The following is a 273,356-nucleotide window of genomic DNA, read 5'->3' as shown; positions in this document are numbered from 1 at the left end:
CCCAGAGCAGCAGTGGATTGCTAAAAATGTAGGCAGTGCCACTCAATTCATGGCCAATTGTCTCTTCCACTATTTATTTTGTCATCTCTCCTTAATCCTCCCAATGAAGTCTAATTTCTCCACAACATCTCGTAATATCTCTAATTACACTCTCCCACCTGTTGTTTCCATACAGTTGCTACACAACTACTGTGTTTCGCCCCGTTCCCTTTCATTTGATCAGTATTTTAACAGACAGCATGGCACAACCAAAAACTAAGCTAAGAGTTAAAAAAAGTATAGCCAAGCAACAAAGCACCTCTGGGCAATTTATCACCGAGAGAGAGCAACACCTGAAGAAGGAATATGCTGTCCTGACAGAGTATATCAAGGCCTATTCAGATCGAGTGGATCGCTTTCAAGATGAAAATGAATTCCTGGACAAGGAAGCCCAGGAGATCCAAGAAAACAACAAAGCTTACCTCACCTACTTAGCCAAGCGCGCTCTCCTGTGCCAGAATGCCATCGTTACCTTAAATGACCAGAACCGCTCAGATCTGGCCTCTGTCCTGAAGCAGAAGGATGAGCTGACCTCTCAGTGCAGAGACAGAGAGAAGGAGGTCAGGAGCCAGCTGATTGAGATGGAGACCAAGTATTCCCTCATGAACAAGGAGGTTGACGAACTGAGGCCCTTCAGGGTGCTGCAGTCAGACCAGCTTGCCCGCATCCAGGAGCTGGAGAAAGACCTCCTGGCCATGAAAATCCACCACTCTGAGCAAATGCACACCGTGAAGAGCCAGTTCCTGCAAAAGAAGGCAGAATATGAAATGGAGTCCCAGCAGAGGGTCCAAGCTTTGGCCAAAAAGGCAGAGAAAGAGGCCATGCGCAGCCTCATCCAACACACCAAGCAGGTAAAAGCTGAGAACGGGAGACTGCGCCATGAGCTGCTGAACCTCATCAAGAGAGCCCAGGGCCTAAAGGCCATTGTGCACCAGCTCCAGGAGCAGAAAGAACAGCTTCTTCAGGAGCTCCGATATGGTGAAGACTTGGCCCAGGTCCACAGCTGGCTAACTCAACGGAGGAGACCCAGGGGTGGGACCAGCCTGCCTACCAGGACTGAGGTAGGCTATCCTCTTCAACCACCCCTGAACAAAAGGCCTGAATCTTTCGCAAGTCTCCAAGGCCCAGCAAAAAAGCAGTCAACAACTCAGACCCAGAAGACCAACGTGGGAGAAGCATTATGCCCTCTGGCTCAAAGGTTCCCATAGCACCCACGGCTTATATGAAGGGCTTTAATGGCAGCCACAGGAAGACTGGCGTAGCTCTGGCATGACATACATACTCCCAGAAGCAGCAGGAAGACTGGCGTAGCTCTGGCATGACCCCCCTTCCCCCCAGAAGCAGCCTTCGCACTGCCTCCCTAGCTGAGGGGAAAGAGGTGATGTTTTTTTTGCCGTAGCAAACTGGAGTAACAAGTGTGTTCTGCTTTTCACTTTTACAGCTAAGGTGGCTAAAATAAAAATAAAGTTGCCAAAGCTGCGGTATATCATTAATGACGAGGTCAATTCATATAATTGCGCAGAGAGTAAAAAAAGTCAAGAAGGTCTAAGTGCAATACAATTTTTGTGTGTTGTGTTGGGAAGAATAATGTTTGCACTCTAGGATGGATGTGGGAGCCTTGCAGAAATTCGGTGGTGTTGATTTGGGGGTATCATAATATGGATTTGCCCTCCTTGGGCTCAGATTGAGGTAATTCTTTTTTTTTTTTTTTACTGTATAGATAGTTCTCAACTTCTGATGAGCCATTTTTATGACCATTCCAAATTATGGTCACAGAATCGATATTTTATGATCCATAAATACCCCGGCCATTGTAACTGGTTGCACTACCCCCACCCCTAGGCCATGTCATTTTTTTTCCTGGTTTCCAGCATCTTTTTACCGTTTTTGGCAAAACACCCATTCAAGCCTTTGTTTTAACATCACAAAACAGGTCAGAAAATTTCTTCTGTCACATGGCTGCTTCAATTTATTTCACCATATTCCCAATCCCAATTATGATCTTAAGCAGAAGACCACCTCTACCTGAAAACTGACTTTTGACACCCTTTTATTAATCATGACATGGCTATTCATAACTAATCAGATCTTACTGCGGAATTGATCCTCATTTGATGACGCATTCCGGTCCAATACAGTTCACTGATTCCCAGAATAAAGAAAAAGGAACTGCAGGCAGATCGCAAAGACGTAGTTCTATAAGGTCTTGGGAAAAAATGCTACATTGCCAAGTTGGTGTAATGATTCAAGGCGTTGGACTAGAATCCAGATCTTATATTCCTGCAATAGACACAAAACCAGCTGCAGTATTTTGAGCCAGCCATTCTCTCTGAGCCCTAGGAAGAACATAATGTCAAGCCACATTTAAAAATTGTTGCCAGAAAAACTGTAAGGAGTTGATTATGAAGCCACCAGCAGTAAATATTGTCTTGCACCAAAATAAATAAATGACCAAAACCCCACATAATTTATCCAGAGTAAATTTTGCTACATTGATTTTATCTCATTTTTGGTCCAATGGCTTTCTTAATAGATCGTTAAATATATATGGAATTCAGCAAATCTTTTCACAAGTTATTCCGTTAACTCAGCAAGCTTAGTTAAGCATCAATGGGAAGATTTGCCCCGGGAGTAGCTGCCTCAGAGACAGTAATCACTCTGATTAGAGTGCTTCACAAGCAGCTCTTATCAAATTGGAGAAACGCATCCAGTCCAGGGCCCAAGTCCAAATACTCTGGTTTTTGATACTATTACTGATGTCTTGATGGAAAAAACACCAATTCTAGAAATAGGCTAGGGCTAATGGAATTTAACGTATTGGGGATGATCACTATGGAGAACCACAGCAATATTTACACCCACATCATTGTAATTAGAAATAAAACAATATTTGAAACATACAAGCAGATCACTTTATTAGTACTTAATAGCACATGCCTGATTCAAAGGCCTAGGAGAAAATAAACACAAATACGTTTAAATATTTGTAATATTTAAACATACAAGTAACATTTAAAAGGCTGAATTATGACCATGGTTTTCCATCTCTGCGTCAGAAAACCTTTTGCAACTGCCGGTCTGGCCGTTCAGTCAGGCGCAGGAGGCAAAGTCCGCGCTGAGCTTCCTCATGATGGCTCCGTGGCTCAGGCCCTGCTGTGCTTGCTTCACGGAGCCGTAGTTCTCCTTCACGTATTTTGCAAATGGAGCGAGTGGGGCTTTAGCTGGCGTGCCATCTTTGAGCTTGGGCTGGCAAAGCTCTAGCTGCCCCTTGCAAAGAGCGCAGACGAAGCGCTGGGTGTCCAGGGATTTGGAGTGGCGTCCAATTCTGAAAGGCAAACGCAAGAGGAGCCTTTGAAGACAGAAAGCAGTTAAGGAAAGGCGAAGGCGGCACGCATCTGTAGGCAAAACCATCAGGAAAGAGATTTATTATGTGACTTTTGAAGTCAGTGTTGACTCCTCGAGACTTTCTCGACAGTTTTTTTGGCAAGATTTTTTTTTAATTACCAAAATTTGGTTCTAAGCCTGCAAAGAACCAAAACAGAACAGTGGCTCCCAGTTAGCTTCCAGTTGCATTCAAGGTGCTGGTTATCACCCATAAAGACCTGCACGGCATTAGGGCCTGGCTACTTGAAGGCCCACCTGTCTCCATATGTTTCCCTCTGCCCAGTGAGATCAGCTAAGGTGGACCTGCTCCAGGTCCCATCAGTGAAGCAGTGTCCCCTTGTGGGAACTGTGAAGTGTATCTTCTCCGTGACGGCTCCAGCCCTGTGGAATGTGTTCCCACCCCCCCCCCCCCGATATCTCCCTCCTGACCTCTTGTGAAGTGCTCGACAGGCCTGGCTGCCCTGAGCCCTTTCAGGGGTTTTTGGCTCACAACACAGGCCACTTCCTGCTGATGCTGCCCAATAACCTTCCAGGGCAGCCCCTTTGGCACAAAATTGGTCAGAAGGGATTTTCTAAAAGATTGTCACACAAAAATCTGCTAAGGATCATATAGGATCCACCTGGAAGCTGGCTTGAATCCCACAGCCAGGAGGGGGAAATGGCTGATTACCAGGTGATTGAGAGCAAACTATTAACATCTCCAGCATAAACAATTAGTGGCCATCAAAAACTCTATACATGTATAATTCTATCTTGAAAATACTGGTTGCAAGCAAGAATCATGGTTCAGGGTCATGTATCCTTAATACTGTCTTAATACAATTTATAAAGTTCTACTTCAGTATACAAGTATTCCTCAGGTTAGAGCAGTTGGGACCAACATTTCCATCTCTAAACGTGATGTCATACGACTGCCTCACTTAGAGATGGGCAATTCCAGGAGTCCCAGTTGCCAGTGTAACCCCAGGATCACACAGGTTATTAAGCGACTGTGGTGTGGGAAGAGACGGGTTCCCCCAAAAGAAAGCAGGCCAGTGGGCCAGAACTATAGATGCCCAGTGTGGGCGCTATGGAGAGCTGAAGAATATGCAGAGGATGGACAGATGGGTGCCACCAGCGGGAACCAGGTGGTGCAGGTGGGCAAAAAAGCAGCCACAAGCCACCTTGTGGAATTCGCAGCCTCAAAACTGTTGCAGACAACACTTGCACTTCTTCTCTCTTTGAGTCTCCCTTGCCAGCCGTTTGCTGACTTCAGGTTATAAGGCAAGTCAGGAAACTTTCCAAGAGCCCTCTGTGTAGTTTCTTACCCAGCTACGGTCAAGACGTTTACCATAGGACATCGTATCTCAGCTGTGCCAATAATTAAAAAAAACACATGTCCTCTTGTAGATAAAGCCCATAATCACTTGGATCCATCCACGGAGGCAACCCCATCCACGGAGCAGCCTCCCCTTCAAAGGGAAGGTCCTCCAGGACCAAAAGCCTGGGACACTCTAATCCCAACCTCCTTTAGCTCCTACCACACTTCTAGCCATTTCAACAGGCAGGCAAGGAAAGGATCAAAATATATCCCAGTTTCAGAAAAGCACAATGCATACATTCTCCTACATTTACTCAGATTTCAAAACGATAGAACTGAAATGGACTTCATTTAAATAAAGCAGATGACTGAAAATATTGGGAGAATGGTTTATCAAATGGCAGGCAATGCAGCATCTGTGAATTTTTTTTTTTTAAAGCAGTACTGCTAGGCAAAAGGAAATTCTCCACTCACGTGTTTTTGCACTGTAAGCATTCGTAAGTAAATTTGTATTTTATCTCATAGTTGTGGCACCGCGAGACCACTGGGAGCTCTGGGTGAATTGCAGCAGACTTGTTGGCATATAAATTCCAGAATCGCCCATGCCCGTCTCGAACACCATGGATCAACCACGTTGCTGCATGGCAGAGTTCGTGGATGAGAGTATCCCGAAGTCGATCTAACCAGGGCATGAAATAAGAGAACAATGAAACTTGTCTGTAGGCCGTGCGCTCTGCTCCTAGTCTAAGTCTAAAATATTAAATCTGACTGCCAGGCATGAAAAACCAGGACCACACTTGAAGCCTCGACTAAACCGATCTATTATTACTCGTGCCTCAGCACAGGAACCTGCTTAGCTAATGGTTAGCAATATTTTGACGCGAAGCGATGGTCAACAGAATTCAAGAGAGATTGGCCTTAGCTTATAGCCACATAGCGATTCTAGGCTGATTCCTCTTTTGCCTCTGCCCCCAGGTTCCACCACTCCTTCTCCTACAATAATGTTCCAGATAATACTTTTAGCCAAGAACCATTAAGAACCACCATCCAAACTATATAGGAGATGTGAACTTGTAATAAAAAGGTAAAGGTTTCTCCTGCCCAGTCGTGTCCAAATTTAGGGAGGCAGTGTTCATTTCCGTCTCACAGCCAAAGAGCGGCCTTGTCCGAAGACACTTCCCGTGGTCATGTGGCCAGCATGGCTATACGCCAAAGGCACACAGAACGCTGTTCCTTCCCGCTGAAATGGTACCTATTTATTTACTTGTGTTTGCCTGCTTTCAGACTGCTGGGTGGGCAGGAGAACTAGCAATCTAGGATCTTTATTCATACAAATAGTAAAGTAAAGAATATTATTGCAGCTTAAATCCATGAAGTAATAATTTAACCAAGCAACCAATTTCCCCCAGTTGGCCTGATTCCTTTAGATCAAAAATTCATTGCCACCATTCATTTAGACCAGCGGTTCTCAACCTTTTTAATGCCGCGACCCCCAACCGGTCGTAAGTCGAGGACTACTCAACTGGTCGTAAGTCGAGGACTACTCAACTGGTGCAGCACTGTTTGCAGAATGGGACTTTTGGCGGGCTCAGCAGGACAGAGACGCCTGGACAATTCCTATTGGCTTTTGAAAGCCAATAGAATTAGACTCTATTCAAGAGAGTCTCTTCTACTGGCTTTCAAAAGCCAATAGAATAAAAGGGAGTAGCACAGCTAAGGAAAAGGGGGAAAAAAATGGCGGACTGCGTTGTTTGGTGACCCCCGTGAAATGGTCGTTTGACCCCAACTGGGGTCCCGACCCACAGGTGGAGAACCACTGGTTTAGACCAAAAATGATCCAGCTACATGAATGCTCCCAATAATGTAGAAGAGCTGGAAGTTGCCTCAGTTTAGAAGGACAACTGCTTGTTGCTGATGAAGAACCCCCAGGAAGCCCAATTCATAAAAATATTTGGGGGGAGAGAAGGGAAGAGAAGAGGAATGGGTAATGTAGAAGAGCCAAACAGCTTGGACACAGCAATTGCCCAAATTGTATTAAACTAAGAACTGCAGATCTTCAACTCCTCCTCCCTGCCTCTCCCCACCATTCCTGGATGATAAGAAATCAGAGGGATGGTTTTCAACTTCACACAAAAAACTTGGCTGAAACTTTCAAAGGGAAACTCTCTTCCTAAGAACAGCCTGATTCCACAATCAGTCTGGTGCTGGAGACGGCTATTACCGGCCCTTGGAACACGAAGGCAATTTCTGATTGCCCACAAGTGCTCCAGTCGCTTCCCATAAGGAGACCGCACAACAGGCGTCTCGGGGGGGGGGGGGCTGGTGCTCTGGGGGAATGCCCAAATCTCTGCTCAAACGGTGGAGGGGTCACACTTCCTTTTCTAATAAGTTTTGGAAATTGCTTATTAATTGCGTTTCAAGTATTAGGAACCTTTGCAACAAGATTTAAGAGCACCAATAATTCTTAATGGAAGACATTCTAAATACAAGTTTAAGGACTTTTTAAAACATCCTCCTTTTTTTGGAATAAATAGCAAAAGGGTGATTATAACATTGACTTTGAAAAATTATAATTAAGGGTCCAAATGGATTTGAAATAAGATTTAGAATTTAATTATAAGGATTCTTCCTATAGGAAAATGCTGTTGTTTTAGAGTCTTTTTAAAAAAATGATAGGATGAGACTTTGAAGACTGCCCATTAAAAGGAACCAGGAAAATCTAAAAATTACAATTAAAAGAGAAGAACATTTAAATTTGACTTACTAATACAGAATGGAACAAAATATTTTTAACGTGGGACATACTGAAGAATACATGTGAACAATGGATCCAGAGGTTAATTTTAGGTACTATATGTCTGCTATTGTAGATACACTGTGTTTAAAAGATATTATGGAAGATGAACAAGATTTACCAAACAAGACTGAGACTGACCTGAAAGTGGATTTAAAAATGAAAGGCCACAAGTATGATACGGAAAAAGATGTAATGCTGGACATACAAATGAGACCGACTGATGTCTTAATAATTAAAAAAAGGAGGTACAAATAAGAAACCAAGAGTGATAACTTGGATAACTTTCTTACATTGCATTTACAAAAGAGAATGTTTTCCTTTTCTTTCTCCATTACCACTGTGCATCCTGTTTCAGTCTTTCATATCTGAACATTTCATATCCCCCCTTCCCTCACAGAGGCTAAAGGAGAGTTTGAGGGGTCCTTAGTGCTCTCTGAGCTTGGCCGACTTCTGACAGGACAATTAACCAGTGGAATGGCTGGCCTTCAGAAACCGCGGGTGCTCCGTTACTGGAGGTTTTTAAGAAGAGACTGGACATTCACCTGTCTTGAGATGGGTTCTCCTGCTCGAGCAGGGGGCTGGACTAGAAGACCTCCAAGGTCCTATTTCTATTCCATTCCATTCTCTAGGTAACATCATCAGTGCAGAGTTTGGGGAATGAAGAAAACTGCAAGAAAACAACCCAGCTCAGAGAGTGCCAAGGATCCCTACTTTAAACCTGAGCTACAGACCTTCTCCTCTACGGAGGAGAGTCAGTCTTCGCATCCATGCAGTCTGTGACCACAGCCGTTCCACAGTCAGAGAAGCAAGAGGCCCTACCTGCAGAATCACAGACTTTTTCCGAGAGCATTATCTTGGCATAACGCTGTGTCTCTGGGTCCTTCACCTGGCCAGTTACACAGCACCCTGCTGTCTTCTGCATTTTCTTGTTCCAGATAATCTCCATCCTCTCTGGCAGCTGAGAGAAATGGCAGACAACAAGAGACTTGCAAAACTCTCCCAGGACACACATTTTTTGCTCCGAAAGCCTCACGTTCTTTGATGCAGAAACCTGGGTGGGAGGCCGGCAGCAGACACCGAGATGGGACTCCAAAGGCTGGGTCAAGGAGGAGTTCTCCATCGCTGCTTGGCCCTGAGCTCCCCTCCAGCCACCCACTAGGAAGAAGCAAGCCGTTCTGCCCACACTGCTGCCCAATGGCCAGCTTGGGTGAGGTAGGCCAACTTTCCCCACCTCTGGAGGAGATAGAGGGAGAACTTCTCCTTCTGTAGGTCTGGCTGGCCCTGGGCCGGTGGCGGAAGCCAGGCCTTCCTTTGCCTGTCTTCTGCCAAAACCCAAAACCAGAACAAACGCTGCTTCTGCTTCAAACTCTTGGCAGAGGCCACTGGGCTTAGGAGAAGATAACCAGGGCGAAACAAAGGTTTTGGGAAGTTAAGCCAGGCAACATGGACCCTCTGCTAGAGGTAGCTGCACCTATATTCCTTACCTTTCCCTCAAAGACAGAACGGTTGTAAAAAGAATACAGCCTTTGAGCCAGCTCTTCTTTTTTGCTCCGGAAATGTTTTGCTAGCTGGGATTCTGGGTCCGACAACTCCTGCAGGAAGCAGCCCTGGACACGACAGGGTCCCCTGGGAAGAGAAAAGCCAAGAGAAGGCTGGAAGAGCAGCCCACCTTCCTCTCCTCGTTGAGGAGGAGGCAGGACACGGCCACCTTGCCTTAAGCATTGCTGTGAGCTTTCCAGCCCCATTTAAGTTTGATCCTGAAAAGCAGGTTTAAAATGAGAACATAAATAAAATAATGAACATCTTGTTGTGCTCGCAACAGCTGAGTCTGAGGACTCTGAGCAGGAGGTGGAGGAGGTATTTGAAGGGCCATCAGGGGCAGAGGGAGGCTCGGATGAATTACAGGACTCATGGTTTGATGCACAGCCTGGGCCCTCCAGTCCTGTTCCTGATGAAGCTCAGCTGTGTGAGGAGAATGAGTCAGACTCGGAAGAGTCACACCTGATGGACTTGCTAATTGATGCTCGCACACATTGTCATTTAGCAAGAGAAAATCAGCAGCAATCAATACGACACCTCCAGAGTAAAAGGAGAAGGCGATGAGAGGCAACGCCTTGGGACTGCTGAATAAAGGGAGGAGGTGTGGGCGATGCTGGTTGCGGAAGGCAACCGTTTGCAAAGTGCTTCTTGGAATCCTGGTCTGTTCGTCTTGCTTGTGACTTCTCTTCTGTTTGCATCGTGTTTCCTGTGGACTATTTCATTCCTTTGGACTTGAGTTTTGCTGTTTATGTTTTGGACTATTTGACAGGTTTGTCACCCATATTAAAAGGGGTTTGTTTTGTTGTAAAGTCTCCAGCCTATTGCATCAGCAGGGTTTTGGTCCTTGTGCCTTTAACAAGGACGGCAATAGGCTGGGATAGAACACGTCTCCCGAAGATCTGGGCATGGTTGAGCAACTTTCAAGATCCACCCATGTTCACCTGAGCAGAGAAGCTCCAGATTTCCTCAAACAAATGATGATTAGCCTGCTTCTAACCACAGTAACAGAGACATGTTCTATTTCCTTCATTTCGCTCTCTCTCCCCATATTCCAAATATTATATATTGCAACAGAAATATCAGGCCAAAACTGGGATATTGAAGGCACTGCGTCTTTTGTTTGCAGGTGCTGTGGGGAAAATCAGTTTTCGGATGAATAGCAGTTTAAGGTACAAAGAACATGGCCTTGCAGTGTCTGGCTCACTGTGGTCCGTTGTAAGATTTCATCAGAACAGTCCCACCACAAGGCCTGAATCTCTAGATGCAAACGTTTCTCTTAACCAAAACCAGAGTTCTCTGCAGATATCGGATGGACAGGAAGTAACCCGGGACCTCTTACATTACTGGAATACGTGTGCTTGCGTCACTTCTCTCCCCTTTCTGGAATGCATAAATACGGGTGCCTGCCTCTCTCGGCTCTGCAGGATGGGGGCTCCCTCACTGCCCTGGAGGCTGCCAGGGCCTGGACGGGGTGCAATGGACTCTGAGCCAACCCAAGCAAGGCAGAGTGGCTTTGGCCTTTGGGTGACAAGGTTTCTCCACCACGAGTCCTGGGTGGAGTGGGACTGCCCCAGACAGGCCCAGTGCGAAATCTGGAGGGGGGGCTGTTCCTCTGTTAGGTTAAGTAACCCTTGACTGGTCAGAATGAAATATTAGAAGAACCAGACATCCGTATATGTCTTGGTCGCCTAGAAGATCAGAAGCCGTACTATGCTGTTTTTCCACCATGATTCTCCTGCCTCTTCAGAAATGATGCCGGCCTCCTCAGTGACGCCTTCCCAGATGAGGGGGAAGACCGAGGAGGATCTTGGGGAATAACTGAGCGCTACCTGGGACTGTATTTGTGCGATTTATTGCACTGTATTTGTTGTACTTTATCTTGATCTGTTGATAATGCAACAGTTCTATTTTGGCCAGCATGAATCAATTACAATCAATTGCTATTCAGCAGCATAGAAGTTTGATAAACAAACAGAGAAACAAACAAGTCACTTGGCAGGTTTTCTTCACTCGCTGTGAAAAAGTTTCTCCTAATGGATGTGTGAAAACTTAGCTAGCCATTTGGACTCTCAACGTAATACTAAAGAAGCAGTAGAGACTCACCTCATTTGCATCCGAGTAACTGACTGAGTAATGTCCACGAGGGCCTTGCTCCTAGAAGTCCCGAGGGAATGCAGGGTGCCAGGAGCAGGGATTCCGGGTGCCGAGGGAAGGCTGCCCTTCCTCTTCGCAGCGGTGGCTGGGCTTTCACAAGAAGACCCCAGGCCTCTCTCCTCTGCAAGGGCACAGAGAGAGCGCTCAGCACAGAGCTTGGCAGATCAGCCTGGCCAGGCTTGGCCCACCAGACGGGGGGCAGCTGCTCAGGAGAACTTGTGGCAAGGCAAAGGACTGTGTTGGCTTCCTGATTAAATAACTCCAGACGGCTCTTCCATTCCCAGACCCCGAGCAAGGAGACCAAGAGTGGAGTATGGAAGCAGCTCTGCCTACATAGCGGGACAAAGAGACTAGCTGAAACAGCCTGCACAAACTCACAGGCGTTGTAACAAAGCTGGGCCTTTATCATAATTTGTGAAGTGGCCCAAGTAGGTGAAGGGCTAGAAACACCAGGGTGGACTCAAAAAGAGCAGGATTTACTCCTCCCTCCGAGACTCAAAATTCTCTGGAAATTGTACAGAAACACCTTTACTTTGGCCTGTTATTGGAGGCACAACACCACACACTTCTTCCATACCAGAAGAGTACACCACGTGTATTTTCTGGGCCCCTGTGCTCCCACAGAAGTTGAGGAAAAGAAACGGCTTCCCCAGTAGTGCACAGCCCTCAGAGGCCTATTGCTTCTGATCCTGAACAACACCTACCAAAGCCGTCCTGTTCCCCAGTGGGTAGGAATTCGTAGGCATGGCCTAGCCAAGCCCCACACCAGAATAAGCCCAAGAAAAGGCCTGTCTCTTACCCCGGGGGCTCTGCTGGTTCCCGGCCCTCTTGACTTTGGGGAAGAACATCCTTTGCTTCATGCGAACAACGAGGCTGTCCACCTCCTCATCGGAGCTCTCCGCCTCCCTTGATTTCTGCCGCTGGCTCTGGGCTGTGCCTTCCTGGGGGAGAGAAGAGCCTGGCCTCCCCCAGGAAGCAGCAGAGCCCCTCCGAGGAGAGGCAAGAGGCAGGCGATGGCTGGTCCCTCTCAGCTGGGAGGGGCTCCCTGGGGGGCCTCCGACAAAGACGGAATCATCCTCAGTGTCGGGGTCACTGCACAAGAGTGGGGAGAAAAAAGAGCCGGCAGAGCAGGCAGCCGCCCTTCCAGCGACACCAGAGACTTTTGCTGTGTGGAGAAGTTGCGAATCTGCAATGCAATTAAACATTCTCAAAAATGTGTTTGTTTATTAAACTTCCCTGCCACCCATGCCCTTCCATTTTTTTTTCTTCTAAGCCAAACTGGGCACATCCATAAGGTAAGCGGAGCAGAGCTTCCCTCCCTGGAGTTCTGCTTGGCAGCAGTAGACATGGCCGGCTCTTCCCTTCTCCTCAGGGGTTTGCTCTGCTCCCCAGTCTACCTTACAGTGCTGCATTTCCTGGTGGTGCCTCATCCACACATGATCCCTGATCAGTTTTATGACATCAGCCAAAGTTGGCTTGGCATCATGACCTAGCTGGGCATAGATGTTACATAAAATTAGTTGGCCCGTGATCTCATTTATTTCAAATTCACAGTCAACTGCAAAGGAGTCTCTAAGATCAAACCAAATGTCAGCCCGGGCATTTCGCTTTCTTTCAAGCTGGCTGCCAGCTGCCATGGAAACGGGAGGGGGGAACCGTGCAGGAGGCGAAAGTGGAATTTCTAAGAAGCGATGGGGAGGTCTGGACTCAAGAAAGGCCAGCTCAGGTTGTTTAACAACTTCAAGGCCAGCCATCCTGGGAACAGCACCCACGAAAGAGAAGCGATGCACCTGGACCAGAGACGTTCCCAAAACATCTTCCTGGACAATGACTGAACCCCGGTTGCCTGGCTTCTGGGGGGGGGGGAGCCCTCTGGGGTTAGTTTCGATTTGTCTCTTTGCATGCATTTTGCTTCTGACCTTGCCTGACTATGGCTGCCATCAGTTCTTTCCTCTGAATCTGTGGAGGGCTTTTTTTTCCTGGGCATCGATCGGAGGCAGCCCTGACACCAACCACCCCAATCAAGGAACTGCCAAACAAGCTAACGGTAAACAGTCCAACCAAAGACTCGCCAAGACTACCCACACCGAGAGGACAATCCGTTCTAATATAAACTGAGGGAAAACCCCACTCCCTTCTAGCCCCACTGATGATGCTGCCTAGACTGGACAATGAAACGTCAGCAAGAAAACAGCCGGGCTTAGTTCTCAAAGGAGACTCTGCCGGCACCTTTTCCTCAGAAACAATGCGGACCCTTCGACTAGGTAATATTATGGGGGGGGGGCACAGCGAGAAGATGTTTGGCATAATTCCCAGGGAATTTAACTGAAAGTCTGTGGCCCTTTAGCCTGGCTGCAAAAGTGCCATCCCCCAGCAATCATAATGAGGACGAAGGCATTTCAAAATTATAAACTTCTTCAGTCGGGGCTGCCTTGTGCCAAATTGAGCCGCTGAACCAGCACTGCCCCCCCCCTTTAAGAATTCGGGAAAGAAAAAAGCAGATAAACTTTGCCAAGCCCTCCTCCCAAAGGTGTGTGTGAGTTTTTGGGACTCACTTGCCTTTTGTTGCAGATCCATACTTGTCCTCAGGAGAGCTAAAACATTTCTCCCTTGATCTTTTCAGACAGAGAGATGAGAAAAAAATAGAATTAAGAATTAAACTCTGAAAGCAAATAAGGACTTTTAAAAGTCCAACCGCCCGCTCCCCTTCCATCCTAGGAAGCTACCGGGTCCTGCAGCCCAGTACGTGTGAAAGGCTAAACCCAGGCACACCCACCCGCCCTGCCTGGGCCCGAAAGAGGTGCCAAGGCCCCTTCCCTTCTTCCCCGAGCCCCTCGTCGCCTCTTGGGGCTCATGGGAAGCCAAATGTCAGGTGCAAAAGGCCAGGTCCACCTGTAACTGATTTATTGCTAAAAGCTCAGGAATCTTCTCAACTAATGGCCAGCACTTGGTTAGAGTTAGATAAGGGTCAGTGGGGGGGGGGGAGTTTGGACTTCACTTATGACTACCAAGAGATGCTAGGATAATCCTAAAGGTACTTATTTTCATAAGGCAACTGGACTTTCTTGTTTTTCTTTGAAGATGTTTCAGTTCTCATCCAGAGCTTCTTCAGCTCTGACTGGATGATGGAGGATGGAAGGATTTATATTCCTTGCAGACAGCTGGTCATTTGCCTTCTTTGAGAGAGTGGCTGGGGCCACTTGGAGTTTGTGTCCTGAAAGTCACCTGAGTGGTGCAAATGGGTGTGGAGCCTTCTTGGAGTTGCTGAGGATTTGTGTTGTAGACTGGACCTAGGTGGTGCCCTATCCCTCCCCCTCTGTTGAGGGAGGGCTATTTTGATCTAGATGGCCTCTTTGACCCTCTTTTAAACTACAAAAATCCCTCTTTTCACCCCTCCTCCTGACTCAGCTAGTCCTTCTCCTACACCAGTGGTGGCGAACCTATGGCACGGGTGCCAGAAGCGGCACTCAGAGCCCTCTCTGTGGGCACGTGCACCGTCGCCCCAGTCCTAGGCCTTCAGCTGGGTTTTATAAAACCTTTTCGCTTTAGGCCTCCGCCACCATGTGCAAAAAAAAAAAAAAAAAAAAAAAAGTTCAGTCAGTCAATTTCAACTTTACGCGGGAAAAAAAAAGATCCTGCAAAGTTGGACTTGATTGATTGAACTTTTTAGTCCCACCCAGTCTGCCGTTACCACCGCAGCCACACCCACCCAATGGGCCACACCCACCAGACATTCGACGATACATAAGTGGGTTTGGGGTTGCAGTTTGGGCACTCAGTCTCTAAAAGGTTTGCCATCACTGTCCTACACCAACCTCCCTTCTTTCATAGGGCCCAAAACTGGGTGTCCTTCCCTCCCCTAATTTAAGAGATTAAAATCCTATCTGCTTGACTTTTCTTTACCATTGTTAAAAGCATTTAGCTCATATTGAGATTACATTTAGAAGAGCAAGCAAGCAATCACTTTAACCTTTGTAACAAAGTTTTAAATATTAAATGTGGACTAAACAGTCCATTTGGCCATAACTGTTGTCCTGAGGCTCATTGTACATTTTGGGGCCATCACCAAAAGAAACAGAAAACAATTCATGAAAATCAGTAAAATATCTCTTCCACGCAACCCCTGAGAAAATCCTTTTTTTTTTTTTTAGTTCGCCTGGAAAATCAGCTGAACCGACGGAGAGCCTGCAGTATTATAAAGGGCCTTGCAATGGTGGCGAACATCTGCAGCTCGAGTGTAGGGTGAGGGTGAAGGTTCGTCCTCCGAGCTTGTGGGTTGGTTTCCGAACGTTGAAGATGTTACCTAGTGGAAACCAACCCTCAAGCTCGGAGAACGAACCTCCACCTTCATAAAGGGCCTTGTTAGGGGGGGGGGGGTAATAAATACACTGCACTTTTCCCAACATTTCTTAGTTGGTCCTGTGGCCATGTGTTTACTGTCACTCCCACAGTTGTGGTTCTACTTGCATTTGTCTTTTAATAGTTGCTGTTTTTAACTGTTTGTTTTTGTTGTAAGCCACTGAGATTGCTCAAATAAAAAAATAAATTACAGAATTATTAAGGTAACTGCAAAAAGTATGCAGAAATTAAAATGGCTCCTTTAAAATTTTGTTTACTAAAATCACACACCTTTGTTCAATCAGATCTTAAAATGTTTAAAACTGAGTATGTTTCAGAAAATCCAAAATCAATGTAAAGTGCAAAACTTCAAAGGCACCTGCTGTTTCTTCTCCTTGGGGTGCAACAGGAAGCAGATCTGGGCGTCCTCATTCTAGACAAAACTAAGACAAGCCACAGAAAGAAACAAAAGTTAGTCCCCTTAAACGATTAAAGTCCCCAAAGGACAACCTGAAGTCAAATTAATTAAGAATTCACTCCCCTTTCAGGCTCCCTCGGGCCTAACGGGGAGGCCACTGGACTTCTCCTCAGGAAGGCTGTGCTGGGCCGGCCATTTCCAGTCTGCAGGCAGCGGGAGTGGATGAGCGGAAGCCACCCGGGCCGAGGGGAGGGTGTCTCTTCAGACACGTAAGTCAAGGACCAGGACACAGGCAGTCCCCAACTTACAACAGTTCATTTAGTGACTGTTCGAAGTTACAAGGGCACTGAAAAAAGCGACTTATGGCCACTTACGAGGGTCGCAGCAAACCCATGGTCATGTGATCAAAATCGAGATGCTTGGCAACTAACTCATGTTTACGACGGTCGCAGCATCCCCAGGGTCACGGGATTCCCCCTTTGTGACCTTCTGACACAAGCAAAGCCAATGGGGAAGCCAGTTTCATTTATCAACCATGTCACTAACTTAACAACTGCAGTGATTCACTTAACAAGTGTGACAAGAAAGGTTGTCAAATCGGACAAAACTCACTTAACAAATGTCTCACTTAGCAACAGCAATTTTGGGCTCAATTGTGGTCGTACGTCGAGGACTACTTGTACGTTAAGAAAGTTTAAGAGATCACACAGCGGTTGCACAATGGTCCCACGTTATACGGGCAGAGGTATGCGATGCAAAGGGAAGGGCAGCTAGAGGGCGCCAGGCTGCTGGAGAGGTCGAAGGAGGGCCACCACCGCCACAGCCGGAGGGGAGAGCCAGGCACACGGAGGCCAAGGGTGCCCCTGGGAGCCCAAGGGCCAACTTTACGACCGGGGAGCAGTGCCTCTGAAGGCCACAAGCAATTCTAGGATGGCCATCAACACACCTCCCCTCCCCTCTTGGGCGATGCCACACCCGGGGCTCAGCTGTCAATCAGAGGGGAAACGGGACCAGCTGAGCTGAGCCTACTTGGCTGTGAGGCTACCTGAAGACCCCTGCAAGCCTCCAAAGACGAACTCCTGCCTGCCACTTTGGCTTGCTAGATCTTTAGGTGGGTCCTTCCTCAATTTATTTGGCCACTAACTGACTGGGGGCTTCTGCCTCTCTTATCTGACCATTTCCTAGGCAGCCTCTCCTCTTCCTTTCCTCAAGTTGACGCCGGCTGGACGTAGCTCTGAAAGGACCACCCCTTCCAGGCCCAGCCAGGTCTCTTCCTGCCCCCTCTGCCATCTTGAAATATATGGTCACCTATCTGACACAAGAGACTCTGGGTGGCTCCCAAGTTTAAAACAGAGAAACCCACCAAATATAAGCTGGAATTGTCTGTGGTGCATAAAGTCCATTCCCTTCTCGGGGTTGCAGGCAGGGATCTGGCTGTGGGAACTGATGCTGACAGCTGTATTGTGGGGTCACCAGCCGTTTGCGGATCAGCTGCTTCCCAAAGAAAGTGTTCCGTGCCGTGGAGAGGCCAGTGCCAAAGAAACACGCCCTCTTGGCCCGTGGAAGGGACTGTGCTGCCGGGCAAGGAGGGCTGATGCTGCTGGAATGCAGACAAGGGCTGCCTTTTCCACTATGTACATGTGGAGGTGAGGGACTTTGCTGTGGCCGAGGCAGGGCTGGACTAGGCTGTCTGTGATTTGTGGGACCCTGTGGCTGCCACTCCCTCTGCCCTCCATCCCCAGTGAGATCTGGAATGCCCTGGGAACAATCATCTGCATGAACTTTTAAACAACATTTATCACCATCCAGGAGGATTTAACTGCAACGGGACTAGTCATCATAAGATAAAGTTTAGCGGTGGGTGTGACTCTAGTCAACTTTCCCGCCAGTGAAAGCCGGGGGGGGGGGGTTGTTTGTTTTTCAGTCTTTGGGTTGTATAATTTTGGCCACAATCGTCTGGTGAGAGGGGAATGACTGTTGGCATGGTGCGGTTGGTGGATGGGTGAGGTGTGGTGATCCCTGACTAACTAGAGGCGCCGAGCACCTGTTAATGCTGCAAAAGCGGCTCGAGTACTAGGGAACCCTCATTGGAAGACTGAGGTTGTGTGTGTGAGGCAAGGGGCACAGGCCCAGATCTGCATGGAGAGGGGAGGGCAGGTTGTAACCTTCCCGTAACAACAGATAGGAGGGGATAGGGCAAAATTCACTTAACAAATGTTTTACTTAGCAACAGAAATTTTGGGCTCAATTGTGGTCGTAAGTCGAGGACTGCCGGTAGTGGAAAGAAAGCAGACGGGCAAACAGAACTGAAAGTCATGTTCCAAAAAAAAAGTACTTTTTCTACTTCTGCAGGTTAACTTTTGCATACTTACATCTTTCAAATTCATCATCGCTGCCTGAAGATGATGAGCTGTAAAACAAACTGTATGATATATATACACAAACACACACACACACACACACACACACACACACACACACACACACACAGAGGGCAATTCAGAAATAAACCTCTGTTTGGTTATCAATGACAGACACTTGCAGATACAGAACTTTTATTATACACATTAGAAAACTACAACATTACATTACTTTTCGACATCATCGCCATTCAAATTGAGGCACTTGTCACAACGTCTTACAAGGTTTGAAATTCCTTAGTCGTCGCTGCTGCTCGGCGCCAAATCTGGGCTATGGAGGGGTGATCAAAAACATCCCAACGGAACTGCTTCAAAAGTTCCTGGCTGCATCGAGCAATGTGCAGGTCACCGAAGCTTGTTCTGGATGGCTCGTCTGAGTTTTTGTAACGTTTCACAGGAACTGATGGTTGAACCGCGCTCCATGAACTTCACTAGCAGTGCCCCTTTGGCACCTTCACATTTGGCGGGATTTTCTCTGGCACTGCTTCCGGTTTGGTATTGGTTCATGATATAATGCTCGCCCGCACACCGCTAGGCGCCCCCAAGAACTGTTGAGGCGGTTCCTTTGGGGTGTCAAACCTTGTAAGACGTTGTGTCTGTTATTGATAATCAAACAGAGGTTTATTTCCGAATCGCCCGTGTGGGTGGGTGGGATACTTCCACAGCCCTCCCTCTAGGAAGAGCCCCTCCCTCCCCCCAAGTCACTGCTCGAAGGGAGGCCGTCACCCACCCACCCCCCGCTGAACCCCCGCCGAGCCCGAACTGCGCTTACCCTTCGCGCCGGGCCATCGCGCCAAGGCCAGAACCTCCGGGAGGCCGCTCTCCCTCGAATTTCCCGCCTCGGCGCGCGATGATGACGCGCCCGCGGGCCGGACCATAGAGAGAGGGGAGGGAGCGTTCCCCGCGGCCGGTGGGAGGAGCCCGGAGGGGGGCGTGGTACTCTCAGCGGGGTGGGGAAGGAGTCCGGGCGGGACTCCGCGGCTGCCGCGTGGAACGGCCGAGAACCAGGAGCCGCGGCAAAGCAGCGGAAGGACACGGGGCGCCCCCAATAAAAATCGGCTAGTTTAGAAAGCGCCTTTGCGCTCCCCTCGCTCCTGCGCGGGTTTTAGGGGAATCCACGGGCTGCATCTTGCGCCGGATGAGCCCCGAGCCATTCCGTCGCTGGGGCCTCGATTGCAGCCGAGCTCGCTACGCGCAGCCGCCGAGTCCCTCTCGAAAATAAACTTGCATTGGTGTACAGGACGTAGGTGCTTATAGACGCACGTTGCCTTTCCTTCGGGGACTGAGGAAGGTACGCACGCATCGCGCGCTCTCTCCAATCTTTCCTCAAACCAGCCTGGGAGCACAGCTCGGGAGGAGGAGAGGGGTTGCCCTCCATCCCCACCACCCCAGGCAACGGAGCCTTCACTCTTCTGCTACACCGGCTCTCTTTTGTCCCCCACCCCCAATTCACGGAAAACTGCCGGTGCCGGGAGAGGCTCGCCCAGGGGAAGCTGCCGAAGAGGCGACCCGCGAAGAGAGCGCTCTTCCCTGCCAGCCCCTCCTCCTCGTGTCGGCAACACCTCCAAGCGCTTGGCTTTGGCACCCAACACCTTTGGGGGCTCCAGGCAACTGGCCATCCTCTTAGCGGCAGGACAGACTCCCTTTATAAGAACTGGAGAAGGCAACTGATGGGCGTCAAAGAAAAGACCCGCAGGCAGAAGGGCAGATGATACCTGTCAATCAAGGAAGGGCAGCGCAGCAGAAAGTCTGCGTCCAACAGAGAGAGGCGATTCTCCCCAGTTAGGACAGAGTTCTCTTCCAGTCTGCACAATGTGGCGGGGGCGGGGGGGGGATCTTTGGGACATTACAGAAGCAGGATAGATTGGGGGGGGGAGGCAGCTGGGGCTAGAAAGGAGGGGGAGGGGGCAATCCTCCCCAGTAAGAGGGCTCCTGATCATGGCCTCTGAGCAGAGGCGTCTTGGGATTTGAGGGAAGCCTCCAGGTGAGTCAGTCCAGGTGGGACCCTCCTCCTGAGTTCCCTGCCAGGTCAGCCTGCCCATCTTCCTGTTGAGGCAGTAAACCGCTGAGTCAGTTCCCAGCTCCTCTGCTTAACTGACTGTTCTCAGAAGGCCCTTAGCCAGCAAAGCGGTCGTGGCCCTTGGACTCAGGGACAAGCTCTGCTAGCACTCCAAGGAAGCCAACCCACCTCTCTGCTCCATCTGACCCTTCCCTTGACCAGCGAGGCAGATTTTCCAGATGGTCAGATTAGTCTGTGGCTCAAGTCTTCACAGAGTTTATACAGACAGAACCCGCCTCAGAGGCGCTGAGCCTTCCACTGCCAGTATATTCCCCCAAGCGTTCTGCCTCCCCCCTCCAAGTTCACCTCACCCAGACTAACCCAACACCCTTATTTGAGTTTCTACCACACGCTCTGCCCAAACACATAAATCTATCATGGCTTAACAAGTTTTGTGATTTACCATACACTCTGAATCACAAATTACAAAGCCTATTTTAGCCTGGTCCAACGTGTCATGTGAACTAGACCAGCAAGCAAGAGCTGCTGTTGAGCAACACAACATAAGTGCCAATAGTCTTCACATCTTTTATTAAGATTCAACATTCCAGTTTTCCCAGGGCAGATTTTGTTATGGAGAAATGCCCGCAGATGCTTTTCGATGCCTAGAAGACACAATCGCCTGCACTGGACCCCAGGGCCATTAATCAGATCACTATCTGAGGTTATTTTGCTGGGGCAGTTCCACACACAATTCTATCTTCACATGGCAGTTGGGAGAAAAAGCTGCATACCAAGTGACCCAAAGAACAGCTCTGGGTTTCAAACGCACCCTGCATTAACTCTCATTCGCACCACTGTGGGGAAAGCCTGCTGAACACAAGCGGGGCACCAAAGCCACAGAGAAGGGGCTGAGGAGGTGCACGCCCTCCCTTGAAACCCAACCAGTCTCACTTTTTCAGACCACACTTGTACAGCTACACGCTCACACGTTATCCAGGCAATAGCAGCAGCATCCCGCATGAACCATTCCGAGGGGGAGGGATGCCTCCTTTTTGACATGGCTCATCCTCTCTTACAGCCCAAGCTTTGAGGTGGTGCACGCAGAGATAAAATCCATGCTTAGATTGTTTTATTAATTTTCAGAATGCGTGCGGGAAAGAGAGTGATTCACTGAAAGGCAAAGCTGATTCTCCTTCTATGACGCTACCAATGTTAATAAGGAATGATCCCATCTGTTGATAAACTTTCCTCTCCCACTTGCCACTATAGAGGGGGAAGTGAGGCTATTGTACAGCTGCACCCAACACACTCCTGAGAGATGACAACTGGGACTTCTGCTGCTCAGGTCCCTCCAGCAGCAGCTCCCTACCTCACACTGGCTTTTTCTCAAGGCCCACATCCCAGCCCACCCACCAGGGGAATGTCCTACATGTAGGTCCAGCAGGAAGACTAGTGGGTGGCATAGGAGGTCTTGAGGAGGAGGAAGGGCTGCTGGAAATGTTCAGGGCAAGGAGCAGGTGCGTTCCTGGTCCTGGCACCACCCTCTGACTTCAGCCATAGCTGTGGGGACTATGGAGACTGATGGGAGAGGAATCCTGGCGTCCCAACTGGCCCTTCAGCTGCCAAAGCCGATGGCTGAGATTTTGCACTTGGCAGGTGCCCAAAGCACAACCCACACGCATTAGCTGGGCAGCGCGGCGCTTTCGACGTAGCGCTGGCATCAGGGCAGGACGAGGCAGAGGGCCATAGCCAAGCTGCAGGGGGTCCAGTCTGAGCCTAGGGAGCTCTCGGAGAGGGAACAGGCTGCCTGCCATCCCAGGCTGCTTCTGAGCCAGCCAAGGCAGCCCGTTCTTCTTGGATAGCCTCTTCGGAAGCCAGGTAGAACGGTGGTTTGAGACCCACGGTTTCCTGCAAGAAAGGAAGAGGAGACGCTTAGAGCAAGGGTCCCCAACCTCTGGTCTGTGGACCAGTACCGGGCCACGGCAATGCCAGCAACTGGTACACACAAACAAGCAAGGCCCCATCTGCGGGATGTAGGCAGCACATAAAACCACACACTCTCTGGCTCCGTGCAAAAACCTTTCTCCACGTAACCGATCCCTGGTGCCCAAAAGGTTGGGGACCTCTGGCTTAGAGGGTCCCCAGATACACAAGAAGGAAAGAAGAGCTCTCTCCTTTTTGTTTCTTTTCAAAGGAGGGGGCAGGGTATCTTCTCCCCCATCCTCGGTGGCCAGAACAGTGCTAACGAGGAGGCAAACCCTATTCCCTAAGCTGTACCCAGGAGATGCCCCTGGGATGGAAAATTTTCTCCAGGGAAATCCATTGCTCCCTGGAGCTCTGCAAGCCCCACATGAAGTCTGGCACTGGGTTTGCCACTTAATCCCTTTCAGACCTCAAGACAGTGATGCAGCCGGCTGAACCGCCTGCCTTCCTTCCAGGACAGTAAGGCAGGGGGCAGGGGGAGGAGCGGAAAGGGAGGAAAGGGAGTGGAAGTTGGTAGGCCAGCTGGAAAGGGGAGGCCAAGGGGAGAAAAAGCTGAGGTCAAGGACGGAATCCCTGGCAGGGAGCCTGGGCTGTGGAAGAGATGGGAGAGCCTGGGATGGCCAGAGGGCAAAGCGAGGAGGGAGGAGCACGTGCAGAGCGGAAAAGAAGCTACCTGCCACAGGACACGTACACTGGTAGCCACCCAAGGAGAGCGTGCACAAACACCAGCTGCATCACAGGCGTGAGTCTGCACACCCAAGCCAGCTTACACAGAGGCTTTTCATAGTTAGCACCGCTTCAGATAGCTCACCAAAACCTAGGGAGGGGCTGGCAGAGTTGTGGTGGGGTTGTGACTTGTGTGGCTCTGTAAAGCAGAGGATGCCTGGCTTCCAAGACTGTGCTGAAGACCAGGAAGGAAGACGGAGTGTGCCCTCTTGTGCCCCTCTCATGCCGCAGCCAACCACTGAAAGCTCCTTCCTTGACCCTTTCCCTGCATCACCCCCCCCCCACCAAGCCCCTCAGCTGGGAGCTGAAGAGGACATCCAACTGATTCACAAGCATCTCCTGTTTCCCATTCAGATGCATCTTTCAGGGAAACACAGGGCGTCTTGAAAAAAAAAAATCCTGAAAAATGACACACACACCCTGCCTAATTCAGTGGTACCACCCAGACAATGTGGCCAGTGATTCCTTGGCTTTGACCTGACCATAGTGCTTGAGCACTACGGCTGCTGGCTTTTCCGTCCCATAATGCTGTGTCAGCAACCGGGCACCTTCCTGCCAGAGCAGTGGGGGCAGTGGGTGGAATGACCCGCAGACTTTAGGGAAGCAGGAGAAGCCACTGGAAACATTTCCAGCTGTCTTGGTGAAAATCTCCACTGAGATGGATGGAGGGCACACAGTAAGTAGAATATGATGCTTAGCTTTTAACATGTAAATAGCAAGATCTTTGCAGGGGAAACCATCACTGCCAGCCAAAACTCAGTCTTGTTTGTATCCTTTTCCATTTACCTTAATCAAAGGCTAATCTCTAGGAGGAGAGCTATGGCAAAAATCAGGTGTCTGGGAGCACCACTTTATGCTGAGTAGTGTACGTCTTTAGTCCGAAAAGATCTTACCAGGCTCCTCCTGATTCTTTGACCGAAGGGTGGCCAAAGCCTTGCTCGTACTGTCATTTCTAGACCCCTTATGTCAGTTGGATTATAGGGTGTTAAGCTGGATTCTAACCAGGGAAGCGTTCAGAGGCAAAGCTTGCTGCACTTGCTATTCTCCATGTTTAAGGTAGCACACCAACTCAAGAAAGTAGGTTGCCCTGACTCATGAGAAGCTGGCTCCAGCAAGCCTGGTCTTGCACCCACTGCTTCCTCTGTGGACCTGCGGAGCGCATTGTACCACTCGTAACGTGAGAGATGACAGATACACTGCAGTTCAGCTCCTGTTCAATCACAAATGGCACCCACCAGAGCTTTAGGAGTCCTACGACCCGCAGCCTAAGAAGACGTGGCCTTTCTCGCTAGTCCAGCTTCCTGCGCTGCCCGACAGAAGAGCCAATGCTTTAGTCTGTCCAGCTCCGAGAATCAGCCCTGGGGGTTGGCTGAATTGAGAAGGCGATTCAACTGATATCATTGGCACAGGCTGAGGTGTGTGCAACTGAGCAAGAAGTAGGGACTGTTTACAAGACTGCCTGCTATCATCTGCTGCACTCTAGAAGCATTTTCAGGACACAGAATGAACAACTGTCTATCATAAGAAAATTAAATGTTGGCTTAACTTAAATAGGGTACCAACTTTTGCGGGGGGGGGAGATAAAATAAAAAAGGACAAATATTTTTATTGGAAGTGGAGCATCTGCCATTTCTAGGAAACACATAAAGTACAGGCACAAAACACCTTCAAGAAACAAGGAGGGCTGGACGGGAACTCCATTATCTCCCCCCTTGCACCACCCCCACTTTCCCTCCCAACACTGATGGGGGGGGCACCTCCCTTCAGCCGAGGGCCTCAGCTGTGCCTTCCCTCTCAGGCTGGGGGGGGGGAGGTCCCTCATCAGCCAGCTGTGCCCCAGAAGCTGACCCACTTGAGAACATGGGTGGGGAAGGGGAGGGGCTGACAAACCAGGGCTCTTCCCTGGAAGACCTGTCTTGCCTTCTCCTTTCCCGCTTTCAAATGTAAAAAAACAGATCCCTTAGATAGAAAACTTCCAAGTTTCAATGGCTGATTCATTTTGTAATGATATTGCATCATTGGTGGCAGAAGTACTATGGCATTCCAATGGTTTCAGGGTGATTTTTAGAACTTGTTTCTATGCCTTTTTTTTTTTTTTTTTTGATACTCCTTAGTGAACTGAACTCCACAACAGACCAACAGCCTAAGGGAGGAAACATCTAAATGTGAAATAATATTGAATTCAATATTAGGGTTCGGTCATGCTTTGGGGGTCAAAAGGACAGCAGCCTATGCATGCTCTGCAGGTGGGTTTACTCCAAACTAAGAGTTGATTCCAGCTTTCTTAATCTGCGGAGAGTTACCTAAGTGTGAACCCACTGGTTCCAAAGGGCTCCTTAACAAGGTCCTGGATCATGGCCAGAGTACACAAGGAAGCTCTGGAACGCAGCAAGCCCAACTGGCAAGTACCCATTATCCAGCCTCTCCCATCCACATCTGGCACCCGGCATCTGCACAGGACAACTGGGGGAGGGAAGAAGTGTGACCACCATTGGGGTTCCTCAAGGAAGTCTTGGAGCATGCACACAAGCAAGCACACACACACCAGGCTGGCTCCCGTGTGCACCAGACCTTTGTGAAGAAGGCAGCTCAGCTGAATTCCAGGGTTTGGTGTGGTTTTGGTGTTAACCCTTGAAAAGGTTTTTAAAAAAGCTTGTAGCTCCCGGCTCCGGGCCTCAGCCCCCGACTGCTCCGGTACCCAGCTCCCCTCCCGGTTTGCGCCCCGGGAAAATTCTGTTCGTGGCAGCGCGCGGAATTTCCCTACTAACAGTATGTGTGTGTATGTGGGGGGGGGGTGTCTTCCCGGGACCGCTGGCTCCCGTCCGGGACTCCCTTCCACGCTATACGGGAAAGGGCCGCCGAGTGCGAAGGATGGAGCCTGCCCGGAGCGGAGCTCACCCAGCGCGGGCGATCGGAGGCTCTCGGGGCCGCAGCGAGCGCGCTTACCTGGCCAGCGAGAGCCGCGCCCCGCGCCCGGGCGGAGCAGGCGGGCAGCACGACCCAAGTTCGGCGCCGGGCAGGTGGAGGAAGAGCAGGAGCAGCAGCGGCAGGAGGCGGCGGCAGCAGCGGCTGATGCAACTCTGTCTGGCCGGCGACTGGCGCTTCATGGCGGCAGAAGACGGGACGGGCTCCGGAGAGATGCCCGGGAACGGCGAAGGAGCCCGCGCTGCCCACTCCCCGCGACGGCTTGCAGACTCGAGGTGGGACTGAGCCGCCGCTCTTCGAACCCCTCACGGGGGTTAGTCGCCTGTCTCTGCCGCCGCAGCCCGACCGGCCCCGGGTTAAATACCGCTCCTTCCCCGACGGGGCGGAGCGGCCGGCCTTCACTGACGCCGCCGCGGCTCAGCTCGGCCCGCCCCGGGCCCCTGCAGCCGCCTCCCTCCAGCCTGGGGCGGCCGCTTCACGGGCGCGGGGAAGCGAGGGGGGCCGAACCCGCCTCCCCGCCCTAGGGTCCCGCCGCTGCCCGGGTCGCGCCTACCGACGGCCTCGTGCTCCCATCCCGCGACAAGTTCAGGCTTGTTGTGGTTGCGCCGCCCGGCAGGGGGAGCGCCGGTGCGGGACGAGCCTCCGCGCTCCAAACCCCCGGCTCCTCCGGCTCCGGAGCTGAGCGCCTCGGGTGGCTGCCAGCGGGACGTCCCCCTCCCTGCCGCTAGACCTGCAGAGCGGCTCCCGCCGGCTCCCCGCGCGGGCGAGCGGCAAGCCCGGGGCTGGCGCTGGGATGGCCGAGGTCGTGGGAGGCTTAAAGCGGCTGGGCTCCGAGCCAGCGCAGAGGGGCTCGGAGGGCTTTCCCGTGCCGGTCGCTCCGGCGCAGCTGCAGGGCATTCGTGGGAGGGGGACTCGTCAGCCACCCTAACCCCATGGAACTATGCAGAATTTCCACGCCCTATTTGAAGATGGGAAGAAGTTGGGAAAAAAAGTCATTTGCTAGCCTTTTTTCTTAGACCATCAAGGGACATTTCAGGTGTTTCCAGCAGAAATAACTGCTTCCTCTCCAGTTATTTGGAAACATCCTCTTCGAAGCCTACCCTTTGAAGCAGAGCATCCCCAAATCCTATCAAATGTGCTCAAGAAATGGCAGGCGACGGTTCTGCCTTTAACTAAAGGCAAGTAACTTTCACCTCCAGGTTGCGCTGTGAACCCCACATTAGTTTCCGATGTTTCAGGCTCTTGGCTAATAGCAAAGCTGCATTGCAATCCCCCCAATTTCACCAGAGGCCTTTCTGGTCAGACTCAGCCAAGGAATGGCCTCTGCCCACCAGGGCATTCCAGCCCCCCCCCTCCCTCGAATGGGTAAAAAACCTGGTGGTATCTGCTGCTCCCTCTTGTGCTTCAGTTCCCCCCTATCTAGTCACCTCAGTCCTGACGCCCTTCCAGGACAAAGCCTGGCAGATTTTGCACACCTCTGCTCTGCCCTCGCAAAGCACCGGGACAGGGGACCTCAGGAATGCTGTGGGGACATCTCAGGAAAGAGGCACCGGCAGGGCCCTGGGGCTCTGTTTCACAGCGGGAGGAATAATGGAGACCCTGGATAGCCCTGGTGTGGCTGGACTTCCATCCCGGCCTCCTTTGGCCATTAGAGACAGGTTTACTACTGACATGCAAGTATGTCAAGAGCCGGCCTCCCTTTTCCCTCTGTAACCCTGCTTCTCTCAGGAAGGCATCTGAGGCTTCTGTGAAAAATCCATTTCATTCCTGCCTGCAAAGCGAAAGGCATCCATCACCCTCTGGCCTTTTCCAGAGTTCAAAATGCACTCTATTTGTCCCATCCACTCAGGACACACATACAAACACACGGCAGAGCTTTGTTTCACACGGAAGAAAGCTTTTGCATGTCTGGTGCTGCTGGGTTGGCTGCTCCTTGTGTTATGGCAAGATGGCACACAAGGGAAAATGGAAGCAACCATTTCTTTCTTACTTGTCTGAAAGAGAAAATACCGTATTGGTAAAAGTAGATCACAGGCAAGTAATCCTGATTAAAAAATGTGTCCCAAACATTGATTTTCACGGATTTTTAATGTCAGCAAAGCTACTATTCAACCAAACACATTTATTTATTCTGTCTTCTAATTCACTGCAGGTTTTTGGAGAGTGGAGGAACATGAGAGCCACACAGCCCTGGTCTGCCACTACCGTGGGAGCTGGGGGACTCTGGGAAAAAGCTGGAGCTGCTTGACGGAGTTGTTAATCACCCTTAACCACTTTCTTTGTTTGCAATTTGGAGAGCTGCACAGCCTTGTTATTTTCTCACTCCAGGTTCCTCTGGCTGCAAAATCATGAAACCCATTTACTTGCCTTTTCAGTGTTGATTTAAGAATTACAGGTTCCTCTTTAACATGTTCTCAGAGCGGTTAACAGGATCGTAATTTAACTGTAAACAGTACAGTAAACCCATTGGTAAGGAAACAGGACATTTCTAGCCAAGGGCACACAAGCCTGATGATCCAAAGGCTACGCTGAATGGGAAGGATGTCTGGCCGGTCTGGAAGGTGGCACAGATCACCTGAAGTGCACAACTGAGCAATGGCAAACAAATCACATTTAAGAAAAAGCAGAGCCCTGCCTCATGTAAAACCCAAAACAAACTCATATGAAGGGTTGCCTGATCCAACATTCAAACAGGGGCATTACTCCCAAGGTTGCCAAAGGGGAATGCTCTGACTTAATTAGTTCATGAGAAGGATGTTCAGATTAAACTCTCCCAAAAGCTGTGGAGTTTCTGCAACAGCTCACTAATGTGAGGGGCACTAACCCACCATTCATTCATTCATTCGATTTAGGGGCTGAGCAACTGCACAAGAATCTGGATGGCTCTACAACAGTGGTTCTCAACCTGTGGGTCGGGACCCCATTTGGGGTCGAGCGACCATTTCACGGGGGTCGCCAAACAACGCAGTCCACCATTTTTTTCCCCTTTTCCTTAGCTGTGCTACTCCCTTTTATTCTATTGGCTTTTGAAAGCCAATAGAATAGACTCTCTTGAATAGAGCCTAATTCTATTGGCTTTCAAAAGCCAATAGGAATTGTCCGGGCTGTCTCTGCCCTGCTGAGCCCGCCAAAAGTCCCATTCTGCAAACGGTGCTGCACCAGTTGAGTAGTCCTCGACTTACGACCGGTTGAGTAGTCCTCGACTTACGACCGGTTGAGTAGTCCTCGACGTACGACCGGTTGGGGGGGTCGCGGCATTAAAAAGGTTGAGAACCACTGCTCTACAACATTAAAAGCAGGAAAACAATAAGATAATGAGGACACATCCAGAAAAAGAGAGATGCAGGTTGTCTTTGCTTTATGACCATTCCTGTTTATTGACTATTTCAAGGGACAACAGCACTGAACAAGGAAGCTTATGACCAGTCCATATCCCTTCTGTCACGTGATCACAATTCAGGCACTTGCTAAGTGACAATTTTATTTATTTATTTATTTATGAGACTTATATACCGCTTTAAGTGCAAGCACTCTCTAAGCGGTGTACACCAGTAAGCAATGTATATATATATATTTACATTGCCCCCAACAATCTGGGTCCTCATTTACCTACCCCGGAAGGATGGAAGGCTGAGTCAACCTTGAGCCGGTGAGATTTGAACCGCTGACCTGCTGAACACAGTCAGCTAAAGTGGCCTGCAGTACTGCACTCTAACTGCTGCACCACCTCGGCTCTTTAATTATGGACTTTGCTGCAATTACGACAGTTGCAGCATCTGGAGGTCCTATGAGCAACTACACGAAGGCTTCCTAGGAGCCAAGTCGATGGGAAAGACAGCAGGAGAGCCGAGAGCACCAAGAATCTTGAAAGCCTGGCAGAGTCTCTCTCTCGCTCTCTCCCTCTTGTACCAGAGACAGCCAAGGCAAGGTAATCTAAAGTTTCTTCCTTCCGTCTTTCTGGGTTAAGTTCAAGTTTTCCTAACAGCTGCTGCATATTTTTCAAGGCTACCTCTGTACTCCTCTATATATCAAAAGAATTATTTGATACCATTTCCAACTTATTTATTTTTAAGATTTGTATAAAATTTATATTTGCAGACAACCAGTCTCCATCAGTGGGCTCAGGTGGGATCCCTTGAGGAGCAGCCTATCTGATTCCTTGCAGGTTGCGGGGCCAAAAGAATCCCAAATAATATAGCAAGATGGCCAGTCACATTCTGCTGGCTGGTCACGGTGGCCCAGAGGCAGCACCCACTGGAGAGCTCTTTTCCACAGGAGAAGCAAGCATCTGAATAAGGGCCACTGGACAACAGCGCAAGAAGGGAGGACTAAGAGGATTTCACCTGCTTCATCACCGCGGAGCGGGCTAGCCTTAACCTTGTGCTTGGGCACAATCCGCCCTTCTCCGCCTGCACTCCCTGGAGACCTTCCGCTGCTTCGTCTCCCCATCCTCGGCAAACCAAGGGAAACCCTGGGAGGCTGCTCGGGCATGATTTGACAAGGACCCCAGACAGCTCCTCTTACTAGTAACAAAACAGACCCTTGATCCATTTGCCCAATTTCCCTGTTAAGGAAATCCCCAGCTGCTTGCCAGATGCCTGGAGAAGAACACTTGAAAGCCCCACTGAGGTAACAATGAAGGTCAATGCATGTGGACCAGGACTTGTTCTGACGATGGCAAAGAGAAGACACTAATATCTTTCATATCCAAATCAAATAACAACTGTTCTAGCATGTGACCCTTCCACGTGAACTGGATGAAAATGTTCAATTATTTAATAATTTATATGCCACTTGTCTCACTATCCAAATTCCCTAGATGGCAAGAGAAAACTCAGTGGCTTGCAAAAAAGAAACGAACTCCTAAGTTCAACTAACTCTTGCTCCTACTGAATGGAAGCTTCAGTGCTAAGTTTTTAGGGTAAGCCTCATATTATCTTGGGGGTTATAAAAAGGGCAGTATAAACAAAAGGGGGAAAATAACACTAATCAAAGAGAAAAGGCACAGCGGGATGGCTACTTTATTGGGAAGATGAAAATGTCTGATTAGCACCACAGAGGACACTAACCACACAGAAAGACTTTAACAACTTTTTGAGGTAAATAAAATGCTTGGTAAGAAAAAGGGTCCCTGTTTTATTGATAGTTGTGGGAGGCAAAGAGAAGATTTTATTGGAGACAGAATTGGGTTATTCAAAGAGATGAGTGATATAATGAAATATGGAATATGGCAATAAATGATAAATTAACAGAAATTAAATTTTAAAAAGGGATGATTAAAGTAAATAATTATAATGAAATATGGGAGGATTTCATTTTTGGAGGGGATAAGGGCACAATTGAAATATATTGTATATTGTCAATTGTTATATGAGAAGAAATATAGGGAATAAAAATGGTCTCCAGGGGGGTGGGTTCACTGTAATATTTGTATTTTATATTGTTTTTTATTTAGACTTATATGTATTATGTTTGTATTATTTGTATTTGAATAAAATTAAATTAAAAAAAAAATTAGGGCCCCACAAAAAACCTCCCCATGTGATTCAGCTTGACAGAGCTAGTAAATCAGGAACATTTAGTTCCAAAATCATTATTCCCTGCAAAGTAGTTCTGGAGTCATAAGCAGAAATAGAAAAAAAGGTCCGTTGTAGCTGAGATTAAAGAAACTGTCAAAGCCAGTGGTGGCGAACCTATGACACGCGTGCTAGAGACGGCACTCAGAGCCCTCTCTGTGGGCACGCGCACCGTTGCCCCAGCCCCGCCTCCAACGACCCCCCTCCTCACCAGCAGCCCCCCCCCCAAGGAGAGCCCCCCAGTTGTGGCCTGTACGGAGAAGCGCAGCCAAGGACCTGGCAGCCAGGCAGTAGGTACAAGACTCCGCCCCTGCGCCCCCCAGCATCACCTGCTGCGTGGCCATGGTGCTGCAGGGCTGCCTGGGTGATCTGCCAAGACAAGCCATGGAGGCGGTAAGTGGCCCTGCAGGGGGGGCGGGGCAGGAAGTGGGGTGGAGTAGGCGGGGCAGGGCAGAGTGGGCAGGGCAGGGGGCGGAGTGGTTTTGGGCACTTGGTGTCTAAAAGGTTCGCCATCACTGGTCTAAGCAATGAAATTTAGTGACAGGCTAAAAAGTTCACTGAGAAATTGGCCATTCTGAGGATTTTGAAAGAAAACATTCAAAAAGGACTTTCTAGAGAACCAATGTAAATAGCATGTGGCTGCCTCCTAGGTGAAGAATTTGATAACGAAAACAAAAGTGGATGACAATCCTGGAACTCTAATACAGCAGCCCAAGGAGTGAAAAGAGATTGGCAGTGTGGTTCTTTCCAGCAGCGTCTGCAAAATCTTGCTGCGTTCATCAGAATTAAACTCCACCTGTGGTTATATAGTGAGACATAAAGAGACAAGCTGTGCCCTGCTGGATCAGACTCCTGGCCTGTCCAGTGGCTTTGCACTCTCAACGGCCAGTCTATTGCCCACAGTCTCCCAGCAGATGGCCACCGGACAACCGGGATCCACAGGAGGCACCCACAAAAAGAAGCCACTTCATGATGACACGAGGCTGCTTTTGTTAACCTGACCTCCCTCCGTGGACCCCACTGGCTATCAGCTATATTTTACTATGAATTTCAGCAGCATCTCTGAACTAACTACTCAGCAAAAGCCATCGAATATGCAATTTAAAGCTTAGACTGAAGAAAAGTGATACTGTAAAATATAATGACCAGGAAGGTTATAATTTCTCACACCTAATTTGAGAAGCAACATTAACAGGATAAAACAGTATAACGAGTTTTACACAGAAGCCATGAAAACGGTGTTAGAAGATTTGGTGTCCACATTACAACCTCAACTTACCAGGAAGGTCAGCTTGTGATGATGCACAATAAGGTACCAGCACAGTCGCGGCAGCCGATGCCCGGTGGCTTTCGCATCCCATTCCCCCCCCCCCTCCGGGCTGCAGAGGAGGATTTGTGTACTCGGGACTCGTTCCGAGGACTCAATTTTTATATTCAGAATAGAGCTGGAGGGGACCTCGGAGGTCCTCCAGTCCGACGCCCCCCCCCTCGCTCGAGCAGGAGACCCCGGGCCGGCCATCCCGCACAAGCGGCTGTCCGGTCCCTCCTTCAAAACCTCCAAGGATGAAGCAGCCAGAGCTTCTGGAGGCAACCTCCCTTCCATTGGTTGATTGTCCTCACTTGTCAGGTTTCTCGCTCCAGGACCCATGTTCCTCAGCCGCCCTTCGCTCCTCCTCCTCCTCCCAGGGATCCCGCGGCAGCTTCGGGGCTCACTCCCGGGCGAAGGAGGGCAGATGGAAAAGGGGCGCCGGGCAGGAAGGTCACGGATAAGGGCAGCTTCGGCCTCCTCCTGGGCCAGGTGGTCAGCAGCCTCGCCCGTCCCCGCTTCGGCCACTCCGCCAGGCCGCGCAGAAAAGCCCGGCTGTCGCCTACCAGCCCCCGCCCCGGGCGCCTCCGCTCTGTCCTTGGGGGGAGGCCGGGGGGGGCTCCGGGAGGAGAGGACCGAGAGGGGGGGGCGGGGGTTCCCCGCCCCCGCCCGGCCTCCAGCCCGGCCTCACCCGCGACCCCCACCCCCAAACACCTCCCCCGGGCGCTGGCAGAAGGAGAAGGGGCGGCGCCTGGGCCGGAAACGCCCACGGGGAGGCAGGCTCGTGCCGCGGAGGGCGGGCGGAAGCGCCTCGGCGAAGGGCCCCGGCCACCTCCGCGCGAACACAGGAAGGGGCGGTCGTTTGCATCGGAGCCACCAATCCGACCGCGTTGTCGCTGCGGAGCTGCCCGCCATTGGTTGGATCCTGCAGCTGCGCCTGCGCCCTGCGCTCGTTCTGGGCAGGCCGGCCACCCGCCGCTCGGGCAAGATGGCGGCGGCGGCGGCGTTGGATGCGCCCGGGGGCGGAGGGGCGGCGGCGGGAGTGACAGTGGCGACGTCCGGACGGTGATGATCCGCAAGGCGGCCGCCGCCTCCTCCTCCTCCTCCTCCTCCGGCGGTGGCGGCGGCTCCGCGGAGCTTCTCCGGCATGGCGCGTCTCGCCGACTACTTCGTGGTGGTCGCCTTCGGCCCGGGCAAGCGCGGTGAGCGAGCGAGCGGGGGGAGGGGGGGCAGCCGGGCGGGGGAGAGTTTCGCGCTCCGGGCGGGCGGGGGGCCCCGCGGAGGATTCTCTCCGAGTAACAGGCAGCCGCGGCGCCGAGGAAGAGGAGCCGTCGCCGCCATCGAGCCGTCCACTTCCCGGGTGCTGGAGGCTCCGCTGGTTCTGCGCGGCAGCCGGTCTTGGGGAGCCGCGGGGCTTTGGATGCCTCCCGCGGCGCTGCCCGGAAGGCCGAGGCTAGGCTGGGGTTTCGCACCCGGACGCTCGGCGGGCGCTACGAAGAGGCGCCGGTCGCCGGTCGAACTCCCCCAGAGCTTCCGGGGAGGGAGGGAGGGGCTCGCAGTTCCCTGTCTGCGGCTGGGCTGCCACCCCCGCTCCCCCGGGAGCCAGAGGGGGACGGCGCGCGGGCGGCGGCCTTTGCGGCTGAAGGCCTGCTCCAGTCTCTGGTGGCGGAAGGGCCCCGGGCTGGTGGGCTGCCGGGCTGGGCTTTATGGGCGAGCGAGCGAGCGAGCGAGCGAGCCTGCGGGATTCCGGGGCGGGTTTCGGTCCTTTCGCTCTGAACGAAGTAGAAAAGAAGGGAACCGGCGGCGGCGAGGAAGCCGCCTCCTTGCAGGCCCGTCCTCTGTCCAGGGACCGAGGAGGAGAGCCTGGCCGTCTGGAGGGGAACGATGCTTTGCCTCCGCCCAGGCCGGCCGGGAGTTTGCGAACGTTTCGCTTCCGCCGTTGGATGATGCGCTGCCTCAGTTATTTATCCGAAGGGCTGCTAGTTGGCCCCGGCCTTGACCTGGTTTAACTTCCGAAGTGGTCGTAAGGCCGAAGCCAGCGATGCGCTCCCGCTCTGAAGCAGGCGGCCCAGCCCTCGTGGTCGAGCGAGCGGCGGCTGCTCGGCCTGCACGGGGCGTCTGACAGATTCAGCTTCCTGCTTCATGCGGAAGGACGGGAAGCAACTGAGCACTTGCACCAAGATGCTCTCTTAACCACAAAAGAGTGAGGAAATGAGGCAACTCAAGAAAATTCAGTTTATTAGCGACCAGATTTAATATAGCAGAAGGTTGGAAAACTGCAGCACAACTTTTCTTGGGTCAATGTTATTTAAAAGTGTGGGGAATAGCATTGACTGAAATACAGCAGCATAAAAATCTTTATTTATACATGGCCTCGGTGTTTTAGCCCTACCAAGAAAGCAGTTCCCAAAAGCTCAGTTTCTACAATTGTCTTTATAGAAAAAAATGTGGATACTTCTTAAAATTACAAATTCAATTATATTTTCCTGAATTATCAATTTTGTACTTCTATGTAGTTTCTGTTGTTACTTAATTCTTGTTTGGGGTTTTGATTTTGTTCATTTTTTCCCTATATATTTAAAGAAATAATTAAAAACAACTAGTTAGAAGAAATTAGAATTAGGTAAAACGTTCTCTTTGTCAAGCCCAACTGGTGTGTTAAGGCCCTGAGATCTGTGCTTTCCTTTTGTTCATTTAACAGATCAGTCAGATAAACTATCCCGTATCACTGAAGGTAGAAACAGGCTCAGAAAGCCAGAGAGAGTTTTCATCAATCTCTGACCTGAAAAGGAAGATCAAATTGGTCTGCTAAAGCAGGGGTCCCCAAGTCCCGGTCTGTGGACCAGTACCGGGGCGTGGCATGCCAGCAACCGGTTCGCACAAACAAGCAACGCTCCATCCATGGGATGCAGGCAGCACGCAAAACCACGCCCCTGCCGGTCCTTGGAAAAACCTCTCTACATGGAACCTGACCAGATGAGGATTCAAAGAGCAGGACCAGCTCTAGAAAGTCAGCCCCCCCCCCCTGACAAAGTCACAACATTCTTGAATCTCTGTTCTCTATTCTGACATAGACTTGATAATACATAATCATTTGGAAATTAAAGTGGTTGGAGTTGAATCAATGATTATCAGCTCTTACACGGTGATGAGTCCTGGAAATTATTAAATATTGTTACTATAACATATAGCAGCTGTTAATGCTCTTTTAACACAATATGCAGGGAGAATAAAACTGTTTAGTAAATTTGGGGGTTATTCCATTAGCTATAATATATTTTAGGTAGTATCAAAGGTATCAGAGTCATTGGGAGTCTGCTAGCATATAAATGTAATAAATTATCAGTTGACATTTATAAAGGAATCTTATGTATTGTTTGAATTTTTTAAAGTACTTTGAAATCTTTCAGTGAAAAATCCATTGTTGAAGAGCTGAGTATCAGATTGTAAATTTCAGGTTAACGTTGACATTAATAGTTAAGTGCTGCAGAGAATCTATAGGAAATAATAAATATTGTTAAAATAAGTGTTACTTCAAGACTGATATTTTTACCATTGGAAGAATTAGGTATTTAAAATATTTGGATATGATGTTGAGAAAGGTTCACTAGGATGGATAAACTTGGAGTTCATTTTTATCTAAATGACAAAAAAATTGGGGCGGGGGAGGAAGGCCAATTTTCCCAATTTCCATTTCCATCACCATACTTATATTTTGAACTTTTTCCTGTGGAATCTAAATGATTCTCCCCAAAGAACTATGGGCCCAGCTAGAAAGTTATTATTTGACTACTACGCAGATGACTTGCAAGGTCTTGACTTCACTATTAACCAACGGTGAGTTCTCCAGCATTAAAAAAAGTATATTGGGACAAACCTGAGAAGGAAGCTGAATTCCTATGAGAAATTGTGGAAAGGGTAATCCTTGACTTATTGCCAGAACTGGGACTAGAATTTCTATTGCTAAATGAGGCAGTTGTCAAGTGAGGCATTGTGTGACCACAATAGAATCATGGTGAGGAAGAGGGATTGTGTCCCGAGGGGGAAGGCCCTGGAGGCAGGTCATGCACAGCCACCCTTGGAAGCCTCACCTGCCCCAGCTCAACCAAACCGCTTCCTGCCTTCACCGTTGCTGGGCCTTCATCTTTGGTCCATGTTGCCGAGCAACAATAATTCATTGAACAAAACAACGGGGCTTGCTGTGAACCACCTTCTCTAACCAGAATTGACCTATCCAGTGTGTGTACGTCCCAGGACAAAACTCCTTATAGTCCCACATTTTTTGTGAGATAAGGGAGGGGTGGGGTGAAATAAGGAAGCTGCGTTCTTCCATCACGACCCCAATATTACATAACAGCCTCTCTTAGATGTTAGATTAGACCACAGTTTAATTAGTTTTAATTAAAGACTGGATTATTCTGGAGGGCCTTTAACAGTTGAACGTCGTGCTACTCTTCTACTCACTATGAGATGTTGTGTACCTCTCATGTTGTTGTAGGGATTATTGAAGGGAGGTATTCTGACAATAGGCCATTGTTATATAATGCCATGAATATTTCACTATTCTGGGGATTTAAATATTTTTATTTTTGATGTTTTATTTTTTGTTGTTACAAAAATGTACATTTTAAGTGTTATAAGCTGCCATTTTATTTAATTATTTAGCATATGGCAATGAGCTGAAATGACATTCACAACATATACAGTTGATAGGCACAGTGGATATAAAAAGTTTACACACCCTTGTTAAAATGGTTTTTGAGATGTAAAAAAAAATCAGACCCAGATAAATCACTTCAGAATTTTTTTCACCTTTGTCATGAAGGTCTGGCTTGGGCGGGAGGGGGAAGGTGACCTCTCCCACCCCTCTTTGCTTGGATGGGGCAGTTTGTGATGTGGAGGGCGGGAAGGAAGGAAGGGTGGCTGCTGTCAGGAGGAATAGCATCTCGCTGCTCCAGCATATTCATTTTGAGAGTTTGCAATTTCATTGGGATGGTGAAGACAATACAGAAATGTCTCCTGTCTGCCCAACAGGTTTTCTTTCTGAGCAGGCCAACGTGGTGAACTGTGGTGTGGCAGTGGATTTTGTTAGGCTTCTTGTCTTCGGAGAGTTTAATGTTTGTGCTGACATGGCTCGATTAAAAGAGACGGGTGACCTCATCCTGTTCCAACTGTCCCTATCTGGCTCTCCCGGGACGCCACGGGACACACACGGATGCAAGGCACTTTATATTCTGCTTGAACAGAAAAGGTTGGGTTTTTTTTCTGTATTTCCATTCGGGTGGGGCAGATCACTTTCTACCCATTTAAGATAACCTCCTGAAATCACAGTAGCCCCCACGCTGTGGAGCTTCAGAAGAGCCATTAAAATCTGGCTTTTAAGAGAATCCTGAAAGTGGAGGTTTGTACATCTTCATCCTAGGTACCAGTTAAGGTTTCCTAGATCAGGAAGCGTTATGGATGGTTCATCATGCTTCTCGTTTGAATTGGCGCAATTCACTCTACGTGGGACTGCCCTTGAAGACCATCTGGAAATTCTGGCTGCTCGTCAATGCTGCAGCGCAATTAGTAACAGGCTCAGCTAGTAGTGGTGTGTGACAACACTACTTCAGGAATGGCACTCGCTTTCAGTCAGTTTCTGAGTGCTTATTGTTCTGCTTGGAAATGTTAAAGCGCTTCATGTATTAGGATCTGGATATCTTGGAGTAAAATCTGCTCCCTCAATGAGATCCGGGAAGGAGGACTGGCCCTGGGTTCCAACTTCTGGGAAATGTTACTACTAGAGACTCCAAAGGGGGCAAGCTTTTCCCGTGGCCGGCCCCACCCTCTGAAGCAGCCGAGCCCTGAAGAAAGGCCAGGAAGACCTGGAGGCTCTTCTGGAGCGCCCATGGGGGTTTTCTTGAAGAGATGGTGCCGGCTATCTGTGGTTATTTTGAGGGACTGATGTATTGGCCTTCACTGTCGTCCATCATCATACCCATCTGGGTCAGCTTAGGGCAGTGATGTCGAACCTTTTAGAGACTGAGTGCCCAAACTACAACCCAAAACCCACTCATTTATCGCCGAGTGCCAGGTGGGCGTGGCCCACTGGGTGGGTATGGCCAAGGTGGGCATGGTCACCTCAATGTTGCTCGTGGGGAGGGATGTGTGTGGAGGTTGGGCAGGGTTGGGGAGATCCAGGGGTTCTCTGGCAGGTGGAGTGGTGGACAGGAGGCTCGTGAGGAGAAGCAGGGCGGGGATGCCATTTTCGCAGGACAAGGTGAGGCAGGGGCCGGGGCGGCTGTTGCCTGACACCATTGGCCCCCGCACACAGAGGTCAGCGAGCGCATGGGGGCCGACAGTGTCCATCAGCAGCCACAGCCTGCCAGCCCCTCGGCCAGCACACTCGGGCTCCGCAGCCCACTGCCAGCAGTTCAGAGAAGCCGCCTCTGAGCTGGCCACCCACCCGCCAACAACTGAGGAGGCGATGCAGTGGGTTGTGCCCAGGAAAAGGAGAGCATGCGAGGCCAGGAGGGATGGGACGGGGGACGGAACCAGCCATGCTGGGATTCATCTGGCCTTGTGGGACCTCGGCAATTTAGCGGGCGGCTGGTTGAAGAGGGACGGTTGCCATCTCCGGGGCATGACACGCATGCCCACAGAGAGGGCTCTGAGTGCCGTCTCTGGCACTCGTGCCACAGGTTCGCCACCACTGGCTTAGGGGGTTGGGAGAGGGGGAATTGCATTGTGGCGGTTAGGCTTTCTGCAAGGCTGGGTCCAGTCATAGTTGTGGGTAGGGCGATGAAACACAAAGCCCCTGTGCTTTCTGAGCTGCCTCTGGGCTCTGCCCGGTTCTGTTTAACATCTACATAAAGCCACTGGGTGAAGTCATCTCTTGGCACGGGGTGTGGTAGCGTCGGTTTGCCAATGATGCTCCGTTGTACATCTTTATCCAAGGCGAGCCATGTGATGCCGTTGAGGTCCTTCCTCAGTGCCTGGAGGCTGTGAAAGTCAGGAAGGGGCACGGAGAAAAGTTTCAGATAAACCCTGTCAAAGGTTGTGTAGGTGTGGATTTTAAGGTCCCCTGTGTCAGGCAGGAAAGACCAGGTCCACACGTGAAAGTCCAGTTAAACTGATTTATTGCTAAAAGCCTTTTACAGGAATCTTCTCAAATAAAGGTTAGCACCTGCTTGGAGTCAGATAAGGGGCAATAGCATTTAAAGGAGATTGGACCTAGTTTGCTTCTGGCTACGTAGGGACCGTAGGCCAATCCCTCTTTTCACTCTGCCCCCAGATTCTGTCCTACACCCTGGCTCTGCAGATGTTCCCTCCTTAACTCTGCCTGGAGCTGCATTTCTCCCAAGCCAGAGTAGAGGTGCAGTTTGCAGTTCTCCTGGACTTACTGCTCCCTCTCCCGAAGAGCAGGTGGCCGTTCTGGCCAACAGGGGACATTTGCGCAGGCTCTTCTGCTGCTTCAGGCGTGACCATTCCTAGACCAGGAACCCCTGCTGATGAAGACTTTATTCTTTGGTGTCTGTCTGTCTCTCTCTCTCTCTTGCTCACACACACCACTCACACACTCACACTCTCACACACCAGTTTGGATGACTATAGCATGGTTTCCTTGGGGCTGCAGATCCAGAATGCAGCAGTGTGGGCAGTTTGGGGCGTTTCTGGATTCCAGGATACTTCCAGGGGTGATTCCTAGTGCTGATGATCACCTAAAAAGCCCCAAGAAGGGTTTTGACTGGGACAAATGCAGAGTCTTAAAAAACATTTGGGTAGAAAAAGTGGAAGGCCGGAGGACAGGTTGGAGGAGCATTTTGAGCAGCAGCCCCCGTGGAAGCGGATCTGCATGTCTTGATGGGCTTCAGATTTAAACACGAATGGCTGTTGCATTTGGAGAAAAAGCAAGCTGAGTTTCTCTGGCTGTTTCCAAAGAACTGCAGTGTTAAAATAATGGGAATCCTTGACCCTTTTTGTTTGGAGAGGACTAGCGAATAACCCTATGAGAGGAGCCCTAAAAGGAAACCCAGTTGAAAACTGGCGAAGAACAGACTGAGACCTGAGATCAGACCTCGGAAGACGTGTCATTCACACAGGAGACAGACAGATATGTTCAGTGTTGTTCCAGAAGAAATAATGGGATTAAATTACAGGGAAATGGATTTTGGCAGGAAAAATGCTGTTTTCATACTTCTGTAGTAGTGGTATAGACGTCACAGGAGAGAGAGCATGGCCTCTCTTGCGAAACTGCCTGCAGACAAGCCGAATCCCCTGTCCCTCCCGGGGATGCTGCACGGATGGGAGTCTTGCAGAAGGTCGACCAGGGGTTGTGTGGTGTCCCTTCTACCTTCCCGTTGTGTGATTGTGGAAGAGGCAGCTGAGGCATTTCTTGACGTGGTTTTTATTTGCTCGGCCCACCAAACCTTGTAATATCGTACTTGAATGAAGATGAGGGCCCTGATCACAGCATCTGAAAAAGATTATTTTAGAGCTGAAAGAAAAGATGGCCAAAATGCTTCTCTGCAAAAAAATAAAGAAGGTGTGGGATCCTTTCTTCTTAAACAGGATGCTGGGAATTTTGTGATGGGAAATGCTTCTTCTTGTGGTACATAACTCAAATACAGAATTCTGTGCCATTGCAAATTATATATTTATAATTTATCTTCTATACAGATGGTCCTCGAATTAAGAACCATTTGTTTAGTGACCGTTCAAAGTTACAACAGCACTAAAAAAGTGACATGATTTTTTCACATGACTGTTGCAGCATGCCAGTGGTCACGTGATCAAAATTTGCATACTTGGCAACTGGCTCATAATTGTGACGGTTGCAGCGTCCCAGGATCATGTAATCCCCTTTTGCAACCTTCTGATAAGCAGAGTTAATGGGGAAGCCAGATTTCACTTTACAACCGTGTGACTAGCTTAAATGCAGTGATTCACTTAAAACTCTGGCAAGAAAGGTCGTAAAATGGGGCAAAATTCACTTGACAACTGTCTCACTTAGAAACACAGCTCTATTGTGGTCATAAGTCAAGAACTAACAGAATAACAAAGTTGGAAGGGACCTTGGAGGTCTTCTAGTCCAACCTGCTCTCTGTACCATTTCAGAAAAATGTCTATCCCTTTCTGAAGGTGAGCCGTTCCACTGGTGGATTTTTCTAATGGTCGAGAAATCTCTCCCTTCGTTGCTTCTTGCGCTGCCTTCAGATGCTTTGGAGAACAGGCCGAGGGGCTGAGCCAGACCCATGCCCCAGGCATGCCCACGAGCAGAGAAGATCTTGCAGCCCTCCGAGACCAGGTCTGGTTTGTCCTACCACACGGTGGGCTGCCTGGTGCATTTTGGAAAGTTTGGATGCAAAAAGATTTAGAGTTGTGCTTCAGGAGACTTGCGTCAGATCCAGATTCATGTAACCCGTGACACTATGGAGGCCTTTAAAAACATTTTGTCCCCGTATCTGTTCACTTTTTTGCTTGCTGCTTCTCTTCTCTTAAAGCAATAAAAGTAGAGCAATAAAAGTAGAGGCTTTTACTTCCTGTGTTCTGACATCACAATGCAATTAAAAATGTTGGCCATCACTTGGAAAAGAACACTTGTGACATCACAGAATATTTAACAATAAAATGGTTCACCTTAAATCATAGGTGTCAAACTCGCCATGTCACGTGATGTGTTGTGACTTATCGGGATGTTTTTTGCATTGCTGGAGCTGGGGTGGGCGTGGTCTCTGTATGATGCAACTGGCCTGCGGCCCGGCAGTTTGACACCCCTGCCTTAAATGGTCTGGCAGAGCCTTGCCTTGTCTTCCCAGTGGTCCAACTTGGGAAGCTGGCATTTCCCACCTGATTCTTGCCAATGGCATTATCCTGAGCTAAGAGCCTCCTGTGAAGAACTGGACCGATGAAGCAAAGGACACGGAGAACTGGGATGGATTGTTTTGGGGTCTTTCATTTTACCAGCTGCAAAGACAGGACCCTCCTCCCACGCCTGTGATAGTGGAGACTCTCCTCTAGATGCTTTTCCTTGGTCTGCACCAGGAGAAGGTTAAGATCACAATCCTGAAGAAGATTGTCTCATGAAGTGTTTCTCTTGAGGGTTATACCTTCCTGTCACATTAAGGAAGACCCAGCGAACAAACTTCTTTTGAGCTTTGCTGGTTCATACAAGCCCTACTGAGCTTTCCTCTTGGTGTCTGAGGCAGCTGCTTGTGCAGGCCACTGTGGTGATGACCGGGAAGGGTCTCTTTTGCCCTGAACCTCCTTCCGCCTTTGTTCCCGGCTTGGGAGTCGGCCTCCTCTCTCCATGGTCGTTTCTCAGGCAGATCTGGAAGAGGCGCCTCTGTCCTCTGGATTGAGGGGGGGGAGGGGCACAAATGGCCAGCTTCCCACAAAGTTGCCTGAGGGCATTTCCCGGTGTGTGTGTGTGTGTGTGTGTGTGTGTGTGTGTCTGAGATTCCACAGAGTGGGCAACGGTTGGTGACGCCATCGTGGCAAAGGGAAGGGCCTCTTGTTTTGTACCCCTTGGACACCTGCGCTCGGGATTCCGTTTAACAATGGCCTTTGTCTTTTGCTGTGTGTCTGCGTGCATGTCATTGAAACAAAATGTGTAATTGTGTAGGCTATTTGTGGAATGTTGTTAGTATTTTCCTAGTTTTTAATTTTAAAGGAAAAGACGGCATTTACAGATATAGCAAAATACAAAACCTATAGAGCACTGAAATAGGTCTGTGAAACAACACTGGATACCAAGTCTCTCTCTCTCTTCTCCCATTTTTCACTCATTTATTTATTCATTCTTTCATTCACACTTTCATTTGATTTGCCCTATCCAACAAAATGAGTTTTAATTTGGAGAAAAGCAAAGTCCTACACTTAGGCAGGAAAAACAAAGGAACAAATGCAGACTGGGCGAGACCTGGCTTAAAAACAGTAACCGTGAGAGGGACCTTGGAGTCCTAGTGGACGATCACTTGACCATGAGCCAACAGTGTGCAGCAGCAGCCTAAAAAGCTAATACAATCCTGGGTTGTATAAACAGAGGCATAGAGACTGGACAATCACCTGTCTGAGATGGTATAGTTCTCCTGCTTGAGCAGGGGGCTGGACTAGAAGACCTCCATGGTCCCTTCCAGATTCTATTCTATTCTATTCTATTCTATTCTATTCTATTCTATTCTATTCTATTCTATTCTATTCTTTATAGCTGTCCATCTCACATTTGTGGCTTTGGATAGCTCACCTAATTAAAACCACCATGCCGACATAAATACCCCCCCCCAAAAAAAACAAAATGAAGACATCAGCTTAAATAAAAACAGTTGAAGCCAAATTAGAACTGGGTTAAAGCCATAATGCATAATATGGGGCCAAGTGCAAGTCGTGGGTCAGTCGATAAATAACCATCCAAGAAGCTCCCCCCCCCAGATGAAAGAGATACCTCGACGTGTGAAAGGCAAGCAGGGAGGGTAATCTCATCTCCGGGGGGGGGGGCGAGGTTTCCAGGGCGGGTGATGCCCGGCAGGAAAGGTTCTGCCAGAGAGAAATCTTATAAAAAGATAAATAAGCAATCAAAGAGGGCCTCAAACATGCAGAAGATCCCAGAAATTGCTTTGCATCAACAGTTTTGACAAGCAGTAGAGGTCCTCTTCTTCTTCTCACCAAGATCAGAGGTCATTAAATTAACATAAGTTGTTCTTATAATATTTCTTTTTTCTCACTTTTGGTTCTTACTTGGCTCAGTTGTAATATTAAACTGTCTGTTAAATTGTGACTTCCCAGCCAGTATACTTGCTTTGTAGTTCTTTATGTTTTTACTTTTTTTTCTTCAGCTGTCCTTGTTGAAGTTTAAACTTTTTAGATGGCTTTTTTGTATCAGAATTATTTAAGTTTGAATGTTTTTTCCTGGAACTCAGAGGTTTCCTTGTTAGCTTTGGACACTGTAAAAGGTTATTTCTTTGCTCTGACTCTTTAACAGTGTCATAGTTTCTCCCCTCTCACCATTTATTGGATCAATTTACTAAGAGTAAATAGAAGGCCCTTAAACACTTAGTTAAAAAGTTTTTATTTGAAGGAAGTTCCACATCCCATTTCATACCTAGTTTACCAACTGATTTCTGCCATTGTTTCCAAGTATTCAACCTTGGCAGAAGGCTGTCTGATGCCATTATTCTAGCTGGGGACCCTGACCCTCAAAAGACAAGCTCCCTCTGGATCATCCTTTCTCCAAACTGTAGAGGTCATTTCTTGGCGATGAGGTTGTGGCTGTGGCGAGGTTCACGTGGCCTTGGTTATCAGGAGCAGGTAATCTCTTCACTGATCGGATGCACACCAGTTTCACTAACGCTTGCTGGAGAAAAAAACGAGGGGTCCCTGGTGCTCTCTGAGCTTGCTTGTTTTCTGGCAGGTGTTTCATTACCCAAACTAGGTTTCAGTGCACCGCCAAGAAAACAAGCTCAGAGAGCACCAGGGGGCCCTCGTGCCAACACCCAGAGCTACAGATCCTTTATGAGTAAAAAGAGGAGGACCAGGCGTGAGATGTTGTTATGACATCACTGTCCTTGGTCAAACTTTGGCTATTTGCAGGCTCTTAAGAAATAGAATAAGCAGTAGTTTTTAATTGTCTCTCTTAGCCCAATTTCCTTTCTTTTTTAAAAACATGTTTTATTGGTTTTTTTTTTTACAATAACAATCCTTAGTGCCTGGTGTACAGTTGTTATTATTAGTTGTTGTTAATTGCGAAGTCATGTCCGATGCATCGCGACCCCATGGACCACGTTCCTCCAGGCCTTCCTGTCCTCTACCATCTTCTGGAGTCCATTTAAGCTCACGCCTACTGCTTCAGTGACTCCATCCAGCTACCTCATCCTCTGTCGTCCTTTTCTTCTCTTGCCCTCAATCTTTCCAAGCATTAGGCCTTTCTCCAGTGCATCCTTCCTTCTCATTAGGTGGCCAAAGTATTTGAGTTTCAACTTCAGGATCTGGCCTCCTAAAGAGCAGTCAGGGTTGATCTTTTCTAGGACTGACCGATTTGAACGTCTTGCAGTCCAAGGGACTCGCAGGAGTCTTCTCCAGCACCATAGTTCAAAAGCCTCAATTCTTTGTCACTCAGCCTTTCTTATGGTCCAACTTTCACCTCCATACGTTGCAACCGGGAAAACCATGGCCTGGACTATACGCACTTTTGTTGGCAGGGTGATGTCTCTGCTTTTTAGTATGCTGTCTAGATTTGCCATAGCTTTCCTCCCCAGGAGCAAGCATCTTCTAATTTCTTGGCTGCAGTCCCCACCTGAGGTGATCTTGGAGCCCAGGAAAATAAAATCTGTCACTACCTCCATTTCTTCCCCATCTATTTGCCAGGAACTGAGAGGGCCGGATGCCATGATTTTGGTTTTCTTAGTGTTGAGTTTCAAGCCAACTTTTGCACTCTCCTCCTTCACCCGCATCAAGAGGCTCTTTAGCTCCTCTTCACTTTCTGCCATTAGAGTGGTATCATCTGCATATCTTAGGTTCTTGGTGTACAGTATGTTGTCTCTAATTTCCTGTATTAGAGGTTACAGACCAAGTTGGGTATAGCCTCTACAAGTGAGAATCATTATATAGTAATTTGTCTGTTATGTAATATTTATTAAATATTTTATTTGTTAATAAAATTTTATGTCAAGTTTAGATTACATCTGAAACTTGCTTTTGGACCTTTTGGCACTAATAAAAATGAATTGATATCTTGGTACATCATAAACGGAATATGAACTGCATTGTGATGCTAGTGCAAAAAGGCAAAGGGCGCCCGTGGCTGCTTTGTTAGAAATATCAGGTCAGGTTTGGGTGAAATCTTCATTTTTCTCTCTAGTCTTTTCCCCAAGATGGTGGCGCCTTGCTTGGCTGCGGCTGTTTCGGCTCTCAGATTTGCCGGGGTTATGGAGGGGAAATGAGCCCTCCAGACTGAATGACTTTTTAAGAATATGTTAAGAATATGTAAAGGTGTGGGTATATCGATATGTTGTCTATAGCGTGTTTATACGTGTGCTGTGTATGGGTACATTTTTGAGAGCAGGCAACAGAATTTCATTTTTAATGTGTGCCAGTGTGCCCGCAGTAAAAAATGACCATAAAGATTATCTATCTCTTCTGCTTCAGTCATGCCACACTTAGAACACCGCGTCCTAGTTGAGAAAGCAGGCCGTGTGGGTCCTGAGAGCAAAATGCAAGGAGTGCTTGAGTTAAGCAGTGAGTGAAATTGGAATTTCTGTTGCTAGGAGACTGCGTTGCTTAGTGATGGCAATCCCACCACTTGTTAGATAGAGACCCATTCTGATCTGAAGCACTCCCTGCTTGGCCCTCCCCAGGCCTGTCTCTGCCCTTTGGGCCGCCTTGCCCCCTGTTGCCTCTGCTGGCCCAGCTGCCACGCCCGGCTGCCCTTCATGGTCTTCCTCCCTCTGCCGATGAGGGGGTGCCCTGCCTGGCCCCAAGCAGCTGCCGCCTGCCCCAGGCCCTCTTCCCAAGGCTGCCTTTCCCAAGGATCGAAGCCTCTGCGATTCAGACAGCAGCAGGCGTGGCCTCCTGCCCGGGCTGACCAGGCCTCTGCAGTCTTCTGGGAGGAGGAGGAGGAGGCGGAGGAGGGCCAGAGGGGACCTCAGGAAGGGCCGGCAGGCACAGGGCAGCAAAGCCGGAGGGACCCACGGAGCAGAGGGGGGCAGTCAGGTACCTGGGGCTTGGCGTTGTGGGGACTGAAGCAGAGGCAGTCCAGGCCCGCTGCTGCCACCGAGAAGTGTGCCACCGTGCAGGAGGCCAAGTTGGGGTAGATGGGTGGGGAGTTGAAGTGCTGTGATGGCCACAACTTTGGGGGCTGGGCACAAGTAACCATTTGTTCAGTGTCACCATAACTTTGAACAGTTGCTGAATGAGTGGATGTGTTTTGCCCAGAGAAGTCTGTGTGGAGACGTGAAAGCTGTTTGAAGTCTCTGAAAGACTGTTGTGTAGTTAGGGGAGGATGTGTTTCCTTGCAGATACTTGTTCAAATATGGGTGGATGAGTCTGGATGGCCGTTTGTCACAGATACTGTGGCAGTGGATATTCCTGGGAGACGGGAGTAGTTCTTGCCGCCCCTCCCTCTGCCCGGGCTAAAAATCCCAGCAACCTGCCCAGTGCTCAGGAGAAAAATAGGACCCTGCTGTGCCTTGTGAAAGGATTGAATGGCAGGATTGGGGCCATCCAAATTTCTGGAGTACGTTGTTGAGAGGCAGTCCTGCAAATGGGCCATAAATCCTGTGCCCGGAAGGGCTTTACGAGTCACGGGCAGCCCCTTGCATTCCGTGTGGAGGCCTCCTGGAAGACAGGGTGGCTTTCTCCCAGCCACAGTCACTCCTTACGCCTCTCCATCCCCACCTCCAGCCAAAAAGAGAACTTTTGAATAAATTGAGAATTGTGATAAGTAGGATTTCAGGACAGAAAGCACTAAAATGAAAAAGGAGACTAATGGTATAGGATTTCCTGCCTGAGTAGGGGTTGGGACTAAAAGAGTCCCTTCCAACTTTGTTATCCTGTTAGGTGTGTTTTAAGTAAAAGGAAAATAAAAATGTATAGTGCACTTGCCACTTAATAAAGATGGATTCCATCCTGTTCCTGCAAAAGGGCCAGGAGGAGAGCAGCTCCCAGAGTGGGAAGGAAAAAAAGCATCCAATTCCAGCTTTCTGGTTGGGAAGAATTATCCTCATCCCAAACGCAAAGCCTGAACATTAACTCTGCTTTCCCGGCAGTGATAAATAATATTTTTAGCGCTATTTCCCTGCTAAGATGGATGCGTGGAGGTCTGCTCGTGCTGACAAAGCGTTCCCTGGCTTGTCTTCCGTGGCCGCTTCCCTTTCAAAGAGGCCTCAAGAGAAGCGGCCTTCCATCTCCCGGGGCCACTCGCCCTCTGCTCTGCCCAGGAGCCCCTGACCGACCGGCTCCCAGGCCTAAAGAAGCCTTTTCGGCCTCTGTGTTTCTCCTCCCTCCCCGCAGTCAATTGCTGTCCTTTTGCTCCTCCAGCAGGACTGAGTTATCTATAGAAACACAGAATATTTTGTGAAGAGGGGAGATCTGAGCGCTGAGTAAAATATATCACGTAATCAGTAGGTAGGGCTTGCCATGGTGGTGACCAGGGTTGGCTCTGCCTGGGAAGTTCCAGGCGAGGAGGCCTTGACAGGCTGTCTGCAGAGGGCTTGGCTCTCTGTGGTTTCTTCCTTTTCATCGTGGCTGCCTTAGTCCTCAGAATAGAGCTGTTGGGCTGGGGTAATGAGGACTGGTGGATGAAGTCTGGCTGCCTAAAATAATTCCGTGGATCAGTTTCAGAAGAGACACTTCCTGTAGCCAGCCCCAAACTTAGCTGGTGACCTGCGGCTGACCTTATTCTAGGCCAGGGGTGTCAAACTGGTGGCCTGCAGGCCGGATGCTTCACACACAGGCCACGCCCACCCGGGCTCCACAAAGGCAAAAAACATCGTGATATGTGATGTGACGCAATCGAGTTTGACACCCGTGTTCTAGGCTTTGCAGGGAAAGCTCAAGCAGCAGTTTAATGGCTCTTCCCTGCAGAGAGGGCTGCGGCCCCAGCCCTGTCCAGCTAAACGGTTCCCTTTGGGCTGCCCGCTGGCTCTGGTTTCATGGAAATCTCAGTCTTTAAAGTTGGTGCACAATTACTGAGGTTGTTACACAAGTACCAAGAGGAGTTAGGCATATTAGAATGCAGCCAGTAGTTTGACTCAGTGGTTCTGGGATAGGTTGGGTTGTAAAATTTGGGGTTAATAGAGATCATAGACCCACTGCTGCAGTTATGATGCAGGTTTACCATCCACTGATATACAGTGAATACTTTGGCTGTTCCTTATGCACAATATATAACTGCAGATATTTTGTTAAATTTTGAATGCTGGGAATGTAGCATAGTAACTAAGTGCCCAGAGCCATAAAACCCATTTCCAGCAGAGATAAGCACCCACAGCCAACAGGTGGTGCCGAAGGCCTGAGAAATGAAAAGGGTCTAACCATTTTTAGCCTATAAGGAGACTAGATGCGCTTCCCTTCTCCAGGTGAGGCTTGGACATGTTACAGGGGCAGCCACCTCATCCAGGTCCCATGAACTTCATAGAGAGAGGGAACTCAGCAGGCCTTGTTGAGATGACCAGACTGGATAGATCGGATTTGGCGAGGCAGGGCCTGGGAATGCCAGGACTGTGCTGATGACCCTTTAAGTAATGACTAGTACTTTGAACTGGATTTTGAAAATTAACGCAGCAACCTCAAATTGGGCTTTGCTCCAGCAGTGGGCTTGTCCCTCCAGCAATCTGAGTCCTTTGGGATTGGGCGGCATATAAATATTTGTAAATAAATAAATAAATAAAATAAAATAAATCTGACTGTTATATTCTGGGCTCATTGAAGCTTTTGGATCATCTCTAAAGGCTGCCTCAGACAAAGCACATTACATAACACCAAATAGGTGATAAAGGGGTGAGAGTTACTGTTGACCACATCCTGGTCAAGGTTTGGCCACAGACTAAGCTGGGTGAGCTTTGCCTCACTGGGCAGAGCTAATACCTGCCCTTTAAGCAGAAGCCCAGGAAGTCTCCCTCAAGCCAGCTTCTTTGGGTAGACTGGAATTCATCCAGAGGAGCTACTAGGACTGATGCTAGAAGGTTGCCCTGATGTTTGCTAACAACAAGAAACCCGGTCTTGGAGGAACTTAATTGGATCTTTTGTTTCACAGTCTTTAAAATAATTTGACACTGCTTTATATGAATAGGACATATGTGTTCATTATTCTAAAAGTAGCCTAAAGACCTAATGTGAATTTCATCTGCATTCAGCTTCTTTTGAAAGTAGGTTATTGGCTTCAGATGTGAGCTAATTCCAAGGCCATTAAGAAATACAACATTTCAATAAATGTTGAAGCGCAAGTAAACAGTCAGGCAAGTGAAACTCAAAACTGCTTCAGCAGAGCTATATTAATGAGAGGCTCTTTTTGTTCCTATTTCATAATCAAATTTTGTTACTGTACTTTGAGCACATAACATAAAGAAAATCAATACTACTACTACAACTACTACTACTACTAAAATAATCACTACTAAGCCCACATCCCAGTGTTTTCTGGATGTACTTTGCAGCATTGACCTTCTTCCCAGAAATGATTCCTGTAAGGCAGGGGTCCCCCGGGCCGCAGCCCATTACCGATACGTGGCCTGTTTGGAATCGGGCTGCACAAACTGTGGCTGAGCACGCACACAACTCCACGTGTGCGACTGGGGGATGCTTGCAGCTCCAAATGTAACTGCACACACACCTGCCTGTCACTCACACAGAACCATTCCCTCCCCACCCCCACCATGGCTGGACTGCCAAGCTGGAAATGTTGGGGACCACCGCTATAAGGTGTAACAAAACCATATAATAAGTCACATGGACTTTGGCTGGATTTTAAAAGTATAATAATTGGTTTTTTTTTTTAAAAAAAAGCCCTGCTTCAACCTTTTCTGAAAAGAAGATTTAAGCCACACAGGGTAAGTCTTTGATATGTTAAATGGCAGAGTGGAAAGTATTTTTGAGGATATTCACATTATTAAAATATCCCTACCCCTCAGAAGCACTGCTTATTTGCTTCTTTTGGAGATATAGGGATGGCAATATAGGGATGTGACGTGGATTTTATTGTTTGTGTTGTTTTAAGTGACCAGAAATGACGGAATGCATCATTAACTTAGCCATGCCAGTCAGTTATGTCTTGTATACACTTAAAAAAAAAATTTTTTTTAGAACCACTAGCTTGTATTGTAAAACTTTACACAAATGTCAAGTGGTTGTGATGTCCTCGCTCTCCACTGTAGCCTCTTGTGAGCTCTTCCTAGAGCCATGCAAGCACCCAGTCCAATCCTCCGTGCTGAGCTTTGCTGGTGAGTAGACCCACCGAGAAGATCTTCATCTTTGTGCTTGTAGGAGAATGAAGGGGCAGCTGATACAAAGTTGGTAAAACAGGGAGTTTTAGAGTAGCCCGAGAGGTTAATGCCCAGGAAATGATAGTTAATGAGTCCAACACTACTAAAACCTTGTTAGTTCATGAGAAGTCTCATCAGGGTGTGATAAATTAGTACCCTGAACAGATGGCTTGCTGGGGTGCCAGGAGAGAGAGAGAGAGAGAGAGAGAGAGAGAGAGAGAGAGAGAGAGAGAGAGAGAGAGAGAGCACGCAGATCAGAGATACCGTGCCAGAGAGTCACCAGATGGATCCTGGACAGCTGCCAGTTTATCTAACTAGGAGAGGTGGAGAATTCTGCAAGTTCTGTTCTTAACCTTAAGAGCAGAGCTAGCATTTCACATTTACAGAGGTTTATATTTACCTGCATATTAAGCTAAGATAGGGGCGCAATGGAATGAGAATTCAGGGTCTTCCTTGAAGATTGACAGCCAACATCATTAAATCCTTAAATGAACAGCTTTTCTAAACCAGAATGTCTAACCCAGAGATGAGCTTGCAAGCAAACTTCCTCTGCCTTCATCCCATCCACCAGGAAGTACGCACAGGGCATGAGACCGTCAAGGACAAAAGAGACGTTTGCCTGGCTAGAGGTCCTCCTTTCTCCAGTTTGTATTCATACAAGGACCACTTTTGTCTGTTTAGGGTGATTTCTGAATGCTTACCTTTCATGGAGAAGTGTTCACCAATCGTCCTAAACAAACAATCAAAAAAGAATTAGTTACAGAACAAAACTTACCTCATTGAAGTACAAACTGAAATCTCAAAAGGCCCACTGCAAACGCCGTCACTGCGTTTCCATTTACTGTTTACTTTTAGCACAGCTACATCGTTTTCTTTCAGAGAGGCGCAGTTTGAGAAGGCAGAGCATCTAATTAAAAGGGGAAGTTTGTCTACAATTTTTCCTGCTGAATACAGAACATATTAGTAGAGCCTTAAAATGGCACTTGGGATATTGAAGAATCCGTGTACTGTGAACATCAGTGGCCCACCGTACAGACTCGTGCTGGGTGTGCAGCAATCAAAGGGGGGGAAATGGGAAGAAATGGGTTCTGCTCCTTGTGAAACGAGTGGAGGGAAGAGAGGAAAGGAGACTAAAGATGGAGCTGCCTGATGGAACTTTTGCCCTCCGTTTCTCTTGGTTTCTCATGTCCTTTGCAGTCAGTGCGATGATCTTCGGACTCGGCCCAAGTCCATTTGCCGATGCGTAACATCTCAAGATGTAGTCAGTTCGTTTCGTTATTCGTTGGGCTGAACGTCCCCATTTATTGCATCTTCGGGGGGGGGGCATGCTTGGATGCCAACTGCCAGGGACCTGCCTGCCTGCCTGCCTGCCTGCCTGCCTTTGAGGGTGCAAGGTGGTGGTGGGCTCCTTGGCCTGTGGGTTGCCTGCCTTATGAAATTGTCTGCCTCCGTCATGGTTGATGTTTCAGAAATCCTTCAAGGCCTGGATATTTTATTAGGCCTGGGGGCTCTGGGGAAGCGGGGACCTGTTTAGATGGCTCCATTATCGAAATTGGATGCACTTATTCTCTCTCTGCTTGGGATTTGAATATATTTTAGTTTTAATTAATTTTCACTTTAATGTTGCTTTTTGTATCTTTAAATGTGTTTTATATGTGCATTGCTTGTATTGAGTGTTGTATATCATGTAAAGTCACTTCTGATGAAATGGGTGGCCATAGAAATCTGATTAATAATAGTATGTGTGTGTGTGTGTGTGTGTGTGTACACACACATTTATCTTTCTAATGCTGCATTATTAGTCTTTTAGCCATAGTTAGGGCATGGTAAATTGGTTTACCTTGTTCAGTAAAGTAGCATTATCCTTATTATCTTTCCAACAAAATGCTGTCTTAGACTATTCTTTTCTACATAAATGTAGTGGATCCAATAAATACTAAATATTCTTGTTGTTTAAATTATATTTTAATGTGCATTGATGCTCTTGCTATAGAAGTTAACACACTGTAGGAGAAAGAGTGGCAGAATCTGGGGATGGAGTTAAAAGAGGGATCAGGCTAGGATCCTTACGTAGCCACAAGTGAACTAAGCCCAACCTCCCTTGAATTCATGGACCTTATTTAACTCCAAGTAGGTGATGCTAACCATTAGGTGAGAAGATTCCTGTGCATAGGCATGAGTAGCAATAAATCATTTTAATTGGACTTTCACCTGTGGATCTGATATTTCGCTCCTAACACATATTATCCCATTGTTTAGGCAAGTTAATGCAGGAGATGACCAGGCTGAGCCCGAGGGAGGGAGTGGGGTCAAACGTGTCATCAGTTTGGAGTCCCTTCGTGCCCACCAGAGATCTTAGTCCAGCCCACCTTGAATTCTGTTGACTCTTATCTACTGCCAATTTGCTTTGACCGTTAGCAGATTGGATTCTTGTAGAGAGCATTAGCTTGCAATAAACCTATATGTTCACCTGAACGGCTTGGATTTCCTGATTTCTTGCAACTGACAGCCTGGTACCATGGCTCAGAAATGAGGGCCCTCTGATGCACCGTTTCACCCAGTGGAAGGCAACAGACCTGAGAGTTTTAGTAGCATGTGGATATTTGACGTGGTGATCAAGCTCCTGATTTGGGAAACTGAATCTCTCATTAATTGGTAATTGCATTTTCTGTAAAGATATTTTGGTAATTGAAGAACCCCATAAATATTTTCTAATCAAATATATTTTTGAAAAATATTTTCCAAGTATATGGAATTCTTCCAAATATAAATTAATCTGGAAATATTCATTTTGAGAGCATTCACCTTTCCCCAAAGGGTGAGATTTAATGGCTATTTATCAGTATCTAAGAAGTCTCTTTATATATTTTATTTATATTACATGTTGTTAACTACATTATATCTTTTGATATATACATACCTAAATATTTTATGAATCCAATAAAAATATGGAATTGACATTCCTTAAATGGATGGGTGATCAAATTTTCACATATTGGCATCAATTCCAATTTGGACCAATTAATAGAATATCTTGCTATTTTAGTAAAGCAGCGGTTCTCAACCTTTTTAATGCCATGACCCCCAACCGGTCGTAAGTCAAGGACTACTCAACCGGTTGTAAGTCGAGGACTACTCAACTGGTGCAGCACTGTTTGCAGAACGGGACTTTTGGCAGGCTCAGCAGGGCAGAGACAGCCTGGACAATTCCTATTGGCTTTTGAAAGCCAATAGAATTAGACTCTATTCAAGAGAGTCTCTTCTATTGGCTTTCAAAAGCCAATAGAGTAAAAGGGAGTAGCACAGCTAAGGAAAAGGAAAAAAATGGCGGACTGCGTTGTTTGGCGACCCCCGTGAAATGGTCGCTCGACCCCAAATGGGGTCCCGACCCACAGGTTGAGAACCACTGTACTAAAGGCATCTATTATTTGCATCAGGATTGGGTTAGAAATAATAGAAAAATGTCATCTGCAAATAAAACTGATTTCTGTTCAACTGAATTATGCCCTATAAAAACCAATTTGTATTTAAATGAATTATGTACTAATATATGGATTTCTATCATGATTATTTTTGTTTTTGTTCCTTTTTTCTATTACTTTTTTTAATAGCAGTAAAAATAAACATCCATTTGTCCAATATTTATTTTTTCTTTTTAGCTTTGTTTTAATAGCTTTTAATGTTTTTCATTTTTAAATAATTTTTTAAAATACATCTATTAAATTTCAAAATCAAACGTTTAAGTACTAACATAAAAAGAAAAGGGAATAGCAGGACAAAAAAAATCAAATATATAACAATAGTGACCTCCAACTTTTTTCAGTACAAATAATACAAATCATAGCAAGAGAACGTAGACTTACGTGCCATTTCACAGTCCTTTCACGGGACTCTTGCTTCTTGGCGGCCCCCCCTCCCCCAACCGTCTGGGTTCTCGGCTTTTAGCCGACCTGGGAAGGACGGAATCCCTGCAGTTGTTAAGTCAGTCACACCAGGTCATTAAGTGAATCCGGCTTCCCCCACTGACTTTGCTTGTCAGAAGGTCACCAAGGGGGATTGCGTGATCCCGGGACATGTAGCAACCGTCGTAAATATGGGTCAGTTGCCACATATCTGAACCTTGATCATGTGACCATGGGGATGCTGCAATGGTTGTGTGAAAAACAGCCATAAGTCAGTTTTTTCAATTCCGTTGTAACTTTGAACGGTCACTAAATGAACTGTTGTGTAAGTCGAGGACTGTCTGCAGTGACTAGATCTGAGAGACTGATCCTCTTGTGGCTGTACTTCCTCTGAGGAGGTCAAACCAGATGAAATTCTAAACTCCTCCTGTTTCAGCCAGGCTGGAGGAGCCCCGCTCCCTCCAGGGCACCTGGGGAGGCCGCAGGAGCTAAAACGTTCGGGTTTCCTTTCCAGGCAGCAGAGACGGCCAGGGCCAAATACTCCAGCGCTTTCCCGAAAAGGACTGGGAGGACAACCCTTTCCCCCAGGGGATCGAGCTGGTGAGTGGGCGGCTACAAGGAAGAGCAAAGGACGATGGGATGGAGAGCGACTCCCGGAGTCCCATTCGTTTTGTGTACTTGTTTTGGGGGTTGTCTGCTTTCATCCTAGACCGGGGTCACTGCTCCTTTCGCTCCAATGGGCCGTACGGTGTCAACGGAGGCCAGTCTAAACCCTAAGCACACGCACAGCAAGGCACAGAAGCCCATGACTCAAATCAGAAAGGCAGCCAAGGGCACCTCTAAAGTGACACCAGCCCAGCTGGGCTTCAGGTCTGGGCGAACCGGCACTTTCTGGCAGGCTGGCACCTTCAGGCCCCTCTTCTCTCTCACTCTCTTAATTGATGGGATCCATAGCATGCTTCTTCTGCCAGATCCAAGAGGGCAGGTAGAGACTCCTGGAGAAAGGCGGTCATTCAGGTTCCCAGTCCTCATGCCACCAGCACCTTAAAATGCACTTAGGCGCCCACTGGAGCCCTTGTAGCTCATGTGAGCTGGGATTAATTGCTCTCACTGTCAGAAAATTCCTCCTTCTAGGTTGGACCTCTCTTTAACAAGCTTCCAGCCACTCCTCCTCGTCCTGCCCTCAGGTGCTCTGAGGAGTAAGGCCACCCCCTCTTTTCTGTGGCAGCCCCTCAAGGCTCCAAGGGAGCTCCCTGATAGAGCATACCGTTTCCGTCTGGAGAGATGAAGCATCTCCGGAAGGGGGGTGGGAGTGACCCCATCCTGTCCTGTTACGGGTCAGGTGAAACCTGTTGCCCCCCACCCAGAACTCTACAGACGTCAGAGGTCATTGCCCAGTCAGCCCAAGATGGAGATAGGGAAGAGGATGAACCCGCTAGGCCTGAGGAAGTGGACAGGATCTTCAGGACTGCGAGTCAGCTGCCTGCTCTTTAGACCCATGCCCCTCCTGGCTAACTAGAGCTGTGGGAGGTGTGTGTGTGCGTGTGTTGTTCCATCACCTCTTAAGAAGGCCTTGGTTCGCCCACCTCCCCCAAGGACATCGCATAGGATGGTGCAGGATTCAGGCCTGGATATGGGATGGAAAGGGCATCGGTCGCACCTTTGGGTGGTTTCTGGCAAGGGTGGGAGGAGGAGGAGGGGGGCTATAGCAACGGCAGTGGCGCTCAGACTTACATACCACTCCACAGTGCTCTACAGCAGGGGTCCCCAGCCTGTGGGCCACAGTCCACTACCTGGCTGCAGCCTATTAGCCACCAGGCGGCGTGAGTGGCTGGCTGGCTGGCAAATGCGTGGGCACGCGTGCGCAGCCCCACTGACGTGGGTGCTTGCAGCCCCACGCGTGAGCCCTCGCCACATCAACACGAGCATTGTGGGCACTCGCGGAACCACTTGTGCAAGCAATGAGTGTTTTGAGCGTGCACACATGTGTGCACATGCATTTACCCCTCCCACAAAACCATCCCTTCTTTCCCCCCTCCCCTGCTCCAGGCCGCCAACCCCAAAGGTTTGGGGAATTCTGCTTTAAGCACTCTCTGGGTGGTTTACACTGTCCGCATTATTTGCCCCCCACAATCTGGGTCCTCATTTTATCGATCTCGGAAGGCTGGAAGGCTGAGTCAGCCTTGAGCCCCATCGGAATGGAACTCCAGTTTTTTAGCCCCTGCGCCACCATTCTTGGCCTGCTTGCCCTCTCAGAGGTCTTTGATGCCACCATCAGTCGCGTATCCTTCCAGACGAGCTCCCTGGGTTGAGCCGCAATGCCTTGTGCTGGTTCTCCTCCTTTCTTTGGGCTCGATGCCAGTCTGAGGTGATTGGAGGGGAGGGATCCAGCTGAAGGCTTGGGGGTGGCACCCCTGGGAGAGGGCGCCTCTTTCCTCAGGCAGAAAACCTTTCCTGGCCAAAGGAGGGACGCCCTCTCTGCAGTAGGGCGTGAGGGGAAGGAGGGATCCTGACAGAACTGGGGGCTGCCCTAACGATGATGCCTCATTTCGCAGTTTTGCCAGCCGAGCGGATGGCAGCTTTTCAGGGAGAGAAACCCTCCCACGTTCTTCATTGCTGTCCTGACTGACATCAACTCGGAGCGCCATTACTGTGCCTGCTTCACCTTTTGGGAGGCCATTGAAAGCGTCCAGGTAAAGAGAGGCCTTTCACCTTGAACCCCGTTTGGGGCAAGGACCTACCCTGGATACGGAGCAGTGCAAGGGGGATCCCACTTTCTCTGCCCTTGTGCCAGTCCCCGGTGGGCAGCTTATCTCAGCCAGCGGGCTTACGTAACCACCACTTTCCCCCCCAGCAGCTGCAGAATCGCTGGAGGAAGGAAGAAATGGAGGAGCTGGAGGTGACCACCCTCGTTCATTCCTCACAGCTCTTCGCCCCGAAGAGTTTGGTGCTTGTCTCTCGGCTGGACCACACGGAGGTTTTCCGGGTAAGGCTTGCTGGGCGGTTTGGCAAACCAACCTCTGCCTAGGGTGGGTCACCATAAACCACGGTTTACCGTTCGTTAGCTCCCGGCAGTCTGGGTTCTCCCTTCTTATCTTTTTAATTGTATTGTTAAGCGTATAGAAAGTGCAGCTTGTCCAGAACTAGGAGACTCGCACAAAGCATTTACGAGGCCATAAAGCATTCTGGAATGGCAGCGGTCTTGAGTGACGGAGGCACTACAAAGTCAGGCTGCAGAACTCTCGATCTTGGCTGGCACGCCTTTTTCCGGAGTCAGAGTTGGAAGAAGCTGGGGGGGAAGGGGTGTCCCTGAATTCTGTCCCATTTTGATGCAGGAATCCACCTGGCAGAGCCATCCATAGCACTTAGCAAAAGTGCTTAGACTTATATACCGCTTCACAGTGCTTTACAGCCCTCTCTAAGAGGTTTACAGAATCAGCCTCTTGCCCCCCAACAATCTGAGTCCTCGTTTTACCGACCTCGGAAGGACAGAAGGCTGAGACGGCCTTTTAGCCGGTGAGACTCGAACTGCTGGCAGCTGGCAATCGGCCGAAGGAGTTTGCGGTCCTGACCGCTGCTCCACCTCGGCTCAACCAGTCTCTGCTTGAATCACTGAGCCGAGTGCAGCTCTCCGCTGCAGTTTCCCCCAACATTTTCCCTGACTCTGCCTTCCTCTGATTTAGAAGAACCTGAGTATTTTGGGAGGGCATAAATCTTTCCTTCAGTGAGTGTGTATAATGACGGAGGTTTTCGTCACTGAGTTGCCGGTTTCCGTGTCAGTCTTGGGGGAGCCACTTGCAGGGCAAGTTCTGCAGGTGGGCAAGGGGTCAGACCCCTTTGGTCTATGCTTCCTGCACTGAGCAAGGCACTAGATTAGATTTGTGGGGTCCTTTCCAATTCTGTGATCTGTTGAAGGTACGCTGCCGCTAGTCACGGGATTTAAGCTACTCATTTCAGCCTGAACATCCAGGGATACCCTTGGCCTGAGGATGGTATCTTCTGAGGAGGAGAGACCCTCTTCCAGGGCTTTCCTTGGATCCGTTACGCCAAGATCTTATCTGTAAGATTTGCACAACTGACACCGCAGTAAGAAGTAGAAATTTACCTGTATAGTTTAAGATAAAACAAACATCAAATTTGGTTCTGCTTGGTTCCTCCAGGGCAAGAGCATAACCAGCTAACACATTGAATTGGATGTCTTAATTTGGGTAGGACCCCCCCCCCCCTTCACCCACCTCCCTAAAGGCTCAGTCCTGAGGCCCAAGAGATTGAGTTTGCATCAAAGGCTTCCTTATGCCTAAGGTGTTGTGCGCATGCTAAGAACCCAGCCTGCAGGAGGGGGCTAGTTTTAAGCCTTCAGTTAAACAGGCTTCCCCGGGGAGTTAGGCTGAGACTAAAACAGTCAACAGTGGGGGAGCTTCAAAAAACTGCCTGGTTTGTCCCCCAAGACATGCTGCAAAGAGGGATTAATTAAAAAAAAAAAAAAGCATGCCAGATCTCACCACTAAATACCCCAAGCACCGTTTTCCGGGTGCCTAAGCTGGTGACTTCAACTGCCGCCTGGCCAGCTCTAATCGAGTGGCAATCCTGCAATTCCTGTTGCCGGTGTTAAGCCTGGGCCAAGGAGCCCCTCCCCAACTTCCTCGTGGCTTCTCACCACCCGAGTCGGTGGGAAAGCTGGCAGGGGGATTTCAGGCTGGCAGGGAGGTGCGCAGGGGGTTGTAAGTGGTCAGCGTGGTGCCAGCCGGGCAAGGCTTGTGGCGGCAGCTGCAGGTGGGGGGGGGCGGGGGAGGGAGACTCGCCAGAGTGACTTTCTGCCTTCCCTGCCAGCTGCCCCCTTGACTTTGCTGGTGGGAAGCTGGCAGGCGGGTGGCAAATGGTGATCACATGACCACGGGCGAGTGAGCAGGCGTTGTGACCCTGAATATTTTATTTTTTAGTTTATTTGTTACACATTTTAAACCACTTAATAGCCAAAGCTGTCTGAGCAGATTGCAATAAATCTTAATTAAATTCAGTTTGAACAAAAATTGAAAAAGTACTGTAAAATGCAAAATATAAAAATATCTTGGCAACTGCAAAGCAGTGTAAAGCAACATGATTTAAATGCAAGTGAAAACCTTTTTAAAAGCTTGGAAAAGGGGGAACCACTGCCGTACAGTGACCCCAACTCCCAGGCTTTGAGACTGTTCAGAATTATTATGCTGATCTATGGTAAATACTCATTTGATTGAGAGTGTGGTGTCAGAGGCTGCACAGAGATAGAGTCACACCATGTAGGCCTCTGCATGCCTTTCCTCCTCCTCCTCCGAGCCCAGTTGTTAAGATTTCCACTTAAAGCCCGGGGAGGCCCTGCCGCTGCCATATTAAGTCTCAGGTGGCTGGGAAAGGGTGGAACCTGCTGAGGGTCAGTCTCCCTCCCTCCCTCCCTTGCCCTCGGTGCTGCCCTGGCAGAGCACACTGTTGCTGCTGCTGAGCCCAGTCTCCCATCTGGGCAGCCATACTTCAGATGGGTGCCTTCTGCTGAACCTCCCCCCCCCACCAATATGTCCTGTGCCCCCACAGAACAGCCTGGGGCTGATCTACACCATCTACGTGGACGGACTGAGCACCTCTCTAGAGACGGTGATTGGGAACCTCCTGACGTGCACCATTCCCATTACGGGGGGCTCCCAGGTGAGTTCTGCATCTGCTCCACATGACCGAGGCCCAGGGCAGAGGGGGGAGGGATGTGCATTCCCAGGCAGGGAGGCCCTTCCCACACCTCACGTCTGTTGCTCTCCTCTGAAAGGCTGATGCCTAGGAGCAGGGAGGGTTTCTCCAGACCAGGCGCTGAGGAAAAGGGGGAGGGGGGGGCTCTTTCTCTGCCCTTTCGGATTTTACAGGGACCAGCCGTCTTTTTGCCGCTGGTTCTTCATTTTTCATTAGGGGGACTTCTAAAATGTGTGTATTGTTATTAACTCACTGTTTATTTTTTATTTGCCAAAAATAGCACAGCAGCTATATTCCAATTTGCTTACTTATTTCTTTATTTGATTTCTATAGCTGTCCATCTTAAAAGTGGCCGTGGTTTGCTTGGGAGGGTTCCAGAGGGCTAGGGAAGGGCAGCGATGGGCACTTGTGTGCCATGAGTGAGTGAGCTTCCGTTGGCACGGGGGGCAAGGCTGCTCTGAGCTGTCTCTGCCTCCTGCCTAGCTTGGCAGCAACCTTGCCAGCCCCTTCCCCACCCCCAGGGCTCTCTTGGTAGACAGACCCCCACAGCGTTGAGAGAGAAGGGAAGTTAGTTGGGTCTGGCTGCTCTTCTGGGGGATGTCACAGTTAGTGCTCGCCTCCTCCTCCTCCTCCTCCTCCTCCTCCTCCTCCTCCTCCTCCTCCTCCTCCTCCTCTTGCTGTTGTCCCCCCTCCCCGCTTTGTGCTGCTACCTTCTGGCCCTTTGCTGTCTGCGTGCTTGCTGCCTTTTTGTCGCTTGGCCATGGGTCTGTGTTGTGCTGTGTTTCTAACTGATTGTGCTGTTTCTGTCTGTCTCTATCTCAGCCTGACCTGGATGACGAAGCAGCGGTATGCACGACTTTTCTCTCCTCGGGGCTGCCTTCTTCCCCACGAGGAGGCCTGGGGGGCTCCAGAGGCCTGGGGTGGCCAGGAGCAGCTCCCTGGCCCCTTTGAGCTAGGGAGAGAGAGGATGTGTGAGGCTGGGGGAAGGCAGGCAGGCTACCCAGCTGGAAATTGCAGGGCCCAGAAGGGGCCGGGGAGTCATCCTGGTGGCCTTTAATTCTCCAGGGGCTCAGACCGCGCAGGCCCTTCCCCAGCCATGGGTCTGAGCAGCAGCCGGCCACCTTGGTTTTGCACCTCGTGGGGCGAGACACGTCTTTCACCACATCTGAGAGCTTCTCTGGACTCCTGCCAGTGGGACTGTAGTTGTCTTTCGGACTTTCAGCTGCTCTTGTGAGAGGAGGAGTAGCCAAGAGCTGATCTCCCACCGGTTTCCGTTCCGTGGGCCTCTGCGGTCTTTGACACTGGGGGGCCTGTCTTTCTCTCCCCTTGTTGCAGAGGACCATTTCCCTGGGCGCAGGCGACAGGCAGGTGATCCAGACGCCTATCAGCGATTCCCTCCCCGTCAGCAACTGCAGCGTGGCTGTCCTCTTCCGACAGCTAGGTGAGGCCACTCAGGCTGCTTGGGAGTGGCTCCATCCTTGGGTGGGCTCGGCCCTCGTGCTACTGCTGTTCTTGGGAGGCTTGGCCCCAGTCCCAGAAACCCCAAGGCTGTCAGTCCTGGGAGGCCAACAGCGTCTCCCAATGGAGAGGGCCTGCTGAGAGGACGGTTGGGGTTCTTCTGTTGGCGGCTGAATGGCTGCAGCGCCGGGCAGCCCCACTGCAAGCCTCAGAGAGGCTCCTTCAGCCTTGACCATCATCCTTGTCCTCCAGGAATCACCAACGTGTTGATTCTCTTCTGTGCGGCCCTGACCGAGCACAAGATCCTCTTCCTCTCCAGCAGCTACCAGAGACTGACTGACGCCTGTCGCGCCCTGCTTGCCCTCCTCTTTCCCCTGAAGTACAGGTCAGTAAAGAGCGGCCCAGACAGCTGGAGCTCATCCGCCCCCAGGCAGATCACACTCTGCCCTGAGCTGCTGCTGCTGCTACTGCTGCTCTTGGACTGAGCGGGTCCCTGGGAGCCCCACAGAGCCTTTCTTTGAGAAATCTGCTTTGTGGGTTTCTTGCTTACAGCTTCACGTATGTGCCCATCCTGCCCGCTCAGCTGCTGGAGGTCCTCAGCACACCCACCCCCTTCGTCATCGGAGTCAGCTCCGTCTTCCAGTCAGAGACTCAAGAGCTGGTGAGTGTTCACCTCCTGGGCATCAGGAAGCTGGGCTTCCAATCCAGGAACCTTGGATTGGAAGCCCAGCTTTGGGAGCAGGCTGGATTTCCTAGTGGGTGGCTCGCTTCCCTGTTCCTGCTTTCTGGGATGGCCTTGGCTCTTCTCCTGAGCCGACACCCTCCGGGGGGGGGGGGTTGGGGTTAGTGAGGGGCTTTTTTCCGTGCAGGTCCTCTTGAGGTAATCGCCATTCAGAGTTGTGCCAATGCAGAACAAGTGGTACTTAGGACCAGTCCAAAAAAACTCCAGCTACTCATAGGATGACAATTCTGGTGCTTGGCAGATCCTCCGCCCACCACTTAACTCATGAGCCTCCAGCCACCTGTCGCTTCCTGCTGGCTTCTCCGTTGCCTTTGCTTGTTGGGAGCCAGGAGGAAGCTGCAAGTTGTGGTCACGTGAGGTCCTTGCCTAAAGGCCCACAATCTTTGCTTAACGATGGCAGCAGAAGAGAGCTACTGAAACCCATTGCGAGAATGTGCAACAGTGACCAGGACTCTTTTACCTTAGATTAAAGATTGAGGTGAACACATTGGCTAGGACAAAAAACATGGAAATAGCCCTGTTGGATTAAGCCAAAGCCCATCTCAGTCCAGTTCTTGGTTTCTCACGATGGCTGACCAGATGCCTCTGTGGCACTAATCAGAGGCGGGCTGCCCCATTCCCATCACCCTCCCCCTGCAGTTGGTCTCTGGAGGGAGGCTGCCCCCAGTTGGAGGTAACATGGAGACTGAATGCCTGGAAAACCCTGTCCTCCCTGAAGTCATTCAGTCCCCCTTTAAAGCCCCCCGATTATTAATCTTCACCCTGTCTTGAGGAAATGAGTGCAGGGTGAAGGGGTCCCCCTCGTCTGCTCTGAATCTCCTTCCGAAGGTTAGCTTCCCTGCGGCCCTCGTCCTGGCGGTGTAACAGAGAGAAAGCTTTCTCCACACCGGGGTGGTGGTGAAATCCCTTTATTCCAGGGTTCAGCCATTCAGGGAGACCAGTTTGGGGGGGGGGGAGAGTGGCAGTGAGTGAGTGGGTAGAAAATTCATAGCAGAGCAAAGACAACATTTCCTTACAGAATTTGGCCTCACAAAACGTAGTGGGGGTCGCCAACTCGGCAATAAGTAAGACCGACTCAGGGAAGAAATAGTTGTCAGCAGTGACCAAATTGCGATGACTGTGGTTTACCTTGGATGCCACGGATGCCGGTGGCAGAGCCAGTCCTGCGCTTTGGGCTTCATTGCACGAGAGCCAATCTGGCCCCTTGGGAGCACCAGAAGGATCCCGTTTCGGGCTCCTGCGTCCTGCCCTTTCCGGGAAGAAGCTCTGGGTCCACTGGCAGGGAGGCTTTGAGTCGGGCCCTGGGGAGGCTGCTGTGTACGTGAGGCCTCTGTCGCTTTCCCCAGCTGGACGTGGTCATCGCGGATCTGGACGGAGGGACAGTCACCATCCCGGAGTGCATCCACATCTCTTTGATGCCTGAGCCTCTCCTCCATCAGACGCGCCAAGCCCTCTCCATGGTGAGTGTGGCCTCCCTTCGTTTCTCGGGGGGGGGGGGTGTCCGCAGGGGGGGCTGGAGAACCCTGGCCGAGTGGGAACAAAAGCGGGCAGGGGGGCAACCTAGATGGGGAACACCAAAGGCCCGGTACTTTGTTCTTGGGGCGGCTGGTGCTCTGAGGGTGGGCAGCTTTCGGTCCCCAGATGCCGTTTCTGCAGAAGGCGGCTGGTCCCGAAGAGGGGAACGTCCCTCGTTGTCTCTGGGGGCAGGGGTGGGTGTGGGGGGCTCAGTTTCAGAAGCTGTTCGGAGCTGTATAATTGGTGGCCGGGTCAGATGTTTTTCTACTCTTGGAGAGCTGTAGGGTGGTTTTTAGTTCCGTTTGTTTGTTTGGGAACATTTGTAATTTTTCCAGGTATTTTTGCTCAGCTGTCACCAAGTTGATTAAAACAAAATTAAACTAATGTAAAGCCTTAAAGCAAAGTAATGGGATCTCTGCTTAAGGTATTTTTACCCCCCATGCCTTTCTGAAAGAGTTGCGAAAACTATTGGCTTCAGATTAATAGGTTGTTTCAAACAAAGCAAACTTGAAATAAATGTTTTAGTCTGGTAAAACCAAACACAATAAAATTGTGCCTACGTATGTAACATTTACACCCATCATACTATTCACTTTGGGGATAATATATAAAAGGACTGAGATGCAGTCAGCAAAAGTAACAAAAACACACGACAAAGAAAATATAGCCAACATCTCTCCCTCCCTTTCTTTCCTTGCCAATCATCTTTGTTGCAATTATACCCATAAATGTCTTAGTGATGTCTTTTGTTTTGTAATTTCTCCCCTCTTTATCAGGATCTTCTCAATTCCACACAACCACAACTTTTGAGATTCTCCCTTCCCCTCAACCTACTCTCTTTTTCTTCCTGTATTTCTTTTGCAATTTGATTCTCATTTTTTCTCTTTTCTCATTTTTCTGTTAGCAAACCACCCCAAGCATACTGTCCATTCCCTGCAACATCCAATCCACATTTCCTCATCCCGTGTTCATTCTTGGCTTCTCTTTTGTGTCAGGAAATAGCACTTACCTGTGACCTGGTGGGATGAGGAACCCCCCCCCCGCCTCGGCTTGTAAGCGAGTCCCTTGATTCTCTCTCTGTTCTACATATAGAGAGAGCAGCACGTATTTTTTCTCTAATCCAAATGGTCAGTTTTGTCATTGCAGCCAGCTCCATCAACATCACCGTTCTTTCATTGCGAGTAACGCCAGATCTCTCCACCACTGCGCATATTAAAATCAGGCTGCTGTTATTTTACTTACATGTAAAATAGGCGGGACCCAAGGCGCCGACTACAGAGAGGCCTCAGAGACGGTGCTGCACAGAGTGGCAGGGAGTAACTTGCAGGCAGGAGCAGCCCTGAATGGCGTAGCCAGGTAGCTGGGGTGTTGTACATCTGCCCAGAAGGTGCCCACAGTAAGGCCCCCTTCTGGCCCCCTTCTGGCACTCCGGGAGGGCCTTTATCCCGGGCCCTGCCAGAGGCCCTGGGGGGGGCGCCCTGTGCTGGAGGGGGGCAGGGTTGAGTGAGAGGCAAAAGTCCACTCCTGCACCATTCAGCCTCTTGTTTTTTAGCCTTTATTTAATTGTTAATTTTAATATTTGCTTTTGTGGCTTTATTAGCTACTTAGGGATAGTGAAATAGGCAGCCAATAAATTTAATGAATTTATGGTCAGAAAAAAACTTTGATAAAATTTCAACTTTAGAAATCATAGGAGCCAAATTTTTTGAGGTCCAAATCATATCTATTTTTGAAAATGATCTATGCCTTTCTGAAAAATAACTACAATTTCTAGAATTTCCATTTTTTTCTGTCCTTAATGCTGGATCAAATAAAAAAAGTGATGTTCTGTGTAATAGCGAGAAATAATTCCATTCTAATCTCCAATTTTCATAAGGAAAACTTTTGAATTGTTTCATAAGTTGTTTGTAAAAAGTTCCTTTAAGTTGTTTGGGGTGTAGAGTGTCAACATCATAATTTTAATTCCATGTTATTCAACTTTTGCCCCAAGAAATCTTCCACATTCATCAGTCAATGCAGGTTCTGGTTTTAATTAGGGATTAACATGTAAAACCACTCAGGTTTGACAAACTCTGAGATACTTTATTTAGAGGGATGGGATTTACTTTATGGGTGGCATGCCTATTTAATATTTAATAAAAAAATAGATTGGGCTTTTAAATCTCATATTTTAAGAATTTCTTTACTTAGGATTTGGAAAAAATATTATAAAAGTGATTTTAAAGTACCATTATGGGCTATACCTTGGCATGCGATAGAAGGAATAAAAAGAGGGGTTAAAATGGATATGGTGTCTTATAGACAGTTACTTAAATGGGATGGACAAAACTGGCAATTAAAATCACGGGAAGAATTAGCACAAGAAAATTTTATTTATTCTTGGTTCCAATATAGGCAACTACTAGATAGATGGAAGATGGATTGTAAGGTGGGTTTTCTTAGAGAAGATGAAAATCTTATTAAGCAACTGAGGGATCAAAGACAAACCCACATTAAGAGAATTTATGGGGTTTTAGTTGAATTGGACTCAGAAACGGAACTAATTAAAGATTGTATGATTAGATGGGCGCAGAACTTTGGTGAGCCAGTCTTATTGGACACCTGGGAAACTATTTGGGTGAGAAATGTCAAATTTACTCAAGCACAAAATTTAAGGGAGAATTTTTATAAAATGTTTTATAGATGGCACCTTGATCCACAAAAAATGTCTTATATGTACCCTGACGTACAACCCAAATGCTGGAGATGTGGTTATAAGGAGGCTTCTTATTATCATATTTGGTGGTCATGCAGAGAGATAAAAGCATTTTGGATCAAAATATGGTGGAATATCCAGAGAATTTTTAGAAGGAGGGTAAAATTCACTCCGCAATTATTTTTGTTAGGTATTGTTACAGATTGTGATACAAAGGAGGTTGTATTGATGCTAAATTTGATTACAGCCGCGAGGCTGTTAGTTGGACAATATTGGAAGAAGGAATCTTTGCCTACATTGCAGGAATGGTTTTTTAAAGTAGCTTATTTGGCGGAAATGGCAAAGATTTCGGCTTTCTTAAAGCAACAAACGCAAGAGAAGTTTTTTGCTATTTGGGATAAATGGATAAAATTTATACAATTTAGATTGGGTATACAAAAATATCATATAGCTTTTTCATAAGTTTTATTTTCATATATATTATAGACATCTTTTTTATATATATAAATATAAAGTTTTTATTTTAATTTTTATCTTTATTTTTTAAGCCTATATTCTGCTCTGGGAAGCTCAGGGGGGGGAAGGGAGGGTTTTTGGGGGGGGTGTGGGATGGGGTTTTTTTTTTTTATATATGTATTGTTTAATTTTTCTTTTTTGTATATGTTGTTTTTTGTTTTGTATTGTTTTTGTTTTTTCTGTAAAATTTATAAAACTTTTAATAAAAAAAAAAAAAAAAATTCAACTTTAGAAATCATAGGAGCCAAATTTTTTGAGGTCCAAATCATATCTATTTTTGAAAATGATCTATGCCTTTCTGAAAAATAACTACAATTTCTAGAATTTCCATTTTTTTCTGTCCTTAATGCTGGATCAAATAAAAAAAGTGATGTTCTGTGTAATAGCGAGAAATAATTCCATTCTAATCTCCAATTTTCATAAGGAAAACTTTTGAATTGTTTCATAAGTTGTTTGTAAAAAGTTCCTTTAAGTTGTTTGGGGTGTAGAGTGTCAACATCATAATTTTAATTCCATGTTATTCAACTTTTGCCCCAAGAAATCTTCCACATTCATCAGTCAATGCAGGTTCTGGTTTTAATTAGGGATTAACATGTAAAACCACTCAGGTTTTTTTTTTAATTCCTGAAATAAATCATTCCCAAATTTTTACAAGTCAAGAACCTCTTGTAACCCAATTATGACTTGTTTTAATTTTTTTTAAAGAATGAAACTTTTCTTTTCTGAGAAGCACATCTGCTCCATTTATGTTCCACGTTTCCAGAAGAAGGAAAAATATCTTTGTGTAATAACATACTTCTGCCCACTCTGTGGCCCGGAAGCAGGCATGTCACAAGAAAGAAAAATGAATGTAGTGAAATATTTCATTTAAGGGTTGGGGTGCACCAGGGGAGGCGCTGGCTGAGCCCCAGCCAAGAAAGAGCGACAAGGCCGGCAAGGTTAGGAAGGTGTGGAGGAGCTTATGGGCGCAGGGGGAGGCCAAGATATGAAAAGGGGTGAGGTGGGGGGTGGGGGGGTGGAAGCTGCCTCTTAGTTCGCTTTCTTATCTCCCTCTTTCCCTTTCTTTGCCTGACCGCTCCTTGCTCCTTCTCTCCACCCTCCATAGCCCAAAAGGGAATAGTGTGTATGTGATGGGTGTGTATAGCTATTCTTAACCCTGCCTCTTCTAGTTTTATCATCTCGGAAGTTACCCATTCCTACTTAAAAATTCCCTTTTTACTTGTTTGCTAATCTGCATATCTGTCGCCTTTACACGCCAGCCCAATTCACAGAAAGGACTCTGGGCAGCATAGAAGAAGCAGCGTAGACAAAGCCTAGAATCACGAGCGTCCGTGGGATCTCGTGCACTCATAGGAAACTACACTGAAATTGCATAACTTTTAGCCTTTTTTTGTTAACTGCACAAAAAGTGGACGAGGACAACTTTCAGGCCACAGGACGGGGACAGTTGAAAGGAGACCCCTCCCTTCGTTGTGGCCAGTGCAGTCGGGCTGGGGCCCACGAACGAGCGGACAGGCGGAGTGACGGAGCCGAGGAGACTTTTCTCCTAGGCCGCCGTAGACAGTAAGGGAGGAGATCTTGGTAGAAATAGGCCAAAACTGCTACCTTGGCAAAAGGCGCCGAGGCATTTTTGAAGGTCCAGAGCAACCAGATGACCTTCGGGAGTGGGTCAGGCAGGCACCTCCCTGGTTCACTGGAGTATAAGAAGAGGGAAGAGGTACAGCACCATCAGACATGTAAGACTCTGTTTTTGTAGCCAGTTTCAATAAAAATAGCTTTAGCCTTCCTGTGCAGTTAATTTCTTGATTGAGTCCAACTCGTGTGGCTGACAGCAGCAAAACCCACAATCTAGTAGTTCTTTGGTGTGCACATTTAAGAGCGTGTTTATGGGTGGCCCCTGTAGGTACCTCTTGCCACCTTCGCCTGTGGCCCATCCGTTGGTTTGGGGATCCTTCCATTTCCTAGAATCCCAGCATCAAAAGGAACCTGGGAGGGGGGGTGTCTTCCCGTGCAGCTCCCCTACCCAGGACAGGGACCCCCAGACCGTCCCAGACAAAAGCTGTTCTCCTTTGAAAACCTCTGTTGGTGGAGCCACCGCTCCCACTCCATTATACTGGCTGTTAGTGTTGGTGTCCGGTGTGGGTTCTGAACTAAAGTGTTGCAGCCAGCCGTTCGGTTCTTTTCTTGGTGGCTCTGGAGGGCCAGGGAGGCTACGGTAATCCCCTCCCGCCAGGGAGCAGAGTTAGCCCTGCGTCCTTTTCAGATGGCTAATGGAGGCTCACAAAGGCAATGGAAACCCTTCCCTCTGTGGAAAAAGAGTCCAGGGCAGGGAAGCCGAGGTCGAACTCCTCTGGTTCTCCTATAAGGGGGGGCTTTTGTTTATGTGAGTTCTTTCCCCACCATCTGAGCTCACACGGTCCAAACACAAGGAGCCTTCTCTTCTGCTGTCCGTAAAGACAGGCCCACAGCTTCTGCTCATTTGTCCTTTGTGCAGCTGCCAATCTGCTCCCTTTAGAGAGACAGTTGCATTTACTTCACATGTTGCAGCCCTGGAGAGAGGGCGATGGAGGAACACCCCTACCTCCCACTCCACCCTGCAATTTGAACGAATCCCTGGCTTTGTCTGAGCAGGTCTTGGACCCAGAGTTGGAGATGGCAGATCTGGCCTTCGCACCCTCCACCATCTCTGCTTCCTCCCTCAAGATGCAGGTAAATGAGAGCAAGCTGCAGAAAAGCCGACTGGCCTTGACTTTGGGCGACTCCGTCCTGCGTCTTCCTTGGGCTGCAGGGGAGCTCAGCGCACAGCTCTGCAAAAGGGCTGCGCGACCATGGTGGATGCCCCCCACTCGGTGCCCCTCTTTGCCTCTGACCTTCTCTCGGTGCCCCTCTTCGCCTCTGACCTTCTCTTCTCCCTCGCCCGTCTGGCTGCAGGATAAGGAGATCCGGGCAGTCTTCCTCCGCCTGTTTGCCCAGTTGCTGCAGGGCTACCGCTGGTGCCTGCACATTATCCGTATTCACCCGGAGCCGGTCATTCGCTTCCACAAGGTAGGCTGCGGGGGAGAGTGGTCAGAGTGAGCAGCCACGAGGGCGAATTCTCTGTGGTCCACCCAGCGTAGGAAGTCTGTTCAGGGGAGCCTTTGGCAGCAACCCAGTCAGCCAGTGCTTAAGAGCAGAGGGTTGAATTTTATGCCCAGCAGGGTGCAGGGGGGGAAGACGTCTTTCATCAGGAACGGGAGCTCCCACGCCCAGAGCAGGGATGGGCCCTGGGCCCGTCCCTCAGCAGGAGAGGGGCTGGGCTGTGGGCTGGCCTGGCCTCTGGCCTTCCCCCCTCGGCACAGGGCCCCCCTCCTTCCCAGGCTTCTCTCTCTCTCTCTTGCTTGCTGCAGGCCGCCTTCCTGGGGCAGAGGGGGCTGGTGGAAGACGAGTTCCTCCCCAGGGTGCTGGAAGGCATGGCCTTTGCGGGCTTTGTGACCGAGAGGGGCCCCCCCTACCGGGAGTCGGACTTGTTCGATGAGGTGAGAGGCTTGCGGGGAAGGACCCTGAGGCACCCCCACCCCCATGGTCCTCTGGCCGATGGGTGCGTGCCGTGACCTAGGGTGCTTAAAGGGAAACTTCCTTCCTTTTCTGCTTCTCAGCTTGTGGCCAGTGAAGCTAAACGGATGCAGGCCGATGAAGGAAACAAGGCAAAGGTTCTGCGCCACATCAAGGAGCTGGCAGAGCAGCTGTACAAAAACGTATGCCGACATAGCCCTGGGTGTAAGGAAGAGAGGCAGCCCTGGAGGCAGAGGCCCCCCGTGGCATCCTTGCCCGCCCACCCCCTCGTCCACCCCACCCCACCCCACCCCTGGAGAGCAGCAGCATCTCCTGCTTCGTTCCCGCTTTGAGGACTGGGCAGGGGACGCAGGTCCCTCACTGCATAGGCACCTGGCTGGGATTCCCCCCCTCCTCCCCTATTCTCTCTCTCTCTCACACACACAAACATATTCCGAATCAGTGGAGGGTTGTTTTTTGGCACCCAGCAGTACATCCCTATTCTTGCTCAGGCAAGTCTTGTCCAGGGAGTCTCGCTGATTCCGTTTCTGTCGGGGGCGCAGCTGGCTTGGGTGGTGATGAGCTTTGGCCCCAGCCCAGGCTGCCCCTCCACGGGTTTGGCCTCGGCTGCCTGGACTGTGTGGTGCTGCTGCTGCTCTGTGACTCGGCCTGTTGCCTCCGTTGGTGCAGGAGAACCCTTACCCGGCAGTGACGATGCACAAGGTGCAGAAGCCCACAGAGGGGTGCCACCTGCGCCTGCACCAGAGGCCGTTCCCCCATTTGGACGAAGGGACCATCCAGTGGATTGTTGACCAGGCCACGGCCAAACAGCAGACGGCGCCTCCTCTGGTGAAAGTGGAGAAGAAAGCCATGGTGCCATCTGGGCCACCCCTGGGTATGTGGGTGCCAGCCACTGGTGCCGAGACGGTTGCAGCCGGGAGGTGGCATGGTCCCTTAGTGAATCCAGAGGCTCCTTTTTTGAGCAAGTGCTCCAGGCCGAGGGTATGGGTGGCTGGAAGGCATTTGGAAAAATGAATAACGATGGAGAGGCCCTGGGGAGAACCAAGCAGCCTTCCGGCTGGCCGCTCCACACTCAATCCAGCCTACCCCTTGGGCAGTCCTGTATGTTGCACCTTGAGCACTTGGAAAAAAGAATTTAAAACATGAATTGATAACTAAAAGGATCGGTTTGGGTCAGAGACTGCCAAGTTCTGAAAGGGATGGTCGGCCTTATCTTCTGCATGCAGGGTGGGTTTCAGAGGCCCGGATCTTTCCTTTAGACCAGGGGTCCCCAGCCCCTGGGCCACGGACCGGTACCGGGCCACGGCATGCCAGAAACCGGGCCGCACAAACAAGTGAAGCCCCATCCAGGAGATGCAGGCATCGCAGGAAACCACGCCCCCTCCAGTCCGTGAAAAAAAACTCTCCCCACAGAACCGGCCTCTGGTGCCCCAAAGGTTGGGGGCCTCTGCTTTAGACAACTCGTGCCAGGAGCCCCGAGGCAGGGTCTGGCAAGGACCTTCTTGCCTTCTGGGTCATGATGTGGTCATCCAGAAGCCCCCAGTGGCCAGGAGAGGGATCGCCCAGGGCCTCTGCAGCTCCTCAGCAGATGCCCCTGTCTTGGGAGATGCGGTGCCACCATCTGGACTAGTGACACTTCTCGCTTGTATAGATCTGGTGACCGCAAATTCACTGGATGGCCTTTTATTCCACTCTCGTGGTGGCTTTTTAATGTTTCGCCTTCCCTGCCTCCATTCTGACTTCAAAAGCTCTGTATTCCCCAGCCGTTCCTATCGAAGGAGCTGCTCTGGTTGCCTCTGTCTGCGTCTTTGCCAGCTCCACAGTCTCCTTTTTGAGGTTCAGAAAAAGGATGTGGAGCTGGAACAGCTGCAGGAAAGAGCAACTCAAAGACAGATCGCACAGCAAGGAGGCTCTTGAATGCCCCTGCTTGCCTGGGTGAGGTGAGGATGCTGCCGGCTGCTCCCCTGCCCAGATTTGGCCCCGGTGGCAACCTGGAGGAGGGCAGGAGGGGTGCCTTGCCGGGGCTCCAGACAGAGGTTGGCTTTTCTTCCCCCCAGGGACCCTCATGGAGCGGAACGGGATGCTGCTGGCCAATAGTGCCCGTCGGCTGGAGGTGGTCAGGAACTGCATTTCCTTTGTCTTTGAAAGCAAGATGCTGGAAGCCAAAAAGGTGAGAGCTGGGTGTGTGTGTGTGTGTATTGCTATCTGGGATAGGCAGCCCTCCTTCCCTCCACAAGGGTGGGGTCTACACCAAGGTCGGGTTTTTTCAATAGCAATGTGTAATGTTAGAGTGCATTTTGCACTAAATACTTTCATTGTAGAAATTAAAAAAAGGAAGGTCCATTATCTATAAATCAGAGGCTTGAAACATGAGCCAGACCAGTTGCTGGATGCCTTTCCCATCATTTGCAGCATAAAGCAGGGCAGAATCCCCAGAATGCAGGTTGTGGGGGGGAGGAGAATTGGCTACAGAGAGGGCTGGACGAGGCTTCCCTTCTCAGGGCAGGTTCCGGCCCCCATTGCCTGCAGCAGCAGAGCCTCCTTCCCCGCTGGCTTCAGCCTTCCCCAGAGCAGGAAGGGCTGGGGGGGGGGAAGCAGAGGCAGGGCCCCTGCTGAGTGCTGCCCGGTTGCCTTGCAGCTCCTGCCGGCTGTGCTCCGAGCCATGAAGAGCCGGGCCGCTCGCCACTGCCTCACCCAGGAGCTGAACCTCCACGTGCAGCAGAACAGGGCCATGCTGGACCACCAGCAGTTTGACTTCATCGTCCGGATGATGAACTGCTGCTTGCAGGTGTGGCTGGCGATCTGGGGACCTGTCCACATCCCAATGCCCGGCTTCCTTGGGGCTGAACCGCAGCGTTGCTCTTATCTCCACAGGACTGCAGTGCCACGGACGAGCATGGGGTTGCTGCTGCGCTTCTGCCCTTGGTCACTGCCTTTTGCCGCGTAAGTAGCCTGGCCAGCATTGGCATCGGTGGAGTTGCGGTGGCTGAGGAGGGAAGGGAGATGGGCGGCGTCCGCTCAAGTCATTCCTTCCTTTCTTTCCCTTTGCCATCCTCCAGAAACTCAGCCCAGGAATCACCCAGTTTGCTTACAGCTGCGTGCAGGAGCACCTGGTGTGGACCAACCTTCAGTTTTGGGAAGCCATGTTCTACAGTGACGTGCAGAACCACATTCGGGCTCTTTACGTGGAGAATAACGAGGAGGACTGTGCTGAGAAGGTAGGACTGAGCTCGGAGGGAGAAGAGAGGAGGGGCTTTTGAGGTAGCCGCCTCCCGGCTCATCAACCAGTCCGCTTCCCTGGCTCCCAGATGGCCGAGGAAAAGTCGGCTCTGGATATCGCTGCTGTGCAGTGCCGTCTTTGGCCCACCATGAGCCGTGAGAAGCAGCAGGAGCTCATTCAGAAGGAAGAGAGCACCGTCTTCAGCCAAGCCATTCACTATGCCAGCCGCATGAGCTACCTCCTGCTGCCTCTGGACACCAGCAAGAACAGGCTCCTGCGCGGCGCAGGACTGGGAGACGCCGAGAGTGTCAGCAACAGCTTAATCACCAGCAGGTAACGGGCCCGCTGAGCCGGGCGAGGGCAGAGGCGGGGGAGGGGGGACAGGAGGGTGGCTGTGCTCAGGGGCCGCTCTGTCTTCCCAGCATTGCTGGCAGCGTGGCAGACAGCTACGACACCGAAAGCGGCTTTGAGGACGCCGAAAGCTCCGACGTGGCCAACTATGTGGTACGGTTCATCAACCGCTTTGTGGACAAAGTCTGCACAGAGAGCGGCGTCACCAACGAGCACCTCAAGGGGCTGCACGTCATGATCCCAGGCAGGTGCCCCCTGAGCCAGGAATGGTCGGGAGGTGGGGGGGGGGAGTTGGCGGCCAGGAAACGGGCTCTCATTTCCTGTCCTCCTGCAACCTCCAGACATTGTCCAGATGCACATCGAGACCCTGGACGCCGTGCATCGAGAGAGCAAGAGGCTCCCTCCAATACAGAAAGTGAGCGGTCTAAGCTGGGTGTCTTGGGGAGGGGGAGCTGCCACCCCCGAGAGTGGGGCAGGCAGCTCAGTTGCTGCAGGCTCATCGGCCTTCTGGCTAGAGCTGAGCAGGCTCCTGCTTCCCCCTTGCTTCTCGCAGCCCAAACTCCTCCAGCCAAATCTGCTGATGGGAGAGGAGAGCGTGATGGACGGTCTGCGTGTTTACCTGGTGCCCGATGGCAGGGAAGAAGGCACTGGAGGCAGCCTCGGGGGGCCTCCCCTGCTTCCGGCCGAAGGAGCTGTCTTCCTTACCACCTACCGCATCATCTTCAAGGGTACACCCACTGACCCGCTAGGTAAGAGGGCACTGGGTGGTGCAGGCGTCTAGGAGGGAGCATCATGGATCTGAGGCGGGGAGCGTGAGAAAGGTCTCTGCATCCGAAGTCAGGCCGTCCTAAAAGCCAGACCCCGAGGAGGTCCTTGGAGGAGGCCGCCCGGACCCCAAGCCTAGCCATCTGCTCCGTGCAGGAACCCAAATTGAAGCAGGCTGGCTAAGAAACAGTGACTCTTGGCCACCCCCTGGGTGCCATCCTCTCAAGTATTTATAGATTCCCTCCCCTCTCTTGCACGCACGTGCCCACACACACACACACACACACACACACACACACACGAGCCCTCCTCTTGCAAGGCTAAATGCTCCCGCCTCTTTCCATTCTTCTTCCTAGAATTTATTTATTTCAATCTTTAGGATGGTATAGCAAAAGCTCTTAGACTTATATACCGCTTCATACTGCTTTATAACCCCCTCTGAGCAGTTTACAGAGTCAGTCTATTGGTCCCTCAGGCCATCTCTTCTTTGGGGACAGACACTTACTTTCCCTCTCGCAATGACCTGCTGACTGGTAGAGCTGGTTTCCCCCCTTCCCCCCCCTCTCTCTCTCACACACACACACACGCCCTGGGAGGAGTCAGGTGAAGCTCGGAGGGTCACTTGGTCCCCGTTGGCAGAGCTGTCCGCCCCTCCCAGTGCCATCTGGCTATCAGCCCCTCGGCTGTAAGGGAAGGCTCCTGCCTGGCTCTCACTGGCCTGCCCTCTTTCTCCCCCCACCCCCCTCCGCCCCTCGGTGCAGTGGGAGAGCAGGTGGTGGTCCGCTCCTTCCCCATCGCCTCCCTGACCAAAGAGGAGAAGATTACAGTCCAGACTCCCGTGGATCAGTTCATCCAGGAGGGCTGTGCTCAGCTCCAGCTGCGCTCCTGTACATTCCAGGTGAGTGCGCAGGTCAGTCAGGTGCTGCGTCCCCTGGGGACCCTTGAGACCTCCCAGTCAGGCAGCCGAGCGGAGCCTGAGCCGGCCTCGGTCTGCCCTCCAGGTGCTCCGCATTGTCTTTGACGAGGAAGTGGCCTCCGAGAGCGCAGAGACCTTCCGGAAGCATCTCAGCAAGTTGCGCTACCCCCAGCACGTCTCCAATACCTTTGCCTTCACGGTGGGACAGACCAGCAAGCCCATCCTGCCTCCCAAGGCCAAGGACAAGAACCCCTCGCTCAGGTGGGGGGCTCTCTCTCTCTCGCCTTCCGGGTGACTTCATGTGGCCCTGAGCAAGCCTGAAGGAAGCCGAGGCCTCTGGAGGAAGCTCATTAGCCCCAGCGCCCACAAGGGAGGGAGGGAGGGGGAAAGGCTTGGGGGTCCCGGCTCCTCGGCCGATGGGCATCTCTTCAAACAGCTCCTGGGACAGATGCTCCAAAGTCCAGCAGAAGCAGGGTGGGTGGGGGTCTCTTCCTGATAGGCCTCTCGGGGAGGGGCTGCCTGGGGTTCACCTCTCCTGGCTGCTCTTTTAGGACCATCTCCAAGAACCTGGTGAAAAATGCCAAGAAGACCATTGGCCGCCAGTATGCCACCCGCAAGAAGTACAACCCGCCTCCCTGGGAGCAGCGGGGCAGCCAGCAGCCGTTCCCCGAGGACAACGAGGACGAGATCTCTGGTAGGGCGGCTGCCTCCCCTTCCCCTCTCCCAGGGTTGGCGGGCGGTGGCCGGTGGGGCCTCTTCGTGGCTTCCCCCTGACGCTCCTCCCACTCCTCCGCAGTGTCTGAAGAAATGGAGAGGAGCACCTTGACCCTCTCGGCCACCGTCAGGCCCTCCGACCGGATGACCATGAGCCACCTGGTGGAGCGAGCCTGCTGCCGGGACTACCAGCGCCTGGGCCTGGGCACCCTGAGCAACAGCCTGACCCGCTCCAAGAACGAGCCTTTCCGCATCTCCACCGTCAACCGGATGTATGCCATCTGCAGGAGGTGGGCCGGCCCGTTGTTCCCTCTCCTCCCCCCCCCCGTTCCCAGCTGCTGCCCTAAGAGCCAGGAGAAAAGCAACCCAGGGTGAGGGGTGCCCTCTCTGCAGGGAGCTGCACCGGGAGCTTTTATGGAGGCCTGGATAGCCCTTTTTTTTTTTTTTTTTTTTTAAAAAGAAAATCGAGGAAAACTGGGGGGTCGCATCACCCCAACCAGGTTCATCTGTCAGCCTGGCTGATGCTTTGGAAAGGAGCCCTCGTAAAGCAGTTTCAGAAGCCCAAAGTCTCTGTGGCGTTGCAGCTGCTGCAGGAAGCCACAGCGGATGTGTCAGCGATGCCTCTGTGGGAAGGCCGGGGTCCCTGGGAACACACCTGGGCGGTGTTCCTGTGGTGGGCAAGGTGTGGGCAGAACGTTTGGCATTTGTGCCGGTCGGTCGGGCTCTGGACGGCAGTTCCCTCCTTTGTGCAGCCTGGCCAGCAAACCTGCTCCTCCCCCCCCCCCCCCCGGCTTCTCCCTGCAGCTCAGAGGGTTCTGCCCCAACTGGGCTGAGAGCATGTGGTACAAGGGCTTCCTTCTAGGAAGTCAAGAAAAGTAGTTTCCGTCCCTGCATCTTTTTCTGACAATTCAAAGTTTCGTTTCAAAGCCCTTTATGTATCTAAACAGAATGTCAAAACTTTTGCTAAGACCGTGTGATTTAAAGTTCCGTTCATTCATATGAACTGAGAGGTGTGCAGAAAACACCAGTGGGGTGACTCGTGTACGATCACCGTGATGAGGAAAATGTTCCAAACTCTCTTATTTTTGGACACGTAATTTCATTTCTCCACAGCACTCCACACATTCCAGCAATAGTACAGAAAACGCTCACTGGGAAAGGGTTCCAGCAGCCATTACATTTGCTGGTTTTGGTATAGCCGTTGTTACATCTTGTAGTTCTGTGAACCCCACAACGCCTTCTGGTGGATAACACAATGAGATGGCACAACTGGGTGTCCAAGAGCTTCTAGAAACAGTGAAATTAGTGAAGAAAGTAAGCTTTCCCCCTCGCCATGCTGGATGCCCCCATCTGCCATTACAGAGGCAACTTTAGACATATTAACAGGCAGGTCACAAAAGTTGCCAGTTCCATTCCCTGATGGACCTTTGCCAGCTCTTTCCTCCTGTCTCCCTGTCAGTCGGTCTAACCATGAAATGACCTCAGGAGTTTCCTCAAGACAAGTTAAAAAATATTTGCAATTATTTAATGTCTTTAATGGTATTCCTACTGACTGGAAAATCAGAAATACACTTAATCTTTATTTTGCATATCTTAAAACTAAAAAGTGCACATTTTAGAAGAATAAATTGAATAAATTCTCCTTGACTGAGGGCCTTTCTGTGCTGAAGCAAGCAGTACTGAAACATGCTGATGTTAAATCTGTAGGGCCTCTTAAGAATTCAAGGAATTTGTTTGATTGACACTCTTTGAGGGTTAGCTGCAGAAAGGTCCCTTCCTCCCTTTTTTCCCTCAAAGCCAGTGATGATTTGTTTCAGAATGTCTTTTGACATTCCACATTCTGCTTACTCCTGTTTCGTGGCACAACTGGCCCAAGGATTTGCCATTTCGGTCAATAACATCGTAGTTCTGAATCTGAAACTTCAGCAGCTTCCTTTATCACTCGATTTGAGTTTTTTTAATTTGAGGTTCCTCCATAGCAGGGCTAGAACAATAAAGAAATAAAAACATTATGTTACAAATTACAATTTGTGACCTCAGGGATGCTGCAAGCCCCCCCCCCAGCTGTCTCCCCTTCCTTTTGGTCACCCTGAGCAGCGGCATTCGGAGTTGGTTCCACCCTGGCGCCCCTGCTGCCGCTCCGAAAGGCTGCACTGTCTGCCGGGCCCTGCAGCCTTCTGGCACTGTTCTCTGCTTGTTGACAGGGCCCCGCGGCCTTCCTGCTCTTGAAACGCATCCAGAGAACGCTCTCCTGCACCCTTCGTAGCCCCCCCAAATCCATCTGGAAACACACCCCACCCTCTTACAGTTTTCAGGGCCGTGTGAGCAGTACCCACTTGCACAACTTCCAGGGGGGTCCAGATGCCTTGCATCTCATGATTTTTGGAGGTTCTGGAGGACACACAACACTGCATTCTCATGCGGCCTTCACAGTCTCTGAAAACCACGTGAGAACGTTGTGTGCTTTCACGAACATTTCCTATCCACTGTTGGGGAAAGTTGGCGTGTCACCCAAAGTGTTGTGGCGTGCCACCTTTGATGCATGTGTCCTAGATTTGGCCCAACTGTCCCAGACCACAGGATAAGCCTGGCGGGATCAAAATGGTTGACGTGGCTGAAGCTTGTAGGTCGGAGAAGGTGTTCCTCTCCAGGCCAGTTGTGTCTGGTGCCCCTGTGGATGCGCACCCGTCTCCCGCCCGCATTGTTGCGCTGGGACTACAAGCTCTGCTTTGCCTCCGCAGTTACCCAGGGTTGCTGATCATCCCGCAGAGCATCCAGGACAACACGATTCAGCGGATCTCACGCTGCTACCGGCAGAACCGCTTCCCGGTGGTCTGCTGGCGGAACTCGCGCACCAAAGCCCTGCTGCTGCGGTCGGGGGGCTTGCACGGGAAGGGCGTGGTGGGTCTCTTCAAGTCCCAGAATGCTCCCGCCACAGGTATCTCCGGGGCGGGTCTCCTCATGCCCTCCTCATGCCCTCCCCTCCCCTGAGGTCCTCTTCTCCCGCCTCTCTTTCCAGGCCCCTCCCAGGCAGACTCGACCAGTCTGGAGCAGGAGAAGTACCTGCAAGCCATCATCCATTCCATGCCCCATTATGCGGACACCGGTGGGCGCAACACGCTCAGTGGCGGCTTCAGCTCTGCCTACGTGAGCCACTCAGGTGAGTGGGTGGGCGGCCTGCGCTGGAGGGCGGTCCAGAAAAGGCCAGCTGCTTTTCTCAAGCCTTTGTGGCAACCTCAAGGAGCCGGTCTGGGTGTGGTGGCTGACATAGCCCTGGGAGGCCGGGGGAAGGGAGCCTCGGCCGGGGGAGTCGTGTACAGCTGTGGCGTCTCCATCACATTTGCTAGCAGGTTCTCCCCCCCCCCCATTTCATTTGCGCAGCACAGCCCACCTCCATTTCTTGTTTGTCTGACTGACATTGGCTCCATCTGGAATGGCTGGCCTGTGGCAACTGGGACCTCGCCCTCACCCACCATGCTGCCTGCCCAGGAAAGGGGTCTAGCAGTGGCAGGGAGAGGCTTAGGCAGGTGGGGAGGGTTTTCTGCCCTCCTGCGGGATCTAGGGCAGGAGGAGGGGGCGTGATTCCCAGAGTATTCTGCCGGGGGGAGGGGAAGGGAAAGGCTGCTCTCCTGAGCCCCGGTGGGAATGTCCACCTTCTCTTGGTGCTACAGATTCTTCTGAGAAGCGGCAGCCCAAGCTGGGATCCCTTATGAAGCAGGTGATGGGAGGGAGAGACGAAGGGTCCGGCACGGGGAGCCGTGGAGGTGAGATTTTGGCAGCAGCTGCTCCCGCTGCCACCCGTGGCTGGCTGGCTGGTGAAGGGCCGGCTTTGGGTGCTGGAGGCAGGTCCTGCTTCCTTGCAAGAGCAGGGTGATGGGTGGAGGAATCCCAGAGTGGCCTACAGCTCTCCCAGGCATTTGTCACTCATGTTGTCTGCTCCTCCATCGAGTCATTTATCCCCCTACCCCTTGCCCCCCCCTCCCGAGAGTGAGCAGTTCCCTCCCTCCCATCTCCCCCTGCTGAGATGCTTCTCCATCGTGTTCCCTCTTAGCCCCAGGTCACAGAACTAGGGTAATTACCTTCTCCAGCCCCAAGATTGCCGCACCAAGGAAACCTGACTCCCCCCGAGGTACAGTATGGCCACCGGGATCACTCATGTGGCCCTCACCTGTGGCTAACCCAGGCCCAGGCCCAGCCGGGCAGGCCCTCCCTCCGTCTTTCCATCCACCTCCCTCTCTCTGCGCTAACCATCATGCACCCTCCCTGCATGTTCTGTGCGTCTTCCCGTGCTTTGGGGCCCCTCTTAGGAAAGCCCCCCTGCCCCGGATCCTGTCCCGCTTTCGAAGGGCAGCTCACTGCAAAGGGGCGGCATTTCCTGCGGTGACGGGCGCCATTTTCCTTCCAGGCAAGTGGGGCAGCATCCGAGCCGGGGGCCGCTTAAGCAGCTACGCCCTCAATGTGGAGGTCGGGTCCCGACTGGCTGGGAAAGAATTTGGCGCACAGCCCAACGGGTCTCCCTCGGAAGCCGGTTTCCTGCGCCAGCTCTACATAATCGGAGACAAGTCCCAGTTGCGGGTACTGATTGGTTGGGCCAGGCCAAGGGAGGTTGTTACCCGCAGCCCCCCCATGAGGGCTGGGGGGCTGGAGGGCGGGAGATGGGTGCTAAAAGCTGCCCTCGAAACGCTCCTTTGTGCTTCCCAGGGAATAAAGGCGGACCCCTTGCAGCACTGGGAGATGGTGCCCATCGAGGTGTTTGATGTGCGGCAGGTCAAGAGCAGCTTCAAGAAGCTGATGAAGGCCTGTGTCCCTGGCAGCCCCTCCCCAGAGGCCGGCCTGGCCTACCTGCGCTCCCTGGAGGAGTCGGAGTGGCTGGTGCAGGTCAGTGGCCAAGAACCTGGGTCCAGCCTCCTCCTCCTCCTCGTGCTGGCCTGGCTTTAGGCAGAGCCCGGTGGCTAGGGTCCCTCCCCTCCAGCCTCGACCCCATGGACCTTTGGCTGCCCTAGCCTGTCTTTCTGGCCAGGAAGGCAGCCTGAACTAACGCCCGCCTATACACCCACACACACACACACACACACAGTTGCATGCTTGATGTTGTAAAGATCGAGCAATATCCGTCTGCCCCAGGAGAGCAAGACAGCCCTTGTCAGGCATCAAAGGCCGTAGGATGTGGGGGGGACTAGAGAGGTTTGGGCCGAGGTTCTGGGTAGGCCACGGATAAAGGCAGCCCCCAAGATAGGCTTGGCCCCTGTTTTTAAACTACTATTAAAACTTTCCTTTTTCTCAGGCATTGGATTGCTTTACTACCTAGTTAACGTAGGGTTTTATTCTAATTATGGTTTAACAATTGTTAAATATTTTTGGAGGTGGCTTGAAGCTTCAGATTCTTCTTTCAGCACGGGGGGGGGTGGTAACAGGCATGTTATGACTTTCCTGGCTTGAGCCTCTCCCAATTGCCCCCACTCATGCTGTTGACCTCAGGTGCATGGATCGTTGTTTGGATGATGCCCAGCTGTTGGGTGTTTGTTTTTTTTTATATTCCGTAATTTATATTATTATAAACTGCCTCGACTCACCTATGCCAGATGGGCAGCTGTATAAATCAGATCAATACAAACATACATGAACGAAGACAAAGACCAGGCATTGTGCAGGGGCACCAAAGATGGGGTTGGGGTTGGGGTTAGACTCCTGGGAACAGTGAGCAAATTAATCAGTCGGGGTGCAGGGAGCTGGCGTGAATTCTTATGGTGGGAATCGGAGTCTCCAAGAAGTGAAGGAGGAGACGGAGGAGGGAGACTCTGCGGGGCCTGAAGTGGGGACGGGAGGCAAAGGGGAGGAGCGGCTGCTGCACCCTCATTCAGCGTGGAGGGGGGTTCCTTTCCAAGAGTCAAGAGGAGGATCGGAGGGAGACATTCTGGCATTGGGATACAGGGAGGGGGTCTGTCCTCCGTTCACCCAGAGCAGGCGTCCCCAACCCCCGCTCTGTGGACCAGTACCAGGCCGCAGCATGCCAGCAACCTAAGCAAAGCCCCATCCGGAGAGGCAGGCAGCAGACAAAACGATGCCTCCTCCGGTCCGTGGAAAAACCTCTCTCCGTGGAACCGGTCCCTGGTGCCTGAAAGATTGGGGGCCTCTGACGTAGAGAGCCCTGGGTGGGTGGAGGGGGGACTGAGGTTGCCTACCCAGAGAAGAAGGAAGAGAGAAAGATGGCAGAGAAGCTCCTGTGCCCGCCAGCCCTTTCAGCTAAGACCCCAGACTCCCAGGGAAGACACAGCCGTGAATCGGTCTGCTCTTGAGGGGTGCTTCTGGATCCTTGATACTGTTCAGCTGCCAGATAAATGGGACCGGTTGTCTCAAGGACACGGGCAGTGCAGGAAGAGGCCTAAGCCTGCCCACCTCTGGTTGAAGGGGCCTCAGCAGGAGGTTGGGGTTTAAAGCAGGCCCAGCACCATTATACCCTCCTCCTGTGCCAGGGCCAGGGGAGGGGGAAAGACAGCAGCCAACCTGGGAGGAGGGGCCGGGGGGAGTGCTGATTTGGAGCTGCGCTTGCTCAAGGGCAGCCAGCAGGACTGCTGCTGCAGGCGTTGAGGGTCCCTGGGCGGCCCTGCCCCTGAATTCCAGGCAGTTGCGCTGTCAGGCAGGGGTCAGCTGAAAAAAAAAGGAAAGAAATTGCTGGAAGGGGAACCTTTGCAGCTCTTCATTGACTCTCCCTTTCTTTATGGCAGATCCATAAAATCCTGCAGATCTCAGTGCTTGTGGTCGAACTGCTGGACACGGGCTCCTCGGTCTTGGTCAGCCTGGAGGACGGCTGGGACATCACCACTCAGGTCAGCAGGCCTCCTCCCAGAAGTGGCCCTGCCTTGGCCCCGAGTCTCCCCCTGACCCGCCTTTTTCCCCCTCAGGTGGTCTCCCTTGTGCAGCTGCTCTCGGACCCCTATTACCGCACCATGGAGGGCTTCCGGCTCCTGGTGGAGAAGGAATGGCTCTCCTTTGGGCACCGTTTTGCCCATCGCGGGGCACAGACCCTGGCCAGCCAGAGCAACGGCTTTACACCTGTCTTCCTGCAGTTTCTGGATTGTGTCCATCAGGTGAGGGAGAGAGGCCTGGCCGGTCCTGGCTTGCCCCCCCCTTCCCCCCCCTCCTCATCCTGCTGACCTTCTGGGCCTCTGGCCGTGTCTTGCAGATCCATGCACAGTTCCCCATGGAGTTTGAGTTCAGCCAGTACTACTTGAAGTTTCTCAGCTACCACTCGGTGTCCAACCGCTTCCGCACCTTCCTCCTGGATTCTGACTACGAGCGACTGGAGCTAGGTAAAATGGGTGGGACCCGAGAGGGTAGTGGGAGGCCTCTAGGACCGGCCAGCTGAACTGACTTCCCCTTGCAGGTCTCCTGTATGAAGAGAAAGGGGAGCGGAAGGGCCCCCAGCCCTACCGGTCCATTTGGGACTACGTGGACCGGCTGAACAAGAGGACCCCTGTCTTCTTCAACTATATGTATGCTCCTGAGGATGGGGAGGTGAGTGCCTCTCGGTCAGCCAGTGGCGGCCCTGGGGAGGGTGGAGAGGTCGGGCTGGATGGTGCGCCAGCTGCTGCCTGTCTTGTGTTCAGGTCTTGCGTCCGTACAGCAATATTTCCAGCCTGAAGGTGTGGGACTACTACACCCACGAGGCTCTCTCGGAGGGGCCGTCTTATGACTGGGAGCTGGTACAGGATCAGGGGGAGCTCAGTGAGGAGGCTGGCCAGCAGGACACCAGCACCCCCCAAAGCCGTCGCAAGATCGTTTGGCCCTGTTACGACAGCTGCCGCCGAGTAGAGCCAGACGCCATCTCTCGGCTGCTGGAGGTGAGCGGCTGTGCTGGCCCTGTTTGGGGCCTGGGGGGAGGGAGCTTGCAGAGGGATGCCCAGTCGTCCGGGCAGCAGCAGCCATTGGACAGAGCTCGGGCAGGCCCAGGAAGTGCAACAATACCCTGGCCGATTGGAAGAATGTGCTTCGGGCTGCGCACTGAACTCCCAAGGGCTGGTGGAGCTCCATGGTGCCCTCCCTCTGCAGCCCCAGAGCGGGAGTGGCTGCTTCTCCTGTTACCACTCGGAGACTGGGGGTGGGGGGAGGAAAGCCTGCAAATTCAAAATGAGAGGGGAGTTAATAACAGTGGATCAGAAAAGGAAAAATGAACAGGTGACTTAGCAGGCAGCCTTGACCTGTCCTGCCCCCCCTTTCCCGGTTCCAGGAGGTGCAGAATCTGGAGATGGAGCTGGGCCAGGTCCCAGAACGCTGGAAGGAGACCTGGGACAAAGTGAAGGCTTTCCAACAGTCGGAGGGCTCAGCGCTGGACAGTAAAGTAAGGAGTCCAGCTGTGCACGCAGGGCGGTGGGTGTGTGGGGGGGGCTGCTTTTGCAAGCAGCTTTTATCAGAATGCCTTCCTTCCACTGATCACCCACCTCCCGCAGGCGGCAGTGCCCAGTTCTCTTCTGATGGCATCGAGTCTGTCGCATCAGCGGCGTTCGCTCGGTGTCTACCTGCAGGAGGTGGGCAGCGGCAGCTCCACCTTAAACCTCAGCCTGGACAGTGAAACCAGCAGCTCCTCCACCCCATCGAGTGGGAAGCAAGGTGGCCGTAAGAGCACCGGCACGCTTTACAGTCAGTTCCAAACAGCAGAGAGCGAGAATCGGTGCGGATGGGTGACTTGGGAGGGTCTGGGGGGGGGATGCAAGGTGGGATAGAGCCTATTGGCCTCTTCCTCCTCACCCTCACCTTTTTTCCTCCACAGTTCCTACGAGGGCTCCCTCTACAAGAAAGGGGCCTTCATGAAACCCTGGAAGCTGCGTTGGTTTGTGCTGGATAAAACCAAGCATCAGGTAGGGGGGGGGCTTGCTTTGCTGGGCAAGGGACTCCTTCTGCCTGGCTGGTTAGTTGGCACAGCTCTGACCTTTGGCCTTCCTTCCTTCCTTCCTTCCTTCCTTCCTTCCTTCCTTCCTTCCTTCCTTCCTTCCTTCCTTCCTTCCTTCCTTCCTTCCTTCCTCCCTCCCTCCCTCCCTCCTTCCTTCCTTCCTTCCAGCTGCGATACTATGACAGCAATTTGGACACAGAGTGCAAAGGGGTGATCGACCTGGCTGAGGTGGAGGCCATCACTCCAGGCACCCCCACCATGGGAGCCCCCAAGATGGTGGATGAAAAAGCTTTCTTTGATGTAAGTGACCTTTGAGCCGGACGGAGGAAAGCCCAGTTGGGGAAAGGTGAAAAGTGGCTGGTGTGGGGTGCGAGTTTCCTCCCGCTTGGTGCCCCCCCCTCGCCCGTTCTTAGGACCACACTTCTCCTTCTTGGCAGGTCAAGACAATAAAGCGGGTTTACAATTTCTGCGCCCAGGATGTGCAGCTGGCCCAGCAGTGGATCGATCGCATCCAGAGCTGCTTGTCTGATGCCTGAGGTGCCGTCTGGGCCTCAGTGCCCCGCTTGGCCTGGCACAGCGCTGCACAGGACGGAAGGAGGTGGGGTGTGTTGCCCAGGAGGGAGACCCCAGCCTGGCTTGGGCACGTGCAGTTTGCGGGGAAGGGCACGGCTGGCCTCTTCCGTCTTGCAAAGAGGCCAGTCCGTCACACGTCCGGCCTGACGGATCCTCAGGAGGAACTTGCTCATCCTCCGTCCTTCCCTGGAGGTTGGCAGAGCCATCGGACTTCCATGCCCCGGCTGCCTCCGGCACAAGTCTGGCCGGCCGAGGAAATGGGCTCTGCTCTGTCGGGGAAGCTGGCCCAGGGTCTGGCTGCGGGCAGAGGTGGAAACAGATTGATGCAAAGCGTGATAGCAACCCACCTCCCCCCCACACGCCTGGGGGCTGGAAGTCCTGATGTTGGGAGGTTGGAAGACAGAATTAAGGGGGGTTGCTGTACTCTGCCCCTTAATGCTGCTGCTGATGGACAGAATGGACAGTTCCTGGTCAAAGGCTCAGTCAGGTGGCAGGGAGACGTTTGTGACCCCCCCCCACCGGTTCTTGGTCACTTTCCCCTCCCCCCCCAGCATCCTCAGGGCTAGCCCTGGGGTGCAGGGCAGCTAATGGCCTCCCCCCCATGTGCTAGCCTAGCATCCGAGAGCAAATCATGTAACTTGGTCTTTCTGCTACTGCATCACCATCACATGTACACACACACACACACACACACACACACACACACAGCACACAGAGCACACACAGGATCCCAGATTGCAGCCCTCTTCATTCCCTTCTCCTTTTGAACAGTAGAAGGAGATGGGTGAAACCCTAGACCTTGTCCGTAGTTTGGACCTCCCCCCTCCTATTTTTTATTGGTACCATAAAGGCCATGGCTGGTGTGAATTTGGGGGGTTTTGTAACTTCTTGAACAGTTGTAGATTATTGAAGTTTCTGTACATTGTGTCAGACCTAAAGAGTTCTTGTATTGTATTGTGCTTAGAGGAAAAATATATATGAAGAGAAGAAAACTAATGGAATTTAATAATAAAAAAAAAAACATCACGGGTTTGGCTAGATGTGACTCTGTGCCTGAGGTGTTCCTGCAGCCTTCCTGCCACAGATCAGTTTGGTCTGGATGCTCTTTTAAGGTCCAGTTCCAAGGTGATGTACTTTGATTTGGGGGGGGGGCTTTTCCTTTGGGGAGGCGGCATCCAGAACCAGGCAGCAGAACAGTTTTAAATAATCACAAGGTGGCTACTTCTTCCAGGCCAAGTCCTACACACTAAAGGAGGATTTTGTTCAACATGCACATAAGTTGATGTGATTTCATTTTGGCATCGTTTTATTTAAAGAATGAAGCTAGAAAATGAAGTATTTAAAAAGAAATAATTTGATAATGTATTTGTTTTCTTCTGCTGCATTAAAAATATATATTCATACGTTTCCTGGATTTGCAATCTACATTGAATAGCAATCATCGTATGAGGCAGACAATTTGCAGACAGCAAGACTTGTGCGATGGCGCCTGTGGCCTTGGGTGGTCCAGTCTGGGACTGCTAAGCCAGCCACAGGTCTTCCTTCACACACTCCCCCTTGGCTGTGTCTCCGCCAGCATGAAGCTGGTTGAGCATCAGTTTGCTGGTGATGCCCACCTGTGCATCTCAGTGCCTGCCTCACCCGGGAATGCTGTCCATCCGCTGTCTCAGGGGGCCTGGAGGCTGTTTTAGGGCCCGGCTCCAGAGGATCAGCCCAACCCTAACAAGATCGAGTAGCTTCGGGTTCGGAGAGCTGTGCCCAGAAATAAGCCACCTTTAGTTCTCAATGGGGTTTTGCTTCCCCAAAGGAAACCGGTCTACCATTTGGGTGGTCTTTCTGGGCTCTTGCTAAAAGATCAAATGGCAATGGCAACTGTGGCAGATTCATCTCCGCATCCTAGTTGCCCTTTTTCCTGGATTGGCAGACTGGCCATCCATGCTTTCACCACCTCTTGTTTGATTGTTCTGATATGCTCTGACTTTCAACACCATCTGATGCTAGTTCTTCTGTTCCAGACTTCAGGTGAGCGTTAATGGGCACATCTTGAAACACTCATGTGGGCCTGTTTGGTGGGCTGCTCTGCCTACCAGTGCAGCTGGATCCAGGTGTAACCCAAGGTGATGCTTGTTACCTAAATAGCTTGGGGCGTTATATCTATGGGCTTGTCTTTCCCTCCAATTGCCCCTTCCTATAACAGCAGACACCTAACGTGGGTCCCAGTCTCAACTTCCCTGCCTGTCAGCTCCCTGCCCACAATCCCAACGTGCTAATAACTTGGTTTTCAAATGAACTAACCAGAAACCAGTTTGTTGTTCAAGGATGACTGGAACTTATCTGTATTTCTCCAGTACAATTAGCTGTGTATTTGGTTTACTATTTGCATTTTTCATGCTGTTTCAATTCTATGTGCCACCTTGAATTGTTGATTAGGCAGCCTTATGAATCAAATAAATGAGACTCCTCTCCTGCAACACTGGTGGTAAGCTAGAAGCCAAACTGCATTTAGCAGAGCAGATGGAAACATTAGTGACCACAAAGGTTTCTATAGGAAGGGGCTTAACTTCCTGACCACAAAGCATATGAAGAATATTCAAATGCACACATGCATGTGTGTGTGTGTGTGTGTATGTGTGTGTGTGTATATATATATATATATATATACACACACACACACCCCAAAAGTAATAGATTACTCCATGGAGGAAAAAGCAGCAGCAGCTGTTACTAACCAGAGATTGCATGCTGTTGCAGGGCAGGTACTGAGCCTGATCCTTGGTGCCTGTTGGTAGGTTTTATTGGAAGCGCAGGTTTCACTGCCCGGGGGGGGGGGCACACTTCAGGATAGCGTACACAGTTTGGAAATTCAATTTCTTCCCACTTGCCATTGTAACCAAGATCCCTACTGCCATTGCCACCCCACTTACCCAAGCTATTGGATCTGGCTGCTCTTCCCAGCCCTGTGGTGTGGGCTTCACTTTTCCGAAAGGGCCTGAACTTGTAGACAAGCCAAAGATTTCTCTGATGGACAGCAGTGGGCAAAATACACATTTGCTAACCAGGTTACTGGGAAGAGAGCATTCCAGCCACCAGCATTTGCCTTTATAACAAGAAAAGCTGCAGTCCAGACAGAATGAGACCATCTTTGGCGCAAAGCTTGACTCCTGCCGGCTGTTCCCGTCTCCATTGCAACATTCCTTCTGTGACCGGGGGGGGGGGGGGGGGGGGTCATAGGCATGGCGGGTGTATAAAGTACAATGCCAGGGCACTCATACAAATATCCCATATAATTTTCCCCGGATGCATTCTTCAGAGTTATCCTAGAGGAGCGAGGTCCATTGTCAAAGGAACAAATGTAATAGTGGAATTATAAGATGCTCTTAGTAGAAGAATGAAAACCCTGGAAGGCAAACAGTGCAGCAATAGCAACCTGCCTGGGGGCTCAGAGGGTTTCCAGCTGGCCTTGCAGGAAGAGGAGAACCAGCGGCTGCTTCCCTAAGAAATCAAGGCTGGGGGGGTGGGGTGGGGGTGGCAACTTGTGACCCTGCTCTCCTCAGCTTTCACTCAGGGATAGCTCTGCAGAAAATGGATTTGATTGCCAATATACAGAACGAGGGGAGGATATGGATGAAGATTCTCAGGCATCCATTTCATTGTCTGGAGTCGAGTTGTGGCAACTGGACTTTTCTTTTTGGTTTGAAACATTTTGCTGCATATTATCCAAGTAGCTTCTTCAGGCTGAACCAGCAGCAAAATGTCTTAAACCAAAAAGAAAAAAATTCCACGTGTCACAATTCAACTACCAAACAACAAGGGCGGATTGGCCCCACTAACTGGAACCAGAATTTCCATCATTAAGCGAGGCAGTGCATTGCCAAAACACGTACCACACCACGTGGCAGCAGCAGTTTCTGTAGTCCCAGGTGTGGTTGTTAGGCCAAGACTTCTCCTCTGCCATGCTCATTTTCAGCTTCCTCTCCCCTATCTCCCCCTCCCATTTCTGCCTTTTGACCACCCTGCCCTGTGCTCTGCCCTGTTCCCCGCCACCCTAAGACCCCATCACCCTTGCCGCCTCAGTTGACCTCCTCCTTTCGCTGCTGAGACATGCTCGGCCTGACCTCGGCCTGAGGGTGGCAAGGGCAGCAGAGTGCAGGGCAACTAGAAGAGCACAAATGGGGGGGAGAACAACAGGTGGGGGGGAGTTGAAGTTCACCCTGGAATTATAAACGTGGGTGGGCTGCCCAAGCAACCATACTTTGGTCACGTGACTGCAGGGTGTTGCAGCAGCCATCACTGTTCTCATCTATTCAGTACAATCGTAACTGTGGTCACTAGACGAGGGGTTAAGTGAGGACTATCTATATTAATTTGTTCTTCTAGGCCAGGCATGTCAAACTTGTGACATCACGTGACATCGCACAACGTATCGGGACTTTTTCTCCATTGCCGGCAAGGGGGCGGGTGCAGTTTTGGCGTGATGGCAGTTTGACATGCCTGTTCTAGGCAAAGAACTCCAGTTTTATTTTCCATGCTGAGCACTCAGTGCATGGACAGGAACGGCTATTGGCAGCCCTCCAACGTACGGACAAGTGGTTCACCTCCAAGAAACTCCTAAGGGGGAGCTCGGGGCCCGGCCCTCGCCTGCCGATTCCGTGACCACAAACCACACAGCTCACGCAAGTGGGAGAAAAGTGGGCTGGCCTTGATCCTCAAAGGTCTCTGGCCAACCCTTTAATTTGCAAAAAACATGGGACAACAGACATTCTGAGTTTTTTTTTTTCTAAAAACAAACGGAGCGTTGTTATGCTGGGGATGGACTGCAACGGTGCCAGATTTAAGCTCGTTTTCTTCACCCACTCCAGAAAAACTTTTAGCTCCAGTGCTGAGGATCAGCAAGTTCCACTGAGGTTTGGCGAGGAGCAGGTGGCTTCATGGAGGGCACCAAGGAGCTAATTCCATCCAACGGCAAAATCAGTCTCGATTCTGCAGCTCAGCCACCCTCCATTCTTATGGAGACTGCCCCTGCCCCCCACAGAGCCTTTCCAGCTGCCCCAGAGTCCACGTCTCATCTAGGGCACGGCTCACCCTCGGGCGTTGCCAGGCCACGCTGGCATGGCCTCCCCAAATGTCTCTTCCAACTTTCAAGGATGGCATGAGAGCCAAAGTGCAAAGTGTTGCAGTTCTTGTTTCTATTAAAATTTTTACAAAATCAAACACACCAAAGGAAGATTCAAACTCTGTGTGAAGGGGAAGTCTCCAGAGACCACCCCAGCCCAGAAACGCTCCAGGACCTCGTTTCTCGCAAGGTCACCTTGGTTCCCAGGGATGATGCCGGCTGATGCAAGTCCCTCACCTGACGTGCCTGCCTTCCTTCCTCTCAAAAGCAGCTAGAAATTCTGTCCCCCAGGCCACCCACTACCCGTTGCTCCCTGCCCCCAACCTTCTCGTGTAGTGGCCACGTTCCCGATTAGGCGTTATTGCTCGATAAAAAGCTGGCAGGCAAGTTCCAGCGCCAGCTTTGTCCCAACATCATTGGGTGCTTTCCTGGACAGCAGAGAGGGCTGGATGCAAGACTGGGAGATCAGGGCCCACCCCTCCTGCCTGCAAGAGCCAAGCCAAGGAAGGGCACCGCTGCAGGTCAGTCAAGGCTGGATGGAGCTGGGGGGGGGGGGCTGGAGGAAGAGGAGCTGACGCTGCACTCGGGCCAGAGAGAGACACGGCTGAAGAGGGACCCGCTCTCTACTCTCTGTTCTCATCGAAGGCAGCCTTGATTACAAAGAACACGTGGGCAGCCCAGCTGCAGTCAGGCATTTTCCGGGCTGTCCCCCATCAAGCTGGGCCTTTCAGCGGCGCCTCTGTTGCAAGGTGGGGCTCCTCATTCCTGCAAAAAAAGGGGGGGGGAGAGAGGTTAACAGCTGCTGCCAGGGGTTTTTTTCTCCATCGGTCCAAATCCCCCTGGCAGCCCGATTCCCACCTTCCTGGTGCCTCTGGAAAGAATGGAAAAGGGGAGCGTCTTTCCTTGCTGCCTTGAGAAGGAATGCCACTTCCAAGGGCCTGGATGAAGCCAGCTGGCCGGACCCAGGATGGGGACGCCCGAGACCCTCCTGGGGCAGTTCTGGGGGACCGGCCTGCTCGTCCCCCCTTACCAAGAGCTTCAAGCACTTCATGGGGGAAGACCGGTTGGCTCTAAGGCTGGGCAGAGGCGGCCACCGAATCTCCCCTCAAAGCCTCTGGACATCGGGCTCCTCCGTCCAGCCGGCCCAGACCCAGCCTCCCCTCTTGAAGGAAAGGGTCCCATTGCCAAATCCCACCGCCTCAGAGCTAGCGATACTTTCTCTTCCTGCTCTTTGACCGGAGACAAAAGTGGAGAGCTGGTTTCTGTCAATAGCAGCAGCCCTAATTATTGCAGCTGCTTCTGATTGGCTGGGAGTCATTAGTCATTCTGTCGCACTCTGAGCTCTTTGCAAGTCTCTTTCTTGACAGAAGGGCACCCTACACCACCTAGTGTTGTTGGTTATCGCTCCTTGTAAACTTTTTATTAGACTTTTTCCTAGGCATAACTAACAAATTACTCCCTGTATAATTTTTGCATTAAACCTTGCTATCTATCTCTTTGTGCAGGGAAATATTCTTCCTTACAATCTGGCACAGAAGGAATCTTCAAACAGACATTAAAACAATCAGTTTCACAAGCAGACCAGATTCATATTTTAACATTTCTCCATATCATTTCCATCAACCACTTAATCATTTTTCATGGCATCGTGGATCATGAGGACAATTTTAACCAACCTTTGTCAACATTCTCACAATTTGAGACTTATTTTTCATCCACTCTTTCCTTGGATGCCAGATTCACCGCATTTATTGAACTCTGACCAGACTACGGCTGCAGAGTCCAGAGGGACACTCTCTCCCGAGTGGCTGGTTGTGGCTAATCCAAGAGATCCTTGGCCCCAAATCCGCTGCAATATTCTTCTCCAGAAACAGGAGAAAGAACAGCAAAGGCTCCTCAGTCCCAAGAACTTTCTGCATCAACCATAGTCCTAACCGCCTTGACCCACCACAATCTCGCCCCCCCCCGGTCCCGCCATGGGACCTGCAAAAGCTACACTTGTTCACCAGCTTTAGGCCCATTGAAAGCTTTAAGGCGGGACCTGCCAATCAGGCAGGGCCTCCGGAGGGCCGAAAGAGGTTTGCTCTCCTTCTCCCACGGAGGCCGATGGGCAGCTGCCATGGCAACCAGTCTGAGCCAGGAGCTCAACTAAGATGGCAGAAAGTGATGGAGCTCAACACCCTCCCTCTTACTCCTCGCTCCGCCCCACCCGTGACCCACAGAGCAGCCCCACTCAGGCACCTGTCCGGCCTCCATCCCCGGCGAGGCCCAGCCTGCAAGCAGCCAGGTGCCCGGCTTTAACCAGTATTCACTCCTGCCCTCACCTGCCGTCCCTCTTGGCCTCCAGCGTGACGGCCGCAGCAGCAGGATCTGGAGGAAGGTCAAGCGCCGGGACAGCTTCGCTCCTCAGAGGATTCGCCCGCTTGTCAACAGTCACAGAGTTGCTGCTGTTGGGTGAGAAGAACTGAAGCTGGTGAAAGGGGCCAACTATTGCCCCAAAACACCCGGCTGGAGAAGCCAACTGTGAAGCCCCCTCATGGGTGGGGGGGGGAACACCAGGGCCAGGAGGGCCTGCAAACTCCGCTCAGCCCATTGAGGGGGCTAGAAAAATCCAAGGAGGGCAACTCTCTTCCTGCTTCCTAAGGCCAACTGCCCAAGGGGAACAAGGGAGGCCGCGGGAGGGATTTCCACCTCCTGCTTTGGAGCACCCCAGAATCAGCCCTGGAACCGACCACAAGAGCTGGCGGCCAGGGCAGGAGAGCGAGGGCTTTCCCCCCGCCGGAAAGAGCCAACACGCCTGGGCCAGCAGCCCAGGAGGAGAGGTGAGGGAACACCCTCAAGTCTTGCTGGGCAGGGGTCACTCACCTCCCGCCCACCCCCACCCCACAGACTGATCCAGGAGAAAGGGGAATGGACCCCCATCTACACGGGAAGGAAGGACGGCCCATCCGGAGGCAGCCTACAAGGGCTGGGAAGCACTGAGCATGGGTGGCCCTTGCCACATGCCTCCCTGTTGAAGAGGCTCCGGGAGAGGAAGAAGAGCAGAGAGGAATGACTGACTTGACCGGGCAGGGACACAACGGAATGGAAACCGCTTGGACTTCTCCAGCCTGGGATGCATTTGTACCAGGAGGGGCTCCCAGCGAGAAAGGGCTGCACCTGACAAAGCTGATTTGCAGGGCTTCGAAGTAAATTCTGCAGGGAGGGAGGGAGGGAGGAAGAGAGCCCAGAAAGCAGTGAAGATGCCAGGAACGCAGCAGAGCAAGGAGCCCCCCCCCGGCAGATCATAAGCCTGTAAGCACCGGAAGGAAGAGGCCGCTGGAGGAGCCGGCTCTCTCACCCACTGCAGAGGTTATGGGGAGGGAGCCCCGGAGCTCCTGAAGCAGGGAGGCCTAAGGACATTCACTAGGCGTCACGGTAGACTGGGGTGGGGGGAAACTCGGGGGTCGAAGGGTTAGGGGTGGAGGGCGGGGCTTACTCGGACGAGGGGTGGTGGCCTCTGGGCGCAAGCAGCGGCCCGGCTCCTCTCCAGAGCCTTTGGGTCAGGATGCAAGGAAAGAGAAGCCGCCCAGGGGGGCTTTGGGAGATTCTGAGGTTCCAGACTGTCCAGAAAAGGGAACTCAAGGCTGGTTTTTGAAGCTTAAGGGAGAAATACAAGACACAAATCTTCCGGCCACCCAGAGCACAGGGGGGTGTGGGCGTTTACACACAGGAAGGGCCGCTTGGGCAGTCGGGAAAACCAAGAGCCGCTCGGGGAGCAGCTTCAGGGAGCTTCCAATCTAGCTGAAACAGGACATCCAGGAAACACATTTTCCAAGACATTGGATTCAAAGGTGGAAACTCACTTCACCAGGCCACAGGACAGCAGCTCAGAAAAGCGTCTACCTTTTAATAAAATTTCTTAGTCAGGAAACATGCTACCGAAGTCTTTCAGCCGCCCTAGGCTTGTTGTTGTTGTTAATTGTGAAGTCGTGTCCGACCCATCGCGACCCCATGGACAACGTTCCTCCAGGTCTTCCTGTCCTCTACCATCTTCTGGAGTCCATTTAAATTCACACCTACTGCTTCAGTGACTCCATCCAGCCATCTCATTCTCTGTCGTCCCCTTCTTCTATTGCCCTCAATCTTTCCCAGCATTAGGCTCTTCTCCAGTGAATCCTTCCTTCTCATTAGGTGGCCAAAGTACTTGAGTTTCAACTTCAGGATCTGGCCTTCTAAGGAGCAGTCGGGGTTGATCTCTTCTAGGACTGACCGGTTTGAACGCCTTGCAGTCCAAGGGACTCGCAGGAGTCTTCTCCAGCACCATAGTTCAAAGGCCTCAATTCTTTGGCGCTCAGCCTTTCTTATGGTCCAACTTTCACAGCCATACATTGCAACTGCCCTAGGCTCCGGCCTCCCAAAAGGCCAACCAGCAAGTGCCTGAGATCTACGGAACGGAAACGGTCAAAGCTAAAGTGGGAGGGACAGAAAGAAGCAGGGGGCCAGGAAAACGGCAGGCCAGGGAAGAGGGTGGGCAGCCGTGCCAAAGGAGGGGTTCTGAGGGTCCCCAGGAACCTGGAGATTGGTGAGAAAGGGGAAAAGGCAGGGCCTCTTGCAACCGGGTGGCCCTGAGCACGCCTGCTGCCTCTGCTCCATAGGTCAGGAAACAGGGCGTGTTGTGAAGTTTAAATCTGTTCTCGTTTTAAGACCTTGTTTTCACAGGTAAAATCAGCTGAGCAAACCTTGGATGAAGAGAGGTCAATTTCCTATCCTTAATATGTGGTGCACTAGCAACTGGCACAGGAGGAGACCTGAAGACCTCGCCTGTTTCAAGCAGGGGCCCAATTCTGCGCAAGGGCTGCAGCACACGGCCAGCCCAATTCGAGCAGGTCCTGTAGGCCGCAAGGTCACCAGCTGCGGCTGCTCTGTCTGCCGATTCCTAAGACCGCCGAGCACCGAAAGCCAGAACCGGGCGTTTCAGTCTAACTTCAGCTATAAAAATTAGAGCCCTCTGAATTTTGTTTGAGGATTTCAGCCATTGCAAGTTTTGGCCATTAAAGGAGAGTACAGTTGTCACAGGATGTTTGAAACCCTGCAGAGTTGCCAGCACACACACCCTCCAACGGCAGGCCTAATTATTCTGAGAGAAAGACCGGGCAGGAGGGAGGGATGGGAAGAGAGAGACAGATAAAAAAAAAAAAGATGGCAAAGCCCCCTTTCTAGCCCTTCAGACACAGGAGCCCCTCTTGGAAAGGGCTACTTCCAGGGTCTCAGGCCGACGTCTCTGAAGGAAGGCCTGCTAGGGATCGAGCTGGCCCCAGCCCAAAAGAAACGCTCCGGGTCCAGCATCCAGCATCTCTCTCTCCTCCCTGGGGGGGCCACATTTCACCTAGGCCTCCTCCAGTCACCCTGTGAGCACATCGCAACCTGCAGCTGCGCCTGCCCAAAGGGCCCCTCCTGTCGTGGGGAAGAGCGGTCAACAGACTAGCGACAGGCGGCCCTCAAGCCAGCCGGCCAGCAAGCGCCACTCCAGCTTTCCAAAGCGCTGCTCCGAGGCCTCTCCCCTCCCCTCTAGGACCTCCCCTGCAGCTGAGACAAAGACGGGGCTGCCCTGACTCCACAACTCCAGGAGGCAGGGGGGCGGCTCCGATGTCTGCCTGGGACAGCTCGGGGAAAGGGGGAAACCAGCCTCCGCCTTGGCCAGAGCCCTCTTCCCCGAGGCCCGGGCACCCCCTCAGGGGAACCAAGGCGGCCTCTCCTAACAGGGGCAGGCCAGGAATGCTCCGTCCAAGGGAAGAGCGGAGAGCGACCTTGGCCTGGCCAGGGAAGACCTCAGCAGCCTCCTCCCTGCGGGCCAAGAAGGCTCGCCCTCCCCGGCAGCCTTGCCTGTCAGAGGAGAGGAGAGGAGAGGAGCCTCGCGGGTCAGGCCAAGAAACCCAGGTGGGGAAGGCCTCCTTCGACTCCAGCCGGATGGACAAAAACCTAACAAAAATAAATAAACGGTGAGCCACCCCTCCTCCCCCATCGGGCATTCGGAGCGATAGGAGCTACAAATGAGAGGAAACCCTCTTCCTCTGCAACATCCATGCTCCTTAGCAGACCTGCATGCTTCTTGCTTTCACCCCAAACAGCTTTCTGTCCACGAAACCCCCCCCCCCCGAAGCAGCCATTTCAACTTCTCCAGCCTGGTGGACCTGGGGCGACCCCGGCCTGTCTCCAGCTGCAGCCCCAGTCACTCGCCGTGGGTGAGGTGGGCCACCAAGGGCAGAGTTTCTCCTTAGGAACCATCATTTGCAGGAGGAGAGATCCCAAAGAGGGCCACTGGTTTTCCCCTCCAGCTAAAGGGCCCTCGGGGGTCTCGAGCTCCTGGCTGGTCACCAGCCCTCTCAATGGCCTGCCTGCCACACAGCTCTTGCCCAGGGCATCAGAGCAGTGCTGGCTCAGACTTCCGATGTTTGCGTCTGCAACGTACGGCCGCGCGAGAGCAGACCTCCGCTCCGTTTCTTCCTGCCAAGGGAACCCTAAATGGGTACGAAGTCGCCCCAGAGAGGTGACCATGAAGGAGGGGCTCCCCGTCGACCACAAAGTGACGGCAATCGCTTCATTTGATCTGGGGAAAGCCCTCCAAACCCGACAGGAGAAAGCCTAGCGCAGGGGTAGGCAACCCAAAATACTCCAAGAGCCACTTGGACCCGTTTCCCACTGAAAACAAAACACCGGGAGCCGCAAAACCCTTTGGATATCTCAAATGAAGATAAGACTGCATATATCCATATATATATATGGATATATGCAGTCTTATCTTCATTTTAGATGTCAAAAGGATCTCTCTCTCTCTCTCTCTCTCCCTCCCTCTTTCTGCCCTTGGTCTGCTAGTCTTCTTCCCCCTGTGTGTGTGTGTGTGTGTGTGAGAGAGAGAGAGAGGGGGGGGGCACTTGCACTTCCCCCCTTTCTCTCTTTCCTCTCCCTCTTTCTTCTCTCCCTTTCTTTCCTCTTTCTTCTCCTTTTCTTTCCTCTTTCTTCTCCTTTTCTCTTTCCTTTCTCCCTCTTTCTATGTACTCTCTCCCCCTTTCCTCTCCCTCTCCCTTTCTTTCCTTTCTCCCTTTCTCTCCTCTTTCCTTTCCTTTCTCCCTCTTTCCCCCTTTCTATTTCTTTCCCCCCTCTCTCTCCCTCCCCTTCTTTCATCTCCCTTTCTTTTCTTTCTCCCTCTTTCCTTTCCTTTCCCTTTTTCTTCTTTCCTCTCTTTCTATTTCTTTCCTCTCCTCCTCTCTTTCTTTCATCTCCCTTTCTCTTTCTCCCTTTCTTTCCTTTCCTCTCTCCCCTCTTTCTTTCCTCTCCCTTTTTTCTTTCTTCTTTTCCTTTCTCCCTTTCTTTCCTGTCTCCCTCTTTCTATTTCTTTCCTCTCCTCCTCTCTTTCTTTCATCTCCCTTTCTTTTCTCTTTCTCCCTTCCTTTCCTCTTTCCTCTCTCTCCCCCTCCCCCTCTTTCTCTTTCCTTTCCCTTTTCTTCCTTTCTTTCTTTCCTCTTTCTCCCTCTTTCTATTTCTTTCGTCTCTCCCCCTCTCCCTTTCTTTCATCTCCCTTTCTCTTTTCTCTTCTTTCTTTCCTCTTTCCTTTCTTTCCTCTCTCCCCCTCCCTCTTTCTCTTTCCCCTCCCTTTCCTCTACCTCCCTTTCTCTTTCCTCTTTCTTCTCCCTTTCTCTTTCCTCTCTTTCTCCCTTTTTCCTCTTTCCTCTCCCCCTTTCCTCTCTCTCCCTTTCTTTCTTTCCTCTTTCTCCCTTTCTACCTTTCTCTCCTCTTCCCTTTCTCTTTCCTTTCCTCTTTCTCCCTTTCTCTTTCCTCTTTCCTTTCCTTTCTCCCTTTCCTCCCTTTCTCCCTCTTTCTATTTCTTTCCCCTCTCTCCCCCCTCCCTTTCTTTCTTCCTCTTTCTTTCCTTTCTCCCTTTTCTCTTTCTCTTTCCTCTCTCCCCCTCTCCCTTTCTTTCATCTCCCTTTCTCTTTCTCCCTCTTTCTCTTTCTTTCCTTTCTCTCCCCTCTCCCTCTCTCTTTCCTCTCCCTTTCTCTTTCTTCCTCTTTCCTCTTTCTCTTTCTTTCCTCCCTCTTTCCTCTCTCTCTCTCCCTCTCTTTTTCTCTTCACCTCCCCCCCCCTTTACTAACAGAACCAGTTCACCTACCAAAACATTTAACTTCCTCCTTTAGAGATGGGCAATGTGGATTCACCACATTCTGACAAAGAGAAATGCCAGCACCTCTCATCAATTCTGCTGCAGGGACAGCAAACGCTGTATGTTAGCAATATCTGGAGAGCGACAGTTCATCCGCACCCTCCTGAAAGGCTGTCCCATCCGTTGCAATCTCACGCTTTGAAAGGCCCCTCCCCCTCCTCCGCTTCAAGCCGACTGCACCCAGCAGGGAGCCTCAGTAGCCGGCGCGGAAGGGATCAGGGGAGGAAAAGAGACAGACCGTCTCCTCGCAGCTCACTTCCAATCCCAAAGTGGTGAATCCTGCTTAGGATTTGGGACTGAGAGGGGGGAAATCCTGGCTCCTAAGCTGCAGGCACTTCCAACCATAGAGCTTGCTCGGCTCTGTTCCCAGCCAGCGCCACGCGTGCGCAAAACAACAGCAACAAAATACTGCGATCGAGACTTACCCGCCTGCCTGGCTCCCGGACCTCGGTAGCAAGCCATTTGAAGCAAGCAGCCTCGTTCGCAGAGAGGAGAGGAGAGAGTGAGGGCGGATGAGCTGAGTTTGTGGCAGGGATAACAAGGGTTCGGGAGAAGCTAGCACGAAAGTTCCGTGTCTTTTGACTTAGCTCGCCTTGTCCCCCACTGGTTCTTTGCCCGAACAAGTCACCCTCTCTCTTTCTCTCTTTCCTCTGCCCCCCCCCCCTCTCCAGATGAGGAGAGAGAGAGAGAGAAAGAAAGGCAGACGGCGCCAAAGGGGCAGGGAGGGGACGGAGGCAGGAGGCGGTAAAAGTCACTGAAAGGTGCCCGGGACCCCACGGACCAGCCCAGGGAGATGCATGGTGAGCTCAGCTGCCTAGGGAACGGCCTGGGGACGGCCCAGGAAGTGATGCCCCCCTGCTGCAGCCTGCCTGGCCCAGGGAGACATATGGCCGGGTGAGTGGCCCAGGGACGGCACAGGAAGCAATGTCCCCCTGCCACCCAGCCCGGCCTGGGGAGACGCAGCCGCCGCCCCAGCCAGGACTGCCACCTGGCCCGGGCAGACACGTGGCCGGCTCGACGGCCCAGGAAGTGATGTTCCTGCCGCCCCAGCCGGGACTGAAGCCTGGGGGGGCCAGCAGGAGGGGGAGGGGGAGGGGGGAGGAGGAGGCTCCGGAGCCGCAGGAGATGGCTCAAAGAGCCGCATGCGGCTCCGGAGCCGCGGGTTGCCGACCCGTGGTCTAGCCCAAGCTGCTTGCAGCCAAAGTCCCAGAGCACGAACCTAAACATCAGTGAACAGCGTGCTTGGAATTGGTGAGAGTACTGATCTTCTTTCTTCTATCTACTATTTAAATCCTTGAAAAGATCCCCAAAGCAAGAAAACCTCCAGAAGTGAAGGGAGGGGACTGTATCCCCAGTCCCTTACAGACATAAAAAGTGGAAAGAGATATACTAAAATTTGATTTAAAATATTTCAGTCTGGACAAATCTAGGAACTAAAAAACTGTCAAGATTATACCCTAAAAAATTTCTGATGGAATTATAAAAATATGTAACAAAAATAACTTTTTGATTGAAAGAAAAACTGAAAAGAGAAATAACTGCTGACACCTAGTGGAGAATCAGAGAATAGAATACTAACAATAAGTAACAATAAGGACTCATAAATTGGCAGAATGCCTAAAAACAAAGAAAAAGCTGTTCCTTTGAATTGCAAATAACCTTGAAGACAGCTGGGAACAAAGGAAGAGCCAGCTATAAGATTAAAAAGTGTTTGAAAGGGAAAAAAAACACCTGGACTGTTGCTTAAACCTAACAACTGTTTATGGGGGGGGGGGGAAAAAACCTTGGCTTTTTGGCTAATCTATTAGAGGAGAATTTGCAGGAAGGATTTAAAGTGGCTTAATATACTGAATCTGTAATTTTGACTGATAAATTGACTTTTGAATTAAAACATTGATGAAAGATTATTTGAAGGGGAGAGACAACATGGATATCATATACGTATAAAAAAATGACAGGATGCCACATTCAATATTTTCTCGTGAAGGACTTTGCCTGGAAAATCAAGGGCCTCCAGAAGCAATACTTCAAGGCAAGATAAATACTTTCCCGGAGGAAATATATGTAATGTTAGGACAAATACAAATGGCAATAGATTCAAACCACGACAAAATTCGAAACAACTTTGAGGATTTAAATAAGCATATTTCCAATCTAAATCTACAATTAAAAAATACCCAGGAAATAACAACAAAGGAACAAACAAATCAGACAACAGATTACAAACTAGAAGAGTATGATCAAATTGATGAAAAAACAAAGGAAAAGAATTACAATTTGACACAAGCAGGAAAAAATCTACAAGGTTCTGATACAACAAGAAAAATGGAATTATTAGGAGAATTATTAAAGTTTGGGGGACAGAAAGAATTTATCTTACTTACTTCATCTCTTGTATTCCCAACAACATTTGTAAAAATACAGGAACTGTTGGGTAAGCGGATTACATCAACTTGGAAAATTACTTGGCAAAAGAAGAAGATCAGAGAAAGATACAAGGGATTTGACTCGCCCTACTGGATGGACTATTACGTGAATAAACATTTCTTTGAATATGGCTAAAAGAACAGAGAATTTTGAACATAAAGGGGCCTTATAACAAGAAGGATAATGAGATTTAAATAATATAGTATGTTTTATAATATATTAAACGTTAAAATAGTAGGTTGATGTAACTTTTATTAATATATAAGTAAAATATAAACTGATTAAAAAGGATGTTATATCTAGATACTATAAGAGATAAAAAATATAGTATTTTTATAATGCATGACATAAAATATTGGGATGATGTACCTAAATGGGAAAATTTAGACAGTGAGATGACTAATGTGAAGAAATTATGACTGATAAGAATTGGATTGAACATAAGGGAATCTAAGCGAACAAAAATTATAAAAATAGGATGTATGCTGAACTAATGAGATGATGGTTATGAGAATATAAACTGAAAAAAATGTTAGAGATTATTATTTGTATAAATATAAAAAATGCCTATACCTAATCATTTATAGATTGAAATTATTAAGAATTATATTTTGGCTAAGGTTGAAGAAGGAAAATACAAATGGGAGAAGGGAAGATCAAAGAAATGTATTGTTAATTAATATATTAATTATGGAATTATCAAATTTAATCATTACTGACTGTTAATTCATTATTACTATCTTTTTTTTTCTTGTTAAAATATAAACCAAGACAACACGCTGTACACCAGGCACTGGAGATTGTTCTAGTTAAAACCAATAAAATATCTATTAAAAAAAAAGAGAGAGAGAGAGAGAGAGAGAGAGAGAGAGAGAGAGAGAGAGAGAGAGAGAGAGAGAGAGAGAGAGAGCAGGGCTGGCTCTATCCTTGCAAAGAAAACTCAGAACATCCACCAGTGCCACCCTGAGGCCCAGTCCTCCTTTAGGGCCACTGAGGAGCAAAGCCATGTACTGGCCTCTCCCCCCTCCCCCCCCCCGGTCGCCCCATCTGTGGCCTGATGGCTTCTTCTCCCCTTCTTTAAAGCCCTCTTCATAAACCCAGGGATGCCCCATCACATCCACCCCAGAGGAGGACGCGCCTTCCAGGAAGAGTCGGGGGCTGCCTCGGCAAGGCTTCCCGTGCAGAGGAAAGGGCGGTTAGACTCCTCTGGGGAGGGGGGGAAGGGGGGATTTCCCATATCCTCCCGGGGTCCCACCTCCACTCCGGACCTGATCAGAGTATCAGCGTCTTCTGCTGCTGTACATGTTGTAGGCAATTTATTTATGAAATGCAAGGGGAGGAAATTAAGCTCCCAACCAGTGGAACCACCTGCCTCCAGAAGCAGTGAATGTTTCACCACTGGAAGCTTTTAAGGAGAGACTGGACAGCCATTTGTCTGAAATAGTATAAGGTTTCCTGCCTGAGCAGGGGGTTGGACTCGATGACCTCCAAGGTCCCTTCCAACTTTTTTTATTATTGTTGTTGTTGTTGTTGTTATGATGATGATGATGTCCTTGGGTCACAAATGACTTTAAGAACTGCTGGATGACACGGTCCAGTCAACTGACACCCCCCCCCCCCCAGAGGCTTTGGCTGCTTTGCCTGCAAGTGAGCTTCTGATACCAGGTGGGGCACAAAGGGCCGCACCCTTCCGCTCTCCTGCTTTGGAGTCTCTCTCTCTCTCTCTCTCTCTCCTCCGAAGCTCCCTACACCCTCCCCTCTCCCCGCCCCCCCCCCCAGTCCTTGGCTTCCCTAGGCCGCAAGCCTGACTCCGGCCCACTGCCCAGACATCCAGAGGGCCTTGGGGCACTCAGCCGCAGCCCCCTGCTGACCGCTTCCGCACCTGGTAAAGAGGGCCTTTTCGCTCTTAGCCTCCACAGTCAGCGGGACGGTTTCCTGGCCTGAGCCTGTGCTGATGGTTTCTGTGGCCACACTGGCCGTCTCCTCCTCTTCCTCGCTGTCTGAGCCGCCAGAGGAGCTGCTGTCTGAGGCCACCAAGGGGGCCTTCCGTGCCACACAGACGTTCCAGGCGCAGGGGGAGGCGGCACTTGCTGTACAAGGGGAAGCATGCAAGGCCCCGTCACGCGGGGCTCTCCCCTGCGGCGGGCCAGCGCACCACGCCACCCGTGCCCAGGGCCAGCTCTTAAAACGAGGGAGGCCCCTTTGCCAGCAGGCAAAACCTCCTGAGAGACTGGAGCCCCTGAGCATCCCAGGCACGGCAGGGCCAGAGCCAGCTGGGTGGGGCCGGGGCAAGCAGTCGCTTGTTCCAGAGCCCAGAGAGGGGGAACCCTGGCTGGAAGCCTCCCCTCCGAGGCCTTTGGCTGCCTTCTTTGCAAGACATTTTCCTCCCGCTCCTTCAGCAGCCTTCCTTCCGAGGGGGAAGCTGGTCTAGGTTTCTGCTGCACCTTGCTCAGATCTACGCCCGTGTTTCAAAGCGGAGCTGAGACTCTTCAGCTGCCCGCTGGTGGGGGCAAAGGGCTACCGTAGCTCGGGGGGGTCCTTGTCTCTTGCAACAGGCAGCAGGACTGGGGGGGGGGGAAGGCGGGCAGGCAGGCAAAGCTGGCGGTGGGGATCCTAGGCATTAGGAAGGGGGGGGGTCTTCCCAGCAGAACTCCTCCTAGGGCACTTTAGGCTGTCCCAGAGCATCTCGCGTGGCACAAGGCACACCTGACTCCCCCACCCCCACAGGCTGCAGAATTCCCCCACCCAAAAGGTGGGTAGAAAATCAGGGGACCGCGGCCACTTACAGTTCTCCTCCTGGCTCTTCCCGGGGCTTCCCTGGGGATCGTGGCTGTCGTTGTCCACAGGGGAGCTGCACCTGGGAGCCGCTTCGGAGCTGCAAGGGAAAAGCCGGCCTCTGGGCTGGAGAGCTGCAGGCCCTGGGCTGGAACCCTGCAGCATCCCGGGTCAGGCAGGCGCTCTGGGCAGCCCTGAGAAACAAAATGCCTCCCCCCTCCCCCCCCTCAGTTTTTTGCCCCAGGAGAGAGAGAAAATCTCGGCCTGCGCTGCTCACAGGGCAGCCATTCGAAGGGAAGAGCCGAGACGGCTGCCCAGGCCCTCGGCTGGGGGTCTCCGTCAGGAAGCCCCCTGCAAGAGCCATGGCGCTCTGCTTGCTTCCACCCCTTCACCCCTGCTGCCCTCACCCGCGGAGAGCAAGACAGGCTGGGCCACGCTTCCTCCCTTGGCCGAAACAGCTGAAACGCAGCCCCCAAGACTGTGCTTGGTCCGCTCTGAACTCGGGGAAGTACCCGGAGGGAGGGGGCAGAAAGCCAGGGGGGGGGCTCAGGAGGGGCTGGGAATGGCTGGGAAAGAGGAGGCCCTTCCTGATGGGGGCACCTGAATCCACAGCTGCCCCAGTGGCCTGGGGGCCCTTGTAATCCCTTGGCCCCTTCCACCAGGAGAGCGATCCAAAGCTTTGTCCTGAGGTGACCCAGAGGAAGCCAGGATCCACCTTCTAGCTGCTTCCCACGAGACAGATCCCTGCCAGGATTGGCCCCGAAGGGGCCATTTCTTAATGAACACCCAGAGCCGCCCGGCATGTCGGAATGTGACACCCTCTGTCCAAACTGGCAGAGGGACGGAGGGGCTCCTCCACGCCCAAGTGCCTACGTTCCCCCTCCTCAGTTTCAGAGCACCCCCAAATTCCTTTCCGCCACCGGGAATGAACCTCTGCACCCGGCGGTCCCTCCTGGCCTGAGCCTTCTGGGCCTGCCAAGCGGCTGTGGCTGGGCGTCCTCCGGTCCGCTTACCAGCAGAAGGGCTGGAAGTCCGGGAACTTGGCCCAGCCTCGCTCTTCGGCAGCCTTCGTGCCGGGCGTTACGGAATCCCACACGCTGGACCCGATGTCTGTGGCCACCCAGGAGGCCGGAGGCTTGGACTTCACGGGCTCAGCTGCCGTCCTCCACCCAGACCCTGCAAGACACAAGGGCCGCAGTGCTGTCCGGCAGGGGCTGCAGCGGTCAGCGACTCTGTCGGGAAGCCCAGGAGAGCTCAGTTGGCAGAAAGGGCCCCCCCACCCCACCCCCCGCAGCTGCAGGACCAAAGCGGCCTTCGGAGGGGAGGCCGGGGTTCTGCCCCTCGGTGCTGCAAGGAATACAGGGGGGGGGCTGGAAGGAGGGTTCACGGGGCTGCCCTCACGGCTCTCCTGGAGCCAATCTGGGAATGTGGGAGGTCAGCCAGCGTCCCTTCCAAATCTGTTGCCTCTCCCTTCGCTGTTCTGCACGGCCTTTTTAGCCGCTTAGTTCCCGTGCTCTCTGGGGCTGGCTGGAGCCAGGATGTGACCCTCTGCCAAGGCCAAGGGCCTCCTTCCCTCTTGCCTCAGGGGAAGACGCAGCCACGCCTGGGCGGCTCTGAACAAGGGCCGGGCAAAGATCATGAGTTCAATGGGGGAAGCCAGAGGGGCATAAGTAGTCAGCTGCCTCTGTGATAACGAAGGCCTTGAAAGCCATTCACACTCCCGCACCAGCCGAAGGGCCTTCCTCCCAAGGGGCCTGGCCGAGTGCCCACGGGGATCCCCTACCCTCCAGGTCGTGCTGGTCCCAAAGGTGCTTTTCCAAAAGGCAACCGGGGCTTCCTTCCTTGAAGACGTTTTGCTTCTCATCCAAGAAGCTTCTTCAGTTCTTCTTGGATGCAAAGCGAAACTTTTTCAAGGAAAAAACCGAGAAAGTCCAGTTGCCTTTTGGAAAAGCACCTTTGGGACCTTGAAAACTAGATGCTGGTTCTGATAGCTCTTCCACTGCATCAGTGTCAAATACGAGGGGCGTGCCTAAGTTTTGGTTTCACTCTTTCTTAGAAAGCGTCTCGCAATTAAGCCCAAATCCAGGCTTCGAGCTGGCAGAAATGGATTTTCGGTTTTGTGAAGCCTGTAAAGGAAGATGGAAAACCCCAACATTTCAGGGGCACTAATGCGGGTGGGGTGGGGGGCTAGGGGTCAGCTGTGGCCCACAGAGAGATCTCCCGCTGGCTTGTGAAAAAACAGCTTCCAGGGTGGATGGGCAGGTAAGCGCAGGCAAACCTTGCGGGGGCCACGGCTACTGTCCGGGACTCCAAGAGGCAGGCCTCTCCCTCGAGGGACTCCTGGGGCGGCCCTGGGCGCTCAAATCTCGCCCACGTTGGTCCCCACACTGGTTTCAACTGGTCTCCCATCCAGGTACAATAAACATACCACGCTTGGCAAATTCAGGGGAACTGAATTAAGGCGGTGTGTGTGTGTGTGTGTGTGTCCCCCTTTGCTTGACAGTGGACAGTTCTGGGGCCCCACCCCAAAGACTTTAACCTGGCAGCCCTGAGGAATAAAGAATCTTGTACAGCCACCGTAAGGATCGGTAAAGGAGGTGGCCATTATGAATGTGTAGCAAACACCCCGGAGATCTGGCTGCTGTCCCCCAAATATCGTTACCTTCAGAAGAGGGATCCGCAGCCTGGTTTTCTGCCTTCCATGGGTCCTCGGAACAGACAGCTGTCCCCTTCTCAGCCTCCTCCTCCTCCTCCTCCTCCCCAGAGTCCATGCAGCCGTCATGTTCCCCGTTTTCTAGGCTACCTTTGCCTGGACCTGCCACAGAATGAAGTCCTCCAAAGCTAAAGTGACCCGGAAACAAAAAGACAATAAGGAGCTGCACAGACAAGCTCTGTTTACATCCGGGTCTTCAACCAGCAGACCCGCCAGGGCAACTATGGGGTGAGCATGGTGAACCTCTGGTCTCCCTCCTCCCAGTTCGGAAGCTGCAGAGACTGGCCGGAGGATGGCAGCACCTGCAGAGCTCCAAAGCTGGAAGGCGGGCAGCTGAGCCACAGCCCAGGAAGCTTTCTTCTGCTGAGTTCAACTCTGCCTCCTCATTCTGCCCCTTTAAAATCCCTTCCGGCCTGGCCCCAAATGGCAGACACGGGCACGGACTCCTCTGCATTGGGGCAAGGCAGCCTCCCTTCCCCGCCTGAGCTAAGGGACTCTGCGCGGTTTAAAACAACATCAAATGTCCCTCATCTTCTTAGGATCTCATTCAACTTCTCCCAGTCAGAACCTCCTCGGTCTTCTCTTTCCCCTCAACCAGCTTATTTTTCTTCAAAAAAACTGCAGTTTTCATCCATTCCCTTTACAGGAGTGGCCAAAATTGTGGAAACCTTTTGGGAAAAGTGTACAGTAGAAATGCCACCTTTGGTTATGTTTCCACCCATTTTTCTTCTAATTTCTTTATAACTGTAACCTTGTTCACTTAATAGTGCTTTTTTACATCGCTTTCTGGGCGACCCGTCAACTCTTTGCACCATTGCTTTAATTTTATTACATTCTGCAAGCTCACGAAAAAACCCAAACAACTTGATAGCCATCACATAACACACTGATCAATGTCCTCCTCTCAGCTTCACTACGTGACATCAATCACTGAATCCTACTGTGATCTGATTGGCTCATTGCCAAAACAAGATGACACCTGACTGGCTCTCTAGACACTCATGCTCACTGGCTACAATCAGGTGAAGGAAAGCTACCTGAGATCAACCTAAGCAAGTTGAGCTTCCTTTTTCTAGTTATTTGGCTATAACTTTTCATAGAATACAGTACAGATAATTGAACAAACTTTGTTGCATTACATTCTTGATTAAATTATCTTTCCATTGATATATAATTTAATGGTACTCCTCCCAAAAAAAATGGCGTTATTAGCCATCAAACCTCAAAAATATACTTTTCCCAAAAGGTTTCCGCAATTTTGGCCACTACTGTATATGACCAAACCATCTCACAATATTTATTTTATTTCTACTTTAAAAACACTCATCGGTCAGGCAGGGGAGGGATGCTGCAGACTGTCAGGTGAAGCATTCTGACCGCCGGATCCAGAAAGGGGGACCCTCCCTTCCCTGTGGAATATCCGCCCCGCCCCAACCCCTCCCCTGCTCTCCCAGCCCCCCAGAAGGGTTGGAAGACCCGGCTCTCTCGTGTGGGGCTCATTGGTCCCTTCGAGGCCCTTTTCCCCCACTTTTTTTTTAACCTTTAATCATTCTATCCTTGTTACAACTGCCTTTTACTGAAATGTAATCTCTTTACATGTTCTTTATCTTTTTGATCGTAGGCCACCCAGCGTGGCTGCAGTGAGATGGGCAGTCTCTGCATTCGCTGAACAAACGAAGGGACGCACCCCAGACCCAACTGCAGACTATCTACATACATATTCTTCCAGCGGATGAGGGGCAATCTCCACTTTCCATCTTACCGTGACCTGGATTTGGCCTGGGCTGCATAGTTTATGTCATTCTCCTCCCAGATATCCTCCTCCTCTTCCTCTTCCTCCTCCTCGCTGTCGTCAAATTGCTGAATGCGTTCGCTGCAGCAGGTTTCGAAGAGGGAGGCATTGGCCTAGAGCAACAGACGAAGACCAGCTCAGACGAGGGGATCTTTCCTTCCTCGACATACCACGGCAACTGGGACCGGGATTGGCCTGGAATCACAGGGAGCAGGTGCTGGAGGCCTTGCACAGGAAGGCGCCCAAGCGACCTCTTGTCCCATCGTTCCCCGCAGAGAGACATCTAAAGCCTCCGTGGAGGAAGAGGAGGGACAAACCCGACCGATCCTCAAGTCAGGGGGCTATCAGGGCCCACCTCGGGGCAGGGTGAGCAGCGAAAACCTCGGCGTTTCCCTGCCCCCCCCCCCGCTATGGTGCCCCCCGCTGCCTGGCGGCCCTGCTTAAGATCGCCTGTTCCCTTTCGGACAAGGGAGACTCTATGCGAAGTTTTGTCTTCAGGGCTGCACCGAGGAATTTTCAAAATCGCTCGGATCCGTTCCCAACTAGGGACTAAGAGTGATGCTGCTCCACTGGAGATGCCGGAAGAATATTTTTATACCCAGGAAGAGTCTGATCTTGTTGGACTCAAGGAAGCGGGCAGGGTCCTTGGGACTGTAAACGGGACCGCCTGCAATTTACAGACGCAGCGCACAAACTGGGGAGGGGCTGCCTCCTGGACCTAAGACCCCTGCTCAAAGAGGAGAGGGCAGTGGTGCCTAGGAGGGCCTTTCCACAACTTCACCTTGTGTGCCAGTTCTGCCTTTCCCCCAGCCGCTCCTATGCTGGTCATCTCTCCCCGGATGGTTTGGCGTGAGGAGGTCTACAAGGGGTCACCCCTGGAGAGCACCCAGAAGCTGCAACTGCTGCAGAATGGGATAGCCCCAGCAGCCTTTGGTGTCCCCAGGGATATAAAGACCTCTGCCATACAAGCTGCACTGGCTGCCGGTTTCCTTTCGGGTCCAATTCCTTAACCAAGGTGCCACCGTTAAGGCCCTTCGTGGCAGGGGGCCAGGTAACCTGAGGGAGCCACGTCAACCCAATTACACAATCCTGTCCCACCTGGTCAGGTATGTTGCGGATGCTGTTGTTGAAAGAGTTTCAACTGGCAGGGTCCAGGAAGAAAGCCTTCTCTGCTCTTGCCCCCGCCCTGTGAAACCCCACCCCCCGACCCCTTTGCCCCTCCTCTGGCCCTTCAGAAGAGCTTGAAGACTCCGCTGACTCGCCATGGGGCTCGGAGGGGAAGGAGCAAGCAACCTTGGGGATGGTTGGTGTCATGAGAAGGTTCTAGCTTTTAAACTCTTTAATTCTTTCAGGTTTTAACATCATAACTCTTTCTTTTTAAATTGTGGTTTTTTTAAAATTTGTTCTTATTGATGCTTTTATGTTATCTTTTTTCTATGGTAAACCATCCAGAGCCACTTAGGGGAGATGGGTGATGTTGAGATGTGATCCATAAATTCTGATCACTGAGCAGTGTGAGTTGCCACTGTTAACCAAATCCCACAGCTATCAAGCGAGGCATTGTTATCGCCAGTGGGGAAGCTGGCAGGAAGTCGCATTTCCCAGGCAGGTAGGTAGCTGGAAGCCGCGGGGAAGCTTGCAAAGAGCGATCACGCGATACTCAGTCGCCAGGTGCGAATGGGCGCGCTCACATGACCGCGAGGGTGCTGGGGGGGGGGGAAGGACCCGGAACTCACCCTGAAGCCATGCGTTCAGTGCTATCGTTAACGGTCGGAATGGTTACCAACCAAACACTGAGAACCCCCCGTATCCCCCTTTCAGAATCAGTTTGAAGAGGCCAGGCGTGCCGAGAGCAGCCCAGCAGAAATTCTACGTGAGTTTAGCTCTCGCTCGCTGAAGGCTCAACACAGGAGGAGAGAGCAGCGTCCCCTGTTTAACAGGGGGATCTTTTGCTGTGCGCGACCCAGAGTCGCCTTCAGGGGCTGGGGCTGTTTCGTCCATTCATGAACCACCTTGAGCAAGCGGGTTCAGACCAGGACCCACATATGCTGGGCGGGGGGGATCCCCAGAGGAAAAGAAGCATATTCAGCCCCTCAGAAGCACAAAGGAGGGCCGCCAACACGGAGCACCCCAAGGCAAGCATGCCTGAGGCCTTTCTGCATGGCCCCCGTGCCTCTGCGGCTGCCGCTGCTTCCCAGCACCTTCCCTGGAGTCGGGGGGGGGGATTTCAAAGGGGCCAGGGCTGCCACACCCTCCCGCCTCTGGGGCAGCATTTGCACCCCCCGAGTTGCTAGCGTGTGGGACTACTTACACCATCATCATCTACGTCGATGCTGAAGTTAATCTCTGCGATCCTGTCGAAGGGGGCGCTGGAACAGATGGGGGGGAAAAGGCCATGAGGGACGGCTTTCAGAAACCTGTGAGGAGGAAGGAAGCCCCACAGGGAAGGTGGGAGAGGCCACAGTTCCACTTCTTCCGAAGCGCAAGAAAACCCATCGCTTTGCACCTATCCAGCCTCCACGTAAGTAGAGTGTCCCATCACGCACGCAGCTTCCTCCGAAGAGGCTTCCCTGGCGATTGGCTTCAACACTCACCAGGGAGCAGCTTTGGCCATGCGGACGCCCAGCCCTCTCTCCAAGGGACGGCCACGCCTGCTTATCCTCCCGAGAGCTCCGGTCCCGGTTTCTGAGAGAGTCCGATGACCCGCCGGTCTCTCCCCTTTCCTGCCACCCCGAGGAAAGGCAGGCAGGCAGGCAGGGGCCGAAGGGAGCCCCCCCTGATCGGATCCAGGGAGCTGAGCAGAGGACCTTGGCCAAAGCGGGGGGGAGGGGGGAGTATGAGACTCACTTGATGTGGTCATCCTGATCGGAAAACTCTTCGTCATTAAAACCGAACTGATCCATGAAAATGGCTGTCATCTGCTGCACCTGGTACTCCGAGAAGGCCTGAGGGAGGGAGGGAGGAGGAGGAAGGGGGAGAAGGAAAGGGCAGGGAAATGGGGGAGGGGGAAGAAGGAGGAAGGAGGAGGAAGGAGAAGAGGTTGATGATAATGGTGGAGTAACTAACTTGCAGTTCTGAGCAGCCCTCCATGAAATCACAGAGACAGGCGATGTGTCTGGTCAGAACACATTCGGGGATAGAGACCTGGAAGAATCCAAACCCCCACACGCCCAGGTACTATGCGCAGCTGGGCATCCTGAGCACTCCCAGAAACAACACACACACACACACACACCGCTCTCAAGGCTGGCACAGCAGAGGTCTGGGCCTTTCAACAGCGCTACCACACAGAGGCCAGAGGTGGATAGTGAAGGCAGGATACAAATAACACGTAAATAAGTAAATAAAATTACAGTAGTGGGATATCCAGAGGATCCGCTCCACTCAGGAGGGGAGACCCGTCATACTGTCTAATTTACCCGTCATACCCCCGGGTAAACGGAAGACTAGAGGCGGGAGTTGCCTAACTGAAGCAACTGGAGGCCAGGCCCTCTCCCCACCTGCTTTTTGAGGCAGACGCGCCCTTCCTCAAAGAGATCTCAATCCATACCCCGTGGGCCAGGCCTGCAGCCGGCAGAGCCCTCCCTGCAAGGTATCCCATCTGCTCCCCCACCCCGCCACCTGGGCTCAGCCCCAGGGGCAGCCCTCGGGGGCCCCTGCAAATGTGAGAACTCACTGGCACAATTATCTCCCTTGTTCTTCTTCAAGGGGCTGCAAGGGACCCTGAATGTGCAGTGAAAACTGCAATGCTGTTTCAGAGACTTTGGTCACAATTAAAGATTACGATGCAGGTGCCGCCTCTGCAGGTGTGCGGAGGTTGCGCCCAGGGCTTTGGTGGATCAGAAAGGCCCCCCCCTACCCCCCCGTCCTTTACCTTTCACATGAACGGACTCACCAAGGCTTCCCAGGAGCCACCGGAGACCCCCCCCCACCCACCCAGAATAGCGCCCTCCTGGCCCTGCTGGCCCTTCACTAGGGCCGCCCTGGAGTGGCTGGAGAAGCTAGTCAGCCAAGAGGGGCCAACTCAGCCTGCCTTCCCAGAGAGAGCTACCTGCTGGAGAGAGACTTCGCTGGGGAAGGCGGCCTCGGTCTCCTCGTCTTCGCTGGAGGAGTGCAGGTGCTGGGCCGTCACCTGCACAGAGGGGAAACCACAGAGGACGGGCTCCAGCGGCCGGGAGGGAAACGCTGGCAACCCCTGCGGGCTGCCCCTTCCTTCTCTCGCTATCTCTTGCGGCAGCTTCCGTTACATTTCCTCGGCACCACCAGCCCCCACCGCCCCCCTCCCGGTCCGAAGTAAGAGAACGCCAGACCGTCTCACCAAATCCACGGTGTTCCTTCGGTTGGCTTCCACCAGAGTGTCCTCCACGAAGCTCTCCCAGCGTCCTTTGCAATCCTCAGGAAGACCTGCAAGGAAGCAGCGGCCGCGGGGCTCAGAGGGCCACACGCGAGAGACAAGGCCCCCCCCCCAGCCCGGAGGGAGCCAGAGCCTCAGGCGGGCCGGAATCAGAGTGCCTGCGTGGGTGCGGTGTGGCCTGGCGGCATCTGCTCTCAGGAAAGCAGCATGGGGGGGGCAGCCTGCAGAGCCCCTGCAAAGGCGGGTCTAAGCTGCTTACTGGGGACAAGAGAGAAGCCAGCTGCCCCCCAAACCGGTCAGCTTTCCAGTGCGCACAGACCCCAACGCCTTACAGCCCTCTGGCCAACCCGAGTTTAAACCCCAGGATTTTGCCTCTTGCCTCCTCTCTGATTTAACCGGGACTGCAGCTCGGAGGGACCGAGAGCTCCGAAGAGGCAGGTGGGGCCTCCTGCCCCTTCTTCTCCCTTGGGCCCGGCAGCTTTGGCCCCGGCTGCCCCAGACGGAGGGAGGGCAGGGATCATCTCCTACCTCTGATGAGCTCCCCGATCTGGCTCTGCCCGGGGCTTTTCTCCATCGTTTGCACAACGGCGTTGGCGATTCGGGTCAGGTGGCCCATGTTGCCACGCCTCATCCCACCTTCTGCCCTGAAAGGGACCAAAGCGAGGAGCCACAGCTGAAAAACGGAAGCCCAAGCAGCGTTCATCCGGGCGGGCACTGGCTCGGCTCGGGTCTGCTGGGCAGGGGGCGCAGGGCGGGTCACGCCAGGACGCGGAAGGGCTGCCACTCAGCTGCCCCTCAACCTCTGTCAAGGGGGTAGGGGGGGCGAGGGCCTCTCTGGAGGAGAGCTGCGGCTGTGGGCCAAAGGGGCCGGGCGCTCTGACTCGGGCAAGCGGCCTCCGTCCTTCCGTTGCTCCCCAAACAAAAGAGCCGCCCCGAAATCAACAGCGAAGCAGAGCAAGGGAAAGGTGGCAGGCGGGGGAGGGGGGAGTGTCACGAGGGGACCAAGCAGGTCATCCTGGCCGTCTTCTGGGCTGAACGCCTGCCCGTCTTTCTGCACCCAAGTGAGCCGAGCCGAACCCGGGCAGAGACAGGCCCCGGGGCTCCCTGGGAGTCTGGCCAGGAGCCAGGCGGCCTCAGAGCCTTACTGGATCTTGTCGTTGGTCTCCCAGGCCCCGAGGATCCTTTGCACCAAGCAGCACTTTTGAAAGAGCTGGAAGAGGAAGACAGGAGAAGCGTCTCAGGGACCAGGAGCGGAAGCCTCTTTCTAGCACGAGACGGGGAGGGGTGGGGGGGGGAGCAGGTGGGGGCGGAGCAGCCAAATCCCAGGGGGAGACTGAAGCCAGTTTCAGTGGGGGGGGGGACACTTGCACAAGGCTAATTCACACTGAAAAATGGCAAAACCCAATCACCTAAAGGGCTGCCTTTTGTTAGAAAATGCAGCTTGCAATTAAAAAAAAAACCCCTAAGACCCAAGGAGGCAATGTTAATTTGGGGCTGGCAGAGAGTTAATGGGGCATTTGCTTAAACAGCCCACAGGGACTGATGCCAGTTTTGCCCCCGCTCTGCTTCAGGGTTAACCTTCCAATGGCACCCCCTGGGGAAGCTGCCTGGCATCTGCCAAAACGCGACTCTGGGGGGCCCCCCTCCCCTCCCCTTTCCTAACTAATCAGAAGGGCCCGTGGCTCCTCCTCTCGACAAAGGGCAGAGAAACCAGCACTCTCTCAGGGGTCTTGGCACCTCCCAGGAGTGCAGGTTTCAAGCCCCGGAATGCCATGGCCAGGGTGGCTAATGAGGAGGATTCCCAGATTGGGGAAGCCCCGAGAGGGGGTGACTGGCTAGCTACCCCTATTCTACGTGGAACCATCCACACAGCCGACACAGCCCATATAAATTAAGAGTTTGGGCCACAAGGGACTAAATAACGTTCTTGCCATAAAACGATCACCTTCTCTTTTAACCATTCTGACCAGAGCCCTTCCTCTCCCTGGAAAAGCACAGTTCAGGTTGGTCCCTCGTCCTGCCAAGGCAGAGAAGGAGCCCCGGGCGTTGCCCTCCTTGGCCTCGCTCCGACTGCCGCCTTCGCAGCCGCCACCCCCCTCTTGGCTGGCCCACTTCCAGGGGCAGGCAGGGAACCAGAAGGCCCCCCCAGAGGTCCTGCAGGGGGGAGGGGGGGAAGGGAGGCTCCGCTAAGGAATACTGGGAACACCACCTCGCTCTTTGCCCGGGACTGCAGGTTGACTTAAGTGCCTAAATGGGGCCCTTCTTGATGGGGCTTCCAGGGCTGCGGCCCAGCCCTCCCTTCGGAAGACTCAGGCAGTGTTGGAGGACACTTACGTGAGTCACCATGAAGTTCTCTGGAGCTCCGGCCTTTCCCTCCGCCTCCTCCTGGCTGTTTTCCGTGAGCAGCCTGCTTCCGGGCACCGAGTGCATCAGGATGGCTGTGACACACAGCTCCACTTGGAAATGCAAGAAGTTATTCCAAGTGTATTTGAAAAACAGGTCCTGAAACAAGGCAGAGGAGGAGGGGGAGGAGGCTTCCTTCCTATCCGTCCTAAGCGCAGCCGGACCAGGGGAACAGAGGCACAGAGGACCTCCTTCCCAAGGTTCACCAGGCGCCCCGAGACTCCCCTACGCCGGCTGCCCTGGGAACGGACACACGATCGGTGGCTTATCTGCCATCAAGTCAGTAACACGCCCACAAAGAGGACTTTCTCCGCTAGGGAAATAAAGATCTACCGACGTCTTATCCCTGGAAAGTCCACCTCCTGGGGGCCCTCCCCAATGGCCAACGCGGCTCCCCACTCACCAGCAGCAGGTCCATGGTGCTGAGCCGGCACAGCTCCCGATTAATGCTGGGCGTGTTGGTGTGAAGAAGGGCAGCGATCAAGCGGGCGCCATGAAGACGGGCATTGCCAAGGGGCTCCTCCAGCACCCCGATGGTCGTCAGGATAGAAGCCACCTGTCACCGTCGAGAGGAGAGCCAGGGTTTCAAGCCGGTTCCCCACGAAGCCCGAGCAGAGAATGTGCGCCTCCTTTCCCCTGCCGAGCGATGGCCCGGGGGGGGGCTGCCCGAAGACCACTGCCCGGGAGGCCGGCCTCATTCCCAAGGGGATCCATCCCACGAGCCCAGCAAGGAGGAGGAGGAGGTCTGGAGAGCAGCCAGCCCTGGAGAAGCCTCTACGAGACACACAGGCAGAGCCCTCTGGGAGAAACTCCCAGCCTGACCAACCTCCCTCTGTGGCTCCCCAGTCGGCTCTGAGCCAAGGAGAGCCCTCAGCCCTGGCACAATCGCACCGAGAGCCGGGAAAATTCCTTTTTTTTTAAAAAAAATAGGCTTTTTATTAAAAAAAGTAAGGAACTGTATAATCCCAAGAGCTAACACTGAAGTCGGGGGGTGGGGGGAGAAAATAATAGAAAAAAAGAAATGCAACGTACAAAAAGGAAAAATTTAGAAAAAGAAAATATTTTAAAAAGTGGCTCCTGATCTTCCTCGCAACAAGTACAGGCAAATCAATAGCCCCCCACCCTCTATAAGGCCCCAGGCACGCACCCCTTCCCATGGTTGCCACGCTCCCCCACCCCACCCATTCCCAGACACAGAAACCGCTGTCAGTTCTCTCCAATTGTCAGCAAAAGGGTTTCCAGGATTTTATAAAAACATTCCATATTTTAACCCTAATAAAACAAGTCAACTTTAAATTCTTTTATGTCTAACAGCCTTATTCTTTAGTTCTTCAAGTGGATGTCGTGGTATTGAATACGATTTTTTCCCCCATCTCACAAAGATTTCTTCAAGGTTTTAAAAAATGTCTTTGGTAAATTCAAAAATAAATTCTAGCCCATCTTTTTTTTTTCAATTTTGATTCATCATTTGCTTTTCCCTTCTGACAGTTGTCTCTCTCTCTCTCTCTCTCTCATAATTCTTTATTCCTTCATTTTCCATATTTCTCTATCAGCCAGGATTTGCATCTCCTCTTCGTTCTCTCTATTCATGAATTCTTCCCTTTTTTTACCTGCCATGTTTTCTTCTTTATAATCTAGGAGGAATGCAGTTGCAGGTGCGGAGATTATTTCTCTCAAGACTTGTTATTTTTCTCCAGTTCTTCAAAATCTTCTGAAAGGTTTCCAGGGTCACGGCCTTCATTTGCCTTTTGGCAGAGAGCCCCCCCCTTCCTCCTCCCCAGCCTCACTCCCCTCTGGAAGTCTTTCTCTACTAGGTTGGCCAAAGTTCACCAAACTTCATCACGCCTTTGTTGTTTTCACCTTTCACCCAGCGGGTCTCTTTCCTGACAGGCGCTGAACCACCTGTCCTGCCACGAAGAGGCTTCACTCACTCAATCCTTCACAAATCTTTGTGAAAGTCCTAATATTCCACATTCGGCTGGTCCCTAAACCGGTTTAAAACGGTCTTATCAGCTTTTTGCCATTCTTTTTATATTATTTAAGTTTTTTAAACTGATAACTTTTCTTCTGTTTTTGGATGAAGTTGTATTTGCCGGGTGTTTTCTTTCTACAAACTTGCCATTTGGAAGATCTCTTCTAGCTGTAAACGGATTGTAGGTCCAGGATTGGTTAGAAAACGAGGTGGTTGAACCCAGGACCCTTGAAGGCCCCAAGGTGGTTGGGTCTCATGGCGCTCTAGACCCGTGGGACGGCGCCGTCCTGCAGAGCGATCTCTCCTCCTCTCCTCGGTCCAGGGCGGGCCCTCCTGCGCCGAGTCAGCCGGGGTGGCCACAGCGCCCTCTCCCCCCCCCCTCTCGTGGAGACATCCAGCGTGGGGGGCCCTTCCCCTCCTGCTCCTCCTCCTCCCCTGCAGACATCTCAGAAACCGGCAGAGCCCCTCAGCCCCGCTGGGGCTGCCACCTGTTCCCCCCATGCAGACCACACCGGCCACCTCCCAGCGCTGGGGCAAGACTCCGCTCACCCTTCTATTCAGTCCCCCCAGGAAATGGTGGGCTCTTGACATCTCACGCTATGCTGGCAGATAACCTCTTTTGGTGGGGAAAAGCCCGAGCCTGGCGGCACCCGGGTGGTAGCCTGAGGGCCAGACTTGCCACCTCACAAGCTCTCTCTTGGGGAGTCGCACAACTATAAACATGGTTTCCTGTTCCGTCTCTCGCAGGCACTTCAGAAACAGGCAAGAAGGCCACCAAGACAAGATGGCTGCAATCTCCCACTGTCTGCAGCTCGCCACGAATCATCGACGAGAGCAACTGAGGCAGCTTCCAGCACGTATCCTGGCCTGAAGCGGCCGTTCTGTCAAGTCTGCCCTTTTCTTCACAATCCTCCCCACAAAAGGAGGCCGGAGAGTGAACAGTCATGACTCAAAAATGGAATTCTGTGGGAATGAAAACCGAGGCCCCCAATCTCCTGAAGGAGGGGACCAGACGAAGAGCGTATCGCGGTATCAAGAAATAACCTGCCAGCATCCTCTCCCTTCAACCGGGGCAGCTGCTCAACCCTCCTTCCCTCAGCCGGGCAGCGACCGTAGCTCAGGTGGGCTACTTCAGGCAGACAGGAGGCACAGAGGTCAAGCGGTTGCGGGAGGAAGGCCTGGCAGCAGCCAGGATGAGCTCTTGGGTTTCCCCCCCTCCCAATCCAGCCCCCAATTGCGGAAGAGGAGCAGGCTCGGATTTCAGCAGATCAGCTGAAAGGAAAGCAGGCCCAGCAGCCTCACCCCCACCCCCCAGCAGGGACACTCAGTCACCCAGCAGCTGGTAAAACGCCTGCCTTCAACCCCCCCCCACACACTTGTTGGACCACTTAGGAACGAGATAAACATTTCTAAATACATGGCAGGCAGAGGTGTTAGTATAAGCATAGCGAAAACACAGCACAGGCTTGATGACAAAATAGAGAATGGGAAATACGCTTGTTTCATTCGTGGATAATAATAAAGGTCTCCCTGAAACCACAAGGGACCAGGGCCACGTGAAAGAAAAAGGAGCCCCTTCGGGGTTCCCCAAGGCCCCCTTTGCCTCTTGCCCAGAGAGGGGAGCCCATCTTTCTTTCCCCCCCCCACCCAGGAGTTCTCCACCTCCTGAGCTCAACCTCCAGACGAGGGGAAGCGCAGGTTGGTAGAGTTGGCACAGGCCCTGCTCCTTCCTCTGCCTCTCTGCTCCTTCTTCCTCCCCCACTTCCTTCCTTCCTTCCTTCCTTCCTTCCTTCCTTCCTTCCTTCCTTCCTTCCTTCCTTCCTTCCTTCCTTCCGGGACCTAGTGCCTGCCCCTTCCCCCCCACCTCCTTTGCCGAGCATGTCTTGGCTGCCCCTGGCCACCCCCTGGATTCCTGTGCGCAGGAATTGGGCCCGAGGAACGGGCAGAGGAGGAGAATCCCCATACCTTGGGGGGATGAAGCAGCAGCTGGTGGAAGTCCTTCAGGCGCAGCTCAATGCCCTGCAGGACGCTGCTACTGACAGGGTGGAACTTTTCAAAGCCCTCGGAGAAAGAGTCCAAAAGTCCTTCCAAGCTGTGGATAGAAAAATAAGCCAACATCAGAAACAAATCGTGTTCAAATCGTGGAGCCACGGCAAGTGCCTTAGAACGGGCCTGATTCAATTTCACAGCCGCCTCCAAGTTTACGTAGTTCAATTTCTCACCCACGGGAAGCAGCATGGCACAAAGTTAATTAAAAAGAAAAATGGTAAAGCAGAAATATGGACATTATCAGAGGTTTTCTCTGCCGTGTTTCCGAGGTGGCTTGCCCTCCCCTTCGTCCCAGGGCTGAGAGGAGGAGGAGGAGGGACCGGCCCCAAATGTGCCCTCGGCTTTCCCCACAGCTGGGCCGGTACCTTAACCTTTACAGGCGGACCAAACTGGCTCTACTTCCAAACCAATGAAAGGCAGCAAGTTATACCTGAAACCAGAATTACCCACCTGCCAGACGCCCAAATCCCTCTGAAAGCCACGCGGCAGGCCCTGATCTGCCCGAAAAGTCCTCCGTTTGCCCCAAAAGGTTGCAGCCTTTTAAGGGAGGCCCATGGCCCATGTTTGTCCACGGGACGCCTCCTTTGCCCCAGCCTGCCGGGTCTCGCCTCCCCGGCCACCCTTTTGCCTGAGCTAAAGACTCGGAGGAACAATGCTGTCAATTACAATACGGTGTCAAACCAGCCACGGTGTCTCCCTGCCATTAAACGAAGAGCTTCTGCAAGGTGAGCACATCAGGCACCCCTTTGGGCGGTGGGGAAAGCCGCAGCCGAGGGCAGCCGATCAGGGCCGGGAGGGCCAAAGACCTGCACCAGAGACTAGGCTGGGCAGGAGGGGCTCCACTGGCCCAGCCCAAAGAGAAAGCCAGGAGAGGGGAGGACTCCTTTCCTGGCCTGCCTGGTAGCCTAAAGCACCTCCTGCACTTCAAGGGTCCCCCCCCCAGGGTATATAATGGCGAGGCAGCCCTGGTTTCAGCCAGAGGGAGCAGCCGCTCTCTCTATGGCCCTGGCCTGAGCAGCACAGGGGGGGGGAGGAACCGGTGGTCATCCAACAGGTAGGGTTCCTCCTAAATACACGCCTCCCTGCCTCCCTTGTGTGTGCAATCTCCCGGGCCATTTCCAGGGTCCCCAAGGGGCTTCTGAGGGGGAGGGTCCCATGAGGATCAGGGTCCCATGAAATGAGTTCAGCTTGAGGCCGCCAAGTGTTCCAGGAAATGAGACGACTGGATTCAGGCAGGGGAGGCTCCCTCTGCAGCCAGGCGGCCACATCCAGCCCGTGGCACCAGCGGAAGGGGTAACGCCCGGACAGCCAAGGCATAAAAGCCAAAATCCTTGCTCTTGGTAGGCTGAGGATTTGCAGATGTTTGCGTGAAAAGCCAGACATCCTGCACTGCGAGGTAATTTTTATCTGGCAGATGCTCTAAACAGTCAAATCTTGCAATGCCTGTAAATACTGCTTGTAAAATTAGCACCACTGGGCGAATCTGCCTTTGCCATAAACGTGCTGCTTTCAGATCAGGCCAGGATCAGGCCTGCACTCAGAGCGGCTTAGCTGTGAGCAGCAAACGGAGTTGCTTCTATGACAGCTCAGGGCTCACGGAGCACAATTCCAAAGGAGGCTGCTTTCTGCTCGGTCCGAAACGTGCATCCTTGCCCGGCCACTGCTGGGCGCGGGGCAAGGCAGGGCAGGGCAGGGCACTGGGCTGGATGAGGCAGCCTGGGCCGATCCTTCAGCAAAGCCCCAGAGAGCGATCCGGCCCATCGCTCGCGGGAAAGACACCCATGGCTTCCGTTCAGGATCTCTTCCCACACGTGTGTCGTCTGGCTCCTGGCTGGGAGAAAGGAGCTGCACGCTTTACCTGCGAATTCTGCAGGGTGAACCGACGGCTGAGTCTGCCCGCCAGGCTAAGCTGAAACCGAGCCAGCGCCGCTATAGGTGGACACGATTCAAGAAATATCAGAACATTCCTGACTAGTCTTTGCCTTGGGGGTGGCTATGCCTAGAGTCACAGCTGGAAGGGACCTCTGAGGTCTTCTAGTCCAACCCCCTGCCCAAGGCAGGAGCCCTTCAACCACCCTGGACAAGCAGCTGTCCAGTCTACTCTCGAAAGCCTCCAGCGATGGAGCACCCACAACCCCGGGAGGCAAGCAGTTCCACCGGTTAGCCATTCTCACAGTCAGGAAATTCCTCCTCCTGAAGTATTTATAGCAGAGCTACTAGATTCTGTAACCGCTTTGTTGCTCATACCATCCATCTTGTAAATTCGCAGGATTTCCCCCCCCCCCACGTATATGTATGCAGTCAAACTAGACTGCGATTTTTCTCTGTGTCATATGTGTGTGTGTGTGTGTGTGTGTGTATGCATAGTGGTATTTTTTTTTGAGAGCTGAAGGCAAGGAAATTTCATTTTAAAGTATGCTGATTAGTATACACTTAAAGTGACAAGGAAGATTCTATCCTATTCTGGTTTTATTCTTATTCCAATACTAATTCTTATTCTCCAAGCCTTGGCCCACACCACAGGACTTCCCCTAAACTAAATTCAGCCTAATTCAACCGCTGTGCCCACACAGGACACAAGCAAGGAGCCACGTCACGGCTTCACAGGGGGGCAGGCGCCCGGGAAGGAAGAGGTCCTCGGAGAACCGCCCAGTCGGGCCTGAAGGAGCAGAGCGGGGCCTTGCAGAGCAGTTCCGCTTACCCAGCTCTCCTTGGCTCAAGCAACGTCAGCAAAACCTGGGTCCCGTTCACAATGCAGTTCTCCATCAGCGCCTCGTCAAACATGTTCCTCAAGAGCTGCTCCACGCACTCCTGCCTGAGACACCAAACACAAGTCAGCACCACAGGGACTCCCCGCTTAGCCAGAGTAACTGGGACCGGCTACTCTAGCTGAGGGACACAGTTGTCAAGCGTGGACCTCACATGGCCCTGGCAGCGGCGGCAATCCCCAAGAGATCGCACAGTTACCCCCTGCAACCCCTGGCTGGCTTTCCCATCAGCTGCACATATTGGGACCCAACAGTGAAGATTGACAATTGTGAGCACATGGGATGCTGCAATGCCACAACTATGAGGAACAGGTATACATGTATGTACTCCAGGTGGTCTTCAACTCAGGACCACAGCTGGGCCCAGAACTCCCACGGCTAAATGAGGGGATCGTAAAGCGCCACACCGGCACATCACTCAGCGACTGCATCCCTGGCATCCCAGCTGCCATCATTAAGCGGAAATGGCAGTCGTTAAGTGAAGGGGGTCCCAAGTAAGGAGCATGGAGGGTGCTGAAGAGGCTGGCGGAGGCCGGCACAGGCTGGACACACGCTGGGGCCACTGCGATGCTGTGCAAACTGCAGCCACCCCTGGAAGCCTCAGCTGCCCCAGCAGCGCAGCACAAAGCTGCCTGGCCCGGGAGGGCTTGCAACTCTTTCTCTCTCTCTCTCTCTCTCTCTCTCTCATGCACACACGCATCTCACTCGTTGGCAGCAGCGCTGGGGCTGAAGTAGAGGCCCGGGGCTATCAGCAGTCTCAGCTGGCCGCCGCTGCCCCAAGGCCTCCGCCTCAGCCCAGTCTTGCAAGGCCGCCTGCCGTTCTCCAAATAGCAGGCCTGCTCCCCTGAAGCCCGGGTAAGAGCAGAAGGATTGAGAGAATGGAGCAAGAGGCTTGAAGAAATGAGACATGGGGCCTGACGAAGGAGCAGAACTGCACGAGGTGGCAAAGGTCATCGAGGCACAGCAGAGGCCACTGAGTGCGGGCAGCGAGGGCAGATGGGGCTTTGGCCAATAGTGCCAGCATGGCTAGCCACCGCACGGGGCTTGAAGCGGCATTTCTCCACGGCGGATGAAGAGGAGGCTGCTGGGGGTGAGGCCGCAGGAGGCCCTGGCGCTGCTGTCAATGTAGGGCAGCCAGAGGGGCTTGGATCAAGGGGTAGATGGGGGGGGGAGCTGCAGCATCCCTGGGGCTGCTCGTTAAGGGCAGGCGGATCACCAAGTGCCAAACTGCAACCGCACGAATGAGTGCAGGGGTACTGCCAGACTGCAACTCCTGGTACAGGTTCCAAGTCCCTTCGTCTAGCATTGTCACAATTTTGAATAGTCATAAATTGAAGACTTCCTGTAATCCCAGTGCAGGCAGCCTGCTGAACGGATCAGAGTTTATTCCCAGCAGTCTCTCAGTGTGACGTTCCCCCTCCGTCCCCTTGGCTTCCACCCCCAGCTGGCTCTCGGGAGCAGGCAGGCACTTGGGTCAGCTGCCCACACATAATGTGCCAACCACACCCGGTTGCTCCTGCCCTGCCCACCTCTGGCCACGTGGGAGCCATCCCCATTTTGGCCAGGATGAAGCAGTGTTGTTGCTTCACTGACACGCCGCCTTTCTCCCAAGGAGCCCCAAGGCAGTGGAGACACTCCTCTCCCCCTCTCCTCCACCCCGCAACCTTCCCTTGTGGTGGGACCGGCTCACGGGTGGGATTTAAGCCAGGCCCACCCAGCGGCACCAACCCCAAAGTCTCATCCCTCCAGCCAACCTCCCTCATTCTCCACCTCCTCCCGGAAGGCCCGTCTGGGCGGAGCTGCAGCCCCCCCCCCCCAGGCCCTCCTCCCACCCACCCGCCGCTGCTGCCTTCCTAGGTACTTACGACTCCAGGGATGCCAGGAGAGGATCCGGGTCGGCCCCCTCCTGGAGCTGGCTGCTCTGATCTCTGCTCAGCCTGATGACGTCACACAAGGTCTGAGAAGCATTGGACTGTCTCTGCAAAACGGGCCACGAGTCACTCCTGGCTAGAGGGGGGCCCTTGGAAGGCCTGAGCGCCCGCCCAGAGCAGTTCTCCCCCCGCATCCCCTTGGGAATGGGAAGCGGGTGAGGGGGAAAGCAACAGGTGCCCTCCACAGCTGCCACCAACCCCTAAATCCCCCCACCCCTTTGAACAACAGGGAGCTCCTTGGGATTCCTCAACTGGCCCTACGTTCCTGGGTTAGGTTATGCGTTACTTAATTTCGATTGGTTTAAGAACGAGCCACAGCCTCTGGCACGCTTATTCCCTCCATCATAAAATACCATCCAGTTGGCATTCCATTATTTCCTTCGACCTGCCTTTTAAATGTGTCCATTTTGCGTTTCTGTACTTGTTAATCGGCATTTGTTTTATTATTCCACGCAGCCATCCTTTGTTGCGTGAATCAAGCTGAGGTGGGCTTGTTCAGCAAACCGCTGTAAGACCAGGAACGCTTTAATACGATAAAGGAAGCCAGCCCCGACAGCTGAGAAGTGTTTCCCCACGGAAGAACGAACGGGGGCAAAACCAGGAGGGCGACGCTCCCTCTTAAGACCTTGGGGGGGGGGAGGAAAGAGGCCTCCAGGCAGGACAGGAACCGGAACCCTGGCGACAGCCACTCAGAGGGTCTGTTGAGCAGGACCCCCCCCCCCGGCAAGAGGCCTTCCTGTGAAGGAGCCCTCGGGGCCAGAGTGGGCAGGAGGAGGCCCCCAGGGACTCCAGCGGCTCTCCCAGAAACCTCCCTCAGCCAAGGGACACTCACACCTTCCTCCTGGTGAGGGCGGATCAGCTCCACCAGCCTCTCCACCAGCCTTGCGTCGTTCAGCCACTGCAGGAGGAAACAAAGGGAAGAACCAGGTAAGCGCCACGCCTTCCCCAACGCCCCGTCTGAACCGTGGGTGTTTCTCCCACCGCCACTGCTCCAGCCCTCTCCTCTGGTTCAAATCCTGCAGGCTCTGTTCCCAGAAGTTCCAAAGGAAGTCCCAGCTTGGAAGAGGGAGAGGCAGCCCTCCTGAACGCCAGAGGGGGAGATCCCCCTCCCAGCACCCGGCCCCACCAGGCCCAGCCTCTCTGCGTGGGGCAACCTCCCAACTCAGCCCAGGACCTGGCCCGGCCGCAGAGTCCAGGGCCCCCGAAGAGGAGGGGAGGCAGAGCGGGAGCCCCGACCTGCAGAACCTCCTGGCGAAGAGGAGCTGGCTCCACACAGCTGACCAGCCGCAGGAGGAGGTCCATCATGGCGGACGTCTCAAGATGCTTCAGCACCAGATCGACAAACTCGGCTTTCTTCCTCAAGAATGAAACCACCTGGGGAAAACAACAACGGCCAGGCACTATCAAAGCTCTTAATTTTAAGTGCACCTTAGAGCTAGCATCTGCAGAGGACATGCAGAGGGGCCAGTGGCTGGAATCCCCACCAACCAGAATCAACGACCAACCAGGTCGTACCGCCCACCCGGCCCTCTGGACAGACCCACGGATGACGGTATCAAAAGCTACCGAAAGGTCAAAGAGCGCAAGGGTGGAAGCACAATCTCCATCCCGCCCTTGCCAGACATCATCCAAACGCGCAACCGAAGGGGTCTCTTGTTCGATCCAGGTCTTGCTCCAGGTGACCTGGTCCACTCGAGGCCTTCTGAGGGTGCAGCGCTGTCACTCTCAGCCACCTTCCCCAGAAAGGGGAGGTCAGACATTGGGCAGAAGTGGTGGGTCCAGCAATGGCTTCTTGAGGAGGGGGCAAACCAAAGCTTCCTTAACAAGCGAAGGAACAACCCTCTCACTCAAGGAAGCATGAACCGCCGCTAGGGCCCACCTACGTGACACCTCTGGGGGGGCTCTAACCAGCTGAGGGGGGGCAGGACCCAGACAGCAACGGCTGAGCTCGCAGGCCGAAGGATCCCACCTGCCTCCTCAGCTACGGCAGGTTCAGCCTGTTCTCAGAGACGGGCTGGGAAACGATAATCGGCAAAGACTGAGCCGCCTGCAGCCCTTCCCATTCCTCCCCCCCCCCTTCAGAGCTACTGGTTTGAGGGTGTTCTTCGTCTATAATTAAATCAGCAATATAGGGCCGGCTTATACGACCTTTTAGAGAAACCAGGACAGTGGAGAGCGGAGTCCTTTCAGAATCTCCACCCCGCGTGTGAAACCCCAAGAGGCACCCCAGCCTTCAGCCTCCCCCCCCCCTGCCCAGAGCGATCTCTCTATCCGGTCCAGCCCACAGAGGGCAACGGGCAGTGAGGCACAACCAGATGCTCTGGCCACAGAGCGAACCGTGGAGGAACACGGTAAATGTAAGGGCTGTGTAAAATAATTGTCGGGGGAAAAGCAGCCTCTTTACCTGGGTGAGAAGGAAAGTGACTTCCTTCTGCAGCAGAGGAAAAGGCTCTAATTAATCACCTCTTAATTTCAAGTAGGGGGTCCTTAAAGAGAGCAGGGCAGGCGGTATGTGAGGAAATAATGACGCCAAATGCCTCACCTGCTCCGCTTTCCTAGCGATGAGGCTGCCGATGGTCTTGCTGAAGAAACTGGCCAGCAAGGGGTTCAAGGGAGGCTCCTGGTCCAAGAAGCCGTAGAGGACGTTCCACAAGGCCTCGTCCTCTCCCAGCCGGTCGCTGATCTGGGGCACATCCGAGGTCAGCAGCTCGCAGGCCGTGTTCGGGTACCTGCAGGGGCAGAAACAAAGCCGAGGCTGAGGACCGGCAGGGCCTCGTCCGGTCTCCCTAAGAGCGGTCAGGGGGACTGCCAAGGCCTGAAGGGATGGGGCCTTCATAGACACAAGGCCAGGTGTGGGGAGAGTCGGGGGGGGAGGGGGTGCCTCGTAATCCTTCCTGGACAGAACAGATGGGAATACAACCACTTTGGAGGGGGGGGGAGTTCTCTCTGCAGCGCTTTACTCAGGAGGACGGAAAGAGGCAAAACTCCCATTTCTGGGTGTTTTAACGGAGAAGAAAATGCTTAGGTATTTTGAGAATGAGCGGCTGATTCAAGAAAAAGAAATGCAAGTGGAGAAAGAGGCCCAGCCTGGAACCGAGGGCAAAAGGACAACCGGAGCTGCCCTGGCCTCTCAATTCAGCCTTTCCCTCCCCCCCCCATACCATTTCTTCCCAGGCTCTGCTAGCCTCCGCCTGGTATCTGGGCTAACCCGCCTTCCTTTAACTCTCTTGTGTGTCTGAATTCCTGGAGGGACCAGGCGCCTCTTCCGTCGCTGCAGGTCCATTTCGACCAAAGGCCGTTGCGGTTTCTGGAACAGCCTTTCACAATAATGGATGGTAAACGTGGGAAAAGGTGGCCCTTGCCTGGTGGGATGGATGTTTCATTCCCCTGCAACTGCAGAGGGACTTCCTCTGTCTATTGCGGGCAGGGAGCTAGCTCAGGATTCGAGGTTTCAAGAGAGTGGACCTCAGCGAGCAAAGGGGAAAAAATTCCAGGGATGGAAAAGTTCAGGGAGATTGATTTCTTTTTTAAAAAAAATCAGAGAGAGGAGATGCTCACTGAAACAACACCGAAGAGAAAGTCCTCCAATAAACTGAGAAATGAGAAGAACAAATACCGAAAGAAAAGAATATTGGATGCTCTGAGCTTGGTTGCTTTCTGGCAGACGTTTCATTACCAGACTAGGTAGCATCATCATCCGTGCTGGAAGGGAAGGGAGTGCTGGGGGAGGTGAGAGGAGGAGGGGAAGGAATGGGGGAAGGAGGAGGAGGACTCTGGGGTCCTTGGTGATCTCTGAGCCTGGTTGCTTTCTTGCAGATTAGATAACATCACCAGAGCTAAACTGATGCTGTCACCCAGTCTGGTAATGAAATGTCTGCAAGAAAACAACCAGGCTCAGAGAGTGCCAAGGAACTCACAAAAAGAACAAGTTTACAAAATGGAAAGAGGGACACATAATGAAAGCAGACCAAAGGTAGTCCCTGACTTAGGACCATCCCAGGGCCTGCCTCTTTTGGCTGTAAGGGTCGCAGAGCAGTTGCCACGGGACTGGACTCCTTCAGAACCTTCTCCCTCCTCCTCCCCTTCTCAGCTAGGCCATCCAAGCCATCCAAGGGGCTCCCTGCAAACGGGGCCTCCCGCCGCTTTCCCTCTTCCACAGAACGGATAGGTGGAGAAAATATGACGAGTACCAGGCGCTGTTTGCATTCTGAAATCCGCTGCGTCATTTGAATAGACATACAGGCAGATTCCACCTACGGACTCAGTGCAGCCTTGCTTCGTCAATAGCTCAAATCCCTCAGGAATACTCAATCACCAGGAGAGAGGATCTGCGAGAGAAATCGCAGGCGTTCAGCCGGGTTTGCTCTGGGTGGCTGAGGTGGGGTGCCACCCCCGAGGCCTGAGAAAGAAGGCTAGAGCTGCCTCTGGGTCTGGGGAGGGGCTGGGAAACAGCCGGGCACTGATCAATCCGCCCTCTGGGAGATTTCCCAGACACGGGCGAAGAGTTCAGGCCAGAGCCAGGCCATCCCAGCGAGCTTCCCTCCGAGCACAGAAGCCAGGATGCTAGAAGAGTCTCTGAGAATTTCATCCCGTGGCCCACAGGTAGCTCTCGCCGTGACCCAAGGGGTCAAAGGGCAGGCTCTGTCATTAGAAAAAAGCTGCACAAACCAGGTCTACGCGGGAGGCGTACCAGGAGGATCCCTCGGCGGTCCAGAAAGGACCTCAGGCGCAAGACCAGAGTTTTGGCCCACGAACCCCCCAGGCAAAGGCCAGGCTAGACAAGGCAAAGACCACGTTCGGCAAACACTGAAGACAGCATCTCACTGGAAAAGCCCGGTGACAGAAACGTTACCAACTGGAGGTGCTTTGCTGCACCCGGGCAGTTCACCGCCACAGAAAGCACGGTGCGTCCTTCACTGGGCCAGAGGGTTCTGGAGGAGAACCTGAGGCCGTTTGTCAGAAGGGGCAAAGACATGGAGGGCTCTGGAACGGTCGAGGGTCAAAGGCCAGATCGAGGTCCCGCCCAGAGGCTGAGGGGGCGAGGTGAAACGGGCTGTGCGTGCAAGGAAGGCCCTCACGCACCACCCAGCCGAAATGGGGGCTGGGAGACGGTTACGAGAAACGCCTGCTGGAGGCTGTTTCTGCCGGAGGGGGTGAAGCCGGGTGCATTAGGGCCAAGGGTGCACGAAAAAAATGTATTTATGTTTAAATTACCCAATAGGCTACAAGGTGTAAATAGTGCCTGATATTTATTGTATCCCTTAATCTATCAATATTTGGAAATGATCAAATTTCTGCGTGGTGAGATATGTTGGAAAGCCAAACCCATGTCAGCGGGGTGTACTTCCTTTTCCTTGGGACTGTGTGTCATTTCTTACTGTTCAGATTATTCAGGCCCGTCAGGTGCCTTCTGAGCTCTTCAGCAGGACGAGGAGGAGTGGCCTGACAGCGGGACCCCTGCTGGGTCTCCTTGCAGAAGTGACCAGCCACGCCTCTGCCCCCCCCCCACCTGTGACCAGCCTCCCTGGACTGGCCGGAAGGAGGCTACCTACTTGAAGCGAACCTTCTCATCCATGTCCAGGGGAGGCTCGTGGGTGATCAGCTGGACCAGCTCCTCCATGCAGGGCTGCTGGCAGAGGAAGTCCACCAGCTTCCGGTTCTGGGCTTTGCACTCCTGCAGGACGTCATCTTCGTCCATCACTTCGCGCAGAGTCACATCCTCTTTCTCCAGCAGTTTGTCGACATGGGACGTTGTGTTCAGATCAAACTTCCAAAACATGATGGGGGTGCACTCCTACACCTACCTGCCGGGGGGGGGGGGGAAGGAGAGGACACGGCACAATCACTGCTCTGCCAACACCAACACATTCCCTGCATTCCACTTCTTTCTGGCTCTGTTTCTCACAGGAAAAGTACTTTCCAGAAAAGTTGGATAACAGACGGATTTATCCTTGGGAAAACCCCTTCTCTGGCTAATTGGGCAGGAACGCAGAGCGTCCCCGTCTCTGATTACTGAGAACAAACCAGCTGAGGGTTTAAGACAGGAACCCCTAGAAAATCAGGGCTGCTGAGAGGGGCCCCTGGCCAGTAAGGGAAGCCCAATTTCCCAGCTTTCAGGCATCTGCAAATGCTCCACCGCCCTTAAAACCAAGGCCTGATGGTGCTGGGGAAGCAGAATGTGACCCTGCCCCCCCCTGCAGATCACAGACAGTGGTTCCCTTTTCACACAGAGGATGGAGTTTTCAAGCCTGTCACTTGAAATACACATGGAAAATCAGGCTAGGTTTCTTCATTGCTCAGAGGCGTATGCAGCAGTCAAGAGATTCCTTCTTACTCTTTTATTGAATGGTTTTTGTCTGCATGCAAAATAATTTAAGACGGACTTCTCCTACCAATTCAACACATTTTTGAGCGGTTTAGAATAAAAAAGCACTGAAAGATATTCTGGGACAGCGCTCACTACCAAATCTACTAAAGTTTTTGCACTTTGATAACCATGGCACAAAATAAGATGTTGTACAACTAGAAAAGATCACAAATTACAATCAAGTTGACCAGGGAAATAGAGAGGTTTCTCTCAGAGCAGGGGTCCCCAACTCCCAGTCCGTGGACCGGTACTGAGCCGCAGCATGCCAGCAACCAGGCTGCACAAGCAAGCAAAGCCCCATCCGTGGGATGCAGGCAGCAGACAAAATGACGCTGGTCCGTGGAGAAACCTCAGTCCATGGAACGGGTGATCCCTGGTGCCCAAAAGGTTGGGGGCCTCTGTCTTAGAGGAGGCCTAGGGCAATTTGTGCAGTTTATGTAATAAGGCTACGTTCAGGCTAAGAAAGAGACTCTCTCTCTGAGGACGCTCACCAGAGCCTGTTACAGGCTTCCCCAATAAATGGCCTCTGATCCTGCAGACTTTCCAGCTTTTTGAAGCTTTTCTTGAAATGGAGGCAAAAGCTTCAGAGCGCCTGCCTGAACGAGCTCCCTCATAAAGACAGGCTGGAGCGTTCCGTCTCACTCTTCATCTCTCTCTCACCCCCTTTTCTCGGCTTTAAAACACACTAAAGGGCCTCTAGGTGGATCCGCTTCTTAGTCTGAAGGTTAAGGTCGTTTCCTTCTTTTTCCCCATAGTACTCGAAGGCTGGATAACCTACTTAAATTAAATGTAGACTTCTCAACACATTTTAATACAATAAAAATGACCGCACAAATTCTTGGATGAAAGGGCCACCGATGGCTACTCCACTTCACGATGACTGATTGACGGACTGACTGACTGAATTGGGAGACCCGTCCAGCTCCTTGAGATTAAAAACAGTAAAAGCTAAAATGGGAGGGGGATGCATCTCTCAGAAGACAGCTTTCAACTGAAAGGCTCACCGATAATTCTCACCCTGGGGGGAGGGGGAAGCTGGATTTTCAAAGGCTTCTCAAAAACAGCCAGGGTAGGAGCGATGCCTGGGCAGATGCTTCGGTTTCCAAGCGGTCCTCAGGGCAGCCCCACAGAGAGCACCCTGCAACGGTCCACCCACGAGATCAGTAGGGTGGGAGCGACATCCCACCCCAGTCTACGAAAAGGGGAAACTGGTGCAAAAGGTCAGTTTTCCCGCTACACTGATCCCTCCTCTTTCGACAGAAAACCCCAAAGCGGTCCTGAAGGGGAACATTTCCTGGCCTGGAGGATCCAAAGCACTGGAGCCCTTCAGTCTTGCTGGGACTGAACCAAACCATTCTTTCCTGTCCAGACTTTGACCCCATCGCTTGGACAGCCCGAGGCTGGGGGCAGAGGCAGGCCCCTTCTCAAGAGGAGCCGTCTCTGGATCCAGCAGTGCGGACAACTTTAACTAAGTCTCCGAGGGAAGGTGATGGATCATTAAACACTGAACCACCCCAGGAAGGCTTCTGAGCTTGAAGTGACAACGTCGGTTTATTAACTTGCAGGTATGGTAAGAATTTAAATTCTTTTTCTACTTTTCTTTCTTGATCTAAACGAATTTTGATTGCTGTTCTAATGTAAACTATTTATAGTCTTTTTAATCACGATAGGTACAACCTACAACCTAGGCTAAGGCAGCGGGCTAGAAAGCTGGAGGCTGCTTCAGACAGCCATAATCCCTCAGCCCACCTCACAGGGTTATTGTTGTAGGGAAAATAGGTGGAAGATATATTGGATAAGCTTGCCACTTTGAAGTTATTTGTAAAAATAATAAAGACAGGACATAAATAAAACAACATTCTGCGTGCCTTGGCGTATAGCTATGCCAGCCACATGACCATGGAAATGTCTTCGGACAACGTGGTTCCCTCAGCCAAGAAATGGAGATGAGCTCCGCCCTCCAGAGCCAGACGTAACTGGAGAGGGGAAACCTTTATATCCATAAATCTGCTCTTGAGAGAAAAGCAAGAATAATAACTAGGGGATGGCTTCCGGTTCCAGTTTGCGGCATCACTAGTCGCACAGTGAGACTTCTCTCCTCGTCAACTAGGTTTTCCTCCGTCGGTGGACCCTTATACGGGTCCAAAGTCGCCCTGGAGGGTGCAACTTCCGTTGAGGAGGCTGCTGTCCGGCTACGGAGGAGCGGCGGCTCCTCCAGCTGTCCGGACGAATCTCCGAGGGCCGACGGAGAAGAAGATCGGCCAGTAAAATGGCCAATCGCCCTGCCGCTTCAGACCATAAGTCAGACAACATCTAAGCTTTGAGTGCCCCCGTGGTGAATCCGGGTGAGAATTTTTTCTTATTTTTCTCTCTTTTCCGCCTTTTTTCGTTTGTGTACCTGTAAGAGCTTTTGAAATTATTTCCCTGGCTTGGAAAAGCGGCTTCTGCTTTCTTTGGGAAGAAAGGCATTTTACAAATACTGAAAGACTATATTTTACTTTTATTTGAACACTAAAAAGGAAAAAAGAAGGAAAAGGTTTTCTCTCTCCTTTCTTTTTAAGAACCTTATTATTTCTATTTTATATATATATATGTATACTCTAAAAGACAGAAAAAAAGAATTGATTTTTGGAAAAGACTTTCTTAACTCACTGAGGGCATCTAGTGGTGAAAATTTAATATTGCTTTGCTTATAATAAACTTTGCTTATTCTATTGAATTTCAAAACACTAAAGATAAGCTGTACATCTGTGAAGCTGTGGGGGTGGATGTTTTTACATTAAACAAAGCCTCTACAAAAAAGAAAAAGAGGTTTACTTTTAAGGATTAATATTAAAATGGAGAAACCTCAGATACAACTGAACTGTGCACTTATATTGGAAAAGATTTATGAGGTCACTGCAGAAATTTGTGCTACATTTAAAAACTGTACTTTAGAATTAAGATCCAGAGATTCTACTACATTTGCTCAAACTGATGTCCAGGTTACAACTGATCATGGCATAAATCAAAATGTACCAGAAGAGGAATTTACAGAGATAGAAGTGGAATTTATTTCATCTGACAATCCTTTCTTCAGCAACTTAGAGAACCAGAAAGACTAAGACCTCAAAATACAAAGCAACTACATTGCAAGGAGAACAGAAAAAGACGTTTACTGCAGAGAAAGAGATTTATATTTTCTCAAAGGGTTACTACAAGCAACAAGAATCGATCTATTGGTTGAAAGGGAAAAAAGATGTTTACTGCAGAGGAAGGGGACGTACATTTTCCCAAAGATTACTACAAGCATCGAATGGATTTACTGGTTGAAAGGGAAGCGCTTTTATGGAAGCCTATGTGGCATAGAAAGAAACCCAGAATTAGACTGAAAAAGAAATTTAAAAATGTTTAATGGAGTAAAAGGCAATGTTGATTCTATGGATTGTTTTAAGGATAATGATCTAGAGCCAGAACTAAGAAAAATGCAATTATATATATGCGTGTTTAAATTAGTAAGTGCTTAAATTGATTAGGTGACTTTTGTGTATAATAATATGATCCAATAAGGTATGATAATTAATTGGATGGAATTTGAAGTTTGTGTAATGAATTGAAAGGAATTAAGGTTTAACATTATTATTTTTTTCTTTTTTCTTTTCTCTTAATTAAGTCAGTTATAACTATATACATATTGTTTAAATTAGTTAGATGCTTTTTTTGTTGCATGGAATGGTTTGGATAAAAGAACCTTGGCACTATGGATTGTATTAAGGATAAAAATATATAATCATATACATATATATATGTTCTGGAGTTGAAAAAAAATATTCAGTCATGACAATGTAATTTTGAAGTGCTTAAACTGATTAGGTGATTTTTGCCTATAATAATATGATTTGATAAGGCATGATAACTAATTGGATATCTGAAGTTTGAGTAACGAAATGAAAGGAACTAAGGTTTAACATTTTTTTTTAAATTAAGTTAGTTATCACTGGAAGAAGAAATGAATGAGATTGGTGATAAGAAGAGGGCTGAGAGAGATTAAAAACCTTAATATACATGGTAGAGATACTTGAAGTGATAATTTGTTGATGTAAAACAATATTTGATTATGGTAATTTTAAATTGATAAAGTTTTAAAAAAGGTGTAGTAACAGAAATTTAAGCTAGAAATGGAATATATTAAATTTATTATGTTATTTGTGAGAAATAGAGAGATGATAGTGAATGTATTAAGTTGAGCTGTTTATGTATGTTTTTTACCTTGAATTGTTTGTTTACCGAAACACCACGGTGTGTCTAAAGTACTCTTTGTTAAAATTTTAAAAACCAATAAAATATATTTAAAATAATAATAATAATAATAATTAGGGGATTAGGAACCAAACCCTACATAAAGGTTTAAACTTATGAAGGCTAACATGGAGTTAGATAGCTCTCTTGAAATACCTGGAAGGACACAAAACAGGCCAGGCCTTATTTTCTGTTCTTCTAAAGCAGGGGTCTCCAACCTTTCCGGGCTCCAGGACCGGAGGGAAGGAGAGCAGCTTCAAAATTGGTGTGTGCACGCACATACACGTGCGAGTGACACCACACACATTGGTGCAGCACTAGCAGCCCCATTCGCACATGCGCCATGCACTAGTGCATGCGCAAGCAGGCCACACAAACTGCCTGGGCTAGCGGCGCAGGCGCAAACGGGTTGTGGATACCCGCCCTTGTGCTAGTATTCCCATTCGCACCTGCATGCATGCACAAACAGGGCCACAGGTGCTAATATGAGTAGGGGGGAAATGCACACCCACACATGGATGCACCGGCCAGCCGTTTCCGTGGCCCGCTGGCCAAGAGCCCACAGCCTGGGCCTGGGTCGTGGACCAAAGGTTGGGGACCCCTGTTCTAAAGTACAGGACAAGGAATAACGGATTTGGGTCACAAGGATGCAATTTTCCAATCAAACATGTGACAAAAGGTTAAAAGCAGGAATTCCTCAAAAGTGGCAAAGCCCCTCCCATCAGATGTGTAAAGCCGAGGCAAGGCAGCCACCTCTCAGGGTGCTTTTATTTCAATTTCCAGTTAGTTGACCTGGATGCTTAATGGCTTCCCAGAGTTGGGAAAGAAGATGGTTTACAGAGCATCCACCCATTTCTCCTCTGTCAGGGAGACGGCGACCTCTCCAGTGCATCAAGAGAGCCGGACCCTTCACAATCCGAGAGATAAAGGCCTTGCTGGAGCACCGATAAATCTGCCTCAGGAGGACTCTGGAAGATCTGGCTGTTTTGTAGAAGCTTAGGTCACCCTTCCAATGTCTCCTGCTCCCCCTCCCCCCAGTTCCACAGTCATTTCACAGAATCAGGCATACTCTTAATGTTCTATTAAATAATGGAGAGCAGATGTACCCAAGTCTGCAGAGAATGAAACACAATGGGGAATGGTTTGTAAATAAAGTTTATGACTAACGTTATGGGTATAAACGCAGGCAACTGCAGCATAGTCTGCAAACCAGGATTAACAAAACCATGTCTTAATTTGGCATGAGAACGCGGCTATAAAATAATATATTCTCTTGTCTGGTGGCTTAAAAACAGACTGTCTACTGGCAAAGAATGTATGAATCACCAGCAAAGGATTTTGGGCCCTGCACCTATTCATTCTTCGTGCTTGAGTATGGCTGCCCTGCAGGTAGCATCCTCCAGTCTGCCAATCTCCCTGCCTCTCTCCATTGCCAGCTCCCAGCCAATTAGGCAGCTATCAGCCATGGCTTCCCAGTTCAAAAGGTGGTGGGGGGGAGATATTTAACATTTAAATGATCTGTTGTTTCCAGGACTCATCCCTTTAAAATTATACCCAGTCAGAGCTCATTCTGAATGTTGATATCTTCCAAATCATTCATATGTGCACTGGCAAAATGTGACTTGCAAATAATAGTAATAACAACAGACGGAAGGGACCTTGGAGGTCTTCTAGTCCAACCCCTTGCTCAGGCAGGAAACCCTGTACCATTTCAGACAAATGGCTGTCCAGTCCCTTCTTGAAACCTTCCAGGGTTGGAGCATCCACAGCTTCTGGAGGCAGGTTGTTGAATTTCATTCATTCATGCCTGCATGCATTGAGGGGTCCCTGGTGCTCTCTGAGCTTGCTGGTTTTCTTGCAGACGTTTCATTACCCAAACTCAGTAACATCATCAGTTAGTCACTAGTCCTGATGATGTTACCTCGTCTTGTTTGGGTAAATGAAATCTGCAAGAAAACAAGCAAGCTCAGAGGGCACCAGGGACCCCTCATGTCATCCCTGAGCTACAAATATTCTTCTTGACTGACTGACTGATTCACTCACTCACTCACTCACTCACTCTATACGGCCACCCAATGGCCAAGCCACTCTGGAAATAAAACTTAAAATATACATATAGATAAATTATAAATATAAAGCCTACTAAAACAAATTTTTATTATCTCCAAGATTCTTTTTTAATCTGAAAATTGTAAGATGAAATTGATTAACAATGGAAGTCTTGTTTTGTAATGCAGCAATATTTATTTATCAATCAAAGCTTGTGCAACTTCAAATGACTCTGGGTGACTTAGTGTGTAGAAAAACTAGAAAGTCAACAATAAAACCCAGCAGATAACATCCCTTGAAAAGGAATGCCACTAGCAGAGACAAAAGCAAGGCAACAGAGTCGCACAGCCACGCTAACTCAAGGAAGGCTTGGGGAACAGCCATGACTGTCCTGCTCCTTCAAGGGCCAGAAAGCCTCCGAGAGACCTCTGCTCCACAGGGCAGGCCCAATGGCAGAGAAATTACTGGGGGCGGGGGGGGGAGAGAAAAAGACGCATCACGTGACCATGACTTGCAACCCCCCCCCTTTTTTTAGCACCGCTGTACCTTCCAACAACAAAGGTCAGGGGCTATTTGTAGGAGGAGGGGACTGTGGGGTTATTGGGGGGGGCAGAAACAGTATTATGGTTTGCAGCTCTTGCAAAGGAGATCAGAGGACACTTCTTTAACTAGGTGCTGACTAAAAAACTAATAAAGAAACAAAGAGTCCTAAAGTAATGTTTAATTAATGGCATTGTCCAAGCAAACATAACCTGCCTTTTTCAGGCATATCCAGAGATATTTCTTAAAAATTTACAACTGACAAGAGCTATGGGATATAGGTGTTTAAAATATTTTCTATTTCTTTCAATCAGAGGTCCCCAACATTTTGAGCACCAAGGACCGGTTGCGTGGAGAGAGGTTTTTCCGCAGATTGGTAGGGGGCCTGCATCCCGCGGATGGGGCTTTGCTTGTTTATGCGGACCGGTTGCTGGCATGCCATGGACCGGTACTATTCCACGGACCGGGGGTTGGAGACCCCTGCTTTAAATTACACATGGATCAAATGAATGTCTTATGCTTTTTCCCTTTCCTTCTCTTATTATATCCTTTTTCTCATTACTGAGGTAGCTTTGTCCCTCTAGGGCACGGGTATCAAACTTGCTGTGTCACGTGACGCGCCACAACATATCGTAACTTTTGCATTGCCGGAGCTGGGGTGCACGCGGCCTCCGCATGATGCACCCCTGCTTTAGAGACAAAATCAGTTTCTCATTTAGGCTGAAAAAAATCCCAGTGAAGCTTGAGACCCTTTGATGTTTCTGTTTCAAAGCCGCCTCTGGCAAGCCACAAGCAGACCTAACGGAAGTTCTAAATTCTATCCAGCCTAAGAAAACAAAGCAGGCAACGCCACTCCTTTATGGCGGTCTTGGTTACCAGCCCCAGCATTTAAAAAGCCACCGCTCCAGAACTTCACCTAACAACACTCCAGCGTCCCATTTCCACGATGACCAAAAGATATGCCTCCAACCTTGAAAGTGGAACAGGAGCGCATTCAGCCCCCCCCCCCCCACTGCTTCTGAGAGAATTGAGCAGCGAAGCCCTCTGCTTCCTGAAATCCGGAGTCCGCTAGCCAAGAGGCCGGTTCTCATAGGAACCTTCGTGACAACAAATGGCGGGTGACCTCCTGACTGAGTATTCCAGGGGTTCCTTGGCCACCTCCCAGGCACACCTGACCATTCGCTTTCAGAAACAGACAGAGGGGTATGAGGCACACCCCTTCGACTTATCCTGTCAGTCAATCACCAAACCGTTTCACGGAGTCATCCAGATGAGCCTTTTTACCTTTCCTGTAAAACCTCGCTTCAAAAATCAGAACTTTGCGTCAGGCAGGCAGAGAGACATTCGGTATCCGGCTTCTGCAGACAGCCCGACTTCGGAGAAGGCTCGCATTGAACTCAGCGTACCTTTCATCTGCTCCTGAGAAACGGAATGAATGAGTTGGAAATGCCAGAGGGGGTTGGGGGGGCACTTGCCTGCCTCCTGCACGAAGGGCTGAAGAAGGCAAGAAAACGTGACACCCCCCCCCCCGACAAAAGCGGCCCTGCCACTCCACCCACCCACCCACCCCTCGGACAGGCCCCCAGCAGCCGCCCTGGGAGGGCTGCGCGCACCAAGACCCAGGGGGGAGGGGAGGCTCCGGGAAGGGCCAAACACACAAACCCGGGGGAGGGGGCAAAAGCGGGGGGAGGGGCGCCGGGGCTCCCACGGCGCTGCCCTCCCCCTCAAGACGTCGCGCCCAGCGGCGAGATCTCCCCCCGGGGTGGGGGGTGTCCAGCGGAGGGGCTCTCAGGGAGGGAGGGGGCGCGGCTCCCCCAGCCCGAGGCTGACCGCCCCCCGCGCTCCCCAGGGTGGGGGGAGGGGAAGCCGCCTGGCGGGGGGGCAAGAGCAGCGAGCGAGCTCGCCCCCTCCCTCCCTCCCCCCGCCGGACGCGATCGGGCCAGAAAGCCAAGTCGCCGAGGCCGGGCAGGGACAGCGGTGCCCGCGGGGCACGGAGGGCTACGGGACCCCTCCACGACCCCCGGCCTGCCCTCCGAGGACCAGGAGACGCTCCCCGCTGGCCGGCCCGGGAGGCCGAGAGGGAGGGCCGGGCAGACCGCGGCCCTCACCCTCCCTCCCTCCCTCCCTGGCCGCCCCGCTGAGTGACTGACCGGCCGCCTCGCTCGCTCACTCTCCGCCGCCGCTCCGGAAGCAAAATGGCGGCCTGAAAGGGGCGGCGGGGCGCAAGGGCGCACGCGCGGGACGGCCGACCGGCGGGCTACGAGCCCGCTGTGCGCGTGCGCGCTCGGCCGGCGGCGATGGCGAGCCCGGTCGGCCGCGGTTTTCCCCCGCCGGCGCTGGTGCCCCGGGGGCGGCTGTCGGCCTGGCTGGAGTGCGTCTGCGCGGTGACCTTCGACCTGGAGCTGGGACAGGCCCTGGAGGTGGGTGGGGGGAGGGGAGGGGAGGTCCGTCCGGTCCGGCCCGGTGGACTCACGGCCGCTCTGCTTCCCCCGCAGCGCATCTACCCGCCGGAGGGCAGCCTGACCGAGAAGGAGGTACGGGGGGAGGGCGGGGTGGGGAGCGTGCGGGGGAGCTCCCTCGCGCCCCCCTTCTCACGACAGCCCTTCTCCCCCCCGCGCAGAGGACGAGCGTCTGCTACCTGGCCTTCCCGGACTCCTACTCCGGTCAGTGCGGGCGGGGGGCGGGGGCCGAGGGGGGCGGGCTGGAGCGGCCCCCTCGCTGACCCCCCTGCCGCCGCTTTGCGCCCCCCAGGGAGTCTCGGGGACACCCAGTTCAGCTTCCGCTTCCGCCGGTCGGCGGGCCGAAGAGGGGCGGCGGAGGGCGAGCGGCGATGCAGCCGGGAAGCCCCGCCGGGCCTGCAGGTGGGTCGGGGGTCGTCTCGTCCGGGGGGCTCCGCCTGCGCCTCCTGGCCTCCCCCCGTCCCCTGCGGGCTGGAGGTGAGGGGGCTGCCCTGCTTCTCCCCAGCCGGAGCCGGCGCACCTCTTCGGCTATGTCTTCTTCCGGCAAGTCCGGGACCGCTCCGTGCAGAGGGGCTACTTCCAGAAGGTGAGCTGGGGGCGGAAGGGGGCAGGTAGCTTGGCCGGCTGGCCGGCCGTCCCAAAGCGAGCGGGGGGGGAGACTGGCTGGGTGGCTGCCCCAGCCAAGGGGGCCCTACGGGGGGCGTCCCCTCCCCTCGGAAGGAGGGACGGGCTTGGGGGGAGGGTCTGTCGGGGGGGGCTGGGTGGGGGGGTCGTTCAAGGGCTCTGCCTTTCCGCTCCAGTCCCTGGTCCTGGTGACTCGCCTCCCCTACGTGAACCTCTTCCACTCTCTGCTCCACCTGATTGCCCCGGAGTACTTTGAGAAGCTGGACCCGTGTCTGGAGGCGGGTGAGGCAGGGGTGTGGGGGGGGTGGCACTTTGGCCCTCGCTTTGGCCCTCTGGGTCCTGCTGAACTGGGGCCCGGAGGGGTGGCTGGCTGGCTGTGCACGGTGGAGAGTTCTTTTGGAGGGAAATATGGGGGGGTCTCCAGGGAAGCCCAGATCCATCTTTGTTTTGGGGGTCCTGGACCTTACTGGGCCACACCCCCTTAGGACAGGTGAGGGAAGAGCTGCAGCACTGGCGGACCCCTCCTCAGCCGGTCACTCTGCACTTCTTTCAGTGTGCAGCGAGATTGATCAGTGGCCGCCCCCCGTGCCTGGCCAAACACTGAACCTCCCGGTGATGGGGGTCGTTATTCAGGTATGGATGGGGGGGGGTCTTCCTGCCAGGTGCCACCTAGCATGGCCTCATTCTGCCAGGAGAGCAGCTCTCTCCAGGGAGGGAGGCTCACTTGGTGCTCTGCTCTTGGTGGTGCAGGTGAGGATTCCTTCCCGGGGGGACAAGCCTGGCTCCTGCCCTCCTGCCAAGCCGCTGATTCGGGAGGTGAGAGAAAGCTGCCTCTACACCCACTCTGGAGCTCACCTACCCCCTCTCCGTCCAGGCCACGCGAAGAGGCCGGATCAGGCTGTTCCCAGGCGGAGCGTGAAGCCTTGGCTGCTGCTCCTTCCAAATGGGTGCGATGGAGGAGTTTTCATGTTCCTCCAGGCACAAAGTCTTGCCTTTCCCCCCTTGCCTTTCATTCTTTCTTGCTCAGAGTCTCCTGCCAGCTCCCCTCGTCCTCCCCAGTGTTGCTGAATTGGACCTCTTCAGGTGAGTGCTCCACCTGCTTCTTGCAAAAACAGTTCCTGTCCACGGTGGTGGGGAGGAAGCTTGGCCGAGCCCTCAGGCCAGCCTCAGCCACAGAAACATGGAGGTTTCGAGAGGAGCCTGTGAGCACTCCAGAGCGGGGGCTGAACGCTTGTGAGCTTCTCAGAACCTGCCCAAAGGCGTGAGCCGCCTCGTGGCAGCCAGACGGGGCTGGGGGCTGCGTGGTTCAGCGCAGGGCTGGAGGGCAGCCTTTGTCGTGGCTGCATTCGATGCCCAGCTGTGACCTCTTCCCTTTTCTGCTCGGGGAACAGGTGCTTCCAGTCGGTGCTGGTCCACATTCAGCTGCTGTGGGAGCTCGTCCTGCTCGGGGAGCCCCTGGTGGTTGTGGCCCCTTCCCCCGCTGTGTCCTCCGAGGTGGTCCTTGCCCTAGTCAGGTACCAGACTCGCATACGGTCACCTGCAGGGAGCCAATAGGGAATCCCTGGCAAGGGGCCCAGCCCAGGAACTGTTTTCTTCCCCCCCCCCAGCTGCCTTGCGCCCTTGAAGTACTGCTGCGACTTCCGCCCATACTTCACCATTCACGACAGCGAGTTCAAAGAGTACACGACGCGGACGCAGGGCCCGTGAGTGTCCTTCCGCCCAGGGTGCCTGTAGGGGCTTCCACAGAAGAAGCCCCTTCCTCACCCCTCTGCTTGCTCTGCTCAGCCCCAGCGTGCTCCTGGGCGTCACGAACCCCTTCTTTATCAAGATGCTGCAGCACTGGCCCCACATCCTTCGCCTCGGGGAGCTCTGGATGGCCGGTAACACAGGGCTGGGCCCTCTTTGTGTGGCAGTGGGGAGGGGGGGAGGAGTGGGGATGACGAGAGAATCTGCCCCTAGCCCCGGGATGAGAGGCAGCCGAGCCTGAGATCAGAGGCGGGAGGAGGATTGCCGCCTTGCTTCTCTCAGAGGCAGCCCAGTCTTCTCACTGCCAGGCAGGAAACTGCCACATGCGGCATGGAGCCCGGGCAGGGGTCTGGCGCTGGCAGTCCAATCTGGCACTGCCGTGTTTTCATACTTCCATGCAGGGGACTTGCCCAAGCAGGTCAAATTGAAGAAACTTGCCAAGCTGAAAACCTTAGACACCAAGCCAGGTGAGCCTCCTGCCGGCCCTCTTTTTTTCCCCAGTTGCTCCTGCTGCTGGATAGAGAGGCCCTTCTGGGTGAGCCCCCCCCCGTGGGAGCCTCAGCCGAGCAGAGCCTCTTCTGCAACTGGCTTGGTGGGTGGGCCCACCACCCTCCCCTCCTTCCTTCCTTTCCACACCCATCCTCCTTGCCTCTTTTCTGTTTGGCTGCTCTGGCCCCGTCTCAGGACTTTACACCTCATACAGAACATTTTTGCACAAGGACAAGACTCTGATCAAGAGACTCCTAAAGGTGAGCCAGAGTCGAAACTCTGAAACAGGCTGCAGGGCAGAAGCCGGGGCTGGCTCTCTCCGGGGCCTCCTCCCTTTGCAGAGTCGCAGCAGAAAAATAAGGGGAGTGGGGAGGCTGCCTTGCCCTGGCAGATGCAACGGGGGGGGGCACCTGCTCCTCCCTCCTCTAGACTTTGGTCCCCTCAAGGCCAAAGCTGCTTAGGCTCCTGAGACCCCTTCTGGAGCAGCTTAGCAGGAACAAAGGGGGTGGGGGGGTGTCCTGTTAGGCTGATGGCCCTTGGGGGTTTTCAGCAGAGCCTTTCCCGCCCTGGCCTGGCCTGAAGGAGGCAGCCTCGGCCAACCGGGCCTCCCTGTCCTGCGGCATCCTATCCTGCGGCCATTCCCTTCGTTCCCCGCCTCCCTGATGTTCCCTGAACGGATGAGCAAGAGCAGCCATCCTGGGCGCCCCCTTTGCATGGGGGCCTGGCTGTTGCGGAGGGCAAGGCAGGGCCGGTGGATCTTGGCTGACTTCTGCCATGCTCCACAGGGCATCCAGAAGAAGCGCCCGTCTGAGGCCCAGAGTGCCCTGCTGAGACGACAGCTTTTGGAGCTCACCCAGAGCTTCATAATCCCCCTGGTAAGTGGGGTGGGGGAGGAGGGGGTGGCTGTGGCCAGGAGAGGAGCCAAGGCACTAAGGGGGAACAGCTCCCCCACCAGCTCCTGTGAGAAGCCCTCCCCCGCCCGACTCTCACCTGCCACCTCCTCCCTAGGAGCACTACATGGCCAGCCTGATGCCTCTGCAGAGGACCATCACCCCGTGGAAGGTAAGGCCTTGCCTGGCTGCCCTGCCCGCTCTGCTCCCGAGGCAGCTGCAAAGCCCCTCGCCCATCCTGGGGCCGGTCCTGTGCTGGGGTGGGCCTCGCCCTCTGGCTGCCCGGCAGGACCACTTCTCCCTCTCTTTTCCCCCCCCCCAGACTCCCCCTCGGATCCGCCCTTTCCATCAGGAAGACTTCCTGAAGAGCTTGGAACACACCGGGCCCCAGCTCACCTGTGTGCTCAAGGGTGACTGGCTGGGCCTTTACAGGTACCCGCCTGCCAGAGTGGCTGAGCTCCTTCAGACCCTCCCCCTCCAGGTCAAAGAGCCCGACCTGTGGGCACAGAGCAACCCCCCCACCCCACCCCGCTCCATTCGGGGCATTCCCCTCAAAGGCAGGAGTCCCCCGTCTTCCTCCCCGGGGCCTAAGCCGACCTCTGCCTGGGATAGTAATACAGATGCTCCGTTTGCGAGATTTGCATTTTTTAAGCGAATGGGCTGGCCAGACTCTGCACAGCAAAGTCACTGTTTAGAACTGGTGTAAGTGGGGTCCTGCCACTAAAACCAGGCCAAGCCCGTCCAACGTGAGGTTCCTTGGACTGACACTCCCTCATCTCTCTCCCCCCCCCAGGCGATTCTTCAAGTCGCCCAACTTCAAGGGCTGGTTCCGCCAGAGGCACCGAGAGATGAGGCACAAGCTGGAGGCTCTGCACCTGGAGGCCATCGCTGAAGCGGTGGGTGGGAAGACTGCTGGGGGGGGGAAGAAACCTTTGAAACGATGAGTTCCCCCTCCCCAGCCTCTTCTGCAGAGCTGTAGGCTGACAGGCCATCTGTCCCCTCGCTGTAGGGCAAGGAACTAGAGCAGTGTGTGTGTGTGTGTGTGAGAGAGAGAGAGAGAGAAAAAGAAGTGCCCCAGTCTTTGCTGGCATTTCCCTTCTTGCCCAGCAGGCTCTGGGTTCAGGCCGGGCGCTGCTGCTCGGGCACCCCTGGGCAGGCCGAGAGCACGAAGGGGCCTTCCTCTGCTGCTCTTCCCTTAGAATGTCAGGGCCTGGATGGTGGACAAGTCCGAGGCAGAGGCGGTGGACCTGGTGCTGAAGCTCCGTGAGAAGCTGGTAAGCGGGCTTTCCCCCAGCCTCTCCCCCTCCCCTCCGTAGTGTCTGTGCAGGAGAGCCGGATGGGGGGTGCAAGGCAGCCTGCAGCAGTTGAGCCATTCCTCTCCCTGGGCAAAGGCAGCTGTTGCGTGGGGATTCCCCTGGCGTGGGGAGGGGGGGTCTGGAGGAGGCAAGAGTACTGGGAAGCATTTTCGGTCAACCTCCAGCTCCGAGCGGCCGTTCAGAGGACTCCTGCCCTGGGCTGCTCCTGCCAGGGTGGCTGAGGAGGAGGAGGAGGGGGCTGGCTCTCTGGTTGGTTCCCCTGTGCAGGTCCAAGCCAGGAGCCGAGGCCTCCCGGCCAGAGAGGAGACACTGCAGCGAGTGTGTCAGCACATTACCGTTGTGGTCCGGTCGCTGCCTGAGGACCTCCAGGCCGTTCTGTGTCACCAGGAAATGGCCGCTGCCAGCTGAAGGGAGCAGCTCAGTGGGGGCCAGTTCAGGGGGCAGGGGGCTTTCCCTCTGAGCTCCCTTTCTGCCACGGGGGCAGCGGTCCTGGGAGGCGAATGGAGAAGGTGCCAAGCCTGGTGTGGGATGTACAAGGGTGGTGTGTTCGCAAGAGAGCCTAATAAAAGCCGAATTAACAGAAGGCCCTTCGGCTGAGCTTCCTTTGGCGCTTTGTTACCCTTTTTATCCCACCACAATTCAAACTTTGCTCCAGAATCCGCCTGTCCGGAGAAGGGCAGCAGAGGCCATCTCTTTGGAGCCCCCTGGACAAGCCTGGTGGTCAGCAGAGGGTCTCTGCCCTTTCTTAGTTCACCACCCTTAAGCTGAAAAACTCACCAAATAGGAGCCCAAAGTGGATGCTCGTCTGATAGGAAGGGATTTTCCTCCCCCCCCCCCGTGTCCAGCCCAGGTCTTTGCCTGGCCAGCTGGAAGACCCCGGGGCCTACTGGGCAGGAACCCTGCAGAGCATTGACCAGAAAGACTTGGGCGGTTCTGGCCCCCAAGAGGCGAGGAGGGAGCAGGGGCTTGGAATGGGTGGGCAGGGGGGGCTGTGTGGTTGCTGCCCCACCTCCTCACCTTTAGGCTTCTTGGAGGCAGCAGGATCACTCTCAAGGTGGGGGGAGGGCTGGGCTCTGCCCATGGGGTGGTGGTGGTGGTGGTGAGGTTATAAGAGAAGCAGGGCTTGCGGCACTGCGAGGGCGCCCACCTCCCTGGCCTCTGGGGACTGCAGTGCTGAAGGCACATTCAGGGCCCAAACGGGCAGCAGCAGTGTTTGCTTCTCCTGCACTGACCATCCAGAGGGTGGGATTCCTTGTCCCTCGCCTCTCCCCACTTCAAAGCGAGGGGGCTGGGCTGCCTGGAGCCAAGCTGGTCCTGAGATTTGGGGCCTGCCCTCCCCCATTGAAGAGAGGCGGTGGGGTGTAGCTCCCTTGCCCATTTTATTTAGCAGAATGTTGAAGGACAACCATTTGTCTGAAATGATATAGGGTCTCCTGCTTGCGCAGGGGGTTGGACTCAGTTATTCTGTTATGTTTTATTCAAGGGGTGCTTGACTGCCTCTCGTGCGCAGCTGGATCCGAAAGGCTTTAGGGGCTAGCCAGACGTAGCCAGGGAGTCATCATAGAAGGCCTTCAGGTCTGGTGAGCAATGCAGCCGGAGCCGCTCACCCGCAACCTCCTGGCGGAAGTTCCCCCGCAGCCAGCCGTAGACCAGGCTGTGCAGGAAGCCCTGGAGGGGGGCGGTCAGAGCCTGGGCAGGGCAGAGAAGTCGGCCATGATTCCCCTCTGGGCGGCCATGATTCTCCTCTGGGCGTCTCTCTCGACCACCCGAGGAGGAGCTTCCTCTCCCCCTCCACTCACCGTGGCCACCAAGAGAGGGAAAAGGGTGGAGAGCTGCAGGCCAGTGAAGGACAGCACCACCAGGAGGCAAGCTGCGGGCAAGAAGGCCGGCCGGTCACTGATGCAGCCAGCCCCTGTCCTGCCCCTCCCCTCTTTGCACAATGGGTGGGGCTCTTCCTCTGTGCCGGCAGCGGGCAGGCCCGGCTGAGAAGGCCAGCTGGGAAACGGGCACAGGGTGCTCACCTGGCATCCAGCAGAGCACGAGGGCCAGCTGGAAGCTGCGGGTGACGTGGCTTCTGCCGGCAAGAGCCTCGCTCCGCAGCCCATGGCGGTCCTGGCATTGCCACCTCTTCACCCTGCAATAGAGAACCTGCCCGGGGAAGGCAGCGGCATCAGAAAGGCCACGTCCAAACCTCGACAGGAAGCAGGCAGAGCCCGGGACGGGGGAGGGCAGGGGGGCTCCACCCGGACAGGCCTTGGCTAGCTAAAGAAGAGATTCGGCATCTTCTGTCCCCACTGGCCTTGGAGGAGAAGAGCGGCTGGTGCTGGGGGGGGGGCGGTGCTAGCAGAGCAGATCCTAGGGGAGACAAGAGGGCAACCTCCATGGGGTCTTTGGGGAGCCAGAGGCTCCACGCCCACTCTGGTAACCAATGGGGAAGGGTCCAACCTCCCCCATAAGCCCCCCTGCCTCACTGACAGCTCTGCCACTGATTCTAAAGCTGCACCCTAAAACAAACTCACAAAAATTAAGTCACACAATGTTTTAAGTGCGACAGACCAAGCAGTTCCTTCCGGTGCCCGCTCGGCACCAGAGACAGCTTCGTGGGCCATGAAATAAAGCCAGAGGGGAAAAGGGCAGGTGGGGAGGGCAGGAGGGCAGTGGCCTGCTTTGGGCTTAGGCAAAGAGGGTGGTGCACGAGCCGGCCTGGCCCCTCAGCAGCCCCGACAGAGAGAGAGAGAGACCCTGCCTTAGCCAAGGGCTTCAGCCCAGCACCCGGGTCCAGCGCTGGACCCCGCCCCTTCCAGTCTGTCCCCGTAGCTTCAGCAAAAGAAAAAAAACTGCCTCCAACGGGCCTGGGCAGACTGGTAAGCAAGCCCCCTCCCCAAACTATCTGCCGGGGTCTTCTTGTTGCCTCACTTACCGCACAAGCGGCCACAATCAAGGCCACAAACACCAGGAAGAAGATGCTGCTCTCCGTGCCTGAGTGCTGGGGTGGGAGAGGGGGGCCTGGCCGTCTGTGGGCCTGGGGAGCAGGACCAGAATAGGGTAAAGAAAAGCAGAGATGGAGAAATGACTTTCCCCTTCATCACAAGTACACACTGACTAGTCCCTCGTCATCCTTTCCTAAAACACGACAGGCAACCTCTTCTCCTCCCCATCTCTTCTCATAAAGGGACCCTCCTCAACCCTCCTGGGGTCGCCATAAACACACTTATTTTAACCTATATCCTTTCATCCCTCAAAATTGCATTTAAGCCATCCCTTGCTTAGGATTGAAGGAAATTTACCCAGGACTGTCAAATTTAGTGATGCAGAGGTTTATAATGGCTAAAAAGCAATTAATTATTTCCAAAAGGAATTAGAAAAAGAATGGCGTGAACCCAGCCTCCTTTTAAAGGCACCGGCCGCCATTTCAGCATGATGGCTGTTTCCTCAGAGGCTCCTGGAGGGAGGGAGACCCTCTTGTCTGGCCGCCCTCGCCCCTGAGGGGGACCTCGTGTCCTCCAGGGAGGGAGGGCAGAAGATGGCTCTACTCGCCAGCTGCTCATTCCCCTGCGGTCAGGCCTTGCCCCCACTTTAGTTTGAAGTCCGAGGAGGAAGAGGGGGCATTTCCAGCTCACAACAGCAGCCCAGCAGTGCCGCCAACTGCCTGGGACCATGGAGGCCCTCCTTCGCTAGCCTCTCCGGAGGGAGGGAGGGAGGGTGGATGGGCCATCATTGGTCAGGGATGCCCCCAGCCGAAAGGGGGGGTGGAGGGCACGGCTGAACCCAAGGCTGCCCTACCTTAGAGCAGGAGTTCTGGGAGAGGTGGACGAGAATCAGGCAGCTGCAAGAGGAAGGGAGGAGGTGAGAAGGCCCCAGCCCAGGCCCCACGTCCGTCAGTCCCACCCTAACTCGCTGGGACCAGCAGAGGAGGGGACGAGGCTACCCACCTGGAGCAGGAGAGGTTGGAGGCCCCTGAGGAGTCCTGGCCGGCCTGGGGCCAAGGCTGGAGCAGGGCCACGCTGCTTAGGGGCCTGCCCGGGAGGACCAGCAGAGCCAGAGCCACGAGGCCAGGGAGCAACCTGGGAGGCAAAGGGAAACCTCTGGGGAGGGGCCCTGCAGGGCCAGAGACCCTCCTCCGGCCATCTGCAGGCTCCCTTGAGCTCTACCTACCAAGCCAGGGCGTAGGGCAGAGCCAGCTGGAAATTGGGGCAGCAAGAACTGTTCTCCTGGGCAGGGGAGAGAGTGATGCTTGTGGGCATGGCGAAGAGGAGAGCTGGCCTGGGGGAAAAGCAGCCCAGCTCCCACGTGAACTGAAGTCACAACTCCACCCCACGGGGCTCAGGCCGTACCTCACAGAGATGGATGGACGGACGGACACTCTCTCACTCACTCACTCACTCTTAATGGGGACTTCAGCACTGGAAGTGCGGAGAGCCCAGGTGCCACGAAGGCTTTTGCCCAAGGCTGGGGCTGACCGGCTGGGCCCTCCTCCCACCTGGCTGTCCTGTGGGGAGCAGGTTGGAGAGGGGGAGCGGCTCTCAGATTCACCCTCCAGCCTCCTCCGCCCAGCCACACACTTGGACAGGCGATCGCAGACGGCCCCAGCAGCAGCAGCAGGGCAAAGGAAGCCACACCCCAGAGACCCCCCCCCCCAGGGGCCATACCTGAGTCACTCTCCAGCCTCCGACCACCCGGTTCACTTCGCAGGCGTACACCAGCACCATCAGCAGAGAGATGGCGTAGAACATCTGAGGGGCAGAAGGGAGGGGACGCACAGGGTCTGCAACGGAGGCAGGCCCTGCTCCCTCCCGAGCCCTCTTTCCTTGGCTTCAGGACAGCCCCCCTCCCGTTCAGCCCCTTCCATCCTGGCTCTTAGGTGGGGCCAAAGAGGAGAGAAGGAAGCAGCCCTCTCCAGCCCCAAAGCCCCCTCCCCCGTCCAGCCCTAGTGTGGGGAGGCAAGGGCATCTCCGCCTAGTGAGAAGCTGCTGCCCGGCTGGAGGACTGACCCACCAGCCCACCCCCATCCCCACAGCACGGACTGGGCTGGGCTAGCAGGGAATCGACACCCCCCACACACACACACTTAGACCTGCCACGCCTTCAGTGCCGCCTGAGGAGGGGCAGAGTTACCATGCCAAACATCCGCCCATACGGGCAGAAGCTGTGGGCCGCCCCAAAGTGCTGGGTTGGAAGAAGGTGGATGGCCATGGTGGGAATCAGCACTGCAGCACCCAGGAAGTCTGCAAGGGAGAGGAGGACGAGAGGCCGGAGCTGTGGACAAGCAAGGGGTCAGAAGTGCCCTCCAGCCCCCCGCAGGCAGAGCCACCCTCCCTTCTGTGCCCCTCGCAGCATGGGTTCTCCATCTGCTCCGGCATTTTCCTACAGCCGTGCAGTATCTGGGCGAAGGCAGCCTTGCGAGTCCTGGCATGGGGGGGGCGTTCTGTGGGGCCAGGGCTCCAACTTAGCCCCTGGAGAACCCTGAGTCATCAGCAAGGGCGGGAGGGGATTGTCAGCTGAATGCAGCCACGCTTGGACAAGGCAAGCATCTGCAGCAGGGGGCCTGCCTGGGGTAGGACCCTAGAATCTTAGGGCTGGAAGGGACCTTGGAGGTCTTCAGTCCACCCTCTGGCCAGGGTAGGAATCCTTATACTTTATTATGCCTTTCTCAAGCAAAGGTGTCTCCCCGTTTTTTCAAGGGGCCTCTATGTCTGTCCTGGCAGCCTGAACTAGCCAGCTGGCCAGAAAGTTCCAGGCTTTTAGCCAGAAATCAGGGCTGGCAGGCTGCTCAGCTTGGGGCAGCAGCACGCTCAGCCTTCCAGGCTTGGCGCTGGCTCAGTCATCAGAGGCAGAATCGCTCCATGGTTAATAAATATGGACCCATTTCCAAAAGAGGCCCTGGACACCTGGGCGGTTCCTGCGCCCCACACCTGGCAGTGAATCCCGGCGGTTCGTCTTCAGTGGGATAGCTGCCACTGTTGCCCTTTGGGGCATTTTTGCAGGTGGCCTTCCCTGGAAATTAGCTCTCAGGTGGAGTTATTCGACCTCCATTTTAGGGTGTTTATGGTGTTTTACCAGACAGCATCAGAGTTCTTTAAATGAATCAGCAGGAGAGAAAGACAGAAGAGGGAAAATGGGCCAGATGGCATCCTGCCCTCGGCAGCGGCCCTCAGGGGCAGGCGGCTTCCTTCTGGGGTGGCATCAACTGAGCCCACAGCAGGGATTGGCACTTTGGCATCGGGGACCCTCTGCCAAACTTTCAGACGCCAGTCCAAACACAGCAGGCATTTCACCAGGCTGGTTAAAGATCTATCAGCTGCCAAACCTGTGTGCATTAAAGTTGGTGTGTGTGTGTGTGTGTGTGTTAACATGTTGGACAAACCCAGCCAGCTTGTGTTATAATTCAGTGTCTTGTGGAAACCCAGAAAAGCAAGTTGCCAAACGCAGAGCAACCTTTGGGAGTCACCATCAGACCTGGTCACAGCAGCATTGTCTCCGGCGGACGGCCATGGCCAGAATGGAGCCGCTGCCCAGCAGGCTGAAAGGGAAACCCAGCAGGATCCGGTGGGCCAAATGCTGCCACCGCCACAGATCCACCCAGGGCCAAGCTCCTCCTTCCTCCCCTCCCCTCCCCCCAGTCAAGTCTGCACTGGGAGCAAGTCCCGGGCCTTTCCTCCTCCACCCCTCCCCATTTAGCCACCATCAACCGTCCGAGAACAGGGGCCTCCCTCCAGCCCTGCTGCACCCAAGGAGGCCCACTCACGCAGCAGCCAGACACCCCAGGAGGCGACCCGCTTGCAAGTGATGCAAAAGAGGCAAGACCCTGCTGCCCTCCCTCTTCCTCCTCCTCCCCACACCTGCCCTGCAGCCCAAGCCTTGGACCTTAGACCCTTCCAAGCCCTCCTTCTCTCTCTCTCACTCACTCACACACACACACACACACACACACACACACACACACACACACACACACACGGCAGGGACACACACGGCAGGGCCACAAGGAAGCCCACACTGGCCGGCACGGGCACCCACCCTCCTTCAAAGGGGAGCCAGATGGAGTGGAGAATTTCCGCCCTACCCCGGGGTTAGTTTCCCCCAGGCTTCCCCCACAGAAGGCAGAAGGCCAGGCTCAGCCACCTGGGTTTCTGAGGGGGAAGGGGAAGCGAGCAAGGCCCCCCTCTTCGCCAGTCCCTCTGCTCACCTGAGGGAGAGGGTCACCAGGTAGATGCACACCAAGGCCAGAGCCTAGTGAAGAAGCAGAAAGACCAGGGAGGGGGCGTCCAGTCCAAGCCAAAGCACCCCGCAGAGAAAGCTCGCCTGAAGTGGGCCAAGGCGCTCCCTCCCTTTCCTCGCCCAGACTGGAGAGCAGGCCAAGAGCAGGCCGGGATCAGAGTCTTCCTAAAGTCTGCTGGCTGCTCCCACAACCCTGGCGAGCCTTTCCCAAGGCTCCCCCCCCCCCCATCTCTCTGCAGGACTAGGTTCCTGGCGCCCCAGGGATCCTGGCGGCTCTTCTGAAAACCCATTTCTGACTCTTGGTAAGGAATTCAGATTTGCACGAGGGGCTGATGATGAAGATGCCATCCAAAATTGCATTGGCCTTCCCTGCAGCCACATCTAGCTGCCCACTCATGGCTTGCAATGTACCGTTATTCCAAGTGCCATCACCGGGGCTTCTTTCCCCTGTGCATTGGGTGGTTTCTGAAGAATTGTGCATTTTCTCAATTAAACCTGACATTGGGTTAGTATCTCCAACCTGTTTATATCCCTTTGAGTATTGTATTTTTGGGTGCTCACTATCTCACTCAATTCTGCATCATTAGCAAATCTAAAACCACTGTTTCCTCTGAGTTGTTAACGAAAAGGGAGGCGAGGGAAGCACCCAAAACTGGGCGCCTTTTTCAAATGATATGAGCCGAGGTGGCGCAGCAGTTAGGGTGCAGTACTGCAGGCCACTTTAGCTGTGTTCAGCAGGTCAGCGGTTCAAATCTCACCGGCTCAAGGTTGACTCAGCCTTCCATCCTTCCAGGGTAGGTAAAATGAGGACCCAGATTGTTGGGGGCTATGTAAATATATATATATATATATATGCATTGCTTACTGGTGTACACCGCTTAGAGAGTGCTTGCACTTAAAGCGGTATATAAGTCTCATAAATAAATAAATAAATGGGGAACCAGGGAGAAGCACTGGGAGGATTCCGGAGTCAGCAACGCTTTCTGCTTAATGGTCAGTGCACACTTAATTGGCTAGCTAAGCAGCGTGAGACCAAGTACTTCAATGGTCTACCGTTTTCCATACTCTGCAAGGCAGTTGCCCAATTGAATAAAAAAATTTAAAAATTCAGGTTTGCAAAAATTTGTTGCTGACAAAGCTAAGCTGACCTGCAATAAAGCCAGCCTTGTTTTCGGCTGCCTGCTTCTTATCCTCCCGTGCTCTGTGGATGTATGGAAGCTGCTGGAGAGCAGGGCGCAGCAGCGGCCCTTTTGGAAATCTGGCCCTGCCTTTCCCGGAGCCAGAGGGTCCCCTCCATTCCTGGGCAAGCAAACCAGGGAGGAGGCCAGCTGACTCCCTTGGAAAGCCCATGGTGGGCCTGGAAGAACCACTCCCCCCTAGGGAGTGCAGGGAGAGGGCCCTGGTCTTGCACCAACCTGGCTGGAGAAAAGGCTGTGTGAATAAGGGGGGGGGAGGGACGCCTTAGGAGCCCAGAGTTCTACTCAGGGGAGCCCTGGCTCACCCTGCCTGGGCCAGCCTAACTCCCCAGTCAATTCTGTGGGGGGGGGGAAAGCTTCTCCAGGCTGGGCTGGGCAGCTGGAATTGACAGCCATTGTGGGAACAGCCCGTCCACAGTGGCAGGGCTTCTTTGGAAAGACTGGAGTTCGCTGTCAAGCCAGGCTGCCCGAGTCAGAAATTCAGGTGAAAACATCTCTTTGTGCTCTCCTCCACACCCATAGCTTACTGTTTGGCGGCCTGGGCAACAGACGCGCTCGCACAGCCTGGTTTGCAAGCGCTTGCGTCCCCATGGATTGCTACACAAGGCCAGACGCGGACGGAGGGAGCCTAGCCCAGCACCAAACCCCTGCTGGCTCTGGAGTCTCTTTCTTTTGTGAAAGAAAGCCAGGCAGTCGCAGCACCATCCAGGTTGGGCAAAATGTGCCATCACCGCCCTCCCCAAAGCCGCTGCCTCTCCCTAGGAATGTGCTGAGCCCCCAGAAAGGCCTACCTGGTCAGCCGTCAGGGCTGAGCCCCGCTCGCTTTCCTCAGCCATGGGATGGCGGCTTCAGCTTCAGCTCCTGACCTCGCCCATCCTCTCGGCCCTCCCTCTCAGCTGAGCTGCTTTGCACAAGCCCTCCCCCCCAGAAGCTGCCCCAAGGGCATTTGATGATGTCCAGCCTGCCACTCCCCTTACCCAAGGCCTCACCTGGCTACGGGTAAGGGGAGGGGTGTGCTTCTCAAGCCTTCCCTGTGGAAGGGGTCAGACTTTGCCCCCTTGCCCTGCTGGCTCCCCACCCTCCCCGGCCATGCTCTTCCCAGCAGAGGCTCTGGGGCTCTCTCTGAACGTGCTCCCTGCCCAGACCTCTGCACACTCAAGGCAGGGCTTGGCCCCATGAAGGAGAACGGGCCTGGCAAGCTACTCGTCTGCATTCAAGCTGCAGCCCGCCCTGTCCTTCAGCTCGAAGGCGTCCAGTTAAAAACCCACACAATTGGAGGTGGGGGGGAGAGCGAAACAAGGCCCACATTTGGCCACTGAGCACAGTGGGTGAAAGGTGACCCTCCCTCTCAATGCTCCTTAAATTCAGCTACAGGCTGGGTTTGTGCAGCGTGACCAGCTGTCAGGTCTTTAACGGGACTATTCAAGCAGGTTGCACATCCACCACTAGGCATTTCAGCATATGTGGCCAGAGTGGAGCAAACCTAGAAACCAGTGATTAAACCATGGCTTAGCCAGCCAAGGAAAATACCTCATCTGAACTGAGCCAATCATAAGGGGCCCTGCAGCTCAGGGGTCGGAGACCTGTGGAGTTGAGAATATGGTCGTGGCCAAGTTAGCCTAACCTCTACCCCCACTCGGGAGCCCCCTTCCGGGGGTAACCCCTCTCCGCCCCTAAACCCAGGGCCTCCTGCTGCAAGCGCCCTCAGCTCAGGCCTCCCAGAAGAGAAGCAGTCATGGTTTGTCCCAGCACCTTAGCAGCAGCTCCACTCCCCGGCAGACTGCAGCACTGGGAATGGCTGCCCAAGCACCAGCCGCTCCGGGGGACGGGTAGAGATTTCATGCTGGGAAAGCAGGGATTCTGGATTGTTTGCTCCCTCCTCCTAGCTCCGCTTGGGGTCACGTCATTGGCCTTAAAATAGAGGGGTCCAGAAGTCTCAGGCCGCTGCCCTGCCCAGGCGGGTGCCCTGTGGGCCTCGCTTCTGTTCTCCTTCCACAGCTCAGAACTGATTTTGCAACTCATCCCCCCTCCCCCACAAGCTTCTCCCGCACTGCAGGCTCAGCCCTATTCCGTTCTGTAGTCTGCTGATCCAGATGGCAGAACTCTAAGGAACCCAATAAGCTGCAGTTGCTCTGGGCCCTCCACTCCCACCTCCCCAGAGGACGGATGGCTAAGCCTTCTGCACCAGGAATGTGAGTGCCTGACTCTCTTCTGACCTCACAGTTGCTCTTACCTGCACCCAGTTCTCTTTTTCAGATAACTGTCTGCACTACCCGTACAAAATACAACTGTGTTTACATAGGCCATGCCCCAAGAAATTGCACATTTTGACATAATGGCTTAATCCTCCCAGAGGCTAAGACAACGGCTGAGTTCCCGGGCCAAAACCTGCTGTGAGGCTCCGTCCTTTCATACATGATGCTGAAGTGCCTATTAGACGCAGCAGGCAAACTGAAACTGGCGGATGACCCTGCAGGGAAGACGGGTAACAAACCCCAGGCTGCTGTCCTTTCTGGGCTGTGAAGGGAGCCAAGAAGGACCCCCGCCCTATGTGGCCACCCTTGCCAGATGGGAGGCCATAGAGTCGACTTCCACAGAAATGGAGAGGGGGGAGGCAGGACCCTCGGCCTGCCTTCGAGTCCTCGGCTGGGAGAAGGCATGCAAGCAGTGCCCAGATTAGGAGGGGGGAAATCTTGGCACCTTCTGGCCAGGAGCGGCTGGAGAAGCCCACCAAACCCCCACCAGGGACTGTGCCTCGACCGCAGTGGTTGAAGCAACATCCCGGGGGGCTCCATCTAAAGGCCGGGTTCTGCCTCAAGCCCAGGCACTCACAGGGGAGGCTTCCACTGCTGACGCTTTATTGACTGGCCTCAAGCTCAACTGCAGGTTCCAGAGTCCAGAGGTTTCCCCAGTCCACATTTGGCACAAGTGTTGGAACAAACACTGGCCAGACTCCTGCATGGAGCGCTTTAAAAAGAACAAAGATCCCAAATTGAATCCCTGCAACCCCAGGGAGGTAAATCGCTCAAGCTGGAGTTTCAACTGGGAGCCCTGGCTGGTCCCGTGGCCTCCCCGCCCAATGGCGAGGAATGGCTTCTGGTTTGCTTTGAGGCCAGGATGGGAAGCCAGCCTCGTTTTGAACCCAGCAACCCCCGCCCACCCAGAGCAAGCAGAGGGGGGGTTTTTTCATCTTTTCCCCGAAGGCCACCAGCTGCTGCTTCCATCCATGTGGCTCAGGACAGCCTGTCTCTCCTCTGGGCTAAAATGCAAAATAGTCAATATGGCTGTCAGGGTTTGCTGGCGTCCCAGCGAATCTGTCAAAGTCAGGAACTTGTAGAAAATGTTCTTGAGGTACTCCAGGTTGGCTCCCTCCCTGCTCTGGTCCCTGAAGGTCTTCTGAATGCGGCCCTGGAGCAGAGACACCTCCTCCCGGTGCTTCTCTCCTTCTTCCAGCAGCTTCTCCTGGAACTGGTGAGCCTCCATCTCCAGCTGGTGCTTCTGCTTTCTCAGGGCCAGGAGCTCCACCTCCTTCCGAGCCAGCTGCTCCGTGTACAGCAGGAAGGTGGGCTCGTTGGGGGCAGGGAGAGGCAGGGCCAGAGGCTCCAAAGCATCATCACCCACCCCACCACTGCTCTGAGCACTGCCGCTGCCACCACTGCTGACACCTGGCCCCGTAGTTGCTTTGGGTGCCTGCAGCCCAAAGGGCATAGCCAGGACCCTCAGCTGCTGCAGCTCCTGGTCCTTTTCTGCCAGGATGGCCAGGGCCCGGTCGCGCTGCTTGTGCATCTCCTCCTCCAGCCGGAGGGACTTCTCCCGGCCGTCCGACAGGCAGCGCTCCAGCTCCTGGCGGTGGAGCTGCTGGAGGAGAGCCGCTTCTCGCCTCTTGGCCTCCACCTGCTCTTGGTGCTGCTTGGCCTCCACTTCGCGGGACAGCCGAAGGGAAACGTACTTCTTCTTCAGCTCCGACAGCTGCTCCTGACTCTCCTCCAGCTCCTTGGCCAGGTTCCCGTCCTTGGCTGATTTGTTTTTCAGGACCACCTGCGCCCTCACCTTGTACCTCTCAAACTCCTCCTTCAGCTGCTTGAGCTCCTGTTGATAATAGGCCACAGTGGCCTTCTCACCATCCCCAGACTCCATTTCCTTCGGGGGCTCAGCCGGGCAGAGACCCCCAACGTCCCCCACGAGAGACGGGGCGTGCTCAGCAGCCACTCGCGCCAGCTCCGCCAACTTCTCCACCTTGTCTGTCAGCACGTTGGCGTCCAGGTGGCCGTCCTCCAGGGCAAGGCCCCCGGCGGCATGGCCAGAGGCGGCGAGGGCCAGGGTCTTGTTCTCAAGGTCCAGCTGGGCGATGCGGTCCTTCAGCTTCTGGATGGTGGCCTGGTCCTTCTGCCTGGCCTTCTCGTAGGCTCCGAGCAGCCCCGACATCTCAGAGACCCGGGCCTCCAGGGCGGCCACACGCTGCTCTCCCATCCGGAGCTGCTCGTCGGCTTGGGCGGCCTGGGGGGGCAAGGAGAGGCGGTCACTCCCACTCGTGGGGGACCAGGGGAGGGGAGGGGAAGGGAAGCCCCCCCCCCGCGCACCTTGCCGGCCTCCTGCAGCAGCTGCGCCTGGAAGTAGCTCCGCAGGCGCTCCAGCTCGGCCCGCAGCTCCCGGGGCTCCGCCCGGCGCGCCTCCTCCTCCGCCGCCTCCTCCGCCGGGCCCTGCTCCGCCTCGCGCCGCCGAGCCCGCTCGTCCTGCAGCAGCCGCTGGAGCTCGCGCAGCATGTCGGCATGGTCGGCCTGCTCCTGCGCCCGGTCTCGCTGCTGCGCCGCCAGCCGCGCCCGCGCCTCCCGCGCCTCGCCCTCCAGCCGCTCCCGCTCGGCCCGCGCCCCGCGCCGCTCCGCCTGCCAGCTCGCCTCCAGCCGCGCCTTCTCCCGCGCCAGCGTGGCCAGCGCCGCGCCCAGCCGCGCCTCCGCGGACCCCTCTGCCGCCGCCGCCGCCGCCGCCGCGGGCCCCTCCGCGGGAGCCCCCGCCGCCGCTCCCGCCGCCAGCGCGCCCAGGCCGGCCTCCAGCGCCGCCCGCTCCGCCAGCAGCCCCTTGTGGGCGCGCACGAGGTCCCGCAGGCGCGCCCGGTACTCGCGCAGCTGCTCTTCCTGCATCGCCACCGTCGCCAGCAACTCCCGCCGGCCCGGCCCGCCCGCCGCCTCCGCCGCCTCCATCGCGCCGCGCCACCCGGCCCGGAAGACGCGCCCTCACGCGCCTGCGCGGGGTCTGCCCCCTTGCGCGCGCGGGGCGCCGGGAGCGAGAGGGGCGGGGCGACGTAACGGGGGCCCACGGGGCGTGTTCTGGCGGCAGGAAGGAAGACCCGGCGAGGGACGCGCGATGCGAGCGGGCGAAGCGGCCAGGGCGGTCCCGGGCGCCCCGTGAGACAGCAGGGGACGCAGATGCAGAAGGGGACCCGTAGCGCAGTCCTGGCTGGACCGAGGACCGCCGCCCAGCGCATCTCCCTCCAGTGCCGCGTCCCGCCTTTGAGGAAGGAGACCGGCAAGCTGGAATGGGCTCCGCAGGGGGCAGCCAGGCGGCTGAAGGCCCGGAAGAGAGGCGAACGCGTCGGAGCCCGGGGGAGATCCCCGCCGCCTTCAGGTGCAGAAGGACCCCGGGGCCGGGTCTCGGGCAGGCTGGGCCCGTGCGGGGGCGGCAGAGCTTGGGAAGAAGACGTGGGGTTCTCGTGAGATCGCAAGGGGAAACGGGGCGCCTCGCAGAGCGTCCAGACAAAGAGGCATCGTCGTTCCCCATCGCCTGTGTTGGACGGAGGCCAGGAAGGACCGTGACACGCTGGAGGCACCCAGGGGTTAGCCAACCCCGATGATAAGAGACCACAAGAATAGAATAGAGCTGGAAGGGATCTTAGAGGTCTTCTAGTCCAGCCCCCTGCTCAAGCAGGAGAACCAATACCATCTCTGACAAGTGACTGTCTAGCTAGCCTCTTCTTGAAAATCTCCAGTGATGCAGCGCCTGTGATTTCTGGAGGCAAAAGCTGTTCCCCTGGTTAATCGTCCTCACTGTTAGGAAGTTTCTCCTTAATTCCAGGTCGCTTCTCTCTTTGGTCAGTTTCCAACCATTGTTTCTCGTCCTGCCCTCTGGTGTTTTGGAGAATATTTTGACCCCTTCTTCTTTGTGGCAGCCCCTCAAATACTGGAATACTGCTATCATGTTCTTTAGACTAGCCAAACCCAAGTCCCGCAGCCGGTCTCCAGGCCTTTGATCATCTTAGTTGCTCTTCTCTGAATTTTTTCCAAACTCTCAACATCTTTTTTGTGATATGGTGACCAAAATTGGCTGCAGTATTCCAGGTGTGGTCTTACTAGGATTTTATAAAGTGATACTAATACTTTGCATGATCTTGATTCTATGTCTCTTTTTAAATAATCCAGGATTGTATTAGCTTTTTTGGCTGCTGCTGCACACTGCTGGCTCATGGTCAAGTGATCATCCACTAGGACTCCAAGGTCCCTCTCATGGTTACTGTTTTTAAGCCAGGTCTCGCCCAGTCTGTACTTATTCCTTTGGTTTTTCCTGCCTAAATGTAAAACTGCTTTTCTCCACATTGAAACTCATTTTGTTGGACAGGGCCCATTGTTCAAGTTTGTCAAGATTTTTTTGGATCCTGAATTTGTCTTCTGGGGTGATGGCTACTCCTGTCAGTTTGGTGTCATCTGCAAGTTTCTATTCCCTCATCTAAGTCATTCATGAATATATTGAAGAGTACTGGGCCTCAGATGGAACCTTGTGGTACCCCACTGGGCGCAGGACACACTGAAGGGAGTTCTCAGTCATGGTTGCCATTTTCAAGTATCTCAAGGGCCATCACACCGAATGGCTGCGGAGGTATGAATTCCAGTGAGAAATCGTGTCTCATCAGAAGTCTCTTGGGCACATTGCTCACATCCACACAACACAGTCCAGTTGCTGAGTTCTCTCATTTTCCAAATTTCCAAACCATCCCAGTTGAAGTCAATCGGGTAGTCAGCCTCCCTTGGGAAAACCCTGGTCGTCTTCTCTGTGGGCATCAGCCCAAGCATTCTTGGCTGCAGTTCCATCCCAGGCCACCAGGAGGTCAGAGGGCCCCAGAGTTTCCTGAAGGCCACTGCAGGCTGTCTGGCTGCAGCTGCTGCTTCCCCTCCCAGTCTGAGCCACAGAGGAATTACTGAAGGATTCTGCCATGCCACCTTGCCCCCGCTGCCACCCTCCCCAAGAATGCCAGCCTTGCCTCTTGGGTGGTGAGCCTAGAGGTGTGGCACGATTTCATGCTTCAGAGGATGGGGAGGGGCTCCACTGGGAGGGAGGGAGGGCATCCCGTTTGAGAGTCCGGAGGGCAGTGGAAAGCCAGGCGGTTCTTCAGGGCCTGCATTGTGAGGTAACCAGGGGTCACAAAGGCCAGAGCGGCCAGCGGCTTCTAGCCCTGGAATGCTGGGAAGGGCCACCCAGAGGCCTCCCCAGTGCTGCCACCAGAAGGGTTTCCTGGGCCCTTGTGCCAGAGCCTTGCCCAAGTGAGACCCGGGGGGGGGGAAGGAGAAGGGGGATCTGCCATTCCTGTTCTGCTCTCCCTCATGCAGATTGGGCTCGTCAACTGGACGGGGGGGTATCTCACCTGCGAGTGCTATGGGGATGGTGTCAGTGTCTTGGGGAGCTCGCTGGGAAAGAAACAGGTATGGAGTGAGGGAACTGCCAGCCTGGACGCCTGGCTCTGGGGGCAGAGGCAGGGGCTGACCTCCTTCCGGCAGTGGGAAGACTTGCAGCAATGCTTGCTCTCTGCCGGCATCAAACCCCACCGCCTGGCAGTGCACCCTTTTGCTCCAGCAGCTACCAGAGGAATTGGGGAGTGGGTGTTTGCTTTGATTTATTGAATTCAGTTTATTATCTGAATTGGGGGAAGGCAGCTGCTCCCCATCGTGGCAGGGAGACCTCGGGGTTTTTGCTGCTGGCAGGCCTCTGAGTAGGCAGAGGGGCCCCTCTGGAGAGCCTGGAGAGAGGCCCCTCCCTTTGGGGCTCCACGGAGCGTCCAGGCTGAGCAGGTTCCTCCTCCACTCTGGAAGGAGGGGGCAGCTCACCTTTGGAGGTTCCGCAGGTAAGAAGGAAGAGCTTCAGCCTTGGCTCTGAGCCCAAAGCAAGGGGGGGCTGCACCCCGGCTGGGAAAGGCCTGGTTCTCCTCTTGGCTGGGACTCTGAGTGGCGGCTGGAAACATCTGGGTAGGCTCCCGCACCTTCAACAGCAGACTGACAAAAGAGGGGCATCGGGGCAACTGGGCTTTGCCTAACTGGTCAGCTGGGCTGGTGACTGGCCATTTTTGCTCTCCCAGACCTGGAAGCTGAATGTGACCACAGAGCACGGGAAGCAGGACGTGGTGGCACTGATTGGGCATCAAGGGCAGCTTCTCCTGGTGGAAGCAGATGGCACGGTGCGTTGTGGACGGCCAACGGCCGAGAAGCAGAGCCAGTTTCTGCTGGAGGTCCATCCAAGTGGGGCCTGGACCCTTCAGCAGTTGGAGAGCCAGAAGTTCCTGGAGTCTGATGGTGAGGATGTCTTCTGTGTGGCCCGAGGCCTGACCGCTCACCACCTGTGGATGCCCCAGCTGGCTGAACACGTGCACGTGGTCCTCTTCCACCCCAGCAGTCAGCTCTACGCCCGAACTGACCCAGAGCTGAACCGGGTCTGGGTGGATGCCCCTGTGCCCTACCTGGAGGAGTGCGGCTTCCTCCTGCGGTTCAGGAAGGGGACCTGCCACTTGGAGACCTCCACCCACAAGTTTGTCTCCAGAGCAGAGAAGCTGGCCACAATGCCCTCCACGGAGACGGCCTTTCACCTGAACCTGAAACCCGGCTGCCTGGCCTTCCTCACAGACATGGAGGGGCACGTCTTGTACCCGCAAGGCAGCCGGGGGCTCCTTTGCCTTGGGGACCACCCAGAGGAGAACGAGGAGTGGTTCATTATAAAGCGGTGCCCACCGTGGGTCAGTCTGAGAACGAGAGCCAACAGATTCGTCAGCATCATTTCTGGCAAGTCAATCCCCGTTTTTCCAGCCTAGGAAATAATGGTAGGAACAGTTGCCTGGAGAGCAGGGACTCATCCCACCCTTACCTGGTCAGGTCACTACAAACCTGAGCCACTTTAGAATTGAAGTGGAGTTCACCCTGTGACATCACTTAAAATAAGAAATCAAGGCTTCGCCGTGAGTGTGGCCACCGGGACCTGAGAAACACCTCTGCTCTAGTCGCTGCCTCCATGCATGCAGGGAGCCTCTAATGGGGCGCCCTAAAGAGCTGCCCGTGAGGAGCATTCGGAAGCTGCAACTGGCACAGGATGCAGCGAGGTGGGCAGTTCTTGGGGCCCTAGGATGGCACATGTGACACCATGCTACGCTGGCTGCCAGTTTGCTTCTGGGTCCAATTCAAGGCATTGGTCATTACCTTAAATCCCTTCCTGTCCTGGGCCCAGGCTGTCTGAGAAACTGGCTCACCCCAATGGGATTACCCACCCCATTGCACTAGCAGAAAAGAGCCTGCTTCGGTTCCCGTTGGCCAAAGAATTTCAGTTGGCAGGTTCAGGAGAAGAGCCTTTTCTGCTGTGGCCCCCGTCCTCTGGGATATTTTCCCGTCAGAGGGGAGATCCGCCTCCACACACCCTGGCCTTCTGGAAGAGCCTGAAAACCTGGCTGTGACTCCTGGCCTGGGGCCCCGAGAGGAGCCTGCAACATTGGAGAAGAGAAGATTCGCACCCACAGGCTGCCCGTCATCTTAGCTTTAACTTCTCTATTCAGTCATTCTAATAGTTTGTTTTAGCAATTTTTAACTTTTTATTATATTGTAAGCTTCCCAGTGTCGCTGTATCAGTGATGTGGGCAGCATAGAAATTTAATAAATGAATAAGGAAAAAGCTATTCTGAAGGCCGCATCCTCTGAACTGGCCCCAGGGCTTTTCATTCCAAGGGGTGAGGAGGCTTTCAGCTGCTGTCAGCACAAATTGGTGGCCATCCTTCCCCTGGCTATTCTCTCTCTCCCGTCTCTCTGCTCAGACTCCGAAGTCTATGCTGGTTCTAAGAAGCTGAGCCCAATGTCCATGTTCCTGTTTGAAATGGACTCCAACACCCAAACGGTGCAGTTAAAAGGCGTCCATCACAAGTACCTGGCTCAGGTCAGGCCTCGGCTGCTGCTGCTGCCCCAGCCCCACAGCAAGCGGGAGGTCAGGATGAAACCCCAGGGGGGGGGGCTGGGGGCAGATACAGCACTGGACTGTGGGACAAGGAGGGAGACCCGGCCTGGCAGCCACCCACCCACCAAACACGAGTGAGTGGGGATGCATGCCAGGCCAGCAAGTGACCCTTGGGAGCTGAGACAGGACAGGCTCAAGGGGGCCAGTTGAAGCCCTGGGGAGTCAGCCTGAGTCTCGGTGGGGAGCTGGGAAGGAAGAGTGGTGCAGCAGAGGAATAGTCTGCCTAGAGCAGAGGGGCCACCCCACCTCGACTAATGCTGGATAGCCCTACTTGGGCTTGACGCTGAGCAAGGCAACCTGATGACCATCCAGGTTGCTTCAGGCCTCTCCTTGGGAGGTGGGAAGAGCCATTCCCGACCTCTAAGGCAGAGCACTTGTCTGAAGATGCCTCCCTTGCCAGGCTTTTCCCTGCTGGGAACGGGGTGTGTGTGTGTGCTTCATTTCTCCCTCCATCCCCCTCCGGTCACACAGTGGGACCTGCCCTACCTGGCCCAACCCCAGGAATGAGGCATGTGGGATGGCACCCCCACAGGGAGAGCGGATCCTGCCTGCCTGCCTGCTGCCATCCAGTGGAAAGCTTTCAGGGAGCCTCCCCCTCCTGACTGTGTCCTTTCCCCTCCCCAGAGGCCATTCCGGAGCGTGCTGGCCAACGGGACTGCCAAGGAGGCGGAGACCAGGTTCCAGGCCCTCTGGCATTACGGGAGGGTCTTCCTGAGAGCGCCTGGGGGGCGCTACCTGGGGACCCTGCCAGTGGGGCTGTTGGTAGCTCGAGCCACACATCCAGGTGAGGAGGACCTACGCCTTGAAGCAAGTCCAGGCATGCGCACAGTTCCCGGGTGCTCCTGCGCCCCTGCCTCTCCCAGAGAATTTGGCCTGGGAAGTCCTTTCCTGCCTGAGCTCAGGCTCCCGCCAGGCTCCCCCCTGCCCTCCCTCCCCCCCCCACCATGGACCATTCCCCCAAAAGGATGTCTTTTGCCTCCCCAGGGACGCCCAGCCAGCCAGCCTCAGGCCTCCCCCTCCCCTCCCCCTCCCAGCAGCAGCAGCCATCCCCCCTGCTTGTGGGCAGTGTCCCTCCCGGCTTCTCCGCTGACCGGTTGTAGGAAGCTGGCTGGGGGTTGCCCAGCCCATCGGTGGTGGGGGTTCAGTTAGCGACTGCTGCCACTAAGCAGTGGGGTCTCACAGCCCCCAAAGGGACGTCCTGGCGTGTCTCCCTAGTGGGTCAAGTGGTGCCCATAGCCCGGACAGCCGTGAAGACGGGGTTGCCTGTCCCCCCCATCCCCCACTTGGGGCTACCGTTCCAGAGGCCTTGGCAATGGCCGGGCTTCTGATGGGCTGGGGAAGTTAGTCCTTGACTTACAACAGTTCGCTTAGTGACTGTTCAAAGTTGTGACAACACTGAAAAAAGAGACCACCATTTTTCACACAACTGTTGCAAACGTCCCCCTGGTCACGTGATGCAAGTCCAGCTGTGTCGGAATTGTGCAGCCAGCGTCCCAATGAAGTGGGAGACGCTGACAGGAACTTGGTAGTTTTATGTAAATAAATTTATTTCCCATCTATCTCTATTTCTATCTATATCTAATCTATCTATGCATGCCTGTAGCAGGCGAGGCAGACGGGAGCCTCGTCCTGAGGTAAATAAATGGCAGAGTGCAAAAGGGCGCACGGGAGAAAAAGGCGGGAAAAAAGGGAAACTCCCCCTCCACGCCCAGTGCAGCCAATCAGCCTGTCCATCAACTCTGTGTCCACCCCCCACAGCCCTTGGCTGCTCCAGCTGCCAGATGGGAATACCTGAACCTGACGCCTGGTGACTGGCTCGTACTTACGACGGTCGCTGCGTCCCGGGGTAGACCTTTTGACAAGCAAAACCAATGGGGAAGCCAGATTCACTTAACAATCCTGTTACTAACTTAACAACTGCAGTGATTCGCTTAACAATTGTGGCAAAAAAGGTCGTAAAGTGGGGCAAAATTCACTGAACAACTGTCTCACTTAGCTATGGTGATTTGGGCTCAGTTGTGGTTATAAGTCAAGGACTGCCTGTATTAAACACTCAGGAACACATTGAGTGTCTCTGACTTGGAAGTCGTATCTATGGCCCAGTCAAACACGAGCACCGTAAATGTTTTTTATAACATTTGTATTTATTAAATTTATATGCCACCCACCTTGCTATGCATAAATCGATTTGTTTTATTTACCTGAATGGGGGGGGGGTGATGCCCTCACGCAGTGCTGGCAGCTGAGCTGTTAAGAATGGCTTGATGGGGCCTCCAGGCGCCCCCTGCTCTGTGCCAAGCCCCCCCCCCCTCCGCAGTCTTTCTCTGCTGCAGGGCCCAACGAGGAGTTTGTGCTGCGCTTTGCCAATCGCTCCTTCCTGGTGCTGCGCGGGCACTACGGCTACGTGGGCAGCTCCCCCTGCCGAGAGACCCTTCAGGGCAACCTTCTGGAGCCAGAGCCGGTGGAGATCCTGCCTTGCAAGCAGGGCATCTACCACCTCCAAAGTAAGCCCTCTGCACCCTCTCCCCTCCCCCCCTGCTTCATAGGGAAACCGGGTGGGGGGGCTTCCCTCCCCAGAGGAGCCAGGCCAGGCGGGGCTCCCTTCTCTCCAGCAACTGTCCCTTGGGTGATCCCATCCGCACGGACACCCATCCTGGCCTGTTTGGGAGAACATTCGGTACAGACGTCTCAGAAACGGACCTTCCTTCCTGTCCCCTCCGCCGCCTTGAAGCCAGAGGCTGCTGATGGGAGAGACAGGAGACTAGCCCCTCCCCCTCCCTCCCCCCCCCCTTCCACAGGCCGTGGAAAGAGCTTTTGGTCCCTGACCCCAGAAAGGACCTTCAGTCCTTGGGGGAAGTTTGCCTTGAACTTCTACCTGGAGATCCAGGGGAACAACCTGCTGGCCATTATAGCCCCCAACGGCTACTACGTGCGTGGAGACCGGGATGGTTGCCTGGTGGCTGACAGTGAGGCGATCACCCGAGACTGCCTTTGGGAGTTCTAGCCTAGGAAAGGTACGGAAGGCCAGGAACATTCCTGGAATGGTGTGGGGGGGAGGGAATGCGTGGGGAGGAACCTTGCCCTTGGGAACCTCCAGGGCAGCTCCTGCTTGCCTCCCCTCCTCCCTGACCCATGTGTGGGTCAGAGGGGCTGCCAGGGGGGCTTTGCTAACTGTCCCTCCTTGTTCCCAGGCCTCATCTGGAAGACGTGCCCAGCGGAGCAGACCGAGTGGCTGGCTGTCTGGACACGCTCTCTAGGGCAGTCTGCCATTACTCGTCCAGGTGCTTTGCTGGAGGCTCCCCGGCAGCTGAGGAGGGGCCTGTTGCTCTCCCCATGAGCCAAAGGAGGTTCCTCCACTCACCTCCAAAATCTCTTGGGGAGGCAGTTGTGAGCTCTTTGCACCAATGAAGTGGCTTCACCCCTTTTGGCTCCCTGTTACATTTTCTCCTTTGCCTCCTGACATTGGGAAGAGGGCAGAGGTCTCTGGTCTGGGTTCAAATGGTCGGGAGGAAGGGGGGCTTCCAGGCAGCTGTGAATGAATCCAAACCAGGCCAGTTGCTCTGCCTGGGAAGCAGGGCCACTCTGAGAGGCCCCGAGGGGCCCCAAGGGAAAGGGCCCTTGCACTTCCCAGCCCAGGTCTTCAGGCAGGCTGACGCCAGGCTGCCTCTGGGCCCCAGCTTGAGTGCTGTCTGTCCAGAGAGGAAAGGAGTCCGTTTGAGCCCTGGAAAGTGGGGGGGGTTGTGCTGTGGCCCCTGTCTTCTGCCCAGAGGCCGGGGGTTCGCCTCCCCCAGGGCTGGGGGGCAGAAGGGCACCCAGGAAGCCAATGCCTGGCCTGGGAAGAAGAGTCAAGGACTACAAACTTTACTGGAAAAAACAGGGCAAAGTTTCTCTCCCTTTTTCCTTGGGGAGGGGATTAAGGGCAGTTTTCCAGCCCTTAGCTTGTTTTTTCTGTTTGGCAGAATCTGATCCTCTCCACCTTCGGTTTCCGTGCCTTAAGAAACCTCCTGCCTTTGCTCTCCCAGCGGCTGCTCCTCCTCTAGCCCCGTCCTTGCGTTTCATTCCCTCTGGTTTGCTCTGCTCCATTTGGGGAGGGTCTCCCCCCATTGCTGCAGCTGCCATTCCCCCACTTTCCTCGGGGCCTCCCCAGCCTCTTTCCCTGCCTCTTCCCTGCGTCTCCCCAGGATTCCTGCGGATGGGCCTCCTCCTGGTACTTCTCTTCCAGCGATTCTGCTTCCTTCCTTGCTTTTCTTCATTTCCCCCCAACCCCCTTCTTGACCCTGCACAGTAACCGCCTGGCCCGCCTTCTGCCCCTCGCCACAGGGCTCAGTCTGTCTTGGGGGGGGGGGGAAATCCCATCAACCAGGCTTTTAGTTGGGCACAAGCGGACTTCACGCTTGACCTGCCTGTCCACCTTTTCCTAAGTGAACATTCATTCAAGCGTCGCCGTTCTTATTTAATTCTGGCATCTTCAGGTGACCAAATTGCTTTTTCTGTACAATAAGCTGTTGTATTACCACAGTTCAGCGGCAGGAAGCAGAAAACATCGCCCAGGGCCATTTCCGTAGGCACCCACAAAACCCCAGATAACATCGGTTTAACCTTTTATTCATAAGTTAACCTGCAGCTTTACTGTCCTGCGCGCGTGTACATTCAGGCCTTCAAAATCAAATAATTCTGACATTCTTTTATCCCCGGTCGCCCAGGGAGATCTCTTGGGGTGGATTTCGTTTTCCTGCTACCACCAAACCTGACCGGGAGATTCTTTGGGTTCCCCCATCAGGAGGCAGAGAGGAGATTTGGTGGGAAAGCCAGTCTGCCGCCCCTCCCCCAGAACAAAAAATTAGCTCCCATTCTGTAGCTTAGAGAGAAGCACGGGCGGGCCCCTTTAAGGCGGCAATTTGGGCGCCCCCGCTGGGCTGCTCATCCGGCCCGCTCCCTGCGCTGCTCTTCGGCCGGAGCCCCGCCCCGCCCCGGGGATTTAAACTGGGAGGACCCGCCCCCCCCGAAGCCCGCTGCGGGCCCGGTCCGCCACTTCCCCCAGTCGGGGGGGGGGACGCCGCGCACAGCCCCGCCCGCCCCCCCGGCCGCCTTTCGGAAGGGAGGAAGCGAAGCTGCTGCAGCCGCCCCCGCCGCCCCCCCCAGGCTTCTGGCGTCCCGGCCGGGAGGGGCCGGGCGGTCCCGCGAGCGGGGCGCTTTCCTGGGAGGCGGGAGCGGCTGCGCGAGCCTCGGAAGGCGGGACCCCCGTCCAGCTTGGCGGCCAGCCCAGGCGGTCCGAGGGCTCCCCGCGGAGTTGGGCGACGCCTCCTCCCGGACTGGGCGGCGGCGGCGGCTGCCTTCGGGGCCGCAGCGGGGCTTCCGCTCTCGCACGGCGGAGGGCGGCGGGAGTCGCGCTGGCCTTCCCTCCGTTCGAGTGAGCCGACGCTGAGCGCCCGCTTCATCCCGGTTGGCAGAGGGCGGAAGCGGGACACCTCCGTCTGCTGCAGGCGGCTTTTGTTCTGCAGGCGTAGAAAACGCTCCCCCATTCTTTTTTTTTTTTTTTTTTTAACCCCAGCTCGCTTCCCCAAAACTTTCTCGGGAACCTCTCGGCTGTCCCGCCTCTCAACTCCAAAAGCTTTCAGGCGGTCTGCGTTTCTGTCGCTCGGCATCCCTCGGTCATCCAAAGGCACCCAGAGTCGGCTTCTCTCTCTTTTGGCCAAGCCCCCTCTCGCCGGCAGGAGGGCGGCCAGGGAAAGGTAGCCGTTCCGTTGGCCCGGCGGGCGTCAGGAGCTTCTGGCCGCAGGTTGGAGGTTGCCAGAACAGCCCCTTCAGGGGGAGCAATCCCCGGCAGGGGCAGCGGCAGCGGAGCTGCAGGCATGGCCGGTACCCACCTGCCTGGCCACAGAGGGCTGCAAGAAGGCTGCAGGCTTGGCGCCCTGGTGGGCAGCCACCATCCACACGCAGCCCCTGGAAAGAGATGGAGGAGCAGAGCTGTCCCACTGCTGGCTGTGATGGGACAAAGTAAAAACGGCAACTGGTGCTAGAAGGAACCCAGAGCTGCCTCCCGCCCGCTGCTCTCCAAGGTTGGGGATTGATTCAGAGAGCAGCAGCAGCAGCAGCCTGGGGTGGGCATTAAGGCCCCCAACGGTTGCTGTTGGGCATGGGGCCAGCTGGGTGGCAACTAACGTGTCCCAGGTGCAGGTGCCACCCCCTCTTTCCACCCGGGGGGGGGGTCACGGGCCAATCATTAGGATCCTGCACCAGCCTCTTTCTAGGATGGGTGGGACTTGTCTCTGTGGCAATTCTTACCTGGGGTTGCAGGTGCCAGCCCAGAGCCGGCGTGCTGTGCCCAAGGGGCTTCCCGTCGCCATCTCGCTCTCCGATTGGAGAACCAAACCTAATCCAAACAAAGACAAAGAGGATCAGGTGCGGACTTCACTCACAGGGGCTTCTTCCTGCTTGGAAAATGCACCCCCCAAGCCAAACCAGGGCCTGGTCCAGGTCAGGTGACTTCCAGCTCAGTGGTGCAGGAGGGCCTCCCTCGACTCACCCTCAGGGTGGCTTCAGGCAGTCTAGTCTGCCCGGCCAGTTCTGCCCAGGCTGCTGCTTCCAGGTATTGGCTTCTCTGGAAAGCTGGAAGAGGGAACGAGTGGGTCACAGAGCACACCAGAGGCCCTGGTCCTGCCCAGTGGCTGCCAAGGCCAAAGCCACATCACCCTTTGCCCCACCAAGCTGTGATGGTGGCTGGCTGACACCTGCAAGCTTCCTTCTCTCCCTTCTGCAGCATCTTGAAGGCAGAGTTTTCAACTCCCAGGCGTCCCCTCCCCTGCCCCGCCTGGATCCCCCTCCTTTGGTGCCTTCTTGACTCACCGCTCTCCAAGGCCTCCAGCTGCTCCTTAGAGAAGACGGTCCTGCTCTGAGTTCTGGGCGGCCCAGCTGCCCCCGCTGTCCGGGAGGAGGCTGGGGAAGTAGGAGCCTCTGCAGGACCCCCCCTCTTCCCTTCTCCTGTCAAGAGAGGGAGGGAGGGAGGGAGAGGCAGGGCAACAGTGGGTGCCCTGGGCCTTTACAGCCAAGGAAATACACCCTCCACTTATCACGGGCAATGATGCTTAAAGGGCATGGCCCTGGTTGCACCTATGGATTCCATAGGATGAGGACACAGCCGGATCTCGTGACGTGTGTGTGTGTGTGTGTGTGTGTGTGTGTGTGTGTGTTTGTGTTGTTTCTCCCAAAGTTTTGTGTGGCTGTGAAGGGTGGGCAACCAGAGGATCTTCCCAATCTCTGCCCAGATAGAGACTTGGCAAAGTTGCCTCTTCAGTATCTTGTCACTCCTCCCCATGAAGAATCCCAGGGTGTTTGGAGCCTTTTAAAGCCAAAGAAGAGCTCTGGAGGCACAAGGGGAGGAAGGTTGGGGGGAGAAGGGGGTAGCAAATGGGGGGAAACCCAGAGTCCCGGAGACAATTGTTTCCTGAAACGCTTGCTAGAAATATTAGGTCTCCTTGTGGCTGGTCTGGGGCAATTTTTGTTCTGTTTTTTTTTTTTTTAGTGGTGATTGTTGTTTCATTGCTGATTCTCAGAAGGTTTGCATTTTAGTGTCTAATGTAACATGGAAAATTTGCATCTGAATGTGCAAGATAAAAAAATAGTTTTTCTTTAACACAGTTTGCATTTACTCATCTCTGGTGAGATTAGTCCAAGAAGGGAAGAAAGAGTAGGAGGAGCACCGCAACTCAGGGAATTTGCAATGTAAATCTGCCTTCCCCTCCCCAACTCCCCCTCTCTGCCACAGACCAAGCCCTGCAGCAGGCAGCTAGGCGGAAAACAGCAGGACCTCCAAGCTGCTGGCCCCAAGCAGGAGGGAGGGGTTGTCCAGACTGGGGACTCCTGGGGGATTTGAGCCCTCCAGATGGGCACCTTCAGGATTCAGCCACCCAGGACCTCCATGTAGGTATTCATTGCATTTGTACCCCCTCCCCCCCAGTGATTTATGAGGTGGGAATCGGATAGCAACAGAACAGAGAGTGAATGAATCATAACCATACAGGAAGAAAGAGCTGGCTCTCTCGCCAGAATCCTGCCTGAACTGTGTGCAAAACTGAAAGATCAATCCTCACAACTCCTCAAGCAAGAACCTTCACGGGGAGGGGGAAGACAGGAACATGTGCTACACACATACCTCACCCTTCCTCAAATGGTGTGGCTCCTAATCACAATCACACTCCCCTCCACACTGTCCCCCCCCCCCCGATCAAATCCCAGCTTAGTGGTAGAGGCTACTGGGGTGGGGGGCTGGGGCCAAGTTGCCCCCCCCCAAACCAGCTAGCTCAGAACTATGGTAATGCACTGAACAGGACCCACATTTCCTTGCCACTCCAAAGGAGGGGATCCGGAGGTTTTACGTGGTCCAAAGGGCTAATCTCCAGAAGGACCCGGAACCCGGCCTTTCTTGGTCAAGCAAAAGGAGGGCAAGCAGGGCAGTTCCTGCCCAAGGCTGGGGGACTCCCAGTGGTCCCCTCACTCAAGGCCAGCGGCAGCTACTCCTGGTTGGGCTCTGGAGCAGGATGGGCGGGGCTTGCAGATCCCACAGGGAGGCAGGGCCACCCCACTGACCAAGGCCAGGCAACCTGGGACTTCTCTCATTAGCCAGGCCACCCTCCCACCCCACCCCCCACAAACACCTGTGCAGAAAGGGCCCCATGGTGGAGATGCAGAGCAAACCAAATTTCCTCCCCCTCCTCAGACCCTCACTGGATTCTTTGGTGCTGCTGATGGTCTCCCTTTGGTGGTGGTGATGGAGGGGGAGGAGGAGAAGTCACAGTCTCCTTTGCATAGCCTCCCCCAAAGACTCTCCCCCCTTACCTGGCTGTGGGGGCTTCTTCAGGAAGGGGGGCCCATCTGGAGCTTCCAGGCGTCTCAGGATGCGGTTGATGGAAGAGACCTGGAGGGGCAGAAAAAAGACTGGGTAACAAGCCCACGTTCTGTTAAGGCAGGCGCTGTTGGCTGGTGGAATTTACTTCCGAGTAGACAGCCCCTCAAGTGGCGGAGGCAAGTGGCACCTTTAGCAGGAATTAGCAGAATGGGGCTGCACGTGGACCCCAGGGGGCAGAAAGACCCCTAGGGAGAAAAGACCCTCCCAGGCTGATCCCTCTGATGGCTTTGGGTGGGGTGAAAGGAGGAAGCTCTGGGGAAATGCTGGGGTGGGGCTCGTAGTGTCACTCTCATCCAGTGTCCTAAGTGTCCTAAGCTGTCCAAAAAGTCCAGTTTCCTTCAGGGGAAGGAAAAGATCTTGGCCTCTCCAGAAAAGAGCAATAAGGACGGGAGGACATTGTCTGCATACGTGTGGGTGGGTGTTTGTGTGCACGTGTATCTACCAGTACGTTGGTGGATTTTAAAGGCAATGTACAGCTGAAGATGAATGGGGATGGATGCATGGGTAGGAAGGATGGAGAGTGAGTGAGAGAGTGAGTAAAAGAGAAAAGGAAAGAAAGAAAGAGGGGAAGGAAGGGAGGGAGGGAGGGAGGGAGAAAAGAAGGAAGGAAGGAAGGAAGGAAGGAAGGAAGGAAGGAAGGAAGGAAGGAAGGAAGGAAGGAAGGAAGGAAGGAAATGGCCATAAATGGTTGCAACTGTCTTGAGGCGTTTTTTGTGAAGGGTTTGTAACCCTCTGGCCGAGGTGTGTTGGCTGTTCCTCTCTAGGGAGAGAGTTGTGCCCCAAAGGATTTTCACTGCTTGGCCTTGCCCTGCTCACCCCTTGGCAGCAAATGCCCTCTTAATTCTATGGGGTTCAGAAAGCCTCACAGGGACCAGTCACCCGGGAATGACCCTCCTTGAGGACAAGTGGCAGCCAGGCAGACCTTGGCAGAGCCCCTGAGCCTCACTGCATCGGCACCTTCCCCTCCTGGCCAAGCCAGCCGGGCTCTGCCATTCCCAGCCCAGCATTGCTCTCTCGCCCCCCACTTTTCCTTAAAAGCGATCAGCTTGTTCCAGACCCCATGAAAGCCTTGGAGAGGAAGGGGTCGGCTCCCTCTTCAGTGGAGATAAAGACAAGTGAGAGTGGCAGCGCTGGCAAAAGGAGCTGTCACTCAGAAGCAACATTGGCTTCAGCAGTGCATGGAAGGAGGAAGGAGAGGATGGTCCCTGTGGTCCGTCAGAGAAGGTGAAACAAATTTTCTTGGGGAGCAAAAGGCAGCCCCGTTCAGCCCTCTCTCTTTGCCCAACACACATGCATGACTGCATGTGCCTGCTCTTACGCCCAGGTGGGCATGTGCATGCATGTGAACACACACACACACACACACAGCTCCTGAGTTAACAATGCACCCTCTGTAACTCACACTGGGTATCCCACTTGTAGGGCAGATGCCTGCTGCCTCCAGCTTTTCCCTGATCTCCCAGGCAAAGAGAGACGGCTGCTCCCGCTTCAGCTGGGCAATCCCAGCTACCAGCCAAGGAGTGGCGATCCGGGGCCGGCTGCCCCCTCTTGTCTTTGGATGGACAACACCCACCTTGTAGTAGCGGGTGAGAATCTTGCTGACAGACCCATTGGAGACCTGGATCATGTAAAGAGAAGGGGCAGACCTGGGCGAGCCTTTGCCTGGAGGCATGTTGGGAAGGTGGGGGGGGGGGAACGGAGAGGAAGACTCGAACCAGGCAGAAGAGAAGAGGGTATTCTCTCCCCAACCCCGCTGGTCGCTGCCCATCTGGCCCCTGTTCTTCTCCGCAGCTTCTTCTCTCCTTTTGTGTCAGTGCTGCCTCCCACCGTGAGGAGCACGGACGCCCACCCTCTCAAGCTACCCCTACCTTCAGTTGGTGTGAGATGTCAACAGCCCGCAGCCCACACAGAGCCAGTTCCACAATCTTCCTCCTCTTGGCGTCGGGCAGAGGGCAGCCACTCACAAAGAGTCCGCCCAGCTGATTCTCTCTCCTGAGCTCTACAAGGAGCAGAAGAACCAGACCTGACCACCAGCCCGCTTGGGCCAGAGATCACCTGGAGCCAAATGCAGGCCTCTCCCACACTCTCCTGTGCCCACTGAAGTATTGCAGTTCAGGCTGCTTTGTTTGTCTTTTCACTGGAGAACGGAGCCACGTTGCTGTGGGCTCAGCACTGGACTTGTCCCCAGCTGCCAGGGCAAGCTGCAGTTGAATCTGTTCCCTTGCCTGCCACCTGAAGCCACCCCTGTGGGGACAAGACGCCTCCCCTCTCTGTGACTCAGGGCAGGCTTGGGACAGCTGTTTCCTCTACCAACCGTTGGTACTTAGCTAGCCTCGCTTGCTCTCTTTCCTGCAGGAAGTAAGCCGGCTGCTGTGTGGAGAAATGATGGGAGAAGCCAGTGGTGCCGGGCTTCACCCCCAAAGCCCTCTGGCTGGCCCCTGGCTGCCATGAGCGACAGCCCTGTTGCTCCCACCAGAGGCCAAGGCAGCCCCCCCTGGTTCCAGCTTCAACTGGTCAGAGAAGCATTGCTTACCACAGGGTGGGACGGCATCAGGACCCCACTGGGCCATCTGTGCGTGCTGGGCCTGCGAGAGGAAGGGTGGAGCAATCAGCGGCCCAGCCGAGCAGCCCCAGGGTGTCCCCAGACAAAGCGCTAAGCGCTGCCTGAGGGTCTGAAGGTGAGGGCGCCAAGAACCTGGTGTCCTTCTTGCCTTCTCCTGACGTGGCACCTGGATACCAGTTGGGCACCACTGTAGCCCATAGACTCTGCCAGCTGTTCACTTTTATCCCCCGTTATGCCCACTGACCTGTGATGGCCTTTCTGAACACCTTTCCTCCCACGGAGCCGAGGGGAGACACACACAGACACCTTCTCAGAAGGAGCTGCTGCTCTGCAGCAGAGGAAGCTTTGCAGGTCAACAGCAGCGGATGAAGGAAAGGGGAGCACCTCCTCCTCCTCCTCCTCCTCAAGCCCCCAGGTGCCCCCGCTCCTCCCTCCCTCCCGCTCTGCTCCCAGCCTCCAGGCTGCTCCCCTGCTGCCACCCACAGGTGCTCCGCCTGGCGAGCGGCGGCTGGCATTTCAGCACCAGCGCGGCGCGGACAGCAGCCCCGGCGCCTTCGCCGTCCCGTCCGCATCTTCATCCGCGGCCCTTTGAGGCGCGGCGCCCGCAGCGGCTTTCCTTCCTTCGAGGGCCTCGGCGGAAAAGAAGCACCCGCTCCTGGAGACGGCCTCCCTCCGGCCTCCCTCTGCCTGCCAAAGACTCAGAGAGCCCGCCAGCTGCCCGCCCTTGGGCCCTTACCCGCCTCCCGGCGCTCGCTCGAAGTTCTCCCTTGGGGCGGCCCAGCGGGAGGGCTTCCCCTCTACACCCACCCGCGCCTGACCCGCACCATCGCGGGGACACCAACGCGGCGGCGGCGGCAGCAGCCCAGGAGAGCCAAGACGAGCTTCCTTTATTGTCGCGCTCTACCTGCGGTTCCTTTGTGCAAACAGAGGCAACTATGATTTGGCTCGGGGGCGGGGGCGTCCTGCCCCCACGGAACTTGCCCAGATGGTTTCGGGCTCGGCCGAGGGATCAACTCGCTGCCAAGCCGGCCGAGAAAATATTTGATGAGCAAATAGTGGGCCCAGGAGTCTCTCCTGCGGCCCCGGGTGCCCAGCAATTGACCCTCGTTACTGCCCCTCCAACCGCCCCCCCCGCCAAGGTTCTCCGCCTCCCAGGCGACCATCTGGCCCCAATTACACATTAACCACAGAGCCCTCCCGCCTCGCTATCCCCGACGGCCGCCAAGAATTGCAGCGCCTCCCAGTCTCTCTCTCGCCCTGGACCCACACGGGTGCGGAGGGGAGGTCGAGGCCGGAACGGTTCTCGAGCTCTGGAGCCTCCCACCCTTCCTTTGCCCAAGGGGCAGCGGAGGAGCAGCCCAACGTGGGAGCCCAGTGCGCGCAAGGATGCTCAGAGCGGTCGGCAACCGCCGAGACCGGCTTCTCCCTCGCCTGTCGGGGGACTAATTTGCTGTGGCCTTCAGCCCCCGTTGCCTCCCTCAGAGGAGTTGAGCCTGCGCCGAATCCAAGCCGGAGCTGTTGGTGGCACATCTCCTCTCCCCGGGTGGGATCTGAAATCCCGGGCGGGAGTTGAGGCTTCTCCAGAGCGCACAGCAGGAGGAGCCTCCCTGCTTCCCTTTCTCGGGATGGCGGGCTGGGCAAAGCTGGACAGTGGAACCCACACCTAGCAGACAGTGCCCCCCCCATGAGGCAGGCCTTCCCAGCTGGGCTGTAGCGTTAGACTTAAGGGCAGCTCAGCTCCCCTTCTGCCAGCCTCTTTAGCTGGCAGCAGGGGAAAGATGCGCGCTCTCTGAGCAAACTCGGGCGGTTGGGTCTCCTGGAGGATTCCTGTCAGGGAAAAGTGGGCGGAATCCGGCAGGCAGAGAGGAGGGAATGCAGTGAATGCGAAATCCGGCAGGCAGAGACTTCGGAAACCAGCAGAGAACTGAGAGGAAGTCTGGGAACCGAAAGAAGGAAGAGGGAGAGGCGCTGGGATCGAGCGAGCAGGGCAAGTGTTGCCTGTGGAGACCCAAGGGATGCACTCTGTTCGAGGCGGGGAAAGACAACCCCCCTTCTCAGCAGTTAGTGTGTACAGCTGCAGTTGTGTCCTTTGGGGTCTTCCTGAGGGAAGGGAGCCTGGGCTGTCTGAGAGTGGAGGGATTCCCGAGGTGAGCGAGCCAGGCCGGCGGATCCTCTCACCCCAGCCAGCGGAGTCTCACACGTGAGATTTGCAGCCACAAGCAGTAGGAATGGCCAGCAAGCTGGGGAAAAGCTATCCTCCAAGCGACCCACTCTCTGTGGAGACTTCCCATTGACTGGGTAACGTGAACGGCTGGAGTCCACTTAATCCTAAGCGACCCCTGATCCAGCTGTAGCATTCTTAGTTTCCCAGAGAGACAGTTACACCGCTGGGCAGATCTTACTAGCGGGAACTTTTTCCTTGGGCTGCAAGCCTGGTCCAGACGCTGTTGCTCCTCCCTGCAACAGTCAGACGAGCCTCCCCCTCAAGGGTCAGCTATCGATACCCAAGTGAAGCGGGTGTGTCTCTCTCTGTGTGTGTCTTGCTTGCCTCCTTGCAGGCGCTTCCTGATCGCTGAGAGAGGAGAAATTTGCCGGGGGGGGTGTGTGCCTTTGCCCTCCTCCCTCCCAGCACCCTTGGAAGCTCTTCGGGCGCCAGCTGCGGGGGGGAGACTTCGCTTGCGTGAGTCTGCCTGAAAAGCGCTGGAGCTGTGCAAAGAATCAGCGGAAGAGAAGCCGCGCAGTGCCTCTCTGGTTGATTTGGTTTGGGGCTCTGAGAATCTGGGCTGGGGGGGGGAGGGAAATGGCTGCCCCCAGCTCTGGGCAGAGTCTCACCAGAGCGGGGCCATTGGCCACCCGAAAGCCAGAGTGGAAGAATTCCCAATGGTCTCAGTGGAGCTGAACCTGACGGAGCCGCCCTCCCCGCCGTTCCTGCGCGCGTGCGGAAAAAGCTTCTCTTCCTTCCTCTGGCCCAGTTGTGCCAGCGGCCGTTGTCCCGAATCCAGGAGAGGGGAAACGGCGCTGCCTTCGGAGGCACCGAGACCCTCCTCAGCCTTGCTCTTCCCAGTCAAAACTGGGTACGGGGGGGGGGAGAATCACGGCAGCGCCACTTGGGCAGAACGGGCGGCCAATACCTGTATCCCCCCCCGCCGCCACCCCAGTTTTCTTAGGAGCCATAACTTTAGAGGCGGGCCTCTAAGCCGGCCTCCTTTCAATCCGCTCCAGTTTGCCCTCTAGCCAGGGAGTGCTTATGTGTCGAAGGGCGGTTCTAGCCACCGGCTTCCCCGGCCGGCCTCCCCTGGCCCCGACGGGACCTGCTGAACTGGACAAGAAGCGAGAGAAGTCTGTCCGGCTTGCGGCTCACGTTTCCCACCCTCGCACGCCATTCTGAAACCAGCAGCGTTTGGATTTGGCGTCGCAGGACTCCGGCTCCCCCGGTGGGACCTTGCTTTGGGACCTGTCTCGATTCCGCAGCCCAGCAAACACGGAGGCGGTTGGGCTCTAAGAAAGGCGAGTCGGGGCAAAGCCTCCTGCGCGCTGCGCTCCAGTCCTTCTGATCCCTCCTGATGCTCTCGGCCACGCTCCCCGTGGCCAGGCCACTGCGTCCCGGAGGGCAGCAGGCTCGCTTGGGGGAGGCGCTCGGGATTGTTCCCGAGGGGCGCTTTGGCAAGAAGGAAGAACTGAAGGAGCGCGCGGGATCCCCAAGTCGCTACCGTGGCCGCAGCAGGGAATGTGGGCGGCGCGGGGAGCCGGGTGGGCGACCGGCCTCTCAACAGACGGAGAGGGTCTCCCAACCGTTGCCCCTCCCATGCCCGGCGAGACATCACGAAAGAGGGCCAGAGTAGCCGACCTTTGACTCCCCACTCCCCCCCCCCCCGGAGCGTTTAGGAGACCGTGGTGGATTATGAATCGGCCTTAGGGGATGGGGAGCAGGAGAGAGGCTTCCCGAAAGTCCTGCAGGGCTGATGCCAGAAAGTCCAGCGGAGAGGAAGCCTTAAGCTTGGGTGGATCCAACAGGTGGAAACCAAACTGGGTCAGAGCAAGTAGCAACTCCACACACACACACACACACACACAAATATGTGACGGAGTTATTTACAAAGGATGCCTCAGTGACCCAAACTGAGCCTTTGCTCTCTTGCATTGAACTGAAGCACAAACTTTTTCTTCTGGCTGCCTCTTCCGGATTTGTCATTGGAGAACCTTGCCAACCCCCCCTTCTGTTACAGCAGTCCCCTTCCAGTCTGCTGGGGGGCCCAACTGAAGCCCATGTTGCCCAGTCAGTGAGCGCAAGGGCTGTTCTCTGCCCCCCCCCCCCGAGGCCAGCACGGCACAGACCCTCCGCTTTGGTGCCCGGAATGGGAAAGCGAGCTCTCTTCCCGAGGCGATCCTCAGCTGAGCAAATGGTGCCAGCCTTGTTCCAAAACGGAGTCAGGTCGCCACTATCAGGCTTCAGTGGAGACCCCGAGCTAAACCCACATCATGCCCCCTCCCTTGAAAAGGTTTCTGCAGGCTGGGGGCATTTGGAAAGGAGGGGCAGGGATCCCATGGCGCCGGTGGCGGCTTGCAGGGCATTGACGTTGTTACCTCGCCGGGCAACGAACCAGGACTCCACAGGTCGACCTGGGCTGGAGAGATTTGTTGTTGGGAAGGAGGCCATCGGGCGACCCTAGACTGCGTGTGTGTGGGGGAGGGGGTCGGGACTGCCTGTTGGAGCACGTAAGCGGTGCCGGTGCCGGTTTCCATTAGCGCAAGAACCGATCAAAAGCCTTTGAGCCCAGAGCGTCTCCGTACAAGGAAAAGTCTCTTCAGCCGAGAGTCTTCAGTCTCTTCATTTATTCGGGCCCGTCTCGCGGCGGGGCTTCTCTACAGGGCTGACAACAATAAGGAGGGCTTCGGGCGATACTGCCAACCCCCCCCCACTGCGGAGCCCCCCCGGGAGGGGCCCTGCGGGAAGCGGGGGGGCATCCGGATGGATGGGGGGGCCGTTCAGGCGGTCGCGGCTCCTCCCGGGGAGGGTCACTCAGCGCACCCCACTTACTCGAGGGGGGGCGCCCTTTTGCCCCCCCGGAAGAGCTGCCCCCGGGGCCCGGGATGGGGGGGCTGCCTGGGGTCAGCTGGAAACATCCCCCCCCCTGCGCCGCGCCCCGAGGGGAGCCTCCGCCGCGGTGGGCGAAGGGGAAGCGAGCGATCCAGCCGCTCTTCCGACCGAGGGAACAGCCTCCCCCACCACCCCGGCCACGTGCACCGCCAGGACTCCCCCCTCCCTCCCTCCCTCGGGCCGGATTTGGCGCACGCGCGACTTCCGCGTGGCCCGCCGCGCGTACTGCTCTTTGCCTACGTGTCCTTCTGGCGGGGTGACCCGGAAGTCCTGCCTCCTCCGCATCGACGCTTTGGTTTGAACACGCTCCGTTCCCTCGCTGGGCGCCTCCCAGCGTGCCGATTGGTTGGGCGGACGCCCGTGGGGCGGGGCGCCGGGCCCCGCCGGCCGAGTGGCTGTCTTGCGAGAGGGGGCCAGCCCGCTGGGCGTGCTGCGCGTGCGCCGGGGGCGGGCCCGGCTAAATACCCAGGCGCCGCTCCGCCCCCTTCCTCCTCCGCTCCTCGGACGCCGCCGCCGCCGCCTCGGCTTCCTCCCGTGGAGACCTCCAGCGCGACCCCCGGCGCCATGGCTTCCTCCGCCGGACCCGCCGCCGCTTCCTCGGCAGCCGGTTCCGCCCAGGCGCCGGTCCTCCAGCGCGGCATCGTCAAGATGGTAAAGGCGGCTCCTGAGCGCGTGCAGAGCGCCGCCGGGTGCCCAGGGCTGCGGCAGGCGGGCGGGCGCTGCCTCTGCTCCGCGGCGGCGGCGGCGGCGGCGGGCGCGGGGAGCCCGCGGGGACGCAGGCGGCGGGTCGGTGCCTGCGCGAGTCTCGCCGGCCGCTTCGCTGGCGGGTCCCGGGGGTCGGCGGGGTCGGCTGGGACGCGACCGGGGCTGTCCAGGGGTCTCGCCGACCCCAGGTGGAAGCAGCGAGTCCGGGTGGTTCTCCTGCCCCTCCCCCGGTGGGCTGGTCGGACTGCCCCGGGCAGGCGGGTCGCTGGTGCTCTTTGCCGGCGTGCGGTGTCTCGCCTGCCCGGGGCTTCCTCTGGGCAAAGGCTGCGCGGCAGGCACGGGGGGGGCTGACCTTGGGGAGCACGACCCTCCCCCCTCCCCCGCGGGAATGCTGTCTCAACGCTTCGCGTCCTGGTGGCCGCCGGCTTGCTCCTCCCGGGGTCTCCGGAGCAAGTTTCAGCCAGAGGGTCAGGCCTGGTCAGTGGGCAGCGCCGGGCTAGGGTTTTCCTGGCACAGGTGCACTTGACCCCCGGTCCCCCCACCCTACGCCCAGTCCGTGGAAGAGACACAGGGCGGCTCTGGGGGGTCTCACTGGTGGTTTCCCCCTCCCTCGCTTTATGCCCTATGAACACCTAGAAACCTTTCTGCGTGAAAATCGAGGTGCCCTTTGGCCCTGCCTGGGGCCTGTGCCAGGATCACGCTGGCCGAGCGGCAGCAAGCACAGTCGGCAGCCAGTGGATGCTATTGCAGGACAGGAGGGAGGCTGGCGGCCTCAGACCCAGGGCAGAAAGTCTGAACGTGGAAGGCTCCCTCCTTCCTCTGCTCGGCCTCCATGCTGGATCTGAGCTGGAGCTCCGGCGTTTAGCAGATGCCCCACAGAGCCAGCTCCTTCCTCAAAGGCCGCTTCCCAGGAGGGCTGATTTCCCCCCTCCCCAGCTGCTTTCTCTGGGTGCTTCCTGTGGGCCTGGGCCCTCCTGGGCTGCTGGGCTGTGGGGTGGGACTTGGCTGCCCCTCCTAATGCCTGCTTGTCTTCTTTCCCCGCCAGGTCCTTTCGGGCTGCGCCATCATTGTCCGGGGCCAGCCCCGTGGAGGCCCGCCTCCCGAGAGACAGATTAATCTCAGCAACATCCGCGCCGGGACTCTGGCACGACGAGCAGCTGCGGGGCAGCCGGATGGCAAGGACACCCCTGACGAGGTAGGGTCCCAACCCCTGGGCTTCGGATGCCAGAGCCTCAGCTGCTGCGTTTCCCCCCTCCCCCCAGCCGGGGGTGCTGGTCCTGCGGCTGCTGGTGCTCACCCCAAGGCTCCTGTCCTCCGAGCAGCTTCTGGCTGAGCCTGGGGGGGGGGAAGCTCCGGGCAGGCAGGCCAGAGCTGCAGCTGGCCTCTGGGCTCCTTGGGGAGGGGGCGGCCTTTGCTCGGGTGCCAGAGAGGCCTGAGTCCACCATCCCTTTGTTGGGTTTTATTCTCAACTGCTGGGTGAGTTTCCTCTTCAGAACCGCCTGGAGCTGGGGGGGGGGAGTTGGGAGCGGAGTGCGGGAGAGCTGCTTGTGTGTTTGTAATGTGTGCGATTTAGGCACACTGGTCCTGAGAAGGGTAGAAAATCAGTCTTGTCTGGAAACGCGCAAGGTCCAGTTTCCTGGACCGAGCAGAAGCTTTGGGTGGTGCATGTGGAGATTTATATGGTGGGTCGGCGAGTGCCCGGAACTGCCCGGTGGATGTTGAGGGTGTGCCTCCCCCCGAGAGGGCAGGGGCCTAGTGCTGCCTGTAGGGCCTCCTGGGCTCCCCCCAGCCCAGCCCATGATCACCCGGGCAGTCCCCGCACAGGGAGATCCCTGGGTTGGGTGCGGAGCCCCCTCCTATATTGCGCTGGGCGAGGGGCCCAGAACCCATGCAGGGGGCAGGTCTCCGAGAGGGTGAACTCGGCCACCCTCACCCAGCCAGGCTTTGCTGCTCCCCTGTCGGGGAGGACTCTGGGAATTGTTACAGGCAGTGAGGCCAGGGGGAGAGGGTGGGCAATTGTCTGCCTGGGGGGGACCAGTAGGGTTAGGGTCAGCGTTGCCTGGGCTGCTCTGGCTAACCGGCGGGGTGTGCGTGTGTGCGTGTTTCCTCTTGGTTTGCCAGCCTTGGGCGTTTCCTGCTCGGGAGCTTCTGAGGAAGAAGCTGATTGGCAAAGACGTTTGCTTCTCCGTGGAGTACAAGACCTCTCCCCGGCGGGAGTACGGCATGGTGTACCTGGGCAAAGGTGAGAGGCCTTCCCTGCTTCGGGGAGGGGGGGCTCTCCCACAGGACCCCTAGGAAGCCACTGGGCGAGGTCCTCTCCGATCGGGGGTCAAGGACCGTCCCAGATTGATGACTCCCTTTAGCCTCTTGCCTGGGGCTGAGCTGGGCCCTGGTGGCCGTTGTGGTCCGCACAGCAGGGAAAGCCTCCTAAGGCTGGGCTGCTCCTCAGCGGTAAGCCCCATGGCAACCGGTGGTCCCGGCCCCAGTATTGCTTCTGGGCAGGCATGCGCTCTCCCCGGGGAGCCGGCCTGCTACTTCCGCTCTCGCGGCACCTGCTTCGAAGAGGTGGCCGCCGTGGGGCCTTTGCCAGATGGGCGGGTGCCTGGCCTCCTCCAGCCTGCTCTGTTGGAGGTGGCCCAGAAGCTCCAAGAGCCAGGCGGGAGCAGCGGTGGGGCGATCCAGCCAGCGCAGTCTGGGGGTTGCGGCGTGGGGCCTTGGGGGCCCAACTCGGAGTGCGGCTTGTTCCTTCTGGAGCCCATCGGGCACCATCTTGGCCCAGGCAGCCCTGCCTGCTTGGTTTGGGTATCCCCCTCGCAAAGGGTACCGGAGGCCTCCTCCAGGGTGGCCCTTGGCCCCTCCTTGTGTCCTGAGGAATACGAATGCCTTTTTCTAAAGCAGTGGTTCTCAACCTTTCTAATGCCGCGACCCCATAATACAGTTCCCCATGTTGTGGTGACCCCGAACCACTTATACATCACCGGGTGCCAGGGGCGTGGCCAAAGAAAAGGGGAAAAAAATGGCGGACAGCCCGTGAAATGGTTGTTCGACCCCAAATGGGGTCTCGACCCACAGGTTGAGAACCACTGTTCTAAAGGGCTTTTTAAAATTAAAATTATTCATTTAATTTTGTTTGATTCCTGGTTAACCCTTGTGCCCCCCCCCCCCAAGTCCTAGATCAGGGAAGTCAGCCAATGCAGTCAATCCTCCCACCGCTGGGTGTTGAGGGTCTGGGGGGAGCGGCCAGCCTGAGATGTTCTGGGGCGCCTGAAGGGGGGGCTCCATCTGCCAGGCTCTAGTGGCCGAGAGGGCAGCAGGGGGAGCCTCTGGCTTTGGCCTCCCTGGAGGGCCCAGTGCAGGCGGCTCTTTCTGACCCTGCAGCAAATGGGGCCTGGGGGACTTGGGCACACTTTCCCCTCGGGCCAGACGCCTGCTGTGACGCCCGGTGACGGGCACTGGGCTAGCTTTGGCGGTGCTGCTGGGAGCCTCAGGCACGGTTGGCCTCCTGCTCCCCTCCACTTCCTTAACACCGCTCTCTGGATTGCAGACACAACCGGGGAAAACATTGCCGAGACCCTGGTGGCCGAGGGGCTGGCCTGTCGCCGGGAAGGGATCCGAACCAATAAGTAAGTCGACTTCGTGCAGGACGGGAGGACATTCAGGCCAGAGCCCCATTCCTGGGTCCCAGGAGGCTCGTCCGTGGGGAGGAGGAGGAGGAGGAGGGGCTGTGTTGGCCAGACCTGGTGGGATCTTCTGCCCCTCCTGGTGTCGCGAGGGCCCCTCTCTCACGGCGGACTTTTCTCCTCCCCCTAGTCCTGAGCAGAGCAGATTGGCTGAACTGGAGGAGCAGGCCAAGACCGCCAAGAAGGGGATGTGGAGCGAAGGGACGGGCTCACACACGGTCCGAGACCTGAAGTACACCCTTGAGAACCCCCGGCACTTCGTGGATTCCATGCACCAGAAGCCCGTGAACGGTGAGTGCTGTTTCGTGGTTGGGGGGAGGCGTTGCTGGCTTTGTGTTCCTCTCGGGGGGGGGCAGGGAGGGGCTGGATCAGACGCTGAGTGGTTTTTCTCCGCAGCCATCATCGAACACGTCCGGGATGGGAGTGTCGTCCGGGCCTTGCTCCTGCCCGATTACTACCTGGTCACCGTCATGTTGTCCGGCATCAAGGTCAGCCTCTCCCAAGAAGAGACGCGTCCGAGGCCCCCCCTAGTCCAGTCTCTGGTTTCTCAGAGAGGCTCTGGTGGTTTAAGACAGGAGGAGCCACAGTGCTGCACTCCCAGACTGTGATAGGGAGGGAGGAGGGTTCCTCCTTCAAAGCCATCCTTGTTCCTGGCCACCACCAGATCCCACCCAAAGAACAGCTTCCTTTGGCCTCTTCTGAGCCTCCCTCCCTCCCTCTGGAGCCCCGGGAGACGGGGGAGGACTGCTCCTGCCCACTCTGGCTTGCAGAGCATGTGAGCAGCCTCCGGTTTATCCTGGCGCCTTTTCCAGCTCAGCTGCATGTATGCATACATACACGCATTTATTAAATTTGCCCATCTCACCAGAGGTGGCTCTAGGCGGCTTGCAACATTCAGTTAAAACGCACTACAGTATAAATACTAAACCGGTAAGGATCTTAAATTTAGCTAAGCCGGATGGAGAGGCAGGTAGCCAAGCGTGCCCAGGGAGGAGGTGAGACGCGTTCTCTTCTCCGTCAGCCTCCTCCAGAGGGTGGCGCTCCCACTGGGGCCCCAGGCCTGTTGGAAGGCCAGATGGGTGGGGGCCACAGCAGGAAAGGCTCCTCCCTGGTCCCCACCAGCCGGGCTGCCTTGGCCGAGGGGGCCCGCAGCAGGGGGCCTTTCTGCTGGAACCGGCTGGGCGGGCTAGCCCCATCGGGGCCAGCTGCTTCCTCAGATAGCCTGGCCGTCAAGGGGTCTCGGGGTGATAACCGAGCCCTTCAACTGGATCCGGAAGCAAACCAGCAGCCAGTGCAGCTCCCGGGAGGGCAGGCTTACACGGGCCAGCCTGAAGGTCCCAGGAACTCACCAAGAGGCTGCGTTCTGCACCCAGTGAACCTCTGGATGCTCTTCAAGGCTGGCCCCATGGAGAGCGCAGGGTAGTTGGCCAAGCGCCAGATGACTGGAGCTGACTGAGCACAGGGACTCCCGATCCAGGAAAGGTCACAGTGGGTGCATTTGTGCAAAGGCCCTCCTGGCCACAACTGAGCAGGAGTCCAGGAGAAGCCCCAGGTTGTGTACTGGGTCTGCCTGGGGCACTGCGAGCCCACCCAGGACTGAAAATGATAATCGGCCGGATCCCAAGGTCCCTTGCACCCACAGCCACTCGGTCTTACTGAGGTTCAGCCGCAGTTTGTTGTCCCCATCCAGATCCCCCCCCCGCCCCCAGGTTCCAAGCACTGCGGGGGGAAGCGACAGCATCACTTGGGGGCCTAGGATGGAAATGTCTACTTGAGCGTCATGGGCTCCCTGATGGTTGCTCATCCCGTGATGGCGAACGCTCCCACCTGGGGGCATCATGTGGACGTTGAAAAGGAGCGGAGGGGGCCCTGGGCCCTGTGGCAGGCCACGGAAGAGCCTCTCACGGCCAAGAGGCAGCTGTCCCCCATGCAGCTCACCTCTGTACTGAACTGTCCACCAGCCCCCCCCCCCGGATCTGTTCCAGGCTGCTCCAGGCAGCTGCAGTCCTCGTTCTGGGCGAGGAGTTAGCGCTGGACAAGGTTGGCCCTCGCTGGGCCCCCGTTAAGCGGAGCTCCCTTCGGGCCCTCAGGCTTCCTCTGTGCAGTTAGGGGGCCAAAGGCTGGAATTCCCCACCCCTCTAATGAGGGCCGGTGGGGCGTTCTCCCCTAGACAGCCCCCCCTGCCCCTGGAGCAGGGGAGGGAGGGACTGTCTGTCCATGTTCGGGGTGGCCTCGAGTGTTTGTGTGTGTGTGTGTCGCATGCCAGGCATCAACCTTGTAGCAGAGCTAAATGGAGGCCGTCGGCTGCTCTCCTTGCCCTGCCGTGGGACCCTGATCTGGCTCTCTCCTTCCAGTGCCCCACCTTCAAGCGGGAGGCAGACGGCACGGAGAGCCCCGAGCCCTTTGCGGCAGAAGCCAAGTTTTTCACAGAGTCGCGGCTGCTGCAGAGAGACGTGCAGATCGTCCTGGAGAGCTGCCACAACCAGAACATCCTGGGCACCGTCTTGCACCCGGCAAGTGGGGATGGGGGGTGTTTGTGACGGGGTGGCTGGTGCACCGAGAGGTTCATGGGAGCCATTCTGAGAGCGGAAAAGGGGAAGGGGGAAAGCAGATCACGGGGGGGGGTCAAAGGTTTCATGCTTTGAAATGAACAAACTGCCCAGCCAGGCTGTCCAGTCCCTCTTCCGCCCAGGATTTCTGAGCAGAGTGAGGAGGGAAAGCTGGGCAGGAGAGCGACTGGACAGTCTGGCTGGCCAGTTTGTTTATTGGTCATTTTATAAAGCCACCCAGCCTATAATGGCTCGGGTAGCATACAGGTTAAAAGCCACGAGTCCCATGGAGTTCACTCTGGCAGGCAGATGCAGAGCGGAGTAACCCTCCCCCTCCAAGGCTCTTTGAGCCTCAAGCAGACAGGTGCCATGGCAGGGGAGGCACGGTGTCAGGTCTCTTCAAATGCCACCGCTCGACAGATGGCATCCAGAGTTCTGTTGGGTCCTTGGGATAAAAATGGGAGGGGGGGGGGTTGCACCGACGGCAGCCCCTCTGCCATGAAGGGCTGCATAGGGGCAGCTTGCGCCTGGACTCGCGCCTGGAAGCCACTGCACTCGAGGCTGCCTCTGGGCCGTATCTGGGCCCAGAACCAGCCAGCCAGCCGGCTGCTCCTGTGGGGCAGGTTTGCCCCTGGTTCCCATCTCCGCTTGCCCTCCTCGTTGCCCCTTCTCCCTCCCTTGGACCAGCCCTGCCCTGCGGGGGGGGCAGCCGGGGGGTGGATGCCATAGAGGGGCTTTCTGCTTGAAGGGGGCTGGGGGAGGCCGTCCCAGTCTGGAGGTGTGGCTGTCCAGAGGCTGGGGATGTGAATTGGGGAGCTGCCTGGGGGAGGGGGCAGAGGTTGCCGTGTGCCCCTGACGGCCGTCTTCTCTCCCACCAGAACGGAAACATCACGGAGCTGTTGCTGAAGGAAGGCTTTGCACGCTGCGTTGACTGGTCCATGGCTGTCTACACCCGGGGGGCAGAGAAGCTGCGGTCCGCGGAACGGTAATGCAGGCCATCCTGCCGGGGGCTCTTCCTCTCCCGAAGGGGCGGCTGTGCTCAGCTCCTGGTGGTGGTGGTGGGTCTGTGAGCAAGCTCCAGAGCAGCAAAGCAGCTTTGGGGCTGAGATGGGAGGCTGCTGCCCCCGCGTTGGAGCCCTAACCCGGGGAGTGTGTGCCTGCCCTGCCCTCCAGCCTTCTCCCCAGGTAAGTGGGTTGTGACTGTGTCCCGCGTTAAGCTGCCTTTTGCCTGGTGCGGTTTCTCTCCCGATCCCCGGCTCTCTCTCGGGTGTTAAGGGGGAAGCTGTGCAGAACCTGCTGTGGTATCTCTGCCACCTTGGCAGTAGCGTTCAGGGTCTCTTGTGGAGGTATGCAGAATTGTTTGGGTTAGAGACAGTGTGGGTCTGCAGCAACACTTTCAGCCCCTTGTAGTGGAGATTTTCCACCACCGCGTGGGTGGTCCTAGTTTGGACCCCAAGCACTGCTGGGGTGTTCAGGCAGCCCCTCCGGAAGGGACGGGAGGATGTGTACTTTTTTGGCCTCACCAGCTTTCCCCTCCTGAGAACCCGTAACTCGCACCCTCGGGACGGCGAAGGTGTCCGCTGCTGGGGGTAACGTGCAGTCTGCTTCACGCGGCCCCTGTTCGGCCGTGTGCCAAACGTGGGTAGGGGCTGCCTGCATAAATGCTCAGCTCTTCCTGGAGGGTGGAGGCCAATGGCAGCCCGAGCAGCCGGGCTAGCTAGAGCCAGGAAGCAGCTTCGGACGGGCCCAGTCAAGCCCCCTGTCCCTCTTGGCCCAGGTACGCCAAGGAACACAAGCTCAGGATCTGGAGGGACTACGTGGCGCCCACTGCCAACCTGGACCAGAAGGAGAAGCAATTTCAGGCCAAGGTAGGTGAGGGCTGCGCAGGCCCTCCCGAAGGGCTCTGCGATCGGTTGCCTGGGCTGCTCCCGGGGGGCCTTGGGGGCTGGAGGAGACGGTTTGGGGGCCGTCCAGTCACAGGGGCTCCTTCTAGGCTGAAAACACACCAGGATGATGAGCAGGGTGGGCCCTCACCTGCACAGGTGCTCACTGTCCTTGGCCCTGAGGCTGCTTCCTCAGGCGGCCTTGGGCGCTTGGCTGCCCCCAGGAACCCCACGCTGCCTGAGAAAGCAGCGGGGCCAGGCAGCCCAGGGCCACGGCCTCTGGCGACAGCAGCAGCAGCTTCTGTGGGAAGCCTCCCTTGGCTTGCAGATCCCTGTTAGACAGGCGTGTGGGGCAGCTTGGCTTGTGCCCCACACGCTTGTGCCCCACACGCTGCCATGGCACCTGTCTGCTTGAGGCTCAAAGAGCCTTGGAGGGGGAGGGTTACTCCGCTCTGCATCTGCCTGCCAGAGTGAACTCCATGGGACGTGGCTTTTAACCTGTATGCTACCCGAGCCATTATAGGCTGGGTGGCTTTATAAAATGACCAATAAACAAACTGGCCAGCCAGACTGTCCAGTCGCTCTCCTGCCCAGCTTTCCCTCCTCACTCTGCTCAGAAATCCTGGGCGGAAGAGGGACTGGACAGCCTGGCTGGGCAGTTTGTTCATTTCAAAGCATGAAACCTTTGACCCCCCCCCCCCGTGATCTGCTTTCCCCCTTCCCCTTTTCCGTTGCAGCCCCATCAGGGAGATCTGGTGCTGTGGCGCCCAAGTTCAGCTTGGAAATGGCCGCCAGGGGGCGCCATTGCTGCATCTGGCAGGGCATAAGAGGCCGCCTGGCTGGGGCTGAGAGGCCGGCTTGCTGGAGGAAAGCCCTCCCTGCCACCCCCCCAGGCCTCCCTGCTCTGCTGCCCAGAGGCCCTTCCAGAGCTCAGTTCCATCCTCCCCTGGAAGGCCAGGGAGGCCCCGGGGATTCTCCTCGGCTACTCCTGCCCGGGGTGGGGTGGGGAAGCAGAAAGAGGCTGGCTGCCCCCGTTGGGAGCAAAGATGGTGGAGGAGCCCCCTGGCTGGGTACAAACATCTCTCCCCCCCAGGGGTGCCGCCCTGTGCCTGGGGACATCTGCCAGCAGCCAAGGGAGCCCCTGCCCGAAGGTCAAGGCGCCCGTCCTTGTCACCGGGGGAAGGACAGCCTCGGCTCTTCTTCCCAGTAAATCTGGCCCTGAGAAAAGGCAGCTCTCCGTGGGGGGAGACATCGAGAGGAGGGAGTGTAGGCCTTGGGGGTGAGGGGGTGCTGCCCCAGCGGTCAAAGGGAGAAGCCCCGGAAGGGCCCACCCGGTTGCATCAAGCAGTTAAAAGGGGCGACTTTTAGATTCGCTCAATGTGGCCTCGCAGTAAATTTGGCTGGCCGACTGGGGCTCCCTGCCTTGGTTACCAGAAGGGTGGCGAGGAGCCCCCCCCTCCCCGGAAGGGAGCCAGTGCCCACTCTGATCAGCAAAGGGCCCCGCTGTGCAGGCAGCCGGATTGGGGTCCGCCCCACTTTGGGCACAGCTTTCAAAGGAGCTGGACTCTCTGTGGGACTCTCCCACACCCCATAACCTTTCTGGCAGCTGCCAGCAGGGATGGTGAGGGTGGTTGCCTTCTGCCACTCTGCTGGGCCAATTGTCTCTGGAGGGAGCCCCCCCTCCGCCCTCCTCCTCCAGCCCCAGGGCTGCCAGGGGGGGGCCTGGGGGGTTTTGGAAGTGGAGCATTTCTTCAGTCGAAAGAAGTTGAAGCCGAGAGTTAAATATATTCCATCGGTGCGTATTCTTAGCCTGGTACTAGGGGGTCACTCGGAGTCCCGCGTACGAGGTGAACAGTGTACGGATTGGATGAATGGATTAGTAAAATCTTTTTGGCTTCTTCTGCGAGGCAGAGATGGGCGATGGGTCCAGAGGGCCGTCCATCTGGGGTGCCTCACCCCGGTCAGCTGCAGCTTAAAAACCCCAGCAACGGGCATTTAGGCCAAACAACTGCAGGTTTGGTTCTGAGGCAACTTGTCCCGCTTGCCCGTGCCCCGAGCCCTCTCTCTGACCCGGTTTGCCCTCGATGGCCCTGGGTCCAGGGGAGGAGACCGAGCCTGAGTCCTGCCCGTATCTCTAGCGATGTCTGAAGGGCCCTGGAGATGGGGTGGCCGGCGTCTTTAGCCGGAGCGGGGGATCTGCCCCCTTCGTCCGATGCCCGGGGAGGCTCTGCCGTCTGTCGGAGCCTCGACCGGGCCCAGATTGCAGGAGCCCAGAGATTCCTTCCCGAAGGAGGGACCGAGAGGGGGGCTGCCCAGCCACAATTGCAGGGACGGGCGCAAGAGGGTGGCCATGTCGGGAGGAGGTGGCCACGTGGGATCCGGATTGTGTGGAGAGGCTAGTTATGTCTGTGCACAGTAGGTCATTTCTGGGATCTGGCCACGGAATTCCTCGGCGGGCAAGGTGGGAAGTTCTGAGCAGGCGAGCCACAGACCGCCGAGGAGAAGATATGGGGCAGCTCAGGAAAGGGTGGGGGGTGCCCGGGGCCCTTGGCAGGGAGTATGCAGGTGGGGCACATTTCTGAGCAAAGGCAGTCCAGGAGACCCTTGTGTGGGGCCTGTGCTTGTCTCTGGGCGGCATCCCCGTCCTCTTCAGGCTGACCCTGAGCTCCCCGGGCACCCAGCCCGGCCACAGCACTCAGGGGTCCGCCTGCCTCTGGCTCTTCTGCGCCTGCCCGCCATGCTTTGGGGGCGCTTGCTTTCTTTTCCCGCTGGCGGCATTCGCAGAGCCTGGGGACTCCTCTTGGGGTGGCGAGGGAGGGGGGCGTAGCCAGAGCCCCCCTGAGTGAGGCAGGCCTGGGTGGCTGGTGATGGAACTGCTGAAGAGGGTCGCTCCTCCTGCTCGGGGGCGCTCTGGGGGTCCAGCTTTCTGAGCTGCGGTGAGGCTGAGGGGGGGTCTCCTCTTGGGGGTGCTGGGAAAGGGCTGGGGGTGCTGGGGTGGCCCAGGATCGCCTGGCTCAGCCCCTGCTCCGTTCCCCTCCCAGGTGGTGCAGGTGCTCAACGCAGATGCCATTGTGGTGAAGCTGAATTCCGGGGACTACAAAACCATCCACCTCTCCAGTATCCGGCCTCCCAGACTGGAGGGGGAAGGGCCTCAGGTAGGACACACCTTTCAGGGAGGGGAGGACGGGCACAACGTTCCTCCCGGGGTCGGCTGATTCAGGACGATCTGGGCTGGGCTTCAGCCCCGCCAAAGAGGAGCAGAGTTTAATATTGGTGTTGCCACACAGCGACTCGCCTGGCGTGTGGAGAGCGATTGGAGATTCTGGTTTTCAGAGAAACAGCTGAGCCCCTGTTGGGGGGGGTCTCCCTCTGGGGGCCTCTGGGTTGCTCTTCTGCTGCCCTCTGGGACGTTGGCCTTCTTGGCTGGAAACTGAGGCTCCTCTCCCCCATCCGTGGAGGAGGAGGAGGAGGGTGCGGCTGTTGGGGGCCTGTTTGGCACCTGAGCAGCTCAGGAGCCTCCACGTCTCTCCTGCACGCAAGGAGCCCCCCGGGCAGCCCTTTCCAGACAGCCTCCTTTGAGGAGCGGCCGATTTTGGGCTCCGGGCAAGCTCTTTTTCTTCTTTGCCAGAGGAGATGCCTCCAGGGCCAGCTCTGCTGAGCTCGTCCGAGGCCTGGCAGGAGGAGCCCGGCTTCTGGCCGCTGGTCCTTCTGAGGGACGGCCGGCCCCTTGACCAGCACCCCGGGGCAAAGGGGCTACAGGAAGTTGGTCTGTCTTTGGAAACTGCATTAGAATCGGTACTGCTTCAGTTACAGAAAGGCTGGATATAAATGTGCCCCCCCCCACCATGAGGTGTTGATGAAAGCGCCAGGCTTTGGGCTGCCACAGGCGGAAGGGCAAGTCCGAGGGGGGGGAGCTCCCTGGTGAAGAAGAACGTTACATGGGAAGGCTCACATTTCCAAAGGCAGCAATAATAAGGGAGGATGATTGGAGGAGGTCTGGATTGCTCCCCTTCCGGGCACTGCAGTCGCCTCTGGGAGGGGGCCAAGAGGCTAGAAGGTGGCCTCGCCAGGACAAGAGAAAGGGAGGCAGCTTGGCCCCCTTTGGGGGATGGAGGACCTCTGAGGTTCCCGCCCACCTTCCCCCCCTTGGCTCATCACAGCCCCCTCATGCCTCTCTGGGGTCTTTGATTGGCCTGGACTCTGGGAGGCTTTGTGGTGTCCCCCCCCTCCCCAAGTTTGCACCGGAGCCTCCTGTGACTTCGCCTCGGCTCCTGTCTTTCCCCAATCGGCTCCCGGCTGCAGAGAGATGCCGCTGCCTGTTTGTGCTACAAGCAAGGCGGGAAGGTCACAGCAACGTAAACAAGGCCAGGGGAACATTGACACACATTCGTTTCCTGTAGTGGAGCAGGGAACATGAAAATTTAAAGCTGAGCATCTCGGTTTAATGATCCAAAGAAATTGTCCCTGTTACCTTGTTTGAGCACGAGAACACTTCAGGCCATCCGCCAGTCTGCCTCGGAAATGAAAGCGCCAGCGGCCACTTCCCCCAACGATCCCAGCCCTGCAGTGTTGGCCTTCTCCTCTGCAGGCGCCTACTGCGCTTCTGGAGGGAGGGAGGGAGGGAGGGTGGGCTTTGTCCCGTGTGATTTGCCAGGCCTGGGCTTGTCTGCTGGAAGCCACCCAAGGGTGGCCTTTGGCGGTCAGGGAACGCTGGCAGGCCCACTGGCCGGGCTTCCTGACCCGGAGAGCGGCCTGGGGGGGGGGCGCTCTGCTAGGCTCCACCTCCAGCTCCCCTGCCTGGTGGGGCAGGAACGGCCATGGGGGTCTGGGAGGCTCTGGGCAGGGAGCCCCCATCAGTGGCTACTCAGCGTCTGGTCATGGGCTCCTCTCCTCGGAGCTGCTGTGGCTGACCCTTCTCACCGGCCCTGGGTGAGTTTGGGGACAGCAGCATGGAGCAGGGGAGTCAATCTCCTGGCTGGGATTGTTGTGATGCGGGGGAAGGGGGGGTTGATAGGAGAGAGGGGGGATTTGGGGGCTTCCCTTTGGTCAGTTTTAATAACTTAGCACTTCTCCTTAAAGTACAATTGTCCATCTCTTTCAATATCCCTCCTCCTGCCAGGCCTCCTCATTTCACTTCTGAGATCAGCAAAGGCTCCTTTGGCGCTTGCCAGAGATTTATTTTAACCTTGATCAAATACCCAACTTTATATTCCTTCTGTTTCTAACTCCCTTGAACTTTAGTCTCATCAAATACTGTGGTAGAACTGTTTTTTTTAACCCCTTCTCACAAAACTCTTCAAGATGTTAACAAGCCTGTTTTACAAATCCAATGTGAACATTATCCAGGTCTCTCTCCTTCTCCCTCCCCCCCCCTTTCTCTCTCACACACAGAGAGCAGGTTTTTTTCCAGTGCCCCTTATAAAACCTTTTTACATGTCATTTTTGTAATGACAAAATGGATTTTGTAAGTCCATTTCCAAACCGGTCTCACTCTTGCTACTTAGAATTTGTTCCTCTTCCAAAGCTTTTTGTATTGTTCACTGTGACTCATGCCTGGGTCACTTCCCAATTGATTACTGCAATGTGCTTCCCCTGGGGCTGTCCTTGAAGACTATCTGGAAGTTGTGACTGGCCCAGCATGCAGAAGATTTTGCAGTTCTGGCGATCCTGAGATTGGCCTGTGATTTACCAGGCTGTCCGCAGAACTGCTTCTCTCTGGGGTGCCTGCCTGCCCTAGTTGGTTGGGTCATTGCTTCCCTCAAATGCTGTCCCCTGAGGGGGCTTTAGACTTGCACTCTCCCTGAAGCCCCTGCTCCCCTTCCCTGCCCTCTAGTATAACCTCCTTCCTGAGGCCCAAGGAGCCCCCCCTCAGTCTTCTGGAAGGGCATGAAGACCGGGCTCTTCTCCCGGGCACTGGGACAGACTGGGGTTGCGTCGGGGCGGGGAAGGATGCCTGCTGCCCGGTGGGGGAGGTGGTTCTGTTTCATCTTGATTGTGGGAAGCTGCCTAGGATCGCTATGTGGCCAGCCGTAGCAGTCTTCTTTTAATCTACCCAACACACGAGCAAGATACGCTACTCCTTAGGGCTGGGAAGCGGAATGCCAAATTTGGAAATACTAAGGAAGACAATGGAGTTGGGCCCTATGGCCTGGGAAGCAGAGGCAAAGCAGGAGAAGGCTTTGGCGCTTAGGCCAGTCCAGGGATTCCCAAATCCCTCCGCTGCTGTCTGTCCCGGAGCTCATCAGATGAAGGAGGTGGAAAAGCTGAGTTCTCGTAGCAAAGACACGGCCAGAGGCCGCCTGTGGGACAGGCCTCAAAGTGCTCAGGGGTGCAGGTTGCATCCAAGTCAAGTCAAGCCGAGGCGGAGGAGAGAACAAAGCCACCAGCTCCACCGGATGAACTCGACCGCACAGCCGTTCCCGTTCACGGGAAAGTTCGGGAATTGCTTGGAAGCCCTGAACCGGAGGAACTGTGGCCTCAACTCAGAGACGTCGCTGCAGAGGAACGTGAGAAGAGGCTGCCAGGGAGGAAGGAAGATGAGAAAGGAAAGCTGCATGTCGGAACAAGCTGTGGAGAAATTGGGCTAAGAAGAAAAGCCAAAGCCAGGAATGTCTCGGGATTGGTGGCAGGCCATGAACGGACTCTCGGCGACTTAGAGGGAGTGATTTCCTCTGTCCCAGCCTGGTCCCTCAGGCCTTCTGGTGGTGCATCCCTTGCCCCCGTGGCCGAGGCCCCCCCGGTCGGCTGCCGGCTCTTCCCTTCCCTCTTCCTTGGCATTGCAGCCCTCCGCAGAGAGCTGGCTTTTCTTGGCTGTCCACCGTCTCCAACACAAAGTTCAGAAGCATCAAGGACTTCTTCAAAGCCCAACTTCTACTTCTACAGTGTCATTTATAGCGAGGCCCTCACAATTCTGGAGATCTTTTCCAGGGCCTTCAGGGCTGCTCTGTGGCGCCCTTCTTGGCTGCCGGTGGTTTTATTTTCAAGGCTTAATCCTAAAAGGCAGAAACTATATGGGCACTTCGATATCTGCATTATCCGTGCCAAGGCTGATTGTTGTGCCTGATGTTGTTAGTTTGGTCTTCCTTTTATTTTGATCCTATTTTTCACACTGTGCCCCTTGACCTTCCTGGAACTGGCCAGTCCTTTGCATGTTCGGCCGTCGAGGCGGTGCCATCCGCATAGTGGAGGTTGCCGGTGTTTCCTCCTCCAGTTTTAAAACCAGGCTCATCTTTTTTTTATTCCTACTTCCCTTAATCTATATTCCGCATATAGGTTGAATAAATAAGGGGAGACCAGACTCTTTTGTCTGTCTTATCAACCTGGAGTCAGGCTGTTTTACTCCTATTCTTTTTAATTGTTTTTTTTGTCGTTTTATACTGTATTCTATATTATCCAACCAGAGTTATTGCTTAAGATGGGCAGCCATGAAGGAAAAGGGAGCGAACTAGTGGAAGAGAAAGAAGGAGTAGCCTCTCCCCTTGCCACCCCCCCCCATCCAGTGCTGTTTCTCTTGGGCCATTGGTGGCATTCAGCCTGGGGGAGGGCAGGGCTTCACGGGACCCTTGACTGACAGAAAAACTGGGCAGCTGCCTTTCCCTCTTCGGCTGGTGGGGAAGGGCCGCCTGCACCTGCTGCCTGGGCGGGCGCCGGGAGTGACCGGAGGCAGTGCAGAAGCGGCCCTTGCCGAGCCCTCTAGTGAACCAGGACGGCTTCTTCTTCTCCAGACTTTGTCTCTCCTCGCTTGGTTGCCCTGGAGGCTGGCAGGATGCCCACAAGCTCGCCTGGAATCCAGCAGTCGCCAGGACAGTAATGGCCTCCCTTTGGACGGAGCAGGAGAACCTGCGCCCGTCTGCTCTAGGCCAGCTTGGCCACCCAAAGCGGTGAAGAAGCAGCCTTTGTGAAGCCACTGGCTGGCTTGAGTGGTGGATGGGCAGCTGGGTTGGGAGGCCGGACCGAAGCACCTTGCCTGGCCTCCTTTGAATGGAGACAAAGGACTCTTGACCTGCCAGGCCTACAAAATGAGTAGGTTGTGGTCTACTTTGTCAAATTCCTTGCTTCCCATTTTCTTCCATTGCTTCCATCCCTCTCCAATTTTTGTGCTTGTCCATTTTGTCTTTCAGTTTATCAGAGAGATCTTTGTGTAGCCATGTTGGTTTCTTCTTGGATTTCTTTTTTTTTTCTTTTCAGTGGTATCATGCTGGACTGGGCTTTTATGATAATATTTTTCAGAGTTTTCATGCTTCTTGAGTTTTTTCCCCTTTAGGATTTTTATCCGTGGAATTTCTCTTAGGCTCTCTCTGAGTTTGTTAAAATCAGCTCTTTTAAAGTTTAAGATGCTGGCTGTGTTATGTTCTATTGTTTACATTTGCATTATATTGAATTCCAACATGACGTGGTCACTCTCGCCCAAGGATCCGGCGACTTCAACTCCCTCTAATACTTCTTCTCTATTAGTAAGGATAGATTCTAGATCTAGAAGCCGTAGCTCTCTATCACTTTTTCTGTATTATACCGCTATCGTTTTTTGAAACTCCTGTATTTTACATTACTGAGCCTCCATACTCTCGTCTCTACAACGTCTGCATCTCTCAGCTCCTAGGCAGCCAGGGCAGTTTGGGCCATCAGCCCTTTGGCCATCAAAAGATTGGCATGGAGAATTCATGAGGGTAGAGTTCGAAAGAGTATTAGCTTCTGAAGATTTTAACTTTGGTTGCCCGATTGTAGGTACACAATCCTCTACTTTCTCCCCAAACTTGATGCGTATTGGGCACGGTAGAAGCATTCCTCTTATGGCATCTCCGACAAAGTGCTGTTTTTGACAATCCGTATGTCGTGGAGTTCAGTAAGTTCTGAATATGAGTTTCTGTTGTTTCAAGTCATAATTTCAGGTCCCTTCACGCTCTTGCTATAAAAGTTAAAACTCTCTCCTGTTGTCTTGTAGTTCTTTATCCCACTCAACTGGGGCCAGAATTCCTAATGATGCAGTTATAAAGTCATCGCTGAGACGGCAGTCCTGGCACTCCCCATTGCCATAGGTACCCAAGACTCGTGGGTCGTTCAGCCAGCACCCGCTCCAAGCCAGGCCTGGTCCCGAACCTCTCTAAGGGGCCGTTTCCTCTTTACCCCCCATCTCTGCCCTTCTGGCAGCCACAGTCACACACCCCCCAAGCCCCCCTGCCCCTCCGCCCTCCTTCCAACTGTCCCATGCCATCCCTTGCTCCCACCGCTGACCGTGCGTGCCTGGGCTGGCCCCACCAGTCACCATCTTCCCCCGGTCTCGCAAGGAAATGGCTGTGGGTGACTCGGGGAAGAAAGCCTCGCGTGCAAAGGGCCGGCCAGGCACGACTGGTCAGCAATGGGTACCAAAGGACAGCCCGGAAGCCATAAAGGGAGTGCAGGGGGGGGGGAGAAAGGTAGAGATAGAGGGTGGACAGGTGGGTTGGGGGAGCTGAAGTGGGCCGCAAGTGTGAGGGGGCTGCTAGTCCCTCACATTTTGGTCACATGACAGTGGGGGGGGGGCTGCAACAGTCGGATCTTTGGGAATTGGGGAGCAAGTCCCTTTGTTCAGCATTACCTCAACTTTGAACCGTCCCTGAAGGAATGGTCGTAAGTTGAGGACTCCCTGTATGTCTCTTGCTTCCAGTTGCTGCCCCGTCTGCTCCTTTCCTTGATTCTCGGCCAACAGCTGCGTTGAGACTGTTTTGCTTTAATTGGCTGCATCTCCATCCCTTTCTCTCCTCCTTGGTCACTCTCGGTTCTGCCCTCCGGTTTTTTCCCCCTCCAAAGGCCAGCCTGGAGGAAGCCTTCAGGATTATCTGGGGTCCTGAAGCGCTCTGGCTGATAAGGCAGTCCGAGGGTCACCTAAGGCCTATTAATAGATAATGTACCGTGACATATATTTATTGAACACATTAGGCCAACGTTCACTGCCTTTATTGGAAAGGGAGACGCAGAGCCCCGGGATAATCACTTCTCTTAACTGGGTCAGACTCCCAGTCAATGAGATGCCAGTCAGGTATAATGTCTGAGGCTCATCCCGTGTAAGCAGCCACGTGCCTTGCTTGCCACGTACAGTCTGCTGTTGAGGACAGATTTGTGGAGCCGAATTGGTGTTCAGCATGCCAAGGTCGGGGCTTGGGCCCGCAACCGTCCACAGGTGGGCAGGTGCAGATGGAGAAAAAGCAACCCAGACTTCCCCCCCCTCCCAGCAGTGCGTTGCTCCGCCAAGACCCTCCTGGACAGTAGGAGGTGGTCTGCGGGCTCTCTTGCAGGGCCAGAGGCCAGTCTTGTGGGGTTCCCCCCGAGGAAGGCATGGAAGGAGCGGGGGACAAGGCGAGGAAGAAGCCTCCACTGTCCAGAGAGGCCACTGCTGCCTCTTAGACATTCTGAGGAGCGCCTGGTCGGCTGTAGCGACGGATGAAAGCCGAACTTAATGGAAGAAAATGCAATGTCGCATTTTCTACGGAAGAGTCTCAGCCCAGCTGTGGAAAATAAGGGGGCTAACACAATTGGGGACCACTTTGCAGCCCCAGGACCTGGCAGGTTGCAGTTATCAGTGGAGCAACGGCTTCTTGAGTGTATCGGCAAATTGTGCGGAAGAGAATCAGGGTATCCATCCTAGAGCAGAAGCTTGAAGGGATATAGGTCACTCAGCCCCAGAATGGCTGAAGCAGAAGGAATTTGCCACCAGATCCTTCCTCCAGAGGCTTCGAGCGGAATTCAGATGCCACATTCGTCTCTGGGCACAGGGCTGAGAAGCTGCCGCGTGTGGGATGATGTGGGGATGCCCAGGCCGGGACTAGGTCCGGCACTGATCTGCAGATCAGGCGCACCCTCGTCTCTCCTTCCTGGGCATGTTTTGAAGGGATCCACGGTCCTTGTCTAGATCACTTGCCAGAAAGGTTATGGCTGCATTTGAAGGGAATACTTCACGGTCCTGTGGAGAAAACCCCATTTCCATACATGGTGGGGGGGGTGTGTGTGAATTGCTGGGACTTCTCTGAAATACAGCAGCTGCGCCCTCTGGCACTTTGTGCACTGGGGGAGGTGTGCTGCCAGCCTCCTCTGGCCTGCGAACTTCTTGCAGAGAGAGAGAGTGTGTGGGGGGGTATTTCCTGCATTTTGCCGGCTTTCCTATCGGAAAGAAAGCTGCTGCTCTCGTTCCACGCATCAAGGCAGAAAAGCCTTCTTGGAACTGTAATCCGAGATGTGTGTCCTTGAAACGCCCTTGTTTTCTTAGGAATCCATTTTACAGCAGCTTCAGGAATCAACAAGACAATCTGTTTATGTTCTGAGAAGTGTAAATACTTTCCCTTTAACGCATATGCTTCCCTGTGATCTCTCTGAGAGATCTCCTCTCTCGGCCCTGCTAGGTAGGCCAGACCAGGAAAGCTGGAAGTGCCGAGAGGAGCTGCAATAAAGCAATGGGACAGATTGTGCCGCACCCCTTCCCCTCCTTGCACTTCTGTGTCCTCCAAACATGACCTCATTTCTCTGGGCTTAAAAAAAACGTTTCAGCCTCTTTGGCCTAGGTAGCCCTTCGGGCTGGTCTCCCTCCAGGCCCTCTTCCTCACTCTCTGCACCCTCCTCCTCCTCCTGCCTCCTGCCGGGGCACCAAGGGGACGGCTGGGGTGAGGCAGGCTTGGATCAGGGACAGGACTGGTGGCCAGCTTCTCTTTGGTTGTATCTTTGGGGAGAAGATGCTGTGGGATGGAGGGTCGGGGAGGAAGGATCGGCCAGCGCCATCACCGTTTGTGAGAAGGAAGGGCTGCTCAGCTTATTGGCTTGTAATGTCAACACCCCCTCCCCTAACTCTTGGGAAAAGAGGCCCGGAAGACAGGGCCTCCTCCCTCATTGGGAATTGGAATTGGAAATGTGTTTGTTGCTGGAGCCGGGTAAGCGGAGTGACTGCAGATCTGGGCCCCGAGGGAGGCCTGTGTTGGCGAGGGAAGCAAGTTGCTCAGGGCAGCCTGGACGTTGATGGCGAGCGAGTTCCTCACGTCCCTTGGCTGACTGGGGGAGAGGAGCCTAAGGGACGGAAAGGGAGCTGAGAGTTTTCCTGCAATGTCACAAATCCCATTACTAGCCAAACTTTGGCAGTGGGGCCAGCGGAGTCGCTCCTGCCCCACGGAATGTGGCCCCCTGAAGGGTCCTGCTGCTCACGGTCTTCTGGCCTCTGGCGAGCTGCGGGAGACCCGGTGGTTCTCCCGGGCCGGGCCTCGGAGGGGGCCCTTGGTGCTGGGGAGGGCTGGTTCCGATTAGCTGCCTCTGGATACCCTTCTTTGCTTTTAATTTTCATCTTTTAAGTCTCCCGGAGTCATTATGGAGCTGCGTGGCCTCATAATTGGATAAATAATGAATAAAAGCCCCCAGAGATGACAAACTGCTCCCAAAGGAGGGACGCCTCTCTGAAAATAACTGTTTCTGGAAAATAAATGAAGCCCCCAAACCCGGATCCAGAGAGGAGGGCAGCTACAGCCACAGGAGTCCTCCGGCTACGATGGCAGTTGGGGCAGGAGTCTCTGCTGCTGAGTGAGCGGCCATAATGCACAACGTCGCATGACCCCATCACTTGGCAGTAGCAATCCTAGCAGCCCAGTTGAGTGGTTTGAGGTGTAAGTGACACGCGGTGATGTCAGCCCCGTGCTGCGGTGGGCCTTTAGTAGGTCATCTCCAGGCAGAGAGGCCTCCGGGAGGGTCCTCCGTCAGAGCCGGGCCCTTGAGGCTCGTGGCTGAAGCATCTCTCTGCTCCCCCTCAGCTCTGGCCACGGCTAGAGAGCGGCTCCTCTGGACGAGGAGGGGACAGGAGCCCCCCCTTTTGGTGTCAGGCTAGCATCTCTGCCTCCTGGAGGGGTGTGTCAAGAGGGCAGAAGGGCTCTGGATGGGCTGACCAGGTTGAGACTGTGGGAGAGGGGCTGCTGTCCTCTTGACGTCCTCCTGCTCCAGGACGTCAGCTGCATTGCAGACCCTCCTCTGCTGCAGCTGCTGCCCGTTGCAGGCTGCGGAAGGACGGAGGCACTTCTGGCTGCTGCTTTAGGCTGGGCTCTTCCCCCCCCCAGTTCCTTTTGCTTTCCCCTTGGAAGAAAACTCTACCTCCCAGCAAGGGTGTGCCTCGTCTTTCTGGGATGGGGGGGGGAAGGAGGGAGAGGGGTACGGCTGGCAAGACCTTGCCCCCCCTGTACTGCTGCTCCTTGCAGGAAGGGAGGCTGGCGGCTTCCCTCAGAGATGCTGCCCATCAGTCATCCTCAGGCGGAGGGCCAAGTGTGGGGATGGGGGAGCCTCCCGGGAGGAAGGGGAGTGAGGAGAGCTGTGGGGCTCCATCTTTGGAGGGCTTCAAGCAAAGTTGGACAGCCCCTTGTCGGGGGGGGGGGCTCTGAGGAGTCTGTCTTGCACAGGAGGGGGTCCAAGAGACCCTAGCCAGCTTCAGAGCACATGGGGTGGATGAAGATCTTGGGCTGAGGGGGGGCATGCTTTGCAATGACCACCCCAGAACAGGACACCTGGTTGCTAAGGGGGCGCAGAGGGTCTGAAGTGGAGGGCTGCCCTGGCCTCACCTGCTGCTCCTCGCTTTCAGGAAGAATGTGCCCCCCCTTTGCCCATCTGGGACTTACGCTCCCACGGCCCTGGTGCCAGCTCTGTTGCCCTCCGTGGTACCCCTGTGCCCGGCAGTGTCTGGAGGGAGACTCCCTCCGAGGACTTTGGGACTCAGCATTGCTGCCTTAAATTGGCCTAAAATTCCTCTTGATTCACCCCAAAATCAAATGTCGTCCAAACCTCAGGGGTTTTGTCAAGGTGTTCTGCCTGCAGCGCCTTGGCCTAGCGTGATTGGTTAGAACAGGTCGCCTGAAAAGGAGCCAATCATTAATGGGGCAGGAGTTTTAACTGTGGGCTTATTTATGTGCTGATTGATGTGGAATGGATGGCAGGGAGGGCTTCGGGTCCAGCTTTCCCTGCCCCCTCCCCCTTGAAGGGAGGGGAGAGATTGGGACTCTGCCCTGGACTCCTGGTGGGGCCGGACTAGCTTGGGCCTCTTGGGAAAAGGGCCGGCCCTGGGGTATCCTGAGTGGTCCTGCGGGTGGTGGTCCCATGGCCCTCCGGTCTTTGGCGCTGCTGCCTCTGCTCCGCTGGCCAGGAAAGGAGGGAAGGGGGCAGCTTGTCTGCGTGGCCCACCTGCGTGGCCTGCGGGGGGGGGGGGTTGTCAACATGGGCCGTTCACTTGGCTGAAGCCAGGGTGGGGGTGGGTGGGAGAGGGCCGCTGGATGGGAAGGCCCCAGGCCCTGCAGCAGCGCATAACTCAGAGTGGCTGGCAAACCTGGATTGATGGCCTGCCTTGACAAGCGCCTCAGAGGCCTGGCATAAATTCATCTGGCAGCAGCTGGAGAAGAGGAAGATGGCTGCCAGCTCCCTCCTGCTATCGCCGCCACCCCCGCATCGCCCGCCTTTCAGCCCAGGAGGAGCCCCCCAAGGGCCTCAAAGGAGCTGTGGGGTCTCTGTTCCCCAAAGAGAATGGCGGGGGGGGGTCCCCTGCAGCTCCTGGCCCTTTCCCCACTGACCAGGCTTGGATGAGGGCAGAACCACCCGGGGCCTTTCTGTCACCCTCGAAGGGAGGGGGCTGGTGGCCCTCCAGGTCTCCTCAACTGAAGAATGGCATCTAAAAGTGCCCCCCCTCTCTCTCTCACACACACACACACACCCACACGTGTGTTTCTGGCCTTCACCCTGCCAGCCTCTTGAAGGCATTTCTTGTTTCCTCTGGGTTTACCCTCAGCAATCACAAAACCTCTCCAGCTTTTGTCCATCTGGGTTTTTATTATTTTTAATCTCTTGTTAGCCACCCAGAATCATATTTCCGAGATGGATGGCCATATAAATCTGCTTAATAAATAAATAAGATACGGTAATGAATGAATCGGTGAAATAGGAGCAAGATTTGTTCGGAAATTAATCTGGGGTGAGGCCGATATTTATTTTAATTATGTGTTTGCTGGATTTATACCCAGCCTTTCCCCGGAGGCTCCTTTGGGATTTACATCCTGTCAGATTCCGGAATTCCCTCCCGGTACAAAACTTGTTCTTTTCTGTGTGTGTTTGTGTGTATGTGAGAGAGAAGGGGTATTCTTTTCTACATTTTGTCACTTTAGCACAGCCAATCCCCTCGGTTAATTGTAATTGAAGAGCAGCTACCAGTGTGGATAAAGCAGGAACAAGATGCAAATTAATTGATTTTATTTGGTGTGACTTGGGTGGAAGATTAATTGAGTGGCTTTATCGTCTGTGAAATTATTTATCAATTTGCATGCAGAGATATGAAGTGATACATGAGACTCCATCCATTCAGGGAGAGCTTCCTCCTTACCTGCCCGGCCCCATCGGTCACTCTCTGCAGGCCGCCTCTCTCCCCAAAGGGAGCCCTCCTTCTGTGGGGCAGGAGGCCTTGCGGGAGCAGGGCCGGAGTCTCCCTGCTCAGCCAGCTTTCCAGCTTGGGCACTGGAAGGGGGCCGAGCCAGGAGGCCTCCTTGGGCAACTGGGCTCCCTTGGGGGGGCCCCCTCGGACCACAGTTTGGGAAGGGGGGGAGCACACGAACCCCCTCCCCTCTGGCCCTTTCCTGTTCTGCCGTGAAGGTCCCTCTCCAGAGCTTTGTCCCTGGAGGGCTGGGAGGACCAGGGCTCTGCCTTCCACCAGGGCCGCAGCAGCCGGGGCACCGGTATTGGAGAGCCCCTGGCAGCTGCGGCTGCCGCCCAGCGAGCACCTGCCTCTTGGACCCAGAGCCAGGACGGGAGGCCTCCAGCCTGCTGCATTTGCAGCTCGAAGTGCAGCCGAACAGCCGAGCGAGGGGTCTCTGGGGACGCCCCTTCCGCAGGAGGCTTCTGCAATCTTAATCTTGTGTGGAAGCGTTCCCAGCGCAGAGCCCAGTGCTGGGGGGGGGGGGGAGACAAGGAGGAGGGGGTCCCTTCAAGGGCGTCCGGATGCTGGGGAAGGGGCCCTTGGGGATTCTGCTTCCACCTCCGCTCCGCTTCCTTCAGGACGGCTGGCCTTGCAGGGCAGTTTTGTTAGACAGCTGCCCGGCCCTGGCACGCTGCCCACGAGGCTTTCTGGTCAGACCTCCCCCAGGTCCCTCCCTCCCTCTCGAAGCTGCTGCCCTCCAAGCCAGCCTTGCAGGAACTCCCCCCCCCCTGCGATGGGACCTTTGGGTGGCTGGGGGGGGCTCGAGGGGGCCGCAGAGGGGCTGGCTGAGCCAAGGGGTGACACCCACAGAGCCCCCCTCTCTCTGACCCAGCAGTCTGCCCCATCTCAGCTCCTTGGGGGTCCCTCTGAGAGACTCCTCCCCCCCCCGCTCCCTTTCCTGCTCCTGCATGGCTTAAAGTTGGCCTCCTTGTGAGTTTTGTTGGTTCCGGGAGGACCCTCCGAATCCCCTCCAGCCTTTCCTAGGGCCCCCCTGCGCTTCCCGTGGCAACAGGGATTGTGTTGTTTCATACCGGAGTTTGTGTCTTCGAAGAGGCGTCTCCTGAATGGCTCCTCATGGCCTGGGGGCTTGTTCTCTCCTGGAGCTTTTACCTATACTTACTCCTCATTTAGTGACCATTCGCAATTACAACAGCGATGGAAAATTGTGACCGTTCCTCACATTTACAACCTTTGCAGATCTATAAATCAAAAGAGAGCTGAAATAAAACCCTAGGTGTAGTTGTGTTTTCAGTTGGCAACTCTTTTGCTTAACAACGGAATTGCAGTCACTAAACCAGGATGACCCATAATCCTCAGCCATTCTGAGGAAAAGTGATCTGCTGTTTCAATCCTCTCATTTAAAAAAAACCAAACATTTTTATGGTTTAGAGGCGTTGCTGTCTGGAAGAAGAGCAGGGCGTTGGGTTGCAGCAACCCTCCGTTTTCCATCTGAAAATATCTCGGAGCGCTGTGGGGAAGACGGCCTGGTTTTAATAGTCCCTGGGGGGGTTTTTCCAGGGTTGCCCCCTCCCCCAGGCTGCTGCTGGGATGGGGCTTTGGGAAATCTGCTGTGACCCCCTGAAGTGCCCACCGCTGTGCCCCAAATGGGGGGGAGGCAGCCTGCCTTTGCTCTCCGGGGGCTTTGCCCGTGGGGGTCTTTGGGGTCTCCTGTCTCAGGCTCAGAGAGGCCCAAGTGGGCAGATTGCGGTGCTCCCGAGGGCTGTGCTGGCCCTGCTGAACCTCCTCTCTCCTTCCCCAGGACAAGAACCGGAAACTCCGTCCCCTCTACGACATCCCCTACATGTTTGAGGCCCGGGAGTTCCTGCGCAAGAAGCTGATTGGGAAGAAGGTGAGCTGTGCACGGCCGGCCTGGGGGGGGGCTGGGGGGAGCCCTGCGGGGCAGCCATCTTCCTGCCCCCTTTTGCTCTGGGATGTACAGCTGTCTCAGTCTTGCGCCCCCCCCTCCCGAGCTGGAGCAGGGCGAGGTCACCTCTGCCTGTGTTCAAGGCCCGGGCTCTGCTGCTTGGGCGGGGGGGGGGGTGAGGAATGCCTTCCGTGGGGCTTCTGCCCCCTCCCTGTGAACTGTCCCACAGAGCTCGGCTTCGTCCTGGGGTCGGCATGCAGCCGGGCACGGTGCAGAGGCGGGAGGAGAGTGGCCATTCTGGGGCAGCGGCTCTTCCCTTCCTTCTCTCCTCCCCCCCCCGTGCTCCTTTGGGGAGCTGGCAGGCGCCCTCGACTGGGAGCCCATGGAGCTGCTCCCTCCTGGGAGCCCATGGAGCTGCTCCCCAACCAGCTCTGGGACACAGCTGCCCCGTCTTCCTTGTGCCAGGGGCTGGGCTGGTGGAGAAGGGGAAGCCCTGGCCCTGGCCCTCCCCTGCTGGGCTGGGCCTGCGGAGGCAGCTGTGTGGGCCTCACCACGAGTGGCCTCTGACCCACGGTGGGAGGGGCTGTCTGGGCCTGGGCTGCGAAGGGCACCCTGTGCCAACCCAAGGAGAGCCCGCCCTTGCCAGCAGGTGGCCCCGGGGTTGCTGGCCGGCTGCTTGTCTCTGGCTGCGTGTGCGGGGGGGGGGCTCGGTGGCCCTCCCCGGGCGAGGTGGCTTTATCCGAATGGCTTTTGTCAGCGCCACGTTTTTCACTTCAGATTAATTTGATTGGGGCCAGTGACGAGAAAGTCCTTTGTGCTAATGACCGAAAGAGGCCCCGGGCCAGGCTGCCACTGATCAGAAGTGACAGGCTGAGCCACCGGCCCCCTCTCCTTGCTGCCCAGCGAGATCGAGGGTGCCCTGCAACTGGACGCCGCGGAGGGGGGTGGCTGGCCTCCCCAGGGCTGGCGGCTACAGGCTGGCATGCTCCAGCCACGAGCCGGGGGGGGGGGCTGTCTCTCCTTTGGCCAGGCGCCAGGACGGCCTCACTCAGCCCTGGGCCACCCCCTCCCCTCGCTTCCCGGCTTTTCCTGAGTCCGTGCCCAAGCAGCCAGAGGGCCTCCAGTGGCCCCACCGTTCCGTCCTGGCGGTCACCCTTGGATACCTTGGCTTATCTCCTGCCTTGCTAGGCATGACCCACCCTGGTTGAGGGAAGGGCCCCAGACCCCTCTGGCAGGGGAGGCCCCTGCCCAAGTAGAGGGGCTCTTGGGCTGGGAAGAGGGCGGGCGTGTCTCTTTTCTTCCCTTGCCAGCCTTTGCCTGGGGAGGGAGAGCATCTCTCTTGCCCCACAGCAGAGGGGCAGGCAGCCCCTCCCTCCTCTGCGGGCACAAGCCTGGCTAGGCCACCCTTCCCTGCTCCGAGACACACACACACACACACACACACACACAATCCACCAGCAGCCCCCTTGTCAGAATGCAGGTGCTGCCAGCGTGGGACCCCCCATCCCCATATGGCTTAGCAACCCTGGCTAGGGAGGTTGGGAGGTGGGCAGACCCCTCCGCTCCCCCCAACCCTAACCCCCCAGAGTCTCTTCTCCCCTCTGGATGGGCCGCTGTTCCTCAGCAGGGGCCTCTGAGGGGGGCTTCAGGCCGGGTGCAGGCTGGTGGGAGGGCGCCTGGGGGCTGCCCTCTGCCCTTGCAGACTCCAGCTGCTCTCCCTTCCCCAGCTGTCTCTGGCTGGCCGCCCTCCCTCCCTCCGAAGCCACTGAGCCTTCCTGTCCTCCCTCCAGGTGAACGTCACAGTGGACTACATTCGGCCGGCCAGCGGGGCGACCGACACGGTTCCCGCCTTCTCAGAGCGCACCTGTGCCACAGTCACCATTGGCGGCATGTGAGTGTCGAGGACGGTGGGCATCCAGGGCAGCTGGCAGGAACGGAGGGTGGTGGCAGTCGGGCAGAACGGCCCGTCTCGGCCAAGCAGAGCTGGCTGCCCCTGGGCCTTGGCTTCAGCTCCCTGGTGCGAGCAACTGCGACCCGGGGACACAGCCAGCCACCCCAGAGCCTCGGGATGAAGCCACCCCTGCCACCCGTGTCCCATTGGCTGCTGCCTTCCTCCATTGTGGGCCTCCATGAGGGCGCTGCTGCTGGCACAGGGCCTCCTTCCCAAGGCCACGGGGGCCATTCTGGCGGGGCTTCTGAGGCCTTCCAGAACCTCTCAAGGAGCTCTTCCCCCCTTCCCCACCTGGCACGCAGCCCCCTTCTTCTTGCCCCATCGCCTGGGGCCCAGGTCCCGGGCAGGGGAGGGGGTGGCCGGAACTGCCCCTCTGGCACCCCCTGCCCTTCACCTGGCCCAAGCAACAGAGGAACTTCCTTGCCACTTAGAAGCTGCTGGACAAAGGCAAAGCCACCAGGGGCACTGGCCAGGAGTTGGGCCCCACCTGCCTCGACTGCGGGTGGCTGAGAGAGGCACAGTCCAAAGGCAGCCTCCCCTGGCCTGCTGGCTTTGGGCCTGGTTTCAAAGACCCCCGTGAAGCCTGCTTGAAAAAGGAGGGAAACAGCTGGAAGGGGGGACCTAGCCCCTTTGCGGAGGAATCCATCCTTGCCTTGGGCCCCCTGGCAGTCTGCCCCTGCTCTGGCCCACAGCCCCAGAGGGGGGAGCGGACGCTTTGGAGGCCCTGTGAGCCCTGCCCTCCTGGGGACAGGCCGAAGGGGCAATGGGCCTTGGCTTCTCTCCCGGGCCGCAGCCTTGCCTCTGGAGCACCCCTTGGGGTGGAAAGGAGGGCCTCAACTGCCCACCCAGAGAGGAGACTCCCGCCTGCCTTTCCTGGCTAACTGCTGATCTTGGTCCCTTGCAGCAACATTGCCGAAGCGCTGGTCAGCAAGGGGCTGGCCACTGTCATTCGCTACCGCCAGGACGATGACCAGCGCTCCTCCCACTACGATGAGCTGCTGGCAGCCGAGGCCCGGTGAGCTGTGGGAGGGGGTCGGGGGGGGGGCTCCTGCCATGGGCCAGGCTGGTATCGGGAGGGAGTGGGCATCCTCACCAGGTACCCAGGTCAGAGGGCAAGGAGGGGAGGCTCCTTGGTGCTTGGGGGCCCAGGAGAGCCCAGGACCGGCACAGAGGTGGTGGGGAAAGGTGGCCAATAGGGTAGAGTTGGGGGTCAAGGGAGAGAGGGGGCAAAGGGCACCCCAGCAGTTCCCTCCCCCCCAGAAATTGGAACCGTGCAGGGGACTTCAAAGATTTGATAGGAACCTCCCCCCCCATCCTTTGGGAAGAAACAAGCCAGGAGAGGAAGCCCGCCAGCCCCTCCTCTGCCCTGAACAATGAGTTAGGCAGAGGTTCACTGAGGGGGGGGAGCACAGTCCCAGAATGGGGGGCTGCACTGAGCCTGCTGGGCCTTTTCTGGGGCTGCTCAGGGTCAGCTCACGAGGCCCCAAAGCCCTCCTGCTCCCCTCCGCTTGGGAGGGGCCTGCAAAGGGAACCTTGCTGGTCATTCGGCACCCGGGAGAGCAGAGCAGAGGCAGTGGGGGGGGGAGAGCCGCCTCTTTCTCCAAGGCCCGTTTCTGCAGGGGAACGAGGGGGGCCTCTGAACGCCTGCAAGCAGTCCTCAAGAGAGGCAGCCTTTGCCGCAGCTGCTCTGCAGTGAAGAGGCCTGGGGTCTCCGGGGCCTTGGGGAGGGGGCTGCTGGGAACACACGGGACGGAGGGGGCTGGGGTCCCGCATAGAATGCCTCCCACCTTCCAGGGTCGCAGTAGTCTTGGGGGGGGGGTGTCCCCGGCCTTCTCAGACGCTTCAGCGATGTGCCCAGAGGAGGGGGCAGTGTCCTGCCAGGGTTGGGGACAGGCTGACCTCTGGGTCCTGGAGACAGGCAGGGTCTTCTCGGACTTAGTGAGTGGGGTGTCCCAGGGGTGCCTCCCGCCCCCTGCCCCCTTCTCCAAAGCAGAGGTGGTGCTTTGGGTTCTTGGGGCTTGCTGTCCCCGCCTGCCTCCAGAGCTTCCTGCCAGGCAGCCCCCCCCGGAAGTCAGTGCCTCTTCAGATGCCCCCGGCTGATGCTTTCTGCCCATCACGCAACCTGGGCCCTTTTGTGCCCCCAGAGGGTGGAGCCCCTGGCACCAAGGCTGCAGAGTGCCAGAAGCCCCAGAGCCCCCCCCCACTAAGAGGGAAGGGAGGGGCTCTGGGTCAGAGAGCAGGCAGGTGCTGTGGAATTCCTGGATGCTGCTGACCCTCCCTTGTCCCCAACAGGGCAGTCAAGAACGGTAAAGGCCTGCACAGCAAGAAGGAGGTCCCAATCCACCGAGTGGCCGACATCTCCGGGGTAAGCAGCATTCTTGGGGGCCCGGCTGATTGGTGTGGGGTCCAGGGCTGCTCTGGGGCTGCTCCTCCTCCTTTTCCTCCACTGTCCACCCTGGCAGGAAGCAGCTACCCTCCCTGCTCCGGAAGAGCTGGCAGGCTTATGCCAGTTGCCCCCTTGGTGCCCGTGGCTCGGCCCCTGGCAGAGGACAGGAAGCCGTTGCCTTCTTGGCCTGGCGGAGATCTTGTGGTCAGTGGGAGCAGCAGCCTCCGGGCTCTTTCTGGCCGGACTCTGGCCAGTACCTGGGATGCTGGTGTGGCAGGCAGGCAGTGGTCTCAGCAGGCTCTGGCTGTCCTCGCCTTCCTTCCTTCCTCGCTTGCTCCAGCACTCGCTCCCTGGCCCTTCGTGGCAGAACCAGCTGCTGATTCGGCTCTCTTTCCTGCTCTTCCCCAGCACAAGTTGCTACAGCCAATCTCAACAAAGAGCGATTTTGGTCTGCCCAGGGATTTCCTGGCCCAGACTACCCCGTGGGGCTCTTGCCAGGAGTTTGGGGCCTGAGACCCCCTTTGATTTCCTCTTCTGTCCAGCAAGGGAGACCCAGGAACCTAACCCTAACCCTTGCGGCTGAGCAAGGTGGCCAGGCGGGGAGGCATCCACCACATGAGGCTGCTACTTCTTTGGTTCCAGAGGGGTCGGCTGGCCTGGGGACACCGTTCCTCTGAGCCTCTCAGCTGGCCCCAGCCGCCTTCCTGGGAGAGAGGTCGGGCTGGGACAGTGGGAAGGATCGCTGCTCTCCTGCTCCTGCTTCCGAAGGCCCAGGGGGTCCAGCTTCCCTTCCCCAGGGAGGAGAGACTGGACCTTCCTGTCCCAGGCACAATGGACACACGATCCAGAGCGGGGAGGGCCCCTGCGCACAGCCCTGATTGGGCCTGGGACTGTCCTGGCAGGCAGATGGCCGCTGCCAAGGTCCAATTGACCAATTTCCCGCAGGAGAGCCTGGTCTCGGCTAGGCCGGGGGCTTCCAGCCGGGCTGCTTCCACATTGACCCCTCCAGAACGCAGGGTTGACCAAACAGCCCCCCCCCACGCCTGCCTGCTTATTGCAGTGGGGCAGTGGGCCTGGGCCAATGGGAGGAGAGCAGCGGCTGAGGGGCTGATGAGCTCCCCGAAAGCCCGCTGTCCTGCCCCCCCTCCCCAAAGGGAAGGCGGGGGAGGCTTGCCTGCCTTGCGTGTCCTCTCCTTCCCCGGAAGGTGGGCAGTCACCCCAGAGTCAGTGGCTAAATAATTCAACTCCAAATGCCTGCTCAAGCTCTCCGTTTTAAGGCCCAGCCTCCCTTGAGGGCTGGCACAGAGTGAAGGGGAGGCCCGCAGAGCCCCCTCCTCCTGCCGAGACCTCGCCTCATTTTGCATAACTGGCAGCCGCTCACATAATGTGGAGTTATGATTCCATTTTCCTTCGTTCGGTCCATGCGTAATTTCCTTTCTATTTGCAGGTAATTAAGATGGGGAGGGCTCCAAAGAGGAGCAAGCCTTTTGCTCCTGCCTGGGCTGGGGAGGGAGAGAGGGAAGGGCTGCTCCTGCCCCCCCCCCAGAAGCCGGCTGCCAAAGGAGGGCCTGTGCCCTGCCATTCACCCCCCCAGGCCCTCCAAGGCAGCCCCTGTCCTGGCGCGAGAGCCCCTTGACCTCAGCTGCCCAGCTCTGGCTCCCGCCCAAGAGGCCTGTCTGGGAAAGGGCCCCCGGGGAGCCTCGGTGTCCCGCACCCGAATGGCCACCCAGGCAGGGGCCGGATGGGCTTTCCTCCGGAGAGAAGTGGGTGGGGCAACCCCGGGAAGCAGCAGTGTGTTGTGCCCCTCCCCCCTCCCCCAGCAAGGGTTGTCCCTAAAGCTTCCTGCTGGGTTTGTGTGTGTTATCCCTGACCTCCGTGGCCCGGCCCCCACGCCTGCAGCCTCCCTCCTGCTCTACCTCCCGGAGACTACGGTTGGTCCAGAATGCAGCCGTGTGAGTGATAGTGGGTGCTCCTCGATACACCCACGTTACACCTATCCTCCGTGAGCTGCACTGGTTGCCTATTGGTCTCCGGGTCCAATTCAAGGTGTTGGTCATTACCTTTAAAGCCCTATATGGCTCAGGGCCAGGCTATTTGCGAGACCGCCTACTATCCCACAGGCTGGGCCTCCTTCAGGCCCCGTCGGCCAAGCAATGCCATTTGGCGGGGCCGCGGAGGAGGGCCTTCTCTGTGATGGCGCCCACGCTTTGGAATCAGCTCCCCCCGGAGATTAGGACCGCTCCCACCCTGTTGGTCTTCTGTAAGCTACTTAAGACCTGGCTTTTCCGGCAGGCCTGGGGTTTATAAAACCTAACCCCTGGATGATTGTCTTTGCATTGTTTGTTTTGTTACGTTTTATGTGTTTTTTATTGTTAGCTGCCCAGAGTCCTTCGGGAGTGGGGCGGCTTATAAATTTTAAAAATAAAATAAAATAAATAAATAAAATCGAAGGCCCAGCACCAGCCCCCCCCCAGGGCCAGGCGGCCCCGAGCCCCCCTTCACCGGCCTCTCCTCCCCCCCAGGACACCCAGAAGGCCAAGCAGTTCCTGCCCTTCCTGCAGCGGGCCGGCCGCTCGGAGGCCGTGGTGGAGTACGTCTTCAGCGGATCCCGCCTGAAGCTCTACCTGCCCAAGGAGACCTGCCTGATCACTTTCCTGCTGGCCGGTGAGCAAGCGAGCGGGGGAGGGGAGGCGGGGAGGCACCTTCTGGGGGGGCAGGTGGGGGCTCCGGCTGGGGAAGTGCTGAAGAGGAGATGGTCAGGGGAGCGGCCGGTCTGGAGAGGCTTGGCAGGAGCATCCAGAAGGCCACCGGGGCAGCTCTGTCTGGCAGGGGCTGAACGATGGGATGCCAGGTGGGCCCTCCGTGGGGCACCCGCTTGCCTGAGCTGATAAGGGTGCCCCACACCACCCCCGGTACCTCGGAGAGCTTGGACCCGCATTGAAGCCCTGGTGCGGATGCACCTGGAGCCTCCCATCCCCCCACCCAGGCCCCTGGGCCACGTTGCGTGTGCGGCCGACCTTCCAGACAGGACGTAAGATTAATAATGCAGCGGCCTGAAGGGAGCCTGGTCTCCCAGCCATCGCCCGCCATAGCCTGGCCTGCTCTGCCTCCCCGAAGGCTCTGCGGATGGCTGGTCTCTGCTTTGAGTAATGGGGGGGGAACCTCCTCCTCTGGGAGTAAGATGGGGGGATTTCTTTTGCTATGTCTGAGGCCTTGCCAGGGGCCGGCAGGGCAAGCCCCAGGGACAAAAGCCTTCTGTGCATGCTCTAAGGCCGACTCCGAGTCTGTTTTGAAGCACACGGGCCCTGCAACCCCCCGCTGGGAGTCCCCCGAGGAGAAGCTGCCCGTCTTTTGGTCCTGCGGCCCTCGTGGGCCCCACAGACGTTCCCAGGCCACGAAAAATAACGGTCCTGGGTCATCTTAGCCCACCGCCCACCATTCAACTTCACGAAGAGCAGTTTTCAACAGCCCCCAGCCCGAATGCACAGATCAGCAGCTCCCTCATCCCCGAATGGCTGCCAAAGGGACCCCTTTCCTAAATGCTGCTGTGGTTTCTGGGGACAGCTGGTTCCACTGGGAGGGAGCTTTGGCAGAGGATGCTTGCTTCTGCACCTCCCCCGTCCCCCATCTCTTATCTGGTGGGGGACCTCAGCACAGCTGGGTTGAGCAGACCGTCTCAGAAGTTCTCGCTTGCCCCACGTGGTGCCCCCCCCCCGCCTGAGCAGCTCCAGAGAGTGATGGGTTTTATGATAAGGTTGGGATGTTCCCTCTGCTAAATGGAGCCTGTTCCCCACCCCTCTCTGGCAGTTCATCCCAGGTAGGGCAGGGGTCACGCCCCCAGGAGGTGGAGCTGACCTCAAGGGCCACGCCCCCTTCCCCCTCTTCCCAGATAACCTCTCAGGATGTCACCCTGGTCTTCTCTTTGGGTTCCCCCTAGTTTGGGTGCTCCCCTTCCTCCGGTGGAGGCCCCGAGGCAGAGGAGGAGCAGGGAAGGCTGTGCCTGGGACCCACAAGGGGAGGAAGCCTATGTGGTGTTCCTGCACGGCCACCAGCAGCCACCGCCCCAGGCCCACAAGGGACCCTTCGCGAAGACAGGAGATCCGCTCTCAAAAGAGTCGGGTTCTCCTACAGAACTGCCTCGCCCTTCAGCCCACGGATTATACGCCCCAGGCCCTTTCACTCACACACACACACACACACACACACACACACACACGCCTTGTGGTGGGGATCATTACCCGGTGCTGCTGCTCTGCCCGGGTCTCCTGGTCTCCTCCGAGTCCAGAGCTGGAGCTTCTTTGGCTTGTTGACTCATCCAGCCCTGATCAAAGCAGCTTGGCCAGAAGAGCAAAGGCTTCCGACATCGGGCCTGAAGGTGCTCTGTAGCCATTTGCAGTTAGTTATCGGAAGGAAGGAAGGAAGGAAGGAAGGAAGGAAGGAAGGAAGGAAGGAAGGAAGGAAGGAAGGAAGGAAGATGAGTGGCCACACAGAAACTGCTCTCAGCACCTGGATTTCATAGCTGGTGACGCCCTTCTTTCCCGGGGGTGAAGGAATTGAGAAATGACCTTGAGAGGCGGGAGGGAAGGAAGGAAGGAAGGGAGGAAGGAAGGACGGAAGGAAGCATTAACAACGGAGGGGTTGTGAGAAGGTGGAGTCCCTCCAAATAACCAAATGCCTTGACTGAGTGATTGATCCGATCCTAAAGGCCGGCCAGGCTGGGGCAGCCCGGATTCCGCCAACACCTCTGAGACCCCCTGAGACCCCCGGGAGCCTCTCGGAGCCTCTCCTGGCCCCTTCTTGCCCAGATAGAGTGTGTGTGGGGGGGTGTTATTTGGTGTCTCTATCCCAGGACCGAGCTGGGGTTTCTCTTTCCCGCCTGGTTCCTTCCTTCCTTCCTTCCCTCCCTCCCTCCCTCCCTGGCCGGGGTGGTCTCTCCGCTCCTCCTGTACCCTTGAATGCCCCCCCTCGCCTGGCAGCAGAAACTCCCTCCCTGTGCAGCTCTCTTTGCAAGGCTGGGGGGGGGGTCCGGGCCCCTCAGAGGGACGGGGAGGGGCTTCCTCTCCTGCAGACTCACCGGAGAGGAGGAGAGGCAGGGAGGCCATGCGGCCCTAAGCAGCCAGAGGGCAGCAGGAAGGAAGTCTGGGCAAATGCTGACCTGGCAGGTGGTAGCCTTCGTTCCTGGGTTCATGATGTCTCTTGGCCTCTTCCTGGGGGGGGGGCAGAGTCTGCACCCAGGGCCTTTGTGTGGGGGGTGCATTGTGCAGCCCCGGCAGCCGGTCGGAGAGCCTGAAGCTTCCTCCTCCTGAGTGAGGACTTCCCCGGCCCACGGGGGTCCCTCCGCCAGTTGCCATTTCATGCTGTGGCTGCTTTCCAGAATCCCCTCCCAGATCCTGGGGCTCCCTCCCTGGACCGGCCTTGGCTGGCCCCCGACCCTGCCTGCTGCTGGGGCTGATGGTTGGGCAAGCCCAGATCGCAAGCAGAGGTGGGGGGTCAGGGCCCGGCCCCAGGCCCCTTCCGCCTGGTTGAAGAACCCAGCATCTGAGTTGCAGTGGGGTGGGAAGGGGCTCCTTGCCAGCCATCCCATATGTTTGGGGGCATGCCCCTGCCAGTCCCCCACACTGGCCCACCTGCTTCCTCTCCGCCCATCTGCAGGAGTGGTGCGCAGGGTCTCTGATGGGGCCTCTTGGCCAGGGTGGGACTGATCCTGGTCCTTGGATCTGGCCAACCTCTCCTCCCACGCAGCCTCTCCCACCCCCCAACGCAGGAGCTTCTCCCATGGGGCTTCGTTGTGTCCTTCGTTCCCCTCCGGGCATTGGGGTGATGCCATCTCCTCCTCTCCTGGCGCCCGCCACTTCCCCTTGGCAAAGGCTGGCACAGAGGCCAGATGGAGGCAACGGGGGAGGCGCCTCGGCTGTGCACAGGACCGGGCAGCCCACGGGCTCCCTTGTGCCGCCTGGGCGTGATACGGCGATGCCGCGACTTTACAATCTTATTTATAATTAACTAATCCTAAAGTCAACTGCACAAGACAAGAAAATGAGAGTCTTCGTTGCAGAGCCTCTGATATTTAAAAATGTTAACGTGCTAAAACTCCCACTCCTGTTGGGTGGGTGGGTGGGGGATGCCTCACGGGGGCAGGTGCCACACGTGGAGGAAACGCTCACGTGGGGCGGACTGAGTGGAGGAGCCCCTGTGAGCCTGCGGGGGGTCCCGGGAGGGGAGGCTGCTTGCTTGGCGTAATGGGGTTCCTGGCCCACCCGTTCTTTAATTGAATTGCACAATTAGAGGGAATGCGAGGATGTATGAATTGGGTTTACCTCTGTAATTGAATTCCAGTTCTATGGGATTCTGGAAAGGACCCCTCCCCCCACCCCGCTGCCATCATCCTGAATCCTTCCCTTTCTGGGGGTGGGGTGGGGGGGAGGAATGCTGGGGAGGGCATGGCAGCACCCTGCGAGTCGCAGAGGTCAGAGCCCCAGTGAGGGGAGACAGGGCGGTCTTCCTGTTGCTTCTGCCCCGCTGGCTCAGCCGTCCAGGGGCCCAGCAGCCGACGTCCTCGCTCTGCCCCCGAGGGGCCAGCCAGGAGGCTCCTTGTGAGCTGAGCCAAGCCAGCCTTTGCGGCCCCTGGTTTGGCGGGGCGGGGAGAGCAGGCTGGGCTGTGGGCTTTGATCTCTGAGCCTCAGTTCCAGGGTGCTCTTGCTGGGGCTTTGCTTGGCCCCTCCTCGGACTGAGATTGGACAGCCGTCCGTCTGAAATGGCCCACGGCTCCCTGCTTGAGCAGCGGGCTAGACTAGAAGGCCTCCAAGCTCCCTTCCACCTCTTTTTCTGGTATTCTGCTCTTGCCCGGCTTTGGCAGCTCCAGGGGGCATCAAGGGGCCCTGATGGAGGTGGGCTGCCCCCTGGGCCTGTGGCAGCCCTCCCTCCCTCCCTCCCTCCCTCCCTCCCTCCCTCCCAGGGCCAATAGGCTCTCCAGAGTGAGGGTTGAGGAGGGATAAGCGGTTAAGTATAACTTTCCGGTGTGGATCTGTCATCAGGATAGCCAGGTTGCTTCTGCTGCAGCTTTTGTGAAGCGGAGCTAATTTTGGACACGGAGACGTTCTGGGGGGGGGGCGCACAACAACCTGGAAGAGAAGGCCGCCTCAGCCCTCTGGGGAGCTTTATTTAGGCTCTGTTGCTACAGGAACCGGTTGGGGAGGGGGCTGCTCTGCTTCAGAACCCCAGCCTCCCTCTTTCCTTAGGCGTATAATTTGCCCCCCCTTTCCTCACTGGGGGGGCATGAGACAGGGTGAGATTGGGCTGCCCACTCCTGGTTTGGGATGCTGCCGTTTGCTCTGTGGGTGGGCCTGGGGGGCTTTCCTGGGCCTTCTGGGCGTCGTTCCGAGCCAAGGGCACCAGGGACAGGCAGAAACTCAAGGACAGCACCTCCTGGGGGGGGGCAGGGTGTGCGAGGAGACCCGGCGTCTTCATGCCACAGCCCGGAGCCTGGGTGGAGGCCAGGTACGGCCGCCCCCAAAGAGGAGGGCCGCTGCCGTTGCCAGACTGGGGTGGGCTTTGCAAGCCACTCGCACGGGAGAACGCCTGGCCCAGCTTTTGGGGTGCCTCGGTGCTGGGGCACTGGAGGCCGTTCTGGGCAGGAGGAGGGATTCACCCAGCGAGATCTTGGGGCGGAGTTGGTGAGGCACATGGCAAAACACGAGTCAGGGCTGTGGCGCAACCGCAGCAGAGGCTTAGGCGATTTTAACCCTACTATAGTTTCCAAATTGGGGCGAGTAATTGTGCTGTTTTGTTCGACTTGGATCAGACGGTGTTTGGAGCACCGTTCTGGGCCTTGCGCTTTTAGGAATTCTGAGAAAGTGGAAAAGGTTCACAGGACGACATAGGTAGTCCTCGAGTTATGACCGATTATTTAATGACCAGAGTTACAGACCGAGTACTTTATGGCCCGTGAAGCATTTTTGGCTGTTATAAAATGTCGCCCCCCCTCCCCCCCCAGTCACACAACTGCATTTCAGGCAAGCGGAGTGGACCATGGGTTGCAGTCTCTTGCGGGTTGTGTGACTGATTTCCCCACTGTTTTGCTCTTACAAAAAGCCCCCATTCAGGATAATCACTTAATGACTGCCATAAAAATAGTTGAAAAAAATTGGATCCCCTCTGCCCTGCTAATTGTGGTCGCAAATGGAGGGGCACCTGCAGGCAGGGCAGGAGCAGCAGCCTCGTCCCATGGGGGAGGGAGCTGGGCCGGAGGGGAGTCCCTATCCCCCACTCCCACAGACAGGCCGACTGGGCTGGAGGGAGACCCTCCAGAGCCGGAGCAGCTTCACCACCCAACCCCCGCCTGGGGGGGGTGTCCCCTTGCCTGGATGCACATCAGCTGACATCCGGGGTGGGGGGAATGTTACCCTTAGGGGGAGCAGTGATGGCACCCGCCCACCCTCGGAGGACCCACCTGGACTGGTGCCATGCTGGACCTCTTGCCCTCGTCCTCTCCTGCGCGCCTGGCTGTCGTTGGGCATGGGGTGTCCTTGCGGGGTGCCCTTGCTGGGCCCGGCAGATGCTCCCCTTCCCTTCCCCTGCAGGGTAGCCGAGCCAGCATGTTGGAAGCCATGGCCCAAACCCCGGGCAGGGCCATGGGCATCTTCCGGACCTCTTGGTTGTGGGGCCGCCTCCTTCCCTCCCTCTGGAGAAGGCGTCCGGGCCCGTCCGTTGCTTCTCTTTCAGCCTCCAAAGACATTCCATTTTTAGACTTTGATGCTCCCCAATAGGGCCGGTGGCTTCCATGGGCCATTCTGCTGCCCCTCCCATTGCCCCAGATACCCCAACATGCCCCTCCCCCACCGTCCGACCGTGCAGGGGCCCCCCTTCCCTGGCAAGTGGGCCTCAGCCCGAGGAGGAGGAGGAGAAGGATGCCTCCGGCTGGCTGTTTTCCAGACCGTCCTGGGAGGGGAGAGGATGGGCACGTGGTGGGCAAAGGCGAGCCTGCAGATCCAGCCCGGTTTGCCGTGCAGCTGCATGCTGTGGCTTTCTCTTGTGGCGCCTCCATTGCTGGGATGGCAACCGTGGGCCCTGGAGCGTCTCCCCTCGTGGGCTGCCATCTGCTCGTGATGCGGCTTGCCGGCACTTTGCCCCGAATCTTCTCGGTTCGGTTCCTTTAATTCGGTTCCTCTGCCGTGCTCTGCTGCAGGGATGGGATTTCTCACACTCTCCTCCATTCCGAGGCCCCTCAGACCTGCCCGCTTTCCCTGCTAGAACCGACTGCGCTGGGAACGGTCCTTCTCCACTCGTGTCCAGCTCTGAAACAGCTGAGGGGCGCACAGCGTGCCAAATCTGATTGCACCAAATGAGCAGAGTTTTTTTAACAGTCCCTTTTTTATGATCCCGGATCTGCAGTTTCCCCACCTCCCACTCTCTGCCTGCCTGTCAGCCGGGGGCCTCTTCTGCCCTGCCTGCCAAGCCTCGGCTTGCTGCGCTGGCTCTGGGCCCCTTGGGCTGCCCACCTGCTCCTGTTTTTCCGTGGCCTCCGTACTCTTCTGGGCCTCCCCAGCCCCTCTCTGCAGGGGAAAAGGGGCAGGGAGCCTCCCTCCCCACCTCCCTTCCCTTCTGCTCCTCTTCCGGCATGGCTGTCCACGTTTATGCCCCTTGTCTGTGCCCCTCGCCGGCTCTTCCCTCTGGCTGAGTCTGCTGACACAGAGATTTTGTCCCTCCCCCCCAGCAAGCATCCCAGGGAGCCCCCTCCTCACTCTCGAGGCAGGGGGCAGTGTGCCTGCTGGAGCTGGGGGGGGGGAATTGGTTTGCCCCAACAGACTCCGTGAAAGGGAGCTGCAGGAGATGAGAGGGTGAAGCTGCCCCCCCTCCCAGAGCTGCATGGGCTGCTCAATGCTCTCCAAGCCGAGGGAGGGAGGGAGGGGGGGTTGGTTCCTGTGGCCGGCAGTTTCCTTTCCTGCTGCCGCATCAGCACTTCCTCGCAGGGAGCAGCCGGAGTGAGCAAGCGAGCGGGGCGTGTGCTGCCTGGTGCCAGCTCGCAGGATGCAGAAGAGCCTTGTAGGCAAAAGGCAGCGGCTCTCTCCAGGGGGGTGAATCTGGCAGGGCCGGGTGCCGCGTTTCTGCTGCACCAGGCGCTTCGGAGAGGTTCGCTTTTTCGCTCCAGTTTTTCCTCTGGTCCAGAGAGCGGGGAGGAAGCAGAGCCAGGCTTCCTGGCTGGGGCAGCCCTTGGCCAAGGCCTGGTCTCCTCCAGAGCTGCTTTTCCCCTCCCCTCCTCCGAGCCCCCTCCTCCCTGCAGCTGGGCTTTGGACCGCTGCTGGACAGCCCCCTGGCCACTTTCGGCCGTTCTGGAGGCAGGCCTGGGTGACTTGGACCACATCCTGAAAAATGCCCTGGAGTCCGTGGAACTTCCCCCAAAGTAAGACGATAAAAGCTCAGTTGCAAATAACTGCAAGGAGAGGAGAAAATGGAACACAGTGGAGGAAACCAATTGAAATGTGCAGAGGACCCAAGCTGGATGGAATAGCCGACATTTCAGAAGGAAGGCTGGAGATTCAGAAGGACCGGAGAGAGAAACACAGGCAAGAAAAATCAAGGGCACAGGGAGAGAATAAATGGCTCAACAGCAGTCACTGTGAGAAGGAGCTCGGAGTCCTAGTGGAGAATCACTTAAATAGGAGCCGGGGGTGTACTGCAGCTGCCAAAAAAGCCAACACAGTGCTAGGCTGCATCAACAGAGGGATAGAATCACAGTCATGTGAAGTGTTAGTACCACTTTATAAGGCCTTGGTAAGGCCACGCTTGAATTATTGCATCCAGTTTGGTCACCACGATGTAAAAAAGATGTTGAGACTCTAGAAAGAGTACAGAGAAGAGCAACAAAGACCGGAGGCTGAAACATATAAGGAACGGCTGCTGGAATTGAGTATGTCTAGTTTAACGAAGAGAAGGACGAGGGGGGACATGAGAGCAGTTTTCCAATAGTTGAGGGGCTGCCACAAGGAATATAGGTCAACCTATTCTCCAAAGCAAGGTCCCCAGCCTTTTGGGCACCAGGGACCGGTTCCGTGAGAGAGGTATTTCCACGGACCGGAGAGTATGTGGTTTTGTGTGCTGCCTGCGTCCTGTGGATGGGGGTTTTCCTTGTTGTGCAGACCCGGTTGCTGGCATGCTGCGCAGCCCCACCGGAGGTTGGGGACCCCTCCTCCAAAGCACCAGAAGGCAGGAAAAAGAAGCCGTGGATGGACACTAATCAAGGAGAGAAGCAACCTAGAACTAAGGAGGAATTCCCTGACAGTGAGAACAATTAATCAGTGGAACGACTTCCCTTCAGCAGTTGTGGGTGCACCAACACTGGAAGTTTTTAAAGAAGAGACTGGACAGCCACTTGACCAGAATGGTGTAAAGACTCTACCTGAGTAGGGGGTTGGACTAGAAGACCTCCAGGGTCCCTTCCAACTCTGTTAATTGGAAGCTGGGTGAGAATGAGAGGGCAGGGAAAACCTGCAGACTCCGGCTTTTGTCATTCTTCCCAGCCATCGGAAGCCCTTCGGTTGTCATCTTTGCAATGGAGTAGCAGCCCGGTGCCTCTATATGCACATGTTTGTTTCTGTGTACTCTTGTGCACACACACTCACCTGTGGGGCACTGGACCAGAAGGGGTGTGTGGCTCCCACTCTAAGCCGCTGCCCCCCTGCCCCTCCATGCTGCCAGGTCCATCCGTGGCCTGGCTTCTCCTCCCGGCCACCCCAGCCACATGCAGCCCACGGTCAGGCCGCCTTTTTCTTTTGACACCTTTTTCAAAGTTTGGCTCCCTCGTGGAGTGACCCAGCCCCCTTGGCCTCCTCCCCCTGGGTGGAGGAGGATAAAAAGGGTTCCTGTAGGCAGGGAGGGACCTGGAACTCTGTGCGGGAGCTGGCAGGAGGGAGGAGTCGCCTCCTTGGGTGCCTGTTCCCCAGGGGAAGAAGGGCCGGAGGGGGAGGGGAGAGGCTGGCCCTTGGGACGGACAGAGCCCCCTTCCCCTTGGATGAGCGTCTGGGGGCAAGCGACTGGTGTCCCCAGGGGCCACAGGAAGCAGCTGGCAGTTTGGCTGAGCCCTCTCCTCTCCCACAAGGGGAGAAAAGGCACCCTGAGGCGGTTCTTAAAGATTGTAACATCCCTTGAAAGCAATCGGGACTGTTGGCAAGCTTTGGTGAAAAGCCGGTTTTCCTGGACTAAGTTGGTGTGATTGACCTTTCCTAATGGATGGCGAGAATGCTTTAGGTATAAAGTGTCCTAATTTCAGCCAAGCCTTTGGCCAGGTATCCTGTGGAATCCATGCCAGCTGTTTAAGTGTGCTTTGCCCAGCATGGCAAGCCTCAGGAGGGGTAAAAGAACCACAGTCTCGCTAAAGGGAGGTAGCGAATGCGGTGCTGTGGGGTTTAGCTCTGGATTCCCTACTTCTCAAGGCGTCGATTAATAACTTCATTAAGAGTCATTAAAAGGCAGAGGGGATTCTGATTAGATTTTAGATGACGCAGAGCCGACTGGCATATCTGCTCTCTCAGAAAACATGACCGTGACAGCGTGTTTAAACCGTGCAGGTTTTTAGCAAAGTCTAGCCAGCCAGTGTCCCGCGCCCGTTCTGCAAACTCGGGAGATTGGCTGCTCTTCCCGTTAGGTGGAATTATCCTCTGTCACATCCAGGCTCAGTGGAGCCAAAGCTCCTTAGAAGATGACAGGCGCCATCTCGCTCAGCATCTTCAAATGAAAGACTGCTTCCCAAAATTATATTAATATACATACATAGTAATTTGAAACCAAAACAGTTATACCAAGGGGAAATCAGGTGAGTTTTAAAAATCTTTGTGTTTCTTGTGTTGCCAACCTAGGGAATCCACTGTTCCAAACATTCTTTGAGGGTCCAGTGGATCCAAAATAATGTTTTCTGATGAATGGCTTAAAAGTGTCACTTCTTTTTAAAACCTAGACCTTTTGATTTTCCAAAATTGGATATTCCAGTTTTCCCTTCTTGAAACCAAACACGTAACTGGCCTTGCGCTTTTCAGTACTGTCCAAAATGGAACGCCTGGCTCCTCTTCGGTCACTTCCCCCCTTAAAGGAGCTGGAGCTGCAGGTGCCCTCAGGGGCAACCAGATGTTTTGAATCTGCTGGATGCCCTTTTGCACTAGTTGATAACAAGTTGAGCATGCAGTGTTTTTTGTAGATAAAAACCTTTTCATTTTTCTTGGTTGCCTCTGACTCTGTAGAAGCCAGAACTTTCGTCTCTGGGTCTGTGGCCCTCGCTGGGCACAGAGGGCCCTGGTCGTGGTGCACTCGGAGGAGATCCTTGGATGGGTGTCCTCCAGTGGGCCAGTCTGGCCAGAGGTCAGGCCTTTGGTCATACCTTCGCTGGGCCTGAGGCCGGCCCCCTCTGGATCGTCTGCTCTGCCCTTGGGGAGCACCAGGGGGATGGATGGTAGAGGCGGTGCAGCTGCCACAGCTGCTGGAGGGGGAAAGGAGTCTCGGGTCTGGTTCTGGTGTTCCTGCAGAATAAAATGGGGGGACCCAGGGAGTGGGTCAGGGAGGCCTCTAAGCAACTGGTCCCCACAGCACGACCGATCTGGGGGAAGCACTCCCAATGGCAGGGGTGTGTGCAAATGGTGGGACGGTCATGGCTGACGGAGGCTCTCGCTCTCCCTTAGGCATCGAATGTCCCCGTGGAGCCCGGAACCTGCCCGGCCTGGTCCAGGAAGCGGAGCCCTTCAGTGAGGAAGCCACCCTGTTCACGAAGGAGCTGGTGCTGCAACGAGAGGTAGGATGGTGGGCCTGGGTGTGAGTCTGTGCGCCTTGACTTCACCTTGTTGCCTTTCCATTTGGTCTGGATGCATCTGTGAGGTCGGGGTCTTCCTGGCCCAGTGGGGGGGTGGGCAATGGGGTGTTCCCCAGCTGGGACAGGGGTCAAAGTCCTTCCCCAGCTCTTTTGGCCTCTGCATGAGCGGCTTCCTCCAGCCTTGGACCATGGGAGTTTCTGCCCATGGCTGCCGTCTTCAGAAGGACCGGGGGGATGTGCCAGGCCAGTGGCATCCCCTGGAGAGGCATGTGTGGCCTTCACTCTGCCGCCGTCACTCCCCGTCCTACGAGCAGCCTGCGTTGACATTGGAGGGGGCCGGAGGGGCAGCTCATGTCCTACTGAGGCCGCCTGCTTTGGAGGGCAGGCCCAGCTGGGCAGGGGGCTGCCACTCCCCTGCCTGTGGGCCCAGGGAGCCCCATGAGGGGCCACGGCCGTGGCTCAGACCTGGGGACCAGGCAGGCACACCCAGAGATACCCTTGCAGGCTCTCGGCCTGGCTGGGGTTCTTCAGGTTGACCTCTTGGGGCCAGTGCCGTGAGTGGGGAGCAGACTCCTGGGCGTGGGCCTCGCGTGGCAATGGTGGCACGTGGTGTGTACATGGGAGGGTTCCATGGCTGGATCCTGAGCAGAGCTCGCTGGTGCGTCTGTGTGTGGGGGGCTGCTGCTGCTGCTCCCCCCTCTGACTTTGCTTGGAGTCTGTTCCGTCTTTCAGCAAAGAGCCTGGACTGCTGTCGAGGGGGGGGGGCATTTCAGCATCTGGGAGGTGGGTGCAGACTTGCCCACTGCCCAGACCCTGCTGCTGCTGCACTTCCTGGACGGCCCTTCTGCCTGCCCTGCCCTGCCCTGCTCTCCCCTTCCTGGTGAGGCCTTGAGGGGAGCCTTGCCTCCACCTGGGCAGGGGGTCTGACCTCACATCAAGCGAACCCGTTTCCTGGTTTACAGAGCTTAGGGAAGCGGGAGTCAGCGGAGGGGCTGAGTTGCATAGAGTTCCAAGGGATCTGGTTTGCGTGTGTGCGTGTGTGCGTGTGTGTGTGTGTGTGTGTGTGTGTGTGTGTGTGTGTGTGTGTGGCTTGTCATGTGGACCCGGCCTCTCTCCCTAGAGCTGTGAGGATCCAGGCCCTCTCCCCCCCCCCGCTTCCATTCCCTTCTGTGTCGAAATCTCATGTAAAGGAAGGAGGGGGAAAGTAGGGCGAGTGGTGCCCTTGCCTGCCCCTCCCCATTTCTCTGCCCCTCCCACTCCATAGGCCTGCTTTGCCCTCTACCTCTTGCCCCCCCCCCCCAGATGCTTCCCCAGGTTCTCCTTGGTTTCTGCCTCCTTTATGGAGCCTCTGAAATTCTGCCCGGAGGGTCTCCCCACTCGGCTCCCCCCCCATTTCCTTCTCTTTTGCATTAAGCCCCTTCGCCTGGCTGGAGGACCCTCGGTGCAGCCCCCTCCCTCTTGCCCTCGGAGGCTGCACTTTTGCACACAGGGGGAAAAAAGGGTTGCGCCCAATAACAACCTCCTCCTTGTGGTTTTTGCCGCAAAACCCGATTCTTTCTGTGGGTTTTTCTCCTCACCTGCAGCTTCTTTTACCACCCTTTTCATCCTTTCGCGGCCTCCCGTTTCCCGAGAGGCGCCCGCGTCCTGGGCACTATTGCCCGCCTGACCTGCTCCTGGGAGATGAATCCGTCCTTCTCTCGCCTTCCCGCCTTCTCCCGAGGCTCGGCTGGCTTCCCTCGCTCCAGCCCTTCACACATCCTTCTCTCCCTCTTTCCTCCCGAACCCTCGGAGGATCCACCGTATTTCCACCTCCGTGTTCATCCTCTTCCCAAGGAAGACGGCTCTTCCCACTGGCTGGCCAGGCCGGGAGGTGATGGAGGGCTGGGCGGCTGAAGCGTTCGGCCATTGGAAACCAGGGTTCTTCTTGGCAAGACTGCCTTTAATCCTAGTTTTCTGCCCAGAGTCGTCGTGGGGAGGCGGGCAGCCATGTAAATAATTTGAATAAAATGTCTGTACGGATAGTTCTGCTGAAACACAAACGGGTCTTTCTTAAGCAAGTTTGAGGGGGGACCCCGGTCTGCTCTAGAGATAGAGGGGGGCAGTCTGATCTAGTGGTTAAGGCATCAGGCCAGAAATCAGGAGCCCACAAGTTCAGGTTCGGCCGTAGCCATGGAGCCAGCTGGGGGACCTGGTGCCAGCCCCTCCCTCTCAGCCCAATCCATCTGCAGGGTTGTTGTTCTGATTAGGATAGGAGGAGGAAAGAGACTCTTGAGTTATTTGTAAAAATAATAAAGGCTGGTCAGAAATAAATAAAGCCAAACGAGCCTCTCAGAAAGGCCCCCTCCCCCCTGCCCTGTTTCCATCCCTCCATCTCATCCACAAGACCCTCCTCTGCCCCATCCCCCTGGTTCAGAAGGCCTTCCCCAGAATTCATTCCTGGATCTCCCGGGATCCCCGTTCTCTTCAGAGCCTGTGGATCCCTACTTTCCTGCCCCGTTTCCCTTCTTTGACCCTTTGGGGGGGGGCTTCCAGCTGCGAAGGCCTTCCCCAGAATTCATTCCTGGATCTCCCGGGATCCCCGTTCTCTTCAGAGCCTGTGGATCCCTACTTTCCTGCCCCGGTTCCCTTCTTTGACCCTTTGGGGGGGGGGGCTTCCAGCTGCGTCCTTCCCCTTCATTGTGCCAGGCACAATGGGCCCTTCCTCTCCCTCCCCTCCCCTCCTGGTCCCCATTGCAGCGGGACACCCCCTCTTCTCCCTGCTTCTTGACCCGCCCTGGTCTCTGGATGTCTGGCCACCTCTCCCCCCCTTGACCCCCCCCCACGACCTGGCAGTTAGGACAGTTTTACTTGCAAGTCTCATTCAGCTATTACTCTTTGACCCCATCAGCCCCCCCCCCCATTCTCCCATCTTTGGGGGAGACACCGAACAGGAGGACACAACAGGCTTCCCTTCTTTAGCAGTTTGTCACATTTTAAGTTATTTAAGGCTTCTTTACGCTTTCAGTGAGGCTCTCTCTCTCCAGAGGGCCTCCTCTGTTCCCCCCCCCCCGCAGCATTTTGACGCTGCCTGTGGCCTCTCTGCTCATTTCAGATGCTTCTCAGGAATCCCATCCTCCCTCCCTCCCTCTGCCTGGTGGGGGGGTCCTGCCCCCCACCGCAAATGCCCAGAGAGCCAGGCGCTCCCAGGCCAGGTGAGGGAACCCTGGGCGGGTGGCATGCTTGGGGCCCTCCAAATGGGCCCCTGATGACCCCACTGCCCCCCCCAGGCCAGGGAGGGCTCCGAAGCCTGTGGGTCCAGAGGAGCAGCAAACAGATTGCCCGGCTCTTCTCCTGTCCCTTTGTGCCTTGAGTGGGCATGGGGAAGCAGTGGGGTGGGGGTGGGGATCACCCCCCAGGTGGGGCCAAGAGGGCAGGGTCAGCTTTTGCCAGGACCTGGTCAAGGCGCTGGTGTCCTCTTTCTCTGGGCAGGGACTGGCGGTGCCGGGCAGGACTTCTGCCCGGCCTCTCCTGCGCGGGCTCTCTGCCCAGTCCCTGCCCTGCGTCTTCTGTCTCCAGGAGGCATGCCCCACCTGAGGGTTCCCTCTGCGCCCCCCCCCGCTGCTTGCTTGCCTGCCTGCCTGCGTTCCCTGCCAGCGCCAGGGCCTTCCTTTCCCCCAGGTGCTCACCCGAGGCAGAATCCGCTGCAGGGCGGGGCAAGGCAGATCCTCCCCCCTGGGTCGGAGGGAGAAAAGGCAGCCCTGGGGGTCAGAAGCAGAGGGCTGGCGGGGTTCTCCCACACCTGTCACCTCTTGGGGTCTGGGGAGGCCTCCACCCCAGCAGGTCCTTGGGGCGGCTCCATTCTCCTTTCCCAGGGGGCTCCAGAGGTCCCTGGCTGACAACTGACTCTCCCGTCCTGTTACAGACGACTGTGACGGACTGAGCTCATCCTGCTTGCGCCAGTGGGAGGGGGCTATGAAGGAGAACAGCTCCTGCTGCCCCTCTCTCTCTGCACTCTCCCTGGATGACCAAACCGTGGGGCAGTGCCCCACACAGCCAGGGTCAAGCCGGCCCAGACTAGTGGGGCCCCCCTGCCCTCTCTAGGCCCAGTTTGGAGGCCCCTGGCTAAGGGCCCTCCTCCACAGGGCAGAGCAGTAGTGGGGTCCCTGGTGTGGCTGCTCACTAGAGAAGGGGGCGCAGGGGACTCCCACCTCCCGCTTTGGGCCTGAGAACATCACCCAAGGGAGAACGCAGACACACCCCGCACGTGAAGGCAGGGAAGTGGGGGAGCAGCTCTCTGGCTCCAGACTGCCCAGGCTTTTCTGGGCAGAGGTTAGATTCCTGCTCCAGCCAGCCCCCCCCCCCCCCGCCAGGACAGGCCATTGACCCAGTGGCCTCCGCATTTCCTCCCGGCTCCTGCCACCCTTTGCCCTCCCAGGTTTAGGGCTGAGCACTCAGGGCAAGCAAGGCCTCCGTCTCCAACACACACCGAAGACCCCGGGCCCCCTTTGGACCCAGGCAAGGCTTGTGCGTTTCCTCTGCTTGGGGAGCTGGACCTCCCCCAGGCGGATGGCACCGGCTCTGGGCACCAGCGGATGTGGGGCAGCCTCTGGCCTGGCCGTTCCCCACAAGCCCAGAGCCGCTTTCTTCCTCCGGCTTGAAATGATGCCACAAATAGAGCCGGTGGCGGCAGGCAAGGTGGCTATTTTTAGAAGGAACCTATTGGAGGTTGGGTAAATCACTGGGGGGGGGGCATTATAATGTTTGCAGCAAAAGGGTAATCCGAGGAAAACGACAGGGCGCCCCGAGGCTACCCAGAGACCTTTTTGGGGTGTGTGGAGAGTCCACACTTGGATGGACTTGGATGGAGGGGACCCCCCTCCCAGGACTTAGGCTTTCAAAACCCTTTGGCGAAAGGGCGCATCCAGGCCCATGCAGACCCTCAGCAGCCCTGCGGTAACCGAGGCTGGTTCAGAAAGCAAAGGCGACTGGATGGGGGGGGGAGGGTTTTTCAAGAGCTTTGCCATGAAAACTCACTGGGAGATTTTGAGCGGGGCAGGAAGGACTCTGGGATCAAAGGGTTGAAAGGGATACTGGGGTGGGGTGGGGGAATCTTCCAATCCAGACCCCCCTGCATGCACGGCAGAGTTCCCCTCTGCCTCACAGATAAGTGGCCACCCATAGAGACGAGTGCCCCCCACCCCAAGAGGCGGCTGTCCCAATAGCTCCGCCAGGCAAGAAACAGCCCAACCTACTTCATGGGGTTCCTTCACGAAAGTCCATCATCCAATGAATGTGAGCAAATTTAGGGGCAGGAGATTTTGAAGAGGACGGACGGACGGATGGCTAGCTGAAAAGCCAAACCACGGAAATAAATAGGCGTTTTTCTCAGGAGAGAGAAGAAGCGAAGCCCCCTCAAGGTCTGGCGGCCTCTTAACGTTCAGAAATGATTCTGGCTGTTCTGGGGGGGCCTTGGCGCTCTCTGAGCTGGCTGGTTTTCTTGCAGACGTTTCATGACCCAAACTAGGGAACGTCATCCGTGCGAGTGAGGATGATGTTCCCTAGATGGGTCATGAAACGTCTGCAAAAAAACCACCAAGCTCAGAGAGCGCCAAGGACTCCCTCGTTTGAGCCCTGAGCTACGGAGGTTCCTCTCGATGGATTCTGACCCAGGGACACACAGGGCTGCAGTGACGGTGAGAAGCTCCGGAGGGTGGAAGACTTCCCAAATGCTGAATGTGATCCAGGGATGGGCGTTGGGGCCTTCCTGTTTTGGGGAGCCCCTTTTGGAGTCTGAGCTGGCTGGGGCTCCGTGGGAAAAGCCGCTGGGGGCTCAGAGGTGGACAGCAGCCCCAGAGAGGGCCATCGGGGAGAGACGCTGCCTTGGGATCCTGCCTGGAGTCCGCCTTGCTCCACCGGCTGGGAGGAAGGGCCGGAGGGCTTCATCTCCTCGTATCAGTGGAACATTTGGGTTGATCGACACCCTGCCTTTCCTGCAGGAGACGGCAGAGATCCTGCTTCTTCCTCCAGCTTTTTTCCTGGGGAGGGGTTGGCTAAATCCCAGGGTTGGGAGAGGACAGAGTGGGCAGGGTCCCACCTCTGGAGGAGGCTCTGGTGGGCTTCTGGACAAGTCTAGACTGCTCGGACAGCTCCTGGTGCAGCCTCTGGGACTCTCCACTGCCAGAAGGGAAGAGTGCCCTCCCGCCTGCCTTGCCCTCCTGCCCGTGGCTGCCGGTCTTGGCCTGCTTGTTTCAGCTGACCTGCGATTCAAGAGCAGCCGGGGGAGGGGGGGAGGGGGGGTTGACAGAGAAAGTGAAGGACTGCAAGTTAGACATGGGAGGGTGGAGAAGTTGCGCAAACAGAGGGTTGCGCCTGCCGAGGATGGATGTTCCCCAAAGGCGGAATGAGGGTGGCCTAGGATGTGCCCAGGAGAGTGGAACAGTGGTGGGTAGCCTGGCATCTGTTGTGACGGATGCAAGGAAGATGGCCGTCTGTAAGCGAGTGACTCTGCCCACTCGTTCTAGGAGAGGGAGGGAGGGAGGAAGTAGGGCCCCCCCCGGGAAGAAGAGCCAGGAAGACAGGAAGACGGGCTGACTGGAGGACTGAATCACCAGCAGGAAAAAAACGCCTCGAGGCAGTTGGTCATTGGCAGAAGGCTTGAGGACAGAGGTGGGCAGGCGAAAGGACGAGGCCAGGGTCTCCTTTCCCTGCCTTTAATTGCTGGTCCCCAGAGGGAGGAGCAGGAAGAGCACGTGGGGGAAACCATCATGGGGTCCTTGGCGAATAGACAGAGTTCACCTATTGCTTGGAATCACCCCTTGTGGATTCCCACAATCTCCCAGGCCTGGGTTAACAAGCTATAAATCCCACATTCCTACAGCAGGCTACAAATACTTGCTATCGGAGCTTACAGGAGTCAACGTATAAAGCGTCTGACCCCGCCTTCGCCTAGTCTAGCGTGGGATGCACCCTGAGCTCAGACTTCCTTCCTTCCTTCCTTCCTTCCTTCCTTCCTTCCTTCCTTCCTTCCTTCCTTCCTTCCTTCCGTCTCGGCCCTGAGAAAGGGGCTCAGATGAGATCCTGGCTTGTTTGCTCCCCTGTCCCAGGCTGAAGGGACCTTGGCTGCCAGGTGCGTATCCTGGGTGCCTCCTGCAAGAGAGCTGTGCCAGTTGTGGGGCTGCCTGCGGCTCCCGCGTGGGGGGACGGTTTGGGCCTGTGACTCCAGCAGAGGCTGCCGCTGCCCAACTCCCCCTCACCCTCCCCTCCCTCCCTCGCTTGGCCTGGAGAGCATGTGGCCGCCATTGCCCTGGGCCCTGTGGAGGGCGGGTGAGAGGAGGAGGCCGCCATGCCCTCAGGAAAGGGTGAGGAGCCCCTCTCCACTCAGGCGCAGCTTGGCCCCTTCATTCGTGGGCTGGGTGCAGCTGACCCGGCAGCTGTCGACCTTCAGAGGAAAGTGGGAGGGGTCACTTTTCTCCCCACTCCCTTTTCTCTAGTAGCCCCCTTTCAGTGCATTTGAAGGGGACATGGATGTTAAGCATTTGCATGCTGGAGTCTGTCTGTCTGTCTCTCTGCCTGCCTGCCTTCCAGTGCCGGGAGGCCGGAGCCATCGGTTCTCCTGGGCAGGGACTCTCCGGGGCTCTGTCAACAGTAAATCCTGAAGTGATGCCTCAGTGAGGATGATGTTAACAAAAATACAGCCCCCTGAACACCATAAAATATGGAGATTAAAAACAGTGGATCAAAGTTTAAACATATCTCATGCTTCCCTGTGTCAGCGGGGAGGGGGGGACACGGGGAGGCAAAGCTGTCCTCCCGAGCCCCTCGCTTTTGCCAAGGTGGTGCAGTGGGAGAGGGGGCCAAGGCAGGCTGGACCCCTTGCCCCCTTGCTTTGGGGGCCGAGGGCTGGAGTGGCCCTGGGGGGGCAGAGATGCTTTCTGGCATGGCTGGCCGGACCAAGCGTCCCCCCCCATCAGCTGAGGCTTGAGAGAGACGGGGGGGGGGGGGAAGCAGAGGAACAGGAAGGGAAGGCATTCTGGGGCTCCCCGGGGCCCCTTTCCTCCCAAACAGCCCCCGGGGGCTTTTGCTCTGAGCTGCCCAGGGGATGACCTGGGGGGGGCCCAGCGGGACTCTTCCTGGGGAATTGACACCCGCTGCCCAGGCGCCCCTTAGTTCTGAGCCAATTGCAGCCCCTTCGTGGCCTATTTGAATCCGCTAAGTTCATCTGGAGCACAACACGAGTTTTCTCTTTCCAGCTTCTGCTTCACTCTTTTAGTGGTGCTGATTATAATTACTCTTAGTGGGTTTGTTGTGATGTCATGTTTTGCTCTGGGGTTTGGTGGGGTGATGGGCCGGGGAGGGGGGGCAGAGGGGGCCCTGTTCAGGCTGGGAACCGGCTTGCCTCCCCCCTACCTGCCTTCGTCCACCTGTGCGCTCCTCCCCTCTGAATCCACACAACCTCCTGAGCCTGTGACAAAGGGTGTTGGCCCCAGGGCCTCTTGGGGAGGGGGCAGGGGTCCTCTGGCTGCTTCCCCCTATCCAGGCTCTGGTCCCCTTGGCTCCCTGGCCAGAGAATGGCCCTCTCTCTCTCTCTCCCCCTCTCTCTGCCTTCTGTGCTGCCTGGATGCCCAACAGCAGCAGCAGCAGCCCCTGAGTTGGATGCTGTGGCAGCTGGCCCCCCTCCCTCCCCAGGCCCCAGCAGTCAGCTGCAGAGTCAGCTTTCAGAGGACAGAAAGAGCTGGCTTGGCCACTTCCCTTCCGGCCCTTTCTCCTTTTGTAGCTCTGGCAGGAGATCTTCTGGGGCTGCTGCCCTCGCAAGGCAAAATCTGCTCTGCCCTCCTCGCCTTCCCCATTTCTTCAGGGGAACCCCCTGCCCCCTCCCCCCATTAGAGGAAAACTGTCACTTAGTGGGGCGGAGGGGGGATGTGCTGGCAGGGAGCAAGGGCTGGAGACCCAGTCCCAAATTGCTAGCGGGGGGGGGTCAGCAAGGCAGGGCGCCCAAAGGGGTGCCGGAGACACAACCGGATGGGGCCCTTCCTTGAGGGACTCTCTCTCTGGTCTTCGGGAAAGGAGGCCAAGCGGAGGGCAGCTGGCCCTGGTTTTGCCCCAGCGGGAGGGTGCATTCCTTCTGAGCCCTGCAGAGCTGACGGGCCCTGGGGAGGGAGGAGGCCACTGCCAGTGGGGACTCTCCTGGGCCAGCCATCTGGCCAAAATGAGACCAGGATCTTTGCCCCCCCCCCAGGAAGTAGCCCTCTTGCTCCCCCCCTTCCTGCCCAGCTGGCTCAGGTGCAGCATCGCCCTTTGGGCCCAAGGCCTCCAGGACCCCATCCCCTTGGGGGGCTGTCCTGATTGAAGGCTGAAGAGCTCCTGTGGGGGAGACCCTCCCCCAAGAGACCAGGAGGTCATCCAGAAGCAGCTGAGCCCCACGGCCAGGGCCTCCTTTCCAAGGAACCCCCCCCGTGTCTGTGTGAGTGTGTGACTACCTTGTCTCTGGCTGGGCGCCAGGGAGGGGGACTGCCTCCTCTCCATGGGGGGCACCTTGCCTTCCGGGATCCCCCCCCCCAGCCACTGCACTTGTAACAGCCGAAGGGAAGCGGCCAACTTGAGTCCCAGGGGCTCCTTGGACCTGACTGGAGGAGGGTCTCTCCCTGCTCGCCTGCCCTATCCTGGTGGGCCTCTGCCCTTCAGCCTAGCCCGGCAGTTTCGGGGTCCCAAATCTTTGAGGCTGGGGCTGCTCTCCCCCCTCCCCCACCTTTGTCATTCGAGGTGGCTGTTTAGGGACAAGGCATTCTTAAAAACCTCAACAAGGCTTATTAAAATAGAAACGTCCAGTTGCAGCTTCTGCCTTTGGGGCCAGCAGCCCCCCTCCTTCCCTGCCTTCCCCCTCTCTGCCCATGGCCCCGATCCCCGCCTCCCCCCAAGGCCCGAGAGAGCCAGGCTCAGGACAATGGGGGGTTTCATAGCCCGGGAGGCAGAGTTTGCCCATCCCCACAGGAGGATGTGATGGGAGTGGGGTGGGCGCATCTCCCTCCCCTGGGGAAGCAGACAGAGAGGGCTTGTGCCCTCCGATAGATGGGAGGGGCAGAGCAGCAGCAGCTGGAGGGTGGAGGGGGAGCAGCGCAGGGAGGGAAGGGGGGGCGGGATCATACATGGGGTGCCCACCCACCACACTGGCTTCCCTGGCATGTCCTCCTCCTCCTCCTCCTCCTCCTCCGTGCACCAGGCCCTGCGCCCCGAGAGGGTTAACCGAGAGGACAGGACCGCAGGAATGCGGCGCAGGGCTTGCAAGAGAGAGAGAGAGAGAGAGAGAAGCTGGTGGGCACCAAAGCAGCCCCTCTTTTCCCTCTGGAGGGGAAGGAGAGCAAGCAAGCAGCTCAGAAACACTGCCCCCCCCAACCCTGTGCAATCTCCCTCTCCCCGCCTCCCCCCCCCCATGATCCTCACCGAGAGAGGACAGAGCAATGAATCTTGCTGGTTTAATTTTTTTGCAATTTGATACAAGTATTGAATTCCCTTCTGGTAACTGTCTTTAAAAAACGAAATAAATAAAAATGACCTTTTTATTGCATTTGTAACATTTGGCACAGTACAAACCCTCGGTGCACCTCCCCCTGCCCTCCCACCCCCTTTTTGTCTTTTTGAAATAAGATAACTGTAAATATGGAGACGGCTTTTTCCAAGGCTTTAAGAAAAGAGCGTCTCTATAGAAACGGGTTTGTTTTTACTGCATTCTAAGTAACATCTTCTAAAAAGAACAACTCCCCCCTCCCTCCCCCCCCCCACGGTTCCTTGGTTTTGAAATTTTCTGTTTTATCTTCTCCGCCACTGTTTTCGGGAGCAAGGCTGTTTTTATGTTTTCGCTTTAAATAGGTCTGCTGCCGACTCGCCATGGGGAACTGTGCCTCTGTCTCTGGGGGGGGAGGTGGGGGGACTCTTGAGTTACGCTTCCTTCTCAATACAGCTATCAACTGAGAAAATAGGCCTTTCTTTACATTTTAGTAGAATCTGCTTCTCCTTTCAGCCCAAGACTTAATATAGAAGCATATACTGGGGGGACTGCCCTCCTCCCTCTGGGTAGGAAAGTTGGTTTTGTCTCTTGTGCATCCTATTGCATTTATTTAATAAAGGCCGGGGGAGGGGGGCAAGGAAAGGAGTCAGATCTGAGTTTCCTGCACTTTCTCCTTGGGGTGGGTCTGTATTATATACGGTTCGGCAATAGTCGTGACCGTGGGGTGCAGAGAGTTCCCCAAACAGTTTTCTGTCCAGTGGGCCCCCTGGGAGGGTTTGTAAGTGTTGTAGTGGTCATGAATAGCCGGCAGCACAACTGCCCCCTCACCTGACATGCCGGACGCGGTCGAAGGGGTGGCGGTGGCGGCAGTGGTGGGCGCTGCCGCCGCCGAGGCCGGAATGTCTTCGTCCACCTGTATGATTTCCACGGTCCTGGCGGCCCCCACCGTACTCCTCTGCTGGTGACGCTTGCGAAGTTTGTAAAAGACGATCAACATGGCTGCCGCCAGCAGGGTCACCGCCACGAAGCAGCCGATGATGATCTTGGTGGTCTTCATTACCTCGTCCAGGCTGGTCTGCATCTTGTCGTTGCTGTCCAAGGTGGCGTCCTGCCTGGGCGTTTTGGTCGTTTGGATGAGCACGGTGGTGGTGGTGGTGTAGGCCGGCTGGTAGCCCGTAGAGGTGGTCGGCACCGGCTTGGTGAATTTGGGGAAGATGTTCTCGGGCGATGTCTCTGTGGTCTCCACAGTGACCGTGGTGAAGAAACTGTAGTTGGACGTGTTGAGCTCAGCCGTGCTCACGTTGAGGTAGGCCGAGGCATTGGAGTTCCCTGCCACGTTGGTGACCATGCACGTGTATAGCCCCGTGTCCGTGAGGAGAACCTGGGAGAAGTTCAGGGTGCCGTCGTTGAGGACGGAGATTCGGGGGTGGTTGGAGGCGTGGCTCAGCACCGTCCCGTTGGGCAGCAGCCACCGCACGGAGGACATGGTCGGGGTTCGGCACTTCAGCTCGGCCACCCTCCCCTCGGAGATGTTGAGGTCCCGGGGGGCGTCCATGATGAAGGGGGCCGAGCACTGGAAGGCCGTCTGGTCCACCTCTACCAGGAACCTGCCCCGCATGTGTGTGGGGGCGTGGCAGCGCCCACAGCAAGAGGAGTTGGTGGGGATGTACTCCCGCAGCCACCAGGAGAGCCACAGGATGTCGCAGTCGCAGTTCCAGGGGTTGTGGTGCAAGTGCAGCTCCACCAGGTACCTCAGAGGCGCGAAGAGGTCATGGGGCAGAGAGGTGAGGTTGTTGTGGGCCAGGTTGAGCTCCACCAGCGCCGTGAGGTCGTCGAAGGCGTTGCGTTCGATCAGGCTGATCTGGGCGCTCATAATCCACAGCTTTTTGAGTGACTTCAGTCCGTGGAAGGCCCCCGGCTTAATGGCCGGAAAGGTGTTGCCGGACATCTCCAGCTCCTCCAGCCCCACCAGAGGGGATAGGTTGGGCATCTCCCGGATGGCGCACATGCCCAGGTTCAGGTACTTCAGGCTGTAGAGCCCCTCAAAGGCCCCCTCCGAGATGTACTTGAGCTTCTTGAGCTCACCCAGGTCCAGGCGCATGAGGGACGGGACGCGGTTGAAGGCATAGGAGGAGATGCTCTCGATGGGGTTGTTGCGCAGCCAGAGCTCCCGCAGCTTGGACAGGTACTCGAAGGCCCCGCTGGGCACCACCGTCAGCCAGTTGTCGAAGAGCTCCAGGGTGTTGAGGCTGGCCAGCCCGTTGAAGGCTCCCACCTCGATCTGCCGGATGGCGTTGCGCCCCAGCTGGAGCACCTCCAGGTGGTGCAGGTGGCGGAAGGTGTCCGCCTGGATCACCTTGATGCTGTTCTCCATCAGGTTCAGGTAGCGGGTGCTGGAGGGGATGCCCGGCGGCACCTCGGCCAGCCCCCGCCGCGTGCAGACCACCTTGCTCAGCTGGCTACTGCAGGAGCAGACCGAGGGGCAGCTCTGCGGCCCGGGCCTGGCCGCCAGGGCGCACGCCACCAGCCACGCTTGCGCCACGAGGCAGGCGAGCGGGGCGGCGTTCCGGGCGGGCTGCGGCCGAGCCTGCCGCAGGAGCTTCATGGTGCGGCGCCAGCATTCTTCGCCATCGCGGGGGACTCGGAGCCGACGGCGGGGCGAGCCGCCCTCCTGCCTTAGCCCGGCTGGACCCGGCAGCCGCCGCCGCCGCCGTTCTCCATCGGGGGGGGGGAGGGACAGGGCGGGAGGGGCCGGCCGGCCGGAGGCGGTGGCGGGTCGCCCGGGGCCCGAGTCAGCCCTCCCGAGGGGCGGGCGGCCGCCGCGGCACTCCGCGCTGGGCGCCCGGGCGAACGGCGGCGAGGCTGTGCGGGCGCGTCCTTGGGCGGCGGGACAAGGGCTGGCGGCGGCGGCGGTGGGGGCGCTGCGGGGGACGCAGCTCCATGGCCGGCGCGGCGGCGGCGGCTCCGGCTCCCTCTCGCCCCGCTGCCTGCCCGGCGGAGCGCAGCGCCTAGGGCGGAGGGGCGCGGGGCGGCGAGCGGGCGTCCCGGGCGAGGCGGCGGGAGGCCCCCCGGGGCCCGGCGGTGGGGAGCTGCGGCACCTGCAGCCCGCCGCGCCTGCAGCTTTCAGCGGCGCCCGGCGACTGCTGCGGGAGGCGGAGGCGGGCGTGCGGGGGCGGCGGCGGCAGCGGCAGAGCCCCGGACCATCCTAAGCCGGCGCCGCGGCTGGCGGCGGCCCCCCTCTCGGCTCCCGGGGCTGGCGCAGGTAGCAGCCGCCTGGGCGGCTCTCGCATCCTTTTGTCCTTCACTCCGCCGCCGCCGCCGCCAGCGCGGCCGCCGTTGCTGCCGCCGCCGCCGCTGCTGCTGCTGCTGACGCAGGGGCTTCTCGGCAGGCAGGGCGGCCGCGTCAAGCGGGCGGGCGGCTTCGCTCGGCGCAGGCAACGCCGCCCCTCGCCTCGCCGCCTCCCTCCGGGGTTCGCGGGGAAGGCGGCCAGCCGCGCAGCCCTCCGATGAGCGGAGCGGCGGCGGGGAAAAGGCCCGGGCCGCGGGCAAAGTGCCGACTGCAGAGGGGGCGGCCTCTGCTCAGGCCCTTCGGCGAGCCGCGGGCGGAGACCCCTTTTTGCCCACCTCCCCACTGCAGCCCTGCTGGGGCCGCCTGGGCCTGGGGTGGTGGAGCGGGACCCCGCGCTAGAGAACCGAAGCCGGCGGGAGGCGGCGCCCGCCTGGGACCTCGCTCCTCCGTAGCTGCTCAGAAGAGTTCCTGCTGTCCCAGAAAAGGATGGGGCCTCCCCTGGGGACAGAGGCTGCTGGGCATTGGGGGGCGCCTCTCTTGCCTGGGGGGGACCAAGGCCAGGGTAGGGCCTGCTGCGGGCTCAGGGGACCAGACCCCCTTGCCCAGTCTTGCTTTGGGAGGGAGCTGCAGCTGGGGGGAGTTGGTGCTGGGCTCCCCTTCAGGAGTGCTGGACCGGTCTGTGGGTCGCCCTCCGCCTCTTGCCCAAGTGTGGTTATGGGGGACAGGAAGGGTGTGGGGTGGGCTAAGTGGGGCTGCTGGTTTTCTGCATTTCAGGGACATCCAGCTGCATTGAGGCTGTGGGAGAAAGCAAGAGGTAGTTAGGATTAACCAGCAGGGTGAGAGTCTGCTGCTGTGTGTGTGTGTGTGTGTGTGTGTGTGTGTGTGTGTGTGTGTATGTGAGAGAGGGAGAGGGAGAGGGAGGGAGAGAGAGTGTCTTAATTGAAGGGAGAAAGGAGCCCATCATCACTTTGCACTCCAAGCAGTTTCTCTGTTTTCTCAACAGAATTGTGTGGTCATTTATTGGATTTGCGGTTCTCTCTTTTCTGCCATAAAATAATAGGAATTTAAAAAACCATGTTTTTAAGTCAGTCAAAGGAAAAAGCTTGGAACAGAAAGGCAACTGTGAGTTACACAAAAGAAAGAATCATCATCAAAGTTTTAAAAATCAAGACCATGGGTGCTGAGCGCCTGTGGAGGGGAAAAGAGGCCTGGGGCTCAGGCTCTGGGGCTGCTCTGGAAGCCCGGATTCAGTGCTAGAAGAACGCCGATCTCACCCACCGTCTCACCCCTCCAACCTCTGGGGGGGGGTCATTCTCCTGGCCTTGCACAAATTGGGGGGCGGCAGGCTGGAGAGGCACAGCGCAGGGGTGCCTGGGGAGCAGAGCTGGAGTGCCAGCAGGTCTAGGGGGGAAATGGCTCAGGACCCAGAGCTGACCGGGCCGTGGTGCACAGTGGGGCTGGTCTCCCCTCTCCCCACCTCCTCCCTGGGGGGATTCCTGCCTTGGCTCGCTGGCCTGGAGGGTCACCCGGAGGGTTCTGCCCAGCAGCCCAGCGAGGCTCAGCCCTTCCTTTGGCTGGCTTGCCTGGCCGGCTTCTGCCCTTGCCGCCTGAGTGAGCCGCGGGGCACCCAAGTGTGGCTAATCCGGGCTGGTTTCTGAAATTCAAACTCGTCCGCTTCCTCCCTCGGGCTGGGAGGGGTGCCGCCTTCCTGCTCAACCTTGGCAGGGATCCTCCTGTGATGGCCTTGGGGCTGTGCGGTGTCCCCATTTCTTCTGCTGTTCAGCTGGCACCGCCCGGCCACTGCAACTTCGCCCTTGCTGGGCCTGGCACTGGGGGTCTCCTGCCCACCCGGCCTCCCCTCTTTCCTTTCAGAGTGAAAGGCTGCTGCCATCCTGGCATCTCAGCCTGCCTGAAGCGGAGCTGGTGGGCGCCAGGTGGGCTCCTGCTTTTATCTTAAGCAATTCTCCTGCAGGATTTCTTCCTCCAGATTTCTCCTGAATTCTTTTCCCATCTTGGGTTTGGACGCTGCTCTCACTAAGAAGTCACTTTTGCAGTGTGGGTTTTGGAACCTGGCCGTGCTTACCTCCTCCTTAAAATCTCCTGGTGGCAACCAGTAGCTAAACACAGGTGAAAAATGCCACTGGCATTTGAAGCCACAATTAAAAATACAGAATAAGCATCTATAAAGTCAGTCAGAAAGGGGAAGCCAGTTTAATGCCAGGAAGTGTCGAGGCCTGACAACTACTCAGGGACGGCCCTGGAAGGCCCATTTCTTCGAGACTCCTGCCTGCTTTCAGAGTGATACTTTCTGGCCCCTTGGCCAGGTTGAAGCTGTGGGGGCTCCCGAGGGTCATAGCTGATGCCCCCTCCCACCTGAATGCTGCCCTTGCAAAACCGTGCAGTATTTTGCAGCCTCTCTCTCTCCTCTCTCCCCCCCCCCTCGCAAAGCAGCAAAGGGCTGCTCCACCTCAGGGCTAGTCTGGCCGCTCTCCACCCTCAGGATCTGGCCCCTTTCTGACGGGCAGCCAGCAGGGCAGTCTGGGCAGACACGAGCCCTGGTGCCAGGTGAACAGAGGAGGACGGGGCCAGCGTTCTGGGCCCTGTGGAGGCCCTTGTCTGCCAGTGAGCTGGTTGCCAAGGTGGAGCAGGGGGCGAGGGGCACCAGGCTCTCCAGAGGAAGCTGCGGGCGGAGGCATCCGTGCATGGCAGCTGGGCAAGGGGTGGGCATGGCGATGAAGTCTCTGCGGAGTCCAACCAAGGCTGCTTTCTCACTGAAAGGCATTTGAGAGAGACCAAAGGATGGCCGAATTAGAAGTTGGTCAACTGTAGGGATCCCTGCCCATTGAGGTGCTGTGAGTTGGCCGTGGCGGGCAGCCCCTTCCCTTGAGAGGACCCTTCTCCTCCAAGCCCGTCGGCTGTTCCCCCCCCCCACCTTGGCTGGTTGGCTCCAGGATTCTCCCCACAGGTGCTGGGGCATCAGCCCGGCCCTTCTTCCGCTGGTGGAGGGGTGAACAGAGCCGAAGGGCCAGGCATCTGCATTAGCTGGTATCCTTGAGGAGGGGCCCACAAGGAAGACCCCAGCTTTAGACTCCCTCGGGCGGTGCTCCACACGCCCGCCTGCCCTGAGCCTGATTGGCAGCCTTCACAGTTTCCTGATAAGGGCCCCACCTGATGGACAGAAGGAACCTGTCATCTGCCTCCCGCTGAGCAGCACCCGTGAGGGTTGGCAGAGAAGCCCTCGGGCCCAGTTGTGCCAGGACAGCCACAGAAGTGGGCCCTTCGGACAGGCCCCCGAGACCCTCTTGCTGGGCTGGGGAAGGCAGGCTGGAGCCAGTCTCTCCCACAAGTTGCCCTCGCAAGCCTCCCTCGGTGGGGACCTGGCCGCTTGTGGATCGGCGTGGTGTGTTCGACGTGTCTTGCAGCCCTGGGAGGGAGGCCGATCTGCGGAGGCGGCTGAGGGCTGTGGGGAGGCTGTGGGGACGTTCGCTCCATTGCTTAACCGAGCTTGAAACACCTGAAAGGTGTACAAGTGTTTGTGGTGACGAGGGCGAGGGCTGGTTTTATGCAAGCAGGCATTTTCTCATGAGGAGACCCTGGGCTAGGGGGTGGGTGGGGGTCTTAGGAAACTCCTCCCTCTGGAGGAGGGGGGACACCTCTGTGGGGGGGATGGCGTGGCTGGGGGAGATGGAGCCTTTGGGGAGCTGCCTGCCCGCCCTCCCACAGCTGCCCGCTGCTTTCTGCCCCCTGCAGGTGGACGTGGAAGTGGAGGGCATGGACAAGGCCGGGAACTTCATCGGGTGGCTGCACATCGAGGGCGTCAACCTCTCCGTGGCGCTGGTGGAGCAGGCCCTCTCCAAGGTGCACTTCACGGCCGAGCGCAGCAACTACTACAAGCCCCTGGTGGTGGCCGAGGCCGCCGCCAAGCAGAAGAAGGAGAAGGTACCAGCCGGGCACTGGGGGGTGGGGGAGGGTGGCCTCCCGGCAGGGCTGCTGCTGCTGCTACTCAGAGCGCTGGGGGGGGGGGCTTGGCATTGGTGTTCAGCAGTTCACTCCCTTTTCCAAGCTCTGCTGCTCCAAAAGGGGCTGGGGACCCTGCCTTGCGTCCCTCCCCCACTGCCAGGCGTCCTCAGGCACACAGAGAGGGAGTGGGGACAGCACGGGCAGCCCTCCCCCGCCCAGCAGGCCCCAGGGACCGGATCCTTTGGCCACCGAGGCAGCCTCCTGGGGAGCCCGCCAGGAAGGGCCCAAGCAGTGGCCTGACCGAGAGGGAGGAGCGTCCACCTTCCCCTGCATGCCTTCATTTTGGCCATGGAGAGGAGGCTGCCATCCAACTCCTCCTCGCAAGCATCGGGTCAGTGTCCTGCCCCCCCCCCCGTGGGGCTCATCTTCCTGACTTCTGGTTGGGACCCTCCCCCCACCGGCTGCTGTGGCTGCCCCTGGCAGGTGCTCTTCCGTGGCACCTGCCCCCATCCTGCAGATTTCGGATGGGCGGCAGAGGAAACGGAGAACTTGAAGGCATCATCTCTTCCCCCTCCTTTCCAAGAGGAGACCTTGAAGGTCACCAGGGGAAGGAAACTGGGGGGGGGGAATCAGGCCAGGCCCCCCTCTGGTTCCTGGCAGAAGATGGAGGCGGAAGGAGCGGCTTTCACAGGCTGCAAGTGGGGGCCTGGCTTGTTCCCCCCCCCCAGGGTTTCAGGCACAGGCAAATTCCCTCCTGGGGGGGGAATGCCAGGCAAGTGGAGTTGGGGCGGGGAGGGGGGAGCCTCCAGAAGCCAAGATGGCAGAGACGAGGGATTCTGTCTGCTGCTTTATGGGATTTATCTACGGCCAGCAACTTAGCCGGCTTACGGCATTATCAAACAGTACAAGTCGGTATTAAAAGCAATCGAATCCTAAAATCTATAACTTCGTTGCCGTTTGAATAGTAAAGAGTGGCTGAAATTAAAGCAGCCATCAGTGGGACGCCCCCCCCCCTCCGGTTCACCCCAAAAGGCCTGTGGGAAGAGCCGTGTTTGGGGCCGTCTTCCTCCCAGGGGACACCTGTTCCAATGGGGAAGAGCTGCCACAGGCCCCAATAAAGGGAGGGGGCGGGGGACAGGCAGGGCAGGTGGGAGCTGCAGAGGAATAACCCAGAGGCTCAGAACGGACCTCGCGGGGGAGGGGGGGCTGGATGAAGAGGAACGGTCCCAAGCCCAGGGCTCAGGATGATGGGAAGCGTTCTACCTGGTGCTGAGGGGGGGGCGGAGGAGAAGGCTGGGAGTGGTCAGGTTCCCTTCTGAGAGGCAGCAATGGCTGGGCTGACCAGAAGAGGGGGAGCTCTACCTGCTGGCTGGGGGGGGGGGCTTGCAGACCTCTCAGGCCATCAAGAAAACGGGATGGGAGGACTTCCCCCCCTGGGAGAAAGAATCGCGCCAACAGCCCCACCCCTGCAGACAGTGTGCAGGGACTGAGGGGTGCTGGACAAGAGGGTGAGGGACACGGGGGGGGCTTGTCTTCATCCCCCCCTGTTGAAGGACGTGGCCCAGGAAGAGAGAGAAACATCTGGCTGGACAGACGGGGTCGGGGGAGTGGCTGATGGGTTACCAAGAGGGGGGGGGCTCTTGGCAAGGGATGAGCTGAGCCTCAAAAGAAATGGGAGGAAGGCTGAAAAGGCCCCTGGGGCAGGTGCTGAGGGGGTCCTTAGGTGTAGGCAGTGGAGGAGGAACACACAGGAAGGAAGGCAACCCCAGATGCCGTGGGGGGGAAGGGGGGAGGAGCCCACCCGGGCACAGAGTCTCCCAATCCTGAGCAGCTGGGAAGCAGCGGGGGCGATTTGTGACCAGGGCGGAAGCCTGAATTCAGGAAGGCGAAGGAGATTTTGTAGGCCTCACAGAGGCAGGAGGCCAAACAGAGGCCGGGCGAAGAGGCCCTGGAGCAGGTGGAGAAGATGCACAGGAGGAGGGGGGGGAGGCTAGCACGGGAGGGGGGGAGTGCACCAGCTGCTTGGAGAAAATGGCCCGATGGTCACCAGGGGCCGGGGAGGGCAGAGTTGCTTCTCCCCAAGAAGAAGAACTCTCACGGGAGGAGCAGCGGTTGGGCAGCATCTGGGTCTGCCGGACTGGATGACCTACAAGGTCCCTTCCAACTCGGTCACTCTGTCCTGTTCTACTGGAGGAGAGCCATTAGCTCCGGGGGTCTCGAAGGGGCCGGGGGAGCCCTCTGGGAGAAAGCAGCGCCCGAAGGGAGGCGGGGCAGGGGCCAGGCGGGGAGGAGGACCCACAGCTCATCCCTCTGAGGCCCCAAACGGGCCAAACTGGAAGAGGTGATCCGGCCTGCGGTTTCTGAGCATTATGGGTTGCGTGGTAGAGGACAGCGTGAGTTGCTAGAGGAGCAAGTGGCCGTCATGGTCAGAGGGACCTTCGTGCACCTGCTGGGCCAGCTGGGCCTGTCCCTGGACCCAGGGGGGAGAGTCTTCAGACGGTCCCTGTGCCCTCCCAGGGCAGGCTGTTGCCTCACCCCACTGACACCCCCCCCTGCATCTCTCTTTCCCAGGTGTGGTCACAGTATGAAGAGCCCCCCGTGGAAGACGTGGTGACCACAGCCGAGGAGAAGGAACGCACGGCCAACTACAAGCCCGTCTTTGTGACGGAGGTCACCGATGACCTCCACTTCTACGTGCAGGACGTGGAGACGGGTGAGGGGCAGCTGGAGGGGGCTGGCCTTCTGCCCCACACCTGGTTTAGGGAGACGGGGACAGCTGGAGGCTCTGGGTGGGGAAGAGGGTCTCGGGGAGGGGGAGGGAGGGCAGGGCAGGGCATGAGCGGTCAGTGGGGGCCTGGATCAGGTGAGGCTCGGGTCCACCAAGAAGCAGAGGTGGGCACGGGTCGGGGGATGACCAGGCTAGCGTGGGGGGATGGCTGTCCAGATGGCCGGCCTGACTCACTCTTTCCCCCCCCCCCGCAGGGACCCAGCTGGAGAAGTTGATGGAGAGCATGCGGGGCGAGATTGCTGGCTGCCCCCCTGTGGAGGGGGCCTACACCCCCCGTCGTGGGGACTTCTGCATTGCCAAATTTGTGGATGGAGAATGGTATGCACAGGGACCCCCAGGGTCACCCAGAGACCCTCTTCCCCACCCAGAGTGAGAAGCAACCCTTCGGCCAATCTTCCCTGCTGGGCTGGGCCAGCCCCAGGCCAACCCCTTCCTCATCAGGAGCCTCGGACCCCCTGCAGGACCCGGCCCTGCAGTGCCCTCCGAGCACCGGTCGCTGGAGGGAGGGGCTGGCCTGGGCCAGTCTGGAGAAAGGTTGGGAAGCACAGCCGAGGGAGGGGGGGCTTGGGCTTTTTGAGGGGTGGCCATGAGCGGCCAGAGGGAGGAGCCGGTCCCTGAGGCGGGGGGGGGGGCTGCTGGAAGAGGGGCGGTGGGGGGGTGCAGGGAAGGTAGGGGGCGGTCTCTGCTCAGTGGGCTCAGAGGTTGGACGTCTGTGGGCGAGGGAAGCAGAGAAGCGGGCAGAGTCTGGGCTGGCGGGTGAGGCCCCTGTCTGGGGAGAGGTCATGCCAGGTGCCCCTTCTTCCCTCCCAGGTATCGGGCGCGGGTGGAGAAGGTGGAGTCCCTGGCCAAAGTGCACGTCTTCTACATCGACTATGGCAACGTGAGTGGGGGCTGCAGGGGAGGGGCCCCCCTTGATCCTGAGCAGGAAGCAGCTGCTGCAGCAGCTCAGGACAGGGGAGGGTCGGGGGCCAGAGAAACGGGGGGAGGGGGTGTCGATGGGGCAGAAGCAGACTGGACGTCCCTCTGGGAGACAGCTGAGGAATCTACAGCCGGGGTGCTCACTCCCTACAACTGCCCCCCCCCGGCTAAGCCAGGGCAGAGAAGGGGCCCTGTAGGCTGAGGGGCCCGGGCAGGGGGGCTGGGTCAGCAGACCCCCCAAAGACTCCCAGTTGGGAGGAAGGGGAGACGGGGTGCTGGAAACCCTCTGTCTTCTTAGGTGGGCCCAGCCAAGGGGGCAGAGGCGCCTGTGCTAGAAATCACAGCTGGGGATTCATGCCATTTTTGCCAGAGAAGCCCTCAACTCATCTATGGCGGATGGGGACAGGCCCAGGGAAGATGACAGAGTGGGTCTGGGGTCCATAGGTGTGCCCCACCTGACTGGTTGGTCTTAGTCCTTGGAAAGAGGCCATGGCCCCTCACAGCAGCCCCTCCCCATTGTTCAGCCTCTGCCTGCCAAGATCCAGGGGGTGCCGCCTTCGGCCGCCATCTTGGCTGCTTGGAACAGCTGCGGCCACAGCCGGGAGTCTGGGGGAGTGGATAGGCCGGTGCAGCCACTAACCGCCTGCTTTCCTTCTCGTCTTCAGAAGGAGACCCTGCCTTCCACCCGCCTGGCCACCCTGCCACAGGCCTTTGGCACCCGGGTCCTGCCCGCCCAGGCCACCGAATACAAGTTTGCCTTCATCCAGGTGCCTCAGGATGTAAGTCCAGGGCAGGCTTACAGGGAAGGAAGGGGGTGTCCTGTAGCCCCCCACACACCTGGGATGGCAGCTGAGCAGCAGAGAAAAGGTGGGGGATGGCAGGCAGCTGCACCCCCTTTTAACTTTTTAAAATTGATTTATGCTTTTAATTGCTTTATGTTTAGAATGCTGTTACTTTGTGGTGCTGCATTCTGACGTTCGTTTCACGAAGGTTGGGGGGCATATCGTGTATTGCTTTCTTTCGGGGCTCTCACAGTTCACTGGAAGGCAGCCTCTCCGCGGGGAGCACCGTCATAAAGGGGGGCTCGACATGAGAGGGTGGCCCCCTTCGGTTCCACCAAACCCAGGCCCCGTCTCTGGCCTGGCGCGCCCCGTCCCCTCTGCCCGCTTGACTGGCAGCGTCCTTCCCTGGCAGGAGGAGGCCCGAGCGGACGTGGTGGACAGCGCCGTGCGGGACATCCAGAACACGCAGTGCCTGCTGAATGTGGAGTACGCCGGGCCCGGCTGTACCCACGTCACGCTGCAGTTTGCCGACTCCAAGGCCGATGTGGGGCTGGGGCTGGTCAAGACGGGGCTGGTCATGGTGGAGCCCCGGAAGGAGAAGCAGTTCCAGAAAGTGGTGAGCCCTGGGTGGGGGGCTTCGTGGGGGCGGGGGAAGGGAGGGGCCCTGGAAAACGGGGCCTGGGGGCCAGCGGTCTCTGAGGCTGCCTCTCTCTTGCAGATGACGGAATACCTGAATGCTCAGGAAGCTGCCAAGAGTGCCCGAGTAAGTGAGCCAGTGGTCTTCCCCCCCCCCATGCCCCCCAGGAGGGGGAAGCAAGCCCTGGCCAAGTGGGCAGGGGCTCATTCCGCCGGCTTGTCTCCTTGCAGCTGAACCTGTGGCGTTACGGAGACTTTCGCGCTGATGATGCTGATGAATTTGGCTACAGCCGCTGAGACCCTCCACCTCAACCCCGGCCTCCCCACCCCCCACCACAGCCTCTGCCCACAGCTGGAGCCTGACGCCTGCAGGGGTGTGGGGAGGTGCTCTGACCTGTGGGGAGCAGGCCCTGCCAAGCAGGGGAGAAGCTCTCCCCCAAAACCCCCAGAAGCTGCACCCGGCCTCTTTATGGGCAAGCAGGAAATGTGATGTATGTCAAGCTTTGGAAGCAAATAAAAGTAGTGAGAAGCTGGGCCAGGCGGTGTCTTTTTGGCTGGGGGGTGGGGTGGGGCATTGGGCTGTAGCTTCCCTGCGCACACACAGACACACACAGCCCAGTTGGGATTGCACCAGGTGGGGGGGGGTGGCTCAAGGTCCCTTTGCACCTGTGGTGGGGACCCTTAAATTATTTCTGTTTTATTTATTGGTTTATATTTTATATTTCACATTTCTGAGCCTCCCATCTCCCTCAAAGAGGGACACTGCATAAACCGGGGTTTGTTTGATCAAAGGTTTGGTGTGTTGTACAGGCTCTTGCTCCCCCCCCCCCGAAGATGAGGCTGCTGCCCCCCCTTCAGTCCAGCGGGGGCTTCGGAAGAGGCTCTTTGCCCAAGAGGCTCCATCCTCTTGAGGGGTGTGTGTGCTGTGTCTTTAATGAGGGAAGGGGCTCCAGCTGCCCCTCCACAATCCCTGGGGGTCTTTGAGCCAAAGAAGGGATCTGCAGTCACGCTGCTCCCCAAAACTTCCAAGGAGCCAGCGGGAATCCAGGGGCGCCTGGGGTCGGACAAGCTAAGAAGCCGTCCCGAAAACTCTGGGCAGCTGTTGACTCTCGGTGAGACGAGCCCCCTTTATGAGGAGGAGGGCTTAGCTGTTCGGCCCCACATGAAGAGGCAGGAGCCCCTTCTGCGTTGGTGGGTCGGTTCCCATCCACTCCTTGGGTGGGGGCCAACCGGTGTGCCTTCCTCCCTGGACAGGCAGCTGATTCCCAGACAGGCTGATGGGCTGCCTCCATCCCGGCTGCCATGTCTGGGGCGTAGAAGTAACCCCAGCGAATGAACGGGGGGGGGCTTTTACAGCAGGGGCTACGCAGAAAGGGACAGATGGAGCATTTACCTCTTTCCACTCAGGCCTGGGGTGCCCCAATGGCACCAGTTGTAGGCAGCAATTGTGGCGAGGTCACCTCCCCTAAGGGGCAGGGCTGGCATTTGGGGTGAGGGGGACCCCCCAACATGGCGCAAAACGGCACTCCATTGGCCATCGGGTGCTCCTCTGGCCACCAGCCCCTCCAGGGCGCTCTTCCCTGAGAGATTGGCTCAACCAGGCGCCAGGAGTTCCGGTCCCACCAGCTGGCGCGGAGTAGGTTGAGGCACAGCGGGGCAGAGTTTTGACCGCAAGAGCCGCCAAGAGCGCACTGAAGGATTGGCTGGAGTTGCGGCTGGTGCGAGAGGGAGGGAAGGAATTCGGCCCCTGCTGCGGAAAGGATTAATTTTCAAATTGACTTTCAGCGCTGGGCTTGGAAGAGGAGGAATTTCTCCCCCCAAAGGGACTGAAAATGGAGAGGAGGCCAGAGAAGCTTCGCCCCGAGTCGCGGTGGCTTCTGGCCTTTCAAAGCGGGGGGGGGGATGTCCTGTGGGGGGGAGGGGGAGGAGGACTTAGGCAACGGAAGGTGGCGGCCTGGCTGCTGTCCATGGTGCTGACCCAGCACAACAGGGCGCTGCTCTCTGTTGCTCCTTGGGAGTGGAGCTGTGGCAGAGCAGGCCCCACAGGGGATGGGGGGGGGAGGAATGGGGGCTCCGAGAACCAGAGCTGGCCTTTGTGCTGGGTTGTGCGGGCCGGCCTCTCTCTGCCGCAGACACTGGTGCCTTGTGTGACTTTGCAGGCCTGATGCGCACGCACGTGTCACACAGAGAGAGGGAGCTCCATGGCAATCCCGTGGGCACCCCTTCCAAGGGTTTGCAAATACTATTCCAATTACAGTGGTTTGATTGTACTAATTATTGAAACATGTCAGCCACTGCGGTGTCCTGGAATTAATTATGTTCAGAATAAATGAAACCCAAAGAGGTCATCAGGAACAAGCAGTGTGCAGCCTGCCAGCACCCACGGCCTTGCCGACTCACCCTCTCCCTTCCCCCCCCCAGAGAAAGGCTGGGATGGCCATTTGGGAAAAACCCCTATCTGTAGAAGGGCCTGCAGGGGGGCAGGCCAGCTCTGCATGGAAACTCCCCCCCCCTGGTTTGTGTGGCTTTTCCAACTCCCCTCTGAGACCGCCTTCTTCCATGGGGGGGGGAGGCTATCCAGATTCTGCCTTGTTCTGAGGGAAAGCCTGGAGCTAAGAGGCCAGAGAGCCCCTGGCCTCTGCGCCCCAAAGTCCTCGTCCTGAGGTGGGATCCTGGGGTGCAACAAGGCAATTGGAGGGGAGCATTCAGGCCAGCCCATCTCTCTGATGGACCAAGAACCCCCCGTGGCCATCGCTCTTGGACCCGGAGCCCACTTAGGCTTGGTTGGAAACTGTTAGGAAAATCCTTTGTATTGTGCACCAGCTGCACCCCTTCCTGGCCCACGGGGTTCTGCTCACAGTCACCTCCAGAGTGGATTCCTGTAGCACGTTGTACACGGAGCTGCCCTTGAAGAGTGTCTGGAAATTTCAGCAGCAGGTGCAGGTCATGGCTGCACTCACGTGTGCCTCTAGGGCGGCAGGTGTCACACCTGTTCCACACACTTCATTGGCTGCCAGTTCCTTCCAGGTGCAATTCTAGGTGCTGGTCTTGACCTCTAAAGCTCTCATCTGAGCAGGGTATTTGAAAGATCGCTTCTTCCCATCGTGTCCAGAAGGAGAGCAGGTGGCGGGTCCCACCTGCTAAAGAGCTTCCATCTAATGAGACCCAGGCAAGGTGCCTTCCCGGCTGTGCCCACCATCCTCTGGAGCACAACCTCCCCCTAGGAAAGTTTAGCTCCCTCCCTCTTGACCTTTCAAAAGAAAGACATGGTTCTTCCAGCAATTTGGGGGATCCCTGGGGAACCTGCAGGTTGGTTGTGTTGTGTGTAGGTGGGCATTCTCCCACAAATTCAGTTTTATTATCTCATTCATCTTGTTTGTAATTATTCTTTAAAGTGTTCTAACAGTTGTGATACTGTATTAACTATTGGCTCTATGCCTCCCAGCTATATAGATAAATCAAGCCATATGTACAAATCAAGAAATAAACCCAGAAGGTATTGTGAGTGAAGCCAGTGGCAAACCATTAATGAGCTGTTGCCAAAAAAAGATGTTACAAACCTGATTTAATCCTGGCTTAAGTGTGGGCAGACGTGACCTTGGAAAGGAAGCAGAAACTGCCTGCTTGCTGAAGGAGAAAAAAACGGTGTTGTCAAGCAAGGGAGGATAAAACTGTCAGCTCAGGCAGAAAGTGCTCCGGGCTGGTGGAAGTGCTAAGCCATGGCAGGCGCCCTTGGGGAGCCAGACCGAGTCCCGTTTCCCCAGCGCCTCTCCCTCCGGCCCTTTCTCCGGTTCAGGCCACGGCCTTCAGCCCGCCCCAACTGTCCCCACTCCCAGGCAGAGGCTAGAATCCCGTCAAATACTCTGCGAGGCTGGTTAAACGCGAGTTGTATTTTGCACGTCCACATAGGACACCTCTGGCCACTTCAGGCTTCTCTTTTGCCTCCAATAAACCAATTTCCACTCCTCCTATCACAGAATCACAGAATCTCAGAGCTTGAAGGGACCTAAGAGGCCATCAAGCCCCTGCACACTGCGAGATTCCCCACGCTGTCACCCACAGAGGGCCCCCCCACAATCTCTGGGTGAGCAGACCCAAGGATGCCATCCCCTCCTCAGGCATTAAAGATTCAAACGTTCCAGTTAACTACCCACAGCCTTGCTTCCGTCACCTTGATGGGACCTTCAGGATCTAAGCAATTAAATCCACTTGGGTGCTTAGAATATTCCTCACCCGCTAATGATCCTTCTCCGAGCCATTCCTCCCCAGCAGGAGGACGGGTCCTTCTGAAGGGGCTGCCAGATGGCCACTGCAGAGCCATAACGGCAGGAAAAATATGCTTTGCCACGTTCCTGCCAAGGCATAACACGGGCTCTTACTCATCTTTGGCTGAGTTCACTCATTGTCTGCCCCTCAACCGCACCCCAAGCGTCTCTTCTTGGGCTTCATCTCCCAAGAGCCCGCCCCCACCAAGACACAGTGAGAGACCACATGGAAGCAAGCCTGGATAAGCCCTCATCACAAACACACTCCAGACCGTGGACACAGAAAACCCTCATCGGGTCCTAAGGAAAACGACCAGCCCCAGCCAGTCGGGCTGGCCACAGACTGAGGGTGATGTCCACACTCTGCTCAAGCCGGATCCAACTGCCCTGAGATAGAAACTAGATCTGGTGTGCCACTGGCTTGGTGCCCAGGCAGCCTGTGGGGCTTCCCTTCTTTCCTGGCCCTCGGGGATGGGGGTGGGGGGTGGGGAGGCGAGAGCTGCCACTGGTCAGCTAGTCTGAGCGCTCTGCTCCTCAGCTGGCTTGGACACCCCTTTAGCCAGTTCTGCACCTGAACCCGGGCGACTCATGGTGGAAGCTGATCTCGTGGCACCCAAGTTGGATGGAGCCTTCACGATGCCCACCAACAGTGCGACTAAGAACAGCCATTTGCCCACTAAGTTTATGTCCTGCTGTGGATCCGGCCTGGATGGCTGAGGGAGACTTTCCTGTTCAGGAATTGCATGATTCTGTGTCTGTCGATCTACCCAACTTCCCCTTTTTTCTTTTTGACCGGCCAGCTTTTCAGCAGCTCTCTGAACATTTTCTAAGGGAGAACTCTAGGGATCCCTGGAGGGGAAGCTACTCCAGAGGGCAGTTTCCAGGACAGGTTCCAGGACAGAACCGGCCGGCCTTCCAGCTTCCAATAAACGACATGGTTTAACCAAAGGGACCCTCGGTCACGATCCGTGCAGAAAGACAGCCTGATTGATGGTCTCAGAAGCTGCTGAGAGATCAAGTACCAGGATGAATGCATCACTCAGAAAAGAGATGGATTCAGTAAACAGATTGTGCAGTTATTTGAATTCTATTTATTTACTAAGTAATGTTCAATGATTTACAAAACAACGGTTCGGTTTTTATGGTTTGCAGATAGTAATGGACAATAAAATACAATGTGAGTGATCTTTTCCACAACTAGTCTCAGGTCATAAAATAGCTCTTTTTTTTCAAATATTTCATAAACGTACAGATCTTATGATAGATTAATGTAAGTAAAATGAGGTTCACTTTTTCTTAGATGACTGGTTTGCACCCTAAATTCTTTTTACAACTCTGCTATTTCTAGTTATCTGCGCTCACATCCTCAATTTATGGTTATTTAAACAGCCTGATTTTCTCCGCTTCTGGAATCTCCCTCGCCTTCCCAAGATGCTTTGCAGAACGGCTTCGCTCTCTCTTTTCCCATCACTATAAAAATTATATTTATGTTTCAAATAGTAAATTTATGCAACCGTTCCTACCAAAACATCACATTAGCTCCTTCAAAATAGCAGGTTCCTGTCCTGAGTAACATTCTCACAGCATAGAGGAGGTCCAATTCAGACCCAATTATGGGTTTCCTTCATTGGGGGAGGGGCTGCCTTCTCTGCCCAAATGAGCCTCCAATCCCATTAGCCAAGGCAGCTTAAGAAGCAGCAAGGAAAAATCAGCTTCCGGGGGGGGGAGGGCCCCCTCCTCAGAGACAAGGCTTCTGCCTTTCTCCAGAGCTTTGAGTCCAGAGGACGCCTGGAAGGTTGCCAGCCGGGGACTTTGGTGAAGTCCCCTGGAACAGAAGTCCTGCCGGCCCCTGGGAGGAGGGAAGGGAGCTGCAGGAGGGGCCCTGGAGGGAGAGGGGAAGCCCCTGTGCCGCAGAGCTGATTCTGAGGATCTGGGTGGGGCAAAGGGGCGTGGAACTGGGGAATCCGCTGAGCTCCATCCTGGAGGTCACACCGACCCAGAGTGGGCGCCTGGGGCACCACCCCCTCCCCTTTGCAGGCTGGGCCCAAGGGACAAGCGCTCCAGGCCCTCTGCCCACCACCTGGCACTGCCCAACAACATGCTGCCAAGGTTGCAAAGGGATTGCCTAGAGAAGAATGATGTTCATGGAAGATGCATTTTGTTTTTCTCTTTTTAAAAAAATCCCCCGTCTTTAAAGCCCTGCCCCAGGGCCTCATGGCTGCCCACAGAGAGCCTCAGTGACCACCCTGGGGCAGGCCTGGAACAAGCCGGTGGTTGACTCTGGCTGCCGAATGCCCCGGTGGAAATGGGGGGGGGGAGCCGGGGTGCCTGGTGGAAGGAGGGCTGGGCTGGGCTGCTTCATGGCAGGAGACAGAAGAAGAGAGAAGAGGAAGGGGGGAACCAAAAAGGCCCCCTCTGGATGGATGGACGGACCAAGGAGGTCGAGGGCCATTTGGTCCTGCACGGGGGGGGGGCAAGCCAGAACACCCCAGGGCCCTTAACTGGCCTTCCTGGAAGAAGAAAGGGGATGCGGGCGGGGTCTTTGCTCCCAGCAGAACGGGAGGGCAGAATGGCCCTTTGGTGGGGGCGTGCAGCTGGTGGGGGGGGCGCCCAGGGTGGGCTGCTGGCTTGCACTGCAGGGGTTAAAGCTGGACGTTCAGGGCCAGGCAGCATTTATGATGCTCTTGTTATTTGCTGTTTTTTATTTGTGCGCCATAGAATCCCTAAAGTGAAATGGATATCTATATATAGATAAATATTTATAAAAAGGGAAATTATACACACAGAACTGTTCCTGAGGCCCTTTGGGGCCTGGTGACCTCTTGTTGGTTTGGGCCGGTTGCTAATTGTGTGTGACAGGTAAAGTGATGTTGATTGTAATTTAATTTTGTATTGATACGGTGGGGCTGGTGCTATTTCTTTTTTACTGGGGTCGTCTTAATCCTGAGCTACGAGTGTTGCTATTTCAGACTTACCCAGCGTGCTTTATTATTAATAGATTTATGTTATATTGTGGACATTTTAATTCAGTTGTAAACTGCCGTAAAGCTCTATGGAGCTGGCAGCGTTTCAATCCAATTCTGTTTGAGACAGAGGGAAGAGAAGGTGTGAAGACCGAGGTGGGGAGAGACAGAGGGTGTGGGGAGGTGGGGGCCACGGGGGTCCCTGTTTCCCATGCTGGCTCCTGGGCACGTGGTGCCTGCAGAGGCTGGCAGGTGGAGGGCGATGGGGAGGGAAGCGGAGAAGCACCACCTGCTCCAGAGCTGCCAGCCCCACGAGGCCAGAGGCAGCAGGAAAGGAGACCGGGCGGCTTCAGACATGAGGCTTTCTGCTTTTGCACACACCAGGGGTGGACGTGCACCCGGCCGGAGGGGGGGCAGGAGGGGAACAGCCGGGCCTGACCTTCAGAAAGCCAGGGAGTGGGCCAGGGGCCCAGTGTGTGGCCCTAAAGCCACGCCCCCCTGGAAGAGCCACCAGCCCTGGATGGGAGTAGAGGCCGAGAGCTCTGTGCGCGGCCCCGCCCTCTCTGGTGACCCCTCCTTGCCCAGGGTCTCTGTCCTGGTTACTGCCACTTCCCTTTCTGGGGGCCTGGCTGCTGCCCCCCCACAGGGAGGGGAGGTGGAGCAGCTACCAGCATCACAAATTAGGGTTGCCATGTTGACTCTCTGGGAGCTGGAAACCATGTCTGGGAATTCTGGGGGAGGGAGGGGGGAGGGGAGTTTCTTCATGAACACCTGACAATGAAACGTGAAATGTAGGTTCTCCTTCTCCTGCTTGAGCGGGGCGGGGGGGGGGCTGGATTAGAAGACCTCCAAGGTCCCTTCCAACTCTATTCTATTCTAAAAGATGTACTCCTCCCGGGCCGGGCCGGCCTCTCTCCTGCATTGGAAGGGAAGTGCCAGGTGGCTGCAGGGAGCCTGGCTGGCGGGCACCCGGGAGAGCCACCTGGGGTGATGCGCAGAAGCTGTGCGCTGGGCAGCACCTCAGGGCAGAGAGGAAAGAGGAGCCGGGTGGCTGCCCCATTTCCCTGCCCTCCTCATTGCCCGGCTGAGAGCCTGGCATGGGGCACCTGCTGGCCGGGGTCCCCGCGACTACCTGCAGTCCAGCCAAAAAGCAGCCCCCCCCTTCTCCTGTCCCTCCCACCTGCTCCCCGCCTGCCACTTGCCTGCCAGCGCTTCCAGGAGTCTGGGATTTAATGCAGGCTGGCAAATCTAAACTGCCCATAATCGCTCAGTTGGCAGGAAAGCTCATCCGCAGGTCACTGGATCAGCAGCCACGCTCCTCTCCCTGGTGGCTCCCGGGGGTTTCATAGCCCCCACCCCAGCATATTCTCACAGCCCAGCTGGCAGCCCTGTGCCTCCCCCCCCCCACTGTGCTTACCAAGCCAGAGAGCCCTATTCATGAGGGAGGCTTCCCACAGCCAGGCTGGGAGAAGAAGGGGGCTGCTGCTGCCACCCTCCCTCTTGCAAAATGCCTCCCCCCCACGGCCCCTCTCCTCCAGCCCCTCCGGAAGAGGGAGATTGTGGTGGGCTGCTCTCCTGCCTCCTGCTCTCCCCACGTCTCCCCTGGAGAGGGTCCTTCTCCAGCTGTGAGGGGATCCCCGCGTTCCTTTGGTGGGCAAAGTCTGGGCAGAGCCGCCCCGCCCCCAAGGCTCTCTGGGTGGCTGGTTCAGCACAGCCCCTGCAGGCTGATTCCCGGCCTCCTTGGGGATCCGTTTCCTTCTTTGGGCAGCAGCAGCAGCCTGAGATCTCCCCCCCCCCGCCCGCAGCTCCCGGCTTCCTCGGGGGGCATCGGGGGCCCCGCTCCCCTTTCTGTGACTATCGGCGGCGCCCCGGCCCCTCTGGGCCCCGTGGGGGCCATCAGCGAAAGTTGGTCCGGCGCCGGGGATGCCGCTGCGGCCTCTTCCTCGCCGCCTGAGCCCCGCGCTGCTCTCGGGGTTGCCCCTCCCGGAACGGCAGGTGGGAGGCGCGCCCCGGCGTCCCTGGCGGGGGGGCAGTTGGGGGGTTCAGGCTTCTCGGGGTTGCCTTTCTGCGGGATTGGAGACCAGCTGCGGGGTTCAACTCGTTCGTCGCTTTTCCCGCGGGGCTCGGAGCCCCAACCGAGGAGCAGCGGCCTCTCCTTCCCCGGCCGGCCCAGGCCCAGGCCCAGGCCGGAGGGCCGACTCGCCAGCAGCGCCGCGGATCCTGCCCTGCCGCAGGCGGCACCCGGAGGCGCCTGGAGGCCCCGGGCAGGAGCGCGCGTCTGTGCTCGGGGCGGGCGCTCCGGGAGCCCGCGGGAGTCTGTCCTCCAGCCGCCCCCCTCGGGCGGGATCAGCTCGGCGGGAGGGGCTCCTGCAGCCGCCCCGCTCCCCGCCGCCCGTTGCCGTAGCCCAGCCGCTCCCCTCCCCTCGCCCCGCCGCTGCTGGCAGGCTGCCCGCCGGCCCCGCCCTCCTCAACCGATGTAACTATTTGCGTCGAAAATAAGACCCCCGCCCGCTCCTCGTAAAGAAGTGAGAGCAAGGCAGCGCCTGCACTTGAAACAAGCTGCTACCAAAGCAGTGACAAGAAACCAGTGAAGATCTATAAAGAAAACCATAAAAGAAAGCCTTTGAGCTGGGGGGGGGGCTTGGTGCTCTCTCTGGGCCGGGCGGGTTCCTTGACCCACCTAGGGAAGCGCTGGAAGGGAGGAGGAGGAGGACTATGGGGTCCTTGGTGCTCTCTAGGCCAGCTGTTTCCTTGTTTCCTGATCCAGCTAGGGAACATCATCAGGGCTACCATACCAGAAAACTAGACATAAACACTGGGCTGGGGGAGGCCGAAGAGGAAGGAGCCCTCAGCTCGCCCCAGAAGCTCCATCCCAGTTGCAGGGGGAGCTGACCAGCCGAGAGGTGGATGAATGTGACCTCCCCCCCCCCCGCTCCCCCATAAAGGGCACAGTATTCTGGAAGTTTTCCAGATTTGATAGGAAAATAGGTGCAAAGCACCAGGCGCCTTTTTCTCCTTCATTCAAAGCACCTAATTTGAATTTCCTCCCCAGGCTTTGCAAGCATAATTCACAACCGGGACTCTGCACCCCCTTGCACCCACCCAGACCCACCCCTGACTGGAAGCCCAGCGCCTCTGCCTACTCCGAGTTCTGCAATGGCCCATCTGTTTGCAGATGTTTACTACCGACTTAGTGTGTCAGGCCCTCCCTGTGTTTTTAAATATTCTTTTTCTTCTTTCATGAACAGCATAAAAAGGGATACAGAACAGTAAAACACCCACACTAATGTAATATTCTGAAATGCAAATACAACATGCTAGTATTAACACCAAATCTATAAAACCAAGGCTGGGACTTAAAATGTACACACACACACACACACACACACTTCATTTGTTTAATGCAGTGAAATAGCAACAATGTGGATAACAATATACAGTATAACGAATCATCTTCCAGACTTTCACAAGCAAATAAGTACTTATCTACTTATTGGGATGAATTCTGAAGATATGCTCTGTCTGATGACTCTAATTATGGTTGAGGGTTTCATAGAACACAGGTGAACATCGGAGTCAGAAGAACAGCAGAGAAAAAGAATAAGCAGATTAATGTCCCACGTGGACATACCAAGTCATTTTAAGGACTTTGCTTATAACTTCCCTTCCAGAACATGGGCAAATGGTTTGCCTCCGTTGAGATGTTCCAGATGCTTCAAGATCCCAGTTGGTTCAAAACCCAAAGGGAGCCCTGCTGAAGGGGACACACACACACACACACACACACACACACGGGGGGGGGGGAGGCTGGCATGGAGTTCCTGGCCTTTGTAGCTGCCTCCATCGGCCTGGTGAAAGCCTGAATCTAGCCGATATCCTAGGAGTTGCCATAGTTACTCACCTTTTGCATAGGGCAGCCTTGCCTTTTGCTGATAAATTTATTAGAGAAAAATTAGACTAATCCAGCCAGCTGAAGGATCGATCTGAAGCGAGAGTTTAATGCATTAAGTCACAATGCAGTTTCGATTTTTGTTATTCCTGCAAGGGGGCCCGCATTTAGGACACCCCGAGGCACCAAAAACTGTTTTCCAGGAACTTATTTTGAAAGGCTTTCATCACTGGGATTCTTCTGTCTGGTCGTGTCTGTGCACCATAGAAGAGTAGGTAGCACTTGGGCCTTTTAAAAACTCTAAACTGTTACTCAGAGAATAAAGAAAATAATCAACAACATCTCTGAAGGATTAAAGTTAACAAGGGAGGAAGAAAACAACCACAGCACACTGCCCTTCCTGGATATCCTCCTCAACAGAGGAAACAACAGCAAATTAGAAGCACAAAATCCACTGAAACGCCACCCACATTAACCAAGTGCTCCATTACCAAAGTGACACCCGCCTCCTACCAAAGGAGCTGTGCAAGAGCCCTTATTCAGACAGGCACAAATGCACTGCAGCAAATCAGAACAGCAGAAAAAGGAAGCAGGCAGCCTACACAACATCTTGGATACTCACACAACTCTATCAGAAAGCGCCTGGCCACTCAGCCCAGCACAACCAACAAAAACTATGCAAAGGATAACCCTGCCATACATCAAGAACATCTCGGGAACAGCCAACAGACGATGGCAACCAGACGGCATCACCATCGCCCACAAGCCCTCCGAAACTGCTTAAATAAACCAAGAGGCTCAGTAGCCCCAGAAGAAAAAAACTGTAAGGACTGTAATGGCCACCGTGAAGACTAGCCAGGCGCCTCCATGAACCCCAAGGAGCTGTCGGAAGAGGCAATGAAAACTCCTGAATCAAACAATACACGGACAGACTCAGCCTTAATTTCAGCTGAGAAGCTGTGAGCATCCTAGGCCAGTGCTGGCGAACCTTTTAGAGACCGAGTGCCCAAAAACTGGCCCCGCCCTCGCCCCTGCTCCACCCCCCCACCCCTGCTCCGCCCCCCCCATCCCCCACCCTGCCTGCCCACAGGGCCACTCACCACCTCCAGGGCCCACGGCAGATTGCCCAGGCAGCCCAGCAGCGCCATGGCGGCCACGCCCTCTGCCCGCGCCCTGCAGCATCAACTGTGCATGATGGGGTGTGAGGGCAGAGTCTTGTCTACGCTGCCTGGCTGCCATGTCCTTGGCTGTGCTGCTCTGTGTGGGCCACGCTCGGGGGTGACTCTCCTCCAGGGGGGCTGCGGGTGAGGAGGGGGTGGTGGGGGAAGCGAGGCTGGGGCAACGGCATGTGTGCCCACAGAGAGGGCTCCGAGTGCCGCCTCTGGCACGCGTGCCATAGGTTCACCACCACTGTCCTAGGCCAAGCCAAATCCAAAAATGCTCGAGAATTCCTGGAAACCTCGCATTCAGATAAATCAGCCATCAACAGACTCACAGAAGTGAACCATTTTTACACAACGTTCAAAAGAGACAATAAGAAAGCTAAGAAGGAAATAAAAAGGCCAGAGCACGTCCTCTCCAGCAGCAGCCATACCCAGATCAGCAAGGATTAACACCAGGCAAATCATCCAGCAGGAAACACCCTGGTGGAGGAACTGCCAAGAAAGGAACTAACCCCCTCCCACCCCTGCTGATACTGCATACAAGGAAGGATCAAACTCTACCCTCACTTGCACTGATCACGTTACCTAGCTGGGTGACAAAATGTCTGCAAGCAAACAGCCAAGCTCAGAGAGCACCAAGGGAGAACTGGAGATCACAGGCGCCGGCCGGGCGTGTCTCTGCCAGCCAGGCGGGTGGCTGGTTTGGCCCCCGGGTCCTTCACTCTCCTTCACCCACAGTCACTTGTGCTGAAGAAACCTCTTTGGAAATCGCTCTCAAGCGAGCCCTTCTCCGCTCACAAACAGAGCTTTCCACCTCTGAAGAGGCCTGTGCTGCTTTAGCCAAGGCCTCTGGTGCTTGATCCCCTTTCCGTGGACCACTGTGATCCCGAAGGCTTCAGGCCCCTGGCCAATCCACCGGTGACGCCTTCAGAAGCGTAATGACTGCGGATCCCATGTCCTGCGGCAGAGAGGAGAGCCAGACCTGATCAGTGGGGTGGATCCTTCCCGGGAGGGGTTCGGAGCCCGCTGAGGTGGGGACACCGGTTTTCACAACGAACAAGCAAGGTGGGGGTCTCCGGACTGGGCCACCTCAAAACTGGTGGACGGGTTGAATCCTCCTGGAAGAATTTCTAACAAGCCGTGATGTGTGGAGGGGCAGGTCCAATTTCTGGCACTCAGGGGTAGCCCAGGCTTTGTGTGGCCTCTTGACAGCAGCGTCCAGAAGGGGCTCTGGCTGGATCCCACAGTGGGACAAGGGTTCTGAAGTTGAGATGCTGGGGGGGGGGGCTTATGCATTTGCAAGGCAAGCGGCACCTACCAGACTCTCGCTTAAGAGATCTAAATCCCCCACTCCAGATGAAAAATGTGCACTTTCCAGGGGGCTTTGTGGGTCACAAAATGACCCACGCTTTCTGCTCTCCAGCTCCGTGGACTGTGGCTGCCCCCCCTCCAAAGTGGGCTATTGGGCTGGTGGTGAAAGTTTGTAGCGAACAGTTGGCAGCCGGTAAGAGTTGCCATCTGCCAAATCGTAACACCCAAAATGTGCCAGGAACTCTGAACAGGCCTGCTCAACGTTTTGGTGGGAAAGTCCCGCAAGGGAGTCCACACAGCCCTCCGTGGAGACGCCCCACTTCTTCCTCCGAGAGAGGGGGCTGCCCGAATGAGCAAAGGAGGAGCGTGAACAGGAGGGGAACTGCAGTTCACTCTTTGCAGGGCGGCCCTCGAGGCTGCAATTGTTGCCGCTGTGGTTAGATTTGTGTTCCTTTACACACACACACACACACACACACACACACACACACACACACGTATCACGCATACCTCCTGCCTCCTATTTTGGCAAAGAACGGAGTGGTTCACCTACAGACCGGATGCAAAGGAGGCAGAGAGGAGTTCTCCCCCAGTCCCAAGAGGACCCTCCCCACTCTTTCTTTGACACAAGCAAGGAAGCCCCTCGGTGGCTTTTGGCCTCCCTTCTGTGCACTAGTCTTTTGGGCTTCCTTCCCGCAGCCGCGTCCTGCTTCCGGGTCCATTTCCCTAAGGATGGTACCCAACTTCCTTCCATTACATCTCCAGGTGGACTCCTAGCTCAGTTGCCCCCCCCCCCGCCCCACCACTGTTTCCCAGGCTGCCCCCTTTTGGGTCCTCTTGGACAGCTGTGGTTGTGTGTGTGTCCATGAACCTTCTTCTGAGAGGTTCTCAGCCCTCCCCTGATAACAGCGCTGGGAGGGACCTTGGAGGTCTTCTAGTCCAACCCCCTGCTGAGGCAGGAGACCGGCCTAGACCATTTGGGACAAGTGGCTGTCCAGCCTCTCTTTAAAAGCCTCCCGGGATGGAGCACCCACCGTTTCTGGGGGCAAAAGCCATTGGACACCTCAGCGTACTGAAATGATTTCCAGGGCACCCCAGTTTCCTCTTGTGGGGGACCCCCAAGAGGCAGCCGAGGGAGGTGTCCTTCTAAAGTTCCTGGAGCTTTCGCACCTCCCCGCTGCTCGGCCATCCTCAGCCTCCAGAATCAGTGCCAGGGAAGGGGGCTGCTCAGCTCTTCTGGAAAGGGAAAGTCAGTCAGAGTGGAAATGCCGGTTAGGGGGAGAATCCACGATAACCAGGGAGAAATGGTGTAACAGCCGAATGCACTGAACCCCAGGGAGAACCTGGAGGGGGGGGGAACGAGAGGGGCAGCACCACAGGTGGCTTTTCAGGAGGCAGCTGGACTTTCTTGTTTTTTCTTCAAAGACGTTTCGCCTCTTATCCTAGAAGCTTCCTCAGTTCTGACCGGATGGTGGGGGAATGGAAGGATTTATACTCTTTGCAGTCAGCTGCTCATGTGCCCTTTTTGGAGGGGGGTCGTTGAGGCCACCCGGAGGTTTACCTGCATCCTCAGGGTCACCTGAGTGGTGCAAATAGGGGTGGAGCCTCCTTGCTGCAGGAGGGGCAGAGAAACCCGCCGCCAAAGCAGCCGGCAAGGACTCCGACCAGAAGCAGGAAGGAGGAGGAGGAGTCTGGAAACGGACCAGGCCGGCCGTGGGTTAAGGAAAACGTGTAATGCAAAACGATGACTGACAAATGAGGAATTGCGGAAAAGGAGATTTGCAGAGACAGCCGTCAGGGAACAGCTCAGAGGACAAGGGGCCAATTTGGATGGAAATAAAAACATATTTTGGAAGCTGGTGAAGAGGAGGCGAGGAGCCTCCGGCTGAATGAACGGGATTAAGAATAAAAGCCTTGAAATCATTTTAGGGGAAATTAAAATGAGAAAACGCTGGGAGGAGGATTTTGAAGATCTGTATAAAAATTAGAGGAATATTCTGAACCGTTGAATTGAAATGAATGCTATAAATATTTCATCCAAGAAAATACGGAGGGAAGAAAGTCACAGAAGAGAAGGCTGGAGAAGGGCTGCAGGGAAGAAAGGAGGGACTGGGGAAATGGGGGGAGGGGGCAGGGGGGAGCAGGGGGGGCTGAGGAATTGGGTGGGGGGGGAAGCCAGAGGGAGCCAGGAGTCGGTCTGACCAGGAGGGACCCCAGCAGAAACCGGGGAAACCTTTACGGGGCTTTCATTCTTGAGCAGGTTACCGAGAACTACACCGGCAGGTCAGAGGCAGTTTGCTGTAGCTTTGTTAATACAGGCAGTCTTCAACTTACGACCACAATGGAGCCCAAAATTTCTGTTGCTAAGCGAGACATTTGTTCAGTGAGCTTTGCCCCATTTTATGACTTTTCTTGCCACAGTTGTTAAGTGAATCACTGCAGGTGTTAAAAGGGAGTCACAGGGTGGTTGAGTGCATCTGGCTTCCCCTGCTGGCTTTGCTCGTCAGAAGGTCGCAAAAGGGGATCACCTGACTCCCCCGGGGACGCGGCAACCGTCATAAATAGAAGCCGGTTGCCTGGCGCCTGAATTTTGATCACGTGACTACGGGGATGGCTGCAGCGATCGTAAGTGTGAAAAGCAGTCGCAAGTCACTTTTTTCAGGGCTGCTGTAACTTTGAACTGTCACTAGACCAAGTGTTGTAAATTGAGGACTAGCTGTGTGAGGAGTACGATCGCTGAATTATGGAGTGTTTGAGGCAAATGTGGAGCTGAGCAGGGCTGCTCCTCCCCAGGTCATGGACGATGCGCCTTGGAAAGGGGGGGCGGGGTAGGGAGGAATAAACGTCCCAGGCCCGCTTGGCGCCCATGCCCCACGGGAGTGGGTGGGTTTCTGGAATGCCCTGGCTTTGGGGATCCGGGCTTAGCTGCACCCATGAATGCAGGTGACGCCGCATCCTCGGCTGGCCAAGGGTAAACAAAGGCGACGGGCCTTTTACGCAGTGGAAAACAAATGCGACCGAGACTGTGGTAATTGTGTCTGACAGGAAAAACAGAGTAAATGGTTGCTAGTTATGCACACATGATGGAACAATTAGAGCAAGTAAATGAATTTGTGTAACATAGTGAAAAGTTTATTAAAGATGGGGAAATAGAGACATTCTGAGATTTCAAATGCTTGACGAAAAGCGGCAGTCAGTGAAGGCACAAAAAATCAGTCTGGCAGAATCTCCTCCTGCCCCTCCTTTCTTCCTACGGGGGGGCACGTTAAGAGAAACAGGAAAGGAAGGGGGGCGCTGGAGAAGAGCTGGGAGGGAGGGAGGGAGGGCCGTGCCCTGAATGCTTCAGAGCCGGCCTCTCACCAACTTGGCAACTTGAAGACTTCTGGACTTCATCTCCCAGGATAGCTGGCCTGGGGAATTCTGGGAGTCGAAGTCCACAAGTCTTCAAGTTGCCAAGTTTGGCGAGCCCTGCTTGAGGGCACCAAGAAGAGCTGCGTCCAAGTGGCCGGGTCCTCTGGGGAGCGTGAAGGAGGCCGCATCCCAAGACAAACGGGTGCAAATTGGGATGGAGGAGATTCTCCAGACCAGAAGCCCCTCTGAGGCGTTTGTTCCTGTGGCTTTAACAACGTCTTCTTCCTGGCTTAAATTCATTTTACATCGATACTACATGGATCTCATCTTTCCTTTTTAAATTCTTCTTCTTCTTCTTCTTCTTCTTCTTCTTCTTCTTCTTCTTCTTCTTCTTCTTCTTCTTCTTCTTCTTCTTCTTCTTCTTCTTCTTCTTCTTCTCCTCCTTCTCCTTCTCCTCCTCCTCCTCCTCCTCCTCCTCCTTCTGCAAAATCACTGATGCATTTTATTGTTGCTTATTATATAGTTATATAGTTCACAAACAAAACATGGTTCTAAAAAATAGCAAAGTTCAAAAGGCGATTTATGAAGTACTGCGTGGGTGTCCTGGAAACAAGGAGAGCAAAAGGGGGGGGGGAAGAGACTCAATTGTTCGGGCAATTTGGCTTTTTTATCTTACTATTTCTTACCAGGAAACCAAGCGGGGGGGGGGGGAGTGAGTGATCAGAAAGCAACTCCCACCCACTACCTGAATGTCCTTGGGGTCCAAGCTAGTAGAGGGAGGAGAGGGAAAGTTGGGGGGGTGGAACAGCTAAGGACTAGACAAAGTCCTGCCCCTCCCAAGGCGGCTGCTGACTCACCACCAGGAGCAGCTGGGGTACCCCTCCCATCCCAGGTATGGCTGGGCGAAGGGTGGCAGGCAGAACCTCCATTGGGTTTGCTGCTCTGGGATGATGCCACCTGCGCCCCCCCCCAAGAGGACCAGGGCGGCCCCTCTTCCTGCCTGCCAGCCTTGGGGGACACCTTTGGAGGCAGGCCCTCCTGGGGCCGGGTGTACAAGAGCCCTCGGCTGCCCAGCCAAGGTGTGGTTGTCATCCCAGCCAGCAAGACCATCGCTTCCCTGCTGCAAAGTTCCAGAGGTGGGAGCGCTCTCTCTGGAGGAGCACAAAGACCCCTCCCCCCAAGGACGGAGGGGGGGAGTGTTGGCAGAGCCGTCCCCCCCCCACTGAGAGCTCCAGCAGAAGCAGCAAGAAAGAGTTTGGAAAATCCACGGAGGCCACCAGCACTCCCCCAGGGTGACGGCTCAGCCCCCCAGGAGGGTTCTCAGAAGGCCCATCGGGTCACCCTCTCCTCTTGCCCCTTCCCCAGATCCCCGCCATAGCTAGGCTGACCCCTGCGGTGCAAAGGAAGCCGCCAGCTGCCCCCCCAGACCCCACCTTGGAGCCAGCCACAAATGCAGCTCCTGACCAGCCGTTGCAGCACCAGGAAGCATATGGCGGGGGACTCTGCCAAGACACTGGAAGCCCCTCCTGCTGAGTAATTGTCCCCCCCACAGCACCACGGCAGGGGCAAGGAGGGGGGTGGCCTGGCTGGCAGCGCAGGGGGGAAGGGGAAAGAGGGGGGCACCTGTGAGGGCATCTTGGATCTCCCCCAAGGAGCCAGGAGAAGATGCCACCCCAGGCCTCCTGCACCCTCAGAGCCACCTGGCCCAAGGCCCCATAGATGTGGGGGGGCATTGCTCTCCAAGCCCGGCTCCCCCATCAGGTATGAGCGGGTCCATACCTTTTGCTCCGCCCTGCTGACTCTCCGGGTCAGAGCAGCACAGAGGCCCCAACAAACAAACAAAAAAACCAGTGAGATTATTTCATGGGCGCAGTGGGTAAAAGGAGGACCCCGATTGTTGGGGGCCAATAATGCCGACTCTGTACACCGCTCAGAAGGGGCTGGGGAGCGGATCTAAGTCTCAGGGCCGTTGCCATGGCAGCCTCCACTGTGCCTGGACGACACTGCAGAACCTGCCCCCGCCCCATTCAACAGTGCAGATGCAACCAGTCATACCAGTTGGGAGTTGCCAGTCCCCCCCCAGCAGAGTATAATGGGAGGTGGTGGGGCAGAACTGGCCCCCACCCAGCTGAGGCTGGCAGTGCCCTCGTGCCCTCGCCTGCCCAGCCACTTCAGCAGAGGCATATATTCAAGAGGGCTGTGGGGGGCGATCCCAGCCACAAATTTGGAATTGGGATCAAGAGAAGATCAAATCCCCCACCCCCAATCTGAGCTTCTCCTGAGCCTTTGGGGCAGGGGACTGTCTTGAATCAGCAGACATATCCCCCCCCCCCCCGCTTCAGGTAGGTGGATGTTTTAGGGGGGGAGGGCTCAGCCTCTTCCCCACTGGAGGGAGCCCTGTCTCTGTCTCTTGGTGCCCCCTCCCCCCCATTGGTAGGCCCCACAAGGAAGGGACAGAGCCCGGACAGAGCTGCCATCAAGGACTTTCCCTGGGCCGGCCCTGCCTTCCCTTCGGAGCTTCCTGTCGTCCAGAAGCCCCGCCTTGCTGGATGGGACTCTGCACCGCCCCCCCAGCTTGCGGGAGGCCGGCCAGCCAGCAGTTGCCCTGGGCCAAGGTAGCTGGAGCCCCTCAGCTGTGCAGCAGGAATATCTCATCCCGGGCCCCGTCCTGACTCATGGGGTGCAGGCAGGGGTGGGCTCGGGTGCCCCAGGTGCTGGGGAGCCAAAGGCCAAGTGGGGCGCCGCAGAATGGGGCACCAGCAGCAGAAAGAAAGGGCGAGTTTGCTGGAAGAGACAAGCAGCCTCGCAGGAGGAAAGCAGCCACGGTGGTTGGGCCGGGGGCCTTCTGGGAGGGAAGGGGCTGCGGTGCGGGGAGCTGGGCCTGCAAACGGATGGGAGGTGCAGGACATTCGCTCCACCCGCCCAGGCTCCCTGCAGGGACTTGCATTCCACCAGAGCAGCGTTCCTCTCCCGACCATTTCCACGTCAGGAGGCGCCCCGGAAGCTCCAGCTAAGATGCCCTGCAAGGCTGCACTCTCGGGGCCCCTCCCTGCCTCCCACTGCACAGGCACACAGAAACACTCACACATCACAGAGGCAGAAACAGAGGAGCCGGGCAGGACCCCTGAGTGGGGGCCTCCCCGTGACTCCACAGACAACCTCCCCCCCCCGCAGAAGAAGTCTTCTTACGGAGCTGACCCATTTTTCTGCTGCCTAAATTATAAATGCCTTATACGCTAACCCAAATGGCTGGCTCTGAGACTCCCCCCCCCAAACACACACCCACACATAAGTGTAGCGTATTCTATGAAGGCGGCCGCTGGGGTTCTTTCACCCAAGGTGTCAGTATGAACAACCCACGGCCGGAGGGGGGCAGATCATTCTTTTCCCACCCTTCTCCTGCTTGCCCCAGAGAAGCTACCTTCAGCCATGTCCTTCTCCCCACCCCCGTGACTCCCAAGACTCCCATCAGCTGGGGGGGGGGTTTACATAAGATGTGATGCTCACCAGAGAGGGGCCAATCCCAAGAAATTGTGAGCCCCCCACCCAGAGGACTCCCCAACCCGACTTGGATGGAAACCCTATCTGGCTACTCACAGGGGTAGCCCCTTCTCTCCCCCCCCCGGAGCAGAGGCCCTCAGGCGGAGCCCCCCACCCAGTTTGAGCTCTCCAGTCCCACTCCCAGCTGGCCTTTTCACAGCCAGAGTGCCGGACCTCTGCTTGGAAGCATGGAAGATTTTAATTAATCAATCGATCAATTAATCAATCAATCGAGCTGGCCACTCACCAGCCACTTCACAGAGCTGAAAGTGAAGCCAGCAAGGAGATTTGCAGGCCAGGAAATGTGTGTACCCACATATGCGTATGTGATTGCACAGCTACAGGCACACCAATCCCATCATCCTCGGCCTCATGCAGGTAGGCTTGCCCCCAACCCCATAATCAGCTGCTGCACAGGACCCACCAGCCCAGCTGAAAGGGGGCAGTTTGTGCCGAGTGTGTTGTGGGAACTCGGCCCTCACCTCAGTGTGTTGTGTGACCCTGCCTGTCACATTGTGCTGTTCTGTGACCGGAGCTTGTTACGCAACCCAGCCCTTGTGCCTGTCTCCTCGGGGCGAAGGGCTCCATGTGCTGCATGAACCCGGCCCAAGGACAGCCCACCCCCGCCCCGTCCCGCCAGCCAGCCCACATCGCCCTCAGCCAGAGCGGCTCGGCCTTTTCCCGCTGCTCGCAGGGGCTGCTGTGGCAGTCGGGATTTTCATGAAAAGTCAGACAAGGCGCAGGGCGTCTCTCTTGCAGAAAGGTTATTATAAAAGCAATATTTTACACATTTTTTTAAAAAGGTTTTGTTACAAAATGAAACAAGGCTTCTTAACTGAAGAGCGATGCATTCTCCCCCCCCCCGTCCACAACTGCCCATTTCTGCTTCTGGTCTTGTGGCTTCTACAAGCCCCCCCCCATGTGGTCCTTGCTGTCCACCAGGCAGCCCCTACCTGGCATCTCTTGTGGGGGGGGGTAGATAACTTCCTCCCTCCCAATTCTGTTTGCTCCCAAGCAAGCCCCCGTTTCCTTCCCTCTGAAGGTGGGCTGGCCCTTCTGAGACAAGCCCTGTCTATGGGCCCCCGTGGGATCTCCCCCCCCTTCTCAACTGACCACTTCCAGGGGTGCTCCTGTGCCCCATTCACTGACCCCCTTCCCTTCTCTGGCACGGACCCTCCGGCTGGGGTCACAGCTGCCCATCGCCCCACCCTCCTGTGAAGCACCCGCTCCGTGCTTTGAGGGGTGGGGGAACCAAGCTGCTCCTCCCCCACCTGCTTGGGGCGCCTGACCTTGCTTCCTCTTGAGGTCACCGCTTCCTGCTTCTCCTGGGAGGCCCATCCCTGCCAGCGTCCTCCAGGCATCCCCAGGCTGGGTGGGGGCCGCAACGGCTGCCTGCCTCCAGGGCTGGGCCACCTGCCCACCCCCAGGCCTCCTTCCCTGGATCTGAGCCTCCCCTTCTCCCATCGGTCACTACTTTGGACTTGGGGAAGCTTCATTATTCCTTCAAGAGACCCCCTCCTTCTCCTGCCCTGGGAAGCTGGGAGGGAGGGGCCTGGCAAGGCAGAAACGGGGGGGGGAGAGAGAGGGGGAAGTGATTCTGGGCTCTCTCAGGCTTCCAAATTCAGCCTTATGGGACTGGGAATCCCAGAGCGAGGTGGGGGAGAGGCAAAGGAAGCCTCTTCTAGAGGCTGCAACCGAGAAGGACCAGCAGGAGGAACTCGCCAGGATTTGAACAGGGGGCCTGGAGGCCTCAATCTGAGTGAAAAGCAGCTGTGACAAAGGGACAGCTCTCTCCCCCCCTTCCCCCCCCTCGCGCACTCAATCCCAGCAGAAACAGCAGCTCCTGAGCAACCCGTTTGCTAACAAAACAGACCCTGTCAGCCTCCCTTTCATGTCCACTTCTTCCCCAGAGATGGGGGGGGGAAGGGAAGGGGGACGTGAGGCCAGCACGTGACTTTCCTGGCTGGCGTTCACAGGCTCTGATTCCCTCACGGAGCCCTTGGAATTTAGTGCAGGGAGAGCAAGAGACACAATATTAAGTTTATATCTGTCCCAGAGACGCTTAGCTTTTATTTTTTTCCACCATGAAATGTGTCTGGAAGATTTTCAAAAGAATCTTGCTAAATTAGACTTCAGCTCTTCAGAGGCTGCAACTGTTTGCTGCAACCTCTGGGGAAATTGTAATCTCCTCTTTGCAGCTTTCCCCCCCACCACAGATTTTGCCAAAGTGGCCAAGACCCTACCCCACAGAGCTGGCCCTGTCCCTGCCCATTAGCCCAGAGCCTCTGGCACAGAAGGGCCACCCCTTTCACTGGACCACCGGCAGACAGAGGTCATTGTGGAAGAGAATAGGGACCCCCCCCCCCAAATCCACAGGCTGGGGCTCAGCCCTCTTCGCAGGTAGAGACAGAGCAGGCCTCAGTCACTGCCTGTTTTGCACCCCGTGAAATCCAACAGCAGCTCGTTACTCACTGGCCCTCTGCCCAGAGCCCACCCCTGAGAAACAGGTGAGACAACAGATTTGGCCGCCGTCCTGCTACTCCCAGGAGGAATTCTCCAGCTGCTCCGGCCAGCCCAGCTAGAGAGGCAGACGACCCACCTCCATGCCGTGTGCCAAGGCAGCTCCTTCCCATGGTGCAGTCTTGACATTTGCAGTTTGAACGAGAAGCTTCAAAGTCCGTCCAAACATTTTAGCCTTCTTGGCACTTCCCTGCCCGCCTCCGGTTCTGGGCACGGGGCCAGGATTCCCAGAAATTGGGCCCAAAGACGTGATGTGGCTGGGAGTCACTAAAGGGAACCGGATGCCAGCTGGGGAATATTGGCGCTTTATTCTTAGCCCTTCAGAGATGGCCAGGAGCACACTCTTCCCAGAACTAAGGCTGGGGGGTTGCCCCATTCTGCACAGCAGAGGCTCAAATGCGGAAGCCCTGTGGCCGCTCTTGGGCCAACTGTTAGGGGGGCCTTCACTCAAATAACCGAGCAGAGAAGCCCCCCCCCCCGCCCTCAGCAGTCTGGGAGGAAGATAGGTACAGATCCCTCCTGCCCTTCCCTGCCTCTCTCCCGCCTCCCGGATGAAGGAATGTGGGTGGCTGGTGGTCCTTCAGCACCCGGGATCCTGTTGTGGCCCGAGAACCAAGAATGACACTCTAGAGTCGTTTTGCTGTCCTTCGCCCACAGCCAGCATCTGGGCAGACTGAAGCCACCTCTGCATTACCCACAGAAACCCTCCAGGGAGGGGCCCTCTTCTCCCTCTTCCTGCGTCTCTTTGCCCTCTGGAAAGCAGCCCCTCCCTCCTGGAAATCCAGACTGCATTCCCCCACAGCCCAGGAGTCCGACTCAAGCCTTTTAGTTGTGGTAGTTGGTGTTACCCTGTGGTAGAAGGACCTGGGCGGCTATGGGAGGGACTGCCACATAACCACTTCCTACTGGCAGCGACCGTGGAAAGAGAGCTGGGAGCGATCTCAGAGGTCATCTATTCGAGCCCTTCTTGGCTGAAGCACTATGAGCGACGGCCATCAGCCTCCTCCTTCCGAGGGGAGAGCAGCTCAGCGGAGCAGATTGTTCCACTAGTTCACAACAAGCGCCTCACAATGTCTTGCCTGAACCTCCTCCTCCATCGTCATCATCATCCCTCCTCTGAAGTTGCTTCAATTTGTTGCTGGATTGAAGATGTCCAGAAATGGACTCAGGACTCCAAGCGGGGTCTGGTCAGAGTAGAGGGGAAGGGCTGCTCTCTGGGACATGGAGTTAACCTGTGCCTGTCAATTAGCCCGAGACAGTGTGGGCCTTTGAGGCAGCTGCCTCCCACTCCTGCCCCCCACCTGGGCTCACGAAGGGCGCTCAGGAACCTCCGCCTCTACCTGAGCCAGCCTGCATTGGGCCCCTGGGGCTATTTTCAGGCAGCC

General features: G+C 55.5%; 12 protein-coding genes across 32 annotated transcripts in view; 5 read left to right on the top strand and 7 right to left on the bottom strand.

Annotated features, from left to right (window-relative positions):
* Positions 1-1,987, top strand: part of LOC120299954 (coiled-coil domain-containing protein 166-like) — a 4,665-nt gene extending 2,678 nt beyond the window's left edge. For both annotated transcript variants that reach the window (XM_039325330.1, XM_039325331.1), the window contains one exon: positions 176-1,987. In XM_039325330.1, the coding sequence (XP_039181264.1) occupies positions 176-1,247 (1,072 nt within the window). In that variant the 3' untranslated portion in view covers positions 1,248-1,987. The remainder of the gene's footprint in view (positions 1-175) is intronic.
* A 945-nt stretch (positions 1,988-2,932) lies between these two features.
* GCNA (germ cell nuclear acidic peptidase) lies at positions 2,933-19,286 on the bottom strand. Of its 5 annotated transcripts, none has more exons than XM_039325341.1 (10): positions 19,162-19,286; positions 18,342-18,379; positions 15,931-15,994; positions 13,773-13,828; positions 12,013-12,399; positions 11,163-11,334; positions 9,005-9,146; positions 8,340-8,478; positions 5,198-5,402; positions 2,933-3,364 (listed from the first exon to the last, which is right to left on the bottom strand). In XM_039325341.1, exons 1-10 carry the CDS (start codon positions 19,176-19,178, stop codon positions 3,130-3,132), a joined length of 1,455 nt encoding a protein of 484 aa, XP_039181275.1. In that variant the 5' UTR covers positions 19,179-19,286; the 3' UTR covers positions 2,933-3,129. The 5 variants fall into 5 exon arrangements, with proteins under 5 accessions (XP_039181275.1, XP_039181274.1, XP_039181277.1 ...); XM_039325340.1 differs by having other exon boundaries at positions 18,342-18,391; positions 19,162-19,193; XM_039325343.1 differs by lacking the exon at positions 18,342-18,379 and having other exon boundaries at positions 13,769-13,828; positions 19,162-19,227.
* A 1,676-nt stretch (positions 19,287-20,962) lies between these two features.
* ADM2 (adrenomedullin 2) lies at positions 20,963-26,651 on the bottom strand. Its single transcript, XM_039325339.1, has 2 exons — positions 26,047-26,651; positions 20,963-22,299 (listed from the first exon to the last, which is right to left on the bottom strand). Exons 1-2 carry the CDS (start codon positions 26,205-26,207, stop codon positions 21,942-21,944), a joined length of 519 nt encoding a protein of 172 aa, XP_039181273.1. The 5' UTR covers positions 26,208-26,651; the 3' UTR covers positions 20,963-21,941.
* Positions 26,652-33,852: 7,201 nt separating this feature from the next.
* On the top strand, positions 33,853-88,781 carry SBF1 (SET binding factor 1). 5 transcript variants are annotated; one of them, XM_039325321.1, is made up of 43 exons: positions 33,853-34,109; positions 56,277-56,362; positions 58,318-58,455; positions 58,617-58,748; positions 61,328-61,438; positions 62,297-62,320; positions 62,810-62,915; positions 63,185-63,317; positions 63,485-63,593; positions 65,021-65,134; positions 71,032-71,109; positions 71,332-71,445; positions 71,787-71,915; positions 72,036-72,134; positions 72,622-72,826; positions 74,010-74,122; positions 74,591-74,740; positions 74,827-74,895; positions 75,012-75,170; positions 75,261-75,505; positions 75,595-75,767; positions 75,865-75,938; positions 76,077-76,272; positions 77,050-77,186; positions 77,290-77,465; positions 77,756-77,898; positions 78,001-78,208; positions 80,660-80,856; positions 80,938-81,078; positions 81,590-81,682; positions 81,970-82,047; positions 82,324-82,493; positions 82,620-82,796; positions 84,644-84,745; positions 84,821-85,006; positions 85,102-85,228; positions 85,303-85,433; positions 85,526-85,759; positions 86,146-86,256; positions 86,366-86,586; positions 86,686-86,773; positions 86,974-87,105; positions 87,243-88,781. In XM_039325321.1, the coding sequence occupies exons 1-43, from the start codon at positions 34,055-34,057 to the stop codon at positions 87,339-87,341; spliced, it is 5,763 nt and encodes a 1,920-aa protein (XP_039181255.1). In that variant the 5' UTR covers positions 33,853-34,054; the 3' UTR covers positions 87,342-88,781. The 5 variants fall into 5 exon arrangements, with proteins under 5 accessions (XP_039181255.1, XP_039181257.1, XP_039181258.1 ...); XM_039325323.1 differs by lacking the exon at positions 62,297-62,320; XM_039325324.1 differs by lacking the exons at positions 81,590-81,682; positions 81,970-82,047.
* Positions 88,782-92,056: 3,275 nt separating this feature from the next.
* Positions 92,057-141,396, bottom strand: PPP6R2 (protein phosphatase 6 regulatory subunit 2). Of its 5 annotated transcripts, none has more exons than XM_039325347.1 (24): positions 141,260-141,396; positions 140,394-140,528; positions 131,428-131,679; positions 128,418-128,604; positions 127,112-127,249; positions 126,708-126,773; positions 125,810-125,922; positions 123,878-123,991; positions 121,093-121,219; positions 117,559-117,711; positions 117,087-117,254; positions 115,898-115,962; positions 115,281-115,396; positions 114,717-114,802; positions 114,450-114,530; positions 113,246-113,343; positions 112,710-112,815; positions 110,369-110,511; positions 108,556-108,734; positions 106,907-107,069; positions 105,905-105,993; positions 105,001-105,208; positions 94,816-94,938; positions 92,057-93,256 (listed from the first exon to the last, which is right to left on the bottom strand). In XM_039325347.1, the coding sequence occupies exons 3-24, from the start codon at positions 131,652-131,654 to the stop codon at positions 93,205-93,207; spliced, it is 2,802 nt and encodes a 933-aa protein (XP_039181281.1). In that variant the 5' UTR covers positions 131,655-131,679; positions 140,394-140,528; positions 141,260-141,396; the 3' UTR covers positions 92,057-93,204. The 5 variants fall into 5 exon arrangements, 4 of the variants coding, with proteins under 4 accessions (XP_039181281.1, XP_039181282.1, XP_039181283.1 ...); XM_039325348.1 differs by having other exon boundaries at positions 94,816-94,935; XM_039325349.1 differs by having other exon boundaries at positions 112,710-112,767.
* Positions 141,311-147,216, top strand: DENND6B (DENN domain containing 6B). 5 transcript variants are annotated; one of them, XM_039325354.1, is made up of 20 exons: positions 141,311-141,529; positions 141,605-141,643; positions 141,730-141,772; positions 141,861-141,970; positions 142,074-142,154; positions 142,369-142,474; positions 142,746-142,825; positions 142,943-143,008; positions 143,220-143,275; positions 143,584-143,706; positions 143,800-143,895; positions 143,978-144,072; positions 144,340-144,405; positions 144,623-144,687; positions 145,213-145,302; positions 145,436-145,489; positions 145,640-145,749; positions 146,111-146,213; positions 146,428-146,591; positions 146,901-147,043. In XM_039325354.1, the coding sequence occupies exons 1-19, from the start codon at positions 141,407-141,409 to the stop codon at positions 146,572-146,574; spliced, it is 1,653 nt and encodes a 550-aa protein (XP_039181288.1). In that variant the 5' UTR covers positions 141,311-141,406; the 3' UTR covers positions 146,575-146,591; positions 146,901-147,043. The 5 variants fall into 5 exon arrangements, with proteins under 5 accessions (XP_039181288.1, XP_039181286.1, XP_039181289.1 ...); XM_039325351.1 differs by having other exon boundaries at positions 141,321-141,529; positions 146,517-146,591; positions 146,901-147,216; XM_039325356.1 differs by having other exon boundaries at positions 141,433-141,480; positions 146,517-146,591; positions 146,901-147,216.
* An 806-nt stretch (positions 147,217-148,022) lies between these two features.
* On the bottom strand, positions 148,023-158,040 carry LOC120299959. Of its 4 annotated transcripts, XM_039325337.1 has the most exons (12): positions 155,839-157,737; positions 153,820-153,863; positions 153,090-153,153; positions 151,749-151,889; positions 151,283-151,366; positions 150,789-150,844; positions 150,566-150,697; positions 150,417-150,459; positions 149,554-149,655; positions 148,655-148,781; positions 148,433-148,503; positions 148,023-148,322 (listed from the first exon to the last, which is right to left on the bottom strand). In XM_039325337.1, exons 1-12 carry the CDS (start codon positions 155,881-155,883, stop codon positions 148,167-148,169), a joined length of 1,065 nt encoding a protein of 354 aa, XP_039181271.1. In that variant the 5' UTR covers positions 155,884-157,737; the 3' UTR covers positions 148,023-148,166. The 4 variants fall into 4 exon arrangements, with proteins under 4 accessions (XP_039181271.1, XP_039181270.1, XP_039181272.1 ...); XM_039325336.1 differs by lacking the exon at positions 153,820-153,863 and having other exon boundaries at positions 157,281-157,737; XM_039325338.1 differs by lacking the exons at positions 153,090-153,153; positions 153,820-153,863; positions 155,839-157,737 and adding an exon at positions 157,880-158,040.
* Positions 157,886-160,228, bottom strand: GCC1 (GRIP and coiled-coil domain containing 1). The gene is made up of 2 exons (XM_039325332.1): positions 159,628-160,228; positions 157,886-159,544 (listed from the first exon to the last, which is right to left on the bottom strand). Exons 1-2 carry the CDS (start codon positions 160,183-160,185, stop codon positions 158,234-158,236), a joined length of 1,869 nt encoding a protein of 622 aa, XP_039181266.1. The 5' UTR covers positions 160,186-160,228; the 3' UTR covers positions 157,886-158,233.
* Positions 160,229-162,636: 2,408 nt separating this feature from the next.
* Positions 162,637-168,704, top strand: FSCN3 (fascin actin-bundling protein 3). Its single transcript, XM_039325333.1, has 7 exons — positions 162,637-162,735; positions 163,386-164,082; positions 165,099-165,217; positions 165,920-166,079; positions 167,629-167,799; positions 168,094-168,309; positions 168,487-168,704. Exons 1-6 carry the CDS (start codon positions 162,637-162,639, stop codon positions 168,297-168,299), a joined length of 1,452 nt encoding a protein of 483 aa, XP_039181267.1. The 3' UTR covers positions 168,300-168,309; positions 168,487-168,704.
* A 26-nt stretch (positions 168,705-168,730) lies between these two features.
* On the bottom strand, positions 168,731-176,770 carry PAX4 (paired box 4). Its single transcript, XM_039325329.1, has 8 exons — positions 176,734-176,770; positions 176,069-176,199; positions 175,603-175,818; positions 174,131-174,209; positions 172,142-172,276; positions 171,822-171,904; positions 171,581-171,668; positions 168,731-168,984 (listed from the first exon to the last, which is right to left on the bottom strand). Exons 1-8 carry the CDS (start codon positions 176,768-176,770, stop codon positions 168,731-168,733), a joined length of 1,023 nt encoding a protein of 340 aa, XP_039181263.1.
* Positions 176,771-182,344: 5,574 nt separating this feature from the next.
* On the top strand, positions 182,345-249,503 carry SND1 (staphylococcal nuclease and tudor domain containing 1). Its single transcript, XM_039325327.1, has 24 exons — positions 182,345-182,512; positions 183,612-183,761; positions 184,688-184,808; positions 186,111-186,189; positions 186,377-186,537; positions 186,643-186,734; positions 188,601-188,759; positions 189,674-189,780; positions 190,573-190,663; positions 193,720-193,833; positions 207,883-207,972; positions 209,778-209,878; positions 210,843-210,953; positions 212,231-212,303; positions 214,847-214,988; positions 225,989-226,098; positions 243,636-243,824; positions 246,417-246,558; positions 246,828-246,951; positions 247,444-247,513; positions 248,217-248,330; positions 248,746-248,949; positions 249,052-249,096; positions 249,201-249,503. The coding sequence occupies exons 1-24, from the start codon at positions 182,426-182,428 to the stop codon at positions 249,264-249,266; spliced, it is 2,742 nt and encodes a 913-aa protein (XP_039181261.1). The 5' UTR covers positions 182,345-182,425; the 3' UTR covers positions 249,267-249,503.
* On the bottom strand, positions 236,760-242,239 carry LRRC4 (leucine rich repeat containing 4). Its single transcript, XM_039325346.1, has 2 exons — positions 242,177-242,239; positions 236,760-239,801 (listed from the first exon to the last, which is right to left on the bottom strand). Exons 1-2 carry the CDS (start codon positions 242,237-242,239, stop codon positions 237,243-237,245), a joined length of 2,622 nt encoding a protein of 873 aa, XP_039181280.1. The 3' UTR covers positions 236,760-237,242.
* Positions 249,504-273,356: the final 23,853 nt, after the last annotated feature.

The sequence above is a fragment of the Crotalus tigris genome, unplaced genomic scaffold (genome assembly GCF_016545835.1).
Source record: "Crotalus tigris isolate CLP2741 ecotype Arizona unplaced genomic scaffold, ASM1654583v1 scf7180000024328.341495, whole genome shotgun sequence".
In the NCBI taxonomy this organism is placed as follows: domain Eukaryota; kingdom Metazoa; phylum Chordata; class Lepidosauria; order Squamata; family Viperidae; genus Crotalus; species Crotalus tigris.
Note: the sequence above shows the minus strand (reverse complement) of the source record. Positions and strands in the feature narration are given on the sequence as shown.

Bases quoted from the DNA above. Each gene is read 5' to 3' on its own strand.
- GCNA (XM_039325340.1), bottom strand. The intron at 13,829-15,930 runs GTGCCTTTGAAG...CTGTCTGAAAAG, and splicing joins CCAAGGAGAAGAAACAGCAG to ATCAAGGGAGAAATGTTTTA. The intron at 8,479-9,004 runs GTAAGGAATATA...CATTTCTCTCAG, and splicing joins GTTCTGTCTTTGAGGGAAAG to CTGCCAGAGAGGATGGAGAT.
- ADM2 (XM_039325339.1), bottom strand. From the start codon at position 26,207: ATGAAGCGCCAGTCGCCGGCCAGACAGAGTTGCATCAGCCGCTGCTGC. The intron at 22,300-26,046 runs GTAAGCGCGCTC...CCTTTCTTGCAG, and splicing joins GCGCGGCTCTCGCTGGCCAG to GAAACCGTGGGTCTCAAACC.
- SBF1 (XM_039325321.1), top strand. From the start codon at position 34,055: ATGGCGCGTCTCGCCGACTACTTCGTGGTGGTCGCCTTCGGCCCGGGC. The intron at 74,741-74,826 runs GTGTGGCTGGCG...TTATCTCCACAG, and splicing joins TGATGAACTGCTGCTTGCAG to GACTGCAGTGCCACGGACGA. The intron at 86,774-86,973 runs GTAGGGGGGGGG...CCTTCCTTCCAG, and splicing joins TGGATAAAACCAAGCATCAG to CTGCGATACTATGACAGCAA.
- PPP6R2 (XM_039325347.1), bottom strand. From the start codon at position 131,654: ATGTTTTGGAAGTTTGATCTGAACACAACGTCCCATGTCGACAAACTG. The intron at 121,220-123,877 runs GTAAGCGGAACT...TTCTATCCACAG, and splicing joins CTTGAGCCAAGGAGAGCTGG to CTTGGAAGGACTTTTGGACT. The intron at 93,257-94,815 runs GTGAGGGCAGGA...CTTTTTTTGCAG, and splicing joins GAGGCCAAGAGGGACGGCAG to GAATGAGGAGCCCCACCTTG.
- DENND6B (XM_039325351.1), top strand. From the start codon at position 141,407: ATGGCGAGCCCGGTCGGCCGCGGTTTTCCCCCGCCGGCGCTGGTGCCC. The intron at 142,155-142,368 runs GTGAGCTGGGGG...TTTCCGCTCCAG, and splicing joins AGAGGGGCTACTTCCAGAAG to TCCCTGGTCCTGGTGACTCG. The intron at 146,214-146,516 runs GTGGGTGGGAAG...CTCTTCCCTTAG, and splicing joins TGGAGGCCATCGCTGAAGCG to AATGTCAGGGCCTGGATGGT.
- LOC120299959 (XM_039325335.1), bottom strand. From the start codon at position 157,069: ATGAGTTGCAAAATCAGTTCTGAGCTGTGGAAGGAGAACAGAAGCGAG. The intron at 151,367-151,748 runs GTAACTCTGCCC...TCTGCCCCTCAG, and splicing joins ATGGGCGGATGTTTGGCATG to ATGTTCTACGCCATCTCTCT. The intron at 150,698-150,788 runs GTAGGTAGAGCT...TTTGCCTCCCAG, and splicing joins CTGCCCTACGCCCTGGCTTG to GTTGCTCCCTGGCCTCGTGG.
- GCC1 (XM_039325332.1), bottom strand. From the start codon at position 160,185: ATGCAGGAAGAGCAGCTGCGCGAGTACCGGGCGCGCCTGCGGGACCTC. The intron at 159,545-159,627 runs GTGCGCGGGGGG...TTGCCCCCCCAG, and splicing joins TGCTGCAGGAGGCCGGCAAG to GCCGCCCAAGCCGACGAGCA.
- FSCN3 (XM_039325333.1), top strand. From the start codon at position 162,637: ATGCAGATTGGGCTCGTCAACTGGACGGGGGGGTATCTCACCTGCGAG. The intron at 165,218-165,919 runs GTCAGGCCTCGG...TCCCCTCCCCAG, and splicing joins ATCACAAGTACCTGGCTCAG to AGGCCATTCCGGAGCGTGCT. The intron at 167,800-168,093 runs GTAAGCCCTCTG...CCCCTTCCACAG, and splicing joins GGGCATCTACCACCTCCAAA to GCCGTGGAAAGAGCTTTTGG.
- PAX4 (XM_039325329.1), bottom strand. From the start codon at position 176,770: ATGGCCCAGTGGGGTCCTGATGCCGTCCCACCCTGTG. The intron at 171,905-172,141 runs GTGAGTCAAGAA...TCCCTCTTCCAG, and splicing joins GCTGGAGGCCTTGGAGAGCG to CTTTCCAGAGAAGCCAATAC. The intron at 171,669-171,821 runs GTGAGTCGAGGG...TGTTTGGATTAG, and splicing joins TGCCTGAAGCCACCCTGAGG to GTTTGGTTCTCCAATCGGAG.
- SND1 (XM_039325327.1), top strand. From the start codon at position 182,426: ATGGCTTCCTCCGCCGGACCCGCCGCCGCTTCCTCGGCAGCCGGTTCC. The intron at 214,989-225,988 runs GTGAGCAAGCGA...GCTCTCCCTTAG, and splicing joins GATCACTTTCCTGCTGGCCG to GCATCGAATGTCCCCGTGGA. The intron at 247,514-248,216 runs GTGAGTGGGGGC...TCTCGTCTTCAG, and splicing joins TCTACATCGACTATGGCAAC to AAGGAGACCCTGCCTTCCAC.
- LRRC4 (XM_039325346.1), bottom strand. From the start codon at position 242,239: ATGACCCTCGGGAGCCCCCACAGCTTCAACCTGGCCAAGGGGCCAGAA. The intron at 239,802-242,176 runs GCAGGCAGGAGT...GCGCCGGCTTAG, and splicing joins CAGAAAGTATCACTCTGAAA to GATGGTCCGGGGCTCTGCCG.